This window comes from Pecten maximus, chromosome 7, assembly GCF_902652985.1.
Source record: "Pecten maximus chromosome 7, xPecMax1.1, whole genome shotgun sequence".
NCBI lineage: Eukaryota > Metazoa > Mollusca > Bivalvia > Pectinida > Pectinidae > Pecten > Pecten maximus.
Window position 1 is genome coordinate 24,639,179 of NC_047021.1, and position 284,655 is coordinate 24,923,833.

The following is a 284,655-nucleotide window of genomic DNA, read 5'->3' on the forward strand; positions in this document are numbered from 1 at the left end:
TATAACAGGACCAGTGTAATGGTACGTTATATACAGGTTTATATAACAGGACCAGTGTAATGGTACGTTATGTACAGGTTTATATAACAGGACCAGTGTAATGGTACGTTATGTACAGGTTTATATAGCAGGACCAGTGTAATGGTACGTTATGTACAGGTTTATATAACAGGACCAGTGTAATGGTACGTTATATACAGGTTTATATAGCAGGACCAGTGTAATGGTACGTTATATACAGGTCTATATAACAGGACCAGTGTAATGGTACGTTATATACAGGTTTATATAGCAGGACCAGTGTAATGGTACGTTATATACAGGTTTATATAGCAGGACCAGTGTAATGGTACGTTATATACAGGTTTATATAACAGGACCAGTGTAATGGTACGTTATATACAGGTTTATATAGCAGGACCAATGTAATGGTACGTTATATACAGGTTTATATAACAGGACCAGTGTAATGGTACGTTATATACAGGTTTATATAACAGGACCAGTGTAATGGTACGTTATATACAGGTTTATATAGCAGGACCAGTGTAATGGTACGTTATATACAGGTTTATATAACAGGACCAGTGTAATGGTACGTTATATACAGGTTTATATAGCAGGACCAGTGTAATGGTACGTTATATACATGTTTATATAACAGGACCAGTGTAATGGTACGTTATATACAGGTTTATATAGCAGGACCAGTGTAATGGTACGTTATATACAGGTCTATATAACAGGACCAGTGTAATGGTACGTTATATACAGGTTTATATAGCAGGACCAGTGTAATGGTACGTTATATACAGGTTTATATAGCAGGACCAGTGTAATGGTACGTTATATACAGGTTTATATAACAGGACCAGTGTAATGGTACGTTATATACAGGTTTATATAGCAGGACCAATGTAATGGTACGTTATATACAGGTTTATATAACAGGACCAGTGTAATGGTACGTTATATACAGGTTTATATAGCAGGACCAGTGTAATGGTACGTACGTTATATACAGGTTTATATAGCAGGACCAGTGTAATGGTACGTTATATACAGGTTTATATAGCAGGACCAGTGTAATGGTACGTACGTTATATACAGGTTTATATAGCAGGACCAGTGTAATGGTACGTTATATACAGGTTTATATAGCAGGACCAGTGTAATGGTACGTTATATACAGGTTTATATAACAGGACCAGTGTAACGGTACGTTATATACAGGTTTATATAGCAGGACCAGTGTAATGTTACGTTATATACAGGTTTATATAACAGGACCAGTGTAATGGTACGTTATATACAGGTTTATATAACAGGACCAGTGTAATGGTACGTTATATACAGGTTTATATAACAGGACCAGTGTAATGGTACGTTATATACAGGTTTATATAGCAGGACCAGTGTAATGGTACGTTATATACAGGTTTATATAACAGGACCAGTGTAATGGTACGTTATGTACAGGTTTATATAACAGGACCAGTGTAATGGTACGTTATATACAGGTTTATATAACAGGACCAGTGTAATGGTACGTTATATACAGGTTTATATAACAGGACTAGTGTAATGGTACGTTATATACATGTTTATATAGCAGGACCAGTGTAATGGTACGTTATATACATGTTTATATAGCAGGACCAGTGTAATGGTACGTTATATACAGGTTTATATAACAGGACCAGTGTAATGGTACGTTATATACAGGTTTATATAACAGGACCAGTGTAATGGTACGTTATATACTCTATCACCTTCAAAACAAACAGAACAAAAACATTTCGTCCGTTAGGTTTTCTACACAGATATCACTCCAGTGTACAGATGTACCATACCCATGCAAGCTGCCCGATCATCGAATTTATTACGTAAAAACAGACAACGGTTGGATTTCCAATGTCAGGAATTATATTTTGACAGTTGCTTATTTGTTTTCTTCACATTGAGATTAACAAATAAAACTGCACTAAAAAGTGAAAAAGTTCCGTTTGATTTTAGAAAAAAAAAAAAAAAAAAAATAACGAGCTAGTAACGAACGACCGACAATGCAGTGTTTTCACTTTTTCATAGAGAAAAAGATAGAAAGGAAAAAAGATAGAAAGAGAAAAAGATAGAAAGGGAAAAAGATAAAAGGGAAAAAGATAAAAGGGAAACTTTAATGTGTTAGCATATTCTTATGTACATAATGGTAAACCTATATAATCTAAGATGATATTAACAGAAGAAAACAACAACTTTTTATCGTGTGTATGTATCCGTATCCTCGATATATACACTGTACATTACGGGAAAGCTATCTCACTATACATTATCCAATGTAAAACACGTCATTGTATTAAACGAAAACTATTAGTATAAAATTCTGGCAACTGTTTTGTGAGATATAAAATCCGGGGATAATTCATCAAATTTAACGAAACAACTTTTCTGCTATGTAAGATGTAAACCTAGAGGGCAATTGTGGCAATCACGAGCAGTTGTACTTCCGGTGTAAGACGTCACTACCGGGTCGTGGTAACCTATCCGACCAGGTGTCTTTAAAAAAATTACGCGAAGGCTTTCAGCCATGGGTGGTATTCTTCGTTCGGAACCTTGTCTGTCTGAGTCTTAAAGAAAACAAATTACAATGATTTACGAAGTTGTATATACAAAGTCTGGTCGAGTTACGATAGTGATGTAGGTTTGTGACATATGTTTGGTATGCTGTACCGTTAACTATGTTCCTACTGTCACTTGGGAGGCCATACAATTGTATAGGAGAGTAAAGATCAGAATATCAGCGGTTTGATGTTTTCCGTCTGTATAGCAAAGCTTTTGTACACGCACACCTGGCCAGATAAGCATGCATTGCGCGTGTATTTCCATCGTAGTGTGTGGTGATTACAGAAACTGGTGCATCAGCTTATCTACATGTGTATATTTATTGAGCCATTAAGGAGGTGATTGCAGTGTAATCGGGTTTTATTAGATCTCACAAAGTGGAAATCAATACAAAATAAGACCTGTTGATTACCGGCACAAGCTGGCATTTACCGAGAAAACGAGGACTGATTGTGCACGTAATGACAAATTGGTGAGGTGTGTGACGAACGAACATGGCCTTTCTATCATAATTACCCGACATTGGTCCCTCCATGGTAAGGAGTCGAGGGTAGACCTTAATTAATCCACTTCATTGAGTTATGTAACATATTTTCGTCTATGATAGGGAATCATAATTCATTCTCTGGCAAGGTTATTAGAAATTTGGCTGAAAATGGTAATTGATTTTAAACCTGATCCATAGGTGAGCTCCCACTACCGGTATCTAATCAGGATAATTGGATTTTCAAGACTTCCTGATTAACTTTCTTCCTTGAACTTAAAGGTGTAACAAAATATGATTAAAGTTGCCATGGTAACCGAAATTGGCGCTTGTTTTCTTAGCTATTGAATAATATAAACGTTACCAGTCATTTAAACATCGTGCTATCGTAAAACAAAAACCTATCAATTTTACATGTATACAAGGTGCTAATTCGCATTATTGGCCACAACTGTCAGAATGTCATCTCCAAAAATAAGGCATCTTCTAGTAAATTTTAAATGTTTTTCTTAACAAATCATATATGTCAGATTTCAAATCTTTACCTTTAAAAGGTTAGATTTTGAGATAGAGTTCCAATTTCTCGTCTTAACGACATAGTATTCCTCTATGGTTTAATATAGTTGTACAAATAACCTCCAGGTCAAATTCATTCTACAACAAGGTTTTATAACACGGAATTCCTTGATCAGGCTCTGCTTCCTGGTAAATAAATATAATTATTACATACTGAAATGATACATTATAATCATTACGCACCGATTGTATATATTATAATTAACTTTGTTTATACATTATGTATCTAACGAGTATTTACATACCTTACGTACAATCATTTGAATCTGTAGTAATGTTTCTAATATACTATTAGTAGTCATAGAAAACACTGATAACATAATACTCATTGGTAGAATATTTGGTGTAAACTGTTGGCGCTGTGTCGAAGGACAAGGCCGCCCTTAGCAGGCTGTGAAGTTGTTATACAACGAAGGCCAGGTTAGATTCCATACCGGGAAAACTGTTGGCCGGGTTCAAGATTCAAGATTCCTGATTAATTCATTTCTCGTATGAAAAAAAACCTTGATGACATAGATAATACAACATACACACAAAATATGTACAGTTTATTCACATAAATACGGTTCAGTTATTGCACAGAACAGATTGTATGTTCTCTTACTTTAAGCAGGTATGTATAGCACACAGTTTCCTAATGTAATTTTGATAGGTTTTTTTTGTTAGTAAATTCATGATACAGCTCATGACACATTGATGTACCCGTAACGCTTAACACTGAATGGATATACAAAAACGACATCACTATATGCGGTAGTTATTGCAAACACTTGTACACAATTTCTTGAGAAATTGTGTAGAAGTGTTTGCAATAACTACAGCATATAGTGATGTCGTTTTTTAATATCCATTGAATAATAAGCGTTACGGGTCCCGTTCACTTATTAAATTGTTGATATCGATACAGTAAATGAGTTTAAAAGCATCAAACTTACCGCTAGCTGGCACCTTCGTCTGCAATTATCGGACTTTTTAGTGTTCCTATATCTGTTACAGGTCACATGTTTTCCCCCACTGAAAAAGGAAGTAACACTCTTCTAAACTAAAGTAAGAATTTATAGAATTACAAGTGAACTCTTTAACTATGTCACTTGTAACAAAACCCAATATTTCACATCCATATAGGGGAATATGTTTCACTTTTTCCAAAAACAGGTTAAAAAGGTTGAATTGACCCCCTTTTCAAAATTTTAAACATAGCTATGGTTACTTAAAAGTCGTTATTATCAATTTATTCATTAAAAAGAATAACTTCGTGTAAAAACAACACCTATGTAATTTGAATAATCCACAATATCAATTGGTTAACCTCCAAAGGTCTTAGTCGAGTATTTGATGTACTCGTGTATAGTCCCGTCATCTAAGACTGCTTCATTACAATGCATAACCAACGTTCCGAAACACAAACAATGTCCGCCTCACTAAACTGATATTACAAAAATCAGCATCCTCAATCTTACTTTTCAAACCCTCTGTACGTTCCAACTGCAAATTCGAAAGTGGTATTGGCCCCGACGACCGTTCCTCGACCAATTTGACGATAGTCTCTACAGATGTCCGAGACACAGGCGCTCCTGTGGCCTGAGATGGCGTATCACATGACTGACCGCCCTTGTACTGCCCACTCTAGCCGGTCGTATGGGATTCGTCACTGTTATCCGGGAGTTTCCTTGTTGTTGTAATCCTCTTGGTGACTCCTCACTTCACACCTGTTAGACGTGTCAGCATCTATAGGGTCAGATAGTAAGGTACCTCTAGGGTGAAGTAAACAATGCTCATAATCATTTGAAACCTTAATTAGTTTTACAGTCATTTTTGTGATTTATATCAAATAGTAGTAATCCTGTTAACATTGAAAGAATGATCACGGGGTTTTGATGTGAAAATACAAGAGTCAAGTGCCCCAAATGTAGGGTTAGTGTAGGGTGAGGAAATTGTACTCGGTCACTTTTGTAAATGTATACTGTGCTATATAGTTCACTATCCAACCGTCTATGGCCATGTTCTGCTAGGGAGACACTTAAACACATGCATGCAATTTCTCTCCGCCCACAGACTCGGTTTTAATGGAAAATTCTGGAGAATACTAAAACATTCGTTCGAGAATGTGACTTCGTGTGTGCTTTACGAAGGCAAAACCAGCGAAAGCTATCCGGTCAAACAAGGGGTCGGTCCAGGGAGAACCTTGTCAGCATGGCTGTTCCTTGTGATGATAAACGATCTCGCAAACGCTCTGGATGACGCGGAACAGGGGTTACATATACAAAAATTACATATCCCCAGTGTGTTTTTAGCTGATGACACGCTACTATTAACGGGAAGCATCGCAAAGCTTCAAGCTCAATTAGACATTGTATTTGAGTATGCTAAAGAGTGGAGGCTAAACTACAACTCTGTTAAATCCTCACTGGTGGAGTTTTCATATAAGAGACGATTTGCCAATAGCAAAACAGCCGTATGTTCTCTGGGAGACGCGATTATCCAATGGGCCGATACAAAGACTTACGCGGGAATAACTTTTTGCCCGAACCTAAAAGCTGACGTAGGCATAGAAAGTGCGTGTAGTAAAGGTAGAAGGAGCCTTAACAGTCCAATGAGTGTGGGTGTTCATCCTGGTGGATTAAATCCTCTTATAAGTGCGAAGCTCATAAAAACCATTATCCTACCTGGTGTCATATATGGATGCGAACTTTGGGCTAATGTCACGCAGAAATCAGCGGACATGTTGAATAGAACTATGCGGTATGCTGCACGAAGATGCCAAGGTTTTGAGGAAACTTCGCCATCGGCCATAACTACTAGAGCTATAGGCTTACCCGATGATTTATGGTCTGAGGTAGAAATAAGAAAACTGTACCTATGGAACAAGCTTTGTAACGCTAAATCGTCATTTGTGTGGAAATCTCTTTTTATCATTCGACTGTGCTCATTTATGTTCACCGCGCAAACTTTCCAAACGTGAGCTTCGTTGTAGACATTCTACAAACAATGGTAAAATATCAGATAGAGTCATTCTTTTTCGAATATATCCTTTCTGGTACGTGCTATAGAGAGTTTCAGTGGAAATCGTTTGTTAAGAAAGTCGTGACAAACTATCATTTTGATGCATGGTGTCAAACGTGCGAAAGTCGTCCCGATTTGTTATACTATAGAGCTGTCCATCAAGATATTGGACCAAATCCACTATGGTTACTGACTTTGAAGTTCCCTAAAATGACATGGAAAATCTGTGAACTAATCAAACTTTCCTACAGAGTTGATCTCAAAAATGTGATGTGCAAACTGTACAATAAAGCTGTTAACAACGACGTTAAGCACTTTCTATTACAATGTCCTGCACTGTTCCAAAGCAGAGACATGTTACTCGAGCAAATTGTTAATTGTATAAGTGTTGACAAGTATGTGCAATACGATATGATAGGAGAAGACGAGAAGTGTTCATTCATACTGGGCGGAAGGCACGACATCATCTTGGGTGACGAGGATGGGACAATTTAATTGTTGCTATTAGTGACAAACTTACTGAGATGTTTTCCGAAATGACCAAACTTCTTCAGAAGAGTTCTTGACTTTTTATAACCTGATCAGAACCATGATTATGTACATAAAATAATTCTTTGTTTAAATCGTTACACATAAAATGACATGATAATGTAATCTCTCAAGAGGAAATAAAGAATGTCTGTCTGTCTGTCTGTGACAAAATTAGAGGCTTTCCGACTTTATTTCTTGAAAACAATTACAGAGTATGTATTTAAAAGACGTTTTAAAACTCAACCTGAGAGGGAAATGTGTGGAATATAACGGCAATATTCTTTGTAAATCGCCGCTGCCTTTGAAGTTATCACTGTGCGGCACTGTGCACGTGCTTGTTTCTTTGATGTGTCAATCAAATTAGACTCCACTTTATAGCGGGGACTTATTGCGGGTTGCGATTAGATAAAAAATATTTAAAAAATGAGGTTTTAATATCACTTTTCAGCGTTTTATAAGGAAAATAAAATGAAAAACTCAACAATTCCAACAATCTGTCATGTGTAAAAAATCTTTTTCTATTAGCTAATTTTTCTGATCTCTCTGCGGGCAAGCCTCTTTAACCATGGGTGTCTGTGTAATAGTCCAGAATATTTGACACGAGGTACTGGTAATTGACCGATGTTCTATTACACGAGGCCGAAGACCGTGTGCAATAGAACATCGGTCGATTACCAGTACCGAGGTTCAAATATTCTGGACTAATCCACAGACACCCATGATATACTTGTTTTATAACATAATCACTAAAACACAGTTAGAATAACTGAAATCTCGAATTTCCTGTAGGCCTAGAAGTCGCCGTGACTGTCGTCTGGCAGTGTTGACATCTGAGTGACTTAGACGCTTGAAAGGGTACGTAGGACTAACTTCCGAAACGTCACACGGACTTCTTTAGTTCGCACGTGACCATACAATATTCTTTTGATCTGTGCAATAGTTCAATAGCTTATGATATATAGCTTATATATATCTTATGCGTATAGTCAAGGAAAATCAAACGCATTATATAATAATGATAAATAATATTTTGGATATATACCGCTTTATCACAGCAACATTGTCGTTCTAAAGGGTAAAGAAATCATTATTTGGGTTTAATGTAAACATCAATGTGATACACTTTTCATCTCTGTTTTATTCTTGTTCATTTCACACATTTTTATGCATTTTGGCAATTCTTCCTGTGATAAGAAGTTAATATCCACAAATGAAGTCTTTAATAATATTTCGTTAATATAACATGTGCAAGTACACGTATCAACAAATATCGATCGAAACAGTGTAATCTAGCCGGAGCTTCACTATGAGCAGTAAAAAAACAACATATTTAACGCAAACATGCCGTTAAAAAATTATTTTTTATATTCACGGAAAAAAGCCACGTCGAACTTGAAAACTGTGCGTCCAGAATATTCGGCATTTTACATGAAATATTGAATATAGTTTTGTGTGTTAATTTTGACGCTCTCACGCCAGGTGCCAAATAATTCAAAATATAACCACAGCAAAAATATCCCAATTAACGGTGATATGACTAAATGGTGTTTCTAGTTCAGTTTCTTATGACGCAACAACTGTTAGTTTTTTGTATGTTAATACGATGATTTGTCAACCTTTGAAAAGTGATATGTCATCTACAGTACCTTAAGAATGGTTAATGATTGTATAATGTCGTCATTCAGAACATCAGGGTTTGTTAAAGCCTTCACTTATAAAGCCAAGATTTGAAGTCGTAATAGTCCGTTAAACTTTGAAAAAGGTTCTCTGCTATTTTGTTTGAGCTGTGTTGCGTGTGAACTGTAGGCGGAATGTCATTATCGTACACACATGATCTATCATACAACGCTTAAACCATGTAACCGTCTTCCCTATTCACACGCCTAGTTTCAATTCAATAACACAGAAATATACACCAAATCGATTACCATTTTCCTCGAACATTGGCACTTGAGACTCAGAAAGCAAGTAATATGTACGAGAGGGAGCTCACTAAGACAGACAGTTCTCGATGTATTTGTCCCGATTGGAAACTTGTGCGGTCACCAATGCCGGCTTAGGATGTTCATGTGGGCTATTTCTGTGGGATCAAAACCTCAGTCGTCAAATCGTGTATAACGATTTCCCCACAGTTGGCGGTACTGTGTGTTGTCTTAGACCATCACATTCTTTAATGCAATCAAGTAATGGCTAGGGACAAGAGTATATGTCGTGAATCAGTTTATATACGCTCGGTGGTTGTAACATTGGGCCCGTTGTGTATTCCGGGACTCTCAGAGTGAGGTTATCAGTTTATAGCACGGCAATGCACATGTTACGTGGAGAGGCGTCAGATTCCATATTTATAGACACGATGTAGAAATGTTATGGCGAAGCCATTATAAGACTAGATTACGAAGATTTGTAATTGTTATACAAGGCAAACGTATGTTGGTCCCAGGAGATATGCTTTGATATAGTTCCAAAACTACGTGGAACGGATTTTTTCGACTGTACAAAGATAAAAATACGACGACTTACTTTTAGATCACAAAAATAGAACAAACAAATACACACTTTTTGAGAGCTCTAGAGTGAAAGAGAGAGAAAGAGAGAGAACGAGTGGAAGAGATAATAGGAAATTAAAGAGTAAAGATTATTATACAAGCATGGTGGCCGGACAATAGTTGTCGGGGATGTTACTGGTGGCCGAACGCTGCTTGTCTGGGATGCTGAGAATAGGTGTGGATATTTAACATAAGCCAGTGGAACGGACATCGTAATCATCGACTCGAGTTCTCCAGGGAACTGGTCATGTAAAATCCGACGCGTCTTCATTTACAATTCAACTAAATAATGGCGGGGCATTGATAGAAGGATCGGTTCGTATTGTGTCCTAATCCAGCGGTGAACATGCCGAGGAAACAGCCGACCTTCATGTTTATTACAGTCGCATAGAAGTGGGCTTACTAGTAATTACTTCTGGACCGAAGACCAGGCTAGTGAGGTTCTGACATTCTTATTTAATGTTTCATATACAGAAACAAACATGGATGCTCTACAACAACTAATCCTACAGCATCGAGTTATATTTAAGTGTGTTAATGTCAGGCATTCTCTATACTAATCGGGAGAATTAATTAATTCAGAGATTCAATCTTTGCTGTAAATGATCGTTACCACCAGCGAAAACTCATCTTGTTTGTTCAGAGCGGGCATTGCCCGTGTCTCGTAATACCATGGATGCTTACAATATTGATTCACACGTTTTACAAATATTCTTATTTCATTTTCTGTTCAATATGATTAATTACTCACATAATGTTCCTAACGTGTAGCTATATGTATATCGAAGTTAGAAAAATTAACAGGCTGAAATAACAAAATTGTGACTGGCACCGATTGTTTCCGTTTCCGTGTGTAGAAAGCAGTAAACAACATATATGCTGATTTCTGACCTTGTGCTTGGTTGACCATTGTGTTCAAATGTTGTTTATCGTACGTGATTTCTGATCTAATTATCAGTGCGCTAATGATGTCTGTAAACAATATGTTTACTTCGCCAGCGAGCATTGTGTTTGAATTCTGATATAACTCTCATCTACCTTATCATTAATGTACCGTGTATGAACATGTTGGACTGGATAGTCAACACCAAGTTGAAGGCTCGGGTATGGCGCTCCATCACTAAAAGTAAGTATGAAGGGAAAATATACAGAATCATATGCTTTTCTGCAACATTTCTTTTATTCTGAACATAACCTATGATCTTATTTAAAATGCATTTTACGTATTTTCGCTTGCAGAACTTATATTCATTATTCATATGTATTAGATATTATCCATTTGTTTGATTCCAAGCAGGATTGCTGTTTTCTGAAACAAAATTGGTATATTTTGACAGTACCGAAGCTTTCAATCTTATTAGGATCACGGGTTTTATTCTTGTCAGAACCCAGTCTCTGTTTCAAAAAAAAAAAAAAAATACAGTGGGCGAACAGACCTCTATGTCTATAGTCCTACTTATTATCGCAGCGGAGATTTGTAAACATACCTAATATCAATACTGAGAAGCGAAGTAAGACAGTGCCTATGTCTAACATTTAGTCAGTTGATGTAGAAATCCAAACAAACTATACATTGACTTCACATATCGTCATGCCATCATTAATTAATCATTGGAGGTTCTCAAGATAAAGGAACGTAATTACGTATTTCAAAAGTTCTCCGAGGAGTATGGAGAAATACAGCACGAAAGCTGCCAATAAAGCCATTTAAACATTACCTATGACTTATCCCGATAACTCGGTATTTTGAAACTTGTAAACAACGCTAGAAAATAATTGCCAATGAAAAGGTTAGAGAAAACGTCTTGTACTGACAGTCCATCATCAGATCCATTTACCTTGTAGTTACGGAAAACCTTGAGTACACATACTCTACCAATAGTTTTTAGTATCTCGGTGTTACAGCAAACCTCGGGTACCGAGACCCCATCTACAGTGTCAAGTACCTTATGTTTACAGCAAACCTCAGGTACCGAAGCGCCATCAACAATGTCAAGTACCTTATGTTTACAGCAAACCTCGGGTACCGAAGCGCCATCAACAATGTCAAGTACCTTATGTTTACAGCAAACCTCGGGTACTGAGCCTCCATCTACAATGTCAAGTACCTTATGTTTACAGCAAACCTCGGGTACTGAGGCTCCATCTGCAATGTCAAGTACCTTATGTTTACAGCAAACCTCGGGTACTGAGACCCCGTCAACAATGTCAAGTACCTTATGTTTACAGCAAACCTCGGGTACTGAAGCTCCATCTACAATGTCAAGTACCTTATGTTTACAGCAAACCTCGGGGAACTGAGCCTCCATCAACAATGTATGTATCTGATGTTTACAGCAAACCTCGGGTACTGAGACCCCGTCAACAGTGTCAAGTATCTTATGTTTACAGCAAATCTCGGGTACTGAGACCCCATCAACAGTGTCAAGTACCTTATGTTTACAGCAAACCTCGGGTACTGAGACCCCATCTACAATGTCAAGTACCTTATGTTTACAGCAAACCTCGGGTACTGAGCCTCCATCTACAGTGTCAAGTACCTTATGTTTACAGCAAACCTCGGGTACTGAGACCCCATCAACAGTGTCAAGTACCTTATGTTTACAGCAAACCTCGGGTACTGAGCCTCCATCAACAGTGTCAAGTATCTTATGTTTACAGCAAACCTCGGGTACTGAGACCCCATCTACAATGTCAAGTGTCTTATGTTTACAGCAAACCTCGGGTACTGAGACCCCATCTACAATGTCAAGTGTCTTATGTTTACAGCAAACCTCGGGTACTGAGGCCCCATCTACAGTGTAAAGTACCTTATGTTTACAGCAAACCTTGGGTACTGAGACCCCATCTACAGTGTAAAGTACCTTATGTTTACAGCAAACCTCGGGTACTGAGACCCCGTCAACAATGTCAAGTATCTTATGTTTACAGCAAACCTCGGGTACTGAGCCTCCATCGACAGTTTTAAGTACCTCGATGGTACAGCAAACCTCGGGTACTGATAATCCTCCGAAAATGCCGAGTAACATGCGTTTACAGTAAAAACTCGGGTACCATAGCAAATGTAATACTTCACCTACAGGTCATGTCAAGTACCTCGTGGTTACAGCAAATATCGGGTACTGATAGTCAACCAGCAGTGTGAAGTTCCGTATGGTTACAGCAAATATCGGGTACTGATGACCCACCCAACAGTTTCAAGTACCCCGCTGTTACAGCCAAATGTCGGGTACCGATACTCTACCAGATGTGCAAACTTCAAATAGTAAATTGATCTTAAGTTTACCTGAAATTTCCCACAACTCCACACAGGAGACTGTTGTGGATGTTAAGATGGGTGGTTCAGCTCTAGCATTTCAATTTTAGTTTGAATTTAAAAGCAAAATAATATTCTTTTAAGTTTTGTTGTGAATTATTCTGTAAAGACGTCATTTTAGAACTCCCCATGCTTATTTGGCCGGTATAGCTGACTCTGCTATACAACCGGCCAGCAAACTGTCTACAATCCTCAATAAATCCTAATATACGATTGTACTTCTAGGAATACGGACACTCATATCGGCCGTAAACGCTATTGGTACAGCGGTATCGACTTGTTTGGGCTGTGGTAATCATCTGGAGATGCTTGTTATTAAACCCTTACTACCATATACTGGTGGTTTTGTCTGATAGACATTCACTGTGTAAAAACGTTTGCTTAAGAAATAATTAACGATGATTCGTGTATTGTTGTTGGATATACAACGAGGACGAGGATATTTTGCAATTAAATTAATAACGAAGGCCGCAGGCCTGAGTTATTAACTAAAATTGCAAAATATCCGAGTCCGAGTTGTATATCCTGCAACAATACACGAGTCAAAGTTGATTATTTCTATTCTACCATGTACTGTTTAGTTCTGAGATCGACCTCTTTCTTATAGAAAAACAGCAGAGAAACCCCGGGAAAACCTTGTAATTTATTTCTTGAGTATTGCATTGTTTGTTGATGAAATATACATTTCTTTACAGGCACTACAGTACTACGATCAAGAGCATCCATCATATGGCATTGATTTTGAAAATAAAAAAAAAAAGGATAAAAAAAAAAGAAAAAAAGGGGACTCCGTAGGATTCGAACTCGCGTCGTGATAAAAATTTATTAAAAGACTAACTCATTAGCCCACTCGGCTATAGTAACCTTAAATGAAATGAGTGAATATTAGATATATAAAATTGTAACAGCCGTGACTCACGAGCGTGTATTATTGGCACGAGCGTGTGTTATTGGAAAATAATACATGGTTTTAAACCAATCAAAACTGGCGTTGCATACCAAACATGGTAGAATAGTCAATATATGACAGCTAACATGTACCCTATATTACAGTATGTAAGCCATGAAACACATAATGAACGTATAATACGTCATAAATATGTAATACGTCACAAATATGTAATACGTCACAAAAGTGTAATAAGCGTGTTCAGTAAATACTATAGCCCAGACTGGTGCACGTTACTTCGTTAGTGAAATACCACAAAAGAGATGCCGTACAGTTTACACTATATAGTGGTACATATTTGTAACAACACGATTTTACATGGAAGTAACAATCAAGAAACTGTGGGCAAACTTTGAACAATGATAGATTTACGTGGAAAATCTCGAAATACAAGAACCAAGTGTTCCGGAAGGGTAACCATTTCCTCCTCCATTGACGTCACTCGCTGTGTAAATCTAGGTAACACACGGCTAATGTTACTTTTTAGAGTACACCGGAGTATCTATAGTACTATCATCGTACACCGGGGTATCTATAGTACTGTACACCGGGGTATCTATAGTACTATACACCGGGGTATCTATAGTACTGTACTCCGATGTATCTGTAGTACTGTACACCGGGGTATCTATAGTACTATACACCGGGGTATCTACAGTACTATACACCGGGGTATCTATAGTACTATACACCGGAGTATCTATAGTACTGTACACCGGGGTATCTATAGTACTATACACGGGGATATCTATAGTACTGTACACCGGGGTATCTATAGTACTATACACCGGGGTATCTATAGTACTATACACCGGGATATCTATAGTACTGTACACCGGGGTATCTATAGTACTGTACACCGGGGTATCTATAGTACTATACACCGGGGTATCTATAGTACTGTACACCGGGGTATCTATAGTACTGTACACCGGGGTATCTATAGTACTATACACGGGGATATCTATAGTACTGTACACCGGGGTATCTATAGTACTGTACACCGGGGTATCTATAGTACTGTACACCGGAGTATCTATAGTACTATACACCGGGATATCTATAGTACTGTACACCAGGGTATCTATAGTACTATACACCGGGGTATCTATAGTACTGTTCACCGGGGTATCTATAGTACTGTACACCGGGGTATCTACAGTACTGTACACCAGGGTATCTATAGTACTGTACACCGGGGTATCTGTAGTACTGTACACTGGAGTATCTACAGTACTGTACACCGGGGTATCTATAGTACTGTACACTGGGGTATCTATAGTACTGTACACCGGGGTATCTATAGTACTGTACACCGGGGTATCTATAGTACTATACACCGGGGTATCTATAGTACTGTACACCGGGGTATCTATAGTACTGTACACCGGGGTATCTACAGTACTGTACACTGGGGTATCTATAGTACTATACACTGGGGTATCTATAGTACTGTACACCGGGGTATCTATAGTACTGTACACCGGGGTATCTATAGTACTATCATTGTACACCGGGGTATCTACAGTACTATCATTGTACACCGGGGTATCTACAGTACTGTACACCGGGGTATCTATAGTACTATACACCGGGGTATCTATAGTACTGTACACCGGGGTATCTATAGTACTGTACACCGGGGTATCTATAGTACTGTACACCGAGGTATTTATAGTACTGTACACCGGGGTATTTATAGTACTGTACACCGGGGTATCTATAGTACTGTACACCGGGGTATCTATAGTACTGTACACCGGGGTATCTATAGTACTGTACACCGGGGTATCTATAGTACTATACACCGGGGTATATATAGTACTATACACCGGGATATCTATAGTACTGTACACCGGGGTATCTATAGTACTGTACACCGGGGTATCTATAGTACTGTACACCGGGGTATCTATAGTACTGTACACCGGGGTATCTGTAGTACTGTACACTGGGGTATCTATAGTACTATACACCGGGGTATCTATAGTACTGTACACCGGGGTATCTATAGTACTATCATTGTACACCGGAGTATCTACAGTACTATCATTGTACACCGAGGTATCTACAGTACTATCATTGTACACCGGAGTATCTATAGTACTGTACACCAGGGTATCTACAGTACTATTATTGTACACCGGAGTATCTACAGTACTGTACACTGGGGTATCTATAGTACTGTACACCAGGGTATCTACAGTACTATTATTGTACACCGGGGTATCTACAGTACTATTATTGTACACCGGGGTATCTATAGTACTATCATTGTACACCGGGGTATATATATATAGTACTATCTTTGTACACCGGGGTATCTATAGTACTATCTTTATACACATCTATTTTATAAAGTACAACGTAATTAAATACTTCCAAATAGCATACGATGAATCCCACAGGATTCACCAGCCTGCATCCCTCAAAAACATTTGTTGTAAATTTTTTTCTGTCAACAGCAGAAATCTATCTCTGAAGAGTTAAGTGTGGGAACAAGTCATTCGACTTCGCCTCATTTTGTCTCTTGTTCCAGTGGAATAGAAAGAATCTCCATAAAACATCTCATGTTAATACAGTTTTCATATCCCAGATCTAGAAATGGAAAATTAAAACATAGGAATTGGAAGCATTACTGTAATAATACAAAGTGTGTGGTCGTTGTTACCTTTTTCTATACATGGGATATACAGGCATGGCTTTTTGATGTTGAAGATATGACGTATATATCAGCCTCAGTAGTTCACCATCTGAGGAGTGATCAGTACTCTTTGGGTTGTCTTTGTGGTTTCAGGTTGCTCCTATGGTTATATGATCAATTAAGTGTTGTTATAAATCCTAGTGTTATTGTGTGTACGGCTAATAGTGCTATGTAGTTTCATCGGCATTGGACTTCAGTGCTATATATTAGAAGCTATATAGTCTAAACAGATTACTGTGGTGTTTTGGTTGTTTCGAGAGGAACCGGTGGCTGTTTGTGTTGTTTCCTGATTATGCAGTTGTTGCTTACTCAGACAACAGTTGCATGAAAGGCTGTTGTTGTTTATAGTATAAAATAAACACTGTCGTTTCTCAATGAACACTTGATACGAAAACATGCAGGATTGGGAATCTCTCTCACTGCATGTCAGAAGAGGGGAGCCTAATTCTAGTCCCAGGAGTCGGGGTGGGTTTGTTTTTACTATGTCTTTTGTCTTTTGAGCCAAGCAGAAGGCGACTTAAAGCCCCCCCCCCCCCCCCCCCAACCTAAAAGCCCCCCATCCCCCCCACACTTAAAGCCCCCCCCCCCCCACCGCCTTAAAGCCCCCCCCCCCCCAAACACACAAACTTAAAGCCCGCCCACCGCCACCCCCTTAAAGCCCCCCCCCCCTTAAAGCCCGCCCACCGCCCCCACTTAAAGCCCATCTCCTCCAACTTATTAAGATCGTCAATCTGTTCTTTCCTCTCTAATGTCTTTCCGTATTGTGCTTTCCTTTCTTTCATCTCTAATGTCTTTCCGTGTTGTGCTTTCCTTTTTTTCCTCTCTAATGTCTTTCCGTGTTGTGCTTTCCTTGCTTTCCTCTCTAATGTCTTTCCGTGTTGTGCTTTCCTTGCTTTCCTCTCTAATGTCTTTCCGTGTTGTGCTTTCCTTGCTTTCCTCTCTAATGTCTTTCCGTGTTGTGCTTTCCTTTCTTTCCTCTCTAATGTCTTTCCGTGTTGTGCTTTCCTTTCTTTCCTCTCTAATGTCTTTCCGTGTTGTGTTTTCTCCTCGACAGTAGTCTGCCCTGGCTGTTGAGAGGACATTAAACAACAAAAGCAATATAAACAAAACCAGTCGATTCTTGGAACTTTTGGAGCGTTCAAAATCACTACTTATGCTAATTTAGCTAACTGTAAATATTTTGTTGTTTCCAACCGAAGCTGTTTTTGCTGTTTACATTAACTTCTTAGAGATTTTTTTTATATTTCTTTTATTTTTTAAACATTTTGCATGATAAACATCAAACAGGTTACATTTCACAAGTACAATTATATAATTACTCGCTCACAAATTTTCTTCATTTTCTCATTTGAACAGTTTAACTGGTCACACTAATACTTATGTTAGATCCAACCCACCTTACATTCACACTCGCATACAACATGAGATAACAAAATAAAAGTAACGTTCTAAAAATGTCTACAGTCGTATCGCAATAAGCCTGTAAACTTAAGCTTATCACACGGGCAATCGAGTTATCAGCGGTCTCATCATTCATTCGCCAGTCTGTACTGGAAAAAAAAATTACACGTACATGTATATAACAGGAAAAATTATATCCGCCAGTCTGCACTGGTGAACAAATATATTTTCATAACAGAAAAAAAGTAATACATGTTTGTATCAGAAAATATGTGTTCTGTACTAAAATCACTTGATACAATCTAACATGATTACAGAAATTTAGAGGATATAGATGATTTCTGTAAATAAACCTGTATACTTATATATATATATATACAGCATGTATAGGAGGTACAGTTTGTTCATTAATTCATTTTCCACAACATAATGTGTTAAAAACCTGCTACACCTAGCTACCTAGTGACCCAATGATCACACATGCTGATAATTACATATAAATGAGTCTATTGACGTAATTCTGGTATGGTAGTCTATTGCGAAACGACACACAACTTGAATTTGTATTGTTGTCCGAGTCGGTATTCTAATAATTTGTAATGTTGTCCGAGTCGGTATTCTAATCATTTGTATTGTTGTCCGAGTCGGTATTTAAATAATTTGTATTGTTGTCCGAGTCAGTATTATAATAATTTGTATTGTTGTCCGAGTCGGTATTTATATAATTTGTATTGTTGTCCGAGTCGGCATTCTAATAATTTGTATTGTTGTCCGAGTCGGCAGTGAATCATTTGATCGTTGTCCGAGTCGGTATTTAAATAGTATGTATTGTTGTCTGAGTCGGCAGTGAATCACTTGATCGTTGTCCGAGTCGGTATTTAAATGGTATGTATTGTTGTCCGAGTCGTTATTTAAATCAAAGGCATATTAAGCGGTCGTTTTCCGTTAAAATTTTTGTACATCTCAAATTGTAAACAGATGACATCGACTTCGTTTCCTTTATCTGTGCTACTGTAGTGGAGGTTCCTTGTGGCCACTATGCTTGTGATGGATGATCCTCATTTCCTTGGTCTGTTCTACTGCAGTAAATGACCTCCTTCCCGGAAGTAATTTCGACGTCTAATACTTCTCTTACAACATATTGTATCTCCGAACCTAATCGGTTGATAAGTAGTATTTCTTTGACCCTATTGAAAATCAATTCGTGAAGTAACCCAGACTTAGAGCGTTGCCATGGTAAGAAGTCTTGCGCTTCATCATTTTGTTTAAATACGCATTGGTATCCCATATTACTATGGCGCTGAAACTAGATCTAAGATTCAAATGAGAAAAAGGACTCAAAACTTTGGCGAGTGGAGTAAAATGAGAACAAAAATTGATTAGAGAGTGAATACACCGAGACTGAAAATTGATGAAAATGGATACAATCGAGACTGAATACACTGTATTGATGAACATGGATACAATCGAGACTGAATATTGATGAAAATGGATACAATCGAGACTGAATATTGATGAAAATGGATACAATCGAGACTGAATACACTGTATTGATGAAAATAGATACAATCGAGACTGAATACACTGTATTGATGAAAATGGATACAATCGAGACTGAATATTGATGAAAATGGATACAATCGAGACTGAATACACTGTATTGATGAAAATGGATACAATCGAGACTGAATACACTGTATTGATGAAAATGGATATAATCGAGACTGAATACACTGTATTGATGAAAATGGATACAATCGAGACTGAATACACTGTATTGATGAAAATAGATACAATCGAGACTGAATACACTGTATTGATGAAAATGGATACAATCGAGACTGAATACACTGTATTGATGAAAATGGATACAATCGAGACTGAATACACTGTATTGATGAAAATGGATACAATCGAGACTGAATATTGATGAAAATGGATACAATCGAGACTGAATACACTGTATTGATGAAAATGGATACAATCGAGACTGAATACACTGTATTGATGAAAATGGATACAATCAAGACTGAATACACTGTATTGATGAAAATGGATACAATCGAGACTGAATACACTGTATTGATGAAAATGGATACAATCGAGACTGAATACACTGTATTGATGAAAATGGATACAATCGAGACTGAATATTGATGAAAATGGATACAATCGAGACTGAATACACTGTATTGATGAAAATGGATACAATCGAGACTGAATACACTGTATTGATGAAAATGGATACAATCGAGACTGAATACACTGTATTGATGAAAATGGATACAATCGAGACTGAATATTGATGAAAATGGATACAATCGAGACTGAATACACTGTTTTGATGAAAATGGATACAATCGAGACTGAATACACTGTATTGATGAAAATGGATACAATCGAGACTGAATACACTGTATTGATGAAAATGGATACAATCGAGACTGAATAGACTGTATTGATGAAAATGGATACAATCGAGACTGAATATTGATGAGAGATTATTACACTGAGACTTAATAGTTTTGAGAGAATGGATACATCGATACTATCATTATATTGATGTGTTATAGGGTAACCGCTAATATCTTAATTTCTTACAAAAGCGTGATTAGAACACCTTGTTGTTTATTGTCTATAAAAAGTTGTTTTTCTTAATTATAGTGTTTCTAAAGTCATTTTGATGTTCCTGTCTTCACACTTTCGGCCCATAGTATCGTGTTATGGAAGGGAAACTGATGTATGGTAGAGCTTTATCTGTTGTTGACTTTTACCATGAATGTACAAACAAACTTCCAATCTCTGTTCCGTAGAATTTATCAGAAATGGTACAGTCTACGTTGTAGCATAGACATTGTAAAATCCCTCTATGTCTCTCTTAGATATAAATTGTATTAACAATTTGTTTGTTTTAAATAATCGATCAAATATATACTCATAAACCTAAACAAGGACCCTTTAAATACAAATGTATACACGTTTCTACCCTGTACGATATGAGAGTGGTTCATTTCTAGATAGTGAGATATATACTTCTCTACCCTACCGTATTTGCATGTTGCAGCCGTGCAATATTACATATATAGGATAGATGTCTACTATTGACAAAGATACTTGTACAAAGAGTTTATACATATGATTTTCTGTAGAACTTAAATAAATATGCATTACCTACGTTACCTATCTTGATGCATCATATTAACAAGTATCAAACACATCTTTATGTTGCTTAATAGAATATTGTTTTCTGCTTTGGTCTGGTTTGGTATTTTTTAACGTCCAGCAACTACGGTCATTCAAGGACCGCATCCCTCGTATGTGACATGCATTCCGTGTGTGTGAGATGTATTCCGTGTGTGTGAGATGTATTCCGTGTGTGTGAGATGTATTCCGTGTGTGTGAGATGTATCCCGTGTGTGTGAGATGTATCTCCTGTGTGTGAGATGTATCCTCTGTGTGTGAGATGTATCCCGTGTGTGTGAGATGTATCCCGTGTGTGTGAGATGTATCCCGTGTGTGAGATGTATCCTCTGTGTGTGAGATGTATCCAGTGTGTGTGAGATGTATCCTCTGTGTGTGAGATGTATCCCCTGTGTGTGAGATGTATCCCCTGTGTGTGAGATGTATCCCGTGTGTGTGAGATGTATCCTCTGTGTGTGAGATGTATCCTCTGTATGTGAGATGTATCCCCTGTGTGTGAGATGTATCCCCTGTGTGTGAGATGTATTCCGTGTGTGTGAGATGTATCCCGTGTGTGAGATGTATCCTCTGTGTGTGAGATGTATCCCCTGTATGTGAGATGTATCCCCTGTGTGTGAGATGTATCCCCTGTATGTGAGATGTATCCCTGTATGTGAGATGTATCCCCTGTGTGTGAGATGTATCCCCTGTATGTGAGATGTATCCTCTGTATGTGAGATGTATCCTCTGTATGTGAGATGTATCCCCTGTGTGTGAGATGTATCCCCTGTATGTGAGATGTATCCTCTGTATGTGAGATGTATCCCCTGTATGTGAGATGTATCCCCTGTGTGTGAGATGTATTCCGTGTGTGTGAGATGTATCCCGTGTGTGAGATGTATCCTCTGTGTGTGAGATGTATCCCCTGTGTGTGAGATGTATCCCCTGTATGTGAGATGTATCCCCTGTGTGTGAGATGTATCCTCTGTATGTGAGATGTATCCCCTGTGTGTGAGATGTATCCCCTGTACGTGAGATGTATCCCGTGTGTGTGAGATGTATCCCGTGTATGTGAGATGTATCCCGTGTGTGTGTGATGTATCTCCTGTATGTGAGATGTATCCCCTGTGTGTGAGATGTATCCCCTGTATGTGAGATGTATCCCCTGTATGTGAGATGTATCCCCTGTACGTGAGATGTATCCCGTGTGTGTGAGATGTATCCCGTGTGTGTGAGATGTATCCTCTGTGTGTGAGATGTATCCCCTGTATGTGAGATGTATCCCCTGTATGTGAGATGTATCCCCTGTATGTGAGATGTATCCCGTGTGTGTGAGATGTATCCCCTGTGTGTGAGATGTATCCCCTGTATGTGAGATATATCCCCTGTACGTGAGATGTATCCCGTGTGTGTGAGATGTATCCCATGTATGTGAGATGTATCCTCTGTATGTGAGATGTATCCTCTGTATGTGAGATGTATCCCGTGTGTGTGAGATGTATCCCCTGTGTGTGAGATGTATCCCCTGTATGTGAGATGTATCCCCTGTGTGTGAGATGTATCCCCTGTATGTGAGATGTATCCCCTGTTTGTGAGATGTATCCCCTGTGTGTGAGATGTATCCCCTGTATGTGAGATGTATCCCCTGTGTGTGAGATGTATCCCCTGTGTGTGAGATGTATCCCCTATATGTGAGATGTATCCCCTGTATGTGAGATGTATCCCCTGTATGTGAGATGTATCCCGTGTGTGTGTGTGAGATGTATCCCGTGTATGTGAGATGTATCCCGTGTATGTGAGATGTATCCCGTGTGTGAGATGTATCCCCTGTATGTGAGATGTATCCCCTGTATGTGAGATGTATCCCCTGTGTGAGATGTATCCCCTGTGTGAGATGTATCCCCTGTATGTGAGATGTATCCCCTGTATGTGAGATGTATCCCCTGTATGTGAGATGTATCCCCTGTATGTGAGATGTATCCCGTGTATGTGAGATGTATCCCCTGTATGTGAGATGTATCCCCTGTATGTGAGATGTATCCCCTGTATGTGAGATGTATCCCCTGTATGTGAGATGTATCCCGCGTGTGTGAGATGTATCCCCTGTGTGTGAGATGTATCCCGTGTATGTGAGATGTATCCCCTGTGTGTGAGATGTATCCCCTGTATGTGAGATGTATCCCCTGTGTGAGATGTATCCCCTTTTTTGTGAGATGTATCCCGTGTATGTGAGATGTATCCCCTGTGTGTGAGATATATCCCCTGTATGTGAGATGTATCCCCTGTATGTGAGATGTATCCCCTGTATGTGAGATGTATCCCCTGTATGTGGGATGTATCCCGTGTGTGTGAGATGTATCCCCTGTATGTGAGATGTATTCCGTGTGTGTGAGATGTATCCCCTGTGTGAGATGTATCCCCTGTATGTGAGATGTATCCCGTGTGTGTGAGATGTATCCCGTGTATGTGAAATGTATCCCGTGTGTGTGAGATGTATCCCCTGTGTGTGAGATGTATCCCCTGTATGTGAGATGTATCCCCTGTATTGTGAGTCGTATCCCCTGTATTGTGAGATGTATCCCCTGTATGTGAGATGTATCCCGTGTGTGAGATGTATCCCCTGTGTAAGATGCATGCGTGCGGTGAGTGCGTGTGAGTTTGAGGAGGCAGTGATGTGTTCATCTTCGTCTCCTTGTGATAGAGCGAAACTGATGCCGACTTTATATAGTGCTATCTCACTGAACCATGCTGCCGAAGACACCCTGCAGGACACTCCTCCCGGTCACATTATATTGACAACGGGCTAAACAATCATCCCTCTCTCAACCATGTTAAATGCTTAACAAGAGTAGTAATAAAACTATGTACCATTTTGACCCGGGGACAGAATTGAACTCGTGTACAATTTGTGTATGAATAGAAGAGCCCAGAAATCTGGTCTTCAAGTTCATTTGGAAATATACGATGGTAATGTTTAGTCAATTTATTTCAAGATGACATATCATCGTAAGAAAAAAAAGGCTAAATGTGAAATTATTCCAAAATTTAGCAAGGTCATTGTTACATGTTCTAATAAGGCCTTCGTTAAATTCAGTGTGAAGTCAGCATGAAACTCAAATCATCGATGAGAGGGACAGCGAATGTCTCCGTGGGAATATCAATAGTCGGTTAGAATATATTGACCCGAACTCAACACAGATTTTGTTTACCGTGAATTCAACTATTTCCCGATTCATTCTTGGATATAGTTGAAAAGCTATTACAGTTGGATTTTTTGAAGTCTACGAATAAGTGAACATTCATTCGATTGAGTGTTTATTTTGAGTTTGAATTATGTTAGTCTAAGTTCAGTTGTGGAGTAAATGTTAACAAGTTTACTGTTTTATACTAATTAATGTCAGAGTATCCGGCAGTATTATTGTAAATAGGCCCTAGCTTCTCCTTGGGATGTAGAAACTATTGATATTCAGCTTATAGTCAGAAATAGCCCCTATAAATCAGCGAGATGTCAGCCTATCGGACCTAGCTGATCTCCTCATAGATATAGGAGAGTAAAAATCAATCTTTCGTGTTGTTCGTGATCATATCAAGGACAGTACTCGAGTTGTCGTTCTTTGTATACCTAAATGCTGGTGGCACTGATTGGATTGGAAACCTAGTTTAATGAACATGCGCGTGGTCGATATGACGTAACAACATTGATTGCCACCCGCGCCACCGTACCACATGACGTAGTTGTCTTCGTTGTGTAATTGAAGGCTCACGGAACATTCTAAATTAACTATCGGAAGACTGATTATGGGATGTACCATTGACAAAAATCGCTGAAATGTCGAGATATGGTAGGAAAAGTACGGGAGTTCATTAGATTATTTAGGCTGTGGAGATAATTGTTTTTCACGAAAAAAATCACACCAATCGTTCTTTCTTTAAATAAAACATGTAAATTGTTTTCTTTAAAATAAGCAAATCGTTTTCCCTCAGAATGAACAAGCAAACCGTTTTCCCTCAGACTAAAAACGCAATTCGTTTTCTTCAGAACGAACACGCAAACCGTTTTCCTCAGAATGAAAAAAACAAAACAAATGGTTTTCCTCAGAATGAAAAAGCAAACCGTTTTCCAAAGAATAAACACTTCAGAATGAACACGTCATCAATATGTATTCCTCAAAAATGAAAGTATAATACGAAAATAATAATTCAGAGTGAGAAGTGTAACATTCGAGGTACAAACATGTGGTATATACATATCTTATTATCATTCACCATTCCATTAGTAATAAATTACAAATTCTACTTTTAAAGTGATGAATTGTGACCTTTAACATTTTAACCTTGACCGATAATTAACCACCTAAATCTAATCCGAAGTTACACGATGCTATGGTACTATTGTGTGAATATCATCTATATTTGTTAAGGTACCGGTATTATACCTTGTTAAGGAGATCTTTATTTGAACATTGTTCAGGTTTTACATATGGATCTCTAGCAGTGACAGATGACCATCAAAACGTAAAAAGGTGTTAATGCGAACTAAATATAATGAATCTAGGGTATTAATATGAACTTAATGTATTTAGGTATTCATAGAGTAGACCATACACATCCTTTTGATGGGAAACATTGTCAAGTATGACATTTTACTTTTAATATGTAAACTTATATGATATATTGCTGTAAATAAAAATTCAAACTGTTGAGTAGCGAGTTGGAATCTACACATACATATGCTTTGAACCACGTACGCACGAAGACAATTAACCCCTTTACCATGCCGCATTGTGTTCGGTAAAATACGTAAATACACTAATGTGGCCAACCATCTAATAAACATGTTTACCAATCGTTAACAACAGACTAATCCGAAGTAACAGAAATGTGTGTCGAATTGAAAGTTCCGTAATTTTCGCATTTGATTACTTTTTGTGCTTTTTTATATTCGTTAAGTTTAGAGATTGTATATAGGTTAAGGTTAGAGATTGTATATAGGTTAAGGTTAGAGATTGTATGTAGGTTAAGGCTAGATATTGTATATAGGTTAAGGTTAGAGATTGTATATAGGTTAAGGTTAGAGATTATATTATGTTAAGGTTAGAGATTGTATTTAGGTTAAGGTCAGAGAGTGTATGTAGGTTAAGGTTAGAGATTGTATGTAGGTTAAGGTTAGAGATTGTATATAGGTTAAGGTTAGAGATTGTATATAGGTTAAGGTTAGAGATTGTATATAGGTTAAGGTTAGAGATTGTATATAGGTTAAGGTTAGAGATTGTATGTAGGTTAAGGTTAGAGATTGTATATAGGTTAAGGTTAGAGATTGTATGTAGGTTAAGGTTAGAGATTGTATGTAGGTCGGTTCCTTGTCGTCGGTTATGGTTGTTGTTGGTTCAGGTTAAGGTAGATTGTCTGTGGTTACGGTTCGGTTGTATTCGGTTAGGTTAGACGTTGTATTGGTTACGGTTAGGTTGTATAGGTTAGGTTAGCATTGTATGTAGGTTACGGTTCGAGACTTGTATATAGGTTACGGTTAGAGATTGTTTGTTCCGGTTAGTTGTCAGTTGGTTAGGTTGGCATTGTTGTAGGTTCAGGTTTAGAGTTGTTACTGTAGGTTACGGTTAGAGATTGTATTAGGTTCGGTTCAGGATTGTCTTAGGTTACGGTTCGAGATTGTATTAGGTTACGGTTCGGATTGTTTTCGGTTAAGGTTCGAGATTGTTTAGGTTAGGTTAGAGATTGTTCGGTTAGGTTGGATTGTTTAGGTTAGGTCAGAGTTGTTTGGTTAAGGTTAGAGATTGTATATAGGTTAAGGTTAGAGATTGTATGTAGGTTAAGGTTAGAGATTGTATATAGGTTAAGGTCAGAGATTGTATAATAGTTAAGGTCAGAGATTGTATATAGGTTAAGGTTAGAGATTGTATGTAGGTTAAGGTCAGAGATTGTATATAGGTTAAGGTTAGAGATTGTATATAGGTTAAGGTTAGAGATTGTATATAAGTTAAGGTCAGAGATTGTATATAGGTTAAGGTTAGAGATTGTATATAGGTTAAGGTTAGAGATTGTATGTAGGTTAAGGTTAGAGATTGTATATAGGTTAAGGTCAGAGATTGTATAATAGTTAAGGTCAGAGATTGTATATAGGTTAAGGTTAGAGATTGTATATAAGTTAAGGTCAGAGATTGTATATAGGTTAAGGTTAGAGATTGTATATAGGTTAAGGTTAGAGATTGTATATAAGTTAAGGTCAGAGATTGTATATAGGTTAAGGTTAGAGATTGTATGTAGGTTAAGGTTAGAGATTGTATGTAGGTTAAGGTTAGAGATTGTATGTAGGTTAAGGTTAGAGATTGTATATAGGTTAAGGTAAGAGATTGTATGTAGCTTAAGGTTAGAGATTGTATATAGGTTAAGGTTAGAGATTGTATATAAGTTAAGGTTAGAGATTGTATGTAGGTTAAGGTTAGAGATTGTATATAGGTTAAGGTTAGAGATTGTATATAAGTTAAGGTTAGATATTGTATGTAGATTAAGGTTAGAGATTGTATATAGGTTAAGGTTAGAGATTGTATATAGGTTAAGGTTAGAGATTGTATATAGGTTAAGGTTAGAGATTGTATGTAGGTTAAGGTTAGAGATTATATATAGGTTAAGGTTAGAGATTGTATGTAGGTTAAGGTTAAATATTGTATGTAGGTTAAGGTTAGAGATTATATATAGGTTAAGGTTAGAGATTGTATATAGGTTATGATTAGAGATTGTATATAAGTTAAGGATAGAGATTTTGTATACATGTAGGTTAAGGTTAGTGATACTATATAGGTTACGGTCATGTTGACTTTCTTAGATTAGATATCAAGAAATTTCCTCGTCGTAGATACGGTGTCTATAGAGATCTCAGATTTAAGTCTTTGATGTGATAAAATCAGTCTCCTTGAGGTTTTTGTTCTTTTTTTTTTTTTGCTGTTATCGTTTCATCATGAGTTCTCGTCCTTTGAAATCTGAGTTTTTGACGAGGGGGTGTTTGTCTTGTGATTGTGTCTCTATTTCAGTCTCTCCTTTTAAACTCTGTCTCAATTAAGATAACCCCTGTTTTCATATGAATCCCTCCCCTGCTTGGCTCCGGTTTCATCAACGTTCCTCAACTTCTTACCTTGCGGACATTCCTTAACTTAACCTTTTTCCTGTACGTAAGCATTGCAGCATTTTAGTAGTGTTCCTTAACTCTGATAGCTCTTTCCCACGTGAAACATTTTCCTTAAGTTATGAAACTAGGGCGAGGTTGAATTACGTAATACAAGATACTGTTTGTGTGTCTATCAGTGTGAGTATATCTGCAGTGAAGGCCAATAACCTGATGGTGGAGAGTACCATTACAGTGACACAGCGGCTGATTGAGTGGTGATATATCCGACACTAAATACTCTAGAGACTGTTTTAACTCTTTACGTACCATCACCTTAACGAAGAGAGACAGGCGCATGCTCGGAATGTGGAGTTGATGTCACTTCCTCTTCGCGGAGACCTGTTGCGTCCCACTCGTACTAGCCTTTCCATTAGTACGCCGAAGGTTTCTGCCGCCATTAGTACGCTGAGGTGTTAATAAGCCCGGGGTGCTGTCCTAATACTCTCCTTGGCTACCAGTCTTACGACTATGTATATTGTACTTTGTGTCGTAAAAGTACTTTTATCGCTGTTTGTAACGAACTGACGTTCTGTGTCCGTCGTTACTGTAAGATAACGACCGAACTCTCTTCTCCCGCGGAATTAGATTAACTAGGCCTACCGACTGACAACATGCTTATCCTACAGACTTGTTTTTGGCCACTTGTCATTTAAACAATAGATATATTCTCGGCGTGACATTGTTTTATGCCGTCAGACCGTCCTGTGTATCATCATAGTACTAATTTCATTAGCTTCTTCATGGGGTTGTGTTTGTTATCGAATCCGCTATTCCCACCAGCTCCTGATTACTGTAATACTAAAATATTTGTCTGTGGGGGATAAAATGTTGCGTTTTTTGTTTTTTGTTTTTGGTCAAAGTGTGCGTTTTTGCGTGATTTAGCGATTCAATATCCAACAACAGGATTTATGCAACAGCGGATATTGGTTTTGTATTCATCAAGTATTAAAAGTAACCGAAGAGCCAAACAGATTACATCTCCAAATCAGAACCACGTAACAATGACGAAAAGTTAGTAGGGCGAGACCGAACGGGAGAGAGTGCTCGACAGCTGACTGGCTTTACGGCATTGTACAGAGACAGAAAACAGGAAAACAAGACTGGTCTGAATGTGATTTCTTTTATGAATGTTACGCTTTGATTTTGTAGAATATTTGCATTGAAAAGAGTTGTAACTATATAGTTATATTTGACGACCTAGGGTGTTAGTAGTAACAATTAAACACATCACACCTGGAGTACTTGAAGCTATTCTTTGGTACATTTACATGTACAACGTTACACAAGGGACATTACTTCAAATAAAGACAGACAGATGTATTAATTATACAGGAAAATATTTACGACATGAACTATGTAAAACACAGACATAATTTTATATGGACAAATACAAGTACAGAATAAACGCAACGGCCAACATTTTCTGATAGATGGGCGGGAGTGGTACATGTACGTATAGGACCAGGTTTAGGAAAAACTCGCAGAAAACGCGGCGTCTCACCGGAAATATCACACTGTTCTATCTCCGGAGATCAGCATCAAGTTTGATTGATTGGTTTATATTTAGATTACGGAGATGTCTGCCAATAAGATCTCTACCATTGGTACAGTTCGTTGCTTTGTAGGTCTCAGTTGTTCTGTGAAGACTGGGATCCCATAGTGTCAAACACTTGTCGGCGTACCTTTTGAATTCCACAGTAGCTTAAAAAACTGACTATTGTCGTTTTTTGTTGTACTGTAATCATATAAGTAACAAATGCTGGACAAGTATAAACTGTTAATGTACTTAGTAATTGTACATACGTCTACTGACAGTTGTTCACTGTCTAGAGTTGACAGTAATGGGGGCGTCCTGACACGACAGTAAGTTATATAAGTGATATGTTACTAATTATAGAATAAGTACTAGAATTGATTTTACTGATAACTAGATCACTTGCGGATATAATTAGAAATTTATAAATATGTATGAGTTGTAATATCGTCACGGGAACAATAAGGAATTGTTGTCGGCGGCGTCCTCGGGGTAGTTAAATGTATACGTATTAACGGGTTGTTTGTTTTTATAGTCGATGTATACATAATGTAAATAATGGTTTAGCCGCTCCGACAGACCGGAATCAGTCACACAAGATTATGTCTGTCTAAATCGGGCATTAATTCTACCACTGATCGCCTTATAAATAATTAACGGTAAAGTCCGGTACTAGTAGGGATTTGACGTTCGGATTAGTACAGTTGGTCACACACGACATTAGCCATGTCAGAATGTTGTCCTTAATTGTCAATTTCTATTAACCGACAAAATACCCGTACTGAATTTCCTTTTCGTAAGAAATCAGTAAAGTAATTTGTTTTTATCGGAAATGTGAAGTGTATGTTGTCACATTGCTGTACCTTTTTCCAGTAATAAGGATACATCGTTGTTATCAGTTAACGACTTGTTTAGGAGTGCATACAGTTGGCATCGATGCATCATGAAAAACTCCAGGATTCATAAACACAAAAAGTTTGTTAGATTCAACAGCGCGCCCGAGTTCTTCCTGAATGATTTGATAGAACCGAGAGTTTGTGGATTAGAAGGTTCTGACGCAGGAGGCTGTGTTTCCGGAGTTTCGGACATTGGAGGTCCTGAATATGAAAGTTATGATACCGGAAGTTCACGTCTAAACTCTGACAAGGTCAGACAGGTACTCCGACATTGGTATTGTCATGACTACCGCAGGAGAAAATCTTTTATATCGGAAAAATGCTTCACTATAGACGGTAAGTCAAATAGAACACATAAATATCGAAACTTAAACTTGTTAGCTTGATGGAAATGTGTGAGACTAGAGGGACCTTTACTATATATACAAATAGACACATAGAGGATATTGAATGGTTTCCCGTTTAATATAACATATATTTCACCTGTATGACAGAATATCGATATTTTCACGAGTGCGAAGCACGAGATATCAGTCATCTCTTGGTGACGTTACTCCACGTCAACTTGACGGCGCCATTTTGAAAGGAATGATCAACACAATTTAAGCGTTTTCTGCTGTTGTAGGAGAATCTGTGCATGAATAGCTAACGTCGAGTGAGTATTTTGTCCAAAACTAGTCTGAAAATTTCAGAAATACAGCAAAATAACCAATTTATCTTTCTCCGCTTCGATAGAAAAAATCGACAAGTTTCAACGAGGTGAATACAAAGGTTCGCTCTGATTGGTCAAAAACTGAAAACTTATATTTTCGCTGCAAAACTTATATTTTCACTGCTCATCGCAGCAGTGAAAATATAAGTTTCATTAGTTTGATAAATTTCTTTATTGCATTTTTGCCAGTGAAATATAGAAATTTATCAAACTAATAAAACTTATATTTTCACTGCAGCGATGAGCAGTGAAAATATAAGATTTTGCAGTGAAAATATAAGTTTTCCGTTTTTGACCAATCAGAGCGGACCTTTGTATTCACCTCGTTGAAACTTGCCGATTTTTCCAATCGAAGCAAAGATAGATAAATTGGTTATTTCGCTGTATTTCTGTAATTTTCAGACTAGTTTTTGACAAAATACTCACTTAACGTTAGCTATTCATGCACAGATTCCCCTATTACAGCAGACAACGCTTTAATTGCCTTGATAAGTCCTTTCAAAATGGCGCCGTCAAGTTGACGTGGAGTAACGTCACAAAGAGATGAAAAAGAAAATTGAATGGTTTCCCGTTAAATATAACACATATTTCACTCGTATGACAGAATATTTCGATATTTTTCACTCCTGCTTCGCACTCGTGAAAATATCGATATTCTGTCATACTCGCGAAATATATGTTATATTAAACGGGAAACCATTCAATATCCTCTATAAATTTCACTGGCAAAAATGCAATAAATGCATATATTGTTTGCTTTTCATTGAGTAATCGTAACTAGTGTCACATATGTTGTGCCTGATCGTGTTCTATATTCATGAACCAAGATGATCTAGATTGGATGAGTTTCGGGTAAAGGTTAAATACGAAATTCCAGAAGTCCACGTCATTTTACTAGGTATACACAACTTCGTGTATATGACACTTCACATGTAGGATGTGCTACTAATAAGTTGTGTGTAGGACGTGGTCTCCATGACGACACGTCGTATCTATGTACTGAGATATAACGTCGGATGTAGGACGTGGTCTCCATGACGACACGTCGTATCTATGTACTGAGATATAACGTCGGGTGTAGGACGTGGTCTCCACGACGACACGTCGTATCTATGTACTGAGATATAACGTCGGGTGTAGGACGTGGTATCTATGACGACACGTCGTATCTATGTACTGAAATATAACGTCGGGTGTAGGACGTGGTATCTATGACGACACGTCGTATCTATGTACTGAGATATAACGTCGGGTGTAGGACGTGGTCTCCATGACGACACGTCGTATCTATGTACTGAGATATAACGTCGGGTGTAGGACGTGGTCTCCATGACGACACGTCGTATCTATGTACTGAGATATAACGTCGGGTGTAGGACGTGGTATCTATGACGACACGTCGTATCTATGTACTGAGATATAACGTTGGTTTAGGACGTGGTCTCCATGACGACACGTCGTATCTATGTACTGATATATAACGTTGGTTTAGGACGTGGTCTCCATGACGACACGGTGTTAGATTTCATTTGACGTTTTGTGTTTGGCAGGTGTCATTTAAAACGTATGCTTGTTATTCGTTTTACTAACGACGTACCTCAACGTTAATATATATGTTCTGATGATGTCAAATAACTCGGACCACCGGCTCACAAAACACACGCCTCTGACTTCTGTCTTTGGTTGTTTGTAAACTACCTTGTTGATGTTTCTGTAATATATCCATATGTTTGATCCTAGTGGCATGTTTTTATAACAGTACGCGCCTGTAATCATATGTTTTGTGGTATTGACTAAGGGAGGATGTCTGCCATATCGTCGCTGGTACTGAGTTTACACTCGGCTTACGGTATGTACAGTAATCCTATGTTTAGGTGACTTATTGGGGGACATTGCAAAACACGGAAAACATAGAATACAGTTAAGACTAAAACGAAACTGTAAACACAGCAGTAATTCTAAGAACATTTTTGAAATAGTAAACGGATGGTTTTATACACTTTGAGTGGATACAACATCCGGTTTACCATTTGTACCATATGTGTATCTAAGAGTACAGTACTATGTTTTGCAGTCTGAGTTTGTAGTTAGCGATGTTCATGTTCAATTGTTGTTTTCCAGCATTGACATTTTTTCTCCACTCTACCATATTATTATAATAGTATGGTAGAGCGATAAGTATTGCAATTTCTAACAATTAAAATCATCATCAAATAGTTTATATAAATGCATTGGGTCTTTCCGATAACCAATATGGCGGTGTCTTACGTGATCAACATTGTACATAACATCGAGAGTACCAAACCGACCAGACTTTGTAATTCATTATAAATATGTAAGGTGTCCTCACGACCTTTATGAGTTTAATTACTCACATTTCCATTATGATTTATTCATCATTTGCATGGTTCTGTTAAAGAAATGGCCAGATTAATACTACCAGGGTACATAGTTACACATTCTATCGTGTCTCTAGTGAAATATACCGGAATCAGCTTACATCCACAATGTATCTACAATAATGTAATAAGACATGTGATGGAAGCATTCACCTTATTCCTTTATATTCGTTATTCCTTAGAATATGATCAATCTAGATATTTCATATACATTTGGTAATCACGATTGAAATATTTATGTCCTCGAAATTGAAATTCTCCGTGTTTCACTAAATTAAAGACAAAAGCGTCCGTTTGATGTTTACCCTACCCTCAGTATCACCACAATGAATCTTAACGAGTGCCAATGTAATTCAGGATCGATTAGAACAGTTCGATAATTTGATACACTTTAGATGGGCGAGTGTGCCGGCATGCCAAGCACTCAATGAATTATAAATCTCGCGTTACAGGAATACAAGGTTTTGTTGATATAAAGTCATATTGATGGGAATATTAACGAAATTTCGTAAATACATTGTGTGTATTGCCGTACAAGACAAGTCGAACGTGGAGCCAATGATGTGATGGTTATGTCTATGGTCGGTGTCGTCTGTGGTAACATGGGCTATGCTGTCTCTGGTCACGTGGTCCGTGTCGTCTGTGGTAACATGGGCTATGCTGTCTGGTCACGTGGTCCGTGTCGTCTGTGGTAACATGGGCTATGCTGTCTCTGGTCATGTGGTCCGTGTCGTCTGTGGTAACATGGGCTATGCTGTCTCTGGTCATGTGGTCCGTGCCGTCTGTGGTAACATGGGCTATGCTGTCTGGTCACGTGGTCCGTGTCGTCTGTGGTAACATGGGCTATGCTGTCTCTGGTCACGTGGTCCGTGTCGTCTGTGGTAACATGGGCTATGCTGTCTCTGGTCATGTGGTCCGTGCCGTCTGTGGTAACAGGGGCTATGCTGTCTCTGGTCACGTGGTCCATGTCGTCTGTGGTAACATGGGCTATGCTGTCTCTGGTCACGTGGTCCATGTTGTCTGTGGTAACATGGGCTATGCTGTCTCTGTTCATGTGGTATGTCTTGTTTGTGGTCACGTGATCTATTTTTTACCATGGTCTATGTTATATCTAGTCACGTGGTCCACGTTTTTTTCTGGTAACGGGGTCTATATATTGAATTTAGTCGCTTGTGCTGTAATATACATATAGTGTATGTAATCACGTGGTCTAAGTTGATTTTGTCTCGTGGGCTATGCTGTCTTTGTTCATGTGGGCTATTGCGAACATCAGCAGTATGACCATTTACCACATACATACATTGTATGTCCCGGATGTTTACAGTGTTTTCGGGAAAGGGCATGCACCTGATCGTGAATAATGGCGTTACGTAACAAAGCCTGATGAGTAATGACCCTTTACTGGCACGACACATTCCACTGACAGCTTCCTTGTACAGCTGTCAGTATAGGGAACACGTACCAATATATCCCACCTAATGTTAGTATAGGGATCACGTACCAATATATCTCACCTAATGTCAGTATACGGAACACGTACCAATATCTCCCACCTAATGTCAGTATAGGGATCACGTACCAATATCTTCCACCTAATGTCAGTATAGGGATCACGTACCAATATATCCCACCTAATGTCAGTATAGGGATCACGTACCAATATATCCCACCAAATGTCGGTATAGGGATCACGTACCAATATATCCCACCTAATGTCAGTATAGGGATCACGTACCAATATATCCCACCTAATGTCAGTATAGGGAACACGTACCAATATATCCCACCTAATGTCAGTATAGGGAACACGTACCAATATATCTCACCTAATGTCAGTATAGGGAACACGTACCAATATATCCCACCTAATGTCAGTATAGGGAACACGTACCAATATATCTCACCTAATGTCAGTATAGGGATCACGTACCAATATATCCCACCTAATGTCAGTATAGGGATCACGTACCAATATATCCCACCTAATGTCAGTATAGGGATCACGTACCAATATATCCCACCTAATGTCAGTATAGGGATCACGTACCAATATATCCCACCTAATGTCAGTATAGGGATCACGTACCAATATATCCCACCTAATGTCAGTATAGGGATCACGTACCAATATATCCCACCTAATGTCAGTATAGGGATCACGTACCAATATATCCCACCTAATGTCAGTATAGGGATCACGTACCAATATATCCCACCTAATGTCAGTATAGGGATCACGTACCAATATATCCCACCTAATGTCGGTATAGGGATCACGTACCAATATATCCCACCTAATGTCAGTATAGGGATCACGTACCAATATATCCCACCTAATGTCAGTATAGGGATCACGTACCAATATATCCCACCTAATGTCGGTATAGGGAACACGTACCAATATATCCCACCTAATGTCAGTATAGGGATCACGTACCAATATATCCCACCTAATGTCAGTATAGGGATCACGTACCAATATATCCCACCTAATGTCAGTATAGGGATCACGTACCAATATATCCCACCTAATGTCAGTATAGGGATCACGTACCAATATATCTCACCTAATGTCAGTATAGGGATCACGTACCAATATATCCCACCTAATGTCAGTATAGGGATCACGTACCAATATATCCCACCTAATGTCAGTATAGGGGATCACGTACCAATATATCCACCTAATGTCAGTATAGGGATCACGTACCAATATATCCCACCTAATGTCAGTATAGGGATCACGTACCAATATATCCCACCTAATGTCAGTATAGGGATCACGTACCAATATATCTCACCTAATGTCAGTATAGGGATCACGTACCAATATATCCCACCTAATGTCAGTATAGGGATCACGTACCAATATATCCCACCTAATGTCAGTATAGGGATCACGTACCAATATATCCCACCTAATGTCGGTATAGGGATCACGTACCAATATATCCCACCTAATGTCGGTATAGGGATCACGTACCAATATATCCCACCTAATGTCGGTATAGGGATCACGTACCAATATATCCCACCTAATGTCGGTATAGGGATCACGTACCAATATATCCCACCTAATGTCGGTATAGGGAACACGTACCAATATATCCCACCTAATGTCGGTATAGGGATCACGTACCAATATATCCCACCTAATGTCAGTATAGGGATCACGTACCAATATATCCCACCTAATGTCAGTATAGGGATCACGTACCAATATATCCCACCTAATGTCAGTATAGGGATCACGTACCAATATATCCCACCTAATGTCAGTATAGGGATCACGTACCAATACATCCCACCTAATGTCAGTATAGGGATCACGTACCAATATATCTCACCTAATGTCGGTATAGGGATCACGTACCAATATATCACACCTAATGTCGGTATAGGGAACACGTACCAATATATCCCACCTAATGTCAGTATAGGGATCACGTACCAATATATCCCACCTAATGTCAGTATAGGGAACACGTACCAATATATCCCACCTAATGTCAGTATAGGGATCACGTACCAATATATCCCACCTAATGTCAGTATAGGGATCACGTACCAATATATCCCACCTAATGTCAGTATAGGGAACACGTACCAATATATCCCACCTAATGTCAGTATAGGGATCACGTACCAATATATCCCACCTAATGTCAGTATAGGGATCACGTACCAATATATCCCACCTAATGTCAGTATAGGGATCACGTACCAATATATCCCACCTAATGTCAGTATAGGGATCACGTACCAATATATCCCACCTAATGTCAGTATAGGGATCACGTACCAATATATCCCACCTAATGTCAGTATAGGGATCACGTACCAATATATCCCACCTAATGTCAGTATAGGGATCACGTACCAATATATCCCACCTAATGTCAGTATAGGGATCACGTACCAATATATCCCACCTAATGTCAGTATAGGGATCACGTACCAATATATCCCACCTAATGTCAGTATAGGGATCACGTACCAATATATCCCACCTAATGTCAGTATAGGGATCACGTACCAATATATCCCACCTAATGTCAGTATAGGGATCACGTACCAATATATCCCACCTAATGTCAGTATAGGGACACGTACCAATATATCCCACCTAATGTCAGTATAGGGATCACGTACCAATATATCCCACCTAATGTCAGTATAGGGATCACGTACCAATATATCCCACCTAATGTCAGTATAGGGATCACGTACCAATATATCCCACCTAATGTCAGTATAGGGATCACGTACCAATATATCCCACCTAATGTCAGTATAGGGATCACGTACCAATATATCCCACCTAATGTCAGTATAGGGATCACGTACCAATATATCCCACCTAATGTCAGTATAGGGATCACGTACCAATATATCCCACCTAATGTCAGTATAGGGATCACGTACCAATATATCCCACCTAATGTCAGTATAGGGATCACGTACCAATATATCCCACCTAATGTCAGTATAGGGATCACGTACCAATATATCCCACCTAATGTCAGTATAGGGATCACGTACCAATATATCCCACCTAATGTCAGTATAGGGATCACGTACCAATATATCCCACCTAATGTCAGTATAGGGATCACGTACCAATATATCCCACCTAATGTCAGTATAGGGATCACGTACCAATATCTCCCACCTAATGTCAGTATAGGGATCACGTACCAATATATCCCACCTAATGTCAGTATAGGGATCACGTACCAATATATCCCACCTAATGTCAGTATAGGGATCACGTACCAATATATCCCACCTAATGTCAGTATAGGGATCACGTACCAATACATCCCACCTAATGTCAGTATAGGGATCACGTACCAATATATCCCACCTAATGTCAGTATAGGGATCACGTACCAATATATCCCACCTAATGTCAGTATAGGGATCACGTACCAATATATCCCACCTAATGTCAGTATAGGGAATCACGTACCAATATATCCCACCTAATGTCAGTATAGGGATCACGTACCAATATATCCCACCTAATGTCAGTATAGGGATCACGTACCAATATATCCCACCTAATGTCAGTATAGGGATCACGTACCAATATATCCCACCTAATGTCAGTATAGGGATCACGTACCAATATATCCCACCTAATGTCAGTATAGGGAACACGTACCAATATATCCCACCTAATGTCAGTATAGGGAACACGTACCAATATATCCCACCTAATGTCAGTATAGGGAACACGTACCAATATATCCCACCTAATGTCAGTATAGGGATCACGTACCAATATATCCCACCTAATGTCAGTATAGGGATCACGTACCAATATATCCCACCTAATGTCAGTATAGGGACACGTACCAATATATCCCACCTAATGTCAGTATAGGGATCACGTACCAATATATCCCACCTAATGTCAGTATAGGGATCACGTACCAATATATCCCACCTAATGTCAGTATAGGGATCACGTACCAATATATCCCACCTAATGTCAGTATAGGGATCACGTACCAATATATCCCACCTAATGTCAGTATAGGGATCACGTACCAATATATCCCACCTAATGTCAGTATAGGGATCACGTACCAATATATCCCACCTAATGTCAGTATAGGGATCACGTACCAATATATCCCACCTAATGTCAGTATAGGGATCACGTACCAATATATCCCACCTAATGTCAGTATAGGGATCACGTACCAATATATCCCACCTAATGTCAGTATAGGGACACGTACCAATATATCCCACCTAATGTCAGTATAGGGATCACGTACCAATATATCCCACCTAATGTCAGTATAGGGATCACGTACCAATATATCCCACCTAATGTCAGTATAGGGATCACGTACCAATATATCCCACCTAATGTCAGTATAGGGATCACGTACCAATATATCCCACCTAATGTCAGTATAGGGATCACGTACCAATATATCCCACCTAATGTCAGTATAGGGATCACGTACCAATATATCCCACCTAATGTCAGTATAGGGAACACGTACCAATATATCCCACCTAATGTCAGTATAGGGATCACGTACCAATATATCCCACCTAATGTCAGTATAGGGAATCACGTACCAATATATCCCACCTAATGTCAGTATAGGGATCACGTACCAATATATCCCACCTAATGTCAGTATAGGGAATCACGTACCAATATATCCCACCTAATGTCAGTATAGGGATCACGTACCAATATATCCCACCTAATGTCAGTATAGGGATCACGTACCAATATATCCCACCTAATGTCAGTATAGGGATCACGTACCAATATATCCCACCTAATGTCAGTATAGGGATCACGTACCAATATATCCCACCTAATGTCAGTATAGGGATCACGTACCAATATATCCCACCTAATGTCAGTATAGGGATCACGTACCAATATATCCCACCTAATGTCAGTATAGGGATCACGTACCAATATATCCCACCTAATGTCAGTATAGGGAATCACGTACCAATATATCCCACCTAATGTCAGTATAGGGATCACGTACCAATATATCCCACCTAATGTCAGTATAGGGATCACGTACCAATATATCCCACCTAATGTCAGTATAGGGATCACGTACCAATATATCCCACCTAATGTCAGTATAGGGATCACGTACCAATATATCCCACCTAATGTCAGTATAGGGATCACGTACCAATATATCCCACCTAATGTCAGTATAGGGAACACGTACCAATATATCCCACCTAATGTCAGTATAGGGATCACGTACCAATATATCCCACCTAATGTCAGTATAGGGATCACGTACCAATATATCCCACCTAATGTCAGTATACGGAACACGTACCAATATATCCCACCTAATGTCAGTATAGGGATCACGTACCAATATATCCCACCTAATGTCAGTATAGGGAACACGTACCAATATATCCCACCTAATGTCAGTATAGGGATCACGTACCAATATATCCCACCTAATGTCAGTATAGGGATCACGTACCAATATATCCCACCTAATGTCAGTATAGGGATCACGTACCAATATATCCCACCTAATGTCAGTATAGGGATCACGTACCAATATATCCCACCTAATGTCAGTATAGGGAATCACGTACCAATATATCCCACCTAATGTCAGTATAGGGATCACGTACCAATATATCCCACCTAATGTCAGTATAGGGATCACGTACCAATATATCCCACCTAATGTCAGTATAGGGATCACGTACCAATATATCCCACCTAATGTCAGTATAGGGAACACGTACCAATATATCCCACCTAATGTCAGTATAGGGATCACGTACCAATATATCCCACCTAATGTCAGTATAGGGAACACGTACCAATATATCTCACCTAATGTCGGTATAGGGATCACGTACCAATATATCCCACCTAATGTCAGTATAGGGAATCACGTACCAATATATCCCACCTAATGTCAGTATAGGGAACCACGTACCAATATATCCCACCTAATGTCAGTATAGGGATCACGTACCAATATATCCCACCTAATGTCAGTATAGGGAACACGTACCAATATATCCCACCTAATGTCAGTATAGGGATCACGTACCAATATATCCCACCTAATGTCAGTATAGGGAACACGTACCAATATATCCCACCTAATGTCAGTATAGGGATCACGTACCAATATATCCCACCTAATGTCAGTATAGGGAACACGTACCAATATATCCCATCTAATGTCAGTATAGGGATCACGTACCAATATATCCCACCTAATGTCAGTATAGGGAACACGTACCAATATATCCCACCTAATGTCAGTATAGGGATCACGTACCAATATATCTCACCTAATGTCAGTATAGGGATCACGTACCAATATATCCCACCTAATGTCAGTATAGGGATCACGTACCAATATATCCCACCTAATGTCAGTATAGGGAACACGTACCAATATATCCCATCTAATGTCAGTATAGGGAACACGTACCAATATATCCCACCTAATGTCAGTATAGGGATCACGTACCAATATATCCCACCTAATGTCAGTATAGGGGTCACGTACCAATATATCCCACCTAATGTCAGTATAGGGATCACGTACCAATATATCCCACCTAATGTCAGTATAGGGATCACGTACCAATATATCCCACCTAATGTCAGTATAGGGATCACGTACCAATATATCCCACCTAATGTCAGTATACGGGTCACGTACCAATATATCCCACCTAATGTCAGTATAGGGATCACGTACCAATATATCCCACCTAATGTCAGTATAGGGATCACGTACCAATATATCCCACCTAATGTCAGTATAGGGAATCACGTACCAATATATCCCACCTAATGTCAGTATAGGGATCACGTACCAATATATCCCACCTAATGTCAGTATAGGGGATCACGTACCAATATATCCACCTAATGTCAGTATAGGGAATCACGTACCAATATATCCACCTAATGTCAGTATAGGGATCACGTACCAATATATCCCACCTAATGTCAGTATAGGGATCACGTACCAATATATCCCACCTAATGTCAGTATAGGGATCACGTACCAATATATCCCATCTAATGTCAGTATAGGGAACACGTACCAATATATCCCACCTAATGTCAGTATAGGGATCACGTACCAATATATCCCACCTAATGTCAGTATAGGGATCACGTACCAATATATCCCATCTAATGTCAGTATAGGGATCACGTACCAATATATCCCACCTAATGTCAGTATAGGGATCACGTACCAATATATCCCACCTAATGTCAGTATAGGGATCACGTACCAATATATCCCACCTAATGTCAGTATAGGGATCACGTACCAATATATCCCACCTAATGTCAGTATAGGGATCACGTACCAATATATCCCACCTAATGTCAGTATAGGGATCACGTACCAATATATCCCACCTAATGTCAGTATAGGGATCACGTACCAATATATCCCACCTAATGTCAGTATAGGGAACACGTACCAATATATCCCACCTAATGTCAGTATAGGGATCACGTACCAATATATCCCACCTAATGTCAGTATAGGGAACACGTACCAATATATCCCACCTAATGTCAGTATAGGGAACACGTACCAATATATCCCACCTAATGTCAGTATAGGGAACACGTACCAATATATCCCATCTAATGTCAGTATAGGGATCACGTACCAATATATCCCACCTAATGTCAGTATAGGGGTCACGTACCAATATATCCCACCTAATGTCAGTATAGGGGTCACGTACCAATATATCCCACCTAATGTCAGTATAGGGGACACGTACCAATATATCCCATCTAATGTCAGTATAGGGATCACGTACCAATATATCCCACCTAATGTCAGTATAGGGAACACGTACCAATACATCCCACCTAATGTCAGTATAGGGATCACGTACCAATATATCCCACCTTTAGCCAGTATAGGGATCACGTAACAATATATCCCACCTAATGTCAGTATAGGGGTCACGTACCAATATATCTCACCTAATGTCAGTATAGGGAACACGTACCAATATATCTCACCTAATGTCAGTATAGGGAACACGTACCAATATATCCCACCTAATGTCAGTATAGGGATCACGTACCAATATCTCCCACCTAATGTCAGTATAGGGATCACGTACCAATATATCCCACCTAATGTCAGTATAGGGATCACGTACCAATATATCTCACCTAATGTCAGTATAGGGATCACGTACCAATATATCCCACCTAATGTCAGTATAGGGATCACGTACCAATACATCCCACCTAATGTCAGTATAGGGATCCTAGTTAATACATGCTTTAGGTGATAACTCCGACTCAATATGTAATTGTTGACATCTTACTTACGTTATGTGTGGGGAATAGAACTGGCCACGACACGCCTACCGAACGTGCATTGCGTGTGAAACAAGCAAACACCTTAAATTGTATTGATTTACATTGTGTCTCCTTAGGACACCAGGCAAAATTGATTCTAATGCAAATATCTACACGATGTATTTTCCATCCAGACTGGAACAAAATGAGACTAATTCTACTGTAATTAGGCTGGTGGCGTGATGGGTTAGTGCCATTCTAGGCCATGCCTATATTACACTATGGTAAACGATTTCAGTATCTAAGCATGTTTCTTATCAAACAAAATAAAACGTTTGTCGTTCACTTGCGCAAACAGTACTACGTTCCGAAATTAATGGGATAGCAACGAGCCGCTCTCCCCATAGGAGAGTCCGAGACCTTGGTGTTTACTTAAACATGCGTTATGTTACTGCACTGTATAGGAGATGTCATAAGAACCCGGATTCAACAATATTAATATGTTGGCTTGTAATGATATAGCATTCCTGTCTGTAACAATACATATATGCAAAATATACATATTTACAACAAAGTGATAAAATCAAGCTGATTTACATAACAAGACTGACGGATGTTAGGGCGACATACGGCCAACATACAATGGAATAATGGATAACTACATATATTGCTGTACAACGTTTATTTAAAAGTGTGATCCTTGTTGTTGAGAATACCGGTGGCTGATGAACTGTTATGATGTACTGTATGATTGACAGTTGGATAATTTATTGTATAACGACACAGGAATGCAGACTGACTGGGAAATTGACAGCTTTATCTACATGTCGTAGAATTTCCTGATTTAAATGAGTTTACGTCATTCAAAAGATACATGGTTTGTAATAAAACGAAAAAAAATATTGAAAACAGAGATGTTCGAATTATTATACAACATATTCATTGAGGATATTAGAAGATAGATATTTGTTTTACATTGAGCTGTTCGGGGCGCGATACATGAGAAGGTGCTGTCATGTTACATGGGTGTATAGGAGAGGGTGCTGTCATGTTAAGTATGGGTGAATAGGAGAGGGGACTTTATTGCCTTAATTAACCATTCCTTGATAATCCTGGGGTTACATTACGTGTATTTAGAGTGAATGAGAAACCCCAGGAGTTTGTATGGCCTGCCCGAAATAGATGAACCTTTATTTGTGAATAAGTACATTGTAACATGTACAACTGTGATTGACATCAGATATCTTATTATGTACGAATTACCGTGTAACCGGTACACAGTATCACTTGTATACTAGCAAACGTGGAAATGTTAAACAATGGTACTTTTACACTATAAATCGTGTAGAGATTAACAAAATATATATATCAGATAGACGCTTGTTTTTCAATCTCAATGAAAATGTAATGAACCTATTGAATAAATATGTGACCGGTGTTCTGGATTTGTACATGAATGCTTTACGATAAATATAACAACAGGTACGGCATTAAATGTTCACCTGATAATTAAACTGAGAAAACTGTATGTTTATTCGTGTATATAATGGTATCTCGGAAATGAGTCCGACTCTTGCTTTACAATATTTATTCTGCATTTCCAACCACGCCATGGCGCCTATGACTTGAAACACGGCGATATAAGTGTTATATACAGTGACAAATTATGTGTTCTCTCTTACTTACCAATGAACATACACATACAAATATAGACTTCATTATATATTTCACTGCCGATTCGACAGGTTCTATTCGTCCAGACTAAAGGCGCGCTGAGGATTTGTACAGCGCATCCGTCCCTGTAACACTCTAGAGGCGCGACAGGTCTAGAGGGGATGCACGCGAGGATGGGGTACCGCCAAAATGGCAAATCACAACCTGGGATCAAAGTATTAAGGACTGGAGCTAGCGAAATAGAGACGCGGGCACTGACCTTAACCAGAAATTGATTACACGCATGACAAAAACGTAACTGTCAGAATACGGATACGGGAATCTCCAAAATCGAACAGTTATTTCGGAATATAATTGATTTACAAAGGGTTTATAGAAGTGATTCCATCTGATGGGAGTTCGTCGTTATATACGGAATACCATAACTTGTACAAGGATCACTAGATAGATTCCGAACAGCACTGTGCGAGGTATTGGAATGTCTAAATAGTTATCGTTTTATTAGACTTGGAGTCTAATTGGAAACAGATCTGAAGTCAAGAGACACCCCGGAGAGCATGATACAGGCAATACAGCTATTGTCTATCAGACCAGGGATCTATCTAGATTCATCCGAACAGTACAAGACGGCCTCTACATTTTAAAGGATCTGTCACTTTCAAACCAGGAGTTTACCGTCAGACGAAGAGTACGGTACTGGATCATGCACATTTTTATGTGTCTACTAAGACAAGGAAACTAGCAGAGACTTCCCGAAGATATCGCGTACAGCAAATCACAACATAGTTTCTAGACATGCTGCACAAAACAGATCTGGAATATTATATAATTAGTTCGAACAGCCCAATATGGAGTCCATATGGCAGGACCGTAACGTATCTCATTAGTCAGGAGTGATCTGTTTGGAAGCATTCCGAACAGCAGTCATTGAGGTCGAAAGGTCAATGTCACCAATCTGACTACAGATGCAGGACGTATTATGTGACGATGGGTCAGAACGTAGGTACATGTACATGCTTTTGATTTTGATTTGCATACTTTGTATGCGAAATGAAACTTTACAAACCTAGAAATGAAATCAAACTTCTCCGGACAATACTAATACCTCCATCATGTTTAGAGTTCACCTTTCTAGACTCGAGATATGCTTTGGTTTCTTTATTGGATCCGTCCATAAGTATGTTATGACATATACGTCTTCTTTGGAGACGTTTCCTCTGTGGTAAACCCGTACGGTACATCCTGTGTTAAAATGACGTGTACATCACCAACAATACCCACAACAGTTAATACAGTTAAGGAACAGAGCTAGATAGAAGTCCTTTAACGCTTATATCCATTTAATTATAAATAGATAACTATCTTTGATTAAATTGACGAAACATGAAGTATTATCGACATCAAGGAGAAGCCATTTAACATATATGGACTGACGTCACTCGCGGCCTAAGAAGCCCGGTAAAGTCTGGCTGACATTTGGAGCACTTGATGTCAATAGCGGTCCGAGAAATTCTTTTGTATGTGGTCAGTTTGATAGTTTCATTATTGTTATTCCTGGTGTGAACACCCTAGGCGTGTTGTATTGGGTAAGCTGTTCACAACAACATTCCCCGGATGTTCCCGTCACAGCCCAATGAAATTCATCAGTAGCGGAATCTATGAATGAATCGACATCTGATTTGACGCTGGATGGTGATCCAGTGTAGCATCCCGAGTATCGTGACAGTGATGTATTCCGTCATATACACTGGTAATTGGAGTTATAAGGATTTGTTGGTTCCCAAAGATTCTAGTACAAATCAGGGATTCTGTAGAAATTCCATGGAAAGATCGAGGCTTCATTTTCACCAGAAACAGTCTCTCAGGGAATGGATGGCATGGAAACGTATGTATTGTCGCATTATTCTAATATGTGTCGATTAATGTCGAGTTATTGAATGTATGAATATCAAGTTATTGAATGTATGAATATCGAGTTATTGAATGTATGAATATCGAGTTATTGAATGTATGAATGTTGAGTTATTGAATGTATGAATATCGAGTATTGAATGTATGAATATCGAGTATTGAATGTATGAATATCGAGTATTGAATGTATGGATATCGAGTATTGAATGTATGAATATTGAGTTATTGAATGTATGAATATCGAGTATTGAATGTATATATATCGAGTATTGAATGTATGAATATCGAGTTATTGAATGTATGAAGATCGAGTTATTGAATGTATGAACGTCGAATTATTGGATGCGCCTGTCTCTAACACAAAACATTTGGTTTAAAATGAAAATACCTGTGATTGCAATAAGCGTACACTTGCTAGTAAGATAATTACCGATAAATTGTTCGATGTAAATTTTAATCATTGGAACGGTTTATCAGCCAGAAATGCAAATTGTTTAGTAACGAAATGTTTAAAATCGATAAATATTTTTTTTACGAAAAATGAAAATTGAGTCTAGATAATATAAAGTTGTATAGATTGTGTCTAAACAATAACATAACAGTTGTTAGCTGTACATAATGTGTCTAAACAACACAAAACAATTGTACATATGTATCTAAACGATATAACAATTGTTAGTGGTACAGATTATCTCTAAACAACAATATCACAGTTGTTTATTGTACAGATTGTGTCTAAACAACAATATGATAGTGGTATAGATGGTGTCTAAACAACAATATGATAGTTGTATAGATTGTGTCTAAACAACAAGTATAGATTGTGTCTAAACAACATGTATAGATGGTGTCTAAACAACATGTATAGATGGTGTCTAAACAACAATATGATAGTGGTATAGATGATGTCTAAACAACAATATGATAGTGGTATAGATGGTGTCTAAACAACATGTATAGATGGTGTCTAAACAACAATATGATAGTGGTATAGATGGTGTCTAAACAACAATATGATAGTTGTATAGATTGTGTCTAAACAACAATATGATAGTGGTATAGATAGTGTCTAAACAACAATATGATAGTGGTATAGATGGTGTCTAAACGACAATATGATAGTGGTATAGATGGTGTCTAAACAACAATATGATAGTGGTATAGATGGTGTCTAAACGACAATATGATAGTGGTATAGATGGTGTCTAAACAACATGTATAGATTGTGTCTAAACAACAATATGATAGTGGTATAGATGGTGTCTAAACAACAATATGATAGTGGTATAGATTGTGTCTAAACAACAATATGATAGTGTTATAGATGGTGTCTAAACAACAATATGATAGTGGTATAGATGGTGTCTAAACAACAATATGATAGTTGTATAGATTGTGTCTAAACAACAATATGATAGTGGTATAGATAGTGTCTAAACAACAATATGATAGTGGTATAGATGGTGTCTAAACGACAATATGATAGTGGTATAGATGGTGTCTAAACAACATGTATAGATTGTGTCTAAACAACAATATGATAGTGGTATAGATGGTGTCTAAACAACAATATGATAGTGGTATAGATGGTGTCTAAACAACAATATGATAGTGGTATAGATGGTGTCTAAACAACAATATGATAGTGGTATAGATGGTGTCTAAACGACAATATGATAGTGGTATAGATGGTGTCTAAACAACAATATGATAGTGGTATAGATTGTGTCTAAACAACATGTATAGATGGTGTCTAAACAACAATATGATAGTGGTATAGATGGTGTCTAAACGACAATATGATAGTGGTATAGATGGTGTCTAAACAACAATATGATAGTTGTATAGATTTAGTCAATACAACAATATAATAGTTGTCGTTTAGGATTTTTTTAACAACAGTATAACAGTTGTTATTTTGGGGTTATGTATGTGGATTCAGGGGCTCCATCCGTAACTAAATTCCGATGTTCCTGTTGTAATCTTCATCAGTTTCCTCGTCAACATTTTTCTATGTGACAGATTGTTGTTTTTCCTACCTGTGTCATTGTTTGGCGGTTAAACATATTACCTATCTGAATTGATATCAGAAGAGAATTACACTATAAATCAAGTGAAATGTGGTTCATTAGATTTGGAAAGAAACTTACGGTTCAAGAGACTGGTCATTCACCTGACGAGGTAAATCAAAACATGTCCGATCAAATAACTGACCAACCGCACTCGGTTATCTTGTCCTAGAACCATTCTTAACCTCAGTGAAACCGGTGAACTGACCGGTAGATCGAGTGTGATATTGTTGTCCTATAGGTGGATTACGCTTGGCCGGAGCCCGGGGGCGGGACTGCTTAATATGCCATTGTCGGTGTGTAATTACTCGCGCTAAGTACATTACGCACAATTTCATACTTAAGTTGTTTCTCTGAATGTACAAATTCAATATTTATGGTCGTTAGCTGGATAAGTAGTAGTATTATCTCAACGGCTCCTCGTGAGGTCAGTCGGGAACGTGCTCGTTAATTGTTAACGACATATTGATGTTTACATGTATTATTCAATATTCAACTGGCTGCTTTAGTTTCATTCTAGGCGGATAGATGTTAATTTTTTCTTCTCGATAGAAGAGATAGTACTTCTTTAGATCTAAATTCTTATCCTTCACAGCTCTTAGCCACAAATATTTTGAGAACACGTTTATCGCAACGAATACGTTTGAGTAACGGTCGTTTTCGGTCTTAAATTTCATTGGTCGCCATTTCCTGTAACCACGATACCGTTCCATTCCCTTGTTCTTCTGAGAGATGATATGTCTCTATCTAGCTGACCTACATTACGGAACAGTTTACGGACGGAAGTCGCCATGGAAACATGTAGGTCATTGCTATCAATCAGAGTCCGAACTCAAAGGGATTCAACTTAAAGTAGGCATTGCTATTATTTGATTGTCTTTAATGATTTCTTGGACAAACGACAAATCGTGATCCTTTCACTACATATGTATGACGAGAATCCACAACACTTGGTGATGCACTTCAAAGCAGCTACCTTCTAGACTTATGGATGCCTTCTACAGAAATAAAAAACAGCAGATTAACCATGATTGTGAGACTAACACTCGTACCGACCGGACGTGGTCTCAGCAACAATTACAGACGAGGAGTTGTTGATAGAAGAGATTTCAGCCTGGGACGATCATGGTTCGAGGACATGTACGATTTATAGAGGCATATTAACGTAAAATACCCCGGGAAGATGTTTGTTTGGTGGGTTTTTGTCTCTTGAACAGTCAGGGACATTTTGAGGCGGTGACTTCTTGTGGTTGTTGGTGACTTCCTCACTGTAAAGACTCTTCGCAGGTTATCCAGAGCAAGCGTGAATCATAAGATGTTCTATTGAAAGAGGCAAAGTCTGCTAATGAGAATTAATGGATTACAAAGTATGAAATATTCGTAAATGAAGGTATGCCGGAGGAACAAGCAAAGGAGAAAGCGGAAACGATAAGATGATATATGAATAATTCTACCAGAAGTATGGCTCAATTATCCGGTACATCCTTCATTACCAAAATGGTTCGACCCATTTGAAAGTTAAGATTTGCTAGAATTCGTTTAGGATGGCCACGGAGATCGTAGAGCGATCAACATGGTGCTCAAGAAGAACCGAAGTATCTTAGAAGAGATGTGGGGAGGTGACACCTCCGAGGACGAAGAATCGCATGCCAAATAATAACGATTTGTTTCATAAATAAACGCTAATCCTACTTTAACACTCGATGTGGAAACATGCCATGATCGTGCTCACTGGAACTGATGACCAATGGTCAAAACATACATGTATACCATACCCCCCCCCCCCCCCCCCCCCCCCCCCCCCAAAAAAAAGGGCGAAAAACCACCGAGATCATTTTGCTTTGGGAGACTTAATCAGATCCGAACCGTTATTGGGCAATAGTTATGATCTGAAGAAGCACTAAGTCTTCTATCGCCAGAAAGAAGACTAGGGCAGAGGTGGCCGAGCGTATTAACAAGACCATTAAGACTAGATTTTAATGATATTTTACGCATAAGCAGGGAAATACGTAAAATAACTACACTTTTAGTAACACTTACAACAGAACTATAGAATGGCACTATCCAAAGTCAAGGACACGCACGAGACTGTCATCTGGTGGAGAATAGATTGGCCAAATAAAGGTCATGTTCAAAAGATGAAAACGATTTGAAATACCATCTTTACGTTCAAGGTTGGCGACTACGTAAGGCACGGCGATGTGATATAGACGATACAAATTGTTACTATCACTCAGAAAATCTTACGAGGACGTCTTCCTATCTATAGAGACAATGGTTATGTTGGCGATTGGATAAAGTAGAACGATGAAGGTATCCTTAACAACACTGCGTGGTTTGGTTTGGTTTGGTTTATTTAGTTTAACGTCCTATTAACAGCTAAGGTCATTTAAGGACGGCCTCCCGTGTGTGCGACATGCATGCGTGTGGTGAGTGCGTATGTGTGTTTTAGGAGGCTGTGGTATGTTCGTGTTAAGTCTCCTTGTGATAGGCCGGAACTTTTGCCGATGTATAGTGCTACCTCGTTGAAGCATACTGCCGAAGACACCCAGCAGCACACCACACTGCGTGGAATAGCTGTATGACCAAAGATATCCGTACATCAGATGTAAGAGATCTGTAAGTGTTAACTATCTTAGATCCAATGTCATGAGACGCATATAGAAAACTATTAATGCATTTTCCATTGTAAAAATGATTTGTGAATATGGATGCGATATGGCACTTATAGTTCACAACTATTCATCTAGTCTTGAGCACCAGAAAAAAAAATTGTCATGGCATTCAAAATTTTTAAGAGTTTACACACAGAAAAGACAGTGCTAGAAACTGTAATATCTTAGGTATTAATACATGTACATGTATAATATAGTTTAACAGCAAACTATACATTAGATGATCGAATCTTAAATGCTTCCACAATAAATTATTGATTACCTTATGACTCTTTATACTTTAGGTAACTTAAAATAACATAAAATCGTACCTTTTAATATATTTACGTCTTTAAATTTGATACAAAGAACATATAAGTAAAAATGATATTCGTCTTCAATTGGGTTCAAAGGGCAAAAAGTACACAATCCCAGTGCTCTATCGATATCTCGACACCTTCCAGTCTCCACCGCTAGACAATGGGGAGACAAAGGTAACTTTGTGAATACAGATCTTGACTTTTTACGAATAAATTTTCTTTGAAAAAATGTAATTATCAACAACAAAACCGTTTTAAAAGTTCACACTTAGATCCTGCATTCATCTCTACGGGGAAAAGGTATGATAAATGGCACGCAGACCGGAAAATAAAAGTTGAGTGTAATAATCATTTTTGTTGTCATTACATAAAACTAGTTATTAGTAAAATCGTATATGATATCATCCATAACGCTTATAGGGTCCTTCACATTTTGGGAGGAAATCCCGAGTGAACGGGATAACTTGACCAGAGGTGCACCAAAACTCCTGTGTTTCATATTTACTAAAGTTACCTCCCTTTAGATAAATGGCAACTGAGTCAATGATCTACTGAACTGGAAGGTAAGCGGATTATGAGATAGTTACAAAAGTAATTAACTTCAGTCTCAGAGAACATGTCTGATAATCGGTGATAAGTATAAGGACAATGTGTATTTATGTTGTATCGCACGGCTTACTGTTTATTAAATAATAGCAGTAGAGAGTCGTGCAGGTAAGCGACAATTTACTCTACAATGGATCTGTTAGTTTATAATTAAATATTTATACACATTAAGAGTTTTAAGAGCTATTTAAAACGTTAAAAGATCCTTCAGTAGTCCAGTACAATAGACTAATACGGTCAAGTATTTACGGTGTAAGGAACCCTGTAATGTCTATACCCGTGTGTTTGATTCACGAAGCACTATAGCAGGATTTACCAAACACTTGTAATCCCCACAGCGTTCCGGCACCACCAGGTGATGGTCAATTACTCAACAGCCTTTTTATCGTTTTGGTCATCTGAGGTCAGACAGCATGGCACTCTGGCCGCCACGCGTCAATAAATGTTTATAAACTAATTCTATTGGGTATTAACACCAGTGCTTACAGGTAGCAATCATAATACTTTAGAACCTTTAGGAGACTTCAATGTGTACAGACAAATCATCCGGACACATGATCCTCCGGGAGGGTGAGGATGCGCGGCTCGGTGAAACCCACCCACCTCGGAATGTGCCCCGGAGAAACAGTGCGCCTGTCACTGGGATTCTGAAGAAAACCGGCCATGGCGAGTCTCGTAAACGGCGCGCCACCATCAGGATACGATGGGAACTGTTACCTGGGAATAGACAGGAAAATACAGGTACATGGAGATAGGTGGTTGTTGGGAAAATGTATTCATACTGTGCTGCGGTGTTTCCGGAAATATTCTGATCATATTTGCATCGGTGTTTCCCGGAAATAGCCTGATCGTATTGTGTAACGGTGAAAACGTAACCCTATTCTGTAACGCTGATTCCGGAAATTATCTGATCATATTGTGTAACGTTATTTCCGGAACAAAAACCCTGATTATATTATTGTGTAACGGTGTTTCCGGAAATAAGCTGAATATATTGTGTAATGGTGTTTCCAGAAAAAAAACCCTGATCATATTGTGTAACGGTGTTTCCAGAAATAGCCTGATCGTATTGTGTAACGGTGTTACCGGAAATAGCCTGATCGTACTGTGTAACGGTGTTTCCTGAAACAATTAGCAATACCACTGTGTATTGTGTAACGGTGTTTCCTGAAACAATTAGAAATACCACTGTGTATTGTGTAACGGTGTTTCCTGAAACAATTAGCAATACCACTGTGTATTGTGTAACGGTGTTTCCTGAAACAATTAGAAATACCACTGTGTATTGTGTAACGGTGTTTCCTGAAACAATTAGCAATACCACTGTGTATTGTGTAACGGTGTTTCCTGAAACAATTAGAAATACCACTGTGTATTGTGTAACGGTGCTCCCTGAAACAATTAGAAATACCACTGTGTATTGTGTAACGGTGTTTCCTGAAACAATTAGAAATACCACTGTGTATTGTGTAACGGTGTTTCCTGAAACAATTAGCAATACCACTGTGTATTGTGTAACGGTGTTTCCTGAAACAATTAGAAATACCACTGTGTATTGTGTAACGGTGTTTCCTGAAACAATTAGCAATACCACTGTGTATTGTGTAACGGTGTTTCCAGAAATAGCCTGATCGTATTGTGTAACAATCTCACGGTTTCCGTATTTAACCTTTTTATTCGGTATTGTGTAACGGTGTTTCCGGAAACAATTAGCAATACCACCGTGTATTGTGTAACGGTATTTCCGGAAATAAGCATAATACATCTGATCGTTTTTAGCACTCGCACAACTAAATTAGCCAATCAGCTGGTGTTTCACCTGAACCATGTCCATGAGGAAAATGTGATTCTTAGGTTTGTAGCTGTTTTCCTGAGTAAATAACATATGAAATGTGTACTTTCTATATACGAGAATAAAGAGTAGCTAGGGTGTTGTGATTTGGAAAATCAAAAATATACACTCCTACTGAAAATAGAATGACGTAGAATTCGGGGTGTAAGAAGGCGGGAATTCCCCAAGCGGGGGTTCCCCAGTGCACTGTAAGTGTCAGGCTACTGTCTTTCGAGTACCCGTGTGCTCTTATATGCCATTAACCTACACAAGAGCAACATTTATCCGATGGAAAAAAAACTTCATACTTTAATCTGATATACATTTCACATCATTTGAACTTCAAACGAGCCAATGAAGGGATTGGATCACTATTAATAACATATAGTAAGTTATCTAGTGTGAGTGCTTTACAACAGTGTTTCCGGAAATGACTAGACCATACTTTTGGGGAAAAACAACAACAACAAAACTGACCACACTATATTAATCAATTGCATGTAAAATGTAAATAGGGACTGGTTTTTGTATATACCTATCTGTATGCTGTATTGAGGTTCGGTTGGCGACATTGAGAAGAACGGAGGCATATAATGATACATTAAGTACGGATTGGTTGTAGCAGTGAATTGATCAATGAAGTTTTATAATCCTGGTGTCCCTCGAGTTTAATTCTGTCTATATATTCATTACAACGTGCCATAATGTCCAAATTATCCATATGGATTATTTATTTGTGTGTCCTGATACATCGGTATTATAGCATGTTCACTGGATGTTAATGGAGGGTTGCTCTTGCACTGTTTATACAATTACAGGCAGGAATTATTGTTTTTAACGCTTCGAAGTCTTTGATATAAAAATTCATTTTACGCCGTACAGGAGTTGCCTCCCCTCTAACGTGACATTGCCTGGTGTTCTCTGCCTTATGTACATGTATAATATACTGAGTATATAAGTATGTGGCAGAAGTTTGGTTTGGTTTATTTTGTTTAACGTCCTATTAACAGCTAAGTTCATTTTAGGACGGCCTCCCGTGCGTGCGACATGCATGCTTGTGGTGAGTGCGTATGTGTGTTTTGGGAGGCTGCGGTATGTTCGTGTTAAGTCTCCTTGTGATAGGCCGGAACTTTTGCCGATGTATAGTGCTACCTCACTGAAGCATACTGCCGAAGACACCCAGCAAATGTTGAATCGAGGGATAAATACTTAATTACCTAATGTGTCTTTCGTGGTTCGTCGTTGGTTTAGTTTCCTCCTTCTTGTGTACATATAAATTGAATTTAACACTCACTTGGTTTTAAAAGTAACACGCCATACCCTTCTGCGTTAAATGACCGGGTTCCATATCACCACCATTTCTGTGCTGTTTGGAGTCTTAATTCTGCTGATCCGATGTGAAATCCAAACAACTGAAATTAAATGTAAACAATTTTTAGATAGATAGAATACAATAAAACTCGACCGTAGGATTTTGTTTAGTAACTCGTGCATTGATTATGATGATGAGATTTTTCGAGTTATGGTACCCGGTTTTGATAGAACAATGACAGTTATGAACAGTTGGACAATGCTTAGGGACACTTTGAATATAATCAATTACCCTTTCCTTCACGAACGTTACGTCATTAATCCACTCTCATTGGAATGTGTGATAAATCCATGAATGTGTGTTAGAAATACATTTGTATAGAAGGGTGATTGTTAGTATAACCAAGTTTATTTGACAAAGTTTGTGTGTGTTGTACATACGTGATTCACGGGTTCACCATGCTCTATATTACGTGTTCTGTGAGGGTAACACCATGCTCTATATTACGTGTTCTGTGACGGTAACAGTTTAACACATTGTCGATATTGTACCAGGTGTGAATACAGACCGCGGTACATACAGACCTATTTACACGCCGCAATACAAACTTATTGTCCAACACTCCAAGTTTATTTTTATTGTCACATGCATTGATAGATATACACATATGTTAATGTGTTTGTACGTTTAAAATGTGAATAGCCACAAGCCAGAGAGGTTAATTCTATATATATTCGTCCGAAAAATCGTCTGGAGCTGTTCTTATTGTGACCGTGTGGTGTCCGTTATTGTCCGAATGTACGATCAGGATATCACATAGAACAGTACGCCCTAACAATCACCCGTCCATCTACCTCTGTGCTTGGTACCGATGTCTTACCTGTAACGGTTAATTACCTTGTCACTACCTGATCAGATCGGACATTATGATGGCTGTGCGATAATCCGATATGTTATCAACGACTTGTCATTTTTACAGGGTCAAACGACATGTCGTATAGGGATGTTCATTACGAAGGTGTATCCACAGTCAAACTGTGTTCGAGTGATGATCTAGTAGGGTTTTTTTCTTTGGGATATAACATCTTGTCCTCGAATGTGAGTTGTAACTTCTGCGGACAGTAATTATGTGGGAACTAATTAAATCAGCGTTATGTAAAGGTAAGTTTCGACAAAGATACATAGACGTACTGTATTAACGTACATGTAGATGTGTAGCACGCGCTGCGTGCGTGGAAATTGCGTAAAGACGTGTACCTTAGATTTCCACCAGATGAGAAAAACACCATCGAACTTGACCCCATATGCCCGCCCTTGTGTCTTACCGATAACTCGTCAGGGTATACACTACACTGTATCTTGTTGTATTGTGATAACAACAATCACATATACATGTACATATGTATACTTAGTTAGCTCCCAAGGGCAACATCTCGCTGGACAGATCTATACCTGTCATTATAATCATATATCTGACGTCTTTAATGGGTTCAAGTCTGCATGTCAGTACATAGGTCTTATCTCTTCTAGACAAGGTACAAATGTATGTATCGTTATGATGTTAAATTAAAATGTACCAGGAATTATGGAGTTTTAATATTTTCTGAATGAAAATATTTCCGAATCTAATCAATCTCAAAAAGAAAAACACACGTCATTTTATTGATCATTTTCAATCTTATTTCATTTTTTACAATATTCCTACAATGTTTTGAACGTATGGCCTATTACTGGTCAAACTGAATATGACATGGAGTGGAAACTCTGTATTGAATGTCTGGTTTACAGAGGTGTCGGTATGATAAAGATATTGCGTACATCTGATACATAAACAGTTTCTGGCAATTTCGACAGTTAAACGTAAACCAGGGCCATGTACGTATCTGAAATATCCTGTCCTTGATCCGAGTGTATCCCGATACTGACCATCCGAGTGTATCCCGATACTGACCATCCGAGTGTATCCCGATACTGACCATCCGAGTGTATCCCGATACTGACCATCCGAGTGTATCCCGATACTGACCATCCGAGTGTATCCCGATACTGACCATCCGAGTGTATCCCGATACTGACCAACCAGAAACAATTAATCATTAATCATTTTCAGTATTTCTGTTGCGTTTTCTTGCGTTTTTATATTTCTTACGAAATATTGATAAAATAATTTAATAAAGTACAGTGTGAATATGTCCTACAGATTTCGCCTGAACAGTTAAATAGATAATGGCGAGATTTTTTATCATAAGTATCACAAATACACGTTAAAAAATACACATGTGTGTTCAGTTTTCATTTCCTGTGTGTGATATTTGAAATAATTTAACATTAGTGAGGCAAAAATCGCGTGCGGTCTTGGCAACTGAAGTTCATCGAGAAATAACTTCACAAGGAAACAATAGCATTTCGTGTGTATTGTACAGTTAATTCACCAGACAGTATTGTACATTAGAGGACACTATAGCTACAGTAGTGTTCTGACAGTAGTTCCCAGTATCAACAATACCAGTACTGGAGACAAGATGACGAGAGATAAACCAGCCAATACACAGGGCATCAGACATCTTAACACCATTCTCCGGCAGATTTGGAACCAGTTTACATCTATTATAATGTTTGTCAATATTAGTATGGCAGTTTTTCACGTCTCTGACCTGTAGATGTTCTATAATTGGTATACATGTACATGTGTATACTTCAAAAGCATAGGATACGCGTACTCCAGGTAAATGTCCCCTTAATACATGACAGTTTAAATATCTCTGAAGGTTCTATAGCAGGTATTCTGTAAGGACGGAGGCGATGTTCGTACGATTTGAATACAGATATAATGAAAAGGCATAAACTGGATATGATGCACATGAATGTTGACGCTGAGATCATCAGATTTCATTACAGGGAACAGGAATTTAATGACAAGGTGTATTGATAATATATTGCCATTTCACGTATCCTTTTCATCTCCATTTTATCCAAAATATTCCACTCGAATTAGCCCGTAGTTTTCTTTCTCGTAAATATTTGTTAATAAATGTTGTAAATAAACCATTACCTGTCTTGTAAGCATGCAATTATAAATATCGTAATATGATTACATGTACATTTATATAGATGTATTGCTCAATGTGACAGGTGTGCGTTCCACCTGGATGTTCAGTAAAATGGACATTTAGCTGACCTAGGTATGTTTACATGCATAAATGGTTATTCCCCAAACATAAACATATATATGTACACGTGTGTACATTATGTAAAACATACTGATCACAGTTTGTCTTCCATCTGTCATTCATAACAACCGTATCACCACACTGACCATTAACGACTCTATGTCCTGACAAACGTATATAATATAGGTATTCATTGTTGTAACACCTGGTATGTTTTACGGTGTACGGACACAGAACACTTTTGGCCTATATGGCTGTCGATAGACCCACAAAATATATCTCACGCGTACGTGGAAACGCGATGAGCTAACTTCCCAAATAAATCTGACTAAATGAATCGGAACAACATAAACACACGAGGAATTTATTATTAAAGATTCAGATTCCACCCAGTAACACCTAGGTGTGATATAAGAGGTCAAATGGACGCATGCAAATTACAATGGATGTTAGATTGTACAATTGTCTTTTCAGAAAGAAAAGAGAGAAAGAAAATATACCCTAATGATGAAAAAATACATAATGTGAGGAGAATCAATACCGTCGTTTTTCATAATTGCAATTAAAGCCAGGGAAACTACTCACTTATTACCGGGAGTATCTAATGCGGTGCCCCACTGTCTATATTTAAATGATCATCAGCCACGAACTATATGTCGTACACGCATGCGAAAACTGGTTTGTTTTGAGGCCCACGTTCTATTTTGGGATATTTATTAATACTTATGAATTGTTGACATAACTGAGCTGATTTGAAGGAAATAAACTGAAGATAGACCCATAGGGGATTATAAAGTTTAGCTCGAAAAAGTTTTTTTCATCTATAAACAAAAAACACAGAGAAATTAAACATGGTGACATTTATATATTATATTGTGAAATATGCTGGTTTATCGACAATTTATTATCTTTTAAGAGGTACAGCTAGATTCAGAGTCTGTATTTTATCAAACACACGAGAAAAGTCTGTTAATATATACAGATATACTCTATTGTGTTTCACAATCATCATCTCAATATGTCGCTAAGCTTTACGGTATGTCTACCACAGGGACGATTCGTTATAGTCTAGGTGTATCTGGACCTATCCTGGTGTGAAGAACACATTGACGTTTAGTTAGAAAGTCACCCCTTGGTTACTTTGGCTGTATACACTGACTACACACATAACTTGTAACAAGTTTTCAGCTCCTTGTGATCTCTACGTTTGTTTTTTCCTATATCAAGTGATAGCTAGGGGTATATGTATTGAAACTCTTCTTAACATTCCTGTGTGCTCGGAACTATTTAAGTAGCCATTTAAATTTACATTTTCTGGTTGGAAGTTGCTCTTGTGAGGAAGGCGATGGGTTCTTTGCTCATAGGTCCTGGCAAACTAAAGTCAGTAACAATGACACCTTATATGCACCTGGTTCTGCCTGTTAGACGCTCAGCAATCAAAACAGAAAGACACAAGGAAACAAAGAGAGATATCATAAGAACAACATGACATTTCAGTGAGACTGTACTATAACGCGACTCTTACGCTGGCCACGTACTGTAGTGACCATCCTAAATAGACATAATTAATGATAAAACGTTTAACAATACAAATGCCACGCCCCATTCTCTTTAGGCAATGTTCGTAATTACTGTCATTGTGGTGAATGGGCGTTAATTAATAGAAACTGACCAACCACCACACAGACTGGACTGGTATAGCTTCGTTAAGGAGCCATCTATGAATTCGAAGTAACTATGACAAACTAACGTATCCTTTACACAAATGGTCGATAACTCCTCTTACGTTGCAGGTCAGGTACACTATACTCTTACGTATAACATTGGAAATATTAAAACGTTTGCATTATATTTGTTTATTTTCAGAACGTAGCAAGTCGACTGAAAATAACGCGAACGACGCCAAAGGCACCCAGACGAACAAAAGAGAAGGGGAGGTAACCGATGAGACAGACAGACCTCCGCCCCTCCCTCCTCGGCGACCGAGTAAGGAGGGGCAGCGATGTAGTCAGCAGTCGTGTTCCCATCCCATGCGACCGCTTCGCTGTGACGGGTCTAGAGACCATGTCGGACCCTCCCCCGGGGAGCAACTTGGACACAGCTGGCCAAGACATGGTAGGGGACTTGCGGACTACAAATCTAAGTATTCTTCAGAGACAGATATCATGTCGACACGTTCGCAGGCCAAGAAAAAGAGACACAATTTCACTAAGAAAAAACACGACCCATGTATCATCCTATCGCGTTCATCCAGTACTTCTTCATCGTCTAACTGTTCTGGTGATGAGCATGCGCCGACTACCGGAAGTGATATCACCCCTAGTCCCGACATCAACATGAACCACTTCAACGCGCGTGAGTTTGAACTAAATGGGAATTATGTGAAAAAATCAAAAAGTTGTGAAACAAAACATCAAAATGTGGAATATATACGCCAACTAAGCAATGAGGAGGTGAGGCGTGGAAGGCTGGAGGTCCCGACCATCCGACACTCTCATAGTGACGTGTCGCTCCAATCGCTTCGCTCCTGTCCCGAGATGGGCATGGGGGCGAGTTGTGAGTTCGACGTTTATGGTGACATACAGAGCACATGTTACGGTAGGGATTACAATGTTCTCATCAAACACATGCAAAAGTCACCTTTCCGGAGAAAGGACGTGCCTCCATCAAAACCCTTCTCCAGTTTTGACGTTAACGAGGTAGAATCCGTTACTCGCCGTGAGCGAGCTTCCCGACGGATGCCCCAGCGGCCTCATTCCATTGGATACTTCGAGAACAATAGGTATAATAAAGTGACTAATGTTCGAAGACAACTGGCTATGTGTGCTCGGAACTCTGACCAGAACCAGTGCCATTCCTCCCCAGCCTCCCCCTTACAAAAGCGCATGCCTCTGGTGTTACCGGACGATCCAGGGTCCGTGTCAGACCTCGAGTACATAATGGAAAGTCCACATGAGATGCGGTAAGTACACAATACAATACACCACGACACGACACGACACGACACGACACGACGCGACGCGTCGCAACGCAACGCAACGCAATGCAATACAATACATTTTCTTCGTCAAGAGACATTGCATTGTAAGAAAGCAATTTGAAAAGAGGATGAAAAAGATAAATGAATTAATGGATGAAATTGAAAGTCAATCCCCTAAATCTGTATTGGTATATTCACCTAGACCACTAGTAGACAAATAATACACAATATTGACTGTTCATGTTATTGAAAAATCAGTAACTATAATATTGACGAGTTAGATTACTGGCCAGGTGGTTTGAAAGGAACGAATCGAACGCCGTCTGTCGATTTATAATGTTTAACCGATAACAAATGAGTACTGTGCCGTCAAATGTATCTCTTACCGTGTCCATGATTATAACCAGTTGTTAAAATTGATTTTGTACGTTTGACAAAGCCTGTGTCGTTGTTATGAGATTGTTTGTTCGTTTGTTGCGTTATCGCTCCTTGAACAGCCACGGTCATTTTGAGGCGGGGTTTCCTTGTAGTAGTTGGTGACTACTCACTGAACAACATACGGGAACCCCCGTCGCATGTCAACCAGACCAATTAAAGTAAAGTGTCTTGCCCATGGACATAACCATGACAACACAGACCGGACCGTTTCTAAACCTCCCGAGAAACACAAACCGACACGGGTAGGGAGCGTCAAACCACGTACCTCGGATCGTCATGTGAGGTTACGTGGTTGGCGCTCTAACCGACTGAGCTGATGTGAATACATGTATATTAAATAGCAATTTGACCCAGCATTGTCGGCGTACAACCATTGTATATGTACGCATGACACGAGCATCATTTACATAATTCGATGACGTAATGACCTTCAGAGCCGAGAGGACAAGCTCAGGAGAGATTAGAAATAACACCATTACCATTCAGCACGAATCGAGAGTCGCCATGAGAATGAAGTTAGCTCAACGAACATCAGCGTTTATTTGTACCTTGTCAGTATTGATGGCTGGTTTTTAATTCGATTTTAAAACCGTATTTGTACATTATATTCTATAATGCTGTTGAAAGGAAAAGCTTTAAATCGCAATGGTAAAGTGCAGCATTTCTTTACTCTCATCCTGTTGAGTACAGTGACAAACTTAATACTGTTCTTTTCGAGTACAACATAGCCTATACTCTTCTTGTTGAGTACAACATACCCTATACTCTTCTTGTTGAGTACAGCATACCTTATACTCTTAATGTTAAGTTCGACATACCTTATACTCTTACTGTTGAGTACAACATATCTTATACTCTTAATGTTGAGTACGACATATCTTATACTCTTAATGTTGAGTTCGACATACCTTATACTCCTAATGTTGAGTGCAACATACCTTATACTCTTCTTGTTGAGTACAGCATACCTTATACTCTTAATGTTAAGTTCGACATACCTTATACTCTTAATGTTGAGTACGACATATCTTATACTCTTAATGATGAGTACAGCATATCTTATACTCTTAATGTTGAGTACAACATACCTTACACTCTTCTTGTTGAGTACAACACACCTTATACTCTTAATGTTGAGTACAGCATACCTTATACTCTTAATTTGAGTACAACATACCTTATACTCTTCTTGTTGAGTACAACATACCTTACACTTTTCTTGTTGAGTACAACATACCTTATACTCTTAATGTTGAGTACAACATACCTTATAATCTTAATGTTGAGTACAACATACCTTATACTCTTCTTGTTGAGTACAACATACCTTACACTCTTCTTGTTGAGTACAACATACCTTATACTCTTAATGTTGAGTACAACATACCTTATACTCTTAATGTTGAGTACAACATACCTTATACTCTTCTTGTTGAGTACGACATACATGTACCTTATACTCTTAATGTTGAGTACAACATACCTTATACTCTTAATGTTGAGTACAACATACCTTATACTCTTCTTGTTGAGTACAACATACCTTATACTCTTAATGTTGAGTACGACATATCTTATACTCTTCTTGTTGAGTACAACATACCTTATACTCTTAATGTTGAGTACGACATATCTTATACTCTTAATGTTGAGTACAACATACCTTATACTCTTAATGTTGAGTACAACATACCTTATACTCTTAATGTTGAGTACGACATATCTTATACTCTTAATGTTGAGTACGACATACATGTACCTTATACTCTTAATATTGAGTACAACATATCTTATACTCTTAATGTTGAGTACAACATACCTTATACTCTTAATATTGAGTACAACATATCTTATACTCTTAATGTTGAGTACAACATACCTTATACTCTTAATGTTGAGTACAACATACCTTACACTCTTAATGTTGAGTACAACATACCTTATACTCTTCTTGTTGAGTACAACATACCTTATACTCTTAATGTTGAGTACAACATACCTTATACTCTTAATATTGAGTACGACATACCAGATACTCTTCTTGTTGCGTACAACATACCTTATACTCTTCTTGTTGAGTACAACATACCTTATACTCTTAATATTGAGTACAACATACCTTATACTCTTAATGTTGAGTACGACATACATGTACCTTATACTCTTAATGTTGAGTACGACATACCAGATACTCTTCTTGTTGCGTACAACATACCTTATACTCTTCTTGTTGAGTACAACATACCTTATACTCTTAATATTGAGTACAACATACCTTATACTCTTAATATTGAGTACAACATACCTTACACTCTTAATGTTGAGTACAACATACCTTATACTCTTCTTGTTGAGTACAACATACCTTATACTCTTAATGTTGAGTACAACATACCTTATACTCTTAATATTGAGTACGACATACCAGATACTCTTCTTGTTGCGTACAACATACCTTATACTCTTCTTGTTGAGTACAGCATACCTTATACTCTTAATTTGAGTACAACATACCTTATACTCTTCTTGTTGAGTACAACATACCTTACACTTTTCTTGTTGAGTACAACATACCTTATACTCTTAATGTTGAGTACAACATACCTTATAATCTTAATGTTGAGTACAACATACCTTATACTCTTCTTGTTGAGTACAACATACCTTACACTCTTCTTGTTGAGTACAACATACCTTATACTCTTAATGTTGAGTACAACATACCTTATACTCTTAATGTTGAGTACAACATACCTTATACTCTTCTTGTTGAGTACGACATACATGTACCTTATACTCTTAATGTTGAGTACAACATACCTTATACTCTTAATGTTGAGTACAACATACCTTATACTCTTCTTGTTGAGTACAACATACCTTATACTCTTAATGTTGAGTACGACATATCTTATACTCTTCTTGTTGAGTACAACATACCTTATACTCTTAATGTTGAGTACGACATATCTTATACTCTTAATGTTGAGTACAACATACCTTATACTCTTAATGTTGAGTACAACATACCTTATACTCTTAATGTTGAGTACGACATATCTTATACTCTTAATGTTGAGTACGACATACATGTACCTTATACTCTTAATATTGAGTACAACATATCTTATACTCTTAATGTTGAGTACAACATACCTTATACTCTTAATATTGAGTACAACATATCTTATACTCTTAATGTTGAGTACAACATACCTTATACTCTTAATGTTGAGTACAACATACCTTACACTCTTAATGTTGAGTACAACATACCTTATACTCTTCTTGTTGAGTACAACATACCTTATACTCTTAATGTTGAGTACAACATACCTTATACTCTTAATATTGAGTACGACATACCAGATACTCTTCTTGTTGCGTACAACATACCTTATACTCTTCTTGTTGAGTACAACATACCTTATACTCTTAATATTGAGTACAACATACCTTATACTCTTAATGTTGAGTACGACATACATGTACCTTATACTCTTAATGTTGAGTACAACATACCTTATACTCTTAATGTTGAGAACGACATACCAGATACTCTTCTTGTTGAGTACAACATACCTTATACTCTTAATATTGAGTACAACATACCTTATACTCTTAATGTTGAGTACGACATACCTTATACTCTTCTTGTTGAGTACGACATACATGTACCTTATACTCTTAATGTTGAGTACAACATACCTGATACTCTTAATATTGAGTACGACATATCTTATACTCTTCTTGTTGCGTACAACATACCTTATACTCTTAATGTTGAGTACAACATACCTTATACTCTTAATATTGAGTACAACATACCTTATACTCTTAATGTTGAGTACGACATACCAGATACTCTTCTTGTTGCGTACAACATAAACTATTCTCTTGTTTTGTCAATCATAAAACCAATGCTATGAGAGTTTATAAATAGTATTATAGTATAAATGTAGTATAACATGTGTATCACTCCTTCATGTCGAATATGAAGGATATCAGCAGACATGTTCACATAGATTAATTCCGAGTTTGCGGTACAACCATACACGATTGATAGCGAAATACCAGGTGATAGTCTAACAGTTTTTGTAAATCACGACAAATTTTGCGAAAGATAAGAAGATTGAGCGGAATGACGAGATTCAGTGAAAGAATTTTTTTTGTTGTATACCAAGGGAAGTTACTCTTATGGACGTGTATCGATGTCTCCATGTGAGTAGTACTGGTTCTCTCCCTTACAATAGAGAATCTGCTGGACTAAACAAAGGGCTAGACTTCTGTGTGTTATCGACAATGACTTGTTACACTGTAAGTAACAAAAGAGTACCTTTCATTGTACTGTATTGTTAAATGTTATGTACTCAGTAAATACGTGTATTGTTAACGTATCACGAGGTAAATACCTGTATTGTTAACGTATCACGAGGTAAATACCTGTATTGTTAACGTATCACACGGTCAATACCTGTATTGTTAACGTATCACACGGTCAATACCTGTATTGTTAACGTATCACGAGGTAAATACCTATAATGTTAACGTATCATGAGGTAAATACCTGTATTGTTAACGTATCACGAGGTAAATACCTGTATTGTTAACGTATCACACAGTAAATACCTGTATTGTTAACGTATCATACAGTAAATACCTGTATTGTTAACGTATCACACGGTAAATACCTGTATTGTTAACGTATCATGAGGTAAATACCTGTAATGTTAACGTATCACGAGGTGAATACCTGTATTGTTAACGTATCACACAGTAAATACATGTATTGTTAACGTATCACACGGTAAATACCTGTATTGTTAACGTATCACACGGTAAATACCTGTATTGTTAACGTATCACACGGTAAATACCTGTATTGTTAACGTATCACACAGTAAATACCTGTATTGTTAACGTATCACACGGCAAACACATGTATTGTTAACGTATCACAAGGTAAATACCTGTATTGTTAACGTATCACACGGCAAATACATGTATTGTTAACGTATCACACCGTCAATACCTGTATTGTTAACGTATCACACCGTCAATATACCTGTATTGTTAACGTATCACGAGGTAAATACCTGTATTGTTAACGTATCACACGGTAAATACCTGTATTGTTAACGTATCACACCGTCAATACCTGTAATGTTAACGTATCACACCGTCAATACCTGTATTGTTAACGCATCACACCGTCAATACCCGTATTGTTAACGTATCACGAGGTAAATACCTGTATTGTTAACGTATCACACGGTAAATACCTGTAATGTTAACGTATCACACGGTAAATACCTGTAATGTTAACGTATCACACGGTAAATACCTGTATTGTTAACTAACGTATCACACGGTAAATACCTGTATTGTTAACGTATCACGAGGTAAATACCTGTATTGTTAACGTATCACGAGGTGAATACCTGTTTTGTTAACGTAACACACAGTAAATGCATGTATTGTTAACGTATCACACGGTAAATACCTGTATTGTTAACGTATCACACGGTAAATACCTGTATTGTTAACGTATCACACGGTAAATACCTGTATTGTTAACGTATCATACGGTAAATACCTGTATTGTTAACGTATCACACGGTAAATACCTGTCATGTTAACGTAGCACACGGTAAATACCTGTATTGTTAACGTATCACACAGTAAATACACGTATTGTTAACGTATCACACGGCAAATACATGTATTGTTAACGTATCACAAGGTAAATACCTGTATTGTTAACGTATCACACGGTAAATACCTGTATTGTTAACGTATCACGAGGTAAATACCTGTATTGTTAACGTATCACACGGCAAACACATGCATTGTTAACGTATCACAAGGTAAATACCTGTATTGTTAACGTATCACACGGCAAATACATGTATTGTTAACGTATCACGAGGTAAATACATGTATTGTTAACGTATCACACGGTAAATACCTGTATTGTTAACGTATCACACCGTCAATATACCTGTATTGTTAACGTATCACGAGGTAAATACCTGTATTGTTAACGTATCACACGGTAAATACCTGAATGTTAACGTATCACATGGTAAATACCTGTATTGTTAACGTATCACACCGTCAATACCTGTAATGTTAACGTATCACACCGTCAATACCTGTAATGTTAACGTATCACACGGTAAATACCTGTATTGTTAACGCATCACACTGTCAATACCCGTATTGTTAACGTATCACGAGGTAAATACCTGTATTGTTAACGTATCACACGGTAAATACCTGTAATGTTAACGTATCACATGGTAAATACCTGTAATGTTAACGTATCACACGGTAAATACCTGTATTGTTAACTAACGTATCACACGGTCAATACCTGTATTGTTAACGTATCACGAGGTAAATACCTGTATTGTTAACGTATCACGTGATTATTTTCTAAATTGTTTAGGTATCACAAGATTAATGTCTGTATTATTCATGTACCACATGCACGGTAAGTACGTTATTTAAACCTAATCGTACTTGCCAATTGTTAACTTACCTAAATATTGCCTTGCCACGTGATACAATGTCTAGGTATTGCCTAACAACTTCTCACGAGGTAACTAAACTAAACGATACCTGTCACGTGTTAACTAGAATAAGTAGTACTAATCACGCGACAGCTAGCGTAAATACCACTTGTCACGCGCTAACTAGCCTAATCAGTATTTGACTCTCGGTAACTAGCCTAAATAGTACTTGTCACGCGCTAACTAGCCTAATCAGTATTTGACTCGCGGTAACTAGCCTAAATAGTACTTGTCACGCGGTAACTAGCGTAAACAGTTCATGTACTTGGCACGTGATAACTAGTCTAAATGATATTTGTTAAGCGGTAACTATATGTAGCCTAAATAGTATCCTGAATAGTACTTTTCATGCGGTAACTAACCCGAATAAAACTTTTCACGCTGTAGTACTTTTCACGCGATGTCTAACCTAAATAGTACTTTTCACGCGGTAACTAACCTGAAAAGAACTTTTCACGCGGTAACTATAGCTTAAAAAATCTTGTCACGCGGTAACTACATGTAGCCTTTATAGTACTTGTCACGCGCTAACTAGCCTAGATATTACTTGCCACATGTAACTATGTAAATGTAGTTATGGATCTGGTGGTTGGAAAACATTGTTCAGATCTCACTGATAACAGCTTGTCAGGAAGGATTGCTCCCGGGGAATGTCCATACCGATTTATCGTAACACATCGCCATATAATGGCTTTCTGGATGAAACTAGTGTATCATGGACCAACATCGGTGTAGAATTCCACAATCATGGTTTCCACAAATCTTTTCCGCCATCTTAACATCAGCAAGGTGCACATGTAGGTCTTCAGAGCATCCGTCTCCCCGGACTAACGCCATCTCAGTCGCGAACCTTAGGGTTCCATCACCGTTGGTTCTGTGAGGAGTATATCGGTTAGGCGTTTAGGATATTGTACAGACAAAGCCAGACTGTGTCTGTATGTACACAATAACATATGGCGGTATCAATCAATGTCTTGTATGTCAGCATGTAGCATGAAATTAAAATGGTCGCAGTCTCTCATTTTGTCGATTCATATTTCAATTTGCCAGACTTGTCTCTGATTATTTGATCAACCCTTGGGACATAAATGGCTGTCATATTTCACAAAAATGATACGCAGTTAAAATATCTGTCTGAAATTGATGTAAAATGTCCTTAAAACTGGTAAAGTTTCAGAATGTTTAATGTTTTGGCGTGGGAAGTAAACGATTAATTTCTGTCCGATTTCCAAGCCCCATTTTCTTAAATCACATCGATAGCGATATCATAAATTTTTAATCCTTGTAATGTGGTAAGCTGAATTGTTAATCTTCAATTTTATAGACGCCCTGACATTCTAAGGGATGTTTATGTCGAGCAGTATACTGCCATACACGTGTGGTGAGCTACATGCGTACCCTCATCACGTGCAAAGCTAGGTACATGGATACCAAATTAAGACGAGTATTTCAGGGCCTGTTATTCAATTAAAATTATTGGTAGAAACTATGTTGTCGGAATCAGGGATGTGACTTGGTGTATATCGGATCGATAAGGACAATAAGCACTCCGACTAATATTTCTGTTTTCTTGTGATCACGGGGCGCTCCCTACAGTATCTCTGTTTCCTTGTGATCACGGGGCGCTCCCTACAGTATCTCTGTTTCTTTGTGATCACGGAGCGCTCCCTACAGTATCTCTGTTTCTTTGTGATCACGGGGCGCTCCCTACAATATGTCTGTTTCTTTGTGATCACGGGGCGCTCCCTACAGTACTTTCCTTAAGTTTTTTTTTGCATACTGAACTTCCATGCTTGTATATCTTTACCATCGGGTTATACGTTTTTCCCCCGTTTGTTTGTTCACACATTGATCCCCCATGCAGAGTATCATCGGGTTAACACGGGTTTGTTTGGCTTTCTGTCCCTGAACACGTAAAGGTCACCCTTGGCCTAGTACAGAAACTCACTTCTACATAATAATGTAATTAAGAGACAGAACACAATTCGTACAATTCGTTTGTCAGCCGAGAGAGATTTATTCTTTTATTCGGTATTTGGGTTTTCAGCATTTCCCGAGAAAACTTGCCAATTAGCGTTTAACGAGTTAACATATTTGCATTTGGAAATAGAAATAAAAATCGATAGGATGATTGGAATGTGAATTAATTCAGCATCTTTGTTTTTCAGCATCAGTTGATGGTTAGAAATCGTCTTTATAGTACACTGGCGTTATACTTTGTTTACGGTGACGATGGACCAAGATACAATAGTGGTTGGTATTACAACAGTCCTTTGGGTTACTCTAGTGTTGGTGTTACAACAGTCCTTTGGGTTACTCTAGTGGTTGGTGTTACAACAGTCCTTTGGGTTACTCTAGTGGTTGGTGTTACAACAGTCCTTTAGGTTACACTAGTGGTTGGTGTTACAACAGTCATGTGGGTTACACTAGTGTTGGTGTTACAACAGTCCTTTGGGTTACACTAGTATTGGTGTTACAACAGTCCTTTGGGTTACTCTAGTGTTGGTGTTACAACAGTCCTTTAGGTTACACCAGTGGTTGGTGTTACAACAGTCCTTTAGGTTACACCAGTGGTTGGTGTTACAACAGTCCTTTAGGTTACACTAGTGTTGGTGTTACAACAGTCCTTTAGGTTACACTAGTGGTTGGTGTTACAACAGTCCTTTAGGTTACTCTAGTGTTGGTGTTACAACAGTCCTTTAGGTTACTCTAGTGTTTGGTGTTACAACAGTCCTTTAGGTTACACCAGTGGTTGGTGTTACAACAGTCCTTTGGGTTACACCAGTGGTTGGTGTTACAACAGTCCTTTAGGTTACACTAGTGGTTGGTGTTACAACAGTCCTTTGGGTTACTCTAGTGTTGGTGTTACAACAGTCCTTTAGGTTACACTAGTGGTTGGTGTTACAACAGTCCTTTAGGTTACACTAGTGGTTGGTGTTACAACAGTCCTTTAGGTTACACTAGTGGTTGGTGTTACAACAGTCCTTTAGGTTACTCTAGTGTTGGTGTTACAACAGTCCTTTGGGTTACTCTAGTGGTTGGTGTTACAACAGTCCTTTGGGTTACACTAGTGGTTGGTGTTACAACAGTCCTTTAGGTTACACCAGTGGTTGGTGTTACAACAGTCCTTTAGGTTACTCTAGTGTTGGTGTTACAACAGTCCTTTAGGTTACACCAGTGGTTGGTGTTACAACAGTCCTTTGGGTTACTCTAGTGTTGGTGTTACAACAGTCCTTTAGGTTACACTAGTGGTTGGTGTTACAACAGTCCTTTAGGTTACACTAGTGGTTGGTGTTACAACAGTCCTTTAGGTTACACTAGTGGTTGGTGTTACAACAGTCCTTTAGGTTACACTAGTGTTGGTGTTACAACAGTCCTTTGGGTTACACCAGTGGTTGGTGTTACAACAGTCCTTTGGGTTACTCTAGTGTTGGTGTTACAACAGTCCTTTGGGTTACTCTAGTGTTGGTGTTACAACAGTCCTTTAGGTTACACTAGTGGTTGGTGTTACAACAGTCCTTTAGGTTACTCTAGTGTTGGTGTTACAACAGTCCTTTAGGTTACACTAGTGGTTGGTGTTACAACAGTCCTTTAGGTTACACTAGTGGTTGGTGTTACAACAGTCCTTTAGGTTACACTAGTGTTGGTGTTACAACAGTCCTTTGGGTTACACCAGTGGTTGGTGTTACAACAGTCCTTTGGGTTACTCTAGTGTTGGTGTTACAACAGTCCTTTGGGTTACTCTAGTGTTGGTGTTACAACAGTCCTTTAGGTTACACTAGTGGTTGGTGTTACAACAGTCCTTTAGGTTACTCTAGTGGTGGTGTTACATCAGTCCTTTGGGTTACACCAGTGGTTGGTGTTACAACAGTCATGTGGGTTACACCAGTGGTTGGTGTTACAACAGTCCTTTAGGTTACACCAGTGGTTGGTGTTACAACAGTCCTTTAGGTTACTCTAGTGTTGGTGTTACAACAGTCCTTTGGGTTACTCCAGTGGTTGGTGTTACAACAGTCCTTTAGGTTACTCTAGTATTGGTGTTACAACAGTCCTTTGGGTTACACCAGTGGTTGGTGTTACAACAGTCCTTTAGGTTACTCTAGTGTTGGTGTTACAACAGTCCTTTGGGTTACACCAGTGGTTGGTGTTACAACAGTCCTTTGGGTTACTCTAGTATTGGTGTTACAACAGTCCTTTGGGTTACACCAGTGGTTGGTGTTACAACAGTCCTTTGGGTTACTCTAGTGTTGGTGTTACAACAGTCCTTTAGGTTATTCTAGTGTTGGTTTTACAACAGTCCTTTGGGTTACTCTAGTGGTGGTGTTACATCAGTCCTTTGGGTTACACCAGTGGTTGGTGTTACAACAGTCCTTTAGGTTACTCTAGTGTTGGTGTTACAACAGTCCTTTAGGTTACACCAGTGGTTGGTGTTACAACAGTCCTTTAGGTTACACTAGTATTGGTGTTACAACAGTCCTTTGGGTTACACCAGTGGTTGGTGTTACAACAGTCCTTTGGGTTACACTAGTGTTGGTGTTACAACAGTCCTTTGGGTTACACTAGTGGTTGGTGTTACAACAGTCCTTTGGGTTACACTAGTGGTTGGTGTTACAACAGTCCTTTGGGTTACACCAGTGGTTGGTGTTACAACAGTCCTTTAGGTTACACTAGTGGTTGGTGTTACAACAGTCCTTTAGGTTACACTAGTGGTTGGTGTTACAACAGTCCTTTGGGTTACACTAGTGTTGGTGTTACAACAGTCCTTTGGGTTACACTAGTGGTTGGTGTTACAACAGTCCTTTAGGTTACACCAGTGGTTGGTGTTACAACAGTCCTTTGGGTTACTCTAGTGTTGGTGTTACAACAGTCCTTTAGGTTATTCTAGTGTTGGTGTTACAACAGTCCTTTGGGTTACTCTAGTGGTGGTGTTACATCAGTCCTTTGGGTTACACCAGTGGTTGGTGTTACAACAGTCCTTTGGGTTACACTAGTGGTTGGTGTTACAACAGTCCTTTGGGTTACACTAGTGTTGGTGTTACAACAGTCCTTTAGGTTACACTAGTGGTTGGTGTTACAACAGTCCTTTGGGTTACTCTAGTGTTGGTGTTACAACAGTCCTTTGGGTTACACCAGTGGTTGGTGTTACAACAGTCCTGTGGGTTACACTAGTGGTGGTGTTACATCAGTCCTTTGGGTTACACCAGTGGTTGGTGTTACAACAGTCCTTTGGGTTACACCAGTGGTTGGTGTTACAACAGTCCTGTGGGTTACACTAGTGTTGGTGTTACAACAGTCCTTTAGGTTACACTAGTGGTTGGTGTTACAACAGTCCTTTAGGTTACACTAGTGGTTGGTGTTAAAATAGTGACAAGGGTTACAATGGTGATTTGAGTTACAAAAACGGTTTGGGTTTCTATAGCGGTTGGTGATACAAGTTTATCATCTTCTCTTCAAAACATTTAATTGATAGATCTATATAAAAAGATAGTTATCAGAAAAACAAATGTGAACTATCTTCTGCATGTTATCATTTCAACGATCACGTGAAGCGGCCTTAGCCAATCAGAACGCATTTGTGGTTTATTCCATGTGTGGTGTAAAATGTTAGTTCATACAACAGTTGTAGGGATTAATTGATGCGTTGGGAGTTGAATAACACCCTCGTACATGCATCATGGTAGAAAGGGGGATCTCAACCCGAGGGAGAGAGCATTGGCAGCGTAAGATTATTATTCTATTACCCTATTTACCCCCTTCTGTATCTTATATTGACGCAATGAAAGGCAGGGCTGGCGTGACTTGATTGATTTGCCGGCGTGACGTCATTGTAACGTTGCCTTGACGTCATACAAAGTAAGCATAGATCACGTGAAGCTTGTCTCAACCCCAGGATGAGATATATAGGATCTGAAATTAGTTTACATTTCATATGTGATTTAATTAAACGTGTCTTAGTAGCTGTTATTTAAAACTTCGGAACGAGTTTCATAAAATCTCATATGAAATGAAAACAAATTTAAGATACTTTTAATCACATGACTCAGAAACGTACAGTTTGACAAGTTTTAAGAAAAAATGTGGACGATTTAATCAAACGGGGACAGTCATTTTGTAGCGCCTTCACAATTCATGACGTCACGCCATTGTCCATACAGGTATTATAGCGTTTTGACTGGCGTATCCAATGAAAAACGGTCTGGGGGTATATTACACTAGTGACGTAATTACAGATTACACGACTATGTGATAAAAGGAAACCTGACATTGGTAAAAGTTTGGATGTCTCTGTCCAGGTTAAGATAATGTGTAGTCTATTGCTCATAATGAATGTAAGGGTCTTCAGTACACTATGTGTATAATTGTTACATAGCCTATAGGGAACAACCAACCACTTGGAAAAAATAGACTTTTGAAACTTCCCCTGTGTAGCCAGGGCTGAAATGTCTAGCAGCCGCTGATTGGCCAGTATGTCATGAAGTAAGAAAATAGATATGTAGCCTGATAGGTAACTATCAAAAAGAAATATTGATATAAATTTCATAAGTCCGATTGAATTCTTTTTCAAAAGTTCAAGTCATAATAATTAACAGGTAATCATTTCAGATTTTTGATAATTTTTACCGAAACCACCCATTTTCAAAATGGCTACACTGGAAAAAAATCAGTTGAACATATTGTAGAAACTATAAGAAACGAAACAACGGACAAGTTCTGTATCAGACATCCGCTTATATTCCATTATAAACAAGAATGTAATTGTTCTGAGCGGCCGGGTCTAGTGTTACAGCTATTTCATTAGTACTTTTGAACTTAAAGGGCTTTGATTTGATCTGTAGACTGTTTGACCTCTGTAGTACGTCGTGTCTCTAAGAGGCACTACCAGAAGAGTAAATATGGGTAGAGTGTATTGTTTTCATTACTCCCAAGCATGTCAGGGATCCAGACTTGTCACACGGTTTACTTTGCAAAATCGATAGGAATTAGACAAATGTTGATAAAGAACGGTTTAAAGAGTTAAATCGACTCCACTATATGACAGGCTCTCTGTCATGTTGGAGAGGCTGCTTGCCGACCAAAGACGGACGAATATAAACGTACAATGTACACTGTCGATTTACAGACGACAAGTGTGACATACAAACTGCCGACCTACAGACGACGGGTGATGACGTACACACTGCCGACCTACAGACGACGGGTGATGACGTACAAACTGCCGACCTACAGACGACGGGTGATGACGTACAAACTGCCGACCTACAAACGTCGAATGATGACGTACAAACTGCCGACCTACAAACGTCGAGTGATGACATACAAACTGCCGACCTACAGACGACGGGTGATGACGTACAAACTGCCGACCTACAGACGACGAGTGATGACGTACAAACTGCCGACCTACAGACGACGGGTGATGACGTACAAACTGCCGATCTACAGACGACGGGTGATGACGTACAAACTGCCTACCTACAGACGACGGGTGATGACGTACAAACTGCCGACCTACAGACGACGAGTGATGACATACAAACTGCCGGCCTACAGACGACGGGTGATGACGTACAAACTGCCGATCTACAGACGACGAGTGATGACGTACAAACTGCCTACCTACAGACGACGGGTGATGACGTACAAACTGCCGACATACAGACGAGGTTTACAGACGTACACAATGTGTCGATCTACAGACGTCGAGCGATGACGTAAAACTGCCGATCTACAGACGTCGAATGATGACGTACAAACTGCCGACCTACAGACGACGAGTGAGGACGTACAAATTTCCGACCTAGAGACGACGAGTAATGACGTACAAAGTGCCGACCTACAGACGACTGGTGATGACGTACAAACTGCCGACCTACAAATGTCGAATGATGACGTACAGTACAAACTGCCAACCTACAAACGTCGAATGATGACGTACAAACTGCCGACCTAAAGACGACGAGTGATGACGTACACATTGTCGACCTAGAGACGACGAGTAGTGACGTACAAAGTGCCGACCTACAGACGACGGGTGCTGACGTACAAACTGCCGACCTACAAATGTCGAATGGTGACGTACAAACTGCCGATCTACAGAGAGGTTTACAGACGTACACAACGTGTTGACCTACAGACGTCGAGTGATGACGTAAAACTGCCGATCTACAGACGAGGAGTGATGGCGTAAAAACTGCCGATCTATAGACGACGAGTGATGACGTAAAACTGCCGATCTACTGACGACGAGTGATGGCGTAAAAACTGCCTACCTACAGACGACGAGTGATGACGTACAAACTGCCGACCTACAGACGACGGGTGATGACGTACAAACTGCCGATCTACAGACGACGGGTGATGACGTACAAACTACCGATCTACAGACGACGGGTGATGACGTACAAACTGCCGACCTACAGACGACGAGTGATGACGTACAAACTACCGATCTACAGACGACGGGTGATGACGTACAAACTGCCGACCTACAGACGACGGGTGATGACGTACAAACTACCGATCTACAGGCGACGGGTGATGACGTACAAACTGCCGATCTACAGACGACGGGTGATGACGTACAAACTGCCGATCTACAGACAACGGGTGATGACGTACAAACTGCCTACCTACAGATGTCGAATGATGACGTACAAACTGCCGACCTACAGACGACGGGTGATGACGTACAAACTACCGACTTACAGACGACGGGTGATGACGTAAAAACTGCCGACCTACTGACGACGAGTAATGACGTACAAACTGCCGATCTACAGACGACGGGTGATGATGTAAAAACTGCCTACCTACAGACGACGGGTGATGACGTACAAACTGCCGATCTACAGACGACGGGTGATGACGTACAAACTGCCTACCTACAGACGACGGGTGATGACGTACAAACTGCCGACCTACAGACGACGAGTAATGACATACAAACTGCCGGCCTACAGACGACGGGTGATGACGTAAAACTGCCGATCTACAGACGACGAGTGATGACTTACAAACTGCCTACCTACAGACGACGGGTGATGACGTACAAACTGCCGACATACAGACGAGGTTTACAGACGTACACCATGTGTCGATCTACAGACGTCGAGCGATGACGTAAAACTGCCGATCTACAGACGTCGAATGATGACGTACAAACTGCCGACCTACAGACGACGAGTGATGACGTACAAATTGCCGACCTAGAGACGACGAGTAATGACGTACAAAGTGCCGACCTACAGACGACTGGTGATGACGTACAAACTGCCGACCTACAAATGTCGAATGATGACGTACAAACTACCGACCTACAGGCGACGGGTGATGACGTACAAACTGCCGACCTACAAACGTCGAATGATGACGTACAGTACAAACTGCCGACCTACACACGTCGAATGATGACGTACAAACTGCCGACCTACAGACGACGAGTGATGACGTACACATTGTCGACCTAGAGACGACGAGTAGTGACGTACAAAGTGCCGACCTACAGACGACGGGTGCTGACGTACAAACTGCCGACCTACAAATGTCGAATGGTGACGTACAAACTGCCGATTTACAGAGAGGTTTACAGACGTACATAACGTGTTGACCTACAGACGTCGAGTGATGACGTAAAACTGCCGATCTACTGACGAGGAGTGATGGCGTAAAAACTGCCGATCTATAGACGACGAGTGATGACGTAAAACTGCCGATCTACTGACGACGAGTGATGGCGTAAAAACTGCCTACCTACAGACGACGAGTGATGACGTACAAACTGCCGACCTACAGACGACGGGTGATGACGTACAAACTGCCGATCTACAGACGACGGGTGATGACGTACAAACTACCGATCTACAGACGACGAGTGATGACGTACAAACTACCGATCTACAGACGACGGGTGATGACGTACAAACTGCCGACCTACAGACGACGAGTGATGACGTACAAACTACCGATCTACAGACGACGGGTGATGACGTACAAACTGCCGACCTACAGACGACGGGTGATGACGTACAAACTACCGATCTACAGGCGACCGGTGATGACGTACAAACTGCCGATCTACAGACGACGGGTGATGACGTACAAACTGCCGATCTACAGACGACGGGTGATGACGTACAAACTGCCTACCTACAGATGTCGAATGATGACGGACAAACTGCCGACCTACAGATGACGGGTGATGACGTACAAAGTACCGACTTACAGACGATGGGTGATGACGTAAAAACTGCCGACCTACTGACGACGAGTAATGACGTACAAACTACCGATCTACAGACGACGGGTGATGACGTAAAAACTGCCTACCTACAGACGACGGGTGATGACGTACAAACTGCCGATCTACAGACGACGGGTGATGACGTACAAACTGCCTACCTACAGACGACGGGTGATGACGTACAAACTGCCGACCTACAGACGACGAGTGATGACATACAAACTGCCGGCCTACAGACGACGGGTGATGACGTACAAACTGCCGATCTACAGACGACGAGTGATGACGTACAAACTGCCTACCTACAGACGACGGGTGATGACGTAAAAACTGCCGACCTACTGACGACGAGTAATGACGTACAAACTGCCGATCTACAGACGACGGGTGATGACGTAAAAACTGCCTACCTACAGACGACGGGTGATGACGTACAAACTGCCGACATACAGACGAGGTTTACAGACGTACACAATGTGTCGATCTACAGACGTCGAGCGATGACGTAAAACTGCCGATCTACAGACGTCGAATGATGACGTACAAACTGCCGACCTACAGACGACGAGTGATGACGTACAAATTGCCGACCTAGAGACGACGAGTAATGACGTACAAAGTGCCGACCTACAGACGACTGGTGATGACGTACAAACTGCCGACCTACAAATGTCGAATGATGACGTACAAACTACCGACCTACAGGCGACGGGTGATGACGTACAAACTGCCGACCTACAAACGTCGAATGATGACGTACAGTACAAACTGCCGACCTACAAACGTCGAATGATGACGTACAAACTGCCGACCTACAGACGACGAGTGATGACGTACACATTGTCGACCTAGAGACGACGAGTAGTGACGTACAAAGTGCCGACCTACAGACGACGGGTGCTGACGTACAAACTGCCGACCTACAAATGTCGAATGGTGACGTACAAACTGCCGATTTACAGCGAGGTTTACAGACGTACACAACGTGTTGACCTACAGACGTCGAGTGATGACGTAAAACTGCCGATCTACTGACGACGAGTGATGGCGTAAAAACTGCCTACCTACAGACGACGAGTGATGACGTACAAACTGCCGACCTACAGACGACGGGTGATGACGTATAAACTGCCGATCTACAGACGACGGGTGATGACGTACAAACTACCGATCTACAGACGACGGGTGATGACGTACAAACTACCGATCTACAGACGACGGGTGATGACGTACAAACTGCCGACCTACAGACGACGAGTGATGACGTACAAACTACCGATCTACAGACGACGGGTGATGACGTACAAACTGCCGACCTACAGACGACGGGTGATGACGTACAAACTACCGATCTACAGGCGACGGGTGATGACGTACAAACTGCCGATCTACAGACGACGGGTGATGACGTACAAACTGCCGATCTACAGACGACGGGTGATGACGTACAAACTGCCTACCTACAGATGTCGAATGATGACGTACAAACTGCCGACCTACAGACGACGGGTGATGACGTACAAACTACCGACTTACAGACGACGGGTGGTGACGTAAAAACTGCCGACCTACTGACGACGAGTAATGACGTACAAACTGCCGATGTACAGACGACGGGTGATGACGTAAAAACTGCCTACCTACAGACGACGGGTGATGACGTAAAAACTGCCTACCTACTGACGACGAGTGATGGCGTAAAAACTGCCTACCTACAGACGACGGGTGATGACGTAAAACTGCCGATCTATAGACGACGAGTGATGGCGTAAAAACTGCCTACCTATAGACGACGAGTGATGACGTACAAACTCCGACCTAGAGACGACGGTTTACAGACATACACAATGTTTCGATCTACAGACGACGAGTGATGACGTACAAACTCCGACCAACAGACGACGGATTACAAACGTACATAATGTGTCCGCCTACAGTTCCTTTTCACAGAACTATCAATGACATATATGTGTGTCTCGGGTAGCCTTGCCGTCTGTTATGTGAAAGTCGACGGAATCATTGCAATTTGATACCAAGTTATACTCCGAATGACGTGCGTACTAATTATAGTTATCAGAAATCAAAGGATTACAAGAACAACACAACTGCCTCGAGGTGAGGCTTTATAACGAAGCATTGCCCGAGGTCACCTGTCTACCTAGTAAATTGATGAAGAGTATTCAATAAGATATGTAGAATCCTGGAATCACATAGTGTTTCATTATGATCCTCCTAAAATGATCAACAATACAGTATTGGACATGTTAGTATTCCGACAGACAATACAGTATTGGTCATGTTAGTATTCCGACAGACAATACAGTATTGGTCATGTTAGTATTCCGACAGACAATACAGTATTGGTCATGTTAGTATTCCGACAGACAATACAGTATTGGTCATGTTAGTATTCCGACAGACAATACAGTATTGGTCATGTTAGTATTCCGACAGACAATACAGTATTGGTCATGTTAGTATTCCGACAGACAATACAGTATTGGTCATGTTAGTATTCCGACAGACAATACAGTATTGGTCATGTTAATATTCCGACAGACAGTACACTATTGGTCACGCGGAAACGTTAATATTCCGACAGACAATACAGTATTGGTCACGTGGAAACGTTAATATTCCGACAGACAATACAGTATTGGTCATGTTAGTATTCCGACAGACAATACAGTATTGGTCATGTTAGTATTCCGACAGACAATACAGTATTGGTCATGTTAGTATTCCGACAGACAATACAGTATTGGTCATGTTAGTATTCCGACAGGCAATACAGTATTGGTCATGTTAGTATTCCGACAGACAATACAGTATTGGTCATGTTAGTATTCCGACAGACAATACAGTATTGGTCACGTGGAAACGTTAATATTCTGACAGACAATACAGTATTAGTCACGTGTAAACGTTAATATTCCGACAGACAATACAGTATTGGTCACGTTATTCCGACAGACAATACAGTATTGGTGACATTGAAACGTTAATATTCCGACAGACAATACAGTATTGGTCACGTGGAAACGTTAATATTCTGACAGACAATACAGTATTGGTCACGTTAATATTCCGACAGACAATACAGTATTTGTCACATGGAAACGTTAATATTCCGACAGACAGTACAGTATTGGTCACGCGGAAACGTTTATATTCCGACAGACAATACAGTATTTGTCACATGGAAACGTTAATATTCCGACAGACAATACAGTATTGGTCACGTTAATATTCCGACAGACAATACAGTATTTGTCACATGGAAACGTTAATATTCCGACAGACAATACAGTATTGGTCACGTTAATATTCCGACAGACAATACAGTATTTGTCACATGGAAACGTTAATATTCCGACAGACAATGCATTTATAGTTCCATTTTATTTTCTGTTGTCATACTATCACTGATGCCAGATGGAACTGTTTGAAACTAAAGCAATGTTGACTTGGTATCAGAAGTATTTATGTTATACACCCAGGGACATACAAGTTAAAGTGTTTGAAGAAGACGCGTTTGCTTGAGTGGATTTCAAAGTCTTATTTAATTGTTCCTGCTTACACAGTTACATAAACACACGACAAGATTGCTCCCAAACAATGCTTAATTCTTAATTCGATCATTTCTACTTGTGCCGCTTGTCTCGCGGAACAGCCGAGCAGGCGGCGACACATCTCTCCGGCATCGCAATATCAGATCGTGGAGCTGTTATGTGGCGTTAGTGTTGTGGTGACTACCATTATGGACATACAGCCCAACCGTGCTTTACACGTGAAGTTACAAGGAAAACCTTGACCACTGCTTCACCAAGATGATAGTGCGCTGTGATTTGGAATCGGGTGTATCTGAACTAGAGCTACAAATCGAAATCTTTGTATTTCGTGGGAACTACATGATCGGGTATCCATGACCGAGGCATACTTATGCAGAAATTGGGTACATGTTGTGTTTCCATAAGGTACGTGTTACACGTGTGGATGATCTAATATACCACAACCATATCACAGGTACATTATATCTACTTGTTATTTTAGGGATTATGCGATGTATTCAACACAATGTATGTAGAGGACGCGTGTCCAGTAGGTATACATTCAATCTATCAGGTGTGAAACGCTCGCATATTCACAGCTTAATAATGAGATATAACGCCACTAGATCACGCGAATATTGTATTAACAATGCAGTACCAAATAATTCAATAAATTACTTTATCATATATATTGTATAGTAATAGTATTATCAAGTGAGTATACTATTTCATTATTGGTATTCTATTTATTGCCTATAACCAAAGATTACCGTTATATTAAATTGTATGTACTGTAATAGCGAGTCATTACCGGTGTGTATACCAGTGAGTCAATAGTGTTTTATATACTAGTGAGTCAATAGTGTTTTATATACTAGTGAGTCAATAGTGTTTTATGTACTAGTGAGTCAATAGTGTTTTATGTACTAGTGAGTCAATAGTGTTTTATGTACTAGTGAGTCAATAGTGTTTTATGTACTAGTGAGTCAATAGTTTTTTTATATATATTAGTGAGTCAATAGTGTTTTATGTACTAGTGAGTCAATAGTGTTTTATATACTAGTGAGTCAATAGTGTTTTATATATTAGTGAGTCAATAGGGTTTTATATATTAGTGAGTCAATAGTGTTTTATATACTAGTGAGTCAATAGTGTTTTATATACTAGTGAGTCAATAGGGTTTTATGTATTAGTGAGTCAATAGTGTTTTATATACTAGTGAGTCAATACATGCTGTTATAGGTAATTCATCAAACATGGCATGCTGTTATAGTTTATCTATAAAACATGTCATTCTGTAAAACATGAAAAACCATTATCGTTAATCTTTAAAACATTTTCCTCTGCTCCCGTTTTTTCCGTCACAAATTTTATAAAGCATGGCATGCCATTACCGCTAACCTTTTGGCACATAACTTTCCAATACCTGGTACGCTAACTTATAAAACAAAACTCTATATTATCGCTAACTTATAAAACAAAACTTTATACTATCGCTAACTTATAAAACAAAACTCTAAACAATCGCTAACTTATAAAACAAAACTCTATACTATTGTTAACTTATAAAACAAAACTCTATACTATTGCTAACTTATAAAACAAAACTTTATACTATCGCTAACTTATAAAACAAAACTCTATACTATTGCTAACTTATAAAACAAAACTCTATACTATTGCTAACTTATAAAACAAAACTCTATACTATCGCTAACTTATAAAACAAAACTCTATACTATCGCTAACTTATAAAACAAAACTCTATACTATCGCTAACTTATAAGATAAAACTCTATACTATCGCTAACTTATGTAGAACGATCTACTGCTAACACGTTAAATATTCCTTTAGTATTGATTGCAATATTCAATTTGTTTGTCTAACGGGATGAAATCCATATTTACACAATTGTTTTGCGATGTTCAGTAAGCCCGCGTGCGTTGTTAAATTGAAGTTTGTGATGATATAGATGGAGTTTAATTATAAATGTTACCAAGCCAACACAGTGTTTTAGGCGAGAATCTCCAACAGCATCATTAGGCGATAATATCAGTTGTCGTATGTAAATGTAATTGATTTTAAAAAGAAAACTTAAGTTGTTTTAATTTTGTTTTCGAGTGTTCTGAATGCATTAAGATATCGAAATGATGAATAGAATAATAAAATCTATTATATGATTTAAAGAAAACAAAATTGTTTAATGTAAATGCACACTGATGCAAATCGCTTATTTATGTCATTTGTCTATTGATACAGTAACTTTGTATGAACACGGGGACTGTAGAAATGGCGTTGCATTCTCTAATGAGTCATACAGTGATATGGAACTATTTCAAGTTAAACTGACTCTAACATGATAAACTATTAATAAAATGATTTTAAACTGTTCATAGAGCTATTATGTAAAACCATTGATAAAATGATAGAGTACTGAGGTGAAATCGCAATACTATAAATGTATTAGTAAGGTGATATAGTAATACTATTAGTAAGGTGATATAGTACATTGTAATACTATTAGTAAGGTGATGTAGTAATACTATTGGTAAGGTGATATAGTAATACTATTAGTAAGGTGAGGTAGTGATACTATTAGTAAGGTGATGAAGTAATACTATTAGTAAGGTGATGTAGTAATACTATTAGTAAGGTGATGTAGTAATACTATTAGTAAGGTGATGTAGTAATACTATTAGTAAGGTGATGTAGTAATACTATTAGTAAGGTGATGTACAGTAGTAATACTATTAGTAAGGTGATATCGTACATTGTAATACTATTAGTACGGTGATGTAGTAATACTATTAGTACGGTGATGTAGTAATACTATTAGTACGGTGATGTAGTAATACTATTAGTACGGTGATGTAGTAATACTATTAGTAAGGTGATGTAGTAATACTATTAGTACGGTGATGTAGTAATACTATTAGTAAGGTGATGTAGTAATACTATTAGTAAGGTGATGTAGTAATACTATTAGTAAGGTGATGTAGTAATACTATTAGTACGGTGATGTAGTAATACTATTAGTACGGTGATGTAGTAATACTATTAGTAAGGTGATGTAGTAATACTATTAGTACGGTGATTTAGTAATACTATTAGTAAGGTGATGTAGTAATACTATTAGTAAGGTGATGTAGTAATACTATTAGTAAGGTGATATAGTAATACTATTAGTAAGGTGATATAGTAATACTATTAGTAAGGTGATGTTGTATTACTATTAGTAAGGTGATGTAGTAATACTAATAATATAATTATTATGTTTTCATTAAGGTGATATAGTTAAATATTCATTTGTAAGCTTATATACTATTATCATGGAGATATAGTGAAGTACAGATGTACCGAGGACAATATCTGGTCATCGTCCATGGAGAATGGGTTTCAGCATTGTGCATAAAGATATATTGTAGGGTCAGATGGGCGATGTTGTGACCAGTTCTATACGATTACCCACTTCTACAGCACTTCCATCCCGTATTGCCTCCAGCAAGTGCATATTGTAGCATGATTAATCTTTCTTACGGTAGGATAGACTTGCTAATGACCTAGGATTTACGTTATATCAGGATGGGGTACAACCTGTTTCATACATGGCCGCTGTATCGATCTGTAGTTATCAAACATCATTGTAAGATATGTTCGCTGACTTTGAAATACGATCCTTAAGTAAGTGCACGGTATCAGTACGTGAACACAAAAAATGGTGACGTGCATGGTCCCGCGGCAAGATCGCAAGTCTTGTAGGATAGGCATGTATAGTCGGATAATGATGACTATCTACAATTACGGCTGTATCAGTATGTTGGTGATGGATTATATATCACTTGATCATTACAAACTCATTCCTGCTCCCCCGAGTCGTCACGAACGTCTATCTACACTGTTAGTCCGTCCCAGATATTTGTCGAATATTGTGATTCCCCCGATAGTGTTATTTATGTCTTCACAATAGCGGACTGGACTTATTTAAACTCTGCCTAATTGTCACTTACATAAACAGTGTGTGTAGCAAGTCATACTGCCAAGACGACCTTTAATTACCTCAAACAAGAATAAAATGTTTACTGAATAAGTGAATCACGACATGTAGAAAACAATGATTCTAAATGTAAATCAATGAAACAAATATAAAGTTTGATGACTTAGTATGGATGGCTAAGTGTGAGGTTAAGTATGGATGATAAATTGTGATATTTTGTATGGATAGTAAAGTGTGAGATTTAGTTAGTATTGGCTTTCAAGCACAGTGATATATGGGTTTAAAAGATCACACTAGTACTTTGGTACTTGTGGAATTTAAATTAAAAAATAAAAACAAGCCTATATTTACCAGTGTTCGTTCGAAAGGTTTAACATTATTAACAGCATGTAAGAAGTAGTACTATCCCCCCCATGTAAAACTAGGACACTTCAAAGTGATGTCACGTTCTAAAAATGAGAACCATATAATAAGACTTTCTGAAGGTCCGTCACATGCTGAGTGTGTCCGAGAATATTAGACTTTTCCACGATACCTCTGTCACAAGCATGATTCGGCCTCCATAATAAAGGCGAAACTGAGTCTTTACTGCACAGTGCTAAAGATTTCCAATATCTTATGACTAAAGACATTGATATAGTAGCTATGCTACTAGAAACATTACATTTGTCAAGGGCAAACACTTTCCTAACAAAGAGAAAACAGTTAATGTTTTTCGTAAATAATACATGTACCATGTTTTAGAATATGAATCGTCAACAACAACATCTCAGTCATGACCGTCTCAGATCGGCCAATTACGTCAAAGCTCGGAAACCTATCAGAAAGTATAAACAAAAACCATGTTCTGAAATTGTTACTTCGGTTAAGATGGTGCTACTGTATATTTCAGATGGAGTGCTAAGTTAATAACTTTGAGCTCACACTGATCAGATGAAAGAAAGCGTGGTTGTTAATTTGTGAAATCGCTTTGTCTTCCTGTGGGTGTTTGACAGTTCGTCTGTACTTGTGAATTAGTTGGAGCACAGTAACCTGTGCATACTGGTCAAGCGGATTACGCGAAGCGGATGTAGTAGCGATGTGTCCAAATATCCTGCTGACCACCGCAGGACTCATACGCCTACAAAAGGATCAGTTGTACTTTTACTACTAGCAACGAGCTCATAAGAACTCGTCATGATTAATGAATCTGATACATGGTCAGCAGGGAGGAAATACAGGCAGATTTACATTAACGATAAAGCTGTTGTAAGTGTGTGATGTTGTGATAGATACAGCTGGTTGTAAGTGTGTGATGTTGTGATAGATAAAGCTTGTGTCAGTGTGTGATGTTGTGATTGATAAAGCTGGTTTCATGGTGTGTTGTTGTGATTGATAAAGCTTGTTTCAGTGTGTGATGTTGTGATTGATAAAGCTGGTTTCAGTGTGTGATGTTGTGATTGATAAAGCTTGTGGCAGTGTGTGATGTTGTGATTGATAAAGCTGGTATCAGTGTGTAATGTTGTGATTGATAAAGCTTGTTTCAGTGTGTGATGTTGTGATTGATAAAGCTTGTGGCAGTGTGTGATGTTGTGATTGATAAAGCTTGTGGCAGTGTGTGATGTTGTGATTGATAAAGCTTGTGGCAGTGTGTGATGTTGTGATTGATAAAGCTTGTGTCAGTGTGTGATTGATAAAGCTGGTATCAGTGTGTAATGTTGTGATTGATAAAGCTTGTGGCAGTGTGTGATGTTGTGATTGATAAAGCTTGTGGCAGTGTGTGATGTTGTGATTGATAAAGCTTGTGGCAGTGTGTGATGTTGTGATTGATAAAGCTTGTTTCAGTGTGTGATGTTGTGATTGATAAAGCTTGTGTCAGGGTGTGATGTTGTGATTGATAAAGCTTGTTTCAGTGTGTGATGTTGTGATTGATAAAGCTTGTGTCAGGGTGTGATGTTGTGATTGATAAAGCTTGTTTCAGTGTGTGATGTTGTGATTGATAAAGCTGTTGTAAGTGTGTGACGGTGTGATTGATAAAGCTGGTGTCAGTGTGTGACGGTGTGATTGATAAAGCTTGTGTCAGGGTGTAATGTTGTGATTGATAAAGCTGGTGGCAGTGTGTGATGTTGTGATTGATAAAGCTTGTGGCAGTGTGTGATGTTGTGATTGATAAAGCTGGTGGCAGTGTGTGATGTTGTGATTGATAAAGCTTGTGGCAGTGTGTGATGTTGTGATTGATAAAGCTTGTGGCAGTGTGTGATGTTGTGATTGATAAAGCTGGTGGCAGTGTGTGATGTTGTGATTGATAAAGCTTGTTTCAGTGTGTGATGTTGTGATTGATAAAGCTGGTGTCAGTGTGTGATGTTGTGATTGATAAAGCTGGTGTCAGTGTGTGATGTTGTGATTGATAAAGCTGGTTTCAGTGTGTGATGTTGTGATTGATAAAGCTGGTTTCAGTGTGTGATGTTGTGATTGATAAAGCTGGTTTCAGTGTGTGATGTTGTGATTGATAAAGCTTGTGTCAGTGTGTGATGTTGTGATTGATAAAGCTTGTGTCAGTGTGTGATGTTGTGATTGATAAAGCTGGTGTCAGTGTGTGATGTTGTGATTGATAAAGCTGGTGTCAGTGTGTGATGTTGTGATTGATAAAGCTGGTTTCAGTGTGTGATGTTGTGATTGATAAAGCTGGTTTCAGTGTGTGATGTTGTGATTGATAAAGCTGGTTTCAGTGTGTGATGTTGTGATTGATAAAGCTGGTTTCAGTGTGTGATGTTGTGATTGATAAAGCTGTTGTCAGTGTGTGACGGTGTGATTGATAAAGCTGGTGTCAGTGTGTGATGTTGTGATTGATAAAGCTTGTGTCAGTGTGTGATGTTGTGATTGATAAAGCTGGTTTCAGTGTGTGATGTTGTGATTGATAAAGCTGGTTTCAGTGTGTGATGTTGTGATTGATAAAGCTTGTGTCAGTGTGTGATGTTGTGATTGATAAAGCTGGTTTCAGTGTGTGATGTTGTGATTGATAAAGCTGGTTTCAGTGTGTGATGTTGTGATTGATAAAGCTGGTGTCAGTGTGTGATGTTGTGATTGATAAAGCTTGTGTCAGTGTGTGATGTTGTGATAGATTAATCTGGTATCAGTGTGTGATGTTGTGATTGATAAAGCTTGTGTCAGTGTGTGATGTTGTGATTGATAAAGCTTGTATCAGTGTGTAATGTTGTGATTGATAAAGCTGGTATCAGTGTGTGATGTTGTGATTGATAAAGCTTGTGTCAGTGTGTGATGTTGTGATAGATAAAGCTGGTGTAAGTGTGTGACGGTGTGATTGATAAAGCTTGTGTCAGTGTGTGATGTTGTGATTGATAAAGCTGGTTTCAGTGTGTGATGTTGTGATTGATAAAGCTTGTTTCAGTGTGTGATGTTGTGTTTGATAAAGCTGGTGTCAGTGTGTGATGTTGTGATTGATAAAGCTTGTGTCAGTGTGTGATGTTGTGATTGATAAAGCTGGTTTCAGTGTGTGATGTTGTGATTGATAAAGCTGGTTTCAGTGTGTGATGTTGTGATTGATAAAGCTGGTTTCAGTGTGTGATGTTGTGATTGATAAAGCTGGTGTCAGTGTGTGATGTTGTGATTGATAAAGCTGGTGTCAGTGTGTGATGTTGTGATAGATAAAGATGTTTTTAGTGTGTGTTGTTGTGATTGATAAAGCTTGTGTCAGTGTGTGATGTTGTGATTGATAAAGCTGTTGTCAGTGTGTGATGTTGTGATTGATAAAGCTGGTGTCAGTGTGTGATGTTGTGATTGATAAAGCTGGTGTCAGTGTGTGATGTCGTGATTGATAAAGCTGGTGTCAGTGTGTGATGTTGTGATTGATAAAGCTGGTGTCAGTGTGTGATGTTGTGATTGATAAAGCTTGTTTCAGTGTGTGATGTTGTGATTGATAAAGCTGTTGTAAGTGTGTGACGGTGTGATTGATAAAGCTGGTGTCAGTGTGTGACGGTGTGATTGATAAAGCTTGTGTCAGGGTGTAATGTTGTGATTGATAAAGCTGGTGGCAGTGTGTGATGTTGTGATTGATAAAGCTTGTGGCAGTGTGTGATGTTGTGATTGATAAAGCTGGTGGCAGTGTGTGATGTTGTGATTGATAAAGCTTGTGGCAGTGTGTGATGTTGTGATTGATAAAGCTTGTGGCAGTGTATGATGTTGTGATTGATAAAGCTGGTGGCAGTGTGTGATGTTGTGATTGATAAAGCTGGTTTCAGTGTGTGATGTTGTGATTGATAAAGCTGGTGTCAGTGTGTGATGTTGTGATTGATAAAGCTGGTGTCAGTGTGTGATGTTGTGATTGATAAAGCTGGTTTCAGTGTGTGATGTTGTGATTGATAAAGCTGGTTTCAGTGTGTGATGTTGTGATTGATAAAGCTGGTTTCAGTGTGTGATGTTGTGATTGATAAAGCTTGTGTCAGTGTGTGATGTTGTGATTGATAAAGCTTGTGTCAGTGTGTGATGTTGTGATTGATAAAGCTGGTGTCAGTGTGTGATGTTGTGATTGATAAAGCTGGTGTCAGTGTGTGATGTTGTGATTGATAAAGCTGGTTTCAGTGTGTGATGTTGTGATTGATAAAGCTGGTTTCAGTGTGTGATGTTGTGATTGATAAAGCTGGTTTCAGTGTGTGATGTTGTGATTGATAAAGCTGGTTTCAGTGTGTGATGTTGTGATTGATAAAGCTGTTGTAAGTGTGTGACGGTGTGATTGATAAAGCTGGTGTCAGTGTGTGATGTTGTGATTGATAAAGCTTGTGTCAGTGTGTGATGTTGTGATTGATAAAGCTGGTTTCAGTGTGTGATGTTGTGATTGATAAAGCTGGTTTCAGTGTGTGATGTTGTGATTGATAAAGCTTGTGTCAGTGTGTGATGTTGTGATTGATAAAGCTGGTTTCAGTGTGTGATGTTGTGATTGATAAAGCTGGTTTCAGTGTGTGATGTTGTGATTGATAAAGCTGGTGTCAGTGTGTGATGTTGTGATTGATAAAGCTTGTGTCAGTGTGTGATGTTGTGATAGATTAATCTGGTATCAGTGTGTGATGTTGTGATTGATAAAGCTTGTGTCAGTGTGTGATGTTGTGATTGATAAAGCTGGTGTAAGTGTGTGACGGTGTGATTGATAAAGCTTGTGTCAGTGTGTGATGTTGTGATTGATAAAGCTGGTTTCAGTGTGTGATGTTGTGATTGATAAAGCTTGTTTCAGTGTGTGATGTTGTGTTTGATAAAGCTGGTGTCAGTGTGTGATGTTGTGATTGATAAAGCTTGTGTCAGTGTGTGATGTTGTGATTGATAAAGCTGGTTTCAGTGTGTGATGTTGTGATTGATAAAGCTGGTTTCAGTGTGTGATGTTGTGATTGATAAAGCTGGTTTCAGTGTGTGATGTTGTGATTGATAAAGCTGGTGTCAGTGTGTGATGTTGTGATTGATAAAGCTGGTGTCAGTGTGTGATGTTGTGATAGATAAAGATGTTTTTAGTGTGTGTTGTTGTGATTGATAAAGCTTGTGTCAGTGTGTGATGTTGTGATTGATAAAGCTGTTGTCAGTGTGTGATGTTGTGATTGATAAAGCTGGTGTCAGTGTGTGATGTTGTGATTGATAAAGCTGGTGTCAGTGTGTGATGTCGTGATTGATAAAGCTGGTGTCAGTGTGTGATGTTGTGATTGATAAAGCTGGTGTCAGTGTGTGATGTTGTGATTGATAAAGCTGGTGACAGTGTGTGATGTTGTGATTGATAAAGCTGGTGACAGTGTGTGATGTTGTGATTGATAAAGCTGGTGTCAGTGTGTGATGTTGTGTTTGATAAAGCTGGTGACAGTGTGTGATGTTGTGATTGATAAAGCTCGTGTCAGTGTGTGATGTTGTGATTGATAAAGCTTGTTTCAGTGTGTGATGTTGTGATTGATAAAGCTGGTATCAGTGTGTGATGTTGTGATTGATAAAGCTGGTGTCAGTGTGTGATGTTGTGATTGATAAAGCTGTTTTCAGTGTGTGATGTTGTGATTGATAAAGCTTGTTTCAGTGTGTGATGTTATGATTGATAAAGCTGTTTTCAGTGTGTGATGTTGTGATTGATAAAGCTTGTTTCAGTGTGTGATGTTGTGATTGATAAAGCTGTTTTCAGTGTGTAATGTTGTGATTGATAAAGCTCGTGTCAGTGTGTGATGTTGTGATTGATAAAGCTTGTTTCAGTGTGTGATGTTGTGATTGATAAAGCTTGTTTCAGTGTGTAATGTTGTGAATGATAAAGCTTGTTTCAGTGTGTAATGTTGTGATTGATAAAGCTGTTTTCAGTGTGTAATGTTGTGATTGATAAAGCTCGTGTCAGTGTGTGATGTTGTGATTGATAAAGCTTGTTTCAGTGTGTAATATTGTGATTGATAAAGCTTGTTTCAGTGTGTAATGTTGTGATTGATAAAGCTTGTTTCAGTGTGTAATGTTGTGATTGATAAAGCTTGTTTCAGTGTGTGATGTTGTGATTGATAAAGCTTGTTTCAGTGTGTAATGTTGTGATTGATAAAGCTGTTTTCAGTGTGTAATGTTGTGATTGATAAAGCTCGTGTCAGTGTGTGATGTTGTGATTGATAAAGCTTGTTTCAGTGTGTAATGTTGTGATTGATAAAGCTTGTTTCAGTGTGTAATGTTGTGATTGATAAAGCTGGTTTCAGTGTGTAATGTTGTGATTGATAAAGCTTGTTTCAGTGTGTGATGTTGTGATTGATAAAGCTTGTTTCAGTGTGTAATGTTGTGATTGATAAAGCTGTTTTCAGTGTGTAATGTTGTGATTGATAAAGCTCGTGTCAGTGTGTGATGTTGTGATTGATAAAGCTGGTGTCAGTGTGTGATGTTGTGATTGATAAAGCTTGTTTCAGTGTGTAATGTTGTGATTGATAAAGCTTGTGTCAGTGTGTAATGTTGTGATTGATAAAGCTTGTTTCAGTGTGTGATGTTGTGATTGATAAAGCTTGTTTCAGTGTGTGATGTTGTGTTTTGATCTTTCAATGGAATTATTGACTTTATAAAAAAAACAGCTCGTTTTTAATGTTCGCTGAAGTTCGCTATACATACGTTTATTACTTAAGAAACAAACGCAGGAAACATACATCTATACACGTGCATTCAAATGTTACACCTGTCACCATATGAACCTGACTGTTGGTGTGACCTTGATACTCGTCCTCATATGACCCTAGATGTTGCGAGGACGTTCAACCCTAAAAATAAGGAAATATTATAAACTTTACACCGGTCGACGAAACTGAAATATATGTGCACTGTATACTGATGTTGTAATGACCATTCGGTCCGCTGAATGTTGAAGTTTGTTTAAGGTAAACAAATATCCAATTAGATGGTAATTATAGAAACAAATGAAAATAGCTATAGTTTCATTAATCAAGCATCCATGTGTTCGATGGTATTTATATAACTCTGAACATGCAAACTGATTAGGAACCTATAAAGGTTATTCGGGAAACATTTTGAAACGTCTTGTTATTTATTCTGAGAGCTTTACTGACACCTTGCGGAATTGTTGAATGCTAGATATGTATTTAGAAAGGAACGATGAGATATTTTAGGAAACATATGATAACAAACTGCAATCTTATACCTTTGTGACTACCTCGTATATAGAACCTACAGATATTTAATCATTTGTCTCCTACATTCTGCCCTCGCTGTTTGGTTAATATCGCCGCCGCTGCCGTAGATACACTCATCATTACCGGCGGCGTCCTTTTTAATATGAAGCATGCGTTTCTGAGAACACCGGATGTCTGCAATCGGAACTATGTGTCGTATTTAAAGGAAATAAACGAGTACATCACCTTGACAACAGGGGACAGACACCAAGTCATTACAGATTATCAGCTTGGTAGCTTCGAGGTATCGGCGACGTCTGAACTATGAGAAAACTCAATCTTTATCTACTTCTGGAGGAAACAAATTCAACACCAATGTGTTCAATGTGTACAAAATATTCCTATAGGTATTAAACGGACCTTTTTTCTTCTTCTTTTTAAAATTATGAATAAGAATACCAAACAAAATAAAACTAAATTAAATTCAGGCGTGATTTGGTTTTTAATATCGGGTAGTTACTGTTTCGGCAATATCCTGATAGCAACGGTATGGGATACTGATGTATTGCATGACATTATCAACAGAATATACAAAAAGGACTAGCATCTTCAGACATACACATTTTTCTGCCCAATCTTTTTGCCTTATCAAACATAGGTGATGTAGAGCAGATGTTTTGTTCTTTAACGTCTCGGTATCGCTCACGGAATAATAATTGAACTTTTGTTTGTCTTAGCTTACACTTTGTACATGTACTACAAAATATGGCAATGGTTCAATTCAGTTTTTTATCGGCATAACACCTACAAGATAAGGTACAGTAATTTTTGTATCTGTGTCCTGTGTTACAAAAACTACTTCAGCAGAGCTACAGAATTTTCATATCCACCATATGGCAAGAAGAACGAATTTTCCCACTCTATCTTGTATTGCGAGATTCTTGAAGAATCGATGACCTCTGACCTCGAGTGCTACCGTACCAATACCCGTGATACGTACAATAATTGCCTTTTTGGTGACACACAGATATATATAGCGATATGATTAGTATTACAGACTTTGGGGAAGCTGGAGGCTTCTCGGGCGAGGGACCACACTGTAACAACATCAATATACGGCGGGGAGTCCATGTATTAGTGTTCTGATTATCTTGTGTTAGCACTACAGATTAGCAATAGATAGCAAGCCTCCATCGGAGTGGCCAGAGATTCCATCAGACACTCTATAGCGAGGCTGGTCCCCCACGCCGGCGCTAATCAATCTCCGACCGCCAATCGATGTACGTTTCTCGGATGATCAGTTCGGTAGGTCAATGGTGGTGACCATTTGTGGAGTTGACCTGTCTTCATGCCCCAGCGGTCCCGGGATGAGACCGAGCTCTGTGAGTTTATTAGATTCTCGTATATTAGATAGCCCAACATCAACATTAATCTTTGGCTGAGTGCTGTCCTATCCGATTCATCCACTTTTACTGACAAAATTAGGAGCAAGAACAGAAGACATTAGAGTTTCCTGGCCTCTGTTAATAGTATAGCACATCAAGTGTATCTCCCCAGAAGAGTTACATCATCTAAGTGGAGTATGTTGTGATAATACGGGCCCAAAACAGAGACAATATAGCCTCCAGTACCTACAACTCGCATCCTTTATAGGCTCTAAACACATGATCCCTTTAATATACAACATAGACCGTGGGTTGGGAAATTGTGGTTTGTCCATGTAACTGCCAAAAAAAAAAAAATCCATTCTTTATTGCTTTGAATATCGACCTGAACGTATGCCGTTCTACTGAGTTTGTTTGTTTGCTGGGGCGGGGTCTACTTGTAGTAGTCGTTGGCTACCTCACTGAACAACATACAAATGTACACTGTACGGGAGGCCCGTACATACCATCCCGATACATTAGGGTAAATGTCTTGCCCATGGACAACATACACCGGCCTGTTTCGCAGCTTACATGGGAACACAAACCGACACGGGTAGGGTGCCTCGAACCTTGCATCTGGAATTATCAGAAACAGCAGCTGATTGGCTGAATAAGTTGTGTGAGTACATGTTGTCGGTTTGTGACGAGTCGTCCTGATACCTGCCACCCGGTTTTCGTTACGCTAATAGGATCTTTCGACCACCTATCTGTTTGGTGTTTAATGCCTAAATTGTACCTTTCTACACAATTACATTTATATGATTTTAATATTTGTTCACTTTCGCTAAAACGAACTAATTTTAATATGACATTTGCCACCCGATATTGTCACTGCTACCCGCTGTTTGGGCCGAGATTTGCGGGACGAAATGTACATACCGCGTAAAAAACAATAACAAAAACATTCACGACATAGCACGCGCTGCCATCACATCGAATCAACCCGCGATGTTATTTTGTTAAACCTTTCGGTTATATTATTTATTTATTCATCTATTTATTTATTATTCATTTACTTTTACCAGCTGTACACCACCCAAGATGATTCCTAATTAATCATAATAGGCCCTCGGCGAATTAATTATCGGCCGAGGGGGGTCGTTTTTACAACATTACGATATTTATTGTTGTGTATACCTACTATATTTGTGTAACTGTTCCATGTTCTATGTCTATATGTGATCGTATGTAATTTACCTGTGTCTTGATAAAGGGGCAGATTGCCTCGAAAATTCGACAATTTACTTGTCTGTACTGTCGTTATTACTACTCGACATATAAAATAGATAGTAACTTGTTCCTTTATCACTACTTAGTCAATATTGCAAATGAAAAATACCTGTCTATCTTCTGAACTGCTTTGGAAAAACGCGCTAACCGATTGTGACATTTGTATCTCCGCAAGTAATATCTCATTTCCAAGACAACGGGTAGTATTTCGAGTAGTATTTTTTTTCTAAACTATCGGATTTTTTACTATGTAGTTCATTTCGATGCTGTCACTACTCCACAAAGGTTGACCTTTTGTGTTTATAGGAAACAAAATACACAGCTGGTTATAAAGCTATGGTACAAAGTAGATTTTCGTATTAAGCTGATGCTAAACCTGTCCGTTACTTTCATTTCACTGCAGCGATGAGGACAGGGATAGCTATGTTTGACATTGTGCATGTCAGAAACTATTTAATTTGAAATATACAATTTCCAATTGCAAAATGGTTCTTTTTCAACATCGCACGAACAACAGTCCCGAACAAACAGCCAAACTAACACTCGCTGTTTTATAATCGTTTGATTAGGCTTCCGGAAATTGGATAAAAAAGGTCCGAACATGTTTGATTAACAGCTATGCATTCCATAATTGTTCATCCCCAATTTCTGCAAGGCTGTATTCCATGCTTATTACAAATGTGTTTTGGACACTTAATTGGAAAATTAGTTTTTTTTAGGTAAGTTGTATATTTTAACAAGAGCAAAATCCTTCAAGTAACTTGCATTAAAACATCATAGAGAAACTGTTTAGTTGTATTAATTGATGTGGCCACATGCCCTACCTCCAAGGCCTAGGAGACGCGGCCAAAGTTCGGTTCTAATTTAACAACCATCTTTCGGACACAGAAACGCTAACCATTGTCAAAATACATTTCGTGAATGTAATGATCTGATTTGCAGAATCCGAATTGTAAAATCCCTCAGCCTGACTCCTACCTTTACTTATAAGGATGCTTACCAGTGAGCACTCTTAGACAAATTGAAATTTGGATGGAATTATTGCAATGATTTTATAGTGATTCAGATCAACGTGTTAACAGTATGGTCCCAATAGCAGATGACTCATTCGATAAAACCTTTATCAGACCCAGATCGAAGGATATCATAAGGTGTTCTATGTAAATCGTTGATTCCATCAGCCATGGATCTCAGTTTCGGGTTAGTGAGGGCTCATGTTTAACTTCAGTTGCGCTTACATGTACATGTGTATAAGGTTTGGTTTAAAAATGCAAATATTATTTTAAAATAGGGAGTTATGATATCTATGGAACAAAGATAGAGTTATATCATCCAATAATTAAGGTAGAGTTAAATCACCCGTAACTAAGGTAGAGATATACATTGTATCACCCATAACTAAGCTGGAGTTATATCACCCATACCTAAGGTAAAGTTATATCACCCGTAACTAAGGTAGTTATATCACCCGTTACTAAGGTAGAGTTATATCAACCATAACTAAGATAAAGTTATATCAACCGTTACTAAGGTAGAGTTATATCACCCGTAACTAAGGTAGAGTTATATCACCCGTAAATAAGGTAGTTATATCACCCGTAACTAAGGTAGATTTATCACCCGTAACTAAGGTAAAGTTATATCACCCGTAACTAAGTTAGTTATATCACCCGTAACTAAGGTAAAGTTATATCACACGTAACTAAGGTAGTTATATCACACATAACTAAGGTAGAGTTATATCAACCATAACTAAGATAAAGTTATATCACCCGTAACTAAGGTGGGTCTATATCACCCGTAAATAAGGTAGTTATATTACCCGTAACTAAGGTAGATTTATCACCCGTAACTAAGGTAAAGTTATATCACCCGTAACTAAGTTAGTTATATCACCCGTAACTAAGGTAAAGTTATATCACACGTAACTAAGGTAGTTATATCACCCGTAACTAAGGTAGAGATATGTCAGCCGTAACTAAGGTAAAGTTATATCACCCGTTACTAAGGTGGGGCTATATCACCCGTAACTAAGGTAGTTATATCACCCGTAACTAAGGTAGAGATATGTCAGCCGTAACTAAGGTAAAGTTATATCACCCGTTACTAAGGTGGGGCTATATCACCCGTAACTAAGGTAGTTATATCACCCGTAACTAAGGTAGAGATATGTCAGCCGTAACTAAGGTAAAGTTATATCACCCGTTACTAAGGTGGGGCTATATCACCCGTAACTAAGGTAGTTATATCACCCGTAACTAAGGTAGAGTTATATCACCCGTAACTAAGGTAGTTATATCACCCGTATCTAAGGTAGTTATATCACCCGTAACTAAGGTAGAGTTATATCACCCGTAACTAAGGTAGAGTTATATCACCCGTTACTAAGGTAGTTATATCACCCGTGACTAAGGAGACTATGAAACCAGAATTATGTTCAATGTTGCTATCAAGAATTTTATATACTCTAATAAAAAAACTTCAATCGAAAGGACAAATTGATTACAAATGGTATGACTTTTGGTATGTATACTTTTTATTATACTGGGTTTAATGATTTATGGAATCACTGAAATACATGTACAGACAATACGGATTATATAATATGTATTATCAAACAAAAATTAATTGATCAATTAAATAAATAATGGGATTATGAAATATATACATCTTCTCGTTGCAATAACTGTCCACTTTCCAAAACTAGTCAACAATTAGAGGACTTATTCGATGAAATTGTATCGAGAAAGAAAGAAAAAACACTTTCCAGGTTTAGAACATTCGACTTAACATTACCAATAAAAAAAAACAAAAAAACTTCAATCTGTATGTACGACTCATGCGATCACTTTATCTGCAATTTAATAAGTTGAAATTTATCTGCTGATTGACCTCAAATTATACACGACTCGTGTGTCTGAAGAGAATACAGGTAAATTGGTTCCCATCGACGTCTATTATAGTAACGTGACAACTGATCGGTACTCTAAAATGTTTATCCTTTAACGAAGGACACGGACCTATCGTGTGAGACGCTCCTTCATCGACAGTACTTGTTTGATCGGTTTGAAACTTGTAGCTAAATACATGTAAACCGTTTTGGTTTTGGCATTCGTCATGCGATCTCTACAGGAGAGAAGTACATGTACACTGTTTATGTAGCGATAAATGTCCAGGAACCTTGTCCAAGTTCAATTAATGAAAATGTCATTTCTTAGAAATCGATTTCCGGTGAGGTTTTGTGACGAATGGCTTACTTTATAGTGGGAAATTAATGCGAAAATAGATTTCTGTCCGTGACTTAGAGATGAGCATGGAGTCGAGTGTTCGATGCAGCCAGATGGTCTCTCTGATTACTTGGGACAAATCGGCTTTCGGTCAAATGGCAAGACGGCCATTAACAGTGGCCGAGCCTTAATCATACGTACCAGATAACACTTTCCTTTGTAAGGCTATTCAGAGTAATCTTAACAGGAGCCTGATCCGGATCCGGATAGGTGGTAACTAATCCGCACTCCGAGGTACTCATTCCCATTGATTTCACGTAAATTTTAAGCGATCATTTTACATTGCTAGTCGCAAATACATACAAATGTATATACATTACATTATAAGAGTTTTGGCTACACGCTTCCTACTGGATTCTAAATCTGGTGAAAAGCTACTTTTTGCTGTTGCCTTTTGTGAAATATCTGTATGTATTATAAAATACACAAGTATTGATTTAGGTCCGCCTCTTGATCACTGCACTACCAGGTTGCAATAAGTAGTAGTTACACTATTTACATTGGCGTGTAACTTGTGCATAGTTCCCCTGTTGTTCTTACATTTACATTAGTGACGTTGTTATAATTACCCATGTACTAGTGACGTTGTTATAATTACCCATGTACTAGTGACGTTGTTATAATTACCCATGTACTAGTGACGTTGTTATAATTACCCATGTACTAGTGACGTTGTTATAATTACCCATGTACTAGTGACGTTGTTATAATTACCCATGTACTAGTGACGTTGTCCTTGTTACCCATGAACTGGTGACGTGTCCTTGTTACCCATGAACTGGTGACGTGTCCTTGTTACCCATGTACTGGTCACTGGTGACATGTCATTGTTACCCATGAAGTGATGACATGTCCTTGTTACCCATGAACTGATGACGTGTCCTTGTTACCAATGAACTGATGACGTGTCCTCTCCATGAACTGGTGACATGTCTTTGTTATCACGATGTGTCCTTGCAGTGACTTGTACGGGTGACTTTGTGATTATGCTACCTAATCGGTATAAACTTCTCCCAAGGTTGTACCCCCTATTGTCACGTATGACAGGTCAGTCTACTATGCATCAACATGAATTTGCCTTTGATAATGAGGAAAAGACGATGACCATATGGTAATTAATTGTTGCATTCACACCACAGAGCTATAACGGTTCTAAAATACCGTCTTGTATGGCGATTCGCTATTTCACAAAATTGCTCCAATGTTATACTGACGTCATTTCCTGAATTATTTGACCGACTTCGGTTGTAATTGTGATGTTTAGCATACTTCCGGATGTTTGTTTTGTATTTGGCCCTAATAGTTTTCTCTCTGTATATAATGCATCAATCTCAGACTTGGGTCCATATATACATAATCTATGTATAACATTAAGTGCCTGGTAGGGAACACCACCACTACATCCGTCATTATAGACAGAAACTCCTTACTTTCAACATTATTACTAATGTCTATATAAAAGGATTGTGATTATCTCTAGGAATACCATCAGCTCCGTTCTTTAAGGCCCTCTGTCTTGGAAGACGCTGATGATGATGAATACGCGACCTCTTTGCCTATTTATGTGTAAAATGAGTACATATCGCCATATATAATAACTACAGTGTATGGGTATGATGGCGGGATGTATCAGCGTGATGAGTAGAAGTGATGTCAGCAGTGCTCAACGTTTTAACTCTCGTCCATCACCATCATAGACTATCCTTATATAGAGTCTCACTCAACACAACACGGTCATTACACTCTCGTCAAACACTACACCGTAATAGAATATCGTAATTTATGCTCTCGTCGAACACAGACCCTGCATAGAATATCTTTATTTACTCTATCGTTCAACACAACACTGTCATAGAATATCCTTATTTTTACTCGTCCAACAAAACACGGCCATAGAATATCCTTTTTAACACCCTCGACCAATACAACATGGTCATAGAATACCTTATTTTTACTCGTCCAACACAACACTGTCATAGATTTCATTTTCTCTCATCCTGGACAGGGATATCTGCAGTTTTACCGGGGTTAGATTTACTCACCCTAGGGAAAAGACAAGCTACACGTGCTCTTTGAACGTGCTCTTGTTCTCCATAGGGTGACGTCACTATGACCTGTCCCGGAACTTTTGAATGCTAAATATTAATATTATTCACATAAGAAATTAGAATAAGTATTAATTATCAGAGTTAACTGAGTGTTTGGTGTTCTATTCTACAAGCTAATCGGAACTATATTTTGTATGAAATCAACATCATAAGGTGTAAAGCTTCTGTTGCAGCCTTATCACAACAGTCATCCGCCGTCCACGTGATCTTGTTTACATACGTTTGGATTTAGTTCGCACTACGATTGGTAAACATGGTAAGAGAAAAATAATCATTCACCCCTTTTTTTGGGATGAAATAGGGGGGAGATTGTTAAGTTCCCAAACACAAGGCAAGCCTTGTGTTTGGGAATTTAACAATCTCCCTCCTCGGGTTGAGATCCCCCTATCTCACCCCAAAAAGGGGTGAAAGATTCTATTAATCTACACTTTCGTCCAACAGAACACTGTCATAGAATATCCTTATTTTACTCGTCCAACACAACACGGTCATATAGAATATCCTTATTTACACTCTCGTCCAACATAACACTGTCATAGAATATCCTTATTTTACTCGTCCAACACAACACGGTCATATAATGCCCTTATTTACACCCTCGACCAACACAACAGGGTCATAGAATATCCTTATTTTACTCGTCCAACAAAATACGGTCATAAAGAATATCCTTATTTTACTCGTCCAACACAACACGGTCATATAATGCCCTTATTTACACCCTCGACCAACACAACAGGGTCATAGAATATCCTTATTTACACTCTCGTCCAACATAACACTGTCATAGAATATCCTTATTTACACCCTCGACCAACACAACAGGGTCATAGAATATCCTTATTTTACTCGTAGAACAACACTGTCATATATTTCATTATTTACACTCTCGTCCAACATAACACCGTCATAGAACATCCTTATTTAAACTCTCGTCCAAAATAACACTGTCATAGAATATCCTTATTTACACTCTCGTCCAAAATAACACTGTCATAGAATATCCTTATTTACACTCTCGTCCAACACAACACTGTCATAGAATATCCTTATTTACAATCTCGTCCAACATAACACTGTCATAGAATATCCTTATTTACAATCTCGTCCAACATAACACTGTCATAGAATATCCTTATTTACATTCTCGTCCAATACAACACTGTCATAGAATATTCTTATTTACAATCTCGTCCAACATAACACGGTCATAGAATATCCTTATTTACAATCTCGTCCAACATAACACTGCCATAGAATATCCTTATTTACACCCTCGACCAATACAACATGGTCATAGAATACCTTATTTTTACTCGTCCAACACAACACTGTCATAGATTTCATTTTCTCTCATCCTGGACAGGGATATCTGCAGTTTTACCGGGGTTAGATTTACTCACCCTAGGGAAAAGACAAGCTACACGTGCTCTTTGAACGTGCTCTTGTTCTCCATAGGGTGACGTCACTATGACCTGTCCCGGAACTTTTGAATGCTAAATATTAATATTATTCACATAAGAAATTAGAATAAGTATTAATTATCAGAGTTAACTGAGTGTTTGGTGTTCTATTCTACAAGCTAATCGGAACTATATTTTGTATGAAATCAACATCATAAGGTGTAAAGCTTCTGTTGCAGCCTTATCACAACAGTCATCCGCCGTCCACGTGATCTTGTTTACATACGTTTGGATTTAGTTCGCACTACGATTGGTAAACATGGTAAGAGAAAAATAATCATTCACCCCTTTTTTTGGGATGAAATAGGGGGGAGATTGTTAAGTTCCCAAACACAAGGCAAGCCTTGTGTTTGGGAATTTAACAATCTCCCTCCTCGGGTTGAGATCCCCCTATCTCACCCCAAAAAGGGGTGAAAGATTCTATTAATCTACACTTTCGTCCAACAGAACACTGTCATAGAATATCCTTATTTTACTCGTCCAACACAACACGGTCATATAGAATATCCTTATTTACACTCTCGTCCAACATAACACTGTCATAGAATATCCTTATTTTACTCGTCCAACACAACACGGTCATATAATGCCCTTATTTACACCCTCGACCAACACAACAGGGTCATAGAATATCCTTATTTTACTCGTCCAACAAAATACGGTCATAAAGAATATCCTTATTTTACTCGTCCAACACAACACGGTCATATAATGCCCTTATTTACACCCTCGACCAACACAACAGGGTCATAGAATATCCTTATTTACACTCTCGTCCAACATAACACTGTCATAGAATATCCTTATTTACACCCTCGACCAACACAACAGGGTCATAGAATATCCATATTTCACTCGTAGAACAACACTGTCATATATTTCATTATTTACACTCTCGTCCAACATAACACCGTCATAGAACATCCTTATTTAAACTCTCGTCCAAAATAACACTGTCATAGAATATCCTTATTTACACTCTCGTCCAAAATAACACTGTCATAGAATATCCTTATTTACATTCTCGTCCAACACAACACTGTCATAGAATATCCGTATTTACAATCTCGTCCAACATAACACTGTCATAGAATATCCTTATTTACAATCTCGTCCAACATAACACTGTCATAGAATATCCTTATTTACATTCTCGTCCAATACAACACTGTCATAGAATATTCTTATTTACAATCTCGTCCAACATAACACGGTCATAGAATATCCTTATTTACAATCTCGTCCAACATAACACTGCCATAGAATATCCTTATTTACACCCTCGACCAATACAACATGGTCATAGAATACCTTATTTTTACTCGTCCAACACAACACTGTCATAGATTTCATTTTCTCTCATCCTGGACAGGGATATCTGCAGTTTTACCGGGGTTAGATTTACTCACCCTAGGGAAAAGACAAGCTACACGTGCTCTTTGAACGTGCTCTTGTTCTCCATAGGGTGACGTCACTATGACCTGTCCCGGAACTTTTGAATGCTAAATATTAATATTATTCACATAAGAAATTAGAATAAGTATTAATTATCAGAGTTAACTGAGTGTTTGGTGTTCTATTCTACAAGCTAATCGGAACTATATTTTGTATGAAATCAACATCATAAGGTGTAAAGCTTCTGTTGCAGCCTTATCACAACAGTCATCCGCCGTCCACGTGATCTTGTTTACATACGTTTGGATTTAGTTCGCACTACGATTGGTAAACATGGTAAGAGAAAAATAATCATTCACCCCTTTTTTTGGGATGAAATAGGGGGGAGATTGTTAAGTTCCCAAACACAAGGCAAGCCTTGTGTTTGGGAATTTAACAATCTCCCTCCTCGGGTTGAGATCCCCCTATCTCACCCCAAAAAGGGGTGAAAGATTCTATTAATCTACACTTTCGTCCAACAGAACACTGTCATAGAATATCCTTATTTTACTCGTCCAACACAACACGGTCATATAGAATATCCTTATTTACACTCTCGTCCAACATAACACTGTCATAGAATATCCTTATTTTACTCGTCCAACACAACACGGTCATATAATGCCCTTATTTACACCCTCGACCAACACAACAGGGTCATAGAATATCCTTATTTTACTCGTCCAACAAAATACGGTCATAAAGAATATCCTTATTTTACTCGTCCAACACAACACGGTCATATAATGCCCTTATTTACACCCTCGACCAACACAACAGGGTCATAGAATATCCTTATTTACACTCTCGTCCAACATAACACTGTCATAGAATATCCTTATTTACACCCTCGACCAACACAACAGGGTCATAGAATATCCATATTTCACTCGTAGAACAACACTGTCATATATTTCATTATTTACACTCTCGTCCAACATAACACCGTCATAGAACATCCTTATTTAAACTCTCGTCCAAAATAACACTGTCATAGAATATCCTTATTTACACTCTCGTCCAAAATAACACTGTCATAGAATATCCTTATTTACATTCTCGTCCAACACAACACTGTCATAGAATATCCGTATTTACAATCTCGTCCAACATAACACTGTCATAGAATATCCTTATTTACAATCTCGTCCAACATAACACTGTCATAGAATATCCTTATTTACATTCTCGTCCAATACAACACTGTCATAGAATATTCTTATTTACAATCTCGTCCAACATAACACGGTCATAGAATATCCTTATTTACAATCTCGTCCAACATAACACTGCCATAGAATATCCTTATTTACATTCTCGTCCAACAAAACACTGTCATAGAATATCCTTATTTACAATCTCGTCCAACACAACACTGTCATAGAATATCCTTATTTACAATCTCGTCCAACACAACACTGTCATACATTTCATTATTTACACTCTCGTCCAACATAACACCGTCATAGAATATCCTTTTTTAAACTCTCGTCCAAATAACACTGTCATAGAATATCCTTATTTACATTCTCGTCCAACACAACACTGTCATAGAATATCCTTATTTACACTCTCGTCCAACACAACACTGTCATAGAATATCCTTATTTACAATCTCGTCCAATATAACACTGTCATAGAATATCCTTATTTACAATCTCGTCCAACATAACACTGTCATAGAATATCCTTATTTACAATCTCGTCCAACATAAAACTGTCATAGAATATCCTTATTTACACTCTCGACCAACATAACACTGTCATATATATATAGAATATCCTTATTTACACTCTCGGTCAACACAACACGGTCATAGAATATCCTTATTTACAATCTCGTCCAACATAACACTGTCATAGAATATCCTTATTTACACTCTCGACCAACACAACACGGTCATAGAATATCATTATTTACACTCTCGACCAACATAACACTGTCATATATACATTATATATAGAATATCCTTATTTACACTCTCGGTCAACACAACACTGTCATAGAATATCCTTATTTACATTCTCGTCCAACACAACACTGTCATAGAATATCCTTATTTACACTCTTGTCCAACATAACACTGTCATATAATATCCTCATTTACACTCTCGTCCAACACAACACGGTCATAGAATATCCTTATTTACACTCTCGACCAACACGACACGGTCATTTCACTCTCGTTCATTAAAGCATGAAGCCATAGAACATAAATCCTTATTCACACTCTCATGAAACACAGGATCAAGACCTATTTACTTACAGGTAAGTGGTTTATATATTTATTTTGTAATAACCCTAAATCTCAGTCCTAGTGGTATTATAAACAGTGGATACCACGCTGTAGTGTTGAACACGTTTCAAAAATAACTTGTCATGATGATGGCCGACAGGCGAGCCATCAATTTTTGTCGTGACTTTTCCAAAGTGAGAAGATCAATATATAAAGGACAGAACCCCTGAATGAGGAAGATAGCCAAGGCATCCCTCTGGTATCAACGTCCCTTATGGAAGATAAAGTCCCCATAGAAATGTGACCTATCGGACCTGTTCATGGAAAATCCTGATAATGCTAAGTCGAGTAGGAAAAGAGGATACACATATAAGAATTGCTTTTCTTGTAAAAGTGAAAGGTGAATACATTTTTGCCGGACCGTGACGTGATGATGTATAAAGATAAACAGTTGTCATTGATTGCCAACCATCCCATGAACCAAAGTATTTCCTTAGATGTACCAAATGGTGCGTCTAAAGCTTCTAAAGTTTAACGAACATCCGCTCCACACAATACAACCACAAAGTGAGGGGATACAAGGAAAACAGTATCAATCTGGCTGAAAGTGGCACATATTGACGAGTACGTCTGAATAAACCCAAACAACGATTAACCTCTCAGACAATAGATGCAATGGAGTCCCATTATCAATTTGGCATTCAGATTTTTTTTCTAAGAATTGATGATCTCGAGATTTTCTTGATCTATTTTGAGGTTAATTGATTTTTGCCCTAGTTTGGTGCTTGTTGTCTGCTTCCTCTTTTGAGTGCTGTGTCCGTTCATATTTTACTTTATTTTATAATAGTTGCACAACTTATATTAATCACTCTTTTTGGCCCGAATGAAAGCGCTCGAGAGATTGTACTGTGAGAGTAAACCAGAGTAATCAAATAAAACCCACGTAGTCGGGGACAGGACCCCCAGTCCCACTACCTTAGTAACGATTCACCAAATTCTTATTTAGTAAACAACCAAATCACCGATCACTTACTGTGTCCAGTTAAAACAGACACAAATAACGTAAAAGTTTTGAGTTCGCAGAATAATCGTTAAACACTTGACTTGTGCCACTGTCGCTGTCAACAGAGGAGTTTAAGTCTGGACATATTTCTGTGGTTTGACGTGCGTGGGAGTTACCCGCGCTACAAGATATCGTGAGCGTGATGAATCAGGGGGCGAACTAACACGATTAACTAGTCATATAAAGTGGCATCAGGCAAAGCAGAGTTTAGTATTTTATTCCCAAGATTTTTTTTATATCTTGTAATAAAAGTATCAAACGCGTGATGTAAAAAGAGATTATTCTTCCGTCGTTGGGGAAAGGTTGACTGTGTTATTGTTATGGTGGTCACGGTTCTGTCATAATGACAATATATGTTTTAACATCTAAGTCATATATGTATCTACTGTGTAAAGTATGAAAGGGAAATTATACAAAGCAAGACGTAGGATCGCACGGAGCATCTCCTAAGTGTGTGATGTAACACACTCCGCCACGAACACAACGATTAAAAAAAAAAAAAAAAACGCGTGGAGCTCACCGATTTATTGCACGATAGTTCTTTCTTTTTCTCTCTCGAAGTCTTCCTACATTCTCAATACGTCCTGTTACTACTTCTGTGAAGGTCTGTCATGATTTTCATTTCGTTTACTCAAGTCCTCACACAATCACCAGGATATACTACCACGGTGCTTTACATTGTACCGTTTGTACTTTATGTTTCGATCTCTTACATTTACAAAGTTCGATTAGGTTTGTTTCGAATTATGATCAAGATTTGAGCGGGACCGTCATGATTAACCATCTTATTTGGTTTATATTTTATAATGTAAGCATGCTACTGTTTTCATGTTGACACGAACCTATCTTTGAATCATAAACTTTTGTATGGTGAGTGTCATCGATGAGGCAGAAGACGCTTAGCTTTCCGGGACTCCTGGTCTTATGTTTCTGTTGCCTTTCAAAGGGTCTCAATTTAAATATAGATTCTTTGTTGGTTTTTGCCCTCGTCTGATCGATTTTGAGTTAGAATTACAGTATTGGTTCAATTAGTGTATTTTCCGTTCATCAACATCCTCTACTCTACTGCTTTATTGCTCTCACAACATTTGTCATCCCATCAATATAATCGTGACAACTTTACTCTGGCTTTGTTGCTCTAACAACCTTTGCCATCTAATGAAGGCAATCGTGAGAAATTTACTCTGGCTTTGTTGCTCGCACAATATTCGTCATTTAATCAAGATAATCATGACAAAGTTTTGACAGTCCAAAGGTGTGTGACAATACTGACGATCATCATGATTCTTCAAGACCACGATGTTTCCAGTCAATGACCCCACGCTCACCACACTTCCTTCAAGTCGTGGAGGGGATAAACATCGCGGCCCAGTGTAAACCCAGCATTAGAAACCTGTTTTTTTATCCACTAGAATTACCCGGATGTACTGATGAATAGAAACGTTATCACAGTTATAACATGGAAATTGCGCAACAATACATAATGTGCGATACAAATGAAGTGATGGTTTAGCGATTATTAGATTGTCACGTTTAGTCCGTGTGGGTGTCCTCAACGACAATCAGAAATCCCATGTCACCAATAACAGCCCGCGATAACCGCTACAACAAATGCTTCATTTGGGAATCGCTGGCTAATGACGCTTTGTTTGTTGGCTTCACCGGGTTCACCTGTCAGACCACGTGACAGATAATAGAGCTCTCATCATGGACATGAGTACATGGACAAATCGTGGGATAAAATCATTATTCATCATGTTTGTATCCTGCTTCTGATCAATTACAAAACATTGTGAAATTTTGATAAACGACTGGAACTATGTGTACATGTATTTCGTCAAAGTGTTTTAAAGCGTTCAAATGTTTTAAGTGACAATCTGTACAAATAAAAACGACACGAACGATAAGGATCATTTACAACTCAAAATTACAAATAATGATAAATATATATTGGTCAAACATATCAATATTAACACGGAACAATATGCTGATGATCAGGTAAAACACGTGTAGTGATGATCTCTAAAACAAAAGACAAAAATGTATTGACGATCCGTTAAAACACGTGTAGTGATGATCTAGATACTACAACACACATCAGTGTATACTGCAGATGATGAACTGCGAAGCTATGATTCCATAGTTCACGCTATCGACAGACATTTCCTTACATCGTTAGATTGTTTACACTGAACAATCTCCGTTAGCTTTTGTATAGAATGTGTTCTGTAGAAATAAATACTGCTTCAATTACACCACGGATACCCTCCTGTGAAACAGCGCTTTACTTCACAATTGCATACCAATTGAGTATTTATACAAACTGTGCCTCTGTCGGGAATGTTAACACAATGGTGCAGGACCTGCCTTAACATACGCGTGGCAGTGGTGATTTGTGGTCGCTCCCAATTTCGTATGAAAATGTACCAACCGTTCACAACATGAATTGTCCAAAAATGTATGATTTCGACACTGGGTAACTTTATATACGGGATCTGTTTTGTTTTTCTTGTAATAGTTGATGTTTGTTCAATTGAATTAATGTTTTGGTATCTTTTTGTTTACAGTTCTTTTGACGTGTCAAGAGAGAACAGTCTAGTGTCCGAAGAAGAGGTTTCTAAACTTTGTGGAGACTTGAGAAGATTGACGACAAACAACGAAAATGAAAATGGTTATGTGAAAGTCTTAGCCTCGCCACGAGTTTCACCGGATATCTTCCATTCTGTGCCGGGAGTGGTTGTCACGTCGGACTCGGACGAAACTTCCGGTGAGTCGACAGCTGTAATTAAAACTAGGTATTGTGTCCCTGTTACAAACACGAAGAAGAAGAAAACACGGATTGAAGATTCAATTAAATATGCTGAGTGATTAGTGCATAAATCCTCCATGATTATTTGTGGACATGACCCTCGTTTAAGTGCACACGTCCCTTCTCTGTTAATTCAATAATGAATGTTACTTCACTGTTAAACGTCTTTCTGTTCTAATTTCTGACTCGTTAACGTTAATGAACACCCATCTGTTCTAGATAAAATCACTTTATGGCATGTCTAACCATATCTTCCTCACATAACCGTATTTACTCCTTGATAGCGGACGACCAACCGCTTCCAGGTGAGGAACACATATTTCCTTCCGGGTAACACGTCACCGAGGGACGTTATTCTCATGACAACAGTGACCCATGTTGTGCAAAGCGGTCTTATATAATCTCATCATAGCAATATTGCGTACTGAATTTTAAGGTGATGTGAGCCACTCTTTTATGCTGTATCTCTATCGAAGAAGAGATTGTTTTCTTAATTTGTTATGGTTCTTGCATTGGGTTACGCCCCCCCCCCCCCCCCCCCCCCCCCCATTTACTTTAGCCGAGATTTACGTAAGGCATGTATTTGAAATAAAATTTCTCTAAAATGGAGAGACATTACTGGAATTGGATTCCAAGCCTTCTTTTTAAGAAATTGTACTCTTGCTCAAATAGTTTCAAGAACACAGACCCCGAACTTAAAATATTTTAAATCAGGCAACTTATCGGTTATGCTACCGATCATGTCCGAGTTGTGTTAACGTTTTCGGTAACAAAATTATTATATCCAAACTCCAAGCTCTTAAACAGGACCCGCAATCTATATTTGATAGACAACATGTATTATATGGAGTCTTGTCGCAAGAAACATGAAAATGAATGTCTGGTATCAGCTGAATCTCTGATACATATATATCGGTTTATAATGTTAGGATATTAATTAGTATTTTATTATAAAGTTTCATATGCTTCTTGAATTGTAACTAAAAGACATGATAATGAAGTGATTCGATCATGCTCCGAACGCCGTGAACACGAGGGTGCTCTAATGATGTCGGCTGAAATGTCAAGTCTCATTGACATCGCACGTGTAACCTTAAGAGCTACCTGTCTGTGATAATGGGTTACTGAAGGAATAATTGTCCCGGCCCAGACCCTGTACTACACAGCCAATAATTAGGTTAGGTCCCAGACCTTTCCCTGTCACACCTTAGTCCTATCTCCAACATTTCCCCCTCATTCCAACATGGCCGTTCCTCCTAAGTTGACCGAGGAAGGTAAGTAATCTATAGACATAGCCATTGTAGCATACGTGTAGCTACACAATATCAGCGATACAGTTCTGTGTTTTGTAGATTAGGATATTGCCATGCGTTGTCATTAAATTTGCACTGCAATCTTATTACCATTTAAATTCCGTTTCGGATAAAAGGGCTTTGAACCGAAATGAGTAAGGACATCATAGTGAGGTAAATATAAACAAACAATACCAAGTCACGTGTGGCTCTCGTTTGGACAAAAAGTCATTTGAAATATGATTTATTAATAAAATCAAGCACACTGTATTTCGTTTTGGACGATATAGATTCATGTTTTGTAATTAAATGAGACTGTACTGTCATAACAGACGCTAGTTTTACTCGCTTTTCGGCATATGAAAACCCGTATGAATGCCTGTAATTAAGGTGCGTCAGTCAGAGTGATTGCTACATGTATCAGGCCGACATGACCTGCATGGCGAAAGACGATTCCTTCTCGTATTCAATCGAAAGACAATATCACGTATACCTCCGGATTATTTAGAAGATCAATGTTTAACAATATTAATTTTAAGTCGCTCACCAGTGTTTATTGTCAAAAGGCACAACAAATGACGTTGTCGTGCACGAAAATGCACATTTTCAACAGAGTGAAAACAAATATTTTAACTTGGTCATATTCCTGTTTCAACGTCTCCCTCGGCAGTTGTCAGTTAGAAAACTGTTTCATATGAAGATTTAGTTTTTAATTTTGTTTGGCGTTTTGTAACCTGACTTGATATCGATTATATTTCACATGTGGGCGTGTTTATCTTTACTTAGACTACTAGTATATGTCTTGAAGATATATTGTTACTATCATAGGTTATTTCATTTCAAAATGTTTTATTTACAATACATATATAATACATACAAATATTTATGCATGCAAATACAGCATTGTTAAAAGAATCAGACAAAAGGCTTAGCCTATATCAGTCTTCTCCCAGAAAAAAAACTTCAGGTTAGACCTGACAGAAAGATGTTACGCTCATACGTTATCAAGTCTGTAAATGGACATTACGGTCTTTTGAAATACACACACACATATATATATATATATATATATAAAGATACCAGCATTACACGCGCGAGATTGTCTCTGTGTATACTACAGGTTATCTCTATTGATTTTGTTTTTCAAATTTAATTAGCATTAAACTGCTTTTCAGTTATAGGCAATATGGACGCCCACTGTATTACAGGAAGATAGCATAAACCGTGTAAGTTTTAATTTCCTGTAATACTGTGAGCGTTCATACTGTCTATAAACCATATATGAGAGAAGTTTGTTATTTCTATTTACCTTACTGCACTCTTCCGTATACGGAAAAAGATCAATTATGAGCGGAAACAAACACAAAAATTGCTTGAATGATTACGTCACATTGCGATCGCGAAGGCGTGCAAGCTGAATATAAAAAATCTTATCAATTCTGAAGTAATCGGAAATGAATTTTATGAAATGTCGGGGAGATGTGTAGATATAGATATTGTATCTACTTTGTCATTCCGGGATAGGTAAATATAAATGTTATAATGACTATATAAATAACAAGGACTTTTCTGTACTTCCTCAAGAGGGTGGATGCATGTTTAGGACAAGGTTCAGAATGATATTCTAACTACGAGTATGCTGATGTAAAGGAAGCGAGCAATAGACACGTTTGAATGACATACAAATACATTATAAAAATCCAAATACAGTGTATTCGTATGGCTTATCAGTAACTGATTTGATATGAAGTGAAAACAAATAGATTTGAGATGACCCATACATTCCAGTGTTTTTTTCGCAAGTGCTTCGCCGCGCATGCCATTATAAACAATGTAAATATATGCTTGTTGAGTAAACGGCATGGCCATCATGTATGTATGCATTGACATGTACGATAACTAAATAATAAACAACTTCTAATTATATAACAGTAAAATGACGGATATTGACATCTGAGTTGGTATTACCCCGTAATGATGGAGGATAGCGGTGAACAGTGGGCGTGCTTCTCTTGTGTTTTGAGTGTGTTAACGACTGAATCTCGTGACTAAACGTACACCCCGTTTGTTTCCATTTAAACATTACACAAGAAGCATTGATTTTCGATTGATCTTGTTTCGGTCTTCTCTTTCAGATTCCCAGAACGGAAAAGTTTACCAATCTCACAAGGGGCAAAATTTCCTGTCGGTTCCGAAGAAGGTAGGAAGTAGGGACCGTGTTTTATCATCAAAATGCCATCATTTACTTGTATTTCCTCCTCTTTGACATATTGAGATGAAGGAGTATTTTTGTTGGTGCCTGATGGATGTTGTATGGCACTGCAGCCAAACGTTCTGCGTTAGGGCGCAGTTGGCATTCCACCAGATTTCTTAATTGATACATTTCCATTGTTTGTAAGAGAAGAAAATAAAAGTCAATTATTCCATATCCAAATTAATATGTCTAGCAGATTGATATATATTTGTATTAATTTACAAAAATGTACAAAGACTTATTGTTTAGGTTGTCTATTATTTGACCCAATTGGTGATACTGATAGTATTCAGAAAAAAAATCAGAGGCGAAACATCATTGCATTGAGGTGTAGAAACTACCATGCAGTCATTGTTCTTAGGAACGTCGTACACGTACGTTACACGTGTGCATGCAAGTTATTATGATAAATGTCGTACACGTAAATTACACGTGTACATGCAAGTTATAACGATAAACGTCATACACATAAATTACACGTATGCATGCAAGTTACAATGATAAACATTGTACACTATCATGTTACGCGTACGTAACATACCTACATTGTACAATTCATGTTTATCATTGTGTACAGTATTAACTATTTCTGTGTGTTTTGACATGTTTGGTAAACTGTACACATAATACCACGTGGTTTATATTGACAGATTAGCCGGAGGAGAAGTTCTCTTAGCTTGACCAGCGGATCTGAGGAGAGCGACTGTGAACCGTCACCTCCCTTGTCACGTCGGGGACGAAGAGCAGCAATCGTGGACACGAAGGTCAGCACTATGTCGGAATTATCCCTTTAGAGTTCATAAGGTCACGACATTACACGTCATGTTATGACATTATTGATATTAAAATTAAAAAAAAGTTATTATTATTAATTGATATCATTAGTATGTCATCTAATGCTGTAATTGGGTCGTAAGGCCATTTCTTGTAGACTACATTGGTTTGTCATTTCTTGACCCCTTGTTATCTGAAATCTCAATCCTGTGGTAGATACACTCTAGAAATGTCTCCCATACAGTCAACAATGTGCGTAGAAAAGGCAACGTACTCGAAGGCAGACATGCAAGCTGTCATTGTTATAAATGGAACCTGAGATGTCATTGTTAAAACTGGAACCTTAACTGCCATTGTTATAACTGGAACCTGAACTGTCATTGTTATAAATGGAACCTGAGATGTCATTGTTATAACTGGAACCTGAACTGTCATTGTTATAACTGGAACCTGAGATGCCTTTGTTATAACTGGAACCTCAGATGCCTTTGTTATAAATGGAATCCGAGAGGTCATTTTTGTAATTGGAACCTGAGATTTCATTGCTATAACTCGAACCTGATTTGAGATATATAATAGACATTATTTGATAGCATGATTGAACTTAAGCCAGGTCTTATCTAATTTAAATACATACTGAGGAAGTGTTAGTTCACTAATGAGAGGATAATCTCGGATGTCAAGTTGGAATGACGTTACAGTTGACAAGGCCCTGTACCTTGCCTAATGAACTGCTTAACCCTTTAAGGTTTATCTACTGAAACAACCCCAATGTGCTTATTCTATTACCGCTACATCTACACATGTAAATAAAAAGTATCTCTCCCATTGGTTAATCGCAAAGAGAACTGCCACAATGTGACAGAGACCTTGGTCTGACCTAGTTTTAAATGTTCTTGTTTTTCTTCGTCATTAATTGTTCAGCCAGGTCATTAAAGACTCGATTGGTGTTGATACATGGCTTTATATTCACAGATAAGTGGTGATATGTATCTATATTAGGGACGATGACGTCATCACTATTCCCCGACAGTCAAACAGCGGAGTTTGCCAGCTTTTAGTTGACAATAATCGATGCTGTGACAAAGTGATACTCCACCTGATTGATCCGCTAAGTTTATCTTGATTAAATGGGCCACGAAAACTATTACATCAGACAGTTATAGACGTTTTATTGACCTATAGGTTTCCACGGAAACCAGTGGTTCTTAAACGTATTTGGTTTGCCTCGGGAATTAACTTACGACGACAGGTGAGGCGTCGATCAGTACTCTCTGAGAGATTAACGCACTTCTTCTCCAGTGACACGTAATGCCTTTCGACCTATAAAAAGTCAAAGAAAACTTTATATTGACGTGGCTGTATGTTAGGGTATTATCTATTGTATATTAAGCTGGATAATCTAATAGCGTTCAAACTAGGTGTTCCCTGTGCCGGATGTCATATTTTCACCTTAAAGGTTCCTTTCTGATTTATTCTTCTGTATTAAGAGTTAATCATACTGGATGAGACACAAATATAGAAATTATTCCGTGAGTCGGAAAGAATGGAAGAACAAAAAATCAATATGAAGATGCTAAGATGAATAAAGAACACTTGAAACCGTCCTTTATTAAAATAATAAAATGTCATCTAGATTGGATAATCCGTTTATATTTGTTTGGTCGAATTACAAACATTATGCTTATCAGGTCTTTATTGAAGCGTATTAGTTTCCTCTCCACTTCTTTCTCAATCACCTTACGATGTCGAGTTTCTGTCACGGAATTATAATCCATTGTGCATTCTGCTTGTTTACAATATTCCTGGCTTTGCTGAAGAGAAATGCAATATATTTTGTGAATTGTTTTGACGGTTGCTGAGATGGCGGATATATAGACAATAGTTTGTGTTTTGTTCATGCTTTTATCGCCTTTTATTAATACTGCATACTTATTGTATTGTTTGTATAATTTGTTCTTTGGTTCTCCCATTGCGACAAAACAATACTGCAGATGTTATCCGGATTTCATCTATATTAGTATGACAGATGCTTCCATGAAGAGGAAGACGCTTGCCCTCTCGGAATACCCGGTCTTATCCTCCATGTTCTATTTCTAAAGGATCCCCATGCAAATCTTTATCAATTCTTTGTTCGTATTTTGCCGTCATTTTACCAATTTTGATGTATTATGTCGGTATATTCTGTTGTTAATGTCACTAGTTTTACGTCTGCCAACTTGAGATTCTGGCGTTGGGGTTTATAGTGATTGTCTCTGTAGCAGTTAGCATTTTGTGTGTCTTTTGTCTTTCTCTGTATTTTTATGTCACGTCATGGGACGGGCTTGTTGCTTTTGTGAGTGGGCGTCTCAACTTTATTGGCTGAGAGGTTTAAAGCATTGTCGGAAATTCATAAAATTGGTGGCAAAGTTGGTGCTTTTTGGTCAATTCATGAAGAGTACTCACTGTTTCTAATTACTTAATTATTGGTGCATTTGTTAAAATTGTCAGTTTGCTTTAGGATTGATTCAATTCAAAAACGACAGATTTGTAATGGCGGTAGTTATAGCAAGCATTCGGGGTTATCTTAGAACCACTGTCATATTGGAATAGTCCAATTTCATATTCTTCAGATATTCTATGACAGAGTGTTGATATATATCTATTGTAATGTCTTAAATAAATAATATTTTTGAGATAGGTGAAAGCACCAAGTAGGGTATTGATTCATGATAACATTGTTTCTTGGTGTTTTGAATCATGCCTAGGTCTAGTGCCCGCACGTTCTTTATCCCGCATTTTTAGGATGGTCCAGTGACATATGTTGTATATTTCATATTCGGAGGGCATACTTCTGTATTTATTTTACGTTAAGCCTTGAGTTCATTCCGACATGTAGTAATAAAACCCTACTTGTTATTACAGAACTTTGGAGATGTATCACCTACTAATCTGTCTCCAGATGTATCCCCCAGTAACTCGTGTGACGAGGGGGAGGGTGCCAGGTGAGTCACATATCAACCTAAACCATCATCAAAGCTTTAATCACAATTGCTCTTTTATCAGTTGGGTTTGAAATTGTAATTAACCGGCAGAATACGTCAGTTTTGTTGCAGTATACAATTTGGCATCAGTTCGCACTATCACTATGGAAAGCGAATATATCATATCCGAACACACGCATTCAACATATACACTCACTTGGCATGCGAGATGAGGCCGTTCTTAAATAACCATTTAGTGTTAATAGAGCCAACTCAACCGAATTATGGAAATCGGTTAGTTTATATGTACATCGTTCGAACTCCAAAGCTTATCAAGAAATAATAGACAAAAATAGTATCTTAATCCTGAAGCAATGATGTCATCGGAGTTCTGAAAAGATTACCATGCGTATCGTTATAGTTCTATATCGCGGCGTTGGAGTTCAGTAAAGCAAAACAGTATTTAATTTGCATTTTTATATAAGTAAACTGTACCATTATATTATTTACTATATTTAGTAACATAGCACAGCGGTTACGGCGGCGTCGGAGTTCCGTAGAGCTGGCGATGAGTATTTATCCGGGAGATCTTCTGGTACAAGAACACCACAAGAAACTACTCAAGCGGAACACAGTAGCCGATTTCCACGCATTACGTCACGGCTCAAGTTCCACGTCAACCATCAATGACGGTAAGACCTCAGGCCTCTCAAACCCTGACAGCCCATTCATATTTCTAGAGGATAAAGCTATTATATAACAGCGTATGCTATCCTTGTTTTAATATCCATATATATTCATCGTGTGGAAGCCTCGAATATTTCCACAAATCAATTGAAGGAATACTTGATTATCATGCGATTTAAACTATGACACACACTGTATCACTTCCGAACGCCTTTTAAAGTTTAAGACGTTAAAGAATACACAAACTAAATATTATACCGTAAACACCAAATCTGTTCATGTACATATGTAATTTGATTTTAACTACAACATATATTGTGATGTATCTGAATGCCGAGAATTAATCCTTATAGTAACATTAAGCTTTATCTGTTAACCCAGATGTCAAGAAAGGACGGCAGTCGTTTTCATTGTTGAAATTGGTGAGTATGAGCTTAAATATTGTTAGATTCTGTTTTCAGTTTAAGAACGTGAGAGCACATGGATTAATCCTGAACCTTTCGGAACCTTTGGTATTGTTCTCGTACTGGATCTTGACGTTTAAACACTTTTTAGACGTCCTTTGTCTTCTTTGTACCGGTATAGGTAAATCTATTGTTTCACTTAAACGTAAAGATTTTCTAGTTCCTCATCCAACAATTTCGGTTCGGATTCTGGAACTTTCTATACAACACCTGTCAGACAGGGAAAGTATAATTAAAATGACTTTTGCTCTTACTGACAGATGAAATCCAGGAGCAAGGAAGCCTTGTCCAAACTGGAGGACGTGCTGGCCGGGATGAAACCTTCAGAGTTTAAGGATAATTACTTGGCTGTGTATAAGGTGTGTGGCTTCGTCAACCTACATATATTTCTACTCTATACACTTATGTTTAGAAACTGTAGATAATTAATTTCCCAGGACATATGTACAGACATACAATTAGAAATCGATACGCCCTCCAACCATACACAGATATTAACATAATCACCAAGGAGACTAATCAGTCGTTTTTCTATATGGAAAAAAGATGACTCTCACAATGTTTAATTTGTTTTTTGCGATCGTGTGTTATTCTAGCAATCTTGAATATTTGCGATACCTGATTATTCATTTTTCCGTAATCTATACATATATACAAAACCGGATTGTGTTAATTCTTATACCACTACAGATATTCAGGATACCTTATTCTTCATTGTCCAACCATCGATACTTATTTACTAAACCTGATTTTTTATTGTCCTACCATCCAAATATATTTACGATACCCGATTTCTCAATAACCAACCATCCATAACTATTTACTAAAACTGATTGTACATTGTCTTGCCATCCAAAAATATTTACTAAAACTGAATGTTCATTGTCTTACCAAACATACATATTTACTCAACCCGATTGTACATTTGTCTTACCATCCATAAATATTTACTAAAACTGATTGTTCATTGTCTTACCACCCATACACATTAACTAAACCTGATTGACCATCCCTACATATTTACTCAACCTAATCGTTCATTGTCCTACCATCCATACATATTTACAAAACCCGAATGTCATTGTCTTACCATCCATACATATTTGCTAAACCCGAATGTTCATTGTCTTACCATGGATACATATTTACTAAACCTGATTGTTCATTGTCTTACATATATATTTACTGAACCTGATTGTTCACTGTCCTACCATCCATACATATTTACTAAACCTGATTGTTCACTGTCTTACCATCCATACATATTTACTAAACCTGATTGTTCACTGTCCTACCATCCATACATATTAACGATACCTGATTGCCCATTATCCTTCCATCCATAAATATTTACAATATTTGATTGTTCATCATACGTTAACACTTCACTCCTGATTTGCGACAGAGTTTACATTGGTCGGACCTTATAGCCAGCTCGGACAAGCAGACAGAACAGATGTGCCTGTCCGAAATGGAGCGGAAGCGACGAGAGGCAGTGTGGGAACTGTTCAAAAGCGAATGTGTGTTCCTTATTGACCACCTAATGGTGCTTAAACATGTGAGTATGATCATATGGAGATATAATCATATGATATAACTAATAATCGTATAACGATACATATTTATCACGCGATGTCTAATAACCGTATAACAGCACATATGTATCACACGATGTCTAATAACCGTATAACGGCACATATGTATCACACGATGTCAAATAACCGTATAACGGCACATATGTATCACACGATGTCAAATAACTGTATAACGGTACATATTTATCACGCGATGTCTAATAACCGTATAACGGTACATATGTATCACACGATGTCTAATAACCGTTTAACGGTACATATGTATCACACGATGTATAATAACCGTATAACGGTACATATGTATCACACGATGTCAAATAACCGTATCACAATATATATGTATCACACGATGACTAATAACCGTTTAGCGGTACATATGTATCACACGATGTCAACTAACCGTATAACGGTATATATGTATCACAATATGTCTAATAACCGTATAACGGTACATATGTATCACGCGATGTCTAATAACCGTATAACGGCACATATGTATCACACGATGTCAAATAACCGTATAACGGTACATATTTATCACGCGATGTCTAATAACCGTATAACGGTACATATGTATCACACGATGTCTAATAACCGTTTAACGGTACATATGTATCACACGATGTGTAATAACCGTATAACGGTACATATGTATCACACGATGTCAAATAACCGTATCACAATATATATGTATCACACGATGACTAATAACCGTTTAACGGTACATATGTATCACACGATGTCAAATAACCGTATAACGGTACATATGTATCACGCGATGTCTAATAACCGTATAACGGCACATATGTATCACACGATGTCAAATAACCGTATAACGGTACATATTTATCACGCGATGTCTAATAACCGTATAACGGTACATATGTATCACACGATGTCTAATAACCGTTTAACGGTACATATGTATCACACGATGTATAATAACCGTATAACGGTACATATGTATCACACGATGTCAAATAACCGTATCACAATATATATGTATCACACGATGACTAATAACCGTTTAACGGTACATATGTATCACACGATGTCAACTAACCGTATAACGGTACATATGTATCACACGATGTCTAATAACCGTATAACGGTACATATGTATCACACGATGTCGAATAACCGTTTAACGGTACATATGTATCACACGATGTCAACTAACCGTATAACGGTATATATGTATCACACGATGTCGAATAACCGTTTAACGGTACATATGTATCACACGATGTCAACTAACCGTAAATCGGTACATATGTATCACACGATGTCTAATAACCGTATAACGGTACATATGTATCACACGATGTCGAATAACCGTTTAACGGTACATATGTATCACACGATGTCAACTAACCGTATAACGGTATATATGTATCACACGATGTCGAATAACCGTTTAACGGTACATATGTATCACACGATGTCAACTTACCGTAAATCGGTACATATTTATGACACGATGTCAAATAACCCAATAACGGTACATATGTATCACACGATGTCTAATAACAGTAAAACACTATTTATGTATCACAATATGTCTAATAACTGTATAACGGTACATATGTATCACACGATGTCTAATAACCGTATAACGGTACATATTTATGACAGGATGGCGAATAACCGTATAACACGTTGACTAATAACCGTTTGAAGTTAGATATGTATCACACGTTGACATTAGACAAGGAACCAAAACCGTACAAAAACACACAGAGTATCACAGTTTCTAGCAATGTGTTGTTCACCTTGTAGCTTTAATATCGTAACTTAAGTGGTGTAAAACTGTGGATTCTTATGTATTTGAGGATCTATAGCTTAGTTTTCTGACGACTTTGTGTATCGTTTATATCATGTATAAGCACACAAACTAAAACATCAGTTGATGACAAATAGTCGTGCAATGGTTAATTGAAGAATGGTTCTACTATTATACGTCAATTAAGATGACAGAAAGCCTTTGGACGATCATTGCCCAGTAGTGATCACTGGGCTCTCTGATGTGTAATGGGGTACTGTCAAATAAGTGCTCATGCTGAAAACATATAATTGCAAGAACCAATCATTACAGTAATTCAAGTGGTAGAAGAGATCACACGCCCTGCAATAAAAGGACAAATTTAACACGTACGAAGATGGCAATGGTCCGTGCTCGTTAATACCCAGATCGGAAATCCAATTATATCCGTAATCTCTTTTGCCCGGATGTCTGACAATTTAACTGAGAACATCGTATACAGTTAGCCAGGTAATTATGTGCTTGACCCTAACATTAGGAAATGGTTCGTTCTAGGTGGAGACCTGATTATTGAATATTAACACCAGGCTACTTGTTAGTGTCGATCTTACCAATGAAGAATGCTCTGTATTATTTAGTAAACACTTAGTGCATATACTTCCATCCTGACACAGGCATCTTGACGTACTCTGTATGGAAACATTTATCCATAATGTCATTGTAGAAAGTCGAACAAAGTGGATGTATATTGCACCTTTTGGTCATTTTCTTTTCTTTTATTAAAGAATTAATTGAATTAGAAGAAATATACAGACATGCTAATGAAACCGTAAATCTAACATACCAAAGAAATATGATATAGATTCTACCGGATATCCTTGAAATAGTACAAGAAAATATGACCAGTTGTTCCGGAAGGGTAAGCCTGTTCTGCTTCATTGACGTCAGACACATGCCATCGAATCAAGGTCAATTCAAGAAAAGGTCATAATCTCAAATTGAGAACTAGTGTGATGAGAACGGAACTACTAGTCTTATCAATAAGTAACTAACACGCCTGACAGCCTGACGTCAAATCGCAAAAGGAAATAGAATATTTCCAATGAGATGTTGATGCCGACCATAAAGCTTTCCCGTGATCTTCATCAACCTACACCTCTCACAGCGTTGTGTTATTAATGTTTCCGTCAGTAGTCTGTCAACGTGATAATAAGAACAAGCCCTAGAATATCGAATCAAATGGGCATGGAAACACTTAAGGAAACGGGAAGCAATGTTTTGACTATCTTAGAAAAAAAAGTATCAAAGGTAAAATTGTGTAAACCATTGAGCTGTTGGAAGATCTAGTCACTAAACTCCAAAAAGAAGTTCAATTGCTTTCGAGATTTAATTTTCGGTGTGTTTTGTATGAGCGCTTATCGTACAAGTATGCTTGAGATAATACAGTTCTCATCATAAATAACCCTAACGTAATATATTGACAAAAACAAAATACGCATATATGCAATTGAATTTAGGGAAAATATTTCCTAGAAATAAAGGAATTCGAATGATCCCAACATAAGTTCCGAGCTAAATTGATTTTCGATAAGACAAATTGACTTGCTGATGTCGTTATTTTTTTCAGTGTTTTATGGAACCCCTGAAGAAAGTACAGGTTGAGGGTCATCTGATGTACGCGGAACCACAGGACCTCTTCGGCAATCTGGACGAAATCTGTTATGTATGTTGATATCATATCGGTATTGTATACATTATGAGGATAACATCAAGTGAAATGATCGCTTCATGTGGAGGTATTGTGAAGTTGTAACTTGTATCAGAGCTGTAAAAAGACTGCTTCATGATGTGGGCGAAAGGACACATTATAATTAATGTATTTTTTTTGCAATAGAAAACCACACTTGTTTCTGTAAGGACATGCGGATATATATTTCCTCAGTTTCCATGATACATGACTGTAATCTGTATAGTGTGAGCTCCACCTTGTGTGACGATACATAATGGTGTCTCTTCGTGTACTATGATCTATAACAATACATTCGTAATTATCAGGTAAGATGTACCTTATATGTACGGACCTTTAATTATATATTTCCACAGTTACTGTGTCTTACAACAATACACTCTAATTTTATCAGGTTAGCTACACCTTTTGTAAGGACTTCATTGCGGCGCTGCTGAAGGGCATGAGCTCCACTGAGTTCGGGAGTACTCGGGTTCTCCTGAAAGCTTTTGAAAGGGTGCGTATTAGAAGTAAAACCATTAAGTATAGGAACCCAATATGCAGTGACAATTATCCTCTCATTCTACTGCATTTTACCTGGTAGCATTTCACATGGTACATTTACATTGTAATTATATGGATGCTTATTTACCAATTAATCTTCTATTTTACAGCATTCTATGCAATCTATGTATTAAACTGATAAAGTGTATATGTTTAACCTTCTCCTATATATGTAAACGATGAACCAATATTCTAATATATAGTCTGAGGTTTAATACAAACCTATCTATTTCATTTATGTTCCTAGTCTGTTATAGCCGAACTTTGCTTTTTATATAATAATAATTGTTTTAAAAATAAGGTTTTACTCTATGCGTTGTTTCTAACTCCTAATCTTATTCAAAGTTGTGTTTGAAAACAATAAATTATTTTGAACGAAAATAACACTCTTCATAATGTGCTTTGATAGTTGTATGATATCGTACGCATTTGATACATGCAAACCTATCAAACAATTATATTACATAATGTGTACTGTTTTAACAGTTTTCTACGCATTCCAAAGATGGAGACATATACCACACCTATTGCCTCAACTACACGAACGCCCTAACCTACCTTGAAAAGCTACGCCGCCATGATGATTTTACGGAATTTGAAAGGGTGAAAAACTAATGACGCATAATTAATTTAATTCATTATTTAACAGACTTGATTGACAATTCTTATTTATCTTTGTCAACCCAGGTGTAATTGGGTACATCTTAAATGTATCATAATGTCTGTGAAAAATACAATTTGTGTCAACACACAATATTTAAACATTCTTAATGTTTTTACGATACAGGTAATTAAAATAACTAGAAAATAGTGTCGTGTAACATGAAAGATGTTTGTTCTCAGTGGTGTGAGCAAGACCCTCGATGTAAGCGTCTCCAGTTGACAGACTTGTTAGTAGCTCCAATGCAGCACTGTACAAAGCTTCCACTTCTTCTGGGTAATATCCGGAAATACACGGAATGTGACGAGGAGATATGTCAACTGACGGATTCTATCGAGAGAGTGGAAATGTCGTTGCGTACGTTTTTTGTACTCTTATTTAAAACATGTACCTTTGTGCGATACATATACATCTTCAAGTTATTCTTAAGGTTAAAGTTAAGAGGTTATTCAGACATATCCAATTCATTATATACCTTTACAATCTTAACAAAAATTCTTGATGTTATCACCAACTCTCCCTTCCTTGATAAAACATTCTCGTTCCCAAAGCTAGGTTGCTATATTGTCGACTCTAATTCGATATTAACAAGTTTGATCTGAATATCAATAATAATATAGTATTTGTAAACTTATATTATTTGATGCACGGCATTGCCTTATAAATGTATAATCTTACCCAAATATGCACTATATAATACCAAATAATGGAATTGTAGTACCCATCTTCTGTATGATGTCATGTTACAGAGAATATGGAAGAAAAGATAAAATGGGTTAAGAACTACGAGCGGGTACAGGAAGTTCAAAGACAACTTGTCTGGCCGCCCGTCACCGAATTGGAGCCAAGAGTTTTCATTCCAGAGGTGACTATAAAGATTCTCATCAAGATTGAACTAAAGTAAAACAATGATGTGCCTTTTTAAAGTAGATGGAGGAAGTATCAATTTAATTTTGGATCACACTGCACACGCACAGTAATTAGTCCCCTACCGGTGAAATCGGGATGAACAAGTTTGAGTTTCAGGGTTATTGGTCAAAATCTAGATCACTTTTACATTTTCTGTTTAGAAAATCCGTATCAGCACTCTATCGGCTTTATTGATATATGGCGTTTGTTCAAACCTCTAACAAATACAAAGGACCATGATATCCAGGACAAGTTCGAATTTCAGGGATTTTTAGGGGGGCCGGTAGGGGGCATGCTTTGCTTTAGAAATACCCAGTATACTTTTTTACGTCCGTTCTCGTTTCAGTACTTGAAGAACACATTGCTGAAACAGCCATGTGAACGGCTTCTGGCTTGTCCTCAGCGTCAGTTGTTACACGAGGGGCAGCTTACCCTTGTCGGTACGTATTTAACAACAGTTGCTTTGTTATACATCATCACAATATCCAAGATTACATGACGACTGCCCAAGTGTACGCATCACGGTTAATGTTGTCCTACATTCTGTTGCTCAGTAGTGTATTCATGTAAAAACTTCAACATTCTGATGACGTCACATTGTTTACAGGTTCCGCGTTGTGTTTGCACTACCTGGAACGAAGGCTGTTTTTTTTTTTTTTTTTCAGTGTTTTTGTTAGTTTTTGATGTTTGCATTAATGAGTAATAGTACAGCAACATCAAATCATAACAGCTATGAAAAGAGTTTTACACAAAACGGCGATTTATGCATAAGAATTCTACTTTCACGTTGGAGGCCGAGGTTTTTACATAATAATAAATGTACTCACTTGTACATATAATTCGTTGCATTCGTGTTGTGGTGTTTGTTCGTTTCAATGCCGTCTCTCGACCAAAAAAAAAAAAAAACACACTGAAGAGTTCCAATATCGGGACATGAACATTAATATCGATCGTGGTTTTTCCAAAAGTGCAGCCGTGTATCAAACTTAGGAAACTTTATGAAATGAGACCTTTTGGATAGGAAATTAACCCATTTATGTAGATTTTGCTGTGCACCTGAATTATTTCGGTGAAAAATGGGGAAAAGTTCGATTATAAAGCCAAAATCGCCGTAGTTGAGCCTTTCCCTGAAAATAAATCAACGTGTCTGTAGGGAATCGTTAAAAGCAATCAGATGCATAGGACTTTTCAGATGAATATTGATATACCCTTTTCAATGATTTTAAATACCTCGGTGAACAAATTGATTTAGAGGTGCACTTTGCAAAAATCTATAACGGTGTTAATGTATCTGCATTTATTAGTCACGTGACCTCACTAAATATGCGAGTTCCCTGAAAGGGCCGTCGTTATACAGAGGACAATGTGTACTTCAATTTTAAATGCTTATTGAGCACGTATAACATTATAAACAGGGAAATAAAGACAAGGAAAAAATAAGTTTCGAAGTTAAGGTGCCTTTAAATACAGGACAACATTAACAGTGATGCGAAGGTGGTGGTCTGTCCAGTTTATTTATGAAAAAAGTAAATGTTTCGGAGGGAATACTTTGTGTAAACTCTTCCTGTGGTAGGCATTTACAAATAATGATTTTGTTTTGAATTTCACATTAGTCTCATTTTGATATCAACTTAATGTTCAGGTTTGTGTTTGTGTCTAGACGAAGCGCTGTTTAAGCTTGTTTGGCTTTATGATGCTTTCTCGTGATCTCCTCTTTGATCATTAGCCGTACTACTAATGCAGAAAGAGTAACAACAAACTGGAGAAAATTGTTTTACTTGGATTAATGTCCACGCAATAGCAAGGATCGTATGAAAGCCGGTGCCAATGAGACTACAAGGAGGAATAAACAATGTATATAGAAAAAGAAATGGCGCGAAAAGTTATTAAAGAGAAACAAATGGTTAATATTTTCTACCTGGTGCTGAGGACACAGCATAACATAAAATTTTGAAAATAAAAGGAATAACTTGAAATTTCTTCAGTGTGAGAACATTCGTATAACTTGGTTAACATGTGACTTGATGTATGTGTCTGAGCATATCTCAGTCGAAATTAAAGTGAATGTGACAGTGGTAGCACCACAACCTCACGAGTATTGATTATCTCTACAGCCGTAGACTTCAAAACACGTAACGGCCATTTACTTTAATTTGGCTATCCTTGTATCTGGACGAGCCGTATCTACTTACCGTCTAGGAATATATATCTAATGTTCAGAATCAGACATCACAGGCATTAGATTTTAATATCAACAAAAGAATGTATAGATTCGGGTTTTTTTTAACGGTACAATTTTGTTTTTATTCCCCTAGCCGGAAATATCCTAGATGTGTGTATACAATTATGGATAAGCAGTAATTGTATACACACTTTTGTATTTGATAGGAGTTGCCAGGGTTGGGGAGTCCTGGGTTCATCTCCCCGAACAATAGTGTTGTCCTCACGCAGGAGGACTATCATACTGTACTTGCAAATATAACTTATATGTCTATAATATTCATAACGGTATGGTCATTTTTGGAGATATCTTATCATAAAGTTTTTTGTTTTTTGTTTTTACTTTTGACATTTTTATTAAGATTTTCCACAAAGTAATTACATGATACAAAAAGAAACAAAGACAACTTTCACACACACTAACATACACCGACTGTATATATATATATATAAATATATATAACTTGAATACAGAATATGTAGCTTAGCTATAACTAATAGGTGAATAATACATTAAAAAAACTTTTCATAGAAGGCAGCATATCGTATAAAATAATATGACAGAAGTGATGACAAAATGCATGAAACAATTCTTTTCTGTCTATTGATAAAAAAGATTACTAAAAGGCCTCCATTTGTGAGTGAATAAAGTGTACCTACCGTTTGTGGTTGATGTATATTTTCCCATATTGTAATAGTCCACAAGTATTCTCTTTTACACTTTCAAACATGAGTTGCTCCCCTTTAACACGCCGTTTATTAATATATTGTTTATAATCAGGTTATGTATGTCATATTCGGATTTTAATATCTACAAAAGAATGTAGATTCCGGGATTTGTTTTGCTGTTCCACAGTGTTATCTGATTTAAGGACCTGTTCACAATACAAAAATATTATATTCTTTATAATTTCTACAAAAAAGCCAATTTAATCTTTATTATACTGTATAATATTTAAAAGATCATTATTTGTTTGATTTCCATTTTATTTCAACGTTGCTGAAATGTAATATGTCTCACTAATGAATAACACCTCTAAATATAAATAGAAAAGATACAGCATAAGTATATATCCAATCTTGAATATGAAAATGTGCAAGCTGTTTTTCTTTTAAAGTAAAGTTTTCGAAATTCGTGTAGAATATAACGTATGGTATATGTAAAATGTTTTATATCAAGTTATAAAATGTTAAGTGTGATGTCTGTACTTTGTTCTTTATCTAGTTTTCTAAATGTCTTAAAAATGTCTTTCATCCATTTAGAGAATATAAAGTATGATGTTTATTAAACTTTCTACACCCAGTTAGTGAATATAAAGTATGGTGTGCATTAAAGTTAGACGTCTAGTTTGAATGTAACATTTGTTGTGTACTAAGCGTTGTAACTAAAGGTGTACATGTATGCTATGATGTGTGACATCCCAAGTTATGTTGTAGAATCCACAAAAGCAACTGAGGTTTACCTATTCTTGTTTGACGATATCCTGTTGATAACGAGAGTCAAGAAATCAGCGAGAAAGGCAAGTTCAACAGAGTTATGTCCCTTGTGTTATTGACCATAGCAAAGTAAATCATCAACATTGTGTACTGGTGTACTCTTAACAAGATGTTGTATGCATGTGTATTATAACGGGTTACATTTATATATATATCATATCGGTTTATATATGTATCTCAGTGAGACATAATTCTTACCGGTCATTATATAACGTTTTACAATGAGTTAAGGAAAACATACTTAGTATGTCCTGAATTACAGCATAAGAGTGATTACTGTTATGTGTTTATAATGGTTAATCAGCCAATACGCAAGTTGCATTTTTGGGGAATATACATTTTTATTGTGTCAAGATAACAATCTAACTATGACCTCCAGAGCTCTATTAATATGTATTATATTAAAAGTAATTGTCTATAAAAACTTCTCCTTGGCTAGCATTGCTGAGGTAGCATTGGTGTATACAATTATATAGGGGCCGCGGTGGCCGAGTGGTTAAGGTGTCCCGACACTTTAACACTAGCCCTCCACCTCTGGGTTGCGAGTTCGAAACCTACGTGGGGCAGTTGCCAGGTGCTGACCGTAGGCCGGTGGTTTTTTCTCCGGGTACTCCGGCTTTCCTCCACCTCCAAAATCTGGCACGTCCTTCAATGACGCTGGCTGTTAATAAGACGTTAAACAAAAACAAACCAAACCAAAAGTATACAATTATACCTCCGTCTTCCACTTAGTAATCGAGTTGTATACATCCGTCCACTATGCAATCGATTTGAAATAACAGGTTTTGTATAAGATATCTCCTAAAGGCCTCAGCAGATTTAGTTTATACATAGTGTTATGTCATCATTAAATTGTAGAAAGGTCTATAATGATATTCAAAATCAAAATATCACAGAAAACGTAGAATAGCGTACTGTAGCTATGGTGTAATAAAATGTACTCTTTCTCGTTTCCAGAACGCATGCCTCTTGTGCTTGTATTTTACGTTTCACTAATGATACATAGTAAACATATAAAGAGTTTATAGTTATGTGATATATATTCTCTTACAGAAACAGTCCCAGCTGGAAGTTAGCGGTACACAAGCCTCGTGTGATAAAGTTACCTACACTGTACACAAGCAGCCAGTCGCTTTGGACAGACTCAGTGTACACGATATAAGCCAATCAGAGGCTGCAGGTAAGGACTCAACAAACAGAGGCGAAAGGAATGGATCAATCAAATCAGTTTAAAATAATTCATCAACTTATCTTTTAATTCAGTCATTCTCGTAAATCATTTTCTCTGAACAGTTGGTAGAAATGACATTTTTTGTGTGTTTTCAATATAACGTTGGTTTCAAAACGTTTTGTTTTCTCTGTTTTAGCTAATGGTGTCAAGTGTGCCTTTGTTATCGTCCAAATTAGTCGATTCCAGCAGATAATTGGAGTTTACACCCTGCAATCGCCTACAGATGCAGCAAAGGTAATTCCAACTCATGCAAGCAAAAGAGCATTGTCATTGTCATTGTCATTTATCACTGAATTTGTTAGAATTTTAGTTTTTTTTGTGATTTGATATCCTCCTTGTTCAATAATAGCATTATTTATTCCTCATTTTTCATTCTGTCGAAATAATGATTTTTTTTCCTGACATTAAAATGTATATTTTTTGGATGAACATATAACGATGATTGCTCTGTAAATTTTCAGAACGCCTGGTTAGAAAAACTTGGCGAAGCGAGAGAGAAATTCACCAATAAAGACGACTCTAACCAAGACTTAAATACTGCAACTATGGACGGCAGGGAAAATAGACAAACGCGTATGTCAGACATTTCGTTCTCCCCACCGCGAAGGCAGCGAAAAAACGGAACTCTGAAAACATCTCATACCAAAGCTTTATCTGTAGATTCCGTTTACATATAGGGCAATGACCTTTGGCAAACTGATACGTGATATAACCTACCCACTATGAAAACAAGTTGCTGAAACATCACAATGCCGTGAACGTATTGATCATGCTAGAGCTGCTGTCAGCCGACTTTAGCATTTGAGTTAAAATCTACAAACCTACATGAATGTATTATGTTCTCCAGGACGTCAGGAATTGGATTTCACTTATTTTACCAATTATTCTCATTGTTATTGAACTTAAGTGCCTGTCACTGACGTACTCTCGTACATGTATGCGAAACTTAAGTGCTATATTGTACATACAAATATAATGCTGTATCTAAGAAATTCGAACTACATAACGAACTGCACAAAATTTTACATTACAAAGGTGACGAACCCGAATTCAAAACCATAAAGTGTAAATGATATTGACCGAAACAAAATGTTTTATTACGTCTTTTGTAACTTTAAATCAGGTAAAGGATTGGAAAGTTTCCATTGTATAACCAGTTATTGCAGGAAAGAGTGGTCCCTTGTCGCAACTTCTGTGTATGACCGCCGAATGTACGGGTATGACATTATGTGAACTCACCGCCATTACAGATATTGAATGGTATACATAATAATACGTAAGAATGCTCAAAATCAAAATGTTATCTTTTATGAAGAAATGGCTTTTTAAGGAATATACATATGGATATGTATTCGTGGTTGTGTACAGACTATCTATTGTTCATATTTCTTTGTGAAATCCACATGTTATTACATGATGCTTAACTTCTAGTATACAAAGCAAACTTAGCGACATTGAGCTAGATTAAGTCCAGAATCCGAAAATTCCATTCTGTCGTTGGTCTGGTGCTATTCAGAACCGGTTGAAGTGTTTTTATAACTAGGATTGGAGAAAGCATTATTTCATTTAAATTAATGTGATGTTCCTATAGCAAATTAAGCATTATAACAGTGAAAACAAACTAATGTCTGCTCTCTTAATCTTAGAATCAATACAAATCAATTATCAATTATATTGTATTTCTGATATTTATTTTGCCATTTCATGTTACATCTCTCATAGGAACTTGTGTGTATTGATACAAAATGGCAGATTACTCATGAGATATGTTCTTCATATTGTTGCTGAGGGTGATATGTTGTGAGGGACTCCTCTCGGTGTTTGAGTGGGAGTAGCAGCCGTGATGAACTCATAATAATCATGTTGTTAATGAGATATATGGTCACCCTAATTAGGTGTTACTGCGTAGCTATCTGTCCTGACTCATATAAACATTTTCACTAATATTTTTCTATGTTTAACCTGTAACGTGTTATGGTATTGGAATTTCATTAGTTTGACCGATAAGTTTTATATCCACATTGGATAACAACACGTTAGATTCCTGCAGTGTTTGACGACCCTTCTGAAGTCCCCATTTTTTATGACGCTTCAGAAGTCCGCATTTGTTTGATGACGCTTCAGAAGTCCACATTGTTTGCTGACGCTACAGAAGTCCATATATTGTTGATGACGCTACAGAAGTCCACAATGTTTGATGACGCTTCAGAAGTCCACATTATTTGATGACGTTTCAGAAGTCCACATTATTTGATGACGCTTCAGAACTCCGCTTGTTTGATGACGCTACAGAAGTCCATATATTGTTGATGACGCTAAAGAAGTTCACAATGTTTGATGACGCTTCAGAAGTCCACAATCTTTAACGGCGCTTCAGTGTCTGTACTGTATAAGGGAAATATTCATGTATGCTTTCTATTGTTTAAGAAAAACGCACAGATATGTATTTTTGACGAAACTTCGGAAATGTCGCAATGCTTAAGACAGTTCGGTATTCCACATTGATTAATGACACTTAGAAAGTTTATGATGTTGTTTAAAGACAACATTTTAATTTCTTTAATCATTAATGAAAGACACTCCCAAAGTACGTTTTATTGAAAGAGTGTTATGTAGAACGCATATTATAAAAATTCCAGTTACAAAACATTATTTATGTCTCATTTTCGTTGAAAGGCTCGTTTGTTATCGACACTTTTTTCTGAACGACTCTTCTAAAGTTCGTTGTATTGAAAGGCACTTCTTAAGTGCATGTATTGTTTTGTAGTTAATAAGTTTATCAAATTCGTTATGTTCATTTTGTTAACATGCATTGGAGTCTAGAACCGATGTATATACATAATATATTCTAATTGTATTGCATAATGTCTGATGTACTGATTCGGCAATGCCATTGTTTATGTTCCTTCAAATTGTACTTACATATTATTTACATATCCGTCTTGTGATAAAATATTGAGTAAACATACTTGATCAGTTAAGGTTGTGGACATATACTTTGTCGGTACAAGGTTGTGAACACGAACTCAAGAACAAGGATGTAGAGACCTGATCGGTCAGTACAATTTTGATGTAGTAGATATGATTTGTATTCTATTTCCGGTTTTGTACGTCATACTTCCTTTGTATTCTATATTGATGACATACTGTTGAATGTGTTTGTATGATATTGTATTTCCAGAATGTTGTTACGATGGTCTATATGATATCACAATGGTGCAGGACCACCCTAAACTAATACATCACGTGCCTACTAGTGAACACCCCTAATAGGTACAGGCGATTTATATTCAATAAACATTTGAGAAATATTTTTGTTGAATCGTTTCTGTAACATGTTGTATACTTTGTACTTTGTGCTCAGTATTTGTTTTGGCTTTTGGTGGTTTATGTGACTATAACCTGGTATGAAATGCTAGTAAATGACATTTTGTTCATGAACGATGATTTCATATTAATTGTTAGTTAGTATAAACAATAGAACAAAAGACAGGTTGAATATTTATAATATAGACATTTATTATCACAGACAATTTGATACTTTGCTTGAATTTCCAGATAATGATAACACAATGTGCCGGGCACAACGACACACACAGAGTACACGGAACGATATTGTACATTATGTGATGAAAACCGTATCCATGCTGACAGATTTCTTTTTATGGACACTGAGCATGCGTGCCCGTCTGAGCCTGCGCGGTGATATGTCCCCAGGTGTTCCAAGTGTATGGCTTGTAGGGGTTATGGCAGTGGTGCTTTGTGGCATATGTTGGCGGTAGTCGACAAGGCCATTGACGCCACAGTCGTGAGACGAGGAATGAAATTTCTTCTTCGCATCACAAAGCTTCGTCATCCAGTATTCCTATTGATGATGGGCATTGTCATTAGGACACGCATACATACCATTTTGGTTATATTTCATTAACAAATCATCTGAGAATATAATGTGATATTGTGAATTATGTCTAAATATGCTGATTACTAATCAATTCAGCTCAAATGAATTAATACGTCAGACATATATCGGGAGCTTACTATAAATTATTATTAACAGATGCAAACTCGATAATTCAAAGCGTCTAGATAGGAATGTCAGTAACTATGTGAATAAATCAAAATAGGAAGAGTATATCATATAAGACAGACAGAGACATCATAGTTACAGTTCTAATACAGCGTCCTCCAATAAAACGTTTTCAATTAATTACAATGAAACACACACAAAATTATTAAACATAAAAGGCAGAACGTAATCACCTTGGCATATTCACTGGTTGATTGGAGAGTGAAGACGCCTATGATCTGCTGGAATCTGCTGATATGGACGAGGACTATACAATGCTTCAGACCGTTCGCTGTATATAGAAAAAAGCAGGACACTTTTATAACTAAAGGTCTGCTTGAATTATAAAGAATGTATGGAGGGTGATTAAGGTAACGTTTACCTTATGTCTATCATGAAACTGTTTCTACATCTATTTTATCTATTACGTAACGTGGACATTAGAGAAGACCTGATGTCTCATATTTGGTTGTCATTTCCATTTCGTTAGTAAAACCACCGGTACAAAAGTAACAATAATAGGCAACAGAATATCTTTTCTTAACGATGTACATTGATGTGATATATTATTGATACCGATTTATGGAATTGTTCTGATATCAAATTCGTCTGATAAGGACGTATTGGACTATAAATCTGGTCCTAACTCCATGCTGAATACCATTCATTCGTGGCTGTAAATAATATTGATAGTTTTGCGATTACCAGATTCAAATTGAATGTAATCTAAATGCGATGTTTGTAGTTTAAAGACCCTTACCAACCTCGAAAACCGCAAAATCTTATAAACATCTAGAATGAATTTCCTTTTGAACAGCATCAAAAGTTATGTGATAATCGTACCTGATGCCTCAGAGATGCCCACGTCATGCACACTCAAGCGATCTAACGCTATAGGTTGGCGATGCACCGTGTACATGTTACAATCATTGGTATTAAACGTCTCTAATGCATTTTGTTTCTGAAAAAAAATAAACAGCAAATGTTTATATGGTGCGTATTCATATGGTCAGATAATAATATTGTTATACTATAAAAAGCGATAATATAAGTGATAAAAATAAATAAAAGTTGCTATAAGAGTACAGACGATTTATAGATAGCGAATATAACATTTGTATTAAACACTATATATAAAAGTTATACTACGATACAGGAACATATCTATACAGTAACAATACGAGGTCTGATTGATAAGTTGCGAGCCTCATATTGAAGGATTTCAATTTCGGCGGACATATTCCCTTTAGTATCTCTATACACTTTTGCCAGCGGTATTTAAAGGCCCCAATGCCACTATTATAGATCTTCTTTTCTTGGTTGTTCAGAAAGTTATCCACTGCATGTTAGGGTGCCTGAGACCAATCCTTGGGTACACGGTCGGACTTTTAGTTAAACTTAAAAAAAACATCCTTGAGTACATTCTTCAATACGAGGCTCACATCATATTAATGAGTCCTCGTATATCGCTATTGTTTAATGTAGTCAGTTAGTGTACAGAAGAAAAAAAACATTTATCTTTAGTTGATTTTAGTTCATGAATCTACATTAAAATATCTTATACATAAATGTAAAGCAAATGTTGTCCTTAAAGTGAATGTAGTCCATGAGTTCAACTAGTCCGTTAATATATATTTATATAGGCCTAGACTGATCCTATTGTATACATGTACAATAAAATTTGTTGAAATGAAAATATAAAGTGAAATTATGTCTATCAATCTTTAATAGAACATACTCCACAAAACTTACTCAGTAAATTGTGTCCTTTAATCAATTGTAAATGTAATTCACAATGTAGTCCATACATATATAGGGAAACATAATCCAGTAATCTACAGTTATTCTAATTCACTTATCTAAATGGAAAACATTCCATAACAGAATAACAAATGTCCGTTATTCTACAGTAAATACAAGTAATACATTTATCGAATTGAAACGAAATGTAGAGGTGAATATGTTTACCTTTTTTACGGATTTCTTAATTTTTGTGATCAGTAATATGTCGTCAAACAGGAACAAGTGCACATCTATGGATTTCGTTGCTTCTGGAAAATGTGATTATTTTACGAATCAAAGTCATCTGAATTTTATCAGGCTTGTAGGAACTATACATTTGATTACGTATATGATAATTGCTTATCACCGTGGGTAGATATATCAAGGTTCATTTCTTCCCCTATTCCCTTATTCAATGGGAGTTATCACCCTTGTCTTAAAATGTCACCACAACGTAATTTTCACAAATTAAGGTTCATTTTAATAGCAATGTCAATGATCTTTTACGAGCCTGTTAATCACTACTTTGGTGCAATGCAAATGAAGTAACTTCATCAATTGTAAGTATGTATTATGGCTTTCCCTAGGTCTTGCTATTGAAATGTAATCTGTGAAACTGCCTGTTAATTTCGGCAAAACATACGAAACATGTTTCACGGGAACAGAGTAAACACAATTGCTACGCTGTTGTGTTCACATGTGTCTATATCAGGTAGTGCCAGCATTCGTTTGACCGGATTTGACTTTATAAAAGCATAAACATTGATTGTGAAAATATCACTGGATATGCTATTAACATGAACCTTAAAGTGGTTCGCCAATTATTCTCCCATCATTATTGGGCCTTAAATTACCAGTCATTATTATTAATTGTTAATTAAACTCCCTGGGCAGCATGCATTCGAACGCACGACATTTCTTGCAGGGCCCTATCTGGTACATATTTACAGCTAAGTCGACCGGAACACAACGAAGTAAATATCTTGTTCAAGGATGCGACAGTCATGTAGTCCAGCGTCCTACCACTGGACAACCATGCCAGAGATACAGATGTGCCAAGAGGGATTCGTACCTACTATAGTCAGTCATCATACCCACCTACTAAAGTCAGTCATCATACCCACCTACTAAAGTCAGTCATCATACCCATCTACTAAAGTCAGTCATCATACCCACCTACTAAAGTCAGTCATCATACCCACCTTCTAAAGTCAGTCATCATACCCACCTACTAAAGTCAGTCATCATACCCACCTACGAAAGTCAGTCATCATACCCACCTACGAAAGTCAGTCATCATACCCACCTACTAAAGTCAGTCATCATACCCACCTACTAAAGTCAGTCATCATACCCACCTACTAAAGTCAGTCATCATACCCACCTACTAAAGTCAGTCATCATACCCACCTACTAAAGTCAGTCATCATACCCACCTACTAAAGTCAGTCATCATACCCATCTACTAAAGTCAGTCATCATACCCACCTACTAAAGTCAGTCATCATACCCACCTACTAAAGTCAGTCATCATACCCACCTACTAAAGTCAGTCATCATACCCACCTACTAAAGTCAGTCATCATACCCACCTACTAAAGTCAGTCATCATACCCACCTACTAAAGTCAGTCATCATACCCACCTACTAAAGTCAGTCATCATACCCATCTACTAAAGTCAGTCATCATACCCACCTACTAAAGTCAGTCATCATACCCACCTACTAAAGTCAGTCATCATACCCACCTACTAAAGTCAGTCATCATACCCACCTACTAAAGTCAGTCATCATACCCACCTACTAAAGTCAGTCATCATACCCACCTACTAAAGTCAGTAATCCTTCGTGCATGAGTTGTCTCTTAGGACACGATAGTAGCTTTGTACAAGGTTGAATGGAAAGGCTTGACTTCAGAAACTGAAAATATAATGGGATGGGTACAATAAATTTTCAATGGTTAATAAAACTTATTATAGTTAAGGCTGATGCATTTAATAAATAGGAAATGTTTAAATGATCAACCTGAGTGATTTCATCACTTTCCTAATATAGTTATGGTCATTATTTATTGGAATATTCGATCGAAAAATCAAATATTTATGCTTATGTTAATAATAAAAAGAGTGGGATCCATAGACCATCAGATATTATAAAAAAAAAAATAAACATTTTCTTCCATTTGCTTTTCTTATGATGGTTTGTTGTTACCAATAATAGTTATAAACAATAGTTATAAACACATGGACTGTCGGGCTGGTTATTTATCCAAGTCCCCGTGGTTCAAAAGGTACATGACGAAGGGGATTAATGGGCATACTGCGTTTCACGCATGATTGAATGTAGGAATCTACATATCTTCATTACGTGACACCAATACGAATGATAATCAATAAGCTTGGATAATGATCCTGGATGTTCCTCCTGGTGATATTATTATCCCGGTTCTTGTTTTGAGAACGTCACAACACAATTGTACTCATTACAAAACATAATTCATGCAATATATCTGAGTCTAATTGCTAACTGAGTTGTCACAACCTCGTTCTCATAATGATAAATGCTTTAAATCTTAGTCTAATGTTTAACTGTGTTGTAAGCACCCCCTGTTATGGCGTGTGTCGTTGTTGAAGTAAAAGACCCCGAACATCATGAAAGATATGGTCTTATCATTTGTTTGTTCTTACAAAATTTAGCTTGTATATCAGTATTCTCCTATCTCCTCCGATTTCCTCAAGATAGTATGATCGATACAGTGAAGAGTTGGTATGAGGTGTAGGTGTACTTACGTCGGGAATGTAAACCTTGGGATCCAGGTCGGATATTGACGGCCACACTAACTGTTGTTGGATTTCCTGTAGACGTTGAGTATTTCTTTCTTTTCTCATTTTCTCCTCTAAATTTTCTAGAAGTACAGGGAAACATTCAATAAAAATGATACTGAGGACACATTGGGATATACTCTGTAGTAAATACAACATAATATATGTATGTAATACGGAGAAAACGGAATCGTCTTTTTATGATTGTTGGTGTAGATACGGACCAACGTTGTATAGCAATGTATGTAACAGGTGAACCAACCTCATATATTTGTATTTTTGGATATTAGATCATCTCAAAACAAAATAATAAACACATGCATGTATGTCCTTTGTCGTTCCATTATTGAATTGGAAATGAGTATAATGTGTATGGTAAGCCAATTCATAGTACTTACCAAATCTGCAAAAAATATTATAAGATATTTTTCACCCATAAGTGTATAAGATGTGGCGGTATGGATTTTGATTAGAGATAACTCAATCATTAGATAACTTAAACAATATTCTCAGTTGCAATTTCTTTGCCGTCGTTTACTACATCAAACATCTTTACCCATCCCAGAAAAAAAATGACATAGAAATACCATGGCTATCATTCAAATGTCCGTATGATTATCTATTATATATTTAATTAGTCCCCTAGCGTTGTCCTGTTGTGTTCATTTAAGGTAACGAGTAACTACATGGCTAGAGATCATTTCTGTTAAAGAGTTTTGATGATGTCATTAAGAACAAAAATAGCCGCCCGCTCAATCGACTTATATCATGAAGGCTATTATAGAGAAACAATACTATTATATGAAAGCACATACCGGTCCAAAAGAAAACGTGCAATAAAATCAATATCCTTTAGCATTCAAAAGACATGTAATTAACGTACGTAGAGAGACCTCTAGTTTGCCGATGGCCGCCGCTAATAGACCTCTGTCCGCCTCGATCAGGGTATACTTTCGTATATTAGCCAGAAGGAGTGGTAGTTTGGTACAGTGTTGCATTGGAGAAACCAACAGATCATTCAGCTGGAGGCGGTTACATCGAGGGTCCTGCTCGCACCACTGGTTAACAAAGAATGTATAGTGTTACATTTAGGTTCTACCTACACCACTGGTAAACAGAGAATGTAAAATGTTACCGGGGGTCCTACCCACACCACTGGTAAACAGAGAATGTAAAATGTTACCGGGGGTCCTACCCACACCACTGGTAAACATAGGACGTACAATGTTACCGGGGGTACTACTCACACCACTGGTAAACATAGGATGTACAGTGTTACCGGGGGTCCTACTCACACCACTGGTAAACATAGGACGTACAATGTTACCGGGGGTCCTACTCACACCACTGGTAAGCATAGGATGTACGGTCCTACTCATATCACTAATAAACATAGGATGTACAATGTTACCGGGGGTCCTACTCACACCACTGGTAAGCATAGGATGTACCGCGGTCCTACTCACATCACTAGTAAACATAGGATGTACAATGTTACCGGGGGTCCTACTCACACCACTAGTAAACATAGGATGTACAATGCTACCGGGGGTCCTACTCACACCACTGGTAAACATAGGACATACAATGTTACCGGGGGTCCTACTCACATCACTGGTAAACATAGGATGTACAATGTTACCGGGGGTCCTACTCACACCACTGGTAAACATAGGATGTACAATGTTACCGGGGGTCCTACTCACACCACTGGTAAACATAGGATGTACAATGTTACCGGGGGTCCTACTCACATCACTGGTAAACATAGGATGCACAATGTTACCGGGGTCCTAATAAAGCCACTGGTAAACATAGGATGTACAATGTTACCGGGGGTCCTACTCACACCACTGGTAAACATAGGATGTACAATGTTACCGGGGGTCCTACTCACACCACTAGTAAACATAGGACATACAATGTTACCGGGGGTCCTACTCCCATAACTGGTAAACATAGGATGTACAATGTTACCGGGGTCCTACTCACACCACTGGTAAACATAGGATGTACAATGTTACCGGGGTCCTACTCACACCACTGGTAAACATAGGATGTACAATGTTACCGGGGGTCCTACTCACACCACTAGTAAACATAGGATGTACAATGTTACCGGGGGTCCTGCTCACACCACTAGTAAACATAGGATGTACAATGTTATCGGGGGTCCTACTCACACCACTGGTAAACATAGGATGTACAATGTTACCGGGGGTCCTACTCACATCACTGGTAAACATAGGATGTACAATGTTACCGGGGGTCCTACTCATATCACTAGTAAACATAGGATGTACAATGTTACCGGGGGTCCTGCTCACACTAATAGTAAACAAACAATGTTCAATGTTATCGGGAGTGCTACTCACACCACTGGTAAACAATGTACAATGTTGCTGGGGGTCCTACTCAAACCACTGGTAAACAGAAAATGTACCGTGTTGCGGGGGGTCCTACACACAGATCAATGTTAAGGGGTCACATGGTAAACTGGGAGTGTTTAATTTATTTTGTCTTCCTGCTCACACCACAGAGGAGTATATTACTATGTATGATGTATGGTAATATCATATGAATTGTTTCTATTACATTTTCAAGGAAGTTTTTTAAGCGACTTTAACTGTAGGTTTCAAGCAAATTAAACGGTGATTTCGTCTGATTAATAGTGTAATGGATTGAAGATTAAGCATTACAAGAGCATATGCTGAAAAAATCAACTCTATATTTATTTAATATAAAAAACATTCGAGATAGAAAAAAATACTGATGTGGCAGCAATACGCTTCCATTTATTATGGTTGATGTTTGTAAACAATGGTACACGGAGAAAGCCGAATAGAGTCACGTGATTGCGATAGACGAATCAGCGCAGCGTTCTGTTTATGAGCGGTAATATATGCAGCCATGAAGGACCAACCGAATAATAATGAAGTCGTTCTCCACTGGAATAGGTTTTTACAAACATGGCTGTGGACACTTTTGATTTTCCTAACTAAGGGAAATTCTTAGTTTTATGATAAATTACAAAAAAATGGAAGGCACGATAATATTCTCTTACACCGCTTTTTCAGTTATAGTCCCTTTAATCATTGGACTCAACCAGGTAAAGACGTTATCTGCTGAGTTTGCCTCTTCGAGTTTATTTACCAGATGATTTATAGTTAAACATAGCTTGACAATAACAAACATTGACTTTGAATCTGACACCACTGGTAGTCCACAGAAAAGATTGTTGTACCTTTTCGAATTCGCAGTAGTCATCGTTCTTTTTCAGCTTCTCCAAATAGCTAAGCCCTTTGGTGTAGTTGAGACAATATGTGTGGTAGACTTCCCCTTCCTCAGACAGAGCAGCAAACTTCAGTGAAAAGTAAAATTGACGAAGATATATATAAACTTCAATAACCAATCAAACTCCCTGTGAAGATCAAATTTATAGAAATATCAAAGTCTCCAATAGTAGTCGAGATTCTAAATCATTAAGTGTAAGAAATAAATCTTTAAAAATGAAATGTATTCATCTTGGATATTTTATATCATGGATATCTGATATCTAGGTCCTTTTCAACATCTTAATCTAGTATGATGGCGTCACCGCTGTAATTAACAATTTCTAAAAACGTGAACGTTAATCGCTCTGTAATTATCTCCAGCATCAATGTAACCTGTATTGTCACTGCTCTCACTCGTCTTTGAAGGCTTCCACATGATGAATATCCTGATTTGTACACGTGTACACAATTAATCTGCATTACACGACTTATCTGACGTGTATACATTTACCGATTAATCCAATTTGCACATATGCACATAATTAATCTGACTTGTACACATATAAATAATTAATTTAGTTTGCACACATATGTACGATTAATCTGACTTGCACACATATTCACGATTAATCTGACTTGCACACAAATACATGATTAATCTGACTGGCACACATATAAATAATTAATTTGATTTGCACACATATGTACGATTAATCTGAATTGCACATGATTAATCTGACTTGCACATGATTAATCTGACTTGTATACATATAAATAACTAATTTGATTTTCACACATATATACGATTAATCTGACTTGCACACATATTCACGATTAATCTGACTTGCACACAAATACACGATTAATCTGACTTACACACATATTCACGATTAATCTGACTTGCACACAAATACACGATTAATCTGACTTGTACGTACACATATAAATAACTAATTTGATTTTCACACTTATATACGATTAATCTGACTTACACACATATTCACGATTAATCTGACTTGCACACAAATACACGATTAATCTGACTTGTACACATATACATACTTAATTTGATTTGCACACATATACACGATTAATCTGAATTGCACACAAATACATGATTAACAATCTGCACGATTAATCTGATTTGAACACATATACATGATTATTTTAATTTGCACACATATACAGGATTAATCAGACTAGCACACATATACACGATGAATCTGATTTGCACACACATACACGATGAATCTGATGTGTATACATATACACGATGAATCTGATGTGTACACACATACACGTTTAATCTGATTTGCACACACATACAAGTTTAATCTGATTTGCACACACATACACGTTTAATCTGATTTGCACACACATACACGTTTAATCTGATTTGCACACACATACACGTTTAATCTGATTTGCACATATATACATGATTTATTTGACTTGTACGTATTTATCTAATCTATATATAATCTATATATAACCTATATATAATCTATATATAATCTGATTTGTACACAAGAATATTACTAAAGGGACTCGTACACAATTGCATGATGTAATAACTCGATTTATAAACTTACGCGTTCCAGGACCTCCTCCAGACGTTTAGTTTCCCAGATCTCTGTATTGGACATATTCTTGGTCAGTACGGATATCAGGTCTTTACAGAATGTGTAGCTTACCTGTCAGGGAGAGAAACAGTTTGGAGGTTTACATAAGGTTCATCAGTAAAACAGAATGTATATACCTAGGCGATACGTTGAGTGATTCAGACGTGTCCTTTTTATAGAAACAGTGAACGCAACGATCAGTATCATACATATACAAAATAAACATTGGGGGTCGAAATCCATTCCTTGTATATCAACTTATGAGTGAACGAAGCATATAAGAAAGCAACTATATATCAAAATTATAGAATATCTCTGGGGATGTGGAAGTTTAACAACTTACCTAATATAGGTCATCCTCATTACATAATACATCTGATTTTTCGAAGTATACTACACTGATCATTCAGGTTACAGAATATATCTGGGTGTGTGGAAACAACAGCTTACGTAACACAGATCATTCAGGTTACAGATTATCTCACGGGGTGTGGAAGTATACTTACGTAACACAGATCATCAAGGTTACAGAATATCTCTGGGGGTTCAATATACATCAGGAAACCTTCTACCTGTACTTTCTTCAACGGTTCCAGGAAGCACTGTAAACAGATTAACGATAGTACATTATACCAACGGAAATTTTAAGTGATGTAACGCTTTTCTCACGCTAAGCATTCTTCCTTAGTCTGTTTATAATTCATGTATCTATACTGATATATTCTTCTGTTTCATTAATGCCCTCATTGCGTTTATAATACCGTTAACCATTTGGTTATGAATACAACCATGGAGATGAAACAAACTTGTACGCTTCAGCAGAGACTTGTATATCAGATATACAAGTATCTGGCTTCAGTGAGATGTACATTTATTTAATTTTACTTTTGGTTAAAGTACACTTACAGTCTCTTACGGTTCCTGCTAAAATATCTACAAACATCAAAAACACTCGATGCATAAAAAAACACCAATCAAATAAAAGCAGCAAACTTTAGACTTACAAGCGTTATTTGTATATGACGTTACGACCTTACGACGGAACCGTGTAAAGCACCCATGGATAAGAGAAACCTTGCTTTTGATCAATTTGCTTACATATATTAACAAGAGGCCCATGGGGCCTGTATCGCTCACCTGGTTGGATTTGACCAAATGTCAAAATAGTGTTCATGTGAAATTCGTTTTATTTGTCAACCTCAAACAATGCTTTATATGCTTAAAGTGTGGGGATCCCAACAGCTTTAAAGAAATAACGAAATCCAGACTCTCTTTCAAACATGCATTCATAACTCTATGATTAATAGCTATTTAAAGTAATTACATTTATCTCCCCTATGGGACCCCAAAGCTTTGGGCAAAGTCATAATTAAATGCAAAATCTGTTTCGCTTTCCTCAAGGATGTTTCTGACCAAATTGGGTTCAAATCCATTCATAACTTAATGACTAGTAGCAATTTCAAGTAATTACCTCTATTTCTCCTATTGGGCCCGCCGCTTTGGCCCCTCGGGGTCAGAGTCACCATTTATGCAATATCTGTTCCCCTTCCCCCAAGGATGTTTCCGACTAAATTGGGTTCAAATCCATTCATAACTTAAGACTAGTAGCGATTTAAAGGAATTGCCTCAATTTCCCCTATTGGGCCCCGCCTCTCCAGCCCCTTAGGGGTCAGAGTCAGAGCGATTTAAATGCATTACCTCTATTTCCCCTATTGGGCCCCTTCCCTTTGGCCCCTTCGGGGTCGAAGTCACCATGTATGTACTATCTGTTCCCCTTCCCCAAAGGATTTGTCTTACCAAATTGGGTTCAAATCCATTCATAACTTTATGACAAGTAGCAATTTAAAGGCATTACCTCTATTTCCCCTTTTGGGGCCCCGCCCCTTTGGCTCCTCTGGGGTCAGAGTCACCATTTATGCAATATCTGTTCCCCTTCCCCGCAGGATGTTCCTGACTAAATTGGGTTCAAATCAATTCATAACTTTATGAAAAGTAGCGATTTAAAGGAATTACCTCTATTTCCCTTATTGGGCCCCGTCCCGTTGGCCCCTCGGGGGTCAGAGTCACCATTTATTCCAAATCTGTTCCCCTTTCTCCAAGGATGTTTCTGACCAAATTGGGATCAAATCCATTCAAAACATTATGACAAGTAGCGATTTAAAGGCATTACCTATATTTCCCCTATTGGGCCCCGTCCCATTGGCCCCTCAGAGGTCAGAGTCACCATTTATTCAAAATCTGATTCCCTTCCCCCAAGGATGTTTCTGACCAAATTGGGATCAAATCCATTCATAACTTTATGGGTAGTAGCGATTTAAAGGCATTACCTCTATTTCCCCTATTTGGCCCTGCCCATTTGGCCCCTCGGGGGTCAGAGTCATCATTTATGCAATATCTGTTCCCCTTCCCCCAAGGATGTTTCTGACAAAATTTGGTCAAAATCCAATAAGAACTGTTTGACTAGTAGCGATTTGAAGCAAATGTTGTCGGTCCAGGTGAGCTAAAAACGTATCAATCACGCGATGTTTGAGTATTCCTTTGGTCATTTCAAAGTAAGAGCGTAAGAAATGACATAGTAGTATCAACTGACAAATATTTGAGAAAACAAAGGGCCATACGAAAGTTACACGTTACTAGTGACAATCATACCACGTGTTATCTTACTGCGAGAACATGAGAACATTCCCTACTAGCATACTGTGCGGAGTTGACACTTGATATCACACGTGGGATCTGACAGGGAAGATAAAATGGGTGATTACCAGAAGATGATTCAGTTATAGAGTTAATCTAAAGGAACTACGATTGCTTTGTAACAGTATTGATTATAGTCCACAAGGAGGTGACGAGATCCTTACATGTTTTAGTGCCATCAGATGGTCTATGAGGAAAACACATTCACTTGTGAACAGTTCCCATACTGCCTCCCGGCGTTTACGTTCACTCTCGACAATCTTTATGGGTTGTCTTTCCTTGTCCGAACTGACAATCAGATCCGACCAATGACAGTTCTGCAAAATAAAAACAAAGTTAAAAAAAAAGATAAGATAAGAAAATCATCATTTACTTGTCGATTAAGAGAAAAACAAAAGTACTATAGACAGATTAACAAGGCATGGAATTAAACCAAATGTATCATTATGACAAGATTAGCCAGGCATGAACATGACTGTACCACCATATTAAGATTAACTTGGTATGCAATAAATCTAGGTATATCACTGGAGTAGGATTCACCAGGTATATCATAAATCTAGCTATATCACTAGAGTGGGATTCACCAGGTATATAATAAATCTAGGTATATCACTGGAGTAGGATTCACCAGGTATATCATAAATCTAGCTATATCACTAGAGTGGGATTCACCAGGTATGCCATAAATCTAGCTATATCACTAGAGTGGGATTCACCAGGTATATAATAAATCTAGGTATATCACTAGATTGGGATTCACCAGGTATGTCATAAATCTAGCTATATCACTGGAGTGGGATTCACCAGGTATATGATAAATCTAGCTATATCACAAGAGTGGGATTCACCAGGTATATAAAAAATCTAGCTATATCACTAGATTGGGATTCACCAGGTATATAAAAATCTAGCTATATCACTAGAGTGGGATTCACCAGGTATGCCATAAATCTAGCTATATCACTAGAGTGGGATTCACCAGGTATATAATAAATCTAGGTATATCACTGGAATATGATTCACCAGGTATGTCATAAATCTAGCTATATCACTGGAGTGGGATTCACCAGGTATATAATAAATCTAGCTATATCACTAGAGTAAGAGTCACAAGATATGTAAAATGAATCTTTATAATTAAATCAGTATACGTAGAATCGCCAGGTAGTTGTATGCAATAAACAGGGTTCTTTCACTCTTTAGATTCAACAGTTATGTACCAAGTCTTGCTGTATAGACCTGACTGTAAGTTAACCTCACAAGATAGCAGGCAACGGACCAACTATCCAACATTACGTAATATAACCGATACTATCTGAAGGAAGGAAAGTGCATCAACACACATGGAAATCCCTGAGCGATTTTCCAGAAGGCGTGCTGACAGACGGAGTACACCTTGTCTTTATATCATAACATCTCTGACTGATAACATGATGTCCACCAGGTACCGGTGTCAAACTGTTCAAGTCACTGATCAAACAGAGGCAATATGGAAACCATTTGCTGCACGATTTTGTTTGAATGTAAATTTCTCCATTACATCACCTCAAAGGTTGAGCTTCATCAATTTTGTTGATATATGCCGATCTGATAGAAAACAGGTTTTTTTTTATTAAAGCATGATGCAGGGTAAAGCACGTTGGGGTCGATGACACCAGCCAACTGTTTAATCAGCACGTGCAGAAGTGTGGCGTTCCTGATCTTATGATTCATGAAAAAGAACCTGCGGTTATTTTAACACATTTCACTATATTCTGAAGAAAATAATCCTAAAATTGGCATCAGTTGAACATATATCTTCATTTATTTCAAAGAAAACAAAACTTGAAAAGCCGCAGAATCTATTATTGGTGTTATTTTCCTATATATCACTATGCAGGGGCAGTTCTGATGTTTTATAGATGAGAACAAAGGTAAATAATTAAAAGAAGAAAAAATTGAAAGAAAAAGAAAATAACAATACGTTTATCAGACTGCAGTCATTGTTGACAGTTAGATTAAGATAAACATGTTTTGCAAATATTTTATAAGTGATAAGATGTCAGTATGGGAATAGATGGCAGAGATGAAGAAGTACATTTTACACGAATACTTTATAAGTGGTCAGAATTCCGTGTTAAAACTAGAGTAGTTTGCAGCCTGGTTTCCGTATTTTTTACAAGCACTTTACCATTTTTTCCAAATTGCAATTTGGGAACTGACAGCAGTTGGGCGGCAGCAGAACTGACATTTCTATTTGAAACGAGTACCTTATAGGCGGCCAGATCGCTGTCCTGGAACTGAGACGGTGACAGCTTCGTCAGAACATCACTTAGCTTAGACAACTCTTCTTTGCTCCTGGTTTTAATCTTCAACGAAATACACGCAATGTTAATAACATAATCATAACACAAAAACAAAACAGAATACCGACTACTGCCATAATGACAAATGGTATAACGATAAGATTTGTATAATGAATATAAATCGTGATACAGTCAAATGGATATTGCAGATCCTGTCCGTAAGTTTTAAAATATGAGCGGTATGATGCCCGGATATTGGTACATAAATCGTGAGAAACACTCGATTTTTCCTGTATCAGACTAATGTAATGAAGATATAAATGACAAGTCCTACGCATAATCCAATACATTCATTATGTATAAAACAAACTCTCAATCAACAAAACAGCATTATTACAACAACAGTATTAATATTGTATGATATATTAACTCATACCAACTTAATGCAGTTTTGGTGCTGGACTCCTATCTTGTTTCATCATAATTCATGAACATTGTATGCTTCGTGACTAGCGTTTGCGAATTTTAATGATTATAACAGAAGACGTTACATTTTTAAAGCGATCCTAATTAATGAAAGCAAACACTATATCTACCTTAATTGGCTATAGCAAAGAGTGTTACATTACATAAACCGAATATAATTTACGTTAACTCAGAACGTTATATTACATTAAGCGATATTAATTGACATCAATGAGAATGGTTCATTAGATTAACAGCTATCAATTGTTTATAAACGGAAATGTTTACATAAAAAAAATGAATTAACTTAAATGAGACCGGTACATTAACCGATATTATTTTACTTTAACGAGAACAGTACATTGCATTTATTGAATATCATCTGACTTAAATGAGGATAGTACATTACATTAACCGATATTAATTGACTTACAAATGTAAATGAAAATAGTACATAACATTAACCGATATTAATTGACTATTACAGAGAGGGGTACCAATTTACCAATAGATTTCAAGTTTTAAACATTCTGTAAAAGCATTTCAAGGCATACATACCAGTCTTCTGAAGGAAAAGGTTGTAGGCCGCCCCTTCTTGTTATCTGAAATAATAAAACGTTTAATACACCATCATAAATTGTTATTTTAGTATTTAAAACGGTAAATTACTATGCTATTCATACACATTCTGACTCAAGCTATGTATATATTCATTTTAACAACCCTTAAATTAATTTGTATTCAGAAGGCTATAACATGCTCATTTAGGTTTAAATTTTGTATCAACGAATATATACTTCATATATGAATGTAAACTTTTATACGCCTTATTACCAACGTCGCAATGACAACCATACTATATTTGTCATGTTATGTGAAAATGACGATATAAACAGTCTATATGGAGCATATGGTAAAGGTCATTACGTCAAAAGGGAAAACATGAAGCGACATCAATGTAATGATATATTTACTTGTTGACAATATTTGTGCTGTTTTTATTGGTTCAACAGACTACTGGCATTCCTGTTGGGAAAATGCTCCCTCTCTTACCAGAGGTGTTTGTATATGTATGTAAGGCTCTTGGTTATAGAGGAACCTATAATAATAGATAACAATGAGTAACAGCGACACGCAGTCTTTGAACAATGACACTGGAGACTCTCCTTAATTAGCCGCTTACCTCAATGTTTAGTTACAAATTAACTACCAGGATCATGCTATCAGCAAGGTAAACTCTAAGTGTGACGCGTTTGTTTTCCTATTTCAATTCGTATTTCTTTATAGTAAAAGACTTGCTAACACAACCATAGGAACTAGGCATCACAATGAAGCCAAAGACGCTAGCCATGTCCGAAGGTGTGGTTCTATTTCCCCGTATGTTTTTAAGGAAGTCAGTGATGATGTTCCATTTGATCACATCGGATTTATTGTTTTCTTGTTATCGATTTGCAGTAAGGGTTATGGTATACAATGACATTTACAAGATTATAAAAATGGCAAAATGATTAGAACGTTGAGCTTATTGAAACCGCTTGCGCAAATCTTTATATGTCTATCATACGTATTTCATGACAAAATACAATGTATGTATCTATTTTTGAAGATTAAATCATTCAACAACATTTGGTATATGTTCCAGAGTCATCTCATTACTTTGAAGGGATATATTTGAATGCTGTTCAGACAGATATACGTACTCAACAGCATGCTAAACAGAAGTGGAGACATTTTTCAGGAAATGGTATATTCGAAAGCTTTTTAATACGACGTGTACATGCAATACTCGAATATGGACTGAACTATTGAGATCCCCCTTGGGTATACACGCCAATGCTATAACATATCAGATTTCGCTGCCTCGTAAAACGAAATCCCAACATGATTTGCCTACATTGGTGTTACATTATGACATGAAACCTAAAAAGATATGAATAGTTTGTATATCAAAGAAAGAGGAAATACTAAATTAAGCTTATGTTTAATAAAACAAAATATGAATATATAAAAAAAATACAAAACACCAAATGTTCAGTGAATTAAAGGATCACTGCAATTGTTGGAGTTACGCGCGTCACCATAGTAACCATGCAAAACCAGGTCAGCTTGGATAAACTTGAAATAACGGTACCACTTACTTCAGCTGAGTAAAGCAGTAGAAGTAGAATGTGTCAATCAAGTTAATAGACTCTAGAAAACCTACTAGATATAGGAATATTGATTGTCGTATGTTAAAATATCTATCATAAAACGGACAAAATCTCTGAAACCAATTTTAAGAGATCAATACAGAAGTACCTCAGTATACAGATTATATGTCGTATATTTCAACTGTTACCAAGGTTTGAAAGCAACTTCGGTATGGCAATGTTCTCTGTGTAGCGACAATATTGAGCGTATATTGTAGATACAATCTTTACTTATGGGATGTTCGCATCCTTTTTTGTGTGATTATATTAGAATAAGCTTTGATGGCATAAGGTATGGTAGAATGAACTGTGTTTATGACGATTTAACTGAACCTCCTAATGACGTACCCTGTCATAACGATGGATTAACGGCTATTCTAGCACCATTTAGTGTCAAATATTGATCGCATTCATCTTCTCCTCGAACAAAATAAGTTCCCAGGAGCAAACTAGTACGAATAGCTCTACACATAGGGAACACTTTTCTCATTATTATATGGGAACTCAAGTCATAACAATCGTACCATAGTCCAGATCACGTGCTCTGTTAATTTCCCAATCCCCTTTGTTTTAAGGATTGTATTTTAGCAACGTACCAAAGTTAATGTACGATTACATAGCGAATGATATTACCCAGTTACAATATAAAACACCATCTTGACACAATTAAGTATATTGATAAGTATCGTAGTGCATAATAACATTCCATTGACAGTTTAAATTGTTCCTTTCGATGTTTACATGTTAATTTAAATGTTGAATGTTTAATATGGATTTCACTGTTCATATGTTACTGCTCCTTTAATTGTTTTGATGTTAATGTTCCTTGAACTGTTTACATGTGGATGGTTCCTTAACTGTTTACAAGTCACTGTTCTGTTAACCTTTCACGTGTTACTGTTCCTATGATTGTTGAGATGTTACTGTTCCTTAGAATGTTCCCACGTTATTGTTCCTTTTGAGACTTTCAAGTTGCTGTTCATTAAACTGTTTACATGTTACTGTTCCGTTAATTATTTACAGTTTATGTTACTTTAGTTGTTCACATGTTGCTGTTCTTTTAACTGTTTACCTGTTAGTATTCAATTACCTATTTACTTGTAACTGTTCCTTTAGAGACTTTCGTGTTACTGTTCCTTTAGAGACGTTCATGTTACTGTGCCTTTAGAGACTTTCATGTTACTGTTCCTTTAGAGACTTTCGTGTTTCTGCTCCTTTAGAGACTTTCATGTTACTGTGCCTTTAGAATCTTTCATGTTACTGTTCCTTTAGAATCGTTCATATTACTGTTCCTTTAGAGACTTTCATGTTACTGTTCCTTTAGAGACTTTCATGTTACTGTTCCTTTAGAGAATTTCGTGTAACTGTTCTTTTAGAGACGTTCATGTGACTGTTCCTTTAGATACTTTCATGTTACTGTTCCCTTAGAGACTTTCATGTTACTGTTCCGTTAGAGACTTTCATGTAACTGTTCCTTAAGGGACTTTCATGTTACTGTGCCTTTAGAGACTTTCATGTTACTGTTCCTTTAGAGACTTTCATGTTACTTTTCCTTTAGAGACTTTCATGTTACTATTCCTTTAGAGACTTTCGTGTGACTGTTCCTTTAGAGACTTTCATGTTTCTGCTCCTTTAGAGACTTTTATGCTACTGTTCCTTTAGAATCTTTCATGTTACTGTTCCTTTAGAATCGTTCATGTGACTGTTCCTTTAGAGACTTTCATGTTACTGTTCCTTTAGAGATATTCGTGTAACTGTTCCTTTAGAGACTTTCATGTTACTGTTCCTTTAGAGACTTTCGTGTAACTGTTCCTTCAGAGACTTTCGTGTAACTGTTCCTTTAGAGACTTTCATGTTACTGTTCCTTTAGAGACTTTCGTGTAACTGTTCCTTTAGAGACTTTCATGTTACTGTTCCTTTAGAGACTTTCGTGTAACTGTTCCTTCAGAGACTTTCGTGTAACTGTTCCTTTAGAGACTTTCATGTTACTGTTCCTTTAGGGACTTTCATGTTACTGTTCCTTTAGAGACTTTCATGTTACTGTTCCTTTAGAGACTTTAATGTTACTTTTCCTTTAGAGACTTTCATGTAACTGTTCCTTTAGAGACTTTCATGTTACTGTTCCTTTAGAGACTTTCATGTTACTGTTCCTTTAGAGACGTTCATGTTACTGTTCCTTTAGAGACTTTCATGTTACTGTTCCTTTAGAGACTTTCATGTTACTGTTCCTTTAGAGACTTTCATGTTACTGTGCCTTTAGAGACTTTCGTGTAACTGTTCCTTTAGAGACTTTCATGTTACTGTTCCTTTAGAGACTTTCATGTTACTGTGCCTTTAGACACTTTCATGTTACTGTTCCTTTAGAGACTTTCATGTTACTGTTCCTTTAGAGACTTTCGTGTTTCTGCTCCTTTAGAGACTTTTATACTACTGTTCCTTTAGAACCTTTCATGTTACTGTTCCTTTAGAATCGTTCATGTGACTGTTCCTTTAGAGACTTTCATGTTACTGTTCCTTTAGAGATATTCGTGTAACGGTTCCTTTAGAGACTTTCATGTTACTGTTCCTTTAGAGACTTTCGTGTAACTGTTCCTTCAGAGACTTTCGTGTAACTGTTCCTTTAGAGACTTTCATGTTACTGTTCCTTTAGAGAATTTCGTGTAACTGTTCCTTTAGAGACTTTCATGTTACTGTGCCTTTAGACACTTTCATGTTACTGTTCCTTTAGAGACTTTCATGTTACTGTTCCTTTAGAGACTTTCGTGTTTCTGCTCCTTTAGAGACTTTTATACTACTGTTCCTTTAGAACCTTTCATGTTACTGTTCCTTTAGAATCGTTCATGTGACTGTTCCTTTAGAGACTTTCATGTTACTGTTCCTTTAGAGAATTTCGTGTAACTGTTCCTTTAGAGACTTTCATGTTACTGTTCCTTTAGGGACTTTCATGTTACTGTGCCTTTAGACACTTTCATGTTACTGTTCCTTTAGAGACTTTCGTGTGACTGTTCCTTTAGAGACTTTCATGTTACTGTGCCTTTAGACACTTTCATGTTACTGTTCCTTTAGAGACTTTCATGTTACTGTTCCTTTAGAGACTTTCGTGTTTCTGCTCCTTTAGAGACTTTTATACTACTGTTCCTTTATAACCTTTCATGTTACTGTTCCTTTAGAATCGTTCATGTGACTGTTCCTTTAGAGACTTTCATGTTACTGTTCCTTTAGAGATATTCGTGTAACGGTTCCTTTAGAGACTTTCATGTTACTGTTCCTTTAGAGACTTTCGTGTAACTGTTCCTTCAGAGACTTTCGTGTAACTGTTCCTTTAGAGACTTTCATGTTACTGTTCCTTTAGAGAATTTCGTGTAACTGTTCCTTTAGAGACTTTCATGTTACTGTTCCTTTAGAGAATTTCGTGTAACTGTTCATTTAGAGACTTTCATGTTACTGTTCCTTTAGAGACTTTCATGTTACTGTTCCTTTAGGGACTTTCATGTTACTGTTCCTTTAGAGACTTTCATGTTACTGTTCCTTTAGAGACTTTCATGTTACTTTTCCTTTAGAGACTTTCATGTAACTGTTCCTTTAGAGATTTTCATGTTACTGTTCCTGTAGAGACTTTCATGTGACTGTTCCTTTAGGAACTTTCATGTGACTGTTCCTTTAGAGACTTTCATGTTACTGTTCCTTTAGAGACTTTCATGTGACTGTTCCTTTAGAAGCTAACATGTCACTGTTCTTTTATCTCTTTTGTATACAATGTATCTACCTAGAAGTAAATTCTGTATCTGGCACATTTTGTATTTGTTTGGTTAAGAACTGCGCAGTTTTGGTGTATCGACCAAATGGTTATATCTTTTGCCGGTAGTATATTGTCTTGGTTATTAATAATTTACGTAAACTAACATATTTGTACAGCAAATTGTTGATACATTGCCTCCCTTCACTACTATGACTTGTTGTTTAGATGTTGCAGCGCTAGAGTGCCAAAATGAACATTTTTCTGTATTGGCGGAGTTGGTTAACCCAGCTGGTGCTGGTACTGTATACAATTGATAATTAATTGACTACGTATACTACACTTGTATGACGTTTACGACCGAACAACCCAAGCAATATAATGGCAAAATTGGCCAATATTGATAAACACTACCTTACACCTGACCTTGTCATTGCCGAGTTTTCGTCCACATTGGCCTGCCTTTAGAAAAACGTTTAGGAGTCTCACTCAGCAGCTAACGAAATCAGCCTGTAAAGTTATCATTACCTGCCCATATATGTTGTAATTATATATGTGTTTGGACTCAAGTTAATATGTTAAAATCTCAAAGATAACTCTGATTCATATTGACCCAATTGGGAATAATCAAACCTTGGCCTGCTATGATATATCTAATGAAGGATTGCTGTACTATGGGTTGTAGTACAATATATGGTAATGTTGAAATTGGATTGTTCCAGAAGAAGATTGCCTGAAATTTTGACCTTGACATGCCCTGGTGGCTTCATACACAAATGAATACCAGTGCCATTTAAAACTGTTAATTGGAAAGAAAGTTGTATTTTAGAAAGGTTAATACCATGTTTTCAATTCTCTAGCAGTTGACTCAAGCTGCACATGGAGGCTGATTGCATATGTTAGACCCTCTCGCCCACTTTATTATAATTACCAGAATACGAGACACCCAATGTCCTACACAATCACTATTTCTCGATACCTCGTTGTTGTATAATTTTGCTTTTCTACGTTAGCAGTTCCGAGACTGGAATTAATCGATCTCTGTCTAAGACCTATGAACTAATTGGTATTAATCTCAATCCAGTTTGCATCCCGGATACATGAAAAATGTTCCAGCTCTTCCTCTACAACATCTTCTCAAATAATCAATTGTGATACACGAAACACATCAACGAGAAGTAACCTGAATTATATTGATGTCGTGATAAATCAACCTTAGTAACGACCCATGTACTTGATAAGTTCGAGACTCTTAAATGTTACTGATGTTGCTAGTTCAACGCATGATTTCTGAATAGGTGAGAGGAACCATTATGCAGTATGAGCATTTTATCATAGTGATCTCCTACAATTTTTTTTCTTTGTATCCGATCACCCTACCAATTAGACGGACTTTCGCAAAGTATGCACAAAATACATATTTACTCAAGACATTTTACAAAATACCAAACGAATCACAAATTAAGCGTCAAACTACATGAAAACTATTTTCAAAATATTCACAAAGAAAAACGTCACATTAACGAGGATGTATCTATTAAACAGGGATATATACCAAACTTGTACTGTGATTTGTATTTCAGTAGTCGACAATAATGAAAAATTAATATAACATTGAGTATCGAATAAACTGTGAAATGTATAAAGCAATATGTGGGGATACAGGGATGCTTCATTTAAGAACAGTATGCAAAAGATACGGGGAGTGTTTGGCAATTTCGACTGGTTTTATTGTAAATTGTAAAGAAAACAATAAAAATAAGTAGCACGCTACGAGGAGTTAGTTGTTGTTTTGAATGATATATTACATATAGTTCTGGTCTATATACTTATTTCTATTTGATGAAATATATCATATGCATGTCTAGCGATAAATCTGGAATACGTTGATAATCTTCATTTCAGACTTTCATATAATAACGAAACCAAGTTCAGTTACAAAATTTGAGACTTTGAATAGAAGTACATTTTTGCTAAAATATCTTTTCACGGAAACTAACAAACACACCGTGTACTGGAAAGGTTGTCTGTCTACCATCTGATTTCACCACCAATGGAGTTTTAAAACATATTTCATGTTATTTCTGTATCAACGTTTTGTTCAACAGTTCATATGGCACTGGCGAATCTACGATGAGATTAATTATTTACATTCTATTGAAATGTCAGGATTGAACCAATGATGCTAAAATATAAAATTTATCGGGACGACATTACACCAAGCACCATACTAACTATTTTAACTGATTTTCATATTTTGTCATATTCACATTTGTTTCCATTACTAAGAATCGATTAGGTATTAAGTTTAGTCCCAGGACAATCACATTCGACTTGTTTGTTACCAGGATGCAGTCCGGACCTACTTTATTTTTAGGCCTTTCCTACCCTTTTTTTTGTTAGATGTGAAGTCTGACGTAATCGATACTTTGGAGAGCGCATCATTTCGTGAATTAGATAAAAGATTCATGGAATTATACTTTGTGTTTTGTTTCTACGTCATTACTATCATGTTGTTATATAATCATATGTTAGGAGAGTAACACTTCTGAAGATGGTTAAGTACTGCGACGAAGGTGCTTTCTCTGTTTAACCCTCCCCCCACCCCCATCCTCCCCAACACACACCCCAAAAGATAAATAGGCTACCAGGGGAACCCTGGGTTCAGCCCTACCTTTCTCGGTTATGCTATACCACCAACACACTGACATGGAATACATGGTCCTTAGAGAATCGTAGTATTGTACTAAAACATGCATATGGATACCATTATTTATTTAAAAGTGATCTTTACAATAATATACATTGTATATACCGAGTGAAGATAGTATCAGAACAAAAAAACCTGCATCCAAGAGCTGGTTCCCCTTCGAAGACTCATTAGTGATGCTAGCGACTAAAAGGATATCACAGAAATCAAAACTAGGCCTAGAAAGTAGTAAAAGATATAATTTGAGGTGCCACGGGTATCCTGTGCCATATGTTTTAATTTCCTTTGTTAGAGACGTATTTATCTGATACAGCCATGTAGGTGTGTTTCACGACCTAGACGGTGTTATCTAAAGTGTCCTTCTGCTGAAGGAAGGAATACCCAGCCATTGTAATAGGATTAGGATGCATGTCTCCCACACTCCACAGATGTGATCAGATTAGATAAGAAAATCATTATTTATCTAATTTTACCTCATATGAATTATTTCACACACGGTTTTGTTCTAAAAACGTTACCACCCGTCACTTCACGCAGTGTAACCAAGTCAACATTTCTTCTGGACATCGGTTTAAATTGTGTCACCCGTGTGAAAATTACTTCAAATCTTCTAACGCAAGGGCGAATTGAATTATCATCTTTGAATCTTTTCAGCCTTTATCCAAACTTCTTACCGACATTCTAAGAACAATTAAATCAGGGATGCATTCCTATTGGGATATTCCTCACTCCAGAAGAGGATTTTGTTAAACACAAAAGAGTGTTTTACTAATTTGTTTCATCTGCTCATGTACATGACATATCATGACAGAAGTTACTGAACAGTACTAGGTGTAGGACCTATTGTATAGGATAGTGAGATCAGTACTGACAGAAGTTACTGAGCAGTACTAGGTGTAGGACCTACTGTATAGGTTAGTGAGATCAGTACTGACAGAAGTTACTGAGCAGTACTAGGTGTAGGACCTATTGTATAGGTTAGTGAGATCAGTACTAGGTGTAGGACCTATTGTATAGGTTAGTGAGATCAGTACTGACAGAAGCTACTGAGCAGTACTAGGTGTAGGACCTATTGTATAGGATAGTGAGATCAGTACTGACAGAAGTTACTGAGCAGTACTAGGTGTAGGACCTATTGTATAGGATAGTGAGATCAGTACTGACAGAAGTTACTGAGCAGTACTAGGTGTAGGACCTATTGTGAGATCAGTACTGACAGAAGTTACTGAGCAGTACTAGGTGTAGGACCTAATGAATAGGATAGTGAGCTCAGTACTGATAGAAGTTACTGAGCAGTACTAGGCACTCAGAAGTCAAATATTTGACTTAAATATGTTCTTGATCAAGATATTTGTACTTGAGAAAAGAACTTAAAGATAGATAAGCATTTACTGAATTGATTTTTTTTCTGAAGTTGCATAATAGTTAACCAAAAATATGAGTGGTGCATATTCCGATACGAAAGACCAGCTATCTCTGTACATTTATACATTTTCATTTATGCAGTTTTGTCACTGAACATGTTATTTCATATTCGTTGACTCCAATATAAGAAAATTCAGCGAATTACACAAGGATATGTACATAAGGTAAGAAAGGGGCTTGATCACAAGTTTTACATGATAATTTTATACAGGATATGAACATTTAATTTGAGAGGGGCTGCATCACAAGTTAAACATGAGAAATATATAGGGATATGTACGAGGGGCTTCAAGTTTAACATATTTGTAGGAAGAAAACAAAATAGTGTTCGACAAATACAAGTTACCAATTGGCTTGTCTGTTATTTTTTTATCTTATGTAAACTTTCATCAATATAGTACGTCTTTCAGGATTACAGAATACCTAGATTCCGGATCAAAGCGGTTTGATTGACTATTTTACAATGGTATATTAACAAAAGAAAATCGTTCTAGACAATATAATATGGCGGAGTCTTACAGCAGGTTTACTTGTGTTGGAATAAATACAATTCTTACACTAGTTAAAAGTTTGATACTCTAGTAATTAATATTTATGAATAAGAATATAACGTATAATTAAAGAATCCTTCAATGTATGTCTCTACTGGAAACATGTTTCAAAATGAATTTCTATTTTTTGTTTTAATAAATGGAAAAAAAAAAAAAATCTGATCGATCCCCTTGTGGAAACATTTTAACCTACAAAAAATGTAAATTTATTTCTTAATTGCTCTCCACATTGATGACTATCGAAATCTAAGTGTTAGAATAGGTTAAAGCAGAGTGTTACAACGTGTGCTTGGAGTGGGATTTTAAAGATTACATATTTCGCAGACTTGGAATAAAAAAAGCATATTCTAGCTTTTGTGAGTTCAAATGAAATTCAAATAAGTTGTATTATATCCCCACAATTCCACGTTAATGTTTTGCAATGGCGTGTTCCATCACTCCGCTGGCCAGAGAAGCTCGTTTCTACTGATGCCTGATATTGAACTCAAGTATAAATTTACTGATCAATAGAACCCCCCCCCCCCCCCCCCCCCCCCCGCGCGCTTCTGCTGACGCTGAAACATCACCTATGAAATGACAAAGAATCTTCTGCTGCTCACTTAAGCCTGCTAGCACCACCTCCGAAAAAAATGAATCCTGCGTGTGTCCAGTTTGATCGTTTCGTTGTTTTGTCGCCATAATTCATTTCTTGAATTCGTTTCGGAATACTTGCCTGGAAATTTGTGCGTTTCTTTGTTTTACGAAACGCTTCAGTTAGCTACCCAACAACAATTAACTACACGAAATATAAACCCATATTTAGATACTTAACTACACATTATTGAGTAATGTAAGGGTGCTAACGCGGAATGAGGAAATAGCGCACTAACAATGATTACCTTTGAAACCAAACAACAATAAGCGATATCATAATTTAGCGGGACGCTTTCAGCGCGAAAAAAAACCTAAAATAAGATAACCGCTAAATATGAACGTTTACATCAAATCAGACTCCCAGCTAAACATCACCACTGCCTAGTGATTGTCTCGCCTGAGACCATGGCTAAGGGAATACACCGAAAAAAATCCTGATTGGATCCCTAAGACGGTTGGTTAAACAGTCTGGCATATACCGGCAATTCCTGCAGCGGTGCTAGTCACATACATATGACATTGATCTTGAAGCATCAGTCTCGGTTCATAACAGCTGGCGACGCACCGTTAAGTCCCGCACCAATGAAGCCGAGTTGTAAAGAAAAATCACGCGGGAATAACGACGGCTGAGGAGGCAGGAAAGAATGCAGTTCCTATTGCTACCCACGCTGCGATGACATTGGCAGATTTTGCCATAAGAGGATTGAGCCATATAGCCACAAAGACACTGCAAACAGCACAGACTTATTCAAGACAAAGCTACCACAGTCATTCCGGACTGACGGATACTCAAACAGACTATTGGAAAACCCATCAAACCGCACATTGCTTAGAGACAAACATGGAATAGTTTTGTGGCTGACGTCATGATATTATTTGGCAGTTTTCTATTTCCTTGCGGGACATGAATTTAGACGTGTTCGACGACGCTTACATGTTGCCTTCTGTAACACAATGTCCTTTTCTCCGCGTTCTTTTTCAGGGCTCTTCAAGAAACGTATCCGTTCATATTTCCTATCGTTTTATCGATTTTGAGTTTGTATTACGGTTTCATTATCATGTCGATATTCTCTGTTTTCCCCAATAAACTATCTTATTTAGTGAAATATGTTTACATTTTAAGTTTGCTACTTCTCAGATGCAGTAAGAATAATACAAATAAATTTTGATGGAAAACTCATGTTTTTCACACGTACCCTTAGAATCATAATTGAGATTATGAGTAAAACAATACTAGTTAAGTAAGACTGTGAGTACAAATTCTATGTGATTGAGTAATATCAACGCCTATTTACCCACATATATTAACAGGGCAGTTTGTTCATATATATTCGTTTGTTTATATCGCACAGAAATAGTATTATCTAAATAGTTGAATTGCTTTGTTGTATGGACAATTCTGTTGTAATATTTAAGTTTCTTTTGTCCTCGTTTTGTCAATTTTGAGTTTGAATTTTGTTTTTGTTACTATGTCGGTTTTTGAAACATGAATACTGCAGATATTCATAATACTTATAAAAATATTAGTGTGAGTCGATGTTTCTGTTTTCTTTCAATGCATGTACCCTCAGAGAACATATTATTGATATGAATCAATATGCTCCAATGGCGATTGTTGCCCAGGAAACAATAAGAGCAAAACTGGGATTTCTGCTCTTTTACCGTATCATATGTTATCTCGTTTACATTATCTTAGTAAATCTGTAACCACTTTGTCCGAGTAAAGCTTTACCCCATTTACTCTATCTGACTATGTTTTTTCTTCTTAACTTTGCCGTAGTTCAATGTTACTCTTTGTGATTTGCCGGTATCCTTCTTATGTTCTTGCTGTCTGTTTTGTGATCGAAATGTCATTTTTCACTATTCTTTGATTTTACTTTCAATGATAAAAAGACTGTCTAAGAACGCCGTTTAATGGATGTCTTTAACAATTCAAAGCTAACAATGCAATCCTGTAACTGCATGACGCATGGAGTTCTAGAATTATGTTGTGATCGTTAAAGCAACATTTAGGGATCGTTTACACGTATTAATCAATTATATTGTTTAAACGTATTATTTGAAGGGTTGGGTATTTCATTAGTTGTAGCTGTGATATTTTTAAACTATGCTAATTAGTATCTGTTGTTTCTAAAACGGTTCTTGGCGTATATGGTAACATGACGTCATCTGCCTAAGCTTAAGGAGGGGCATGGCGTCTATTCATCTATAAATTCTGCTTTATCGCCATCATAATTGAACATTGAAGGCAAGTTACGGTCACAAACAACGCAAAAACGAAACGCATGCACGTAACGAGATATATTAAGGTCCACGAGCACCTGAGAACCGGATATACACAACATTGTAATTATGATTAATGATAAATATTAAACGTCCCTATATAAAACCCGATTGGTTATTGAGTCGATAATATGCGTCAAAAAACTGGTGAATAACACGGATATCTCTCAAGCTTTACTCTCCGCTATAGATGTGAAACTGTTGGCAATATGTTTTCCCAGTTGTGTGTGGACAGCACGCGGACTGATTCGGCTTACATATAAGTAGATGACAGACCAATGGTCTGCAAGAAAGCTTAACCGTGATGTTTCCTTGCGTTTTTTTCTGAAACATAATTACTGACAGTGAACTGAAGAAAAACTTTTGCCGACGCTTTGCTGACACATAGTTATTGGATACCGAAATAGATTGTCAGTATGACGTCATAGATCAGGAAATTTGAGACCTAAAGTCAGGACCTGTCTAGGTTTTAAGCAACATAAAATAAATAGTCGATGTATGCAGGTACCGCACCATGGTCGTAGACGTGTTGCTTGCGAACAAAAATGAAAAACAGAAAAAAAGAAGAAGAATTATGACACAAGGTAACGGTCTACTAGCGGCCAAAGATAGAATTTTAGCGTCTAGCGGCTTCAGAATAAAGCAGTTAAGTCCAAACTACATCTCAATGACATTTTATGCTTGTACTACCATTATTGTGAATACAATATATAGTGCTCTATGCATTTGCATACAGGTTTAATTTATTGTGTTTGTTTTTTGTATAAAGTTTGTGTAAAAATACTGGGCCAATTAAAATAAATTGATTATATCATAACCAGTCACTGCGGTATTGTTTTTAGTTTTGGAAAAAATAATAAAATCGTAATAACAGCATTGCCATCAGTGGATTAACACACGCTGTCAGCAACGTACTATAAAGTAAAATCTAATAGTCAAATACGGAGAGATTGTAGGGTCTTAGACAGGCTAAACATACCGTCGGACGAGGGAGATTCTCTGGATCTGTAGAAGTCAGCGATAGTATTCCGCTTGATAAGTCTCTTCCTCTTGTCCCTGAGTATCTGGTCACGTTGGTAAGTCTTCGTCTCCAGGTCAATGGAACTTCGACGTCGAGAACGGAACCTTGCAGCTCTATAATCAATGCAAAATAGTTTTATATGGTTATAATAGATTAAATATAACCTTAAATAAGAAAAGAAGACATCAAAACATTCCATGTGGATGTATCGCTATGATTTTATTTATATTTGCGCATTAGAAAAAAAGAGTACACATCGGTACTGTCATATACCCAAATGGCAAATATGTGAGGTGTTAATGATGTTATCAGTATGCTAAATGTTCTTAAAGTCTTTCTATGCAAAAATATATCAACTGATTTCTATTTGAAGAAAATGTGTTGTATGACAGCCGGAAAAGTGTTGGAGTTGACTATCGAGGAGGATAAGACAAAAGCGGATTGAATTGCAGTGGGTGAGTGGGGGTTGTCAAGGCAAGGGGTGCGGTTACAATGCAGGGGCAGAGGTATCGATGCAGGAAAACGGAAAAAACGTGTGTGGTAGATATGTACAAAAGTTGCAGGTGTCCCCCTAACCCTAAACGTTATTCTGTTTTGATATTCTTACTGACGACAAGCATTGACACTGTACATAAATGGAACTGTCGAAATGGACAGATAGGACCAAGGTAAAGGTCTGTTGCCCTATGGTGATTACTACAAATGAGAATAGATAATACATCTGTACTCGTATGATAAAACAGGGATCAATCATTGTCTTAGCTTTTATTGTACCGCTAATTTCAGTTCATTTGTAAATAAACGGATTTTCAATATAACTTTGTACGTTTAACTACTTTGTAAACTCATACTAGTACACATAGCGGTTTAATGTGAAGTTCACATTTATTGTAGTTAAATACAAACAGCTCAATCTACTAAAGTATTAGCTACATCATTTAATTGATAAAGGTTGGATACTTCAAAACATAATTCTGATCTAATACCATGAAAAGAGAAAGACAAAAATTGATTTGAAGAGGATAAACATAAGGCTGGAACTGTAATTCACTGGCTTTTCAACACGCCCGCTACCCATCACATACCAAATAGATCCATAGAAATCAAAAAACGATATTAAAGTCATAGAAATGTTTATAAAGATTGAAAGAATGAAGAAGATGTAAATGTAGTTTATATAACATTCTAGTATATAACACTCATAGATCGTTTCTCTTTCACCGTCCTTACACCCCTTTGACTAATATTGAACAAATAGATCTATGGACAACATGACTACTACGGACCTGTATACTTAGACATACATGTATATAGTAACTAGATTGACGGGAAAGCAAAATCTTCAAGGACAACTGCATTTGGTCCCTTACAATCCTGTGTAGTTTTCTTGTAATTGTTTCACAATTGGAGTCTGGAAACATCCGTTTAATCATCGGTTTTCTTTTGGTTACCATGGCAACCAAAAGTCATCCAGTGTTTTGGAAGATAGTATCATTTAACTGTCATCCCTCAAAACCACACACATTTTTCAGCTACAGTAGACAATATATCAATTTCAACCATCAGAGCCCTCCTATAATCAATGTTTCCTTAGTAACGGTTCTGGAAACACATGACGTGTCAAATTATAGGACATGATAAGTTACACCATGTGACCAAGTTAAAATAAAGCTGATACACCAAACATGTATATAATGACCTGGTTACAGCGGCAACTTAAACTCCGTAAAAAAACTTCACATTCGTCTTAAATTGGTCAGTTTTGTTCTACAGACAAACAAACAGATAGACTGTTTCAATATACACTCTTAACCTCGTTTCGGGGATATAAATGCGGTATTACACGTAGTATATTTGACAAAAGTAGACATCTAGCAAAAAGGAAGCAAGCCCATACATATCGAGTCAATTGCGAATGCAAAGACCGTACTTAGATGTAGGAAGCAAGAGTGTTACTGTTAAGAATTGGAAAATTCATAAAAGGGCATTGGAATCAGTCCGCTTATCATACAGCTTAGCGATGAGCTATCATTGCTAGTTACGTTGCAAGTAAAGATCAATTTAAGCGGCTGATGTAGGAGTGTCGGTAGTGACCTTGATTTTTCTGTTCTCTGGGGTTTATACGATCGACAGTCAACTTATTTAAAGACAAAAAATCATCGATTCATCTTAGTGAAATTAAAGGGCTTTCCATGACAAAAAGAAACAGAAAAGGAGAGGGACACAGTCCCCAAGAGTACAAGTATGTCAATTGTTGGCTGGAAGATGTTGACACCAAACTCAACAGGTATTTCATCAAACGGAAATTCAATTATTCTGAAGATTCTATCCGCTGTAGCGTGTAAACAAAGATCGAATGTGTGTTCTAGTTTAACTCCAACCCTGTAACACCGGTGTCGAACTTTGTACAATATACCTTAATATATACAAATTGCTAATATTGTCATACGATTTGACATTGATCAGTGAAATCACAATGCCCTGGGCGGTTTATTCTTGCAAACCTTTACCGTTTATCCAACATATATCTTTGATGTACACTTACATCACGTAAAATACTTATAATGCAACAATGTGGTAGTCTAGTTACTCGTTAAGGTGCGAAAAATGAAACCATTATCTGGCTTTTATTAGTCGTCCACAATGTAGTTTGTTACTACGGCGTACACGCGCAGGCTTCTGAACAGGAATTGGAAACGCCAATTTTACTCACTTAACCCTGCGTGGACAAAATGAAATAAAAACACAAAGGCATTTCCATTGAATTCATGAACGAAAGCGAGAGTGTCACATGCGTTAGCCTCACAAAATACAATTACGTTCCAATGTCTTATTCAAGAAAACCATTGGATTTTGCCGTTAGGGGCAAGCTAATCGGAGTGGCGAGACTAGTAAAGGAAATATGACCTTCGTCTTCAGGATGTTGGCAACAGGTTAGACAGGAAATAATTGTCAGCCATAATGGACAGGAATGGCCGATTTACCAATCCACAGTAACTTACAGCTCAGGATATCTAACGATTTCTATTTTCGCCAAATGACATATCAGAAGGACCTTCACGCACATAATTTGCCGGTGGTATCGAATGAATCTAATTTCTTTATATTCCTTACACGAAACTCGCCAAACAAGAGCGCTAGGCTCTATGGAATACCATTTGAAAATGCCAAGATTCTTTACCTTGACCGTCATTAAAAAGAACTACACGAAGTTTGTGAGCAATAAGTGAAATTGTAAATGGTCACGAAACATTTCAGGATACATTTGAAGTGCCACATTTCTCTGAAGACAACTTATCATGACCCCAGCCAGTGTTTAGGTGAAGCCTTTGAAAATATCAAATAAATCTAGAACTATCCACCAGACATTAATCACTCCCTTCCAGGGATGAAACCCAATAGCATGTGAACATTCGCTTTAACTGGTTTGTTTTAATTTATATTGTGTATATTGTATTTCATGCTATAGGAATTATATATAAAGCCTGAGTCTAAGTAACATTTAATTATCATTTTATTGACTTGTATCATTGAATTTGATAATAACATGTTCTAGTCTTTGTTATATATTGCATTAGAGCACAAATTACGTCCGATCAAGTTAAACATGAATTAAGAAGGACATTTTTTATAATTTTTTTCTTTTTTTTTTCTTTTGGTATTTCATAAACCTATTCATTAATATACAGCTGTTGGTAAAATTAAAAACAAACATGCCAAATCGGACATAGTGTGTTACATGAGTGAGAAGTCAAGTTAGTTCCAATAGCAACTACTTACCATTCTCAGAATATATTGAGAAAAAGAAATTCGTTAACCATGAACATTGCCTGCATAAACCGAGTGTGTCAAACATATATAGTACGTAGTGACCGACGAATGTTTAGCTCCATTCTGAGATGTTTCAAATAGCCCTATCAATAAAGAGTATTAATTAATTTTTTTTAGATAATTGATATTGGTTTTTAACATTTTGATTTCTTTTCACAAACATTCTTCTCATAGGAAACGTAGCAAGTGATTTTTTTTGTTCAATTCAACGCGACATTAGTGGATGAATTTTCCAAACATTAGCTATATGCAATTAATTATGATTAGAACTCAACATCAAATTGTGTGTGTCTTTGTTATTTCTTTAAATATGTTTTGTTTCCTTATTTGTTTTTCTTATGTTTTTTTTTCAAATGTCGCAAAAGCGACGATTGAATTGTATAAAGTCTGCAGACGCAATATACAATTGCTCCGGTTTTAGGCGTGTGAACGTCGAAGTTGATTTGCGTTTTAAAGAATTTCTGGCTAGGTGCGCCTTTGACGACTTTTCGCAGACATTTAAATCTACAGCTGTGAGTTGTGAGATTATCATGGGGATCTTCTGTTCACAATTGTGACCTTTATTTGTCTTGATGGTGGTCCATTGGCACCTGCTGTTGACGATTTTATATCAACGGTGATATACAACTTCAAGACTGTTTAAGATGTACGTGTCTTTAACGACTTAACCAGAGTTATTATTTTTCGTTTTAGCCGGCGAAACTTCTTTTAACAGCTGTTAGTTATATCCGTCATAGCCACTTGCCAATGACGGATATGAATCTGTCTTTCTTTAATGTGTCTCTTACTTATTAGAATTCCTGAGTAATGCTGACGTTTTAGAATTATTTATAAAGCACATATGCTTATATGTAAGGTCTAGTTAGTGTAATTTTAAACAGGTGAGGGTCAACTGATTAGAAATGACTATAATTAGTATTAAGGCAATATTTATATCAATATCAAATATTTTCATATCAGAGTGGATAGATATATCAGAAAAAATATTCAATATATCCTAAAAATGTATCAATGAAAAATGTTTTCTCTGGAGTCAAATTGTTAAAGAAATGAACAATATTGTTGATTTTGAAGAGAACGTTATTTTCGGTTCAGGAATATATCTAATGTAAGCATTTATTTCAATTCATTTATTGTTCTAATTATTATTACACATGCCATGGAATTTTAAATCAAAGTTAAGATTATTTACAATTTTGTGTTGTTTTAAATTGGGTCAATTGATGATATTACACAAACACATGTTTGCTCGGGTCATAAAATAAAAGTACAAAACTATATACACCTTACACTATCTAGACTATGGATATTAAAGCATGTCAGACTTTCTTCATTCTTTTTGTTTTGAAACTTAAGTCGTTTAAATGCGAGTAAAAAAGAATTTCTGTAAGTTTCTGTGATTTTGATAGATATGTATCAATCCAACGCTTTGATTAATTATTCACTAGAGACCATTACGACCTCGGCCCTCTCCCAATCATAAAGGTCGAACATAAAATACACTGGTTTCGTTGTTATCTGGAAGGGGGGAAGAATGTTTGAATAACGTAAATCTAGTTGGAAACATATCCTTCTTTTTTGTAGTTGTTTTTTTAATAACTGAGTCGGTTTAGGATGTATACACATAGTCTATGTTCTATATGCCAAATGTGTTAGAATAGGTGGAAAACATGTTTCTCTGCCTTATTTTACTATTGTTTCGGCCGATTTTTTTTTTATTTCTATGTCGTTTCTAGATGTTAACTCTTTTCGTCCCTTTCACTTATGAGTGAAAGAAGGATAAAACATGTATGTTTATATTGCTATACATTTAGTTCTTGTGATAATCATTGTATTCCCTGAGGATTTCCGTTTCTCTACTAACCACATCTAGAGTGCTTAAGTGATTAATTATGACCAGGCAAAAAGTGCGCTTCATCTTTCATGTCTTGGCAATTGTTACGGCTGATTTTCAAAATGTACCTCATAGATTTATACAATTTTGCTCCTGACATCAAAAAAGGAAAAAAAAAACAGCTGAATGATGTAGTTTTATATTCTTATCTACCATAAACTGTATCTATTACTTGATTTTTTTTCTACCATAAACTGTATATATTAATTGATACATATTTTAAATATGCATAATTTATTTCAGTTATATTTCAAATAAGTAAATTAACAACTGTTGTTTGTTTTCAGAATGACAACATCTGTAAGATAAATTAAAAAAATGTTGAATTTTATTAAACCGGATGGGCGGCCTAAGTTCGATCCATTTTGAAATAGAAAATGTACACTACTGATGATAGACATACAATTTAATGATGATGTAGTATTTGGTCATTTGGTTGATGTTTAGATTTTGATGACAAGCGCCGTCTTCCTGTAACGATTTCAGTTCAACTCTATCCGAAATATATCGTATCACCTTAAATGGCTAAGACATTGTTCTCTAAAATAGTCGAAGTAACATCTTGCCATATCAAAGATCAACATAAATCTGTGTATCTTAGAAAGCATGGTGTACATACGACATGCGCAGTTCCATGCACCAATAATCTACGGGAATCCAGGTCAAATCCTGGACATCGGTCAATATTATTTTGATGCAAATATGTAGCACGCTTCTTTTGTGTTTTTAATGAAACAAGATTTATTGAGATAATTCTAAAATTGAAAAGCAAATTAGCTATTGAACAAGGTGTCAAAATCATTAAAATTGCTTCATTGTTTGGGAAAATACTAAATATATAGATTGCTTACATTATTGCAAACGCATACAGTTTTGAATAAATCAAACGAGGTCAAAATATGAACAAAAGTAATAGTTAAAGAGACATTTAGACCGATTTAGGCCTTCTGGAAATGTCAGACTTGATTGTTTGTTCAGTAACCCAGCTTGAAAAAAAAACCGATTGTTAACAACCAAACCACTCTAATGACCGCCAAAAACCGTCAAAGTTCACGTCGCACAACATAAGGTGGTACAATCTGTTATTGTTTTTCTGCTGAAGACAATTATAAAGATATGATTGGTTTAAATGCTATTGGTGATAAAGACAATGCGATAACAGATAAACGTGATTAAAATTAGACTTGAGTTTTCTCATATAAAATAATTATCTGATATTACATTTTCAGATTCAGAGCTTTTGGATAAAATTAGTTACTTTAATAACAAAAAAGGGATAATATTACGTGTCTTTTCTTTGAGAAAAAAAGTTTTTATAATGAAAATTGTGACTCGATTAGTTTAACTCTGTTAATTTAAGGTTTCCCCCGGCAATCTTAAATTAGATTTTGTCATGTGCTACTTCACAACGGATTTTGGTGGTAAATCAAACGAGTGGGGGAACAAATCCAGAATCTAGGCAACGAGTACTCAGTACGACTCGCTAATTATCACGGAAGGCTTGGCCATGGCACTCTCCATAAACAGACAGAAATAGAAGGGAATCGATGGGTAATGTACACCTCAATTTAGTACAAACAGAGCAACGTAATTTACACAGAATCCGCAGAGTACGTTTGTAACAATTTAAAACGCTCAAAGACTATATTTATACGATCACTTGACCTCTGGCGGAAATGCAACACTATTGAGATAACAAGTGAGATTGTGACATGTAAAATGATGATAGTCAAGATATAGACTGTTGAGAGGATGCAAATTGATATGGTATGAAAGGTAATTATAATGACATGAACGGTGGTTACAAGTGAGATGTTATAAGGTACGTTAAATGCAGTACTCTTTCAGCACGTGAATTACTATCACCTAGAAATGGCGATAAAGCTAGAGAAGTGATCTCGCATGACCTTTAGTCAAACTAGCTGAACACTTAATGTGCACTTTAAAGAAAAAAACTGATGGAAACCTTGTCTTTTCCTCGTTTGCACACGGAAATTCTGACACTATATTAGGCATGCTATGTCGTCGGAAGGGCTGTTGAGAGCTAATCACATAGTAGTAATTGTGTGGTTTTCCACAAAAACCACTTAAAATTAGTGAGTTGTACATATGGCTGCTAGTGGGAACGATCAGCCTTCCTCCTGATCAAACACGAATGGTATTATGTCGACGTCGCTTAATTCTATAAGGAGTTACTAAATGTGTCTACCGTATAGATAACATATAGGATTGGTGATTAGTTACGTCATCAAATTCACATTTCTACTCAAGGGTTTTATCGAGAACTTCTTTTGTCTCAGTACGTTCTAACTTATATAGCTATTAATAATAATTACCATTTGTCAAGAACAAAGTTGCATGATTCTGATATTTTTTTATATTATAATAAAGATAATTTTCAGAGTCGCTTTCGCCACACGAGTTACTGGGTATACAATGTACTTACTTATCAGAGTAGCATTCGTCACAAGAGTTACTGGGTATACTTCCTTATCAGAGTAGCATTCGTCACAAGAGTTACTGGGTATACTTCCTTATCAGAGTAGCATTCGTCACACGAGTTACTGGGTATACAATGTACTTACTTATCAGAGTCACATTCGTCACACGAGTTACTGGGGTACTAACTTATCAGAGTCACATTCGTCACACGAGTTACTGGGTATACAATGTGCTTACTTATCATAGTCGCATTCGTCACACAATTTACTGGGTATACTTACTTATCAGAGTCACATTCATCACACGAGTTACTGGGTATACAATGCACTTACTTATAAGAGTAACAAATATTGGTCACACGAGTTACTGGGTATACTTCCTTATCAGAGTCGCATTCGTCACACGAGTTACTGGGTATACAATGTACTTACTTATCAGAGTCGCACTCATCACACGTGTTACTGGGTATACTAACTTATCAGAGTCGCACTCATCACACGAGTTACTGGGTATACTTACTTATCAGAGTCACATTCATCACACGAGTTACTGGGTATACTTACTTATCAGAGTCGCATTCGTCACACGAGTTACTGGGGGTAGCGTCCGACGACATCGAAACGGATTCACCACAATTCTGTAAAAATATAGCAATTTGTGAATTTTTCAGTTGATATTTCCCAATATATTCACTAACTGGAGTTTTTTTTATACCAAACTTCAGTAATAATATATCAAACTCGCTATTATAACCAAACAATCATTATTATAACCAAACTCCCATTAGTATAACCAAACTCCCATTAGTATAACCAAACTCTCGTTAGTATAACCAAACTATCGTTATGCTATCCACACTCTCGTTAGTATAACCAAACTCTCATTAGTATAACCAAACTCCCATTAGTATAACCAAACTCCCATTAGTATAACCAAACAATCATTATTATAACCAAACTCTCGTTAGTATAACCAAACTCTCATTAGTATAACCAAACTCTCGTTAGTATAACCAAACTATCGTTATGCTATCCATACTCTCGTGATTTTACACCATAGTCTTTTTACCAAACCTTTTATACCAAAATATCTTTATCGTGACGAGTCTCGGTATTTAAACCCAACTATTGTTATTATAACCATTCTCTCATTTGTCATTATCAAATCGCTCTCGTTATTGTGTACCACAAACTCTCCCAGATCTATGACAAACTTTCATTGTTATTACCCAACTCTCGTTTTTAAAGTCAAATTATCATTGTCTTATACAAAACTCTCGTTATTATAATCGTATTTTCATAATATGACCAAACTCTCGTTGTTTTAAGCAAATTATCGTTATTCTAATAAAAATGCTTGTTAAATTATTATATCAAACTCTCGTTATAATAACCACACTCTTTTTATTTGATATCAAACTATCTTTACTATTACTGAACTCTCGTTATTTTATACCATAATCTCGTTATCAACACCAAACTCTCGTTATTTTATACCAAACTCTAGTTGTCAAAACCAAGCTCTCGTTAATAAAACCAAAACCGCGTTATTTTATACCAAGCTCTCGGTATTTTATACCAAACTCTCGTTATTTTATAACAAACTCTCGTTATTTTATACCATACTGTCGTTTTTTAAGCCAAACTCTCGTTATAGTATACCAAACTCTAGTTATTAAAACCAAACTATATTTATTTGATACCATTCTCTCGTTATTAAAACCAAACTCTCGTTACTAAAACAAAAATCTCGTTACTTTTATTAACTCATGATTTTTATCATAGCAAATTCTCGCTATTATAACCTTACTATCGTAATAAATAGATTATTTATTACATTGAAACCGTACTGAAATATACTACCTAGTATCTCGTCAGATTAATTTAAGATAGCAATGTTACAGGTATATATACCGACGAGCGACAATATCAATTACCCCACGACATGTAATGGCAAATATTGTTTTTGTAAGAGGTGAAGTCACATTTACATACACCACACGTGATATGGATCGTAAGACGGTTATCCGGGGTATGAGGTTTTTTAACATCTCAAATTATCACGAAAACGTTTTCAAGATATTCAAGATTGCAACAAGGCTTCTTCAGACATCTATTTATATCAACCTCAGAACTGCCAGACATACCGTGGTGGTTACATACAGGGCAATAGATCCCTCGGTGACAGGTTTGTTCTCTATTGACGAACAGAAAGAACTGTAGAAAATCCTTCCGGGAAAAGGAATTATTCGCCACCTAACACAATTAATCCATGGCACCAATATGAAAATCCTTCTAAAATTGAAATTGCGGAAGGAGTTTTCATTAATTTACATCCTTGGTCACGTCAGTGGCTCCCGTCTTTGTACATGCATGCGAATCTCAATCATGTTAATGCATTCTAGTTTTATCGCCAAGTCAGTCCCGATCAATATATAAGCAAATTAATGTCTACCTTATCATCGACTTCAAGATGGCCGGAAATCGTGCTTACAATGAGAAGTTATTACCCTCAGAAAGTTTACATGTTACCAGAAGAACAATATATGAATCTCCACTGTGTAAGATAAACAGGTAACAATTTAAAACCTCACTATGTAATCACAGACAGAAAAGTAGCCTGTCAAATACGTAAACTTTAACGCGCTGATACCATACAACGTAATCATAGACAGACGGTGTCCGTCAAACACGTAAACAATATGTCTTTTTAAAGCTCTCACTGCCCGACCGTCCTACCAACTCCACATCCATAACCGAAAGTACACCATCTGTCGTCAGCGACATCAACAAGTCGACCAGATTATAAATATTTAATACACGCTGCTTGAAATGACGAGAACGTTAAATAACGATGAACGCCATCGCAGAAGATATGGCATTTTATGTCCAGCTAGTTACCCGTAGATCCGTCACTGGGAGATAGTCGCCCACGTCCTGTACATCTAAACGGCTGAGTCTTGATGGGTAGCCATTGTTCTGACTTAAACAGTAATGACATTTCCTCATAGCTGCCCGAGGTGAGCAATATTTGATTCATCACCTCAGCTGCTAACAGGAAGATTTACACAGTAACAGCATAACATATCCCCCGGACACTCTTCAGCAACCTCTTGCAATAATCAAGAAAGCTAGATAATAATGTTAGCGTGTTTCCAAGAAATGTAAGTGATATATGTATTTTTCCTCAGTAATATTCAACTGTCTTTGCTAGTTCGTGTCTAAGCGAGTAATTACTCTACATCGGTAAATTGATGGAATCTCTTCACCTTGTGTACAACTCTTAAGGATCTCAAGTGGAGTAGGCTTTGTTTTCCAAACGTCATATATATGCTTGAATTAATTTGTAATTGCGCGAGACATAATTAGTAAAGAACACCGGTAATCATTGATTAGAAAGTAGTTCTTATTTCTTAAGAGTATGTGTGATTATTTCTTATCGGATCGCTTTTTGAGGTTAGTATGCAACTAGTTTGCAAGTGTTAAAGATAGCACAACTCTACCTTGTAAACTTTCTGCAGTAAACACTTAATATCTACAATTTGCGCATGTATGGATATATATTGTATTGTGTCTGGTAGGGCAAATTAAATACGAGTGCTGCTGACGAGCATAAAAAAACCTCATTCTATCCATATCACATTCTAATATCGGCTTCTATAATAATGGAGACCATAAGAATTGCTTATAATCTTCATCAACCTCAACTGTACAATAACAAGATATTTGATTCAAGACCTTCCATATCGAATAAAATATGGTCTGTGGAATGTATTAGCGAAGGAGGAAGGGATGCTACCGTTGGGAAAATTTAATGTCACGATACTGAAAAATCGAAATCATGACGTCCATCACACAGCTGAATAGAACGCATCTCTGTTGGCGCCCTGTAAAATAAAAACTTGTCTAGTTCCTTTTACCAAGGAATCTATTCATACAAAAGACAATTAATCAAGATTCGGTTTCCTTAACAGTGTACTGTTAGTTTGATTAATAGCTCAAATAATCGTTTATAAAACATTGTACTACGATACTATTAAACAAAAAGATCATATGCCGAAATTATCAGGGCTACAGAGCTATCTTTGAAATAAGACACTTTCCTTTTCCTTTTTGATTTTTCCCATTTTAAACGGAAATATCTGTCTCCCGCTAATTGTGTTTACATGCCCCTATTTATGCGATGCTCCCTTATCCCCGAAATATAAATTATTGATAGCTGTCCACTTTAACTCAGATTTTGACAAAATTCTGAACATATTCTAATTAATATTAATAATATGGTAATCGTTTATCGATCAACACTGTCAAGCCTTTACGATGTGTTAATATGGTATAGACCCACCAACCTAAAATACACAAACTCTACTTATCACTTGTAAATTGAAGACCGTTATTTGGCAGTAACAGTTGTGATTTTATCAAGAACATTGGCGATGTTCTATTTAATTACAATCGAATATAGATGTCATGGCGGAAAACCAATACCGAAACCTACAGTAATAATTAGTGTAACATTCTTTCCATGTTTGAATAGGATACAATGTATCCACTTGGAACTGAGTGCTTCATAAACAAATAAAAATTACAGGGAACGAAACGTATGAATTGAGTAAACACCATGGCCGACTGTGGGGATATTACATCGTGTTATATATAATCATTATTGTTTTTGAGGAAATGACGGATCGTCCTTATCATCAGCCGTTTCCTCCTACTTTTGAGATTACCATTTTTTTTAATGGTTTTGTTTTCATACGAGAATGCTTAAAGTGCTTATCAAAGTAGGTAAGCATGGTCCTTCAATTTCACTTGTAATTGTCTTTGAATATCAGATATTGATCATAGCTACCGGATAAAATACCCATGCTCTTCATCATCAACCACTCAACTGTATCTTTACTTGACACTTAAGAAAGGAACAGTATTAAGCTTTAGGACAAGTACGGTGATTTCAATTCCATAATTATGAATTTTCGATTTCTAAATGGTGTACGTAGCTCCTGAATCTTAGGTTGTCGGTGTTTACTTTTCATTGTTTTGTTTTTATATGTTTCAGGGTATGCTCACAATGACAAGATATCAGTGAGATACGTTAAGGGCTGTAGGAAAAATCTTACAGATCTGGGTTTCTAAGTGAAGTTAATGGAGAAAGAATAATGATATAGTTCTATCATTGCCATTATGATGCTTGTTGGAAATAAGAATGTTGCGCAATAGTACGTTTAACCTATCCGACGCTTGTTCCATGGTGACTTCCCCAGTTCTCAGTTTGAAAACCTGGCATATCTCTGTCAAGGATAAGAGAAAACATAATCCGTATTGTAAATTAAGCAGAAGACACTTACATTTTCGGAGACCATGGCCCAGTTCTCATAATTTTGATCTAACTTATGGACAGTCCTCAAACTAACAACTTAACTGAAAGAAAGCTTTTATTGCACTTAAGAAATTTTCACTGTTAAGAAATTTCCTTCAATAAAAAAATAATGTTGATGAAACTGGGGTCATACCTTTTCAATATATATATATTCTAAATATATTTAATGAAAATGTATATTTTGGTCAAATTTTGCTATAGCATATTTTGAGTTAAAACAAGGTTTTGTTTACAATTCAGTATCCTTCCTCGACTTCAATTATAAAAAAAAATGTGTATATGGTGTATGCAGTTTGTTTGTTAACACGTATTCCATGAATGCTTTAGGATGTCGCTCACGTTTCTACCACCCAGCCGACTGAGCAACCGAATAGTAATTCCATCTCTCATCGGAACCGCCGCAATAACATAATTGTGTTTTATTGTTAACATGTAAAACTATTGCAAAACATATCCCGTCTGAACCATTTTTATCCGCTGACATTTTAAATTTCCCTAATTCTATATATCAGAACGATATTATTATGTCAGTATGCCACATCGGACGTAAATAGATGTATTATAACAAAGTAATAGATTCTAAAAGTCGGTATACCTAGGGGAAGTATATAGATTTATTTTTAACAAAGTAAGAAATTCTTAAAATTGGTAAACCTCATTGGACGTATATAGATGTATTTTTAACAAAGTAAGAAATTCTAAAAGTCAGTATACCACATCGGACGAATATAGATGTATTTATAATAAAGTAAGAAATTCTAAAAGCCGGTATACCATGATGGATGTATATAAGAAATCCAATAGGCTTGTTTAAAAAGTTGGTTGTAACTGTCACAGATATCATAATAATACTAGTTATTGTATGAATGGATCCTGTACTGACAAAGGCTCGTGTTGCATTAAATAAATCAGAACGTTTAGTCTGTATATCAAATTAAAGAAACTATTCAACTGTAAAAATACCATTTATTCTGCGCCCAATACATACTCGCTATTTTACTCGTCCATATAACTATTTTGTTGGGTAAGCATAACGTATAGATTGTGAACTTCATGTAGCACAGGTAATATAGGTAACACAGGTAAGCTGAGAGTCTATAACTTCTCCAAAACAGGCTATAGACTTACTTGTAATTAGTGCATATTGTTCTCTATTGTTCCTACACCAAAAGTTAAACTAGGATATGTTTGTTAGGTGAGAAGACACCGATACATGTATAGACGAATATGTTCACAGTAAATGTGGAATACATAGAAATTTGGCGCTAGATACTGTATACCCAACAGCTTTCACCATTGTTTAACATTTGCCGTATCTGCGAAACAACAAAAGGACAAATTTAAAATGAAGCGAAAATCTCGATTTTCCCCACTTTAATCAATTCACAAATGCTTCAACTTTACACGAAAAATATTTCTTTGGTCAGAGGTGACAGTTTTCCCGGTATGCATTCGACAGTGTTTCGGATAGAAATATATGAACTACAAAGATTGTCTTTCTTTAGAAGCCTACAGGTAAATTATCAATGAATCCAGCAGAATTTACCGTATTTATTGTAGAGAATATTTCCCCATTAAGTAAATATTAAGAAACAAGACTTACCAGTCCTCCTGGACTTCTAGCGTCACACTCTTTACAAGTTGTTCCCCCTGTATATTGCACCTTAAGGTAATGTCTTGTCCTTTAAAACACAACACAGCAACTACGGACTAATGTCACCACAGTGAGCGAGTCAGCAGCAGCAGCAGCAATTTTCTGCGCCGAATTTCACAATAGGATTTTCGTTATGAGACACAGAGACATCATGTTGCCCATCACCGACAGGTGTTCCGCTGATGTCATTAGGCACGCTGCAGAGAGGAAATTCCACTGGCAACGAAATGACGTTTGGAACTCATTAATTAGGGAGATCGTTGTTATCCATTGAACCTAAGGAAATAAGCCTTGCTCATATGGCCGTAACGTCATCGAGGAGACGACGCCGTGCGGGGAGGCTGTACCTCCACAATGTAATCAAATGAAAACGCTTGTAAAATTATCAGGATTCCAATAAATTCTGAATTAAGCCTTCAAGAGTTCCTCGATAAAATCAATCGACAGTCTCAAGTGTCTGCCGTGTTATGTCAGCGTGTTGCTTAAATACGTTATTTTAGCAATCAAATAGGAAAACACTTTAGATTCCTATCAAAATAGCATGCAGATATGATATTCTTATAAAACAAGCATGTGACCTGCAATTTAATAAAAATCTTAATTGCTTATTAATTTCAATAAAATACCAATGGTACTTAGTTTTAAACAATAGGTATATAGGTATCTGATGTTTCAACCACTTGTATTTGTACAGATGTATTCTACAATTTGAAAAATGCATAGATGTGACATGCAGTTTAGACAAATAACAGTTTTAAAATCCTATCAGCTGTGAACAATATTTTAAAGATTTAAATGATTGCATTTTCAAATATAAGCATTTGCTACTATGTATGTCATGAACAGAGCATATTTATTCAGAAAAAATGAGATTATCATTCCAATAATTCCCTTGATATATTATACTAGGGGTATTTCTTGTTGTTCTCTGATATCAATCTCAAATGAAAAGAAGTCGGAACTCATTTGAACTGTAAGCAATGATTTTAGAATATGTATAACACTATCTTGATTTTGTGTCAATGGTACTCTACATTTTATACGAGTTAGATAACTTAAATTAACATTGATAGATTCAATAACCTTTCACAGAATCACGGTTTCTTGTTTTTTAACGGGATTGAATTATAAATTAGTGGAGGCAGCCATCTCGTCTCTGTTATCCACATCCATAAACTAGTACTTTTATGGAAAAATAAAACGCCCCTATGAGCGAATAAAACTGTAGCTTAAAATCAATTAAACCAACTATTAACAAATGCAGATTTATAGGAAATTATATGTGTTTGATGAGTAAATTGAGAAAAAGAACCGTTGTCCCAATAGAGTAAATATCTTTTGTTTTATTGACGACAATCACCGGGTAGTCTTATATTTAAAAAAAGGATAGGTGACCTTTTTCTCACTCAATGCTTCACCGGAGAGAAAAACCTTTTTTGTCATCAATTACGTAAATCTATAACCCCATACTTAACTAGAAGGGAACAAATGATGTCATTAATTCCTTACCTTACCGGGAACAGAACTAATTATATCATCGATTCCATATTTAGCGGGAGACATAAGAAATTATATCATTAACTCGATACTAAACCAGGAACGTAACAGATTAAATCATAAACTCCGTACTTAACCGGGGACGTAACAGATTAAATCATGGACTCCATACTTAACCGGGGACGTAACAGATTAAATCATGGGCTCCATACTTAACCGGGGACGTAACAGATTAAATCATGGACTCCATACTTAACCGGGGACGTAACAGATTAAATCATGGACTCCATACTTAACCGGGGACGTAACAGATTAAATCATGGACTCCATACTTAACCGGGGACGTAACAGATTAAATCATGGACTCCATACTTCACCGGGACGTAACAGATTAAATCATAAACTCCGTACTTTACCGGGGACGTAACAGATTAAATCATGGACTCCATACTGTACTAACGACATAATGAATTACATCATAAACTTTATACTGTACTAACGACATAATAAATTACATCATACACTTTATACTGTACTAACGACATAATAAATTACATCATAAACGTTATACTATACTAACAACATAATGAATTACATCATAAACTTTATACTGTACTAACGACATAATGAATTACATCATAAACTTAATACTGTACTAACGACATAATAAATTACATCATAAACTTTATACTGTACTAACAACATAATGAATTACATCATAAACTTTATACTGTACTAACGACATAATAAATCATATCATAAACTTTATACTGTAGTAACGACATAATAAATTACATCATAAACTTTATACTATACTAACAACATAATGAATTACATCATAAACTTTATACTGTACTAACGACATAATAAATTATATCATAATCTTTATACTGTACTAACGACATAATGAATTACATCATAAACTGTATACTGTACTAACGACATAATGAATTACATCATTAACTTGATACTGTACTAACGACATAATGAATTAAATCATAACCTTAATACTGTACTAACGACATAATGAATTACATCATAACTTAATACTGTACTAACGACATAATGAATTACATCATACACTTTATACTGTACTAACGACATACTAAAGTATATCATAAACTGTATACTGAACTAACGACATAATAGTTGACCTTATAATATCCATAAGTTACCTTTTGTAAAAAACAAATTCCAATTTTCATTTCGTCATTAATAGTTGTCCAAATATGAAACCGAAAGTCGATCATTAAATCTATATCATTGAAACAATCTACAAAAGAACCATTTTTATTTTAACTTAACAAAATAATACACAGCAATATCATATGTTATAATAAAATACACAGATTACAAGAGTATTGTGTATTTGCATCTCAAACAACATGACAGTAATTGTACATTGTAAAATACTGGAGATACGACTTGCCAATTACCCGCATGTAGACAATGTATCCAAGCAGGCAGCTGCTATTAGCATTCATGTATTGTAATTACCTGATATATCCGTAAGCCCCACTAACATCATACTTCTTTACTTACTCCCAAAGCAATTAAAGAAAGTAACGGAATCTGTATCGCAACGGACAAATCCCAACGGTAAATATACAGAAGCTATAATTTGTAGTATGTTTCATTGATTATACATCTTTTTCGAGGCTACCAAAACCTACTGATATTGGCTCCGTACTTACAGTGGTGGTTTTTCACTGGTTACACAGACTATGATACCAAAAACATTCATCATAGATGTGTTTTTATTGGTCTAAATCATATAAAACAAATTCTCACAATACAGAATTTAAAAGAGCATGATACCAGGCAGCGTAAAGAGAAACGGCCGCTATTTATTCAGGTCTTAAGTAGGTGGCTGTGCGATGGAGAAACGGGGTATAGCATTTATTTACAAATTCATCATTTACAGGGATACATCAGCCGTTAAAAGTTTTATCAAGGAATCGATTCCTGTATACGAAAACACGACATTATATTGATTTAAAACTAAAACAAAAGTTATATGCGGAATGTAAGTTTGATGGAACTGAACATATTATTGCCTTTTATGGGCATTTTATTCGATCATCTATCGAAGACATCAATTATTAAAAAGATATTTTAGCAACACCGTCATTATATAATTAAGTCTGATGATTGGTTAGTAAGATACAGACCTGTGTTATTAAAGGATATTTAATGGTTTTCCGGCTATATCGAACTTATTGTGTTGTAGTTGTTACAATTATGTACTTGCAACATCAAACATTTATGTGTGTGGTTGGAACAGGGAGATGCATATCACAATCTTGGCATCATATCATAATGACGTCACGCTTGGCAACGAGTTTGTGCACTATCGTGAATGTTTTGTTCAATGCAATGCTAAAGGTTGCCACTATTTTCAGGTACGTCTTAAAGCTTTTAATGAATTTTATAGTTCATCAATATCCTATTGTGTGGTGTAAAGATGAACAGTTTCGTTTCTACATATCAAGTGCATGGTCAAAATTTCATACGTCGTCAAACAACACGCAGGGTCAAGGCTGATTACAACCTTAATGCTAAACATGTATATTTACATCTCTTCCTTCTTCAGCTTAGTAAACTCTTAGTAACTTTAAAAAGGGTTCAGCGGAGTAATAAGCATGGGAATCAGTAATATAATCATGACGTCGTCTCTTAGTGACGTCACCAGAATGTCAACTAGACGGCGCCATTTTCAAAAGAATTATCAACGTAATTTTAGCGTTTTCTCCTGTTGCCCAATAACTCTGTACGAATGGCTAATGTCAAGTGAGTATTTTTGCTCAGAAAGTAAACTGAAGATTGTGGAAATTAGTGAATATTCAACTTCTCCGCGCGGTAAGCTAACAAAAAAAGGCTGGAGCGTACAGTTCCTACAGAACACTCGACCACGTCACTACTAAAACTGTGTCAAAATATGCCGCTGTACTTGACAACCATTGTTAATCCGAGACGGAAATTGTGGATTGTGAATATATTAATCAATTGATAACGTAAAATTATTAAACAACCCTGTTGAGTTGTTTCTTTTAATTTTGTTAACAAAACTGGTATCTTTACGTAAATTCACTGGAACTATATTATCTTAGCAACCAAGACTGCCGTAGTTACCAACGTCGCAACAAATCTCGACTTTTATTTACTTCGTACGGTATTTGAACGATTTGTTTGTTGTAAATATATGCATTGAACGGTGTTTTTATTGCGTTTTAGGTCGTATGAACGCAATGGGATACCGACATATTCAGTACATAGCGCTAACGCGCTTCATAGAATATGTCTGTATCCCATTGCGTTTATACCAGCGTTAACGCAATAAAAACACCGTTCAATCCCTATTTGAAGGTCGTGAAGGATAATAATACAAAGAATACGACGCGTAGCCGAAACCATATCATAGCACAGAACGGTAAAGGACGATCACATCTGAACATGAAAGGTAGTAGGAGAATCACAAGTCACATGAACAAGCATCAAAAAAGTATATTTTCATATTTCAAAAGGAAACGGAAGCTTGCCGGTTGAAATTAACACCCCTGGGACCGTCCAAAGGTTTAACATCATTAGCTGCATTGGGACTACGGCGGTTGCAGCTCCAAACTCTAACATACAGCGTAGAGATGTGATCAACGTATTCACGTTTACGAATGAGATATATGATTCAATGTAAATCTCGAGTATCCAGTGAAATTAATATTCGAACAGCTGTCCTTTGAATAATATAAAAACATTACTTTACTTCACAATCTTGATACCTAGAAGAGTTTCCCACAATACTATACAGGCAATATGTCTTCACGTGAATTTCACGTGAATTTCACGTGAAGAAACATTGGCTGTGTATGATATCATTTCATCTTGCAATGTATTTGACTTTGAGAAAAACAAATTCTGGAAAGATCTTGAGTTCAAATTTGATCATACAGCATCTTATCTATAGGTTAATTGTATATTCAACACATTGTATCTCCAATTAAATTATGTATCGATGTGGATATTGAGGTAGCAATGCTTGCGTCCCTAAATTTCCTTTTAAGTCAGATTAAACACAACCATACGAGTTGATGGTATGATATTACTGTCCGCCTTATAACGACATGTCCAGGAAAAGTTGAGTATGAAGAAAACAAAAGTTCGCGGTGTCCATTGATTTCAAGATAAATAGTCACGTGCTAAATGCTAATGACACGGTCGAAATATGATTGCTGATATCCTTTCATCGAAAATTCGCATTATAAATCAGAAGCGATTAAGTCCTAGGTATAATTCAATAAATTATATCCTTTACATCGTATCGCCGTTCACGGAAAAGAGAGAATTCTTAATAAGAGATCGAATGCATTGTTAAGTTACTTTGTTTAAGGTACAGATTAACTTTTCTTAAAAATTAATTAATAGAGATACATATCAAAACATTGATAAAACAACACACGGCTGAGTTGATGTTTCGGTTTATTTCACTGTGCACACCTCAAACAAAACAGACAACTCCCATGAAAATATAGCCCCCTTACAATGCATCAAACCAATAACATAGATAAATTATTAACAGTAGGAGTCACAGAGAAATTACCCAACCCGTATTTCTAACTTAGATCGACAAGCAGTGTGGATGACATAAACATATATAATTTATAGAGTGGAGACACTTGACAAGTACAGAGAGAGTATGAACAGGTACTCCATCGCCGACACTGGCCCACAAATCTGGGTCAATCCGGGTCACAATCTCAAATAAGAGTAAGGTAAGTGACAACGGAACCACTAGGCATATCGGAAAGAATCAGGACCGGATATTCAAGATTCATCAAGCTATCTCTGTTTTTTTGTTTTTGTTTTTTGTTTTAATTCCACGTTTCATTAATTTTACGTTTAGAAATAAGAATAGCCCAATCTTTAATTGTACCGAGAATGGTAGTAAGAAGTTTAGATGAAGGTCTAGTGGACAACTATTCGGGCTAGCAATCAAACGTTGTTTATATGGATTCTTACATTATTGTATGAGGTTAAAGAATCAAATATAATCAGCATCACCCATTTCCTTTACAGAGATTTAGAAAGATTTCATTACTGAAGAATGTTTGGATGTTGATTCATCCGGAGGAGTGTAGTACCTTTATACCTTAAATTTTCGTTCAGATAAGCAGGTAACACAAAACAGTCAGAGACACTACCGTTAAATTTAAAACATTTCATAGTAGTCATGTCGAACACACAAGTAAAACAGAGCAGGTCGAGAAAATAAGAGAATATAACGCCATTTTCATCACACAGTGAAATCAAAACCGTACCTTGCTGATGCTATATATTTGTTCTTTTACGCTGTGGATGTTCGTGTGCTTAAACCACCATGTCTTACAATCAGTGTTAATAAATCGAGATCCAGGAGTCAATTATACAATGCACTTTGTGAAATTGATCGAATTGCATGTACTTAATAGCCAATATATCGTTCTACGAAACATGTGGTTTCAGGTAGAGTGTGCCAGCGTGCTATGGACTTTCTTTAACGAAGAATTAAAAGAAAATAAGGATGAATTCTACTTACCTTTGACGTGTCAACAATAGCAAGACGGCGGCCTCTTCTTGGCATCAGCGGCGATGGTTCACCCTCGCTTTCTGATGACGGGCTCGTCAAACTCATGGAACTGTTCCTTCGGGACCGACACTGCAAAACAAAGTCACTGTAGTAGCTAACAAACGACATCATTATTCTAGGCGTTATTGCTTTGTTTTCATATGTGTTAACCGTACATACAACTCCAAACTAAACATTGCAGATGTCCACACATTTACCACAACTATGGAAATCATATATCTCAATGAAGACCTCGTTTTATCAACATATACACGGTAAGAGTTTGTGAGGGTGTGCGAGGGTGGGCGAGGGTATGTGAGAGTGTGTGAGAGTGTGTGAGGGTGTGTGATGGTATATGATGGTGTGTGAGGGTGTGTGAGGGTACATGTATGCGAGGGTGTGTGAGGGTATATGAGGGTGTGTGAGGTTGAATGAGGGTGTGTGAGGGTGTATGAGGGTACATGTATGTGAGAGTGTGTGAGGGTATATGAGGGTGTGTGAGGGTGTGTGAGGGTACATGTATGTGAGGGTGTGTATATGTGAAGGCCGTGCTCCAATGTTTTGTACAATGTGACAAGAAAAACTTTCAATTGTACAGTATTGGTGATCACAATAATCCGAATTATTTGTTTCATTAGTTTCCAGAGTAGTCATCATGCCTCTATTGCAATATTACCGATCGTTACTATATACCCCATTCCAGGCCTATACTTATTTGAGCAAAACACCTTCTACTCTAGTAAAGCGGTAGACATTTATGTTTCTATTACAACTAGAATTGGAAGATACCGACATCCTAATAAAAAGAATTTAGTCGTTCATTCTATTGTCTATAACATTATAAACAAATTATCCTTACTCTGACCACAAATTTATCTACCAAAAAATACCACTACCACTAATTTACATAATTATTAGTAATTGACATCACTACCACAACTTGATATCACTACTACAACTTGACATCACTACCACAACTTGATATCACTACCACAACTTGACATCACTACCACAACTTGACATCACTACCACAACTTGACATCACTATCACAACTTGATATCACTACCACAACTTGATATCACTATCACAACTTGATATCACTATCACAACTTGATATCACTACCACAACTTGATATCACTACCACAACTTGACATCACTACCACAACTTGATATCACTACCACAACTTGATATCACTACCACAATTTGATATCACTACCACAACTTGATATTACTACCACAAATTCACATGCACATAACTGATTGACATCAATAACATGGATTCAGAAATTAATCAGATTCAGATATGTATATGAAAGTGTAACGTATTGATACAAACATGGTTATAAAATACAAGAATAGTTTCATTAAAACATAACAATTTCATCCACAACCATCCATATTTGGCTTATGATACACTATTACTGTACATGTGAAATTGTCTTATGAGCACAAATTATATTAACAACACAAAAATGCTTCAATGCCACTAATTTAAATAACTGCCACAGAATGGCATCACTATCACAACAGTACATTGTCGCAGATTTATCTCACGACCAAACATTGCCACAAATCTACATCACTACAAAGAAGTTACCTTTTTATATCACTTCCATAACTTAAGCTAAATATTGAGTTCTCTAACTGTGTACATACCATGTGTAAATGATATTTAATTTTTGACCATGACCTTAAACATACTGTTTACATCAAAACCATTGTTAAAATTATGTATGAAGACGATGGTGGCAACGGTAACTGTGGTTGTTAGGTTCACACGATTCGCTCAATTGCAATCAATACCTATAACGTCGGCGCCATGTTTGTTGGCGGAAACGAAAATTGAAGATACATATGCGCGGAGTACACAGTGACTGAAACATGATCTAAATATAAACATTGCCAAAATACACGGTAAACACACGCACTATTCTTTGTATTCTTAAAGTACAAACATCACAGTATTGCTCAATTGTTTTATGCCTGACAGTGTTCAAAGTTGGTAATGATCTCGGTTCAGTTGGAAGTGTGTTCCGGATTTGACAACCCAATACGTGCCGTGTGCCTTGTGGTGTAAAGTGACTCTTTTACGGCTGACGCCATACTCTAAAGCAGACACTGTTTACAAAATTACTTCGAAGAGAAAAATAAATGGAAATACTTCCATTTAAACGTTTGAAAGTGATTTTCTATACTTTATGTACAAGTGTATATATATATAAACATGATTTTGATAGATAAACAGTCATCTCGATGACGTGTCATATCTACCATCTAAGATGACGCCTACTGCGTGTTTGGTGATTTATATAAAGCGCTTCGATTCATTGTACAGATCAGTCTCCCCACACAAAACAATAATTCAACAAATGTGGAAAAAGCAATTGCTGAGAAGTACCAGTTGATATGTTGGAGTTAGCCCAGATCATAGTTGACCTCAGGACAGAAAATGGTCTAGTTTTACTTCAGGGCCATTCTCAGTTTACTTATATTGTATGATTTCGCCGATTTTACATCTTCGATTGCAATTGAGTTCATTTAACCATTTTACAGCGCATTTCATTTCCCTATATTTGCAATCATTATACATGTATCTCCTGTGTTACCTAGATACGGCAGTGTTCACTGCCACACCTGATGCGGAAAATGTCGAGTTCTATGCACACATACCTGTCCGGGAGTGCGCGCGCCCTATTAAGTTACATATGCATCACCGCTAAGTCAACGCTGAAGCCTACAACAATTCAGTTTCTTGTTTAAGCCCGAATGCAAACCATTGTTCTGCTAGCAAATTTTTAAATGCACACCTTTCGGTTTCTATCATTTAAATATGATATGGCATCTCTATCAAACAGTTAATGAATTCCAGATGCTGTATAAACAAATCAGAAACTATCATTGGGTACCATATTTGGAAAATGGTATAATTCCGCTCAGTGTGTTTCCGTTGTTGAGAACGCAATAATGTATACTGTCAGTGTATACAAAAGTAGGTCACAATTGTGTGTATCGTGAAACTTGTCATCTTACGTGTAAATTCCTATTGGATTTAACACATGCTATATGGCATGTTGTGCAGTAGAGAAAAAAACGCCAGAGGCAGGAAGAAAATTGGACTATTGAGCTACTTGATTGAATTGGTAGGTAAATTAAATTGACCAGTATCTTCGAATCTGAGTTACACAATCAATCTTTATAGAATAAGCATTAACCAGCATTCACGTTGCCGAAACCTCATCAACACTTTAACTGGGTCAGAGGAAAATACTAAACTACACGTGCTAAGAAAACGGTAATTAATGCAAATAGTCCGGCATTAATTGTTCACAAAAAGTATCGAACTTTACCTTGATGAAGAATTTTGTAACACGGTATGCAATGCTAAATTCACTCTATTTTCACTTTAGTTTTCTTTTTTTTTTTTTTTATTGATTGGTCGTTTGTTTTCTTGTTCAGAAAATAATTAATTATACAAAATAATGTAACGGGTCGCTTGGCAACACTGTAGGTTAAGTCGGAGTGCGTGAAAAACTGTAGAGCTGTACTTAACTGGGCACACTCAATGGGCAGTATGTTTCTAACACCAGGGAAGGTAGCAAAACATATTCTGTACACAATTAAATTAAACGTAAAGTAGTCGAATATTTAATTCACATCAATATTCAATTTAATTAAGTTGATATCAAAATCTGGTGCAATATACGTGAAAATCAGTGTTTATCGATGTTAACTCATGGACAAGCAGAATCTGTTTCTAAATCAAAGTTGGTAACAAAATGGTCTCATTGCGGTGATATATTTTAGAAAGAGTTTTGTAAGACAAACCATTTGGTCAGACGACCACTATTCTGACGTCAGACATCCCATTGTTGTAATACTGACTTTGATGATCTCAGAACATTTAAGCATTGAACTGTTACCAAATGGTAGTATACAGTCGATATGAATACAATTTGGGTGACAGATAAATAGAATGTCGCCCGTTAGAGCGACATGAAATATTGATCTGTCACCCAAATTGTATTCATATCGACTGTATTCTACCATTTTGTAACAGTTCAATGCCTATATTTACGTTCATATTTTTTTATTTACTGTAGCTTATGACGCGATTAAATTTGCCGCTTCCCCTATCACTGACGTCATCAAGTTCAAATACCGGAACAGTCGAAATTTCCAGAAGGAATAATATAGTCCCTCATGTCGTTATTAATAGCAATCTTATAAAAAAGGTTTTTGCACAAACTTGGTTTTATATTATATTTCATATACGTTAGTAGATATCGTCAAATTGTTCACAATTGCATAATTTCTTATTGTTTTAAAATAAACCCGTTTTTCGGCGCAGCGATATACGGTTAACATTTAGAAGTGATGCGGCGTTCCTCGGAACACTTATGTTTCTATCGACTGAATTTACGTTATTTTCAGAGGAATATTAGCTCTTAAATAATAAATGAAAGTCGTCTTAACAGTAGGTAAAAACGATTCCAAGGATATTTCTTTCGAAACCGATTCCAGTCGAACCCGTCACATCAGCGTCGCTCACTTAGTAGACGATGTTCAACTTCACAGGGGCTAGATTTTGGAGTAAGGTAGGCCTTTGACATCAGTGAATAACCACAAAACTATAATTCAGTATGCATAAACAACCGGAAACCATGTCGATAGGCCCTACTGCCGATATTTTGCAATATTTTTTTTTTTTATATAAATGCTGGACTTTTAATGTTGACGTGTCTAGCATTTCTGAAAATTCGCCAACGAGCCCCTGTGTGTGTATGACGACATTGACAATTTGATTACTTCGTATAGACCAAGAATAGCGCTTATAATAATTTTGTGTCGACTTCAATTTTTTATTAATAAATTTTACTCTCATAACTTGCGTTGCTTTATTTTGTGTGGCGGATTATGTAGATAAATGCTAGCATTCTAAAGCTCTCTTGGCCGAATGTAACTGGGGACCATTGTTTTAACCTACAACACATGGAGCTGTATTCATACACTGACCGAATCACTGTAAATTGTAGTATATAGCCTCATGAATACATTTTGGTTTACTAACGACATATAGGCAAATGCAACACAGAATGTAAATATAAGTGCATGTAAACCTTTGAAAGGTATAACTTTATACTGGTACATATTCTATAAAAGGATGCTGATGATGTGATGATGCTTCCACACACGTAACAACTAATGTCAAACTTTATAACGACCGAGGAGTGAGGAGTGAGAAATAAAGAGAAGAAGGTATGCTGAAATTTACAATAAAGACGAATACGTATATATATATAGCACGGGTAGGAGAAGCAGTGGAAGGTAACTTATCGCAAAACTGGGCTTATTTGTAACATACTGCGTATGTTTATGGTCGAATAATTCAACGTCAACGTATAAAGCATTGTTGTGTTAACATCTTCGATCACTGCTCCCATCGCCCTCATCACAAACTCACTGTCTACTCTGTCAAGGTCCTTAACGCGTACATTCTATCTTAATTACAGCAAGACATGCATTGTACATACTTTATGTACAATGTCTCTAACGTGTAGATGGATACATATTGTATATCAAATGTATCTAACGTGTAGAGTGATACATATTGTATATCTAACGTATAGATAGACAGACATTGTATATATAATGCATCTAACGTGTAAAGAGACATACATTGTACATACAATGTATATACAATGTATATATAGACATTTTACATACAATGTATCCAATGTATAGACAGACAGACATTGTATTTACAATGTATCTAATGTGTAGAGAGACATTATATATATAATGTATCTAATGTATAGACAGACATTGTACATACAATGTATCTAACGTATAGATAGACAGACATTGTATATATAATGCATCTAACGTGTAGAGAGACATTGTATATATAATGTATCTAATGTATAGACAGACATTGTACATACAATGTATCTAACGTATAGATAGACAGACATTGTATATATAATGTATCTAACGTGTAGAGATACATACATTGTACATACAATGTATCTAATGTATAGATAGACATTGTACATACAATGTATCTAACGTGTAGACAGACAGACAGTGTACATACAATGTATCTAATGTATAGATAGACAGACATTGTATATGCAATGTATCTAACGTGTAGATAGACATACATTGTACATACAATGTATCTAATGTATAGATATACAGACATTGTATATGTAATGCATCTAACGTATAGTTTGTTTGTTTTTGTTTAACGTCCTATTAACAGCCAGGGTCATTTAAGGACGTGCCAGGTTTTGGAGGTGGAGGAAAGCCGGAGTACCCGGAGTACCCGGAGAAAAACCACCGTCCTACAGTCAGTACCTGGCAACTGCCCCACGTAGGTTTCGAACTCGCAACCCAGAGGTGGAGGGCTAGTGATAAAGTGTCGGGACACCTTAACCACTCGGCCACCGCGGCCCCCTCAACGTATAGACAGACAGACATTGTATATACAACGTATCTAGCGTATAGACAGACAGACATTGTATATATAATGCATCTAACTTGTATACAGACAGACATTGTATATACAACGTATCTAACGTATAGGCAGACAGACAGACACTGTATATACAACGTATCTAACGTATAGACAGACATTGTATATACAACGTATCTAACGTATAGACAGACAGTGTATATACAACGTATCTAACTTGTATACAGACAGACATTGTATATACAACGTATCTAACGTATACACATCTATACTAAATACAATGTACCTGTACAGACTGTTATCATTAATTTGTCTTTCTAATAGGATACTGATTACGATAAGCTGATATTGGTTACAATCGGTTTCTCTATACCTCTTTTTGGCACGTGCAATTAGAGTACTAAGTATACATTCTGAAATTAGGAAATACAGTGAATAACATTACATCTTGACCTGTATGCAAAGCATATCAATACCTACTATCTGGTGGCGTTGCTGATCCCTGTTTTCCCGATGAACGACTCAGCTGTATCACGCAACCACAGATCCTAGTGGAACTATCAATACTATAATATCTATCTCGAGAGTAGGGACATCCGACATTGCCCGTGATCCCAAAGCTGTCATAATGATAACTCCATTATTTACAAAGTATATGGACGTTGTATTCCGTGTGGTATACTCGCAAGGGAATATCGAGAGTACTTGATGTATAGATATATATATCTGTCTACAGTGTATAGTAATGGGTATATATTATATACATGATGTACGAGTAGCAATGGTATATACCATCTACCTGTATAGGGTATGTAACATTTACAATATATACCGATATATATTATACAATTCATACCTTTGGTCATAGAACATCTAAATTGTATACCAACGTGTCTATTTCTCAGACATATCAATTGCAGGTAGCATGTGTACCTTTTAACATGCGTTCGACCAGAAGTCGGCAGACAAAATGGCTGATAGCCATCGACAAGGCTACACAGTCCAAACTGATAGGACCCATAATGTTGGCGGTTCCTTTATCTGTTGTGACAGATGATACTGTGTCTGTACTGACTGACCAGTGGTTTTGTAGCTCTGACGTAACATTGTACAACCGATCCATGTAAACAACAATACGAGCTTTCCAACATACATTGTACAGCCCACACCCGACGCCATGTGCGTCTTGCATTACGGGGAAAAGTTATGAGCTCAGACATAGCTACAGTTGACAAGGAGTTAACTTTTTATTGCATAATATTAGCTTGACACCATGAACTAATGACGTCCCAATAGTATTATGGTATGTGACGATTTAGTACCTATATTAATTTGATTCAATTTTATTTACATTATTTCAATTTCAACAGACCCTAAGGTACAATTACAGAAACGATAACAATTTAATCAAATATAACATAAGAACGAATTGAATACGTAGTAAAGAGCAAATACGGTATACAAAATGCATACATGCGAAACATAATTGATATCCTAAATATATATCATCAAGACAACCATGTAAGTCATGTTATGAACAGTAAGAAACCCAATTCAAAAAACAAATCTTCTAAACGTCCGACTTTTAAATCTTTCAAATATTACGTTAAAAACTGTAAGGAACCTGACCAAGGTGCGTGTAGTTAAAACTAATTTGGACTCTGTTAAGAACACTATATATTCTTACATTAATACGGTATATACAGGAATAAAACATAGATGAACTACTCGACCTTATAAAACGATGTGGAACTAAAAAGTTCATTTCTCCTGTTAAATAATCACAATCCAGCAGGCTATGTAAACATTTGAATAAAGATATAAAATCTATGTATTTACGTCTAGATTCCAGACAGCTTATGTTGAATTGTGTACACATTTGCAAGTCGATAGACTATTATACTCTTTTTTTTTTATTTTACACACAGAAACTTTAAAAACTTTCTCTGTACTACTTCAACCTGGTGTATCAGTGTTGTTTGATATGGTGACCATATTTCAGAGCAGTATTCTACGTACCATACTAATATACACCAGACATGGTGCCAGGGCCAGAGGAAACTCGGGCTGACTAATGTACAGAGAGCGAATAACAGAAACGTTTGTAAATGGCCTGCAAGCACGTTTTAAAAATCCAAACATTTGCATGGCCTTACCAACCTCCTTGTTTAACATGTAATGGGAAGTTAGATTTGTAATGAGCCATATACCCAAGTCTTTAACACATGTTTCTTTCTTAAGAGATTCGCCGCCCAAGCTATAGGGATACTCAGTTGTACATCTTTTGTTGGTGAACGTTATGTAATATTTCTTTACATTAAAGGACATTTTCCAAGTTTTACACCAGTCGTAGACTCTTGTCAATATCAGATTGGAGTGATTGGGTTTTAATATTGATACAGTATCGCCTTCTTTTTAGGGCACTATGGTCTGATAGTGTTGGCGAGGGATGGTTTAGTGTCAGTATATAGTCATGTGATATACTAATATAATCATGTGATATACTAATATAGTCATGTGATATACTAATATAGTCATGTGATATACTAATATAGTCATGTGATATACTAATATAGTCATGTGATATACTAATATAGTCATGTGATATACTAATGTTGTCATGTGATATACTAACATGGCAAAATACCATCGCAAACAGGTCTCGATATTTCACACAAATATATTTCATTCGTAATTCACGTAGAATAGTCTCCACAAAACAGCGACATTGGAGAGGCCGTGTCCTTGTTATTCCTAGTGTATAAGTTTCAATATTTAATTGATCACTAGAGAGAAGGCGTTGACTGGTTACTGGTACAGGACGAACTCCAGGGCCCACTGTTGCGAGCAGACTAATCTCATTGTGGTCACTTCTGTCGTCGCGAGATTCAATTAGCGAGAAACAAAAGGTTATAGTACACGAATATCTTATCTCTGTACATGTCTGGTTTGTATTTCCAGGTATAGCTATTCAAGTATTGACCACTAACGCATTCATTCACACAGTACGGTGATGTATAAAATCGACCCCGATTCTAAACATTGGGCAGAATGTTAGAGAAAAAACTAGATGATATGGATATAAAAAAAAACATTTATCAAGACCCTGCACATCTCCTATATCCTGACTAAGAAGTTTGTTGAATGCTGCTCGACGACGACGACGACGACGGCGACGACGAAGACGAGATAGTGATCATGACAGGAACAAGCCTATTATACAGGTACTGTATGCCTGGTTATGGCAAGATTTAACTAATTGGAGTTGACACGACTCCCTGAAGATCATCACCCAGGGTAAAATGACAAGGCAGTTTTAGACCTTGACTTCTACTATGAGTTGTTACATGTACAAAGTTATGAAGCGAACATGAATGTGTTTCGGATAGCTATAAGGGTCCAAGGAAAGAACCCTAAGTTTGAGTTTTGAGTTTCAGACACACTGTATAGTCATACATTCAGGCATTCATTCAGGTACGGTCATGCATACAGGCACGCTCATACATACAAATAAGGTCATGTATACAGGTACGGTCACACATACATGCAGCGTCATAAATACATACATACAGATTCGGTCATAAATAAATACAGGTAAGGTCATACATACAGGTACAGTCATAAATACAGGTAGGCCATGTATACAGGTACGGTCATATAAACAGGTACGGTCATATATAGAGGTACGGTCATACATACATGTACAGGTATGGTCATACATACAGGTACGGTCATACATACAGGTATGGTCATACGTACAGGAACGGTCATACATACAGGTACGGTCATACATACAGATACGGTCATATAAACAGGTACGGTCATATATAGAGGTACGGTCATACATACAGGTATGGTCATATATAGAGGTACGGTCATACATACAGGTATGGTCATACGTACAGGAACAGTCATACATACAGGTACGGTCATACATACATATATACAGGTAAGGTAATACGTACAGGTACGGTCATATATAGAGGTACGGTCATACATACAGGTACGGTCATATACACAGGTATGGTCATACGTACAGGAACAGTCATACATACAGGTACGGTCATACATACATATATACAGGTAAGGTAATACGTACAGGTACGGTCATATATAGAGGTACGGTCATACATACAGGTACGGTCATATATAGAGGTACGGTCATACATACAGGTATGGTCATACGTACAGGAATAGTCATACATACAGGTACGGTCATACATACATATATACAGGTAAGGTAATACGTACAGGTACGGTCATATATAGAGGTACGGTCATACATACAGGTACGGTCATATAAACAGGTATGGTCATACATACAGGTACGGTCATACGTACAGGAACTGTCATACATACAGGTACGGTCATACTACATACATATATACAGGGAAGGTCATACATACAGGTACGCCCATACATACAGGTATGATCAATCATACAGGTACGGTCATACATACAGGCATGACCATACATACAGGTACGGTCATGTATACAAGTACGGTCATACATACATGTATCGTCATAAATACATATATGGTCATTCATACAGGTTCAGTCATACATATAGGTACGGTCATTCATACATATATACAGGTAAGGTCATACATATAGGTACGGTCATATATACAGGTTCAGTCATACATAGAGGTACGGTCATTCATACAGGTACGGTCATACATACAAGTAAGGTCATACATACAGGTACGGTCATATATACATGTTCAGTCATACATAGAGGTACGGTCATTCATACAGGTACGGTCATACATACAGGTACGGTCATACATACAGGTACGGTCATACATACAGGTACGGTCATACATACAAGTACGGTCATTCATACAGGTACGGTCATACATACAGGTACGGTCATTCATACAGGTACGGTCATATAAACAGGTACGGTCATACATACAGGTACGGTCATACATACAGGTACGGTCATACATACAGGTTCAGTCATACATACAGGTACGGTCATTCATACAGGTACGGTCATACATACAGGTACGGTCATACATACAAGTACGGTCATACATACAGGTATGGTCATACATACAGGTACGGTCATACATACAGGTACGGTCATACATACAGGTACGGTCATACATACAGGTACGGTCATACATACAGGTACGGTCATACATACAGGTACGGTCATACATACAGGTTCAGTCATACATACAAATAAGGTCATGTATACAAGTACGGTCATACATACAGGTATGGTCATACATACAGGTACGGTCATGCATACAGGTACGGTCATACATACAGGTACGGTCATACATACAGGTACGGTCATACATACAGGTTCAGTCATACATACAAATAAGGTCATGTATACAAGTACGGTCATACATACAGGTATGGTCATACATACAGGTATGATCAATCATACAGGTACGGTCATACATACAGGTTCAGTCATACATACAAATAAGGTCATACATACAGGTTCAGTCATACATACATGAATCGTCATAAATACATATACGGTCATTCATACAGGTATAGTCATATATACAGGTATTAGGTACATTATTTAGACAATATTCAGTTTTTCAATACCAAATGAATGATAGATAATGATACAAATGTTTGTATCCGTTTTACAATAATGTGTGAAAAGTAAGGAATAATAATAATTGATTAATTAAGTATACAGATTTTGACCTCGATAACGATATTGCAAATCAATGATAATAGTACTTATATGATGATGATGTACAATCAAAAATACAACTCTCTTTCAAACAGCAATCAATAATGCGCACTGCATTTCCGTTCCAAATGAAAGTAGCTTATCTTCTAACAATACTTTTTAAAGATGAAAAAAATAAATTTTATATTTGAACAAACTCGGCCTCTGATATTACTTTCTAGATATACATTGTTTTCTAAGATCATTGAACATAGTATACACTGGATAACAAAAGACAATCATCTTCCAGTACTCCACAAACTGTAAATACTCTGTCATTATAAGGTATTGGTAAAGGTCTGTGTCATATACGACACGTATAGACAGGCATTTTTCATACTCAAATGTATCTGGGAGGTGGCATCAAGCCTGGCTCTTGTTGAACCTAGAGGGTCACTTTGCCCATTTTGCATGAAACATTTCTGACTCTCTGGTTATGTAAAGCATGTTGACATCTCCGGAATTTTGTGATACAAGCAAGCCCAAGGCCACGAGACAAGATCAAAGATAAAGTTTGGACTGGACTAAGCTGACCCCACAAGATGCCGCTCGAAACTCAACATTTCCTAATATTCTATCATGCACTTTTTAAGAATTTGTTTATATTACATGTATATTACGGATAACACTTTTTTTTTTATCAAAATTACACATATTAAGATCACTTTAGATATTGATTAATAATTGACTCAGTAATGCAGAAAAAAATGGTACAAGTACACCCGCATCATAGAGATGTTTCGTCCTTCTATATCTCGACAGTGGTGATAGGGACAGAAATCTAAGTTGGAGATCATGTATTTACCACTGAAAATCCACTCAATTATCTGTATTTAGGATAGTAAACATTTTTAAAGAAATGTTCATGTACACGTATAGATTGCGTATAGAACACCGGGAGCAAAACAAGTCAACCAGCTAAATGGATAAATAAAGTCCAGGGAGAATGTTTAACTTTTCCCTTTCTAGTTTAGTATAAAACAGTTTAGATTTCTAAATTTTGATTATCTCCCTTTAAACACTGAGTTTCAGCTTCAGGGTCAATATCCTCTGATCAGCCTTGCAGAAGTAAGCCTGGCAAACAATCTCCCAATCATTAAATACACCCTATACACTCTACTAAACCACGAACACAATTCCATGGGTTATCTTTATAATTTCCCAACTCACGCACTCGATCTCACAAGTAATTGTATTTTTACTACAGATAGTTAATAATACTCATTACATTTTACTGTACATAAATTAACAGCACTTAATCACCTGTAGTCAACTTAAAAAAATGACTTCATTAAAATACCAGTACATAGCTTAGTACGCTTCCGTGATCGTGACTGCAAGGAACTTTATTACCTCCCCAATACCCGAGTTTAACTTTGCTAAGGGACATCACTCTAGTCTCCATACCCCAGTAAATTACATAACTCGGGCCGTCAGACTTGGGTCATCATCACTCGTTCTAATGATCCATATCCAAGTAAATGACATTCTTAACCATCCAATCAACAAATTAATTGCAGAAGAGAAGATTAGGCATCACGTTGATCGATAAGATATTTTTCTTCTTGGATGAAATAATAGAGGTGAAAGACACTGAAAACATGTTGTCTAGTTGATAATCAGAGATATATAATCGACAATTCATGTTCCATTCTTTTCCTTGGGGTGTGTGATTAAACCTGAGTGTTACACGGTGTGTGAGACGTTATAGTAGACTTGATTGAATTATATCGGTCACAACGGCTTCAGTGACAAATTATTCCACGACGGAACTGACAAACCGTTATTTGGATTTTAAAATTGGCGTTGTCACCTCAACGTGCTTGGCGAATTACACATAAAGCTGAAATAATCAATTATCAGTTCGCCATACTGGATGTCTCTGTACCCATGTGTTCTATACCCCCGTGGACATGCTGAACGCTCTAGCTTATTTCTTTATAGGTAACTACCGTTCAGTTCACAATCACATGCCGAACAAGAGATTTAGGTCTGTAAATAAATAAATAAATACATAATAATGGTATTACACGGAGGCGAATATCTAATCAGACTGAAACAGCAAGATGTATGGTCAAGGTCATATCACACCAATATAACGACACCGAAGCCAAAAGTCAAAGGACTTGCAAGGCGAAAGTCGAGGTCGCATTAGACTATTAAAGCGACACCAGGCGAATGTTGTGTTAAACTAACGCATACGACCAAGGTCACTTGAGATTTATACAGTTATACACAAGGTCAATGTCACATTATATTTATACTGTTACACACAAGGTCAAACTTGCTGCATCAGACTAATACAGCGAATCTCAATGTGATGGCCGCATTAGACTAATAAGGCACACAAGGTCAAGGTCACATCGGCCTCTACGTACATATACAGTCATATCAGGTCAAGGTCAAGTTTTAGATTTATATCATAACACACAAGGTCAAGACTAAATTTAAACTATTACAACGATACAGATTATACTTATGGCGAAAAGTCCTAAACGTTACAAATTACATACTTTACATATAACAAATATTGAGCCTGGTTTATAGATGGTGTTGAAGTACCATATCAATATCGCTCTCTGAATCAGTAACATGGCAATTTGTATAAACCGTTATATTAGATTTTCAATAAGTGATATACCATCGCACGTTCTACACTATGAACCTTCACGTGATGCGTGATAAAACGGTCAAATAAGCCAACAAGTGGTGCCAATAACGGGTTCTTCACGGTCACTACGATCCAGTCTGTACGTGACTGTAATGAAGGTACAAGCTAATGAGCTCTTGTTGTAAGGACAACCAAACAGCTATGATAGCAATCTCTCGCTCATTAACGACTGCTGGGTTCTAAACGGTGGCTCGGTGTGTATACGTGTGGAACGAATCCCTTGTTTCCTGTCAATCTAAAACTGAGCATGTAGCCACACACGTCCATAGGCACGTGGATAGTGCCAACTGTGACGTGTAACAACACTTCCTGGTCACGAGTTGCTTGGCTGATAGGTAAAAAAAAAGATGAATATGAACATTTGTCTCTGTCATCTAAGTAAGTAACATAAAGTACCAACATACTCAATGCCAAATGTTTCAAATGGCTAATTAGAAAATGGACACTACACATCAATGTACAAGAACGGATAGCGAAGGAGCAGTATTGAAGACAAAAATACAACAAACAAACTAATAAAACCGCATAACTCCTATATATAAACAGACAAAAATTAAAACAATCAAATGCACATACAGTGTGTGCATTTGTGGTCAAACCTACTTACATGGCCGAATTTGTTCGAACCTCAAAGTAGATTCCGTAAATGAGTAAGAAACAAACATCAGCGGGAAAGAGACCAGTTATATCTGTAAGCGTGTGAGACAAAAATAAGTGATCTACATCAACAATTGACGAGGGTTATAACAGGTACGGGTATAGTTTGTTTTGGTGGTAATAGAATGGGCCACGCTGAATTAGAAACGATAAGAATCGATATACAGTATGATTAAGGTGAGTCCTCAACCGATTACATAAAGTACTTACAGTAATTACATTGAATGTCCTGGGACTAGATTTTACCGGAGGTCAAGACTAGAATTTATGACTGTACGGGGTTTCAAAGCTTGGCGTTATCACTGTAGCGGAATTCAAGGCTAGACATATACAACTGTACCGGAAATCATGGCTAAATCAAGACTATAATTGACTAGATTTCAAGACTTGATATTATCACTGCACCGCGGATGTCAAGGCTAGACATTATAACTGCACTGGATGTAAAGGCTAGACATTATAACTGCACTGGATGTCAAGGCTAGACATTATAACTGCACTGGATGTCAAGGCTAGACATTATAACTGCACCGGATGTCAAGACCAGACATTATAACTGCACCGGATGTCAAGGCTAGACATTATAACTGCACTGGATGTCAAGGCTAGACATTATAACTGCACCGGATGTCAAGGCTAGACATTATAACTACACTCGATGTCAAGGGTAGACATTATAACTGCACCGGATGTCTAGACCAGACATTATAACTGCACCGGATGTCAAGGCTAGACATTATAACTGCACCGGATGTCAAGGCTAGACATTTTAACTGCACTGGATGTCAAGGCTAGACATTATAACTGCACCGGATGTCAAGGCTAGACATTATAACTGCACCCGATGTCAAGACTAGACATTATAACTGCACCCGATGTCAAGACTAGACATTATAACTGCACTGGATGTCAAGGTTAGACATTATAACTACACTTGATGTCAAGACTAGACATAACTGCACCGGATGTCAAGGCTAGACATTATTACTGCACTGGATGTCAAGACTAGACATTATAATTACACCGGATGTCAAGATGAAACATGATACATAACGGGATTATACAAATCAAAACCCGGAACCATGGACATCAATGTTAACACCGTACATGTTTATCTGATTCTCTTATCTCAATAAATACCACCTATTTGCTTTAATTAGCAGATGTATCAATATTTTATTATCTGATGTATAAAACACAGTCTACTGACACAGATAACTTTGTTAAAATAAATAGCATATTATTGTAATGGTAAATATAGAAAAAAAAAACAATTCCAAATTGTCTATACCCAATGTTCTGGCTTATGCTAGTTTTATATAATATTTGTTTATCGTGATAAGTTCGTGACCTACAGGGTAGAATCATACTTATTATGTGCATGCCACTTAGTTACATATCATTGGAATCTATTTAGAAACTGAACACAAAGCCCCTGGAGACCGATGGATAATGTTGTTTAAACTGTTGTGTTGGTTTGTGGTCCACCAGCAAAGCGATTGTTGTTCTTTACCAATTACGACCGCGACAACGTTGTGTCATCCTGTCTGATTGCCAACTGCTGGTAATAGATTCCAGAGTCGACTGTAGCTGAGATACGATAGCCATTGATTAAAGACAAACTGACCAAATGTGGCTGGTCCAATATTGACGATACGTAACGCCGTCTGGAACACAAGCCTGATCCAAGGCTGACCGTAACATTTAAATAAGACCTAGCATATTTTGAATGGTCCTATTGGTAGTAGATCTTAAGTGAAGATCTTCACTGGTCCAGAGTTGACCAAATTTTGTTGTGTCATTTGTTATTTTTTATCATATATATTGACTAATCCGCGACCGACTATAAAGTCACGTGTCAGTTGAAAGTACAATGTATGTGAAAATAACGTCATGTGACCTTGGAACGAGATCTTTACTGATCCCTACTTGTCCATAATGCCGTTTCCCTCCCACAGTAAGACCCCTCACTCGCTTCTATCGGGCTAACAAAAGTGGTTAATGTGATTTGATACAACTTGCTTTGAAATTGTTGTAATATAAAATAAAGTTTATACATTTGACAATAACGTCACGTGTGATTATTACGAGATCTTCATTGATCGAGGATTTACTCTGACATAACGCCTTCTCATGGGAAGGAGAACATAACCGATCCGGGGTTTACCACATATTAACTGGTCCATGGTTACGTTTAATGTTTTGTCATTGCTACACATTGACTAATTCCATTATTGACCATGAAGCTGAATCGATAGTACTCATCTATAAAATGCCATGTGAAACAATTAAGCTCCCCTGTAGATATTAACCCTCAATATGTATGGCACATTGCTGCATTAATTGTCCAAAAGAACACAGTTTCACCATTATGAAAGAGTAAATATTTCTGATGACACATACATTAGATAAAATGTCATCCTCATTGACCATTTTGTACAGATAATGCATTGTAGTTAGAAACAATGAATTTAAACTTTCAACTAATCAGGGAGTAAATTCGTTGAGCTAAGGGGTTTTAGTAAACGTTTCCAGTAAATAAATTTGGTGGCAAGTTTTTTTAAAGTCATTTCCGTTGATTTGACATATTGAAATAGATGTACGAGTTCGTTTTTTGTAAACAAGTTAGGTTTCCAAGTTTACACTTTAAGCCTAGTAATCTGTCCATATACTCCAATGCGCAATTAAGTTTAAAAAGGCAGAAACCAATTACAAGCACGTCACTTCAGTATGCTGTGGATCAACTATTTTCCTGGACCATTGGATTGGACTATTAAAACTTGTCTCAGTTGATAGGCATTTCCAACAAAGGGGTTAAAGGGATAGGGTTGTGGCGAGGATTAGAGGAGTGGAAAGAATCAGTAAATAATTGGGGCGCACAGAGGGTATAATACTCAAATAGTGTTAAGTTTTAAGTACAATGCATACCGACAGTTAGGCCTTTAGGGAGCAGTATGGTCCAGAATGTCGCTAACACGACAGTGCTGGTGATGTTTCACCACCTTAAAAACATTTCCTCCCCCGAGTGATATCACTTTCTAAACGCTTTTATAGGCGAGGGTCGTTGTAGTGATTGTCCTTCACCAACAGGAGTGTCTAGTATAAATCATAGCTCTACGGGACTGTTTCTATTAGTCAATGTGAAGTACTCTATGGGACTGTTTCTATTAGTCAATGTGAAGTACTCTATGGGACTGTTTCTATTAGTCAATGTGAAGTTCTCTTCGGGACTGTTTCTATTAGTCAATGTGAAGTACTCTATGGGACTGTTTCTATTAGTCAATGTGAAGTTCTCTTCGGGACTGTTTCTATTAGACTAGTATTAGTCAATATGAAGTACTCTACGAGACTGATGTGAAGTTCTCTATTGGACTGTTTTCTATTAGTCAATGTGAAGTTCTTTATGGGACTGTTTCTATTAGTCAATGTGAAGTTCTCTACGGGACTGTTCCTATTAGTCCAACCTTGGAAATACCACAGGACATCGCCGAGCAGTCCATAACATGTTTTGTCAGGTCCATGGAATCTGATATTTACTCCTGCTAAAAATAGAAATTATGTCATATGTCTGAGATAACCTCCCGATGATGTGAGGAGGTATTTTAAAGGAACTTTCATAGCTATTTTGTGTTTGTTTGTTTGTTTGATTATTTTTAAATCAACATAAATCATATAATAAAGTAAATGCAGAATTAAGTTTCGGATAATCCATGATGATACGGACCTGTCCTGAACTTTATCCCCCTCGGCTTCGGCCTCGAGGAATACTATCCAGGGCAGGTCCGTAAAACCATGGATTGTCCTCAACCAAAGTCTAATTTGTAATGCATTCTATACAATCACGTTTATATGTAATCATTCGACACAATCACATTATCCCATTCATCGGTCAAGTACGTTTTTAATTAGTTGACACATTCTTGCCTAGTTAAATATTTTCCTTCCCCTTAGTCTTAGATGTATCATTTGGCGCCAATCTTCACAATTAATTTTGATTTTCACATCATTTAATCAATCAAATTATAAAACTAGTATCTCATCATCACTTTGGTTAAAACTTTCAACTGCTGCAGTAACCGTTAGAATATCAAGTATCATATGAAAATTGAATTTCGTTCCTCTAGTAATTTACTACTGCTCATCATCAAATCTTTAATTATATCGGCAGCAGTCATTCCACAAAAACGACAAACCCATGATTTAATTGCTATGCTTCGAAGTTTAAGGACTTAAGTGGTTAGAGATCAATATTATCAAACAATGTTTTTCTAATTGTTTATGGATTAAACAAAAATCTTTAAGGTCTATTCTTAGACCTTTTTTATCTCTCCCTTCTTCGAGTTTTGAATTACATTACAAACATTCTTCGACGGGAAAAGTATCCATCTTTTATATAGAGATTACACAATGAGACGTTGTTGTATATGTTATTTCTGTCACTCTAGTTATTTATTTTTCAAAAGTTACAGAAAACACGAGCCTTGGGGAGCTTTTTGAGTACCTTTAAAAAAAATAATTAACGAGAGGGAAAGAAATAGCATAGACGAAAACAAGCATGATTTTGTGTGACCTGTTTCTTTTACAACAGAAACTATTCTAAAAATAAATTGATTTGTATCAACGTGTGATCTTTTCACAATATCAAATAGAGTGTAAGGATATGACCTAGGGTGAAATGTCGCTAATTGATATGCAAAACTAACATTTTTGGAATGTATGGAACTATTACAATCTATTACGAATCATAACGGATAATAAGCAAGTTTATTATTTTGTAAGCAATTAATTTATTGAAATCTATAGAAAACGTAAAAGATATAACAAACGCAATCGGGAACTACTTCTGGTGCGTTATTCATTTCCGGGATCACGGGAAGTGACCTCCAAGTGTTAGCCAATCAAAACACATTTAACCACATGATTAAAAAATAGTCCCGGTCAAAGATCACCGTGTCAACCAATCAAAACGCATTAAGAGTTTATTCCACGTTTGGTATAAACTGAATGTTATTCATCAGTTGTAATTAATAGTTCATGTCTTTGGAGTTGAATAACACCCACTTATTTGGGTAGAAAAAATGTTCAACAACTTCAGCTGGTATTTCATGGCAATATTCATAAGATTAAATGTAATAAAATGTCAACAGGTTGTATGGTCATGTGCATAACATCAAAGTGTATAATTAAAACATATCTTCTGGACAATTTCAGACTTGGTATAACACAACCTTTCACAAAATAGCATTTTGGATTTGTCTACTTTTCACTGATCTGACCAGAGCCCGACAGAGAAGACTGTAGAGTCTAGAGGTGAAGATAACAATAAGAAGAAATATATCACAGAATACCTCCGTGAATGACCGAGAGTCTGAGATAAATTACTCCCACGTTTAACATGAGAATCATGCGGTACAATACACTTCCAAATACATCTGATCAAGCATCACCAAAATATGGTACATTTTACACAAGGTATTTTCCTACTTTCATTTCTGATTACAAGTGAGCTTTTGTTTTCATTATATGTTAAGAGTCATTCGCTAGTGTAGTCTTCCTGCTTTTAGCAAGACTACTTTATTTTTTCCTAAAGCATGTTATAACCGACATGTATAAAGAACACGTCCATTAGGACATCACTCTCCTTTTACCACACTCTTGTCTTACACGAACTGTTTTTACTGTGAGACGATGTATACCTGATTCCACAGCTAGGCAGCTCCATTGTATATGTTCGATACCAGATTCTACAATTTACTTTTCATGTTTGAGTCATTGTACAGCTTTGAGAAAAGTTCATTCTGCCAGATTCTACATAGCAAATGCTTTCTCGTTGTCTAAATAAACGTTAGAATTTCGGCCATTATAGTAATTGATTATAACCTTTTATAACCTTTATTGCTGGAATAGAACAAGGCTCTTTACAAAACCCAAACCGACATGGATGGAACAATATCATTTTTGTTTATATATCATGTCTTCTATTGAGTAAGTAATATTCAAAATCATTCTCTACAGCTGATGGAAATGTTATTTCTCAGTAATTAGCAGGCATGATTGTCTTCGTTTCCTCCTAAAAAGGTTAATTGTTAAATGTTTGAATGACCTTGGTATACTTTCAAATTTAAAAATAAATAAAAAAACTTCTATGTAGCGTAATAAGTAATAAACTATTACCCTTAAATATCATATGTTCATGTGTGACAAAATCAAGGCCATGTGCATTTTTCCTTTTAGCCAATTTGTTTTTACTTATAATATCTGCCACATTAACGTTATAAGTACATCATCGTTTTTTCTCCTTTCTTGGAAATAGTTTGGATAACCTCACACATACATGTAAGTGCGGAAATTATTGTTTTATAATAGCGATCTGAGAGGTAGGATCCCCATAGGTTATACTCAGCTTACATTACCTGTCGATTCAGCCATTTGGTCATTGCCTATATAATACGCTGTTTATACATTTTTGGTTTTTCTATAGTTTTATTTTTACAATCGTGTAGAAAAAGAGAGACTCATTTCGACTTCAGCAGTTTCCCGTTTCTCTTCATATTTTCCACTGACTTCTTTTTCCACAATTCCCTTTTTGTTTATACATATAAAACATACTAATAATTCCGATGCACCCTCCACCTTCCCTCGTTAATTCTGTATGTTGTTCAAAGTGAAAGTGGTGTAATTTATTGGTTTTGAAGCAAGACCTAAATTGGATTGTTTTTTTACCACCACGTACATTCCAGAGGCTAAATGCACCCCTTGTATCAAATGATTGCCGTAGTGTATAGTACTATAATACTCTACGTTGTTAAGAACTTCATCTGGCATATAATGATGGTAGGTACGTTATTCAGTTTAACACTTTCTTGTGTCATCAGTCTTATCAAAATTGAATACACAGTCCAACATTTTTACGGTGATATTTTCAAGATAATTAGATAAAATGATATATACACAGAGATATGATAAGACAAACAATGGGGACATAGTTCGCTTATTCTACATTTGATGACATAATTTAATAAAAGAAATAATGACCTGGTTAAGAGGTATACAGGTATGTTTATCTCAGTCAATGTGTATTATCTGATAGGTATACAGGTGTGTTCATCTTGGTCAATGTGTATTACCTGATAGGTATACAGGTATGTTTATCTCAGTCAATATGTATTACCTGATAAGTATACAGGTATGTTTATCTCAGTCAATGTGTATTACCTGATAGGTATACAGGTGTATTCATCTTGGTCAATGTGTATTACCTGTTAGGTATACAGGTGTGTTTATCTCAGTCAATGTGTATTACCTGATAGGTACACAGGTGTGTTTATATCAGTCAATGTGTATTATCTGATAGGTAAACAGGTGTGTTTAGCTCACTCAATGTGTATTATCTGATAGGTATACAGGTGTGTTTATCTCAGTCAATGTGTATTATCTGATAGGTATACAGGTGTGTTTATCTCAGTCAATGTGTATTACCTGATAGGTATACAGGTGTGTCTATATTGTGTGAATCTATCTAACCTGCCTGGTATATAGGTGTGTCTATCTTGTGTGAATCTATCTAACCTGCCTGGTATATAGGTGTGTCTATCTTGTGTGAATGTGTCTAACCTGTCTGGTATATAGGTGTGTCTATCTTGTGTGAATGTGTCTAACCTGTCTGGTATATAGGTGTGTCTATATTGTGTGAATCTATCTAACCTGTCTGGTATATACATTTTGTAGGTGTGTGTATCTTGTGTGAATGTGTCTAACGTATCTGGTTTACAGGTGTGTCTATATTGGTGAATCTATCTAACCAGTCTGGTATACAGGTGTGTCTATCTTGTGTGAATGTGTCTAACCTGTCTGGTATATAGGTGTGTCTATCTTGTGTGAATCTATCTAACCTGTCTGGTATATAGGTGTGTTTATGCTGTGTGAGTGTATCTAACCTGCCTGGTATATAGGTGTGTCTATCTTGTGTGAATCTATCTAACCTGTCTGGTATATAGGTGTGTCTATATTGTGTGAATCTATCTAACCTGTCTGGTATATAGGTGTGTTTATGCTGTGTGAGTGTATCTAACCTGCCTGGTATATAGGTGTGTCTATCTTGTGTGAATCTATCTAACCTGTCTGGTATATAGGTGTGTTTATGCTGTGTGGGTGTATCTAACCTGCCTGGTATATAGGTGAGCTTATGTTGGTAAATCTTTAATACCTCCATGGTATACTTCTGTGTCTATCATGCTAAATGTTTATTACTGAGAATACCAGAATATACAATACTAACTGTTACACTTGATATACACAGTTGACTGTTATACTAGAAGGTCACATTTCGTCACAGCTATCTGTATACATAGTTGATTGTTACACTAGATCGTCACGTTCTGTCACAGTTATCTGTATGCATAGTTGACTACTACACTTAGTTGTCACATTCTGTCAGTTACTTAAGCAATGAACAGTGGTTTTAATGTTGTTATTGTCGATATGGCAGCAAGATGTATGGTGGGAAAATGGCATGGGAACCCGTTAACAACATTAAAACCACTGTTTAATACTTATATTTACATTGTCTTACCATTTCCGTCAACTTTGAAAAAAACTGAACCAACAAAAAACATCCTGCCTTTCTTAATGTCACATGACCCACTTGGTGTTATAGGCGTATGGTGGCAACTGCCTCTTAGCATTGTGTCAATGGGGAAATGCGGAGCAAATGTAAATAGATATATATAGTCGGATGTTACACTAGATGGTCACATTATGTAAGTTACATATATATAGTTGGCTGTTACACTAGATAGACACATTATGTAAGTTACATATATATAGTTGGCTGTTACACTAGATAGTCACACTCTGTCAGTTACATATATATAGTCGGCTGTTACACTAGATAGTCACACTCTGTCAGTTACATATATATAGTCGGTTGTTACACTAGATAGTTACACTCTGTCATTTACATATATATAGTCGGCTGTTACACTAAATAGTCACATTCTCTCAGTTATCTGTATACATAGTCGGCTATTACACTAGGTCGTCAAATTTATCACAGGTATTTATTTGTATAATAAGTCAGGATCTTATAACTTTGTTACATTGACATTTATATGAGCTTCATGCTTAACAAGGATTACCATTTTGACTAGCAACATGATACTACATAGAATGTATACTAGTAAGGTGTTCGCTATTGTTATATTTTTAGCGTGAATCAGTATGTAACAATAGGTCAGAGGTCAAAGCTGTAAATATCTGTACATTGGTGTATAATGACCTGGCGTATTTTACATTACATGAACACTCGGCAGAATGTTATAACATATGTTCTGGTGATATGTCAAATCCTTTCTGTATATTTAACGTCACAACATTCCCATCAACATTGATACTCCTACACAGTACTAACTTAGATCGATAGAGCTGTATTTTGGAACAGCTTGAAATATAGCATGTCGCATGTTTTAAGTACTTAGTTAGTGATTACACAGTTGCAAAATGTGGAATCGTGTTTCAACTTTAAAATGCCAAATCCTTGAAGCAACCTGGTTTACGCGACACTAAAACAGTATCAAACTTCCAGTGATATGAGATAGAGTAAAAAGTCAATAAATAAATGAATAAATAAAATATATTACACGTACCTGAGACCGATTTGGCAGTTTGCTCAACACGGAGTCGTCAATGGTGAAACCCTTCAATAACTTAGAGTCCTTCTTGGTCCGGTTACATTTCCGTTGAGACATGTTGTTGACGTTAGTGTACAAAAGAGATGTGGACAGTTGGCTGTCGAACACACAATGGTTGAAGCTCACAAGTCCGATTTAATGGGAACGTTCTGGCACTGTATTCCTCCGGGTCATTTCGATAGTTCAGATTGTATATTCAAGACCAAATTCGTCGCCTGCACATCTTCAACTGCAGCGCAGCCACTGCCTGATTATCCATTCATAAGCCAATGTGTTATTATTACTTTAGCTAATTTCTAAAAGTTAATTGGTTAGGAAAAACGGAAGAGTTTGTTCAGGCTGTGCTCAGATAACAATTAAGAGTCTGTAATTAAGATGTGTTGGTTGCGACGTTTGAAATGAAGAAAGGTATTTGTCAGTTTATTAGTGGTGCGTTTTACCTACATTTAACACAGTGAAAGTCACTCAGCGACAAGTCGATAACCATTTAAACGTCGATAGATCCCACCACATACAGACTAATGATACGTACTGAGACCAGTGGTTTTAGTAGTGGCCTGGTACTGATCGATGGCACCCCCTACCACTATACACACTGCTGCTATCACCATTAAAACATCTAACTACATTTATAAATTTTCTTCCAGCGCTTTTGTCACTGATTGCGTAAAACGAACATGAATATTTCTTCTAATCAACTTAGAAACTACTTCGATCTATCCTGTTTATAATTAGTTTTTAAGTGTAATATTAGAAATGTGTGTACAGGAGTTGTGATATTGACAGTGTTTTACTATGATAATGTTGGTGTGGTATTGCTATGATGTAAAAGTTTTATGCAGTGATGTAAGTGCTTAATTGTTATAATACAAGTGTGTGTTAATGATGTAAATGCTTTAATGATGTAAGTATGTTAATGTTGACAATGTTTTATTGTGATAGTGTTCATGTGTCATGATGATGTAAACGTGTTTATTACAATGATGTAAATATGCTATTACAATGTAAACATATTTATTTCAATGATGGAAATATGTTATTACAATGTAACCGTGTTTATTACCATGATGTAAACGTGTTATGATGATGTAAATTTGTTATTACAACGTAAATGTGTTATAACAATGTACATGCGTTATTACAATGATGCAAATGTTATATTACGATGATGTTAATGTGTTATTACAATGTAAACGTGTTATCACAATATAAGTGTGTTATTACAATGTAAATGTATTATTACAATGACGTAAATGTGTTCTCACAATATAAGTGTGTTATTACAATGTAAATGTATTATTACAATGATGTAAATGTGTTATTACAATGTAAGTGTGTTATTACAATGTAAATGTATTATTACAATGATGTAAATGTGTTATTACAATGATGTAAATATGATATTACAATGATGTAAATGTGTTATTACAATGATGTGAATATGATATTACAATGATGTAAATGTGTTATTACAATGATGTAAATATGATGTTATGATGCTTAAAATAAGTTCTCACTGTGATGTAATTATTTAATGACGATCCTAATGACAGTGTACAATGACACCTTGAAAATTATAAAAATCTATTGTCAGAGAAAATTACCTTGTAATACATTTTACATCCTAGTACATATCCGGTAACAATTTACACAGTAAAAGTAGGAAGATTATCTTCCTTTTCCCTAGGTCGCATTGGGACATCCCAAAAGCCAATCATCTAAGCCACCACCATCACTGTGAGCCCTAATGCTCTTAACATGTCAGCCACAAATCCCAAATTCATATCCATCGTTCCAAGAATTTCAATATCACAGCAGCTATATTCCTCCGGTGTGAATCCAAACTATGAGTTTGATCAGTCACGGTTTGAGCTCATCAATCCGGGCCGGTTTCCTTTGTGGTCATAATACACAACTTAAGCTGACTGTAGGCAGCATATTAAAATGTTCTCTTCCAACCGAAGAACCTGATTCCCGCAAAACGTAAAACCCATACGCAAAACCCGTAATCCTGTAGCAGATTTGATATATTACAATCCAATATCCGAGAAAATGCCTCTCAAATCACGGAGACAGTTCCCCATAAACATCCTATTCCTTTGCAGCCATGTATATGGAAAGGGTAAGGCGGATTACCGGGCTATTAGCTACTGCTCCTCCTCGGCGATACCCGTCACTTTATTTCCCTGGGCCCAACACGTCCCTCACTGGTTGCATATGTTAGGCGACGATTTGATTAAATGTGCCTGCCTGTTTGTGGCTACCATGTGAATCCCTCGCTAGTAGGTGTTTTTGCACCCTGTACTCGATGGTCGTGTTGGCGATAGCAGAATTAATCAGCAGCAAGGCCTGGCGGGGGTATGAGCCTCCTCACCAGGTACATGTACAATGGTTCAAGGCTCTATATAAACTGTTTTACTGTCAAGTGCTGCTTGCTTTAATCTTAGAAAGGTGACCCTTTTATAATCATGTACTATGTGTTTGTAATCATTTTTTTTGCGTGGTTGGTGGCTTTCCATTTACATCTTTAATATAGTTTCCAACGTACTTCTTTTGTTTCTAAGTTCACACAATGTACATACAGTAGTGGTATTGTTATCACTATCTATGTGTATTGCCGTGCATTTGATTGTCGATCTTCTACAGTGTTGCTATAACGGCTGGTCGTTTACAACTTAGCCTAGTACCCAACATTGAGTTAATACGTGACGTCTATAACATAAAAATGACAATTCCTCATTGTTATAGTCAGGAATGGTAAACAGCTGCTCAGCAGTTGTAGCAACATGCATAGTGGGTATATGAATATAGGAACTGATTGCTGATACTGGAACACATCCGTCAAACACTGATTTATTTGCTTGATTAGTCATAGAATCAATCCCACCGGTCATATTGATGATACATTTCAAGTGTAAAACAAAAAAGACAAAAAGCGAATCATGTCTATACAAATGTATGCAAACAGATACGGATGACGTAGACTGATCATTATACGGATACAGTGTAAAGTGGCAGCTTATTCACAATGCATTATTCTAAAAACTTAAGTGTATCACACTATCGCCATTGGCCGTGAGTCCCAAAACCATTAGGAGTGTCAAATGTAAATGATATCGTCATTGAAGCTCAATATCGATAAAAAGGACAAAACGGATAGATTGAAGGATTGACCTTTTAGTTTGTTTAGGTTATGGTCTCATAAATCCTACTGAGTACGCGGTTAATTGCGTAAACACAAAGCGTTGTATTTACGAACACTTTACCTCGTGCTTCATCGGATTTATGAGATCATTAGCTAAACCAAATAAAAAAGTTAATACTTAAATTTATGATACACGAATCTCCTTTTACCAATAACAGCATTTAAGACGTAAGGTTTACACATTTACCTTGTGTGGTCAACGTTTATAATTATTTTGACGTCAACTTTGTCCATGTATAACAGCCATTTGCGAAAGCTGTTAAAACCGACCACTTTCTCCAACAACTTTTAAAAACAGAAGAAAGCAGTTCCTGCATTTCAATATTCTTCATTCACATCAAAACGTAATACTTTACTTATTGCAACAATTTCACATCTGTCTTAGTATTTATGACATAAAGTATATGAAATTAATATTAAAATGAGGAATGGCGTCTTCTTCTTCTTCTTCTTCTTCTTCTTCTTCTTCTTCTTCTTCTTCTTCTATATATTTACATATATTCATACGCGGCCAACTGTATTGAGAAATAAACAGACTTGCTCACTATTGAATAGGTTTATCGATATTGAAAGAGTGACAATTGTAAATATATGTGTATGTACAAAGACTTCAATAACATGTGTTCCGAGAGTGATAGCTTATTTTGCTTTAATGACGACACCCGCTATGTAGTTAGGTCTCATTATCAAAAAGAACATTATTCATGTCACAAATCTATTAACCCTAGTGATTAAAGAAGGTGGTACAACGATTGCATGTTATAATTACTGTGTGGTGATCAAAACTACAGAAAGCGAATGAATGCCATGCACAATAATAACGTGTTTGTGCGACCTGTTTATGCCACAACAGAAAAGTTATTTTGAGGATAAAATGACGTGTTTTGTGCCAACGTTTTTTTCTTTTCACAATTCAGTAGAGGCGTAAGGATATGACCTTTAAAGAAAAATGTAATTAATATGCAAACCTGACAATTTCGGAAGTGTATGGAAATGTTACAATTATCACAAATCAAAACAAATATTAAGCAAGTTTATTATTTCAAAGCAATACACTGATAGAAATACAAATTTAAAAAAATGACAAAAAATCATCTGCGAACAACTTCTTATCCGTTGTTATTTCCGGGACCTCGTGAAGCGGTCTTCAAGCGTTAGCCAATCAAAACGCACTGAACCACGTGATCAAACGTTGATTTGAATAACACGACCTATTGTGGTAGAAACTACAGTTAACGTAGTGCCTCATACGTGTGTGATGGAATTTTTTTACTGATATATATATATATATATATTGTAATATGCACTTTCATATTACATATGCGTACGGCATAAGCCATATTGCATTACGTGATGTCGCTATATTAATCATATACTACCACAGTAAGACGTTCAAGGAACGTGACGACAAGCTTTGTAGGACGTATTTAAGTTTTCACGAGTGTCCTCTGATTGGAGCTATTCTACCTCGATCTACTCAGCACTTCATTACTCCCAACGTACATCCATACACTTATAAACCAAGGAGATATCATTACAACCGCTGATACGATTTATTGTATATTATTAAGACTGACGAATGCCCGCTCATCCAATGTCGAGTTTCGGAAGCAGTGGGTTCCAGACAAAGGTCTGATTTAAATGATTTCCTGTATCTAGTGTATTTCACCAGTAAACCAAATTTCATCAGGAAGATGCATCTTATCTTCATGACGCTCAAGAAGGCATCAATGATTGATGCAGCACGCATGTGGGTTAATGTTGCATTTATAATTAAAAAGAACAAAAAACGTCATGTTTTAATATAAATTCAATATTTAATGATTTCCCGGTTAGTTCTGTTTGTTTTTTTGATCGGATTTTAATGTTAGGTGTCCAACGTCTTTATCGGGATGTTTTCGTAGTTCCTCGTGTTCTCGCGTGGTCACGTGACCGGCACGAAGGACTACATTAACACTTGGTCGGTAAATATGGCCAGAGCACCCGACCAACGTATTTTGTCGTACAAACAAATATGATACACTTATTCATCGTGCTAAGAAACCGAGAAAAAGTGCTGTACATTCTTCTATTTATTCAAGTATGGTTACATAACGGCGTTATAAACTGGTGTTAATTGAAGAAGTGCCGATTAATTGACTACTTTTTAAGTAATTTTGACGATGTTTGTCATTTTCATAAGAATGTACAGCACTTTTCGTTGTTCTCATACAATTACCTTCACGCTCTTACCTTTTTCATAAGTATTGATTTATGGTAGTCGGGTGCTCTAGGACGATTCATAGAGCAAGTGTTAATGTTCATTCTCCAATATTGGAACTCTTCAGTGTTTTAAGTATCGAAATCGGCATATAGAAACGAACAAACGTTAATAAACGAATGCAATGGATCTTAATTAATTCAATTAATTATTTATAGATGATTTAAAAAGACATAAGGTATAGTTAGAAGTTTTCGGCTGTACACATGCAAGTTTGTAAATTCGTCACTGTGATGAAACCACCGTCCTCGTCGTTGCCATGACAGCCGATCGAAGCTGCGATCACGAATGCACTGACAAAGTAAAAGTTGAAGTATTTTTCGCAACATGCGGTTTAAACTTAAAATTACATTCACACCTCATATTGATTGGGGTTGTTTAATCATACCTGATCAATTGAATTATCAGAAAACTAACAAAAACACTAAAAAACACACAATGAAGCCTTCGTTTCAGGCAGTGCAGACACAACGCGGGATCTGTAAACAATGTGACGTCATTGGAATGTACAAGTTGCAACAATGTACAACAATGTATATTTTACATGAATACACTAATGAGCAACAAAACGGGACGCAACATTAACCCACATGCGCATGTGTGAAGGTCCGACCGTTTTTTTTTACAAGAGTCCAGTTCCTCCTTAGTGAGAGGTTTGTATTGTAATCGATCATCTATCAACCCGTTATAGATCTTACCGAGCGATGTTAGACATTCCACCAGTTATTGGTAACCTTGAGGTTATGCTGTACTGCTGGTGCCAGTTCCCTACCTCTAAACGTTAAATGTCTTGTATGATGTAAATTTTCTTTTTTGACATATGGAAGCATTCGAGATCGCAATTCCCTATAAAGGCATTTTTTCATCCTTGTACATATGCCATTTATCAAGATAAATCTTAATGGTCGTATATTTTTTTTATATATTTTTCAAACTAATAGTTTGTATTATATACAAATATCGGATGTTGATGGTAAAAGGGAATTTGAAGAGATGTAGAATGAAACAGACATTGAAAACATCCAGGGTCATTCCCATGATCCCTTTGTGGTATTTTTTTTTATCTTTATATGAAGTTAGGCACGGTCGGTGCCGTTACTATATCTGCTTGATATCGTTTGGAGAACATAACATTTTCAGGATTTGATCGAGATTTACCTGACAAATGCATTTTTCTAGAGCTTCTGAATTGCCCTCGTATCGATTTTCGAGTTTGAATTACATTTTAGTCAAAACGTCGGTGATCTTGTTTTTATCAACCTTGTTATTATCATTCTATTTTAAAGTGTGTTTATATTTATCATTCATATGTCCATTGTCTGTAACATTTTCATGGATTTTGAAATTATTTATAATACTCTACACTAAAGGATTATAAAGTGTTTCTTTATGGGAACATTTTTATAAACCTTCATTTGAAAACAAATACAAAAAGGGAACAACTAACAAACGAAACTAAAAATCAAATTACAAACTTAAAAAAAACGTTAATGATTTATGGCGATAACAGTAGTGTATATATCGAGGTGTTATTATTGTCATGTTACTATCATTGTAATCGCCATTGTTTTGTGGGCAGATACAAACCATTGCTATGTCTGGTTCGCATTACAGTGTTGACGGGTTTAGTAGTTAACCAGACGACGACATACCGTATAAGCTGATCAAATGCTAAAGATCTCCCGCCAAAAGTATCATTAATGTGTCAACAATACTGGAGAATACGACATGTTAACAAAGATTTATTCTCTGTCAGCCGATACGAGGGGGGAAATTCCAGCGAAATAAATATTCATGAAAGAGAGAAACTTAAAAAAAAAAGCCAAGTAATGCAAATCAAGAATAATAATGACAACCTTTCTGTAAAAAAACAAACTAGGGTCATTGTGAACATAATGCCATAAAGTCCGTTGATAATAGAACAGGCTCGCTAGCCATTCTTCCATCAAAATGTCAATAAGCTTGAGAACTTAAGGCACCTTGGCATGTAATATTGATAACCATGAAGAAGTTAAATTACTTCACAGGGTTACCCCGCGGTAGCAAGGCTAAAATATAAATAGATCTCACACAGGTGGTATATGACGCTGCTCACAATAACGTAACGTCGTCATTTTACGTTCTGTGGCCATGTCGTAAATTATTACGTCAACAATTTTGACGCACATTTCAAGGAGCATTGTAAGAGCATTGTAAGAGTCTGGCTGGCCAGCACTCGGCAAGACTCTTGCTGACTGGCCAAACTCTTACACTCGGGTTGAGATATCCCTGTCCATGGAATAGACTCATGCTAGATTTTATTATTCTCTTACCTTGGACAGGGATATGCGCAGTTTTACCTGGAAAATATTTCCTTATGTCACCCCAGGGAAAAGACAAACTACACTTGCTCTTTGAACATGCTCTTATTCCCAATGGGGCGACGTCATTGACTTACCTGACCCGGAACTGCTTTTACGGGGTCACATATACAATTGTACATGTTCGTCTACTTCACTCACAATAGAAACTAAGATAAGTATTTATTATTAGATTTAACTGAGTGTTAGGTGTTCTTTTTGACAATCTTATCGGAACTACATTTTGAATGAAACCAACATCGCAAGATGCTGCAACCTTATCACAATAGTCATCCGCCGTCCACATGTTGTTGGTTACAAATGTTTGGATGTGGTTCACACTACGATTGGAAAACGGGGTAAGAGAAAAACAATTATTAACTCCTTTATGGGATGAGAAAGGGGGATTTCCCTCCTCGGATTCAGATACCTCTATCTCACCTCAAAATGGATGAACGATTATAATAGTCCTGCCAAGGTTAAGCCAAACTATCAATACCCCAATAAGCCTTAATACGTATTGTTAGCCTCGATATTCAAATATGTTTGAAAAGTCGGGTAGTATTACCCATTCTACACTCAATATCAAAATACCGCTGAAGTGAATACGATTTCTAGCAATACTCCTCTATATAGACATCGAAGATTGTTTGTTGTATTCAACTGCGATATCTTGTTAATTTCACTGATATGGTAAGTACCGTTGAAGATAATTGTCTTCTCAGACTTTTTAACCAAGATTTGATTATTTCGAATTGCCCTAATACTTTTGCTGTCAATTATCACCACAGCGGCATTGCCATATTTTATTAGAATTAATGACGCCAATTGTCACATGTTGTCATCTCGTGTATAAAGACTTATATAAATGCCTTCATGAAGACATCTGGACGGATGCCTTCAGAGGATCTTCTTTCCGATTGCCACGGCCATTAAAACAATCTGTGTCGTATATAGCTGTGTGGTGATTTACCATTTCAGCACCAGTATTTGAACAGATACCTCGCGCTCCCTCTGAATGTGTGTGTTCGATTGATAGGAACCCTACTTGCTATCGATTGTACTCTGGCCTCATCCCGTACCTACGACATTTGTCAGTCTAACTGGCTCCGTTTATTAGCTTAATCTATACAACTCTAAAATATGACGTTCCGGCCTAGTCATCAACTTGTATCAATTATGCATAGAACCACTTCCAGTACGAAATCAGTCAATTAAGAAGTGCACAAGGTACATCGCGATAAACTTCTAGTGAACGTATCATCAGTGATGGATATTTAGAAAAGCCGCTGTATCATATCGGGAAACTACAAAACAAGAAGGATAGTAGTAAGTCTAAAACGAAACACAGCGGGATTTGACACAAAACAATTCACACACAGAACATATACAAATTTTATACAGAGGAATACGAAAGCACATATTGATTGGATTTAAAGAAATCCCGTAGTACATATATGTATAGGCATTGGCAAAATAGGAATTCAGGGGGAAAATTGAAATTGGGCACAAATTAAGAAAATATAAGGATTAGCAAATTGAATTTACTACACATATAGGGATTGTCCGAAAAAAATTACTCAGCACGAAATATAGGGATTGTCTGAAAATTGACCCAATAGAAGCTACAGTATTGGCCAAAAGAATGCGTTCAACGCCTGGCCGTATTGTCATGGTAGTTTTAAAGGTTCTGCGTGTAAATCTGGATGTCACTTTTCACTCGTCTTAACGATTTCGAATTACGATTTCCATCAAAGTGATATCTGCTTGTTTCTGGTTGTCCGTTTCTCGTCTGCCCCAACATACGCTGTCTCTTCAGTTAGATACTTAGTAAAGGATATAAGCCTCAAACTGTCTATTATGTAAACTATTGGACAGTCTAGGGTGGTACAAACTGTACAATATTTTACATAATAGGCAGTTTGAGGTTAATATCTTACTTAAAACACATCCCTCTTTGCGCTTATATTGGACAGTTTCAATATATGTTGAGGATGGTAATGATATAGTAAAGGAAAGCTGTGTCCACTAGCATGCTTTGCTTCATTTAAATATAATCTCTATGTCAAAAGAGTATTTTTTTATTCAAACCTTCTTTTTAATGAAATGTGTATTGTGCGTGGGAAATCGACTAAAGGAACATTGATATCGGGTATTATTTTAAGAATGTTGAATTAAAATATATGTCATATTTGATAAATATTTATTTTCACATTAATTATTTTGCAAAAATATTCATCCTATCGTTGATACAAGATAAGTAGCATAATTATGTGCTCATCAAAATCTTAGCTTTGGCTGTGAAATAAATTACTTGTAATTAAACTGTTCCATAAGAGCATTATTTGTGTACTTATTGGACAGCTACAGGTCTTTGATTGGACAGTTACAGCTGCCGCCTGTGTATTCTAATGCATATAGTAAGGATATAACAATGGATGACGTCACAGCTAAATAGACATTGATGACATCAGCTAAATATCGACAGATGACATCACAGCTGTGTTTTAATGTAGAATATATTTCCTCACCGAGACTTACTTCCTTCCTGTTTTCACTATTCATACTGCCACAGTAATTAAGTCTTTATTTTCACTTTCACAGACGTCGCAGTTAGATTTTTATGTATTTATTTGATTCATTATTCATTGTCGCTACCGAAAAGGAGTAAAGTGACACCATGACTGAGAGCCGTCACATCCAAACAGGTAATTATCAAGAGTTTGCTCGTTTGCCATTTTACACGATGAACGTCATCAATTATCAACTCTGCCCTCGTCAAATAATTTGTATTTACCATGACAAGATCAAAATGGATGTCTATAGATTAATCATCGGTCAATGAGCGTCGTCACAAAACGTATTGATTTTATATAGGATACCTGTTTATCTACTATGGTATTCAAAACAAATGTCGTAGGTGGTCAGTTTTTAACGTATTGATATTTCACGCTAGCACAACTTACACGTGCCATTTAACCAACGTAAAACAGAAACAAATGTAAGATAGGTTTCTCACCTGACCAAGTTTTGACGAGTGGTTTACATAGAAACGTTTGGGATGAGCCCGTGGTTTACGAAGTGTGGGCTGATCCCGTACAGTGATCTTCATACTAACGTACATGTACGTACTGAACCCGTACAGTGATCTTCATACTAACGTACATGTACGTACTGATCCCGTACAGTGGTCTTCATTTTAACTTACATGTAAGTACTGAACCCGTACAGTGGTCTTCATACTAACGTACATGTACGTACTGAACCCGTACAGTGGTCTTCATACTAACGTACATGTACGTACTGAACCCGTACAGTGGTCTTCATTTTAACTTACATGTAAGTACTGAACCCGTACAGTGGTCTTCATACTAACGTACATGTACGTACTGAACCCGTACAGTGGTCTTCATACTAACGTACATGTACGTACTGAACCCGTACAGTGGTCTTCATACTAACGTTTGGACTGAACCCGTGCAGAGGGATAGGTACTATCTCTTAGGCTGAACCTGTACAATGGCTTATATCTTAACGTTTGGGCTGAACCTGTACAGTGGCTTACATCTTAACGTTATGGCTGAACCTGTACAGTGGCTTACCTATACTTAAATGTTGAGCTATTCTGTGTGATATGACCTGGATTGCAGATTGAACACACTAGTCCCGTGGCCCTATCACTTGCCTGAAAATAATCCGTTTATAGGCTGGAAGTCGTTTCCCTAGCAGCTGATACAATATGTTCTAACGGTCGGATAATACGTCGATAACATATCTAATTATATATAGATACAATAATAATAATATTGGCCAGCAATTTGTACTAGTGATACATAGATTTTCTAGTACGAGCTGAATCATGGTGTACCATTAGAAACCTTCATTATAGTACGACATTCTTATGTAACGTATGGTGTCACGTTACTCGTGTCACTCCTACAGACACACCATAACTGGTCTCAGGCACATTGTAACAGGTTTTCACTGCAGCTTTCTAGTGGGGATGCATAATGGAGATCTTAACACTGTAGAAGTGGCTTTAGTATGACGGAGAGAGTGTAGGAAATTTGGACGTATCTGTCTTTAGAAGTCATGGAATGACGGAGATTGTAAAGGAGTTGTATAGATGAGTTGTATAGATTGGTCTTTAGACGTTGGGGAATGACGGAGAGTGTGTAAGAGTTGTATAGATTGGTCATTAGACGGTGGGTAATGACGGAGAGTGTGTAAGAGTTGTATATATCAGTCTTAAGACGTCGGAGAATGGCAGAGAGTGTGTAGGAGTTGTATACATGTATATCAGTCTTAATACATCGGAGAATGGCAGAGAGTATGTAGGAGTTGTATAGTCTTAAGACGTCGGAGAATGGCAGAGAGTGTGTAGGAGTTGTATACATGTATATCAGTCTTAAGACGTCGGAGAATGGCAGAGAGTGTGTACGAGTTGTATAGTCTTAAGACGTCGGAGAATGGCAGAGAGTGTGTAGGAGTTGTATACATGTATATCAGTCTTAAGACGTCGGAGAATGGCAGAGAGTGTGTAGGAGTTGTATAGATCAGTCTTAACACGTTGGAGAATGGCAGAGTGTGTAGGAGTTGTATATGTATTCGTTTCCCTGTATTTGTGTCTACTTTAGACATCAACATAGTATGATAGTACAATGTATAATGCACACGTTGTTTACAGCTTTAATTTAGCGACAATTTTCAATTTTAATTTTAGCGACAATTTTCAAAAAATATATCAGATGTTTTTGCTATTGTACCGTAACACTTTATAAATGACGGCTTTTATATTTATAATATGCTGTATTTTAGATCTTCTGTCACTATATAAATATTATCATTAATTGGAAATTGTAAATGTCATGTTTAGCTCTCGCGGGGTTAATAAAGTACATGTACATTGTTTCACGATAAAAAAGACTATGTTTATTTGTGTATACTTTTATTATTGACAATGGCGTGCATATCGGAAATGGTTCTTGTGCTCACATCACATATTTATAGCAATCCCTTTGTTATTAACATCATATGATTCTTGAGTTCCTTGCTTTCCCGTCTGCAATGATCATCTATCATTACTTTGTAAATCTAATAAATACCATGTCTCATTTCTCTTGGTCTACAGGAAAGAAATATGATACAATGCATATCATGGTGGATTTTAACATGTTGATAACAAAGGATATCGGAAAGACATATGATACACTGTATATATATATGGCTATACTGTTTATATGTTATATATTGTTGTTTGCATCTTTACAACAGCAAATTTTCCCTTAAAATAAATAGGCCTAGTCAATCATAACCTTTTAGCTCTGTTTTGTGCAAATTGATTCCGTTTGCAAGTTTACATTGAGATAGTCCTGTTCAGCCAGACTTTTTCACACTCCACATGCTACACTACACAGATGCGTACTGATCAAGCGTCTGGTTGAACGAGACTAACATTAAGATGGTTTATAACTATAACACTCCCTGGCTTAAAAAACAAACTTGTAATTACTTTATTGCATCTCATCCCACTAGGGCCGGTAAACGACCAGGTTAGACTCCATACCCGTCAATCACAGCATCTTCTCTATATGATGGTAAGAAATGGCCAAATGAACAGTTAAATGAAGCAAAAAAACAGAAGCGAAGTTATAAGTTTCACCCATCGACCCACTGCATATGCAGTACCTGTTTTCAGTCAAAGAATTATTTCTATATTAACGCGAATGCCACACTCTAAATCTAGGTTTTCACGCCAAGCTTTAACACAAGCATTTGGCAAAATATGCAAATATTTAAAATGGAACTGTTGTTTGGAATGCAAACGTGTTATGGCAATGATTGAATTCACAGAGTCTTCATTTTTTGACATTTTTATTAGGTTCTGTTTGATACATTGTTGTCATGCGAAAAGTTTAAAGTAGATGTATTGAACATCATTTGTCATGTCCATTCAAATTTAAATTAACATGGACGTGATTTTCAAGTTAAAACTATAGACAATTTATATCTTATGGTAAGGTGAACATGTTAAATTTTCAAAGTATTTAGGTGTTATTTGACAAGATTTCTAACCTTTATAAACATTGGCTCATGTGTACCAAATTTGAGGTATTCAAGTTATTTGCGCTAGTGCTAGTCTTTATAATATCGTGCAGGGGAGAAAACATGTGAAGTATCCTAGGATTTATACGACGTAAACGTACGTCTGATACATGAAAAAATATTCATTATACCGTTAGTGAGAATGTGAAAATTTCAATATAAAATATGTATAGGAAACCGCTTTTACAGCGACTGTATAAATAGTTAGATTGACATCCTCTTATAAAACGGATTTTTTTTTTCAAACCGAGAGTGCTCATGGATTAATTGACATATCATGCACAGAGGAAATCTTTCATACATAGAGTGGATATGGCCTAGTTGGCATTCTCTCATACACGAAAGAAACCCTCATATTGAGGGTGGGGATAGTTGACTTGGCATTCTCTCATACACAGAAGAAACTCTCATATTGAGATGGGATGAGTTGACTTGGCATTCTCTCATACACAGAAGAAACTCTCATATTGAGATGGGATGAGTTGACTTGGCATTCTCTCATACACAGAAGAAACTCTCATATTGAGATGGGGGTAGTTGACTTGGGATTTTCTCATACACGGAAGAAACTCTCATATTGAGAGGGTGATCGTTGACTCGGCATTCTCTCATACACGGAAGAAACTCTCATATTGAGAGGGTGATCGTTGACTCGGCATTCTCTCATACACGGAAGAAACTCTCATATTGAGAGGGTGATAGTTGACTTGGCATTCTCTCATACACGGAAGAAACTCTCATATTGAGAGGGTGGTCGTTGACTCGGCATTCTCTCATACACGGAAGAAACTCTCATATTGAGATGGGGGATAGTTGACTTGGCATTCTCTCATACACGGAAGAAACTCTCATATTGAGATGGGGGGTAGTTGACTTGGCATTCTCTCCTACACGGAAGAAACTCTCATATTGAGATGGGGGATAGTTGACTTGGCATTCTCTCATAGTGGGAGTGGGGATAGTTGGGTTGGTATTCACTCATACACAGAAAAATGCACTCGTATTAAGAGAAGGGATTGTTGACTCGGCATTCCCTCATACAATACAGGGGGCATAGTTGAATTATCATTCTCTCATACACAGAGGAAACATAATGAAAGGGGGATACTTGAGTTGGTATTCTCTCATACACAGAAGACACATTCACATTGAGAGTGTGGATTGCTGAATTGGTATTCTCCCATTCACTGAAAAACATCCTCAAATAGAAAAATTGACATCATCTCATACACGAAGGGAACTCTCCATACAGACAGTAAAATGGTTCGACTGAGGATCGTTTTGACAGAGCATCAGTAATGCCGAGTTGATATCTCGTGACCTATTATTCCCAAGCTCCAGATTCATTAATGCATTTCTTTTAAATACATCAAATGGATAGTAGATGCATCAAGCGATATCGATTTAACGTAGTTCCTGCTTTTTCCCCTTTGACAAATACCTTCGGCAGTATCCGTATCCTTGACAATGGATCGCTTCGGTACTATATAAGGGTCTTGAGAATTAAACCCAAAAAAACTCCCGATTTTATTAAATGTCAATAACATGAGAAGTGAAAGCTATTATAGCAAAGGGAAAATGTTCGTTGATCTTATTAATTTTTTTATTAAAGCATCATAAATATGCGCATATTTATCACATAACTAGACTATTATCATTGCCATAACGCCTATTAAATAACATATTGTACCGTATAATTCTCGTGTTATAATACCCAGCGGCGATGTTATAGGCTTTAGGTTCCAAATATTTCATTTCTGACGTCAAAGTTCCAATACCTCAGAAGCATTAAACGATCTCCAAAGAAAGCGAATGGAAAGGGATGGAAGCTTCTGCTACTTTCATCCTTTATGTTTATATAGAACTATGTTTTCACGAATGTGCACACGAATATCTTACTCAAATGATATACAGAATCATCTTGTAATATACATGTATGACATATATGGAATTTTCCTTGGGAATTCTTAATTCATCTTGCCAAAAATTTGATTGTAATGCTATGTAATGATTGTCGATTTACCAAATGAAATACTTGAATTGACCTCGTTATGCACAGAGGGGAAGTACGCCACCCCGATACATTTACTATGGTCCTATGTTAAAGTGTTACAAAAAGAAACAGCACTTTTATATCTCTTTAGAGGTCGAAGAAATTGGACAGTTTCCTGGAACCGGAAGGAAAGTGTCAAAGGGAAAATTGTTGTAATATAACATAAGTTCCCCAGAGAATAAATTATGCAATAAACAGAGAGGTATCCTAACCTTCACTCTCCATTAACTTGAAAGCACAGTCCCAAACATAAATTGATTGATCGTTTGTAAACATTTGCGCCAGATATATATTAACATGACCTTATGTATATGGAAATTATACAGCCTGTCCTTAAGTATCACAAGGATACCGGACATTGCTGTGTATGTTTTAACGATTTTCAGGGAATACAAACTCTCTGCCAAAGTATTCCATTCCATACGCGTTTAGAGAATAAAATGATAAAAAAATAATACAATAGGTTTAACTTTTCTCTGCATGTTAAAATCAATATCTTCTCGAGGTTGAAGTCACTTGAATAGACAGATTGCTAGTGTACTATGGTATTGACGACGGTGGATCGCGCCAAGGATCCATGACATTTGTGTTATCAGTGTTAGGTGTAATGTAACTCCATAGCACCTGTCTGGGAAGGTGACGCTCGGCGTCTGTCCCAGGTGTAAAAGCAATGTGTTATACATTCGATAGCATCACCCACGTTAGACATCTCTCAGCTAACACATATGGTTTGTGCAAAGTAAAATAACGATGTACTCTCTGAGGACTACTCAGGTTATAAGCATGTATATGTACTGTACTTCATGCTAGGTTAAGGTTAAAATAATATCTCGCAGGAAAGGCGTCGATCAGAAGTGCTGTTCAAGAGACAGCTAGATATATAACTACATCAGTACTAAGCCAACACCACTAATGTGTGGTAGAATTCCGATTGTAAGCATGTTTCTGTAGTTTTTCTGTAGTGTTCGATGTAGTGAGATCTGATAGGCGATGTGTAACATAAATAGTATATGCATTTGCCTAGATGTTATATGTAAACCGATTTGAGAATGTATATTTGTATATGATCTCGTCAGTGTTGGAATACAACTATTGGTGCCCCCTTGTAAACAATTATGGCCGCCAGTCACAATCAAATCAGAAAATCTAATTGAAATGAGTTGTTCACCGTCTCCATTCACCTTTAACAGTAAGGCCACGATGATTTCAGGTCCTGGTGATTTTAAATAAGGATAGACGACATATTCTTCATCGTCACAGAAAGTGATGGTTTTCTGATTGTGTTACATTTTGTATAGGATCGCGTCTTGGTTTAAAGAGCTTCATTTCTTCTAAATGGATGGGCAATTAACGACATGATGTTTTCTCCAATAGATAAAAAAATATATATGTATATGTACATGTAAATATGAACAATTTTGAGACAAATAGATTTTTTTTTTCAGAAATATTAAAACATTTTAATTTTTTTTACTTAAACTAGTTTGTGTGTGATGTTGATAATACGTATGTAAGACAGGGAACATCCTAGATACTCCAGGGATTATGATCACAAACGCTCTCTATAATATTTTCCTCTGGAAATTTCGTATTTGAACTTGCTGTTGTCAGTGGTATGTTAACAAGGTAATGAAACGCATGTTTTGTCTCAGATTATGAAAAACAAGTAAAGCGTTGATTTGGCAATGAACCGTTGATGGAAAATTAAACCTTTAAAATAAACTGTGTGTGATTTTTACGTCTTTGTAACTTTTTACAGGTTAGATGTTGCTTACCTTCTGTTTTTGTAGTCTTTCCTGACCTTACTTTAATTGTGTATAAGATTATGTTCGCTAAGTGAACATAGAAGGACTCTTATCACATCTAGGTGTAACATCTAGGTATGGAGGTACTTTAAGCAAAGTTCCAACCTTAATAGGCTATTGTTTCACTACATTATCATGAAACTAACTTTTGAGAGAAGGTATCAGGATGAGGAATTCTCATCATATTACCATCGTTATTGTGAACAAGTTTGTTGTGCATCGCGAACTGATATCAAATTGAACCTTTGAGGGTTGATACATATTTGAAATCCTGGTACCTACCAAACTCCCGAGGTTGGGGGAGGGATGGGTGCACGGTCGGGCGTAGGGATTTGTGTATTTTGAAGGGTTTTGTTCAATGTCCTCATGTCTTTCTATGAAAACTGTCATGGCAGTTGAGTTAAGTGAACTCAACTGTTATATTTCCCATTTAATGTCCGATAAGAATTTGATTTGAAAGTGTTCACATTTCTGTTAATAATAAAATCTAAAAAGTAGAGCCACCTTTTTTTGGCAAAATTTAAGAAATAAATAAGTAAAAAATAAAATAAAATAATGCGTATTGAGGGGAATTTAGATATGATAAAAGATGGTATCTGTAGATTCTAGACCCAGACAGGTAAGTCCTAAGTTTTATTGACTGACAATTCAAGGGAAGATCAAAATCATCTCGTGATTCAAAAAAGATAAATACGATAATTCATTTAGATGACATTGCTGAGCAAAGCTACTTTTTTATCATTCTGTCTTTTTTTCGTATTTTGAGAATGGCAACTGACACAATATCGAGTGCTGAACGCTAAAAATTCCAAGCTGCTTATGATCTTTCTAACATAGAATGGTATTTGTAAATCGTCTAATTGCAAATGCATAAAGAAAAAGAACGACATCGATCCCCTGAGTCCGTTTTAGACGTGTATATGACAATGATTGTGACGGATGCGTGTTACATGTACGAAGAGTTTCCATTATCACTCTCTATAATCCGACCTCTTACTCATTGAACATACGTGTGGGGTACATTCACGATTACTTCTATTGTGGCTGATATCGGCCCTGTCGATCTTCCTTTGAAGGGGTGCCAATGCGACAGTGCGCCATGCGAAGAGCAACAATGCGCCATGTTAAAAACGATAGTGTGGCATGCGAAGAGCAACAGAGCAACTGCACGCCATGCAAAGAACGACATCGCGTCATGCGACAAAATTACGCAACCGTGGGACATAAAAATTGCAAGAAGCATTGTCAGTCTTCGCATGGTTCACTGTCGCAGTGTCACTCTTCACTTGGCGGAGGTGCCAATGCGGCAGTTCGACGTGGCTGAAATCAGCTACAATGTAATTTCTCAAAATAAACTTCCTAAAAGTAAAGAAAGTTGATTATTTTTGGTTTTCAAAAGTGCAATAATCAGACATCACTGCGCATGTTTTAACAGTGACTAAATGAATGGAAATTTAAACGGATTTTCTAAATCAAAATGACGTATGTATTTTATGAGCTGCAATTGGTCGTTCGTCCGTTTATTTCTTAAACATACCGCTGACGATTTCAAAGAGTCCGCCACTTTATCTAGACCAATATTAATGGCATTACTTACAATTGCATCCTATGGATATTTATATGCGCTGCAATATACACAAAATTATCGCCGTCATAGTAGCGATGTGTACAAGGTAATGTGCACCTTGTAAAATCATTACGTCAGACAGATAGCTGTTGGCGTAGCTACCGAAATATAAACACAGACTGAGAGAAAAAATGGAAGTTTTGTCTGTGTACCTTAACAGATGGCGTATTGTGTGTATACTGAACCTTGCTGATGTGGTAGTGTATTTTGATTAATGGCAACTACGGGTCGTATTACGCCCCATTCTTGGTAGGGATTCGTTAAAATTAATTTATCAACATTCTGGTTGTTTGTTATGTCTTTCGATACCGAGGTTAAATTCGAACTATGCAGGCTAACTGTTAGTTGTCATGAGACTTAGGATCTTGAAGGGACGGTGCACACATGTAAAAGTCAGTGAAAGTGCGCCGTGAAAATATTGCCAAATACCAACTTCAAGGCGCATGGGGCGTGGTTAGTGTTGTGAATGGGTTTTTTTTCTTCAAATATCTAGACTAACGTGCTGTGAGGTTGTGTGTAGGGTATGACATGGTCTATAAATCCGGTTGCGGAGCTGTATTTAAATACATCCTCTTATCCTACTATACGTTTATAACTCCTCTGGTGTTCACCTAATTAATATGTCAAATTGGTCACTACTTAACAGTTCATTTTACAGAATTGATGTGTTGTGAAGACCAAGTTGGATTATAGATCTTTTTCCCGTAAGGATTCATCAACATTATACAAAGCTTAATACAGCAAGAGCGTTGATTGTTTTCCTGTTTGCGTCCTGCCCTGTTCCGATAAGAGGCCAGCTAATGTTTCTCCTAAATCACTCCTTAGGGTTTCCTTGCTCAGTTAATATGTACAATGCCATTTGTTCTATATCGTCTACAAAAGAATAGTACCGATAAACAGTAATTATGTGTTTTGTTATTGTGTTTGGGTTCTATGTAAAATTTAGAGTTATAAAGTAATGCATTTTACTCCACTTTTTAATATATGCATGTACTATCATTAGTTCTAGAATTAGATCTAGTGGCATGGCAACCACCCTACCAACCATCAACTGACTAGCCGTGAACCACATCTAACGGCGGAACCTTATCCCTGCATATCCACTCTTTGAAGATTGAAATGAAGTCATTTCACTTGGCCGACCGAGTTCCTAAACTCGTTTGGGTCTATAGACAGACCAAATTACACTATAGATAGAAAAGAGCAAATGAAAAATCCTAGATTATGATGTTGGAACAATTTTGTATCAGTTATTTCTTTCGACCATTTTCTAGTTTTTGGTCGCCTCTTATAATGAACACTTTTGCATCTTTTGTACAATACTTTGAAATTGCAGGTGGTATACACTGTTAGTGGCCTTTTCAGCCATCGAGCTTTGTCTTAATCTGCTTGTCAGGTTTTATTTCATTTGAATAGCGACACTGTTCAGAATTTTTCTTTTGAAATCCATACGGAAAGGCATGACATTTCTTTAATTACAGGTCCTTGCCCCCACCCACCACTTTTTGGAGTTTTTGGTCGCCTACTTTGATGAAGACCTATATCTTAAAATTACTGATACCTTGCGTGTCTTTTGTACAATGCCTCGGTAAATACTGTTTTTATATATCCTAATATATAGCTATTCCCTTCTTTGAAGATTTGACATCTCCATTCTAGTGTGACAGTCTTAATTGTCTAACCCGAGAGGTGATATGAATGATTGTTCAACAGTTTTCGTCTGTGCGTAATACATTTACATGTCTAGCAAACAACTTGTATCTGTCGCCGCCTACACATATTGTATGGCACGAGAGGATATAGGGCTAAATATCACAAATTGTTTACAACAATGTTTTCAGTTAGATACTTTCAGTTCCTATTGAAAAAAAGTTTTGCAAAAACAAAACATTTTGAAAATCTTACCCTCGTGTTAAACTGAACGTTTCTATAAAGCTCGTTTGGACAAAGATATTCACACTGCTAGATTTTTATTTTGGATGAGCTCTGCGTCTTGGTTATGTACCCAGACAACACGTATACGAACATAGACACGATGGTTTATTATTTCTTAACAATCGTAAGCACGTCTTTATTACGCATGAATCGAAAGAATTCCATAAAACCAAATTTAACTTCAGTTGTTAATCATACGCTTGATCACGTGGTCAATTGGAATCAAATGTTGTTATTCCCAAAAGACATAGAAAAAATTTATTGCTACAGTCTGATCGCTGCTTTGTAAATCGTGAACCGTCTTGCGAATCTCGCGAGACTTGACCTGGAGACAAACGAGATAATTACAGATCAGAAATAGTAACAGGTTGATAAGATATAATTGTTCGTGTCTAATGACTGGATTAACTGCATCGTTCAGAAATTTCTCAGGAGAAATAAACAAATGAATTACATGTATTGGGTATTGTAGTGAAAATTGTTCACATATAAGACTTAAAAAAATTTGTTTTCAAGATGTCATTGCGAATGACGAATATGCGTAAGTGACAGATTTTTTGTAAACGACGTTGTTTTACTTTAATAGATCTATGGTGTTGTTTTTTCCCATTAAGAGTTATGGGTCCGTCCTGAAAAATAATTTTTAAACTTGTTACAATGAATTGTATTTTGTTAATTGGTTCATAAATTTTCATTGTATGAGTACATTTGCACTGAAGCAATATTGTTTACCAAGAGATAGATGTACGTATATTAATTCAAACATGTGAATATACTTTAATTCATCATACCTAGTAGTGAATTTTAATCGTGATATTAAAGTTCATACACTGTGTCACTTTCTCCAGACCAATTACTACATGTAGTTAAACATACGATACAGTGTACCGGATCAAATCGACAGGAACATTTCGGCTACTAGTATTAAAAATCTTATCATAGATATAAGAGTGTATAAACAAATTTAGTACAGATTTAAAAATTGAAAATTTCCATGTCACAACACATAATCTATACATATCTAAAACACACCACAAGTGTTGCTGATGATGTTAATAAAGATCTAGATGGTGTGACTGGTTTTAAACACCACCCGACTGTTGTAAAAATACAAAGATACCCGCCAAGACAATGAGAGAGATATTTTTACTTTTCAAAGAGTGGAGGGGAAGGATATTAAGAAACTTTTTTCAGGACTTCAAGTAACAAAATCCACATATGTCGATGGAATCTCATCTACGATTTTAATAGCCGATACAGATGCTTTTGCACACTTTTAATAACGTCACTTTTTAATCATTGTGCTTCTGTTTTTCGATTCCTGATGTCCTGAAAAAAGTTTTATCTGTTTTTTATGAAACTGTATTTGACCCTATAGAAAATGAAATTTTACCATCTATGTCAAAAATCTTTGAAAGAATAATTCATGTCCAGCTAATTGAATGTTCAAGCCCTTTCTTGTTAGCTTTCATGAGTGGGTATGGGTGTATCTGTCCAAGGCCTTTGACTAAATTCCATGGATAGTATAACTGTAGACGAGACGCCATCTTTGAAACTTGAAGTTGGCAAAGGTAAGGTTGTAGACTTTAATTCACTCATCCACAGTACCGTTTCCAACCCTGCCTTTGCCTCGTCAGTTGCTCCTGTTTGGGTCAAAGCCTTGCTACCCCCATTAAAGGCATGTTCAAAGATATCATATCCGAAACTCTCGAGGAAATTACCGAACCTCTTAAACAGACCATCAGTGCCCATCAAACTCAATTAAATGAGCAGTCTACCCAAATCATAAGTTTGAAGAAGGAAAATAATGAACTCTCCATCCAGTGTCATACACTTCAAGGAAAGGTCGAATCACTTGAAAGTGGCTTAGAAGAACTTGAGCAATATGGGAGGCGAAACTCCCTCCGATTTCATAATGTAAAGATGACCAGTGGTGAGTCCACAAACTCTGACCCTAAAATTGTAGCGATCTGCAGACAAATGAACTTAGATATAGCTGATGATGACATTTTTAGGTCTCACATCATAGGTAAACCTATAAATGGCAAGTACCAAGTCATCTGTAGATTTCGGAACTGGAAAGTTAAAAACTCTATTTACCGCGCTAAAAAAGCCCTGAAAGACAATCCGTATAGAGTGTTCATCACCGAGGATCTTACGAGATACCGTCAGGGTATTATTAAAGAGCTGTCTGTAGCCAAATCTCAAGGTAAACTTGAATCTTTCTGGACCAATGACGGGAGAATCTTCTTAAAACTTTATGGAAATCCAAATAAAATTATCATCAAATCACCCAATGACCTTCTAGCTCACCTGCCTCCACAACGCCGAAATCAGGATACTAACTGAATTCCTCCAACGAGTTGTATACACAATTTATGAACCTGTATATCATATCGCTTTATACAGCAATACAACAATTCATTTGTATATTAAAAATCCCGATATCTGAATAATAACTTAAGTTCTAGTTGGTAATTAAAAAACAAAACAAAGTTCTATTTACTTTCTTTTTTGGTTTATAGCTACTTTAGTTATTTTAATTACCTTAATTATGTCCATTAGTATACACAGTATATCATGGTTTGGAAGCTAAATGATAAACATTTGATAATTAATACATCATGATCTGTGAGTAAAGATCAGTACTTATGATCACCAATAGTGTTGATTAACATCTTGTCATAGATATATCATGATCTTTAGGAAACCTGTTTTTCTCTTTTATTTTTTTTAGCAAATGTACAAAAATTGCTTGTTCGTCATTCGTGTTACACTGCCCCGATGTATATAGTTTGTACATACTTGAGATATGGGGCATGAAATTAGAAAACTATTGAATGTTTTTGTGGACATGATATGATCATATGAGTAAACGGAGAGTTGTGTGTGTCTGTGTTGACACATTTTCATTACACACTTACCAATGACGAGTACATGCACGCCTATTACGTGTTGTTGTTAGCTAGCGTGACTTGTGTCCTACCAGGTGTCTTCACGTGCGTTTCACGATACAAATGTCATGTGACAATGAGTAACCAGTTTTGTGTATAGATATAGTTACGTGCAAATCTATAATGTAGATGACTTTGAGTGTTACATCAACGTTTGAATACTATCACAAATCTGTCCAGCGATAATAGTGCCTACCAATACATTGTTAAATGGCAAAGTTGTATCGTAAGGCGCAATAACAACATAAGCGCTTCATAAGTTTCCTTTTATTTCGTTCATTAAATACACGAGATCATATAACTATTGGTAAAAAAAAACATACAGTCTAAATTCGCTTGTTCTATATACATGTAGAACAATTCTGCGAGTGTTCCGTCTTATTGTTATTATCATTTTCATATTGAATACAAGTTATTTTATGTGATAACTTTTCAATGATACGTTGTGTGATATTCAAGGAATGTCTAATTTGTTGTTGAGTTTAATTTCGTATTTCTATGCATACGTATACCGGTACGATCATATAAATGTTGCCGTGGTTTTCGATTGTATATTAAATAGTTGACTTGTATATAAATCATTCCTATGCTTCTTAATTACTGCAATATCCCACTAGCCTGCCAATCATCCAAATGTGGTTCTTTTCCCATGTTTGATGAAATCTTAGTCATTCTGTTCCTATTTGGTATATTTATCTTTCCTTCATTTTATCCTCTTTCTGTATTCACCTTTCTTACCTTTCACATTTTTTGTTTATTCACTGTCATTACCCTTCACCCATTATGTCCGTACTTCTATAATAGAACTGTCTTCTTGTCCGAGTGTCCAGTTGTTGACATTTACAAATGTATTATGGTATACACACCCGACTGTAGCCCTATACGTCATGTACTAATTATTGATGATCATGGGTAGTGATTTAACTCAGTATAGGGCGGCGATCGGCTGTTTCTACCATCGTACACACTCTACATTAATATCTCAACAGTTTTTATTTTACATACATTTTTTAAAATTATTCACGTGTTACAGGTCCAGTGTGATGTCCATTTTAAGAAACATTGCTTTTATCACTCATTTTATCTTATCTTGTATCGTTAATAACTCTAACTTCCTCTTTATGCTGCAGCTTCTCCTCCTTTCCTGTAACGACGTTCATCCTAACCCCGGCCCCCTCAATCATAACAACGATCTATCTATCTTTCATTTAAATATACGTAGTCTGAGAAATAAGATGTCGTTTTTAGAAAACGTTTCTTCTGATTATGATATTGTCTGTGTCACTGAGACTCACATTGATCCATCAATAGCTGACTGTGATATACTCCTGGGTGCTTATGAACTTTACCGTAAAGATCGAGGAACTCCGGGAGGGGGGATAACTGTTTACACTTCCAGTCTCCTGTGCTCCCGTCGTAGAGCTGATTTAGAATTTCAGGTGGGTGAAGTTGTTTGGACAGAGATCCAGTTTCCAGATAAGAAATTCCTCTTATGCACATTATACAGACCTCCAAACACAACACACTCCTTTTGGAATCATTTTAAACTGTCATTAGAAACTGCCATACAAGAAACTCCACATGTAGTAGTAGTAGGCGACATTAATGTTGATCTCTTAGTTGTTGAAAACACACATACAATCCATGACATTATTAACTCCTTTCACTTGACAAACGTTATAAACAAACCGACACGCATTGGACGGACGTGCTCTACACTCATTGACCCTATACTGCTTTCCGACACGTGTACCTTCAGTTTAGCCGACGTAATCGACATTGATAACGACATCTCTGACCACCAAGCCACGTGTGTAGAATTGACTGTTGACACTGCTATTGTTAAGATTTACAAGAGAAAAGTGATATGTTATAGTGACGCAAATTACGGACTTTTTAGTGATAGATTAGACGAAACTGACTGGCAAGATCTTTTTTCAATGACACACTCCCCAGATGACATGTGTGATATTTTTACATCAAGATTTTTAGATATAGCTGGGGAGTGTATACCGACAAAAATAGTGACAGTACGACCAAATGACAAACCTTGGTTTAACGCTAATTTAAGACGTGAAATTAGAAAAAGAGACAGACTTTTAAAATTTTTCAAATCAAATCGAACCTCCGCTAACCTCACTAACTTTCGGAAACAACGTAATCATGTGAATAATCTTAAGAAAAGCACTAAAGAAAGGTTTTATGCGGACATAAATGGCATTCTTGATCAATACTCCGTTTCGAACCCTAAAATTTTTTGGAAAATTTTCCGCAGGCTAATTAAAACAACTGATACTGCCAACATTATACCTCCTCTCAGAAATGAATTTGGTCAAATCGAAATTACAGAAGACGGTAAAGCTAACACTTTAAATGATTACTTTGCTTCCATTTCTACTATCGACGATTCCAATACCGACGTGCCTGTTGTACAACTTAGGACGGACGCTACTCTATCTGACATACCTTTCAATTTGAACGACATTATCGACATCCTTAAATCGTTAAATATTAGTAAAGCTGTAGGTATTGATACCATAAGTCATCATATGTTAAAAAACACAGCACTATCAGTAGCTCTTCCTCTTTTTCTTATCTTTAGATCTTCTTTAGAAACTGGTATCTTTCCCAAACAATGGAAAAAAGCATTAGTAATGCCTATATTCAAAAAGGGGGATAAACTGGTAGTTTCAAATTATAGACCTATTTCACTATTAAGCACTGTTGGTAAAGTTTTTGAAAGATTGGTAGTGAAATATTTGCACAACTATTTATTAGATCATTCATTAATATATAAATATCAGTCTGGTTTCCAGCCAGGTCATTCGACAGTACATCAAATGATTGAATTATATCACACTTTATGCGAAAACTTAGAAAAAAAACTTCCTTCATGTATAGTTTTTTGTGATATTTCAAAGGCGTTCGACCGTGTATGGCACAGGGGATTGGAAGTTAAACTAGCAAATTATGGCATTTCCGGAAAATTGTTAGCGTGGTTCAAAAATTATATAAGTGATAGACAACAACAAGTCTTTGTGGGAAATACGAAGTCTTTGGTTAAATCTACCAATGCCGGAGTTCCTCAAGGTTCTGTATTAGGCCCTCTTTTATTCATTCTATATATTAATGACATAGCTGATAACCTGGAAAGTCTTTGTAAATTATTCGCAGATGATACCTCCTTATTATACTGTGATACATCTCCTCAAACTATTGAAAGAAAAATAAATAACGATTTAGATAAAATTAAACACTGGGCTAGTAAGTGGTTAGTAAATTTCAACCCTTCTAAAACAGAGGCATTACTTGTTTCCAACTTTGAACTTGAATATGCAATTGAAATTAAGTTTAATAATGTAAATGTAGACTTTGTAGAAAATCATAAGCACCTTGGAGTAGTATTAAGTGAAAATTGTAAATGGAGTATGCATATAGAAAATATTTGTAAAAATGTGTCAAAACAGGTAAGTGTTTTACGAAAACTGAAGTATTTGTTAAATAGACGAACTTTAGACAAAATTTACAGAGCATATATTCTTCCTTTACTAGAATATTGTTGTGAAGTTTGGGACGGATGTACCCTCGGTGACGCAGACAATCCAGAAAAACTACAGTTAGAGTCTATCCGTATTATAACAGGTTTACCATCTTATGCAAGTAGGGTTTCATTATATTCAGAAAGTGGACTCGAACCACTAGTAAATAGAAGAAAGAACAGAAAACTACAACTTTTTTTCAAAATTCAAGCTAACCTCACGCCGAATTATCTTTCAGCTTTACTACCTCCTTTAGTGTCACAAAATGTAGAATATAACCTCCGTAATGCAAACCATTACTCCTTACCTAACTTCAGACTTCAACTTTCTAATAGTTCTTTTTTCCCGTCTACTATTCGACTTTGGAATAATTTAGACCCTGGCATAAGACAGAGTAGGTCAGCCCCAGCTTTTAAAAACTCTCTTCGTAAGCTTAATGACATAAATATCCCCTCTTATTATTTGTTTGGTGACAGAAAATCTAATATTTTGCATGCTAGATTAAGAACTAATTCAAGTACTCTAAACGACGACTTATTTCATGCTAACTTAATTGATTTTCAACTTTGTCATTGTGGACATTCTATTGAAAATGCATTTCACTTCTTTTTTATTTGCAACAAGTACATAGATCAGAGAATAAAGTGGTACCGTGAGTTAAATGATTTCATCCCACTGGACCTACAGCTTATTCTACATGGCAGTCATGAATTATCCAAAGCAGACAACGAAAAAATATTTCTGCACACTCAGAAATATATTCACGATACAAATAGATTTTGATTTTACATTTGTACTTTCTCTACCACCTACCTCTCTCTATCACTCCATTCGTGCAAGTCTCCCCATTTTTTTTAATTTTTTTTTTTTTCAACATATCTCTCTTCAGTACTTAATATATTTGATATATTGTGTTTTTGAAAAAGGGAAAAAGAAAAAAATCATATATATATATGTAAATTGTTTAACCCCTTTAACTCTATCAAAGTCTGCGTCTTTTATCTTTCTCGACTCATATGGCACTTGGGAAACGGAAATATCAGAAGGAAAGGAAAGACCAAAGCGAAAGAAAACCGTGGCAGGGGATATGATGAACATTGAAAAGCCGAAAGTTACGAGTAGTGGATTGTGTACTTGTGCCATCTGGGTCGAGAAAAATCATTCACGCAGTCTTAAAAAAAAAAAGATGTTTCAATTACTAGTGGAAATGTCTAAATTATTTCATAAAAGAATTAAAATGAAGGAGATGTCACATTCTTTTCACATACTTGCACCTTCTTACACCCCATCCTTACCCTTCCCTTATCCACACTCCCACACTAAATAATTATTTTATTGTTAATGTCATCTTGTATATTTTGTATGTGTTATATAATATTGTATGGAAAGGGCTTGATATAAGTTGGAAAACTTGTGCCCAATCCTATTGTATATATTTGATACAATAAAATGTGTTTAAACTAAACTAAAACTAAATTCCTCATATACTGCTGCTGGGGAAGCTGCATGCTCATGATTTGGGTAAGTCGGCTATTGACTTCGTCATCAGCTACCTGAGTGGCAGACAGCAGCAGGTCAGACTAGGGCCTGTGACTAGTGAATAGGCAGATGTAAAGAAGGGTGTCCCCCAGGATATATAGTTGGACCTCTGATTTTTGAAATTTTTATCAATAATATTTTTTACTTTTGTAGTAACATGCAGTTTTTACAATAATAAGGAATATTCTTACCGAGAAAGGAAACAACTGAATTTTAAGTCTTTTATATTACCAAACTTTAATCATTATTCGCTTGCTTGCACTTTTGTATTCCTACAAACACAAGTAAAATGGAGAAAGTACAGGAGCGTGCTCTTCGTTTTTTATCCAAAATTACTATGTTTCACATGTTACTGATATTTTAAGAAGATTTAAACTTGATTTTTTACATGTGAGGCGTATTAAATAAATGACCTCTGAGGTTTAAAGATTTTAAAATGGTATTTCGCCATCTATTTTACAAAGTCTTTTGAGAGGAATGAAGTTTTTTTCATTTCTTCATTTAATAACAGTGCAATGTTTTTAGACATTTTTGAAGAACTGTGATAATGTTATCTAAACTTGTGTTTGTCGAAAGAATAGCACTACAGTGCTTATGGTGTCCTGTTTTGTAATATGCGACCTTGAATGAAAATTCGTGACTCTTGAAGAACGTCTCCAGATTTATTCTTTAATCTTCCACTAACAATTGTTTTTCTGTCTTTGGAATTATTTTTGACATAATCTGTGACTGCCGATTTATTCATCTGAGTGAAAACCGGTTTGTTTCTATACTGATCATGTCAACTCCGGTGCCCTTTGACCTCTGCACTTTAGACTCCTGATCGCCAATATACGACGGGTGGTGGCTCTTGCATTCGCATTTCGCGATCTCCTCTACGAGCCTGTTTGTAGGGTAGGGTTAGGTTTCGTGTTGGTGCGAGAAATGGTGTTTGATAATCCCTTTATAGTGGGAATGATTACTTTCATCTTACTCATTTTCTTGATGGTCTTTTTCCTATATTGGAAATGTTTATTTTGTTTTTATTTTCTCTTTGCATTTTAAAAAACCTCGGCATTTTGAATTTTAGTTATAAAAAGCAATAGGCAGTATTTGGAATAAGGAGATTATAATGTTGGTCTCTTTCATAGGCAGGGATGTTAAAAAGTTTGCAACCTCTTGACTTCACTACGACAATTTTTGACGTTGTAATTTAGTTTTATTTGTATGTCTTAAATAGGCAAGCATATGTGGACTAAATGCCATTTATTGTCAAAATAATAACAATTTGTTACATTCTATTGGAGGTGTGGTATCTTTAACCTTCCCGTTTGAGTTTGGTTATCCACATATCTCAAAGGACGTGATTCCTCTCTTGGTTTGTATCCTGTTGTTGGAAATTAAGTCACTATTCCGTAACTTCAGGTTCAGGGGGTGACGAGACTAGAAGTCCATCCCTTTTCTACATGTGTACCAGTACTTTGATAATGTCGTCTTCTGTCTTCAAAAGAGATGTACCAAAGATAAATTAAATGTTTTGCTTTGTTTTATTGGAGTATATACACTGTAGATACGTTTGCTATTTAGATCCATTTACTGTACTTTGTACGTTCTCTGATTAAAGTCATGAAGTAGACAAACTGGCAAACATCTAGAAGTGTCCGTTTTAAAAGAAAATGTTACACACAAGATGCGGAAAATTCAGCCGATGGATTCCGTAAAATTAACAAGCTGACACAGCGAAAGAAGCTACTAGACCACTAATAAATGAGTTTGTGTCGAAAATTAATGCAAATCAGAGAGGAGTCACACGTCCGTTAATAACAGCAATAGAGACGACAGGCTGGTACAACTCAGTCTAGAGGGCCATTAATCTTAGCCAGGGACTTAATTACCTATGCCTGAAAAAAACGGATTGTTCCGGGACAACGAATTCCGAGGATAAATTGAACGTTACTGATACAAACCAATTAAAGAGCGATAAATTTGCTCTTGAATTCAGACGGATCGCTAGACCTTGATTGACAACAGGTTTCGGCTTGGATGAGGTATATGGAGAGAACGAGAATAGATATTGATCGAATTGTTAGGATGATAATACATGTACACACAAGCGTGGATCTTATCGTGAAAGTTTATCTGGATACATATGCGGATCTAGGATGCCATGCTTTAAGCGTGGAAAATTACACGAGGAGAAAAGGTACGCTGAATAAGCGAAATAAAAAAAAAATGTCCCCCACTTCATTTTTATGTATAAGGTATTCACGGAACAGGTTTTTAAAAATGTAGGAAATAACCCACACGCATATAGTTTGCGTATCGAAATCGCAAAATCAATCCCCCTCAGATATTCGTTATTGGGTATTCGAATAACGAATATCGGATTGGGGATTCAGTTTTTTATGTTTAAATGATATTTCTTTTTATTGACATTTTGACGTTTGGATTCAAATAACGAATCCGCTGCAGCAGTTGATTTGGGATTCAGTTTCATATTAGTATTTTTCTGATAAAATATGATTGGGGATTCGAATATCGAATCCGCTGCCAGTGATAATAATGATATTATTGGGGGAAACTCCAAATTCCTAATGTGATATAAAGACAGACGTGTTTGATGCTTGTTGATATTTGAAATTGTGACGTAACCTGAATTTGATCTTGATTTGTATGACATCTGTCGTCGATGAAGTAGAAAACTCTTACTCTTGTGAAATACCTGTTCTTTCATACTCCACAGGGTTATCCCGCGGTTGCTAGGGAAAAGATCAATCGGTCTCATAATATGGGGTGTGGGGGTAAAGACAGCTGGCACGCGCAATATGACGCTGCTCACAATAACGTAACGTCATAATTTTACGTTGAGTAACCATGTCTTAAATGATGACGTCATTAATTGTGACGCACTTTCCAAGGAGCATTGCAGATGGTGCGATGAAAAACTTTCATAAAAGCTTACATTTTTACATTCACTTGCAAGTATATGAGAAAAATAATCAAACATGGGTCTGTTCCGCGACCAAGGATAACTCGTTTAAGAGTTTGGCTGGCCAGCACTCGGCAAGCCTCCTGGTGACTGGCCAAAACTCCTACACTCGGGTTGAGATATCCCTGTCCACGGAACAGATCCATGCTTAGTCTTATTCTCCTTTTCCTGGATTATTAATGTAATCTATTGTTTTATCCCCATTTTGCCCTCGTTTAATTAAATTTTGATTTTGCGTCAAGTCGTCATTCTTTTGCACATATCAACACCGTATAAACCACCAACAACTGTGAGGAAGAAAAAGATGGCACTATGCCATTTCTTGATACTCTCCTGGTTAAAACCACACACTCCCAAAGAAATATATAAAAATGTATCTATGAAAGTATACGGAAAATTCCCCCCAAAAATATATGGGTCCCTGTTTCTGTTCAAATTAGTCCTATAATTCAACGGGCGGGTTATATTCATCGATCAACACAAAATGGCGGACCGCCGAAAGTGTTGGGCTGCAAAAACGCAGACAGATTCTGCCTAAAAGAAACATAAAAGTTACTAAAAGGCTTTCCTTAGGAAAAGATTGATTCGTTAAAATTTACAAAGAGAATAAAAAAGAAATAGGCTCAAATTCTAATTTGGCCGGGCGTGTATTTGATTACTGGTTTGCTTGTTCCGTATTATTTGAATTTTATCGATGTTTTGTTCTATCCATATTGCTATAGTTTAGAATGAAGCATTTAGTTGTATGTTTGTTTATATTGATCAGTTATTACAATAATATTTTGCTAATATGTTCAAATGAAGGCATTATTAGGCAATTTAACGTACACTCGATGTGTAAACAACAGCCATGTGTGTAGTTTATGTATAGTGTACGTTGTTGTAGCCTCGTTCTCGGCTCCGTGACAAATCTCGCGGTATAAATAAATGCGGCGAGCTATCTTTATACACTTTTATACACCAGGTTTCTCCCGGTCAAGCGTCCAGTCCAGTGGACAATTTAATGTTAGGAGAGCGTGAATGAGCATCTTACCATAAATACACGTGGGCAACTAGAATTTTAGGTTGTTTGGGATTATGCGGCTTTAAGAAAGATGACGGTATTATCAAAGTATTGGTCTATAGAAAAAAGAATCACACGGACCAATACCTCAACTTCCGATCGCACCACCCCTTACACCAGAAATGTGGCATCGTACTAACTCTGCTCAACAGATGTGAAACGATTGTCATAGAAGATCGAGACAAGAAACAAGAACAAACTCAAATCTACAGCGCTGCCAAAAGATGTGTATACCCCGACTGGGCAATCCAGAAAGTTAACAAAGACAAGGCCAGGAGGCGGAACACCACAGAAAAGAACAAAACGAAAGGGCAGGTAGTTATTCCATACACCAAAAGCCTGTCAGAAACCATCCAGAGAATTTATCGCGGTCATCGGATTGCTACAGCCATGAGACCTCACAAGACTCTCCGAAATATCCTAGTCCACCCAAAGGATAAAACACCTAAAGAAAACGTCACCGAGTGTATATTCAAAATAGGATGCAAGAACTGCGACGCTTCTTATATTGGAGATTTGGCGACCAATTTAATGAACACCAGAAAGATTCACCGGATTAGAAAGGAAACAATCTCAGTCCCAGCTCAACTTACAGTCTATTATGTGCAGCAAAACCACATAATTGCTGGGGAAATTCCAAAATTGTCGACAGGGAAAACAACCTGTCCAGGCGGCCGATCAGGGAGGCCATCTAGATACGCAGCGGTCCAGTACTAAACAGGGAAACAGGGACGAGGGGAGGGGGGTTCTACATGTATTTTATTTTTACCATCTCGTCACACTATTTTCGAACTTGGTGTCAACAGGATCATGATTAAGACGAAACATCCTTCAGAGTAGATCGAATATTTTACTATCTCGGACACTACATAAGACAGTACTAGTACGCTTCACATTGGTCATTAGTCTGATGAAGGTGACAGCGTAGTCATCGAAACCTCACACCCTTAAATATAATATTGGTTGTGTTATATAACTTCTATCATATAGGTATTCTTTGTTGTTTTGGTGACTCGTCAGACGATCGTCCACCACTACGTTATTCAAGTATTGTTGATCATCCAAGCAGCATATCTGCTGATCTGTACAACATACACAAGATACAAGACATTATCATGTTTCAATACAAATTACGAGTTTACAAAAGCCTATTGTTGTCAATAAGATAAAATAAAGTTAATTGATACACCTTATAACTCAAAAAAAAAAAAAACGTAATCATGGAAGTTAAGAAATTTATTTACATTATGACGCAGAAAAAAGGCGTAATAATGCGGAAAAAAAAACACGTAATAACAAAAAAAACACACGAAATACCGCGAAAAAACACGTTATTATAAACTCATTCATAAGACGCATTCTGTCGATGGATGAGATTGACCGAAACATAAATGTGTACTTCCGATTGGTATTTATTAATATAGAAACATTATCAATACCAGCTCATTCAGAAAGAGCTGCTAATAGCATTTTCAGAAGAACATATGTAGATGTTCATTAAAATCGTAAAATGAACTCCTGATACAAGCGAATAACCCTTAACTGTTCATCAGCATGTGACTATTTTGCAATAACAAACACACATGAAGTTTTGTTTTAATGTAAATCATATTGGAAAAAAAAGTTTGAAAATATTTGATGTATCAAAACCCCAACAACTGAAGCAGTATTAAGTTAGCTTCTGAATATAACATATCCAATAGCCTCTAAATTAATTCTAAGATTCAAAAGAGAAAAAAAAACCTCGTTGATCATCATAAATAAAACGGATCATTTTGAAATTTGGGTGTCAATGGACATTGTATAAAACAAATAACAAGCGTTTTAGATATGGTTGATGATGAAATCTCTTTTTTTTTCTTAGTGTTTCGATTTGCGTTATTACGTGTTTCGATTTGAGTTATTTCGTGTTCGATTTGCGTTATTTCGTGCTGGATTTGCGTTATTATGTGTTTCGATTTGCGTTATTACGTGTTCGATTTGCGTTATTACAAATGTACGTGTTCGATTTGCGTTATTACGTGTTCGATTTGCGTTATTTCGTATTCGATTTGCGTTATTATGTGTTTCGATTTGCGTTATTACATGTTCGATTTGCGTTATTTCGTGCTGGATTTGCGTTATTATGTGTTTCGATTTGCGTTATTACGTGTTCGATTTACGTTATTACAAATGTACGTGTTCGATTTGCGTTATTACGTGTTCGATTTGCGTTATTTCGTGCTCGATTTGCGTTATTATGTGTTTCGATTTGCGTTATTACGTGTTCGATTTGCGTTATTACAAATGTACGTGTTCGATTTGCGTTATTTCGTGTTCGATTTGCGTTATTTCGTATTCGATTTGCGTTATTATGTGTTTCGATTTGCGTTATTACGTGTTCAATTTGCGCTATTACGTGTTCGATTTGCGGTATTACGAATGTACGTGTTCGATTTGCGTTATTACGTGTTCGACTTGCGTTATTACATGTTCGATTTGCGTTCTTACGTGTTGCGATTTTCGTTATTTCGTGTTCGATTTGCGTTATTACGTGTTCGATTTGCGTTATTACGTGTTTCAATTTGCATTATTACGTGTTTCGATTTGCGTTATTACGTGTTCGATTTGTGCTATTACGTGTTTCGATTTTCGTTATGTCGTGTTCAATTTGCGTTATTACGTGTTTCGATTTGCATTATTTCGTGTTCGATTTGCGTTATTTCGTGTTCGATTTGCGTTATTTCGTGACTTTTTCGCGGCTTTATTTCCGTAATAACGCGTTTTTTCGTGTTGTAGCGTGAATCAATTAACTACTAGTATATTTTATCTTATTGACACTAATAGGCTTTCGTACGAGTTAGATCCAGTAGAGCCAAAACAAAAATTAAACTGCATTGATAACGGTCCAGATACAGACAACATGTACTAGGGTAAGAATATGATAAAGATGATAAACATGAGATCGTTTTGAAAGAACACTTAATTTAAGTTCTGAAATTAAGAGGAGTAAGCAGATGAAGACAAATTCTAAATACGTCAATAGGCAAGGTGAAATAACGATGACAGATGATTTAATACCGAGAAACATTATCAATACGTCAGTTAAATAGTTGTTTACAAAGTGACCTGTTGCTATGGATCAATATGATAATAAAATTTTCCCTATGCATGAAGACTCATGAATTCCATGAATAAATTATCCCAACCCTAAAATATCTGGACTTAAATAAAACGTCAAAGAACCTCTAATAATGTGTATACAAATGAGAAAATATTGTCCTTAAGTACTCCACCGGACGTACTGTAGTCTGTAGTATTCCTACACAGTAACGTAGGGTAGGGCTTACACACTTGATCTCGAACTTAATTTCCGAATGTCCTTAGCAGGCGATTGGGGATGACAGTTAATGGTAGCTAGATGACTAGATAAAACATGTAGATGTATATAGAATGGATTTTAAGACAATTGAATCATTATGTAGCAAATAGAATGTACAGAAACAAATCAAATACACATCTTAACAAATCACAAACTACAATATGATGTATATAACATTAACACACCGTGAACGAATGGAAACCAGCATTAACATATATAGGTTAAAAGTTACCGGGCCGCTAACTGTCTATTGTTTTTCTAATCAGCAATCAAAACAAAACTGACATCAGTTTCATTTTTTTTTTTTTTTTACATAAGCAAGGTTTTTTTTTAACTTGTCGTTAATCCCACACCTATGAAATGAAAAGTGTTAAAGATTTTAAATAAAATGAAATTAGGTTAAGAATTAAATCGTTTGGACAGAACGACATCGGACTATGTTACGTAATGTGAGGCATGCGCAGAGATGTTGTCTAGGACAAACCAGTGTTCTGAAGAGATACCAAACAGATTAACGAAATTGGAAAAACAAAAAAAGGCAAGGTTATCTCAGATCAGGATTAAACAGAAATCTTATTTTGGATTCATGTCACTTGTGACTGTTGGCGGAATCTTCCAGTGAATTATTTAGATGTGGGGAAAAAACTCTTCGATCTAATGAACCTCTTTTAAAGTTTAGATTTAGTTACAAGAACATACATTATCATTAGTGTGTTTGTATCATTTGGTGATAACTGCAACTTTGACAACGTTTAAAGACAGATAGTGACACTTTACCTTTAAAATATATGTCCAAACGCAAATGACAATTTCATCAGAAAATTTCTTTGAAAATTAGTTTGCTTCGAATTAAACGAAAAGAAACAAATATTAATTTGAGCGAAAGCTTCAACTGAACGTTTGCAACCAGTGTGTAAAACATACAACAATATCTACACAAAGAATACTTAAATCACAAATCTAACGTTATTGAAACTAGATGACAAATAGATAGAATATACTTCCCGCAGGATAAACAGAATACAGTGACTAGCCAATAATACATGTACATCCGGACAAATATTAACATAATATACAAAACCTTCAGTACATATAGTAACATAATATACAAAACCTTCAGTACATATAGTAACATAATATACAAAACCTTCAGTACATATAGTAACATAATATACAAAACCTTCAGTACATATAGTAACATAATATACAAAACCTTCCGTACAAATAGTAACATAATATACCAAACCTTCCGTACATATAGCAACATAATATATCAAACCTTCCGTACAAATAGTAACATAATATACCAAACCTTCCGTACATATAGCAACATAATATATCAAACCTTCCGGACAAATATTAACATAATATACAAAACCTTCCGTACATTTAGTAACATAATATACAAAACCTTCAGTACATATAGTAACATAATATACCAAACCTTCCGTACATTTAGTAACATAATATACCAAACCTTCCGTACATATAGTAACATAATATACCAAACCTTCAGTACATATAGTAACATAGAATACCAAACCTTCCGTACATTTAGTAACATAATATACAAAACCTTCAGTACATATAGTAACATAATATACCAAACCTTCCGTACAAATAGTAACATAATATACCAAACCTTCCGTACATATAGTAACATAATATACCAAACCTTCCGTACATATAGTAACATAGAATACCAAACCTTCCGTACATTTAGTAACATAATATACCAAACCTTCGTACATATAGTAACATAATATACCAAACCTTCCGTACATATAGTAACATAATATACCAAACCTTCAGTACATATAGTAACATAATATACCAAACCTTCAGTACATATAGTAACATAATATACCAAACCTTCAGTACATATAGTAACATAATATACCAAACCTTCCGTACATATAGTAACATAGAATACCAAACCTTCAGTACATATAGTAACATAATATACCAAACTTTCCATACATATAGTAACATAATATATACCAAACCTTCCATACATATAGTAACATAATATACCAAACCTTCCGTACATATAGTAACATAATATACCAAACCTTCCGTACATATAGTAACATAATATACCAAACCTTCGTACACATAGTAACATAATATACAAAACCTTCCATACATATAGTAACATAATATACCAAACCTTCAGTACATATAGTAACATAATATACCAAACCTTCCGTACATATAGTAACATAATATACCAAACCTTCAGTACATATAGTAACATAATATACCAAACCTTCCATACATATAGTAACATAATATACAAAACCTTCCATACATATAGTAACATAATATACCAAACCTTCCGTACATATAGTAACATAATATACCAAACCTTCAGTACATATAGTAACATAATATACCAAACCTTCCATACATATAGTAACATAATATACCAAACCTTCCGTACATATAGTAACATAATATACCAAACCTTCGTACATATAGTAACATAATATACCAAACCTCAAGGACACAAAGTAACATAATATACCAAACCTTCCGTACATATAGTAACATAATATACCAAACCTTCCATACATATAGTAACATAATATACCAAACCTTCCGTACATTTAGTAACATAATATACCAAACCTTCGTACATATAGTAACATAATATACCAAACCTTCCGGACACATAGTAATATAATGTACCAAACCTTCAGTACATATAGTAACATAATATACCAAACCTCAAGGACACAAAGTAACATAATATACCAAACCTTCCGTACATATAGTAACATAATATACCAAACCTTCCGTACATATAGTAACATAATATACCAAACCTTCCGTACATATAGTAACATAATATACCAAACCTTCCGTACATATAGTAACATAATATACCAAACCTTCCGTACATATAGTAACATAATATACCAAACCTTCAGTACATATAGCAACATAATATACCAAACCTTCAGTACATATAGTAACATAATATACCAAACCTTCCGTACATATAGTAACATAATATACCAAACCTTCCGCACATATAGTAACATAATATACCAAACCTTCAGTACATATAGTAACATAATATACCAAACCTTCCGTACATATAGTAACATAATATACCAAACCTTCCATACATATTGTAATATAATATACCAAACCTTTAGTACATATAGTAACATAATATACCCAACCTTCCGTACATATAGTAACATAATATACCAACCTTCCAGAGACATAGTAACAAAATATACCAAACCTTCCGTACATATAGTAACATAATATACCAAACCTTCGGTACATATAGTAACAAAATATACCAAACCTTCCGGACATATGGACACAACATGTGCCTTATGGCATCATAATATACCAATCGGTCACAGACAGAACCACAAGATCACGTGGATATAAAAATACACCAAATCGCCAGGACAAATGGCAACATCATATCAAAACGTCGAGACACAATATAAGATAAAACCTTTAATGTATGTTCAGTAAAAACAGGAATGGAATCTTAAGCTGTATCCGCAGACAGCGAGCAAACACCAAAACATGATACTTGGGCATCAGACTTGATTTACAATCCCAGAAGGACATTATATACAAAAACGTCACAATATCTTGAGGTCATCGACAGAAGATCAAATTACTCCAGTCATGTTTCAGCATCAACAGACATACAGCAACGTCAACCTAACGAGACGAAAGTCTCAAATTGTATAAAAGTTTCTGTTTAATGTTTCCACATAGTTTAAATCGCTATGTCATCATCATAACCACGCACGTGTTTATCCGTCGTATGTAAAACTAAAACGGTTACCAAGGCACGTTAATGAAGAACAATGTATGTGCACAATCAATTTCAGTGACAACACTTTAATCTCATGTCAAATAATGATCAATCATTGTATTGGTTTTGCATTGTTATGAAAGCCACGGTCGGAGATTGTTGACCTAAACCATTTCCCCGCCGCCACAGGTCAGACGGTTCATCAAGGAAGCATATCAGAGATACACGGTGATTGTAACCTGTCTGTGGCAGGCTAGATAACGTTAGGAACGGGATATTAGTTTCATTTCTGTTTCTATTTCGTTGATTTGAGAAGTGACAAACACAAGTCTTCAAGCACCAACAAGGTTAAAGGGATTGAATACGAAAACCGGTTTTTTAGAGTTATCGAATAAGTATAACTAGCGCAATAAAAAAATGTTTCTTAATGCTTGATTAATATTATCAAAAAGCCATTCAAAAACAGATATTTAAAGGGAGATTCATTGACCATATTTATATGGAAACGTAGGTTTGTAACACGCTCCTAATATTGCTTGACGATAGCATTCGTCCAGTATAGGTCATATACGACGCCCTTACATGTACATGGTCAACATTGAATGTGCATTGCATTGCACGTTCATTTAAGCAATGAACAGCGGTTTTAATGTTGTCATAGTCGATAAGGCAGCAAGATGTATGGTGGGCAAATGGCATGGGAACCCTGAACCCGTTAGGGTTCCCATGACACATGTGCCCACTATACATCTTGCTGCTATATCGAATATAACAACATTAAAACCACTGTTCAATACTTATATTTACATTGTCTTACCATTTCCGTCAACTTTGAAAAAAATGAACCAACAAAAAAAATCACACCTTTTTTAATGTCACATGACCCACTGGGTGTTATAGCCTGAGGCACTGGGTGTTATAGGCGTATGGTGGCAACTGCCTCTTAGCATTGTGTCAATGTGGAAATGCGGAGCAAATGTAAATATTGTTTGTTGAAGTTCAAAACAAAGAAAAGGAAAATAAAAAAAAACATCACCAAGTTACGAGTTTCATTGTAATAACAACATAGTTATATTGTACCGTGAAGAGGAGGAGATGTGCTTACAAACATAACGTATAGAAGACTAGACGTGTAGATCCAAATACCGTATAGAGGACTAGACGTGCTTACAAAACTACCGTATAGAGGACTAGACGTGCTTACCAAAATACCGTATAGAGAAAGGCGTGCTTACCAAAATACCGTATATAGAAGGAGGCGTGCTTACCTAAATACCGTATGGAGGAGGAGGCGTGCTTACCTAAATACCGTATAGAAGATTGGTTTGGTTTTATTTGTTTAACGTCCTATCAACAGCTAAGGTCATTTAAGGACGGCCTCCCGTGCGTGTGGTGAGTGCGTTTGTGTGTTTTGGGTGACTGCGGTATTGTTGTGTGGAGTCTCCTTGTAATAAGCCGGAACTTTTGCCGATTTATAGTGCTACCCCACTGAGGCATACTGCCGAAGACATCCAGCAGGACACCACACCCGGTCAAATTATACTGACAACGACCGAACCAGTCGTCCTACTCCTAATATGCTGAGCGCTAAGCAGAAGTAGAAAGTACCAGTTTTAAAAACGCTGGTATGTCTCGGCCAGGGGACAGAACCCAAAGCCTTCCTCACAGGGGCGAACGCTCAACTCAAGGCCAAAAGTGAGGCATTGTCAAGGGAGACATTAGGAAGAAGAAAGTTAAGAAAGGAAAGAAGATAAGATTCCAAATTTAGTCGCCTCTTACGATCATGCAATAGGGGCAGCAGGTACAATTCTTATGCTCTACCTGTAAGGCAGCCGTATAGAAGAGGTGGCGTGCTTACCTAAATACCATATAGAGAAGGCGTACTTACCAAAATACCGTATAGAGAAGGCGTACTTACCAAAATACCGTATAGAGAAGGCGTACTTACCAAAATACCGTATAGAGGAGGAGGCGTGCTTACCTAAATACCGTATAGAGAAGGCGTACTTACCTAAATACCGTATATATAGAGAGAAGTGCTTACCAAAATACCGTATAGAGGAGGGTGTGTGCTTAACAAAATACCATAAAGAGGAGGTGTGCTTACCAAAATAGCGTAAAGAGGAGGAAGCGTGCTTACCAAAATATCATATAGAGAAGGAGGCGTGCTTACCTAAATACCGTATAGAGAAGGAGACGTGCTTACCAAAATACCGTATAGAGGAGGAGGCGTGCTTACCTAAAATATCGTATAGAGAAGGAGGGGTGCTTACCAAAATACCGTATAGAGAAGGAGGCGTGCTTACCAAAATACCGTTTAGAGAAGGAGGCGTGCCCACCAAAATACCGTATAGAGGAGGAGGCGTGCTTACTTAAATACCGTATACAGGAGGAGGCGTGCTTACCAAAATACCGTATAGAGGAGGCGTGCTTACCAAAATACCGTATAGAGAAGGAGGCGTGCTTACCAAAATACCGTATAGAGAAGGAGGCGTGCTTACCAAAATACCGTATAGAGAAAGAGGCGTGCTTACCAAAATACCGTATAGAGAAGGAGGCGTGCTTACCAAAATACCGTATAGAGAAGGAGGCGTGCTTACCAAAATACCGTATAGAGGAGGTGGCGTGCTTACCGAAATACCGTATAGAGGAGGCGTGGTTACATAAATACCGTATAGAGAAGGAGGCGTTCTTACCAAAATACCGTATAGAGGAGGAGGCGTGCTTACCAAAATACCGTATAGAGGAAGGTGTGTGCTTACCAAAATCTATAAAGAGGAGGCGTGCTTACCAAAATATCGTATAGAGGAGGAGGCGTGCTTACCAAAATACCGTATAGAGGAAGGTGTGTGCTTACCAAAATCTATAAAGAGGAGGCGTGCTTACCAAAATACCGTATAGAGGAGAAGGCGTGCTTTCCAAAATACCGTATAGAGGAGGAGGCGTGCTTACCAAAATATCGTATAGAGGAGAAGGCGTGCTTACCAAAATACCGTTAAGAGGAGGAGGCGTGCGAATTTTACCTTTTTACCCGTCTCATATACATATGACATGCAATACAAACTAGCACGCACCGGGACATTTTTGAAGCCTATACGAAGTGTCATGATGTTACACATTTTTCTATTTTGCGTGTACGAGGTGTTACGGTACGCATTTCTATGATACATTTTTTTCCCTTATTTGCGTGTGCGAATTGCCTAGGTACACATTTTAAGATACACATTTTTCTAATATGTGTGTATAAGATGACTGTCGCTGTCGGCCATCGTGCTTTCGCGTATAATTCCATTGTCCGCAATATTCATAAGCTTTTGACATACAGTGTAACATGCATATCGACGCTAAACCTTCGGGACTTTTAAAGATTATCATGTAGAGGAAATTGTTGTACAAAAAAAACATGCAAGTGATAGCTTGTATTATAAGTTCATTAATGTACATTCTCCGCCAATCAATTAATATATAACCATTTCTTTGAAACCTTTTTTTTTACAATTGCTGATAGAAGGGGAGTAACCCTGATATTGAAAGATACAACAACAACAACAACAATGATAAAAGAGGATATATACGAAAAGCTGTGCGGCTATTGCACAAGAATTACGGCAGGTTAACGTTTCAGTTTCATAACGATAGAATTTACGTAGGAGACAAAGTAACCTGTATAATAGATCATATTTACTGTATAGATTATCCTGTTGCTCGCCCCTGCCCATCGTAATCGCTGATTAAACATTTCTGTATCAAATTCTGACATGTTTCAATGCTGATGGGCTCATTAATTTCAAATAGCCAATCATCCTTAAGGTTACAAATGTGTTACACGGTTTTACGTTTTGTCTGTTCATTTTCTTTTCTCCTATCGAAATCAGCTGTAAACTTGCTGGCATAATTTTGTGTTATTCATTTCGCACTGTTGACCACATAGAATGTACAATGTACATTGTAATTGTAAATCGATTCGATTCTACATCGGAGATCTTTCCTGGTTTTGGTGTTTTTTTGGGTAAGGGTATATTCCAGGCTAGGGCCTAGTGTTAGGCTAAGAGTTCAGGATTAGGATTAACAAGTATCCGTGTGATATCTTTGTACATGTACGCATTTATCAGAAAATGCATTAGGACTAAGTAATATTCTCTTGTTTTCCTCCTGGATTCCTGGCTGCTCATCATTTAATGATAAACCACCTGTCATTCCTGACATTATGGACAATTACGGTTGCTCTATTTGTACTCCATGATCAAACGTAGTTTTCTATTTATTATTTATTGAAATGGCGCCATGCGTTTATTCTAGAGACTTTTAAGAGAAATTTGCCTTCAACCGTCATCAATAAATAAATGCATCTGATACATTGAGGTATAATATACATGTCATGGTATTGCAAATGGGCATGCGTGACAGCATCATAGCCATTGTGAAGAAAAAGATCAGGACAAGTACCAAGAATCATTCATTTTCTCAAATTCTCATATTTCTACAGGACTTACTGAAAGTATTCACAAGCGTCCTTGAATTTCAAAGGATATGAGTAAGCTGAATTTCCTGTCCAATCATCATGTTGGCTGATTCGCTGCAGCCTCTTTTGCTAACAGCAATTATCTTCTTCAAATCATTCTCAATTGTTGTCGGACATGGTATTTGTGTCAGTAATGTACACCAGGAATCGAACAGGTACTACAGGTCTTTTATGCACCTAGATACCATTGGGGTTGCGCAGTGTATAAAGGTATGTAAGAGATACCATTTGTGTGAGAAAATCTACCACGATCGGGAGCAGTTGACTTGTAACCTCATGATGACTTTTGCTCAACAGGGACACGAGGCGTCACTTTTGGGTGTACAACATGTACAGGTGAGTCAAAGCGATCACAGTTCACTGGTAATAACACATTTATTTGTGATTTACCAGACGTGCATTTAGTATTCCTTTTCGGCAGCATTTTGTTATACATATTCAGACAATTATTTATTTTTGTGGAATCGAGTTCTTGCCCGATATATGCCGACTACAAAAAGTCTTCACTGACACCTACTAAACAAGTCAACTTGTCTCGTCGTAAAAATTGTACATAGAAAGGGTCCACAAGGTCACAAAATTGTACATAGAAAGGGTTCACAAGGTCATAAAATTGTACATAGAAAGGGTCCACAAGGTCACAAAATTGTACATAGAAAGGGTCCGCAAGGTCACAAAATTGTGCATAGAAAGGGTCCACAAGGTCACAAAATTGTACATAGAAAGGGTCCACAAGGTCACAAAATTGTACATAGAAAGGGTTCACAAGGTCACAAAATTGTACATAGAAAGGGTCCACAAGGTCACAAACTTGTAAATAGAAAGGGTCCACAAGGTCACAAAATTGTACATAGAAAGGGTTCACAAGGTCACAAACTTGTACATAGAAAGGGTCCACAAGGTCACAAAATTGTACATAGAAAGGGTCCACAAGGTCACAAAATTGTGCATAGAAAGGGTCCACAAGGTCACAAAATTGTACATAGAAAGGGTCCACAAGGTCACAAAATTGTACATAGAAAGGGTCCACAAGGTCACTACCACGTCGAGTCATTTACACTATGCATCCCTCTCGCAGAAAAGTAAAAAACAAACCAAAAACATATTTCTAACGACATTGAAGCGGATAGAAATATACTCTTAATCTACATGCAATCTATCCTGACATTATTTAACCTAAGTATACATTTCTGTATGTATAGGAAGGATAATTGTATAGGAGTTAACTTGATGCCCAATACCCGTTGATCTATTTACATAAAAAAGCAGTTATTGCTGCATTTGATAATACTTTAAAAATTCAGTTTAGTAAATTCATAGAAATAAATATAAAAAACAAAAACAATAAAACCGCCTTTTTAGATATTATGTTTTTGGGAAATGTAGTCTTTTTATACATACTTATAAGTACTCCATGTATATTTGATGTTGTATACTATTCATCACATACATGTATAACATTTTAACTCATAACAATGCAAACAAATTTCAGATGGATAGTTCTAGTTGCTCCCATCACGGTTGTTCATACAATGAAGTTTGCGTCAACATGAAGGATGGAGCGCATTTGTGCCTTCGTCAAGGTAAGTAACATATTTTATATCACATATTCGGACTGTTACATGTATGCAGCAGATTCACATACATGATATTTTTGCACTTGTGTAATACCTTCTGGAGAGTTGTATAGGCTGTGCATATTGACATACAATTTAGTTAAAAGTAGACTTGTATTGTTTGTACAGTAGAGGAATGGAAATTAAAAACAAGTCTAGTTTCAAGTCAGTTGAGATGTTTTAATATGGGAAATGATATCACGACATGAATTAAAACATGAAAAACAAAATCATTTCCTCCATTTGATCTTGACTATAAAACTTGTAAAATGTAAATTTTCTGCTTTGAAAAGTTACACAAAATGTATCAAAGGTCCGCAAAAAATCAACTCTTCGAAGCGAGTCTCATAATAAATTATATAGTGTTAAAACTTATTAAAATTTTAATGCAGGTGTAGACCTCAATATCAAATTACTTTTTTGTACTTTCCAAATCTCACAAAAACATGTTATACTATTAACGAATATAATAACGTCTTTATAACATTATCGCCATTGGAAAGTAATAGATAAACAAAAACAAATAAGAAAGTAGAAAAATATATACATTTATTGTATATATACATACAAATAGTATATAATCTAAAAGCAAGCAAAACTGATAATCATACTAGCATCAGTGTAATTATAAATATGATACCGGTGATAACTACGTCTTACTGTCACGTTTCAGATCTCTGTCCTGCAGACTGGGTGCCTTTTAATGAGAAGTGTTACTATTTCTCAGGAACGAAATTAACTGCAGACGATAACTTGGTAAATGTGTTTTTTATCCTCATGTATCACATCCAATAGTTTTGCAATCAGTCTTCAATTTATTACCAGTATCTTCTTTCGAGATTTCCCCCCTATGTACAGTATACGCTATGTTATAAACACACATAATGGCAGATTAACGATAAATATATATATATTGTACATACAATGTATGTGTACAGCATATAATGATCGTACCTGTGAAATTGATGTGTAGGTTATATGTTGAAACAACCGAATACTTTTGCTTTATCATGTTTTAATTAAGCATTAATGTCATTTTATTTTTAGTTTCATAGGGGTATGAAAACAATTTGTTTGCAAACTGTAGAAGTTTGCAAGAACATTTTTTTTATACCCCTATGAAACTAAAAAATAATTGACATCAACAATTTTCTAATTTAAAACATGTTTTTTTATGTACAATTTTGCTGGTTTTATATGGGATTCTTTTTCTCAAATCAATGCGCAATGTCGTACTGTGACGTCACATTTTTCGCGCCATTCTATGATTTTTTTTCATAGTGGTATGAAAAAAAATCTCAATCAGAAAGCCGCATTCTGCGTACAAACAATGGAAAATTAATTATATGGAATTATCGTTTAAGATGAACTTGTTAATGAAATTTTGGTGGTTTTTTTAAAAATAAAAGCATAATACAAATATAAAAATGTATTAATGATATTACATTTTAAGTAATTGATTGTTATGACTTACTATCAACAGGAGTTCTGTAAAACGATGAATTCCACAGCTCTAAGAGATGACAACGAAGAGGTTCATGTTTTCCTCAAAGCTGAATTAACAAGAAGGGGTCAGTTTAAAGATTGCATTTTAAAAAGCTTTATTTTCTCGTTTGCTGCAATAAGTAAAGTGTTCACTAAACTGCGATATTTGTAACACGTATTTACTTAAAGGACAATATATGGTAAGCTGTAGTATGTTCGTATTTGCCTCCTGCTGCTGAAGACACCCGGCCACATTATATTGACATCGCCCCATCACCACAATGATTATCGTTAAAACAAGAGTAACAGCAACCAGTATATAGACTCTTTTATGTGTCGGCCAGGGGACAAAACCCAAAGCCTTCCACGCAGAGGGGACACTCAACTTAAGGCCAAATGTGAGGCATTGTCAATGGAAACATTAGTAAGAAGAAAATTGTTAAGAAGGAGGAGAAAATAAAATATCTCAAATGTAGACGCCTCTGCGACTATTGGCAGTATTTCTTTTCTCTCCTTTTTTTGTCCTACCTGTAGATGATGACGTGTCAAATGGGCGTATGTCTAATAAAATCTTAAGGAAAACTAAATTTAGATTAATGATATATACATAATTATGTATATAGCTGGTATGCTCTAGAAATTAGTTTGACGGCCATGTTTTTGAGCATGAGATTTTTAAAGTTTGAATCAGAGAAGTATGTTTAATATCCGACAGAAGGTAACATTTCTTTTGCACTTTGGAAAATCAACTGTACAATAAACAAATGTCTGTTGTATATGACAATCATTAACACGTAGGTGATCTCGCCTATTATCATATTTGTAGAATAAGCTTTAACTTCACTTATCAATGTATGTTATACACATTAAGTTAAAGATTATTCGAAAATAAGTTCATCACACCTATATCAAATCATCTTATTACATCAGTATTTTTAAATAGTTGGAAATAGGGCGGCACTTCAAAAGGTTATATTTTTCAGGTTTCAATAATGTGTGGCTTGCTGCCAATGACAAAGCTGTAGAGAACGAATGGGTTTGGGGCCCTGGCGATGCAGTATTGAATTCAGCATGGTACCCTACTGAACCAAATAATCAAAACGACGAAGACTGTGTCATCCTTGGCCTTATATACCCTGGGTGGCATGACTGCTCATGTTCCGGAAGGCTTAGCCATTCTGCATGCGAAATACAGTTAGCCTAAGACTGATGACCACGGGACCACCATCTCAATCTAGGGATGATCGAGTGTGAATTGTGTCAAACTCAGCCTTTGGATGACTTGATACTGATTGCGCCATTGGAATCGCAGGTTAGGTTTTGTGAACCACATAAAAAACGCTTTGTTGATGTCATACCTAAAAGCAGCATTTTGAAATTAGAGCGAGCAAACGAACGAACGAACGAACGAACGAAGGAAGGGAGGGAGGAACGAACGAACGATTTTTTTTTATAGTTATTATCACCAAATACCTTATTTCATTGTTTAAATCTTCAATCCTGTGAAAAATACTCATACAGTAGTTTTGTTTTATTTGATTTGTTTGTTTGGTGTTTTTTTTCAATGGAAAGGAAGCTACTATTTTTCACATCTGGAGATGTCTTTTGCAGGCTTTCTGTATATTATTTTATGTAAAAATAGGAAACATGTTTTTCCTGGTTAACACACAAATGCTAGATACAAATGAACATTCAAAAGAATAATATAGTCTAGTGTTCAATGATCCCGGCAATACACAAATTGATAGAACATACAGCATCCGATTTGTTAACGAAAATGTGTAAATATACTGTATGTGAACTTAAGCTGGAAATCTGCAGGTTATCTGAAATTAATCTTTGCATTCCGCGGGAAATACACCTGCACACGCAGGATCCGACACCCTCTGTTTTCCGTTGTCTCCGTCAGTTGTAGTAGCAGGTATCATACATTTTACCATGAATCCAAACAAGCTGGTCCTCAACAATCGTAGCCACAGACAGCGAATGCTCATCACGATGGACTTTCAGGTAATGTTGTGACGCTTGACAAACTACACCTAGCAGTTTCCCCTCCTCACTATTTATTCCGGAGAACAAAACGCATGACTTTTTGATAGACTGGATTACCTACCATAGTTTCTTCTACTATCCACTAGGCTTTGCTTCGAAAATACAACACGAGCTCAGGCTAGACGAGAGATATGTTGCTAATGCAGGTAATCCAGTCTTAGATTTTTGACATACATTATTACTACACCTAGATTACTAAATTACCTGGACTGGAGTGTTTTAATCTCTAGTATCCATGATCGACAGATCAGGGCATCTACTGGAGCGAAATACACAATGTATGTCATTCCCAAACACAAGACGAGGACATTTAGAAATTAGTACAATGGCCTAGGACTTTAGAATGGGTTACCAGACAATGTTAGGCAGTGCCAAATCCCACCAAATTTTAGGCTGGAATGCAAGAAGCATACGTTAAATTTTATCACGTGAAATTATCACTGCCTGGAAGTTTTAGAAGTGCATTATTACTGTCTTAGTATTGTATTTTCATTTCATTATTGTATTTATGTAACATTCAACGCCTAACTTTGATATTTATTTAAACATATGGCATAATATTGATATAAACTGTATGTATATCAAATGTGTTTTATACAAATCATAGAACAACTTTATTGTGACATCTTTTACGATATGCTTCTTTAATTTACCTACTGTGATATCAATGTTTGTATGTGATGCTTTAATTTTACATGTTGTAAACATTGCTTGTTGATAGTGTCGACAACTTGGAAGAAGAGTCTTGTTACTGTCATAGACCCTAAATAAAGTCTTTTATTAATTTAAATATTAGTAGCATTATTATCACCTGTAACATCACAGGAGTTCTGATTGAGATTTATATGGCGAAAGTCAATGTAGTCAAAAACAGTAGATGGTTTCCCATTCCTCGATACCTGATTTTACTCAAACTCCATTAAACCATTTTTTTTATTCCCGTTACACCTGTAAATGTTAAAATAAACCTTTAAAAAAATATGTTATGATTCATATGTCAGAAAGCAATATGGTACCGTTTTGTGGCATATGTTATTAAACAATAATCCTCTCTAATTGTAATGTAATGTTTGAGTTGATCGGTATCTCCAATTATGCCTTCAGCTGAATTTACTCTTCGTCAAATCACAGGTTATTCGTTAAGTGTACTTTTAGATGTACGTATCTCAATATCTTCCGGACATTGACTGTCCTTAACCTGACTCAACACTCAACTTCAAGTATCTGGGACCCAATTTGACTCCACTCTTCTAAGAGGTGACAGAATAAATAAATTTGGTTAAGAAAGTTACAATCTAAAATACATATCAACTATTGGAGTTTTGTAATATGATCACATTTCCATCTGTTTCCCCGTTCCTCTCGACGAGCACTGTTTTCCTCTGCTCGCATTTGTCGCGTCTCTCGGTCTCGGGAGCCCGATATACATTTGTAGACCACTGAATCATTTATTGGCCTGTCACTTGATGGTCTGTTACACAAGTCAAAATCACACTGTCATGCCTTGGTCATTAAAAGTTACATCATGGAAATTTAAATAAATGGATTCTGTGATGGACCAAACGTGAAATTTTTCAATAAAAATGTAAAGTACGAGTATACTGAAAGGATAACCTTAGTACATAGTAGTTGAGCGGACTAATTGATACCAGAAACGGTTATAAATATTATAGTAGTCTACAACATATATAGCTCATTACCTATGTTTTTACCTCTTATACCACGCAATTAATCATAAAATGTTAATTTGCTTATTTTTTTAGATATGGCGGGTATCTGTGAACTGTGTAAAGCACAAGATCCTAAATTATGTAGTGTTCACTTCGTCAGTACTTTCCATAGTACACAGACCCTGGCCATCAAATAACATATTGTATGCAAGTCCCTGAGGTGTAGCAGACACGAGACAGGTTTTAGTGAATTGTTTTCTATAAAATTCCACTGTAATCTTCACGATATTGTCTGTGTTAAACACATGCATTATATCTATATCAAACCGTGGGTATTTCTGGCTAGGCGATTAGGTGCTGTAGATCGTGAGTTAGAGACCCGGTTTGGGCACGGTTCAAAGAAAGAGGTAACATGTTCTATGTGGCGTTCTTTCATATCTAAATGACGAGGGAAAGGTGTAATATTTTCTACTTTTAACTCCGAACCAGCTTTGCGGAAGTACATATTACATACACATTTGTATGAGATTCAGGAATACTACTGACAATTCAACGTCAAAACAAACATGGCTTTCGCCTAAAATGTTGAAGCTAACTAACGTCTCTGGTCAACTGTGCTGTGAACAGCTTTGTACAGTATACCGAATACGTATATATCACCCATTTAAATGTTTAATAAATCAAGCAATATAGTGACAGTCCGGACCAAGCACATTGTATGATAATACACAATCACACATTCATGTTACACAGAAAACACAAAGAAAAGCAATACAAATGGAAAATGCTTCTCGCTCAGAATACAAAATATCAAAAACTATAAAATAGATAAACACTATGATAACAGGTGTTATATAAAATAGATAAACACTATGATAACAGGTGTTATATAAAATAGATAAACACTATGATAACAGGTGTTATATAAAATAGATAAACACTATGATAACAGATGTTATATAAAATAGATAAACACTATGAGAACAGGTGTTATATATAAAATAGATAAACACTATGAGAACAGGTGTTATATATAAAATAGATAAACACTATGAGAACAGGTGTTATATAAAATAGATGAACACTATGATAACAGGTGTTATATAAAATAGATAAACACTATGATAACAGGTGTTATATAAAATAGATAAACACTATGAGAACAGGTGTTATATAAAATAGATAAACACTATGAGAACAGGTGTTATATAAAATAGATAAACACTATGAGAACAGGTGTTATATAAAATAGATAAACACTATTATAACAGGTGTTATATAAAATAGATAAACACTATGAGAACATGTGTTATATAGAATAGATAAACACTATGAGAACAGGTGTTATATAAAATAGATAAACACTATGATAACAGGTGTTATATAAAATAGATAAACACTATGAGAACAGGTGTTATATAAAATAGATAACAGGTGTTATATAAAATAGATAAACACTATGATAACAGGTGTTATATAAAATAGATAAACACTATGATAACAGGTGTTATATAAAATAGATAAACACTATGATAACAGGTGTTATATAAAATAGATAAACACTATGAGAACAGGTGTTATATAAAATAGATAAAAACTATGATGACAGGTGTTATATAAAATAGATAAAAACTATGATGACAGGTGTTATATAAAACAGATAAAAACTATGATGACAGGTGTTATATAAAATAGATAAAAACTATGATGACAGGTGTTATATTAAATAGATAAAAACTATGATGACAGGTGTTATATAAAATAGATAAACACTATGATAACAGGTGTTATATAAAACAGATAAAAACTATGATGACAGGTGTTATATAAAAGCGACGATAACTGTACAATTCACTATTAGAAAATGTTATCAAGCAAATATTTATATAAAACAAAATCATACATAACTTAAACTTTTCCTTAGTCACCAAAATTGAAAGTTTCCACGTCCGTGTTCTGTAAATACCTAGCTAAGTGTGAAACAACATTAAATTCGCTAGGTCCTACAATAATGCATGCGTTGGCAGGACTCGTCACTCGCACCCACGGTAATCCATTCGCCTTTGTCCATGCAGCATTCTTATAAACATCAACTGAGGTTAACACCATGTACATTGTACATGTATCTATAGAACGCTTTTATTGTTGAGGTCTGGATGTCCTAATTTCTTCGACTTATTTCACTATTTATAAGAAGAAATCACCGTTTAATGAGTACGAAATCTACAGATATAGATCTAGTCTGTTTAAGTACGGCACAAACCGATATGTTGTTAAAGAAATCATAAGCCTAAGGCCAGTAATAGCTTACGACAATCAAAATGATAGAGAAAACCATCAAAATGGTAAAAGTTTTATAAATGCTTATTTCCAGTAAAAAGGCAAATTAAGTCTCCTTTTTAAAGTTACAAAATCGACAAGCCCGTTATATCTCATAATTATGGTGTGCTACCATACAGTAAAATTCAATTTTATTTTAGAGTTATCTCCCGTACATTACACGAGTTCCTTGTGGAAGACAACACTGTACAATGTACTAATATATACATGCTTACATGTGCCAGAGTGTATCTATGTAGTTGTAACAAGCAAGACTGTAATTCAGGTATGTATGATGTGTCGTGTATTATGATAATTTAATTCGTGATTATAACACTCTACTCCCGGAACAGCATTGAGTCTGATTTTAGTATCGAGACGAAGCATGGGGCTCGTTAAGGGGTAATGTAAATGCAGGCTCAATCACAGGTACATGTTACAAAATACATAAAAAAAACGTGTACTTGTATATTGTATATATCCTCGGTAGGGACTTGACACCCATGCCCACCCTACGGTCCATTTATATGTTTCCAACATTGGAAGGATCTGGATATCAAATTCTGTCCGTCTTGTTACACATACTAGATCCAGAGACCTACACTGTATATACTAGTATATAGGTCTCTGCTAGATCTATTGTTTGAGCAAAGCAACCAATGATTCCCCGGCAAATATGATTAATGTAAACACCAGGCAGAGGGACAACTCTAAACATGATTGTACACATGTATACATCCGACTTGTTTGCCATTGGAACAATTATATGTACATGTACATTGTGTGTATAGATTATTAATATAAAGTTTAGATATGATAAAACAATGAGATAATACCAACTTATAAAAGGCCAATAACTGCTGTTGCTATTATGCAATGTACGTATCATCTACAAGGTGTCGATTTCAGGGTTTTAGCACACGTGAATTATAAGTAAATTAGCTAGGTTATTGATTATTTACATAAAATAGTTTGAAGAGTTCTACGAAACTGAATGACTAATGTAGCTAACTGATTAACTGTGAGATTTCTATGATTCTATACCGTTATAAATCTAATCAATAGAGCAGAAACACGTATATGTTTCTGATTAGAGGTATTTCTGTAATTTGGAAACTGTAGACCTGGCCTATAGGGGACAGTGTAAAAGTTTTGATATAGCTCCATTTCGTAATAACTCGTTTTAAGTTTTGTAAACTATTGATTTTTTTTTCTTTTTAGATAGAGGACTTCGTTCCGTTATATTGGCTGAGCCGGTATGGCTTCAGATGTAAAACCTGTGAATAATATCCCAGTGGATATTAGACAGTTTGTTGGCACCTACATGGGTAAAACATTTAAACAATATGCACGTGAATTGTTTACCAATATTAGACTGGTTGATTTATGTGTGAAGCCGTCGTATCTCTTGGACTATGGTATGGATGACGTAGAGAAGCTCGTGTCGCTCTTAAAGGAAATGAAACATAGGACTTATATAACAAACAATTTAAATGTTTTACGGCTAGATATGGATATCATCATAATCAATCCCGCGACAATTAAAAAGATACAAAATCAATCATCTAAATTAGAATCTAAATTTACTATTGTTGACGTTAGCAAAACACGAGGATCGCCGGAAGTAATGTGTAAAAGTTGCCAAGTGTTTGACCAATTAAAACAGATAATTGATTGTGTACTTCCGGATTGTGAACATACCAGACAGCTCACTGTGGATTGTAGATCTGCCAACCTTACCACCATTTTCGGCGTGTTGCTAGGTTACCCAGTCGTATACTGGTTTGATAACGAGGACGGATTGATGGCGAACTGCTTGGATATGGAACCTCTGGAGAGCTTTAGGGTTATAGGTCAACGTCATGATGACGAAAGTGAACACTGTGTATATTCTTTTTCAGTTCCAAAATGTGTTCTTGGTAATCTTCGGGACCAGGTCATGGAATGGTTCAAGGTCATTCACGACGATACTGAGTGGAAACAGGTTCTTCGGGATTTCACATTGATTCACACTACTGTAGAATTGGATACGGTGGCTTTATAAATATATTTACGTATGAAAAGTCATTGTCCTTTCTTATTTACATCTTTTAATTGAATGTCAATTTAATCGGCCATTTCATTTTTAAACGAGGCAGTCATTTTGTAAACAGGAGCGCATGATGCATGCTGCGACACAGTACTTAAACACCTGTTTTTCGATGTGATTTGTTTATAGTTGTAGTTAATTAAGAATTTTAAAAACGTTACATTGATTCCAAGCATTGTACCGAAGTATTTGTGTAAAAACATGTAGAGCTTACCATACTACATGATGTTTGCGTCCCGTCTGTCACGATACACCGCGGCTTGCCGACAATTCCTCAGAATATGTGCATAGTCCAGATAGCCGATGCTTGCAGGTCCCATCTGCTAAACATGCTGTTTCCCTAGCGAAATTCTAAGGTTTCATTTTCCTATTTCACCATCTTTTATTTTATAACTGACTCTTTGTGTGGTGTGTGGTGCGCATGTGTTATCATAAATGATGCAAGAAATTTACATATATCTGTATCTAGACTATTGATCAACAGCGATAGATTCTCCTTCTATAATTATCAATTAGCATATTTACGAATACACACGTGTATATATGTCAGCGAAATACGAATATCATTCTCCGTAAGGCAATACACTTGATATATATAAATGCAATAATTTAAAAAATATCAGTACACTGTCGCTTTAAAGCAAGTGTGTCATGAAGGAAATGTTACTTTATTTCAATATATATTATTTGCCAAAGTTGGAAAATAGGATTTGACATAAGTTAATACAATTAATGAAGCCATTGACTTGCAACAATGTCATAATAAAACAACAGATAAAGACTTAAAAGGCAAATATTTATATTTATTTCATTATCGATTTATAGATTTAATTTACATGATCTGGTCATTTTGTATCTGAATTGAATGTACATGTGGCCCAAGGGTGGCTACATTGTATATTTATATCATACTGCTAAAATTTAAGATATGTTCATCAAAAATCAGTACAAGATCTGTATCCGTATCATTTGGATAAAATATGAAAATAACTTATTTGGATCGTATTGTTGATTTCACTCGGTGAGTTTGTCCCGAGAAAATTTAATGAATTGCGATATTTTGTAACAAAAAACTTAATCATTCAACGAGATCAAGAAGGGATGTTTTTATCCTGAAAACTCACTTGTTAATAGCCGGAATCAAACTCACTTGTTTATAGCCGGAATCAAACTCACTTGTTTATTGCCGGAATCAAACTCACTTGTTTATAGCCGAAATCAAACTCACTGGTTTATAGCCGGAACAAAACTAATTTGTTTATAACCGGAATCAAACTCACTTGTTAATAGACGGAATCAAACTCACTTGTTTATAGCCGGAATCAAACTCACTTGTTTATAGCCGGAACAAAACTCATTTATTTATATCCGGAATCAAACTCACTTGTTAATAGCCGGAATCAAACTCACGTGTGAATGGCCGGAATCAAACTAACTTGTTTAAGGCTAGAATCAAATTCACTTCTTTATAACCGCCTTAAGTCTTAAAATCGTGACTTATATTATGATGGTGACTAAGAAATAACAAAGGCAAAAGGAACAGGCAACAGTACGTACAGGTAGTTCCATTTTGTACAGACACTAGAAAGAATATGTACTTTGTGTAGGTCTATTTGTATTCTTTGAAAATACTCGATGCCAATGGACATCAAAACAGCGATCATCCATTGCGATTTTTTTAAAGGACGTTTCATTGTAATCAGTGTGTAATCAACCAAAAAGGATTATAGTTCCATTGAAGGAAATGAAATATATATTCTACACTGTAGAATAGGACCCCTTGAATTGTGTGTCCTAAAATTACGAACAAAATGGAATCACTGAATCGTGACCTACAGCAGTCACGTTCTCATGGTGATGCTGATATTCCAAAACCGCCAATAAAAATGTTTAGGATTGTGATGAAAAAAATTAGACCCACGACGCTGTTGTTGATCTTACTAGACCTCGGGTCTTCTTCTTCATTGTCCTCCGTTAACCCAAGGACCAGGATGAGAACGCCCACGCACACTTGTAGGAGGAGCGTAATGCTAATGAGCACTATGAGAGGCCAGTAGTATCTGTGGGCGGATCCAGCCTCAATTACAATCTTTAACTGGCTCGTATTGGCTATCATCAGGCCCACGTCCATTAGGCCTTCGGCCACAGTCTTCTTTTTGGCGTAGTAAGTTTTCGACATCTTTCTAAATGAAAAGAAAAAAGAAATAATTTTCAGTTTATTTTCTTGATGATATTGAATTGTAAGATCCAACAGAACTGTTTGCACTCTCCTAGCAATGCGTTTTCATAACGGCTTTGGCTACTGCGTTGGAAACTAATATCGTGCCTTAGCCGTCTAATTTACTAAGGACATTAAAAAGCTGTATCATAGCATTCAGTATGTACTGTATGTGTAATAAAATCTTGATATTTTTGCTATTCACTGGTGACAATCCTTTTTATCACTAAGAACACAAAAAAGACTACCTAACGTCTAAAATTTGGAGACATTGGATGCTGATACCTTCTGATTAAAGTAAACATATTACCTATCATTACCTCTGTGCAACCATACGTACCTTTGACCTTTGTACGATCGTCAATGATTGTGTACACATTTACTTAGTGGATAATGTATTGGTTAATTTCCCTGATCTTGACTTAATATACTGTATGACCAACAGCAACACCTTACGTAAAAATATACCACTAATCTACGTATAGTTCAATTTTCCTATCAGTTTTAAATTTCCATTTCTTGATAGTAATATCCCCGTTTCCTCAGCCTATCTTATTTAAAAGTCTTACAAGTACCAATATCACGACTCTCGTGATAAAAAGTGTCTCTATTTATGTTACTAGTTGACGAATATAATAGGAAGAATCCATCATCGCTAGTATGCTTTATGCTGCCGTAATAAAGTATTTTATATAAATTTGCGATGTGAAGTTTTATAGGTTGCGTTAATACATCTTGTGATTTCGTTTTCACTACAAAATGGTAGAATTCTCATTTTGAGAACGTGACATTTTTGGAAATTGATTTTCAAGAATAAGACGCTTACTCTTCGGAAACGCGTTGTCATTTTCATTGTACTTGGTCAATGATGTTAGTATATATATATATAGGCGCGTTGGTATCCGCTGGTTGTTTTTATGCTAGTTCAATAATTTATTCTATTTTGACCACTTCTCCACATTGTTGTTATTTACAGTACAATAGCGGCTAACTTTCAAGTGGACAACAATCAACGACAAACTTGTTTTCGATTTGAGTAACGAATGCATACAGATCTTCTGGTGGCAATCACAACCAGTAAGATATTGGTATCGACGAAATTGACAGTCTTCAAGTAGAATTTGTGGAAAACCACCCTAATAAGACACCAACGCCGCCATCACAGCAGACGACATACCGCCGCATCTGATGATGTCGGCGAGTCTATAACCTACCCTCGCTGTTCTATGAGTTGAAAAAATACAGGTTTATGTTGCACCAGTAAGGTAACAGAATGGGATTTTAAAGGTGATCACCGCTGAAGTAAAAGGTTAAATATTGTCTTTTGCTGACTCAATTCCACGTCACATTGATTATATTTTCTCCCCTTTGTTTGTAAATTATTTATGGAAATTTTTCTCCGATCGAACTCGCCACGCAAAGAACTTTATGCTCCCGAGTGTGAATCGTGTTCCGATATAAACAACATGTCGAACGAAAACGGGTCCGAAAGAAATAGGAAGAGACCAGCCGTGCGACTGGCGTTGAACAAGAGACCGGAGCACCTTCTCTTACCGATTTTACCACACTTTACCCTTTGTTTATGACACCTCGATTTTCGATTTGCAAAGTTTGAAAACCTGGATACCTTAGGAGGGTATTCCCCTGGCCATGTTGGACACTAGTGCGTAATGGAGTTTCCAATAAAGTAAGGAAAGAAGAAATGGATAGGTTTTATCCCCGGATGTGAAAATTGGTTCAGATATTTTCGCTTCAACGGTGACCACCTTTCATCAGAACTATAGAAATCACACGTTCGCAAACCAAAGAAACCACACGTCCACATAAACCACACAAACCACACGTCCACATCAACCACACAAACTACACGTCCACATAAACCACACAAACCACACGTCCACATAAACCACACGTCCACATAAACCACACAAACCACACGTCCACATAAACCACACGTCCACATCAACCACACAAACCACACGTCCACATAAACCACACATCCAGATAAACCACACAAACCACACGTCCACATAAACCACACGTCCAGATGAACCACACAAACCACACGTCCACATAAACCACACAAACCACACGTCCACATAAACCACACGTCCAGATAAACCACACAAACCACACGTCCACATAAACCACACAAACCACACGTCCACATAAATCACACAAACCACACGTTCACAAACCACACGTCCACATAAACCACACAAACCACACGTCCACAAAAACCACATAAACCACACGTCCACACAAAACCCCAATAAAACCACACGCCCCCCAAAAAACAACAAAACCCCCGTCCAAAAAACCAATAAACCACACGCAACATAAACCCCACAAACCAAAAGTCAAAAACCCACACAACAACAAGCCCAAATAAAAAAAACAAACACACGTAAACATAAACACACACAAACCAAACGTACACATAAAACCCAACACAAACCAAAACGGCCAAAAACCCAAACCAAAACCACAGTCCAATGAAAAAAAAACAAAACACTCCACAAAAACACACAACCACAGTCCAATAAAAAAACAAAACCAATAAACACATGCACACAAACCACACGTCACAATAAACCCAAAAACGTCACATAAAACACAAAACCACACGTTACCAAAAACCCAAACACAAACCACCACGTCCACAAAAACCACACAAACCACACGTCCATATAAACCACACGTCCACATAAACCTCACGTCCACATAAACCACATGTCCACATAAACCACATAAACCACACGTACATATAAACCACACAAGCCACACGTCCACATAAATCACACAAACCACACGTTCACAAACCACACGTCCACATAAACCACACAAACCACACGTCCACATAAACCACATAAACCACACAAACCACACGTCCATATAAACCACACGTCCACATAAAACCTCGTGTCCACATAAACCACACGTCCACATAAAACCACATAAACCACACGTCCACATAAACCACACAAGCCACACGTCCACATAAATCACACAAACCACACGTTCACAAACCACACGTCCACATAAACCACATAAACCACACGTCCACATAAACCACACAAGCCACACGTCCACATAAACCACACAAACCACACGTCCACAAAAACCACATAAACCACACGTCCACATAAACCACACAAACCACACGTCCACAAAAACCACATAAACCACACGTCCACATAAACCACACAAACCACACGTCCACATAAACCACACGTCCACATAAACCACACGTCCACATAAACCACACGTTCACATAAACCACACGTCCACATAACCCCACAAACCCACGCCCAAAAAAACCACAGTCACATAAAAACACGCCACACAAAAAAAATAAACCCCCAAACCACACGCCAAAAAAACCACACACCAAAAAAACCCGGTAAAAAAAAAAAACCACACAACCACACGTCCCTTTAAACCACAAAAACCACACTCCACAAAACCACACGTAAAACCCCCAAAACCACATCCCAAAACCACACGCCCAATAAACCACACGTCAAAAAAACCACACAAAACAAGTCCAAAAACCACACATCCACTAAACACCAACGTCCAAAAAAAAAACAGTCCACATAAACCACACAACCCCACACGTCCACATAAAATCCACAAACCACACTTTCACAAACACACGTCCACATAAAAACCAAAACCACACGTCACAAACCACCCCCGTCCACATAACCACCACCACAACCCACAGCCAATAAACCACAAAAACCCCACACGTCCACATAAAACAAAACCAAACCCACGTCCACATAAACCAACTTTCCACATAAACAACCCCCAAAAACCACACCACGTCCACATAAAAACATCACAAACCACACGTCCACAAAAAACCACACGTCCACAAAACCCAACAACAAAACCACAGTCAACATAAACCCCCCAATAAACCACAAAACCCACGTCACAAATAAAAACCACACGTCACAAAACCCACCAAAAAACCACAAGTCCACAAAACCACATAAAAACCACACTCCCACATAACCCACCAACCACACGTCCACAAAACCCCACAAAAACCACAGTCCAATAAACCACACGTCCACATAAACAAACCCACAAAACCCAAAAAACTTTACCCCCAAAAAACCACATAAAACCCACCACACGTCCCACCAAAACCACACGTCCACATAAACCACAAACACACGTCCACATAACCTAAACACAATAAACCACAAACCACATAAACCACATAAACCACACAAACCACACGTCCACAAAAACCACACAAACCACACGTCCACATAAACCACACGTCCACATAAACCACACAAGCCACACGTCCACATAAACCACATAAACCACACGTCCACATAAACCACACGTCCACATAAACCACACGTCCACATAAACCACACAAACCACACGTCCACAAAAACCACACGTCCACCAACCACATAAACCACACGTCCACATAAACCACACGTCCACATAAACCACACGTCCACATAAACCACACGTCCACATAAACCACACGTCCACATAAACCACACAAACCACACGTCCACATAAACCACATAAACCACACGTCCACATAAACCACACGTCCACATAAACCACACAAACCACACGTCCACATAAACCACACAAACCACACGTCCACATAAACCACACGTCCACATAAACCACACAAACCACACGTCCACATAAACCACACATCCAGATAAACCACACAAACCACACGTCCACATAAACCACACAAACCACACGTCCACATAAACAACACAAACCACACATAAACCACACAAACCACACGTCCACATAAACAACACAAACCACACGTCCACATAAACCACACATCTGCCAACCACATAAACCATACCTTTACCAACCACACAACCCACACATCTGCCAACCACATAATCCATACCTTTACCAACCACACAACCCACACATCTGCCAACCACATAAACCATACCTTTACCAACCACACAACCCACACATCTGCCAACCACATAAACCATACCTTTACCTACCCCAGAAACCACACATCTGCCAACCACATAATCCATACCTCTACCAACCACAGAAACCACACATCTGCCAACCACATAATCCATACCTTTACCTACCCCAGAAACCACACATCTGCCAACCACATAATCCATACCTCTACCAACCACATAAACCACACATCTGCTAACAACATAATCCATACCTCTACCCACCACAGAAACCACACATCTGCCAACCACATAAACCATACCTCTACCAACCACACAAACCACACATCTGCCAAAAACAGAAACCGTACGTCTGTAAACCACACAAACCACCCGTCCGCCAACCACAGATAACAACATAGTTCCCCCGACCTAAACATCAGATGTTGAATATTTTAACCGACCTATTGTTCGGCCAGAGCCAATGTGTAATACTCTGATATCGTTTAATTTAAGGTGTTTTTAGAACAGACTTAAATCATTCGTAATGACATGAGACACTCTCTTATACTTATATCAACGTAATGGGATAAGTGACTGAGAAATATTGATTATTATATATATATCATGTACACAAATAAACAACTGCTATGGTGAAAAGACTCCAGTGTCATCATATACACGCGAAAGGTTGACGTCAATAAAAATAGTCAAAGTTGTTGTGTTTTTTTTTGTTTTTTTGTTTGTGTATTTTTGTTTTTTGTTTATATTGGTACACATAAATTAAACTGATTGTACATATGTATACACAGACAATGGAAACAATTCATCCTCACACTGATCATGAAGTTCACCTTACCTTAAGATTCGTTGTTCTTTGTAGTTTTAATTTCCTCACGAATCCACTGTTGATATATCAGAACAGATATGACGTCAGTGAGTGAAGTCGGATACTATTTCAAACATTTGTAAATTTCCTATATAATCCGGGCGGTTCAACATAAGGGTTTATCAATAAGACACGCGTTTCTTTTGTAGTTAGTTTCAAAATGTTTACTGGTGAAAATGAAAATTTAAAGTATACGACACCCACAGTATGTTAGTGCCGAAGAAATGAAAATTCACGATAGGCTAAAATAGGAAACCTGCATTCCTGTCTACTCATTGTACACATGGAAACGTCAACTTCAAACCCGCTGTACTTATATTGAGTCCGTGATTTAGGGGTACCGTAATTTACTGGGATACAAACATGGGTGTCACCGCCTGGCGTATCTCGAAGACAGCGAAAGATTTATTTCTCTATAGATAACGCCGAATATTACAGGTACGGGGTGGGTGTTATACAAATGTCGATAAGGTACATGTACATATGCACTGCGGACACAAACTGAGCCACGAATCGATTTTCAATTAATCAACAAGACAGTACATGTATATTGAAGTAATTTTAGTTTGGATAATGTTATTCAAGTATATTGCATTGACTTTCACGATTTTTTGCTCTCTGATGAATGTTTACAATGATAATAATAACGATAATCAATGTAGATGAATAAAACAAAAACACCGAACATTTTAACATATGACACGCGAGAAAAAAATCAAGAAATAATTGCCACAATCATGAAAATTAGTCTGAAACATATTGCAAATGTATTGCGCTTTAGTGGAGAAAGACAGCAGTTTTACCCCAACTTATATTTCAATAATCAGGGATATTTAATGCTAAGACTGATATGCAGAGGTTACACAGCGATTGGTTGTTATATATGGTACATTATGTATGTCCTTCGCTGGAGTTAGTTATCTTTCCTAAGTAACACAGAAATACGAGCTAAAGCAAAAGCTCGTGCTTTTTTTATAACTTTGGAAAAATAAAAAAATAAAACGATAGTGAAAGAAATACCATATACAAGATCCGCGAGCTTGTGTGACCCATTTCTACCACAATAGAAAAGCTATTCTATGGATGAATTGACTGTTTTGTGTCAACGTATATTGACGACATTAGGTGTGATGTACGGATATAACCTTGAGTGAAATACACATGTACCGCTAATTAATATGCAAATCTGATAAAATTCGGAAATGGATGCAGATATGACAAGTTATTGTTCATCTTGATTAACAATTAGCAAGTCAATTATTTTTCAAAGCAATCATTTGATAGAAACCTATATAAGATAAAACACAGTTGCGAACTACTGTTTTTGTGTCATCATTTCGCGACCCTGTGAAGCGGCCTTCGAGTGTTAGCCAATCCAAACCCGTTGAAGCTCCTCCGAAAACCCAAAAAATGCTGAAGATACATTCGGGAGTTATCTCCCGTGAACCACCAACTTTTCAATGTACTATTCAAGAAACACCGTAGACGGTCATCGCGTCTAGCACCAACTTTACAAATGTGTGGCCTAGTGTGGTTCAAACTATTTACAGGAAGGACATGTCCTGTCTCCTCACTGTCTCCTCACTGTCACCTCACTGTCTCCTCACTATCACCTCACTGTCACCTGAATGTCTCCTCACTGTCACCTCACTGTCTCCCCACTGTCTCCTCACTGTCTCCTCACTGTCTCCCCACTGTCACCTCAATGTCACATCACTGTCACCTCACTGTCTCCCAACTGTCTCCTTACTGTCTCCCCACTGTCACATCACTGTCTCCCCACTGTCAACTAACTGTCACCTCACTGTCACCTAACTATCACCTCACTGTCTCCCCACTTTCACCTTACTGTCACCTCACTGTCACCTCACTGTCTCCCCCACTGTCTCCCCACTGTCACCTCAATGTCACATCACTGTCATATCACTGTCACCTCACTGTCACCTCACTGTCACCTCACTTTCTCCGCACTGTCTCCTCATTGTCACCTCACTGTCACCTCACTATTACCTCACTGTCACCTCACTGTCTCCTCACCGTCACCTCACTATCACCTCACTGTCTCCCCATTGTCACCTCACTGTCTCCTCACCGTCACCTCACTATCACCTCACTGTCTCCCCACTTTCACCTTACTGTCACCTCACTGTCACCTCACTGTCTCCCCCACTGTCTCCCCACTGTCCCCTCAATGTCACATCACTGTCATATCACTAACTGTCACCTCACTGTCACCCCCTCACTGTCACCCCCTCACTTTCTCCGCACTGTCCTCCTCATTGTCACCCTCACTGTCACCTCACTATTACCTCACTGTCACCTCACTGTCTCCTCACCGTCACCTCACTATCACCTCACTGTCTCCCCATTGTCACCTCACTGTCTCCTCACCGTCACCTCACTATCACCTCACTGTCTCCCCACTTTCACCTTACTGTCTCCTCACTGTCACTTCACTGTCTCCTCACTGATACCTCACTGTCACCTCACTGTCACCTCACTGTCTCCCCACTGTCTCCTCACTGTCCACCTCCACTGTTCACCCTCACTGTCACCGTTCACTTGTCACCATCAACTGTCTCCCCATTGTCACCTCACTGTCACCTCACTGTCTCCTCACTGATACCTCACTGTCACCTCACTGTCACCTCACTGTCTCCCCACTGTCTCCTCACTGATACCTCACTGTCACCTCACTGTCACCTCACTGTCACCTCACTGTCTCCTCACCGTCACCTCACTATCACCTCACTGTCTCCCCACTGTCACCTCACTGTCTCCTCACTGTCTCATCACCGTCACCTCACTATCACCTCACTGTCTCCTCACTGTCTCCCCACTGTCACCTCACTGTCTCCTCACCGTCATCTCACTATCACCTCACTGTCTCCTCACCGTCACCTCACTTTCATCTCACTGTCTCCCCATTGTCTCCACACTGTCTCCCAACTGTCTCCCCACTGTCTCCTCACTGTAACCTCACTGTCACCTCACTATTACCTCACTGTCACCTCACTGTCTCCTCACCGTCACCTCACTATCACCTCACTGTCTCCCCATTGTCACCTCACTGTCTCCTCACCGTCACCTCACTATCACCTCACTGTCTCCCCACTGTCACCTCACTGTCTCATCACCGTCACCTCACTATCACCTCACTGTCTCCTCACTGTCTCCACACTGTCTCATCACCGTCACCTCACTATCACTTTACTGTCTCCTCACTGTCTCCCCACTGTCACCTTACTGTCTCCTCACCGTCACCTCACTATCACCTCACTGTCTCCCCACTGTCACCTCACTGTCTCATCACCGTCACCTCACTATCACCTCACTGTCTCCTCACTGTCTCCACACTGTCTCATCACCGTCACCTCACTATCACCTCACTGTCTCCTCACTGTCTCCCCACTGTCACCTCACTGTCTCCTCATCGTCATCTCACTATCACCTCACTGTCACCTCACTGTCTCCTCACCGTCACCTCACTATCACCTCACTGTCTCCCCATTGTCACCTCACTGTCTCCTCACCGTCATCTCACTATCACCTCACTGTCTCCTCTCTGTCACCTCACTGTCTCCCCATTGTCTCCTCTCTGTCACCTCACTGTCACCTCACTGTCTCCCCATTGTCTCCTCACTGTCACCTCACTGTCTCCTCACTGTCTCCCCACTGTCACCTCACTGTCTCCTCATCGTCATCTCACTATCACCTCACTGTCACCTCACTGTCTCCTCACCGTCACCTCACTATCACCTCACTGTCTCCCCATTGTCACCTCACTGTCACCTCACCGTCATCTCACTATCACCTCACTGTCTCCTCTCTGTCACCTCACTGTCACCTCACTGTTTCCCCACTGTCTCCCCACTGTCTCCTCACTGTAACTTCACTGTCACCTCACTGTCACCTCACTGTCTCCCCACTGTCACCTCAATGTCTCATCACCGTCACCACTGTCACCTCACTGTCACCTCACTGTCTCCCCACTGTCACCTCACTGTCTCATCACCGTCACCTCACTATCACCTCACTGTCTCCTCACTGTCTCCCCATTGTCTCCTCACTGTCACCTCACTGTCACCTCACCGTCACCTCACCGTCACCTCACTGTCTCCCCACCGTCACCTCACTGTCTCCTCACTGTCACCTCACTGTCACCTCACTGTCTCCTCACTGTCTCCCCACTGTCTCCTCACTGTCTCCTCACTGTCACCTCACTGTCACCTCACTGTCTCCTCACTGTCTCCCACTGTCTCCTCACTGTCACCTCACTGTCTCCTCACTGTCTCCTCACTGTCACCTCACTGTCACCTTACTTGTCACCTCACTGTCACCTCACTATCACCTCACTGTCTCCTCACTGTCTCCTCACTGTCTCCACACTGTCTCATCACCGTCACCTCACTATCACATCACTGTCTCCCCACTGTCACCTCACTGTCTCCTCACCGTCACCTCACTATCACCTCACTGTCTCCCCACTGTCACCTCACTGTCTCATCACCGTCACCTCACTATCACCTCACTGTCTCCTCACTGTCTCCACACTGTCTCATCACCGTCACCTCACTATCACCTCACTGTCTCCTCACTGTCTCCCCACTGTCACCTCACTGTCTCCTCATCGTCATCTCACTATCACCTCACTGTCACCTCACTGTCTCCTCACCGTTACCTCACTATCACCTCACTGTCTCCCCATTGTCACCTCACTGTCTCCTCACCGTCATCTCACTATCACCTCACTGTCTCCTCACTGTCTCCCCACTGTCTCCTCACTGTCTCCTCACCGTCACCTCACTGTCTCCCCACCGTCACCTCACTGTCTCCTCACTGTCACCATACTTGTCACCTCACTGTCTCCTCACTGTCATCTCACTGTCTCCTCACTGTCTCCCCAATATCTCCTCACTGTCTCCTCACTGTCTCCTCCCTGTCACCTCACTGTCACCTTACTTGTCACCTCACTGTCACCTCAATATCACCTCACTGTCCCCTCACTGTCTCCACACTGTCTCATCACCGTCACCTCACTATCACATCACTGTCTCCTCACTGTCTCCCCACTGTCACCTCACTGTCTCCTCACCATCACCTCACTATCACCTCACTGTCTCCCCACTGTCACCTCACTGTCTCATCACCGTCACCTCACTATCACCTCACTGTCTCCTCACTGTCTCCACACTGTCTCATCACCGTCACCTCACTATCACCTCACTGTCTCCTCACTGTCTCCCCACTGTCACCTCACTGTCTCCTCATCGTCATCTCACTATCACCTCACTGTCACCTCACTGTCTCCTCACCGTTACCTCACTATCACCTCACTGTCTCCCCATTGTCACCTCACTGTCTCCTCACCGTCATCTCACTATCACCTCACTGTCTCCTCTCTGTCACCTCACTGTCACCTCACTGTCTCCCCATTGTCTCCTCACTGTCACCTCTCTGTCACCTCACTGTCACCTCACTGTCTCCCCATTGTCTCCTCACTGTCACCTCTCTGTCACCTCACTGTCACCTCACTGTCTCCCCATTGTCTCCTCACTGTCACCTCTCTGTCACCTCACTGTCACCTCACTGTCTCCCCACTGTTTCCTCACTGTCTCCTCACTGTCACCTCACTGTCACCTCACTGTCTCCCCACTGTTTCCTCACTGTCTCCCCACTGTCACCTCACTGTCTCCTCACTGTCTCCCCACTGTCTCCTCACTGTCTCCTCACTGTCTCCTCACTGTCACCTCACTGTCACCCCACTGTCACCTCACTGTCTCATCACCGTCACCTCACTATCACCTCACTATCACCTCACTGTCTCCTCACTGTCTCCCCACTGTCACCTCATTGTCTCCTCATCGTCATCTCACTATCACCTCACTGTCACCTCACTGTCTCCTCACCGTCACCTCACTATCACCTCACTGTCTCCCCATTGTCACCTCACTGTCTCCTCACCGTCATCTCACTATCACCTCACTGTCTCCTCTCTGTCACCTCACTGTCACCTCACTGTCTCCCCATTGTCTCCTCACTGTCACCTCTCTGTCACCTCACTATCACCCCACTGTCACCTCATTGTCTCCTCATCGTCATCTCACTATCACCTCACTGTCACCTCACTGTCTCCTCACCGTCACCTCACTATCACCTCACTGTCTCCCCATTGTCACCTCACTGTCTCCTCACCGTCATCTCACTATCACCTCACTGTCACCTCTCTGTCACCTCACTGTCACCTCACTGTCTCCCCATTGTCTCCTCACTGTCACCTCACTGTCACCTCACTGTCTCCCCACTGTCTCCCCACTGTCTCCTCACTGTAACTTCACTGTCACCTCACTGTCACCTTACTGTCACCTCACTGTCACCTCACTGTCTCCCCACTGTCACCTCACTGTCTCATCACCGTCACCTCACTATCACCTCACTGTCTCCTCACTGTCTCCCCATTGTCTCCTCACTGTCACCTCACTGTCACCTCACCGTCACCTCACCGTCACCTCACTGTCTCCCCACTGTCACCTCACTGTCTCCTCACTGTCACCTCACTGTCACCTCACTGTCTCCTCACTGTCTCCCCACTGTCACCTCACTGTCTCCTCACTGTCACCTCACTGTCACCTCACTGTCACCATACTTGTCACCTCACTGTCTCCTCACTGTCATCTCACTGTCTCCTCACCGTCTCCTCACTGTCTCCCCACTGTCTCCTCACTGTCTCCTCACTGTCACCTCACTGTCACCTTACTTGTCACCTCACTGTCACCTCACTGTCACCTCACTGTCACCTCACTGTC

General features: G+C 37.2%; 3 protein-coding genes and 2 long non-coding RNA genes across 9 annotated transcripts; 3 read left to right on the top strand and 2 right to left on the bottom strand.

The window, feature by feature from the left end:
- Window positions 1-30,795: 30,795 nt before the first annotated feature.
- Window positions 30,796-135,766, top strand: LOC117330335. 3 transcript variants are annotated; one of them, XM_033888544.1, is made up of 20 exons: window positions 30,796-31,255; window positions 61,285-62,380; window positions 111,615-111,814; window positions 115,284-115,348; window positions 116,053-116,166; window positions 119,081-119,160; window positions 119,659-119,831; window positions 120,208-120,248; window positions 120,551-120,649; window positions 121,696-121,848; window positions 125,275-125,370; window positions 125,789-125,890; window positions 126,424-126,540; window positions 126,781-126,955; window positions 127,348-127,463; window positions 127,854-127,947; window positions 131,165-131,247; window positions 132,278-132,404; window positions 132,592-132,689; window positions 132,917-135,766. In XM_033888544.1, the coding sequence occupies exons 1-20, from the start codon at window positions 30,967-30,969 to the stop codon at window positions 133,130-133,132; spliced, it is 3,534 nt and encodes a 1,177-aa protein (XP_033744435.1). In that variant the 5' UTR covers window positions 30,796-30,966; the 3' UTR covers window positions 133,133-135,766. The 3 variants fall into 3 exon arrangements, with proteins under 3 accessions (XP_033744435.1, XP_033744436.1, XP_033744438.1); XM_033888545.1 differs by lacking the exon at window positions 30,796-31,255 and adding an exon at window positions 46,907-47,430; XM_033888547.1 differs by lacking the exon at window positions 30,796-31,255 and adding an exon at window positions 57,010-57,409.
- A 183-nt stretch (window positions 135,767-135,949) lies between these two features.
- LOC117330336 (pleckstrin homology domain-containing family G member 7-like) lies at window positions 135,950-214,573 on the bottom strand. 3 transcript variants are annotated; one of them, XM_033888548.1, is made up of 17 exons: window positions 213,471-214,573; window positions 188,284-188,403; window positions 174,748-174,821; window positions 165,976-166,130; window positions 152,028-152,071; window positions 150,969-151,067; window positions 148,881-149,033; window positions 146,529-146,624; window positions 145,993-146,094; window positions 144,370-144,486; window positions 142,009-142,183; window positions 141,093-141,208; window positions 140,130-140,223; window positions 138,490-138,572; window positions 137,365-137,482; window positions 136,716-136,813; window positions 135,950-136,320 (listed from the first exon to the last, which is right to left on the bottom strand). In XM_033888548.1, the coding sequence occupies exons 1-17, from the start codon at window positions 213,570-213,572 to the stop codon at window positions 136,078-136,080; spliced, it is 1,989 nt and encodes a 662-aa protein (XP_033744439.1). In that variant the 5' UTR covers window positions 213,573-214,573; the 3' UTR covers window positions 135,950-136,077. The 3 variants fall into 3 exon arrangements, with proteins under 3 accessions (XP_033744439.1, XP_033744440.1, XP_033744441.1); XM_033888549.1 differs by lacking the exon at window positions 213,471-214,573 and adding an exon at window positions 195,272-195,590; XM_033888550.1 differs by lacking the exons at window positions 188,284-188,403; window positions 213,471-214,573 and adding an exon at window positions 176,331-176,902.
- A 46,297-nt stretch (window positions 214,574-260,870) lies between these two features.
- On the top strand, window positions 260,871-264,494 carry LOC117330990. Its single transcript, XR_004533435.1, has 3 exons — window positions 260,871-260,955; window positions 261,683-261,770; window positions 262,668-264,494. It is a non-coding gene; the product is annotated as an uncharacterized LOC117330990 (long non-coding RNA).
- Window positions 264,495-267,898: 3,404 nt separating this feature from the next.
- LOC117330337 (UPF0739 protein C1orf74 homolog) lies at window positions 267,899-269,788 on the top strand. The gene is made up of 2 exons (XM_033888551.1): window positions 267,899-268,011; window positions 268,947-269,788. The coding sequence occupies exon 2, from the start codon at window positions 268,984-268,986 to the stop codon at window positions 269,767-269,769; it is 786 nt and encodes a 261-aa protein (XP_033744442.1). The 5' UTR covers window positions 267,899-268,011; window positions 268,947-268,983; the 3' UTR covers window positions 269,770-269,788.
- An 814-nt stretch (window positions 269,789-270,602) lies between these two features.
- LOC117330338 lies at window positions 270,603-278,150 on the bottom strand. Its single transcript, XR_004533326.1, has 2 exons — window positions 277,820-278,150; window positions 270,603-271,997 (listed from the first exon to the last, which is right to left on the bottom strand). It is a non-coding gene; the product is annotated as an uncharacterized LOC117330338 (long non-coding RNA).
- Window positions 278,151-284,655: the final 6,505 nt, after the last annotated feature.

Bases quoted from the DNA above. Each gene is read 5' to 3' on its own strand.
- LOC117330335 (XM_033888544.1), top strand. From the start codon at position 30,967: ATGAAAAACTCCAGGATTCATAAACACAAAAAGTTTGTTAGATTCAAC. The intron at 119,832-120,207 runs GTAAGACCTCAG...CTGTTAACCCAG, and splicing joins CACGTCAACCATCAATGACG to ATGTCAAGAAAGGACGGCAG. The intron at 132,405-132,591 runs GTAAGGACTCAA...TCTCTGTTTTAG, and splicing joins AAGCCAATCAGAGGCTGCAG to CTAATGGTGTCAAGTGTGCC.
- LOC117330336 (XM_033888548.1), bottom strand. From the start codon at position 213,572: ATGTCTCAACGGAAATGTAACCGGACCAAGAAGGACTCTAAGTTATTG. The intron at 146,625-148,880 runs GTAAGGATCTCG...ATCTGTTTACAG, and splicing joins ATCTGATGGCACTAAAACAT to TGCTTCCTGGAACCGTTGAA. The intron at 138,573-140,129 runs GTGGGTATGATG...CACATTTTCCAG, and splicing joins AGGATTACTGACTTTAGTAG to AAGCAACGAAATCCATAGAT.
- LOC117330337 (XM_033888551.1), top strand. From the start codon at position 268,984: ATGGCTTCAGATGTAAAACCTGTGAATAATATCCCAGTGGATATTAGA.